This window comes from Sus scrofa, chromosome 7 (genome assembly GCF_054392235.1).
Source record: "Sus scrofa isolate SSC_HxYL_T2T_F1_AM1 chromosome 7, Sscrofa_HxYL_maternal_Yorkshire_Landrace_v2.0, whole genome shotgun sequence".
NCBI lineage: Eukaryota > Metazoa > Chordata > Mammalia > Artiodactyla > Suidae > Sus > Sus scrofa.
In genome coordinates this window covers 26594772-26842692 of record NC_139389.1, presented here as the reverse complement: position 1 = coordinate 26842692, position 247921 = coordinate 26594772, and the positions used below count along the sequence as shown (strand labels likewise).

Below are 247921 nucleotides of genomic sequence, written 5' to 3'. Positions count from 1 at the left end.
ACTGGGTCTCCCTCTTCTGTTTATTTGTCCCCTTCCCCTGCCCTACTTGTAATCATCCAGACAGAATGAATTTCCAGGTACGGTTGGAAATTCTCCACCTTTGTGTCTATTTCATAGCAGGATCTTGGAGTAAGGGCCAGGGAGACTGATCTTTGGAAACGCATTTCCTTGAGGGCAGCAAGAAAGGCAGCAAGACGATCTTCTTGGTAGCATCTTGCTCTGCTAGTAGTAGTAGACTGTCTTGGGTCACCATTAGTGCTACCATGTGGGTGAAAACTTGAGCATGCACCAGAAATTATACCTGTAATGCCACTGGTGGACTCATGGGTGGTAGGAGATGGACAGAGGTCCTCCAGGTCTAACGCTAGTAAGGAAGCTTCTGCTTGCTAACCGAAAGGGTTCCTGGGCAGTAAGAGAAGTGCCCTCATGAAGTGCCATCATCAAGTGTTCTCCTCATGCCTTATTGTGTGTGAAACATTGGGCAAATTGTTACATTCATTTGCGTTTCAGTTACACCGTTTACAAAATGGAAATGATGATATCTATGTGTGAGAACGTTATAAAGAGTAAGTGAGATCATATGAGAAAAGCACACAGCTCCAAACTGGTTATAATAAAATAAATGCAATTATTATGATCCTGTCACTCACAGGTGAAAGGACAAAATATGTGTGGCGAATGTGTCACCATTAAGGCCTGTGGAAGAATGGACCCATTTCACCAACACCTAGAGGGTTTTTGGCAAATAACAGAGACTGCCCAGGGGTTAACAGGCTTGGAAAGTTGTGTGATAATTCTGTGCAGTGGAGGGAATACTGACCTTTGAGTCAGAAGATTTTTTTGTTTTTGTTTGCTTTCTAGGGCTGTACCCATGCCATATGGAGGTTCCCAGGCTAGGGGTCCAACTGGAACTACAGCTGCTGGCCTACGCCAGAGCCACAGCAATGCAGGATCTGAGCCGCATCTTCACCCTGCACCACAGCTCATGGCAATGCCAGATCCTTAACCCACTGAGTGGGGCCAGGGATTGAACCCCAAACCTCATGGTTCCTAGTCAGATTCATTGCTGATGCACCATGACTGGAACTCCAGAAGATGTTTTGTTGATTGATCTTTTAGGCTCCCAACTGAGTAAGAAGCATTGTGCTGCTCTTGTAGGAGGGAAAAAAAGAGTGCAGTACTCAGCCTTGCGTATACAGTATACGGTGGTACTTCCCTGCCCTCATGGAGGAGCTTGTGGTCAGGAAGGCAGATATTAAGTAAAAGATTCCATAATTATTTTAACTACCAATGAGATAAGTGCTTTGAATGGCAAATAGGATGTGTGGAGAGCCCTAGCAGGGTGGGGTGGTGCTTTAAATTAGTTTGAGGAATTCAGAGAAGGCTTCCTTGAGGAGGTGGCATCTAAGCTGTTAATGAAGTGAAGATGGTATGTGGTACGGAGGAGGAGGGGGAGGAGGAGAAGGAGGGGGAGGAGAAGGAGGGGGAGGAGGAGGAAGGGAAGGAGGAGGAGGAAGGGGAGGAGGAGGGGGGGGAGGGGGAGGGGGGAGGGGGAGGAGGAGGAGGAGAGCATCTCCAGTTGAGGAGCTAGTGTGTTTGGTCCCTGAGTTGAAAGTATTCAAGCAAGCCTAAAGAATGCAATCCAGCCAGCTCGCCTGGGGCACCGAGAATGAGAGAGAGGAAGAGAGTGGGTTTGTCGCCCAGCTCTGCTCTTTATTGGCCCTGTGACCTTGGGCAAGCCATTTAAACTTTTGGAACAGCAATGTTCTCATCTGACCGGTGAAGGAGGTATTATCACCCTGAAGCCATTGAAAGGATTAAGAGAGAGAATGTGAGTTCTTTGTAAATTATGCACCAATAAGGTATTATGTTTCTGTGCTGATCTAAGTGTAATAAATACTGAAAGCATCTGAAGGTGTGTATGAGTCACACCGGCTTTTAGAATTTCAGAGCAAAGGCTTGGAAGAATAGAGAAGGAAGAGTTAAAACTCTGCAGGTGTTTGTTTACTCTAGATTGCTAAAAACAGAGCTTGCTTCCCAGCTGTTCAGGGCTTTCCCTTCTGCTCGAACCTGAATGGGGTGGACCTGTCTAAACCACTGTAATACAGGGTCATAGGGTTTTGTTTGTTTGTTTGTCTTTTAGGGCTGAACCCTTGGCATATGGAGGTTTCCAGGCTAGGGGTCCAATTGGAGCTACTGCAGGTCATGGCAACTCTGGATCTTAACCCACTGAGCAAGGCCAGGGATTGAACCTGTGGCTTCATGGATACTAGTCAGATTCGTTTCCACTGAGCTACGACTGGAACTCTAGGGTCATAGTTTCCACTTAGGGCCTTTATGGGGATCCTCAATAGTGATTTTATGGTATTTCCATGAACAGAATTTCTAAATCACTTTGCTGTATACCAGAAACTAAAACAACACCGTAAATCAACTATACTTCAAAAAAATAATAATAATAAAAGAATTTCTAGTCTGTCACTTCAGATGTGTTGACTCCTAAAAGCATGTGTTGGTAAATATTTTCCCATGTTTTTACAATCAGTTTCACACACCCTTTCCTGTAATTCCAAAGTTCACAATGCTTTGAAAACCAAAAATTTTATTTCTAACTCATTTGGTGGAAAAATCTGGCCTGACTTGCATCCATTTTGTGGCAAAGCCAGAGGTGAAGCTATTTCTAGTTTTTATTTACTCAACCTAATGTCAATAGTCACGCATTTTACTGCAGAAATGTAATTGTGAGGAGTTCCCGTCGTGGCACAGTGCTTAACGAATCCGACTAGGAACCATGAGGTTGCGGGTTCGGTCCCTGCCCTTGCTCAGTGGGTTGAGAATCCCGCGTTGCCGTGAGCTGTGGTGTAGGTTGCAGACGCGGCTCGGATCCCGCGTTGCTGTGGCTCTGGTGTAGGCCGGTGGCTATAGCTCCGATTAGACCCCTAGCCTGGGAACCTTCATATGCCGCGGGAGCGGCCCAAAGAAATAGCAAAAAAGACACAAAAAATAAATAAATAAAACATTATATTCTTGTGGAGTTCCCGTCGTGGCGCAGTGGTTAACGAATCCGACTAGGAACCATGAGGTTGCGGGTTCGGTCCCTGCCCTTGCTCAGTGGGTTAATGATCCGGCGTTGCCTTGAGCTATGGTGTAGGTTGCAGACGGGGCTCGGATCCCGCGTTGCTGTGGCTCTGGCGTAGGCCAGTGGCTACAGCTCCGATTAGACCCCTAGCCTGGGAAACTCCATATTCCGCGGGAGCGGCCCAAGAAACAGCAACAACAACAACAACAAAAGACAAAAAAAAAAAAAAAAAAAAAAAAAAAAAGGAAATGTAATTGTGCTTTATATGGGCTTGAGACCTGCATATGCATGTTAAATCATGGAGTTTTCAGCATTGTGTGGTTTCTAATAGAAAAACCTGGGTGATGTGTCTTTTTACTCGGAGTATTTTTTGGACAGTGTGCTAGCATGCTTAGAATAAGTGACAATCATTCTAGATATCTGAGTTGGACATATCGGAAGAGACAAATCTGTTCCAGCAAAATGGGCAAACAAAAACCCTACCAATCAATTTCATACATGCATTATGATGCATATGTTTTTGAATTGGTAAAAATAATTATGTGTAGATATCCATACCTGGTATACATTTAATTATATATATTTAATTAAACTTAATACTTGTTTATTTAAAAATCCTTAAAAATCCAATTGTCTTGTAGTTCCAGGAGTAGAAATACTCCCTAAAACTGTGAGAATGGAACATTTTCTTTTCTTTTTTCTTTTTCTTTTTGGCTTTTTAGGGCTGCACCCATGGCATATGGAAGTTCCCAGGCTAGGGGTTGAATCTGAGCTGTAGTCACCAGCCTACACCACAGCCACAGCAACACCAGATCTGAGGCACGTCTGATCTACACCACAACTCACGGAAATGCTGGCTCCTTAACCCACGGAGCAAGGCCAGGGATCGAACCTGAGTCCTCATAAATACTAGTTGTGTTCCTAACCCTTGAGCCACAATGGGAATTCCTGAGAATGGAATATTTTCTCAGTCTGTTAACCTGAGCTTAGTTCACACCTTCAGATGCCTCTGCCCACTGATACTGGCTATATTGCTTCCATGTCCTTAGGAAGGTTTAAAAAAAAAAACCCAAACTTTAAAAAAGGATTTTAAAGGTAACACGTAAAATATTTGAATAAAAATTGAACAAATATAACCAAAAAAAAGGTTATCCAATAATTCATGGCCCCAAAGGCAATCACTGCTAATATTTTGATGTATTTTCTTTCAGCTTTTAAACACATATATACCACAGTTGTACACATTTTGTATTGTTTTTTTTAACTCTCACATTTTCCCACATAAATGTCATTAGATACTCTTTTAAATATGTTTTTATAAATATCCCTGTGAATGGATACATTCCAATTTATTGAATCAATACTCTGATGTGGGTATTAGGTTTTTTTTTTTAATTTAATTTAATTTTATTATTTATTTATTTATTTATTTATTTATTTTGTCTTTTTGCCATTTCTAGGGCCGCTCCCACGGCATATGGAGGTTCCCAGGCTAGGGGTCGAATTGGAGCTGTAGCCACCCGCCTACGCCAGAGCCACAGCAACGCAGGATCCGAGCCGCGTCTGTAACCTACACCACAGCTCACGGCAACGCCGGATCATTAACCCACTGAGCAAGGGCAGGGACCGAACCCGCAACCTCATGGTTCCAAGTCAGATTCGTTAACCGCTGCGCCACGACAGGAACTCCCCGGTATTAGGTTTTTTTTTTTTTTTTTTTTTTTTGCCGCATCCGTGCATGCAGAAGTTATGAGGCCAAGGACAGATGGATGGAACCTGGCCAAAGCAGTGACAAAGCCGGATCCTTAACTGCTAGGCCACTAGGGAACTCCCACGGTGGTTTCCTTTTCTGATTTAGCACCAGCAGTGTGATGATAAATGCCACCAAGATAATTTTCAGTTTTATAGAGTCATAGATTCCCCTTTCCAGGGAGGAGTCCGTCCCTCTATCCCCCTCAATTCATCACAGTAAAGGAGTCAGGGAAGCCAGAGACAAGGTTCCAGAAAGGAAGACTGGATGAGGACCTGGAGAGCTTGTTGTGGACCCCTGGGAAAGTGCTTCCTCAGACACGGAAAGGCCTTGCCAGGACCACAGAGCATCAAGTGACAGTATCCTGATGCCCAGGCAGCTGAACCATCCCAGAGACAGGAAGTGCACAGTCAGGAAGCTCTTCTTTCCAAAGCAGTCTGGGAAATTTCTCATCCATAGGATGTTTTGTTGTTGCTGTTGTGCTGTCAATAATTTAATTTTAGTTGACCCCCATATGTTTTGGTTCTGCCCTGCTGAGAGAACAGCAGGTCACTCAGAGGAAGGGTTGCTATCATTTTGAGCAGTTAGAAATTCTGCCCACTCCTTCTTCTCTTCTCCCCATTTTCTAGCTCTAAGGTTCTCAACCTCTTCCCAGGGAACATTTTGAAGATTTGTGGGCTTTCTTTTTGAAATTGCCATGATGGGGGGGCCACTATGGGCTCTTATGGGCAGGGCAGGGGAATGATATTCTTCAAAGCCTAGCCTGCAGCATGGAACTGTGCCTCCTCCACATGCTCAAATGTCCCCTAGGACATTCATGTAGGTGAAAACTTATGTTTAATTATCTGAGCTGAGAGTTTAATACAGTTAAAAAAAAGTCTTATATGCAATGAACTTTCTAGGAATGCAATTACAGTTCCGTGTAAATTCAGGGAAGATTGACTTTGCTACCAAGGGTTTGTTCAACATTTCGTTAAGTCACTTCATTGATGGCAACATGCTGGAGGTAGTTGAGTCACCGACTCAGCACCTGTATCAGCCTGCATTTGTAGCAGTTCCAACCCTGTGATTCTGTGGATAAGTGCAAGCATCTGCCTACTTCGTTATGACTCCAACACTCACACATTAAACACTCTTTTACTACAAATTACTTTTTTTTAATGTTACAGAGAAGCATGTTGACTTTTTTTTTTTTTTAAGTTATGTATGTAGGTAGGTTATATCCTGGGAATTTCAGTTCAGCACAGTAAAGGAGTCATTACAAGATGCTTGAAGGTGGAGGCGTTCTCTTGTGGGGCAGCAGGTTAAGATCTGGTGTTGTCACTGCAGTGGCTTCGGGGCTTGGGTTGCTGCTGTGGCTTGGGTTCCATCCCTGGCCCAGGAACTTCCACGTGACCCGGGCAAGGCCAAAGAAAATAAATGTTTGAATCAGTTCTAATCAGCCTCATGGTATTTGGCTTTTTTCCCCACCAGAAGCTTTTCCCTGCCTCGTTCCCCAGAAGGAGCCCTCTCTCTCCTCTGGTAGCCCAGACTCACTCCCATGAACAATATACACACGCGCGTGCACGCCGTGACACACACACACTACACACAGACACAGGCACACACCTTCCACCACCAGACAATAGCCAGGAGCCTCCGGAACCGTCAAAAGGCCTGCACTTCCCCGACTGTCTTGAGAGCTTCCAGTTCTCCCTTAGTCAAGAAATATTGATTGCTAGCCCTGCTGGAGTAGAGAAGATAATGCTGGCTCCTGCCCACTTGGAGGCTCTTTTTGCTCATTGCTTTCTTTCTTTCTTCTCCTCCCCTCCTACTTTAATTTCTCTCCTTGATGCTCCTCTTCTCGTCTTTTGCTTCCAATCCTCTCTCCTCGTTCCCTCCCCCAAGCAGGCGAGTAGCAGAGCTCTCTGGTCACCAGCTGTCTCTTCCCCATCCAACTCCTGTCGCGCTGAGGTGGCTCCGGGCCTTCACCCCCTCCCCTGTCTGACCCTGGCTTCTCCTTTCTCTCCCACCTCATCTCCTTCTCATCCGGCCTTCGGCCTCAGTCTCTCATCTCACCCCGAACCAGGCTCCTTCCTCTTTGTGCAGCCGTCTTTCTCCACCTGCATCCCAGATTCCCCGTCTCAGCGTCAGCTCCTTGGCCTTTGGCTCGGGCTCCCTCGCCCCCACCCCAGCTTCCAGTCGTCTAGCCCGCGGGTCCCCGCGCGTGTGCTCGTGCACGGGTGTCCCTCTCTCAGGCCTCGGAGCCCCGCTCCTCCGCCGCCCGCCCCCCGGCGCTGTGGGCGGTCCAGGGCGGGGCTGCGATCCGGGGCGGCTCCCGGGGCTCGGGTTGTGGGAGGTGCCCTCTCCCCGGTCTCCCCCTCGCTTCCCCCCGCCCCGTCTCCTCCTGCACCCTCCTTCTTCCCTCCGCCCGGGAGCTCTTCCCGGTCCCCGGCGCCGCCTCCTTCCCTCCCGGCTCCCCGCTCCCGCGGCCGCCGCCGCCCCGGGGAAGGAGAGACGGGGGTGGGGTTTGGGGGAGGCGAGAGAGGAGGGGGAGACCCTGGCCGGGCAGGAGCCCGGATTCGCGGGGAGGAGGGCCGGGAGGAGGGGAAAGGTGGAGGAGAGAGGAGGGGGGGAGCGGGGAGGAGCGGCCGGGCCTGGGGCCTTGAGGCCCGGGAGAGCCGGGGAGCTGGGCCGGCGCGCCGAGGTAAGAGCCAGGGCCGGGGGGGCTCGGGGCCGGAGAGGGGCGCGCGGGAGGGCCGAGCCGAGAGCCGGAGGCCGGGGGAGCGGCGGGGAAGGAACCGGGAGCGGCGAGGCGGCCGAGCCCGGGAGCGTGGGGAAGCCGGGCTCGGGCGAGCCGCGGGGGCCGGGGGAGAGGAGGTGGTGAGAGGTGGAGTCCCGGGAGGGTGGGGGGGGCCGAGGGAGGCAGGAGGAGGGTGGGGACAGGCTCTCTCTCCTCCTCTCCCCCCACCCGCGCCGGGCTCCGCCCCCGCCTCCTCCGCGGGGCGCTCTCCGGTCCCCCGGCTGAGCCGGGTCGGAGCCCGGGAGGCGGCCCGGAGGGAGGCCGGGCCGCCTCCCGGGTCCGGACCGGCACTGGCGGGGCTCGGTCCCGTCCTCACGGCCGCCTCTCACTCAGATGCTGCTGCTGCTGCTGGCGCCGCTCTTCCTCCGCCCCCCGGGCGCGGGCGGGGCGCAGACCCCCAACGCCACCTCAGAAGGTGCACCCTTCTCCAGCGACCTCGGGCACCCCACCACCCCACTCCCCCTTTCCTTGCATCCGCTCTGCTATCCGGTCGGCCCTACATGGCATCCCGGCCTGGCCAGCCCGTCTGCTCGGCCCCACTTTACTACTCCTGACCTCCTTTCCATCACCCCCCCGTCATTACCCAGCACGCCTTTTCTCTGCCCCCCCATTACTCTACCAGGCCACCTCTCTGTGACACCACGTTATTTCCTCAACCCCATCCCTCTTCCCTGGCCCCACATTGCTACCTCAGTTCCTCTTTTTCCCTCCTTCCACATTGCTGCCCAGGTGGCATTAGAAGACCCCCTCTCCTTTCCTCCTTATTCTGCTGAGATTCTCCTTTAGCCTGTCTTACCAAGTTCACTCGCATAGTCTATCTGTTCACGATTTCTTAATTACTTTTCTCCATTATCCCAACCAGCACCCTTCTATTCCCACTTGTGGGCGCTCTGATGAGCCTTAGCCCTGGCTCATTTTGCTTTGTCCTTTAGCCCAGGGTTCCAGTACCCACCCCCACTCCCACCCTCCAACACCCCATCCCATCCCCTCTGTCCTCCACCTGCCCACTGACCTCGCCCTGCGCCCCCCGCTGCCTCCGGCTGCTGACTCCGCCTTTTCCTTTCCCCCACCTTCCCTCTCTCTCCGCCTTCCCCTGGACGCAGGTTGCCAGATCATACACCCGCCCTGGGAAGGGGGCATCAGGTACAGGGGCCTGACTCGGGACCAGGTGAAGGCGATCAACTTCCTGCCCGTGGACTATGAGATTGAGTATGTGTGCCGGGGGGAGCGCGAGGTGGTGGGGCCCAAGGTCCGCAAGTGCCTGGCCAACGGCTCCTGGACAGATATGGACACACCCAGCCGCTGTGGTGAGTAGCCTCGCAAAGCCCCTCCCCTCTTCAAGCCAGTTCTTCTTCCTGCCTCAAACTTAGCTTTATTGCCTGCAAGTCAGCACTTTAAATCCAGTGTAATGAAATTTACCAGTATATGTGCTGAAAGACCACTATGTACAGGGACTTTGCTGTGTGCTGTTGAAGGCTGTAAAGTTAGCAGCCTGCACACTTCATTTCATCCTCCCTTCAGTAGGCCACTATTTGAGAAAATAACTTGGCTATTCATCTTGTGAATTGATCTCTTTGAGGATTATTAGTGACAGATTATGCAGAAACATCCTAAAATGATTTCATCACATTTTTTAATATCTGTCTCCAACGCAGAGACCCTATGCCGCCAATAACACCCAGTTTTTAACATGACTATAAGCCAACTATAATAAGGCAAATCTGATTGTGCATCTAAAGTTACATACATCCACACATCTCAAAGCCAGAGAACCACCCACTGTACCTGACTTTGAAGAGATCCCATTTTATGTGCTTATAGCTCCATCTTGGGTTCCTATGATGGAAATGCTAGCTTGCTTTCCTTTTTTTTTTTGATTGTGTGGTGGATGCTTACAGGGTTTTGAGAAGAGAGGAAGCTAGAGAAGTGAATCCTTTTTACACTTGATTTCCTGTGGACCCAAACCCAAATCTGAATCCCCTCTTTGCTCTCTAAGGGGAAGGAATCTTCTCCAACTCGCCTCTCTCTTTATTTTCCTGTCTCCACAGTCCGAATCTGCTCCAAGTCTTACTTGACCCTGGAAAATGGGAAGGTTTTCCTGACGGGTGGGGACCTCCCAGCTCTGGACGGAGCCCGGGTGGATTTCCGGTGTGACCCCGACTTCCATCTGGTGGGCAGCTCCCGGACCATCTGTAGTCAGGGCCAGTGGAGCACCCCCAAGCCCCACTGCCAGGGTGAGGGGAACAGCTGCGTGCATGCAGCTGATGAGGATGCTTGTCAGAGGATGGGAGTGGGGTGGGAATGGCTGGTGGGGAAAAGCAGGGTGCTATACAAAGTGGGGGACTTTGGGGAGGCAAAGGCCCAAAAAAGGCCCAACCTTTTCCTCCATTCGCCCTGCCTCAAACTTCCTCCTGCAGTCCCCCGTTACCACTTTACCTCTGTTGGGGGCTTCTTTACTTTTCTCTTTTTAATATCTTCCCCCACATTTTCTCCTTTCCTTTATGAACCTCACTGTCCACCACCCTTCTTAAGGTTTTACATACTCAAGTTTTCTCAGCCTCAGTTCCTTTCTCAACACTTAGAACTTTCTATGCATCACCTTCTGGAATTGATCCCTCTGCATTCATTGTATACCTGACTTATGGTAAAGACTAAGAAAGAAATTATATGTCATACTACAGAAATCAATAAGGTTGAAAAGAATATCTGGGGTGGGAAATTATCAGGGTAAAAATTAAAAAGGTTTGACAGTGGGGGCAGCATTGTCAGAACATTAAGGACAAGCCAGGGATAGGATGGGAAGAGGACAGTCCTTTTCTATACCTCCCAGGCAGCCTCGTCATCCCCAAGGAAATCCACCTTATATCCACCACCCCCTCTTTTGCCACCTAGTTCTGCAAACTTCCCCCCTTTCTGGGCACCTAGAGTCTCCCTCTGCTGCCTTCTTTCCTGGGATACAGGCATACCTCATGCTTCTCCTACCTTTGTAGACTCTTTCGCGAGGCCCTGGCTTTCCTCACCTAACTTAATTATTCTGCTTGTAGTTTACCATTCTATTCTGGAAAGTGGGAGTCCCATTCAGGGGTGCATTTATTATGAAACTAATGAATTTTAAGCTCCAATGTTCCTTGCTTACTACAGGCTTCTTGTACTCGAATAATGTAGAGGGTCCTAATAATATGTTTCACATGGTCATAGGTTGTAAAAATTGCAAAAGTAAGATTTTAATAGTAATAGTTTAAAACCAATTGCATTGGTATTTTTTTCTCTTAAAGAGTTTACCCCCCCCCCCCAATTTTACAATATTTAGGCTCCACAAAACCGGGATCTGCCCATGTCTTAGCTGTTGGCACTCCTGTCCCAAATTCTGTTTTCCTATGAAAAATAAAAGAAGAAAACCAACAAGTCCTGACCCCCAGCCCCACCTTGCTCTTATCCCCAGGCACCCTCCCCTCAGAAACGCAGGCTTCTGCTCTCCCCGGTCTTCTTCGGCATGGACAGGTGTGGGAGGGGGCTGGGGATCAGGCCTGGGAAGCTGGGCGCCACTGGTAACTCTTCTCTGATCCCCGTCTTTCCTGCTGCCAGTGAATCGAACGCCACACTCAGGTGAGATCGGAAACCCTCTTCGCGTGCACTGCAAATCCCCTAACCCCTCACTCTTCACCCCCCACCCCCGGGGAATTTTGCCCCTAGGCTACGGGTTCTCTTTCTTCCCAACCCTCCCCCACCTTCCCCCACCCACCCCAGTACGCGGCCGGCCCTTTCCTTTCCTACCTGTTTCCAGCCTCCAGTCCCGGTTTTCTGCGGGGCTGCGGTCCCTCCCATCTCCCTGCCTGGCTGCACTCCCCTCGGCTCCGCCTCCTCCCAGACTCCGCTGCTGCCAAATGGCAGAGCCCCAGCAGGGGGCGGCAGGGTGCTGGGAGACCCTGAGCTTCCAGCTTGTTCCCCTGTGGGGTTTCTTCCGACCTTCTCTGGAACCTTTTCCTACCTGCCCCCTTCCCAGGATTTCACCTGCTGACTCCTTCAGCCCACCCGTGTCACCCATGGCCAGGCCTCACTCCTCCTCCAGCTCCTTCCCACATCCTTTCCTTTAACTACGCCCTGTCCCTACTCTTTTATCTCAGTTTCTTCTCCCATCACCCCTTCTCCGCCTCGGTCGACCCAGCTCCTTGGCCCCCCTCCTCTACCCCCGTCACCCCCACCTTGTCTCCACCCCTCCTTCTTCCTCACACAATTCTCTCTCCCAAACCGATCGCATCGCCCTCTCCCTCACCACCCTCAGTCCTTCACCCCATCTATTCACACCCCTTCGAAGACGCTCAGGCGCCGGCCCCTTTTCTCTCGCGTCCCACTCTCGTCCTCCCCTTCTCCATCACTCGCTCCTCAGAGCTTCAGCTCCCGCGGCTCCCTCCGCCCACCCCGCCCTCCTGGCACGCCCCTTCCCCTCTTTCCTCCTCCCCTAAGGTCCCCTTAGGAGGGACCCCTCCCGTCCTCGTCCGGCCCCGTTGCCCTGGGGGTCGCGTCCTCCCTCCCCTCCCCTCGGCTCGGTCTGTGGTTCCCACCGCGGCGCTCGCCTCCATCCCCGCCCCCTTCCTCCCTCCCTAACCCTGCCCCCCACCCCCGCTGCCGCGCGCCGCCCGTGACGTCAGAGCCCCCTCCCAGCCTTGCCTCTCCTCCTCCTCCTCCTCCTCCTCCTCCTCCCCTCGGTCGGTCAGTCAGTCCGCGAGGAGAGTCCGCGGTGGCAGTGGAGGTGGCGGGAGCCAGAGCCGTGGGGGCCATAGGAAGCCAACCTTCCCTGCTTCCTTCCCCGAGGCCCTATCCCCCTCCTCCGCACAAGACCAGGAATGGAGGCGCCTCCCCGACATCCCCTCAGCAGCCCTCCCCAGGAAAAGTGTCCCCCCTGAGCGCCTCCTCCTCCCCAAACAGCTACCCCCGCCCCCTGCCATGGGTCCAGGGGCCCCCTCTCTCCGGGTGGGGTGGCCGCTACCGATCCTGGTGGTGATGGCGGCGGGGGTGGCTGCGGTGTGGGCCTCCCACTCCCCTCATCTCCCGCGGCCTCACCCGCGGGTCCCCCCGCACCCCTCCTCAGAACGGCGCGCAGTGTACATCGGGGCGCTGTTTCCCATGAGCGGGGGCTGGCCGGGGGGCCAGGCCTGTCAGCCCGCGGTGGAGATGGCGCTGGAGGACGTGAATAGCCGCAGGGACATTCTGCCGGACTATGAGCTCAAGCTCATCCACCACGACAGCAAGGTAGCCCCGGACATGGGAGTGGGTGGGAGATGGGGCCTTGAGGGGCCGGAGGCCAGCTGCACGTGCCTTAGTCGGAGTGGCTTCTGAGATTGCCAGGCAGACCCCCTCCCGTGTGTGTGACTAGCAGGAGATGGGGCGGGGGCGGGGGGGTGTGGGAGCTGGGGAGAGTCGCAGGGGCTGGAGGTTCAAGATGAGGGTCTAGGGGTTCAAGGTGGCTAATCAGGCTGCAGGACAGCCGCTTCTGTTTCAGGAGACCCCTGCAAGTGCCGGTTGGGGAGTGGTGGGAGAAACTGGTGATGGGTTTAGGATACCAGCCCCAGCCGATGCTGTTCCTCCGGGGAGTAAACTAACCCTGGGATGGGTTGGGGGATGGAGGGAATGAGGCGGGGAGCTGGATCGGGGGTTTACATTTACCATGGCAACAAGGTAAATCTGGCAGCAGGTTGGAGCTGAAAGGAATAGGGACCCAATGAGGAAAATTTTGAGGGACTTGAGTGCTCCTGTTTATTTATCATGACAAACAGGGAGCTGTGGTCTCCACCTGACTCTTGCCCCTTGGTCCCCAACCGCGTTGAGGATTCCTGGACTGTGGGACCATATGGCATATTGTGGTAGAGGAAGGCCAATGGTCAATGGATGGGCAGAGGCACTAGGAAAATGAATAGGTTGAGAGGTCTGCACAGGAGCCCCACCGAGAGTGTGGGGATGGTGAGGAGTTAGGATGCAGGGAAGAGACAGAGATGGGGACAGAATAGCAGTGGGGGAGGGGGTTAGGAGGAGGGGTGGGCACAGCGGGGAAATCCTGGGGGATCCTGTGGGACTTGGCTCTTGAGTTTGTCTTCCTTACAGCAATATGGCCTCTAAGAGGTGAGAAGGGAAGTGGGATGTCGATTAGGGAGGTGGGGAAGAGGGAGGGGGGAGGGTAAGAAAATTAGGGTCTAGGGATAGTAGGGGACAGTCAGTCTTATAAGGTCCTTTTCCCCTCCCTATCCCCTGCTGGATGACTGAGGTATGGGGAAGGATGTGGCACAGGGAAGGAAGGAGATTTGGGACCTCAAATCTATCTTCTGTCACAGGAGGCCCCAGAGACTTAGGGGCTGGGGGAGAGTGAAAGCCAGCAGAGGCGGGGACCTGGTGATACACCTGGGGTGGACTGGGCATGAGTATTCATGCTTTAGAACAGCAGTCAGCACCTAGAAATAAGTGTGTGAGGGAGGAGGGAGCAGAAGTGCAGTTGAAGTTAGGGTGCTTGGGGAGATGAGGGCACAAGGATTCTTAGGAACTCAGAGAGGGAACTCGAAATCCCTTCTGACACTTTTACAGTGATTCTCAAACTTCGGTGTACCTACACCTCACCAGAAGAGTCTATTAAAAATACAGAATCTAACTTCTGGGTCTGGGATGAATCCCAAGGATCTGCATTTTTACCAATAAAAATCCTATGTAGCTAACTCCAGGATGCTCCTGGGAAGAGAAGTAGATGTTAGGGTAGGAGAGGCAGGAAGAGAAAGAGGGTCCGATCCTATGGAGGAGTCAGGCTTAGGAAAGCCAGAGAGGTAACTGGCTCTGGGGTGGGGGTGGGAGGACGGGGAGAGGGGCAGGGAGGGGTGGGTGCAGGCTTTATGGGAGCTAGGGGAGCCCTGGGCGTGAGCTCAAGCTCACCCACTGTGACAGGTGATTCCCTGGAGGTGTTGGGGAGCAGATGGGGACCTGAGAGAAGGGAGATGGAGGAGAAAATAGCAGAGGCATCGAGGGGGAGATGGAAAGGCAGACAAACTGGAATGTGTCGTTTCCTGCCCGCAAATCCGGATCCTTGCTCCTTGTGAGAGCAGAGGAGAGGGAGGAGAGCAGAGGAAGTCTACTGGGGAGGGGGTGAGAATCACGAGGCTGAGGAAATGTGCCATGAATAAGGCTCAGAAGGGGAAAGGGGCTGTGAGAGAGGAAACGAGGAAGCAGAAGAGACGCTACCCCCACAGGTAGCCTACATTGCCTGTTTGTCTGTATCTTATATGTTCTTATATGTCCTCATTGTTCCTATTAACCTTCCCTTCAGACAGGAAAGGGAGGGGTGCTGGGGGCAGGTTCTGGAGCAATAGATGCAGGAAGATGGGCTGTGGGAATGGTAAAGATACACAGAGATGCCCAAGTGGGAGGCATGCATAGTCGAGCAGAGCAGACACAGAGCACTGCCCTTAGCAGAGGTGGAGGAGGGTGGGCAGGAGAGAGTTGATCCTGAGGGCCAGCCTTCTGCTTCTCCAACTTCCCACCATGTCCCAAATGTCAGGCCTCAGTGGGAAGCGAGCAGGCACCAGGGGGTCTTCTTTATTTCCTTCTACTTGGCCCCCCCATCACCCTCCCCAGTCCTCTGTGCCTCCTGTCTGTCCCCTCTGCCCTGGCTCCCCACTGGCTTCCATTTCTTCCCCACTTCCTTTGGGGCTCCAGCAGCTTCTGAAATGTCATATTTCAGCAGGAGGGGAACAGGCAGTGGGAGTCCGGGGCTGGCTCTTCCTCCCCCACTTCGCCTCCTCCCATCACGCCTTGCCCCTGGAGCTCCCTGGAGCTCTCGGCATTGTTTACTTTCCCAGCTCCATTCCTCTCTTTCAGGCACCCCTAAAAGCATCTGGTTTCTGGAGCATCCCATTCTGTTTATTCTCCCCAGCTCTTCCCTCCACTGTTTCTCCCTTCCCTCTTCCGCCCCCAGTGTCTTTTTTTTTTTTTTTTTTTTTCTAATGAACCTGTCAAATGTCAGGGCCCAGTGGGAGGGCATGGATCGCTGAGCCAGAAGCCCCTGGTGGGCTTGTCCCTGTTCTCTTCTGTTTATTTATCTCTAGCCCTGAAAAGAAGCGGGAGGAAAAAAAAAAAAAAAAAACAAAAAACCGGCAGGTGGGGAGGGAGAGGGAGTTTTCGAGGTGAGGGAGGACTTTTCATAATACAGCTTTAAGGAGGCTGTCTGGGGACTTGGGGAAATATTTATTCATATTCCTGCAGACTCTTTTCTGCTCACAGATGTTCAGAGCATAGAAACCTGGGGTAAGGGGAGGGGTGAGAGAGGGAAGGTGGGCTGGGGGATGTCTGCGGATGCGAGGAAGGAGGGCAGCATTTGCATATGTACTGGAGGGGTGTGCAGGGGAGGGGCGGATAAGGCGCCTGTGGAAGACAGAGAAGGGTGTTTCAAGAATAGGGGAAAGGAGACTCGGGAGGAGAAGACATGGTGATCATGACAGAAGGGTTTGAGCAGAGGGATGGGTAGTTGGGGGAGTAACTAGGTTGCTGGGGAGAAAGAAAAGAGTAGGAGTTGCTGGGGCAGGAGGAGCCATGGGAGAGCGTCCTTCATCCCCTCTGTCCTTGTTCAGTGTGACCCAGGCCAAGCCACCAAGTACCTGTACGAGCTGCTCTACAACGACCCTATCAAGATCATCCTCATGCCTGGCTGCAGCTCCGTCTCCACACTCGTGGCCGAGGCTGCCAGGATGTGGAACCTCATTGTGGTAAGCAGGCCCCTGGGGGCCAGAAGGTGGCCTGTCCCCTCTTGGGCTGTCCTAAAGAAGGGGTGTATTGTGGGCTTGTATTTAAGGGGACTGCAGGGGACCCGCTTCCAAGATTCAGGGTCCTTTGCAGACTTGAGCTAGGCGGCCTCCCGGCAGGGCTGCTGCTGACCTGCTCGCCGTCAGAAGGAGCGGAAGTCACATCAGTGGAAGAGCAGCCTGATGGATGGGGGGGGGGGTGTGGGCTTTGGGGAACCACTTTTCCTGGAGCTGAGGCAGGGGAACATGGAGGCAGGGAAGGGCTGAAGGAACGCCAGCAGCTCTTAGCCAGGCGGTCCTGGGCACACTCCACTCCATCCCATCTCCCTCAGCTTTCCTACGGCTCCAGCTCCCCGGCCCTGTCAAACCGGCAACGCTTTCCCACGTTCTTCCGAACCCATCCGTCCGCCACACTCCACAATCCGACCAGGGTGAAGCTCTTTGAAAAGTGGGGCTGGAAGAAGATCGCCACCATCCAGCAGACCACTGAGGTCTTCACCTCGGTGAGGAGGGGCCGGGGATGGGGCCTCCACTCAAATCCCAGTGCAGAGACACGTGACCCGGATTCACTGGGGGTGAAGACCCTGATGCTTTATGGAAGCATACTGATGCTACGTGCCAAGTGGGTTAAGTGCACGTTCTTCCTGTAGCCAGAGGAATGAATGAGTTGAGTTTCCAGGATCTTCTCCAATGTTTTGGTTTTAAGATTTTTTTTCCCTGCTTTGATGCTTTTTTCCCCAGACAGATAGATCCCAAATGACCCAGGTTCACTTGAGAGGCAAGATGAGGGAGAGAATAGGAGATAAGAAGCTGGGGTGGGGGTAGATTCCAGAGGCACCCCAGGAAGGTGGTGCGTGCGTGCGTGTGTGCGTGCGTGCGTGCGTGTGTGTGTGTGTGTGTGTGTGTGTGTGTGTAAGATGGGAAGTGAGGGAATAGAGAGGGGGGACAGAGAGAGAGAAGAGAGGAGAGAGAGGCAGACAGACATGTGCATGTACATGGTCTGTAACTGACTCAGAGATGCGGACGTGGAAGGAGAGGTGGGGGGAAGGGGGGGCTTCGTGGGGGTAGAGGGGAAGCACCTGGCTCGGTACCGAAGGAGACAGCCTGCTCCCTCACTTTTATATATTCTTTGGGTCCTCTAGTCACTTGCATGTTCAGTGGGCCATTAATCCTCCCCCAGCCTTCTCTGAGTGACTCAGGACATTCTCTGATCCTTTTGTCTGTCTGCCCACCTGCCTCTTGAGGTTGACATCATCCTGGCTATAGCAGACCCTGCCTCACCCTTTTCTGGTGCCTCTGATTTCCTTTCCTCCATTTGTGGGTGGGAGTGGGGTGATGGGGTGACTTCCCTGGACACAGAGCCTCAGGAGGGGCTCACCAAGCCCCTTCCCAGTTGGAAGCCACATCCTAAGAGGACAGATGCTTTCCTTTGAATTCCGCCCACTGGGGACAAAGCTGTTGAGGGCAGGCTCAGAAGCACTGTTCCTTTGCTCTGAGTATGCAGTCTGGGTAACGCCGTTGGTCTTTGCGCCCTGTGTTTTTCCTGTTTGTTCCTCACCCCCACTCAAGACTCTGGATGACCTGGAGGAACGGGTGAAGGAGGCTGGAATCGAGATAACTTTCCGTCAGAGTTTCTTTTCAGATCCAGCTGTGCCTGTCAAAAATCTTAAGGTAGGATGGTGGCCGGGGGTGGAGGGTCGGGGGGTGGAAGAGTGGGGGTGAGGGGTGAAAGTGTCAAGGTGGGGGTACAGCCAGGAAAGGGTCTGGGTTGGGGGAACAGGGGTGGGTTGAAAATGAGAGTGAGGCAGGGACAGGCTGCGTGTTTTTTGTTTGTTTTTGTTTTGGGTATTGAGATATAATTGACATAAGACATTGTATAAGTTTAAGAAGTACAATGTGTTGGAGTTCCCATCGTGGCTCAGTGGTTAACGAATCTGACTAGGAACCATGAGGTTGTGGGTTCGATCCTTGGCCTTGCTCAGTGGGTTAAGGATCCGGTGTTGCCGTGAGCTGTGGTGTAGGTTGCAGACGTGGCTCGGATCCCGCGTTGCTATGGCTCTGGCATAGGCTTGTGGCTACAGCTCTGATTCAACCCCTAGCCTGGGAACCTCCATGTGCTGCGGGAGCAGCCCTAGTAATGGCAAAAAGACAAAAAGACAAAAAAAAAAGTACAATGTGTTGATTTGGTACAATTATATATTGCAATTTGATCACCATCATAGCATCAGCTAACACCTGCATCAAGTCACATAATTTTGATCTGCGAGGCAGTAGCATCTCCTGGGGAAGTTCAGCTGCATCTTCTAGTTGACATTTATCCACTATGCATTGAGCAGAACCCTGCACTAAGCACTTTGGGACAGGAAATCAAAGCTGTGAAAGTGCTGGGCTTAGCCCCTCTGGCATTTCCCGGCGTCTCTCAGGAGCTCTGTTCTCTCTGTTCCATAGCGCCAGGATGCCCGAATCATCGTGGGACTTTTCTATGAGACTGAAGCCCGGAAGGTTTTTTGTGAGGTGGAGTTGGAATCTGAGGCGGGAGGGGCCTGGGTGGGCTTGGGTGTCTCCTGGGACCTCTTCTCTGCATCCCTGAGCAGGTGACTGGAGGTGAGGATTAATAGGAAATCCCTGCCTGTTGGCTCTGACTCTGTATCTTGGCTTTTCAGACACATGACACTTTCTCCAGGTCTCCTTTCCCTCTCACTTTGTGTTTCTGGAGGAGCCTGTGAATCCCATCTTTCCTGTCTGGCTGGAAAAGTCCACTTAGGAACAGAGGCCGGGGCATGGGGAGGCATTTGGAAAGAGTAGTCGAGCCTTCCCTGCTACCCCAAGACTTGTAGATTTCTCTTTTCTATTCTCCGCTTTTCTCTGAATCCTGAGAGATAAGACAAGGACATGGAACAAAGACCCAGCCCCCTCTCCCCCGCCGCCCCATATTCAGGTGTACAAGGAGCGGCTCTTCGGGAAGAAGTACGTCTGGTTCCTCATTGGGTGGTATGCTGACAACTGGTTCAAGATCTATGACCCGTCCATCAACTGCACAGTGGACGAGATGACCGAGGCGGTGGAAGGCCACATCACCACTGAGATTGTCATGCTGAACCCTGCCAACACCCGCAGCATTTCCAACATGGTGAGTGCGTGAGGACTTAGAAGCTGGCACCTGGGCAGATGGAGGAGACCAGGGTGGGGGTGGTGGGGCTCTTAGGGGAGGGGAGCAAGTATGGCGTTTGGAGGTGCAGGAGGCAAGGGGCCTCTGCCCACCCTGAACCTGTTTGCGTTGTGTTTCCTGTGGATTCCGCCTCTGCTGTGACTTCCTTGGGCAGGAAAGAGAGAGTAAGGGGAGTGGTGTGTTCAGAGGGCCCCCATGAGTTGCAGGGCTGTTACCATGGAAACAAGGAGCAGCTGGCAAGAAGGCAAATGAGGGAGAGGCGTTAATGATAATATAGATGCTGTATCCGCCAGCATACCTTTACAGGAGCTCTGTTCCTGGGCAAAAATTCATTTTATTTTCTTGGTGATTTCAGAGCACTTTAGAGATGCTTAATATTCACTCCTGGTTAATACTCAATTAGCTTGGCTTCTGATGCTTTTTAATGATTCTCTTTCAGAATTTTAGATGTAGAGGGGACTTTTGAAATCAGTGAGTCCTAGAGAGCTGGTTAGTGATGGACCTGGGGCTAAAAGGCACACTTTCTGTTGGGGGAGTCAGCCCACAGGTGAGGGGCATGAGTGAGAAAGTTGTGGGAGTGGTGAGGAGACTCTTTTCTTGTGGAGCACTACATCTTAGAGAGAACCAGAATCTGGGGCGCCCTTGATAGGGCAACTTGTGTGTCTGCTAATTATGCCAAGTGTAGCCTCTTGTCTGGAATTCCTGCTGTGCAGAGCATGCTAGGGGCGAGTGAATGGTTGTAAAGCCACCTGAGTATCTTATTTTTAAAAACCTGTGGTAATAATTGCTTCTATGTAGTCAGCAAGGCACTCAGATACATGATTTCAGTGATCCTCATAGCAATACTCTGATGTAGATTTTTCCTTTCTGTTTAATAGGCCAGGAAATAGAGACTCAGAGAGGTCAAATGATTTATTGCAGGTCACCAGCTACGGAGTGGTGAAGCCAGAATTGAATTCTAGTTGAATCTCACTCCAAACCACTGTGCCCTCCCATGGGAAACCTTGAGGTCTCACTCTAACACTGTTTAGCAGATGGCAGTTTTTGAGCAGGGGAGAGGGGAGATGCAGGAGCTTCATCCTGCCAGTGGATTGTGATGGAAGGGTCAGTTGTCACATGTACTCTAATCACGGATACTATCTTGAGACATTTCCAAGGGATCTTGGTTGAAAAATACAATGGAAAAATTCTGCAAGGTCACTTCTCTGTAGAACCCCTGAGAGGTAAGTTGTCCTTGAGAACCTGGGGAGGTCGAGGAGCTGGTAACCAAAGCCAGAAACTTTACTGTTGCCCTGAGCCCAGGACCTGCCAATTGTGACTTCTGCCCTACAGCAGGGAACCAGAGGACTTGGTTGGGGGTGGAGGGGGACCTCTAGGCTTTGGAGCAGGATGAGTTGGAGGGGCTCTTCCTGGCTCTTGGTCTCTAGAGAAAGATGGTGCCCATCTTTGAGGCTTAGAGGTATCATTTGACTTGCTTGGTAGCCTAAAATGCCAGGTAAAGAGGCCAAGGTTTTTCAGAGGGTGGAAGCCATCTTCACAGTTGACTAGAGAAGAGGTTATAGATGAATCAAACAGGAACAAGAGAAGTGGATCAGAAACAAGGGGTGAGCCAAGGAGATTTAGAGAAGGAGCAGGGTTGCTTTCCCTCTGTAAGGATGGCCTTATGTTTAGATCAGTAGTTCTCAAACTGCCTCTATCAGCACCACCCGGAAGGTTCGTTAGTCTACAGACAACTGGGCTCTTCCCTTGGAGGTTCACATTCAGTGGATCTGGGGTGGGGACTGGGAATTACATTTCAACAAGTTCCCTGGGGATGTGGATGCTACTGGTCTGGGGAACCACGCTTTGAGGCCTATTAGAGCAGTGGTTTTCAGTCAGAGACTGGAGTGTTAGGGACAGTTTTGGTTGTCACAACTGATATCTAATGAATAGGCCAGGAAGACTTTTAAACGCCCTGCAGTGTATAAGACAGTCCCCATGACAAAGGATTATCCTGCTCAAAATGTCAAAAGTGCAGAGATTGAGAAAGCCTGGCTTAGAGATAGAGCCTTTAGGAGCTAGATGTGGGAGAGCGGGTTAGGATGATTTTGGAGAAACACAGCTCGGGGCTGGAGCTGTGCTTGAGTCAGGTGTGAGCAGCATGCCTGGGGACAAGGTGGTGAGTAAATTCTGATTGGGATAGAGGTCCCCTCAGACCTGAGTACCATGCAAAATAAAAAGCTACCTCGAGATACACATTTTAGGTCACTGTTGTGAATGTGTTCCCCTGCATAGAGACAACCAGACAGGACTGTTTACAATGAGGATCACAGATTTGCACTTGGTCGATTCACTAATTTCTACAGGTTGTGGAATATATATATATATATATTTTTTTGGCTTTTAACTCAATGCATTTTATTATATTTATGCTTGTACAACAATCATCACAACCCAGTTTTTTTTTGTTTTTTGAGGTTTTTTTTTGTCTTTTTAGGGCCACACCCGCGGCGTATGGAGGTTCCCAGGCCAGGGGTTGAATTGGAGCTGTTGCTGCCAGCCTACGCCAGAGCCACAGCAATGCCAGATCCAAGCCATGTCTGCGACTTACACCACAGCTCATGGCAATGCCGGATCCTTAACCCACTGATCAAGACCAGGGATCGAACCTGCCACCTCATGGTTCCTGGTCAGATTCGTTCCCGCTGTGCCACGATGGGAACTCCACAACCCAGTTTTACAGCATTTCCACCCCCACCCCCTCAACCTGTCTCCTTTGGAAACCATAAGTTTTTTAAAGTATGGGTTGTGGAATTTTTGTTGTTTTTTGGTTTTCCTTAAGCTGCCTCGAAGCATTTCCATTTGAAAAATTGCAACCATCTTTTGATGACCCAAAGGGGAGAGAGATTTTGGGGGTAACTTTACGGGTGGTGCTCCCAGTGGCCAAGTGTGTTAGTGGCGAGGACCTGGAGCCCGCAGAGAATTTGTGGATCTGGGCAGGGGCTGGCATCACGCAGAGCAGGTGATTCCCTGCCCGTCTGGGTGATGTTCGGAGGCAGTGTTTACTCTGAACTGAAGGTTGGATGAACTTGGAGGCTGAGGATTACTTGAAAGTCCCAGCCTCACTGCTGTCTGCTGAGCAGAGGCTCTTGGAGAGAAACATTTCAGAGGCCATGAAGGGTAGTTGGGAAGAGTATGGACTTTGAATGGGTTTGAATCCCAGCTCTGTCACATACTAGCAGTATAACTTCAGGCCAGTGAAATTTTCTGTGCCTCGTTTCCCTTATATCTTTCTAAAATGGGCATGTAGAAGTATTTACCCATTGGATTATCTGAGAATTAAATAAGCTGATATATGTGCCTTTAAAAAAGGTACCTTAGTATGTACTATGTCCTTACTAGGACAGTATAAATGTTAACTATCATTATTAACATTATTCTGTATAAGGAAAGATGATATTAATGAAACATATCAACAAAAGAATTAGGAGGACTTAGTCATTTGAAAGAGTCTAAGGTGATTCTAAGGTTTCAGTCTCATCCTGGGAGGATTGGGAGTGAGAAAAACTAGAACTTAATCTTAGATATTTAAAATTTCAGATTATTGATTATATGGTTACAAATCCCTTACAGACAGTTGGAGATACCGCCCCTGAAATATTGAGCTGGGATGATAGATCTGAATATTAGTAACAAAGATAAGGTTGAGAGAGAGGGAAATTCACAAAAAGAAAAGGTAACTTCCTTTATATCCACCTTTCCATACATGTCATTATTTCATCTTCATAATAACTCTTCAGGGTGGTTAATATCATTCCCATTGTAAAGACAGATAACCAACTAGTGAGGTTTAATAACTTATTTGAGATTATATAGCAGGTAGGTGGATTAGTTAGAATCCATCCTTCCATTGATCCATCCCATGGACATTTTTCTTAAAGACAATTTGGAGCAGTTTCAGTTCACAGCAAAATTGAGAGGGAGATACAGAGAGTCCCCAGATGCCCCCCGCCCCACTCATTCATAGCTTCCCCCCATTATCAGTATTGCCCAACAGAGTGGTTATAGTTGATGAACCTATACTGATATATCATTCAAAGTCCCTCGTTTACAGAGGGCTCTTTCTCGGTGTTGTACATTCGGTGGGTTTGGACAAACGCAGGATGACAGGTGTCCACCATTACAGTACCAGACAGAGTATGCTCACTGCCCTAATCCAACGGACACTTACTGTTTGTCTGTTACGGGCCGGCCACAGTGCTGGGGGCTGAGGATTAAGAACAGAGGAGAACCCGGTCCTGTCCTCCAGGGGAGTCGAGCCCAGGCCTGCCTGCTGTCAAAGCCCAGGCTGCTTCCACTGCATCCCTCTGCCTGTCCTTTGCATTTCCCACTCCCCCATGGCTCCAGAAAGTTGACTAGAAGGAAAAGTGGGCAGGGCATTGGGAGCACAGATTTATATTTATACTCCATCTATCGCTTCATTCCTTCATTAGAGTATGAGCATGTCCGTACACGCCAGACCTAAACTGCATTGGGCCCTGGCCCTGTGTATTACCCGTGTCTTGCCAGGGGGCGGCTGCTGAGCCTTTCCTCGTTTCTGGGAGGTAAGGAAGAGCAGAGTGATCCCCCATTATATGGAAGGCATTTCCAAAAACAGAAGCAAATTGCTTACAGTCATTTAGCCAAACAGTGTTACTGCCAGCCGTGGAAATTCGGATCTCTTGATCCATTTCATGACAGAGTTAAAGGAGCTGTTACTCTTTTTGGCTTTCTTGGGAAGAGAGGATGGAGGGTAGGGAGGGCTGTGGATAGGGATTGAATAATGGACTTCAAACATGTGAAGGATGTTTCTGCAGTCCCCGGTCTTCTGAAAACCCTCCAAGAGACAGAGAACTGAAGGCACACAGGGATGGCAGGAAGTAGCACACCAAAGAAAAAACTTCCTGGTTAACAAGCAGAGTGATGAAGGCTGGTGAGGTGTTATCTTTTCTGGGCTCTTTCAGAACTGGAGGAGCTGTTCTTGCATCAGCTCTACTGGGGGAAGTCTGAAGACTGCGAGCACACCAGGGCTGGGATAGCCACGTCTCTTGCTTTGCTCTCTCTCTCTGTTTTCTGTCCTTTGCCCTTTGTTCTGCAGAGCATCTGCTTATAGAACTTCTCTGTTTGCAGTTCTGAGCTCACAGCTGTGTACATTAAGGCCATTGAACCCAGGATACAGTTAAAGCTGTTGAAAGTGCATATGCTTTGTTGTTTTTTTTTGTTTTTTTTGTTTTTTGTTTTGTTTTGTTTTGTTTTGGTCTTTTTAGGGCTGCACCCACAGCATATGGATATTCCCAGGCTAGAGGTTGAATCAGAGCTGTAGCTGCCAGCCTAGGCCAAGCCACAGCAATGCCAGATCCAAGCTGTGTCTGCAACCTACACTGCAGCTCATGGCAATGCTGGATCCTGTAACCCACTGAGTGAGGATTGAACTTGTGTCCTTATGGAACTAGGCGAGTTCATTACCATTGAGCCACAATAGGAACTCCCTCTTTTTTCTTTTTATGGTTGCACCCGAGGCATATGGAAATTCTGGGCTAGGGGTCAAATTGGAGCTGCAGCTGCCAGCCTATGCCACAGCCACAGCCACAGCAACACTGAATTTGAGCTGCATCTGTGAGCTACACCACAGTTTGAGGCAGTGCCAGGTCCTTAACCCAATGAGTGAGGCCAGGGATCAAACCTGCATCCTCATGGATACCAGTCGGATTCTTCACCCGCTGAGCCACAACAGGAACTCCCATACGCTCAGTCTGATAGCCTTAACACAAACCACCTGTTCAAGTCCAAGTGCCGGAGCCAGAATCAGAAGCCCACCTCCTCCAGTCCTTTCCTCCTTTTTCTTTCCTTCCCAGACATCCCAGGAGTTTGTGGAGAAACTGACCAAGAGACTAAAAAGACACCCTGAGGAGACAGGAGGCTTCCAGGAGGCACCTCTGGCCTATGATGCCATCTGGGCCTTAGCTTTGGCTCTGAACAAGACGTCTGGAGGGGGTGGCCGTTCGGGAGTGCGCCTGGAAGACTTTAACTACAACAACCAGACCATAACTGACCAGATCTATCGGGCAATGAACTCCTCGTCCTTCGAGGGCGTCTCTGTGAGTTACAGCAGCCCCCTCCCTCACCCCGCCCTTCCATCCAGAGAGGCCTCTCCGAGGCCCCTTCTCTTGGAAATATGCCTTCTGCATCTTAGCGACCTCTCTGCAGTAAGCAGCCTCAGACCAGGGAACCCCCAAGCCACAAAACTCCCCAGAAACCTGGAAAGGAAATGGTTTATTCCATTTCTTTCAACCTCTCCCTTTACTTCTTTTCCATCCAGATATTTACGAGTCAGATGAAAATGATAGGATTTTAAAAGAGGAAACAGCCTGAAAGATTGTCTTATTCTTTTAAAAGTAGGGAAATTGGTATTGATTTGGGTGGGATTTGGTGACTTGCTCAGGTCACACATCCAGAAGCCAGTCCCCTGATGCTCTATCTGGGGATTTTTCTCATTCAAATCTCCTGGGTGAAGCTTCTTTTCAAAAGAATCATGTTTCTCAAATCTAGGGTATGGGCATCTGGGGTATGTCCTATATGCAGGCAGATGCCATAAATAGAATTCATTCAGAAGCTCAATTACATCAAAAACATAAGGATTCAAAGAGTCCCTGATGTTCTCTTTTCGCTCTTGCTTTTATCCCTTCTGCCTTCCTCCACATGTTTCTCCCCCTCAGGGCCATGTGGTCTTTGATGCCAGTGGCTCTCGGATGGCATGGACGCTCATCGAGCAGCTGCAGGGTGAGCGCTGGGGCGTGAGGGGGACGGGGAGGTCAGGGGCTGGGCTGGGCTGGGTTGGGACCAGGAGACGTCAAAAATTGCCTTGGTACCTTCCTACCTCCTGCCCATTCTTTTAACTGTTTTCATCAAGCTTTTAAATAACAGTGATGATGATGATGATAAAAAGCTTAGCTATGGGTGGGTTTCTTGGAGTTGCAGTGGTTGTGCTCTTGAGAAGGGCATGCAAATTGAAAACAGCCATTCGCTTCCTCCAGTGGCTCCCATTTTAATCTGAGAAATTTCCAGGAGTTCCTGCTGTGGTGCAGTGGAAACGAACCCAACTAGTATCCATGAAGATGTGGGTTCGATCCCTGGCCTCGCTCAGTGGGTTAAGGATCCTGTGTTGCCGTGAGCTGTGGTGTAGGTTGCAGAGGAGGCTCAGATCTGGCGTTGCTGTGGTTGTGGTGAAGGCCAGCTGCTGCAGCTCTCATTCGACTCCTAGCCTGGGAACTTCCATATGTTACAACTGCAGGCCTAAAATAAAAATAAAAACAAAATTGAGAAATTTTCTTTCAGTGGCTTGAGTTGAGTGGTTAATGACTTCACAGTGGCATACTCTTGAACTCCAGAAAAGCTGACTCTAGGAAACCTGATATTTTTAAAGGGAATCCATTACATTTCCTTCATATGTGAACAAATTATTTCTAATTTTTCTGTAGTATATATAGTTTGGCTTCTTTAGATGGTAGATGGTATTTTCTGATAACTTAGCACACTTAACAGATTTGCAAAACTTCTGAATTAGTTTTCAACTCCAATCCTGCTCTCAGCCTCTTATAGCAGGGCCAGAAGAACCATTTCTTGGCCTCCCGTGAAAAGTTTTCTTCTTTCCTTTTCCCTCCCTCCCACATCCTCTCAGATCTTCTTTGTAACCAGGTCAAGAGGGAATGGACTTCAGCCATGGTCAAAGGGGTGTGAGCTGCCTTTAGAAGGAAAAGTTATGGTAACTGGGACAGCTCGAGAAATCTTAGGAGTGACTGAATTTCACTTTGTGGCTTTTTAAGAGGCAGATGCAAACTTGTCTAAGGAATTAGAAGCCAAGTCAACGGAAGAGAAATTTCTAAAATTAAAATGAAAGCCTCTGGGGAAAAAGATCCTGTGATTCTTCCTATCATGAGAGGGAGAGTAAGCAGAAACATGTTTAAAGATTTAGAAGCCAGAATCACAGCGAGAGACATCTTGCTGAGAGGTGTGAGCCCGTGGAATGGGCGGCAGACACCCTGTGGAGCCATCATCGCTGAAGGGTGTTAAGCATATAAGATATTCTTATTTTTTTGCGTTGGCTTGGGGTCCACCCTATAGTGCTTTGAAGTCAGGTTGCTGATTCAGGTGACTCCCAGGTCCTTCCAAGTATCCTTCAGGGGCTCAGGTAAAGGGAAAATCGGATACAGACACGGAGGACTGCTTTAGGGAGGTGGGAGGTTGAGGATGCTTGGGGTCAACTCTTTAGCTACCCATGGGTCACACCTTCTATGGCCATCTGTCCAGGTGGCAGCTACAAGAAGATTGGCTACTATGACAGCACCAAGGATGACCTTTCCTGGTCCAAAACGGATAAGTGGATTGGTACGTGGATCCTGTTTATTATATTGTTCCTTCAACCACTCTGAGCAATTAAGAAAAAGGGTCATGTGAAGGTGGGATGGTAGCTGCCATTAGGTCGAAAAGTGCCGGGGGGAAGGGCCAGGGGCTGGAGTTAAGAGAAAGAGAATAAAACCTCCAAGACGTGGGTGGGGGAGGCTGGCGTATTTGGCGAGGGAATAGGCAGTTGGTAGCAATGCACTCTTAAAAATAGTACATTGCTGGGACGACTGCGGATCAGAGGCAGGGGTGGGAAATGGAAGCTCCATTTGGGTTTCCCAGATGTTTGGCTGACTTGATGTATCTGAACAGCTACTTTGAGCCTCCAGTTACCTCTTCATCTTTGTCAGGAAATTGTTGCTTAAACCATAGGAGAGGATGCAGAACCTCATTTAATTGTCTTCTGCTAAAATGTGCTTTTTAAAGAGAAAAGGGAAGCAAGTGTGTTCTCTCTGTGCTTCGTGGGCCAAATAATAGGCAACGGGGAGGATATCCACGGTGGGCAAACAGAGGGCTCCTGTGAGCAAGCAAAGGCTTGACGTCTTTTTTTTTTTTTGGTCTTTTTGCCTTTTCTAGGGCTGCTCCCTCGGCATATGGAGGTTCCCAGGCTAGGGGTCTAATTGGAGCTGTAGCAGCCGGCCTACGCCAGAGCCACAGCAATGCCAGATCCTTAACCCGCTGAGCGAGACCAGGGATTGAACCCGCAACGTCATGGTTCCTAGTTGGATTCCTTAACCACTGAGCCATGATGGGAACTCCATGGCTTAGCATCTTAAGGACGGAGGGCAGGCTCGGCCATGGACACAGCTGCCTTCTGCCCTCCCAGCTCACGTCTAGTAGTTCTCAGCACTGCTGGAGCTTTGACTTTTTTTTTCTTTTTTTAATAATTTGAATTTAGGACAGTGTCCTGTACTGCTATAAACGCTGTATGCCCTAAATTACACTTTTTTTTTTTTAAGCTAAGCTAATTGAAATTAGTCTTTTTTTGTGTGTGTGAACTCTGACAAGTTGGAGCTCCCCTTTAATAATAACTTAAGAACACCTCTGGGAATATCACCCTGCCAGGGCTAAAATCAGATTAGTTTTTTTTTCAACCTCCTGAGGTTAGGAGGCCAGTAGGTACTTTGAGGCACCTTAACGTTATGAATTTATGATTGTCTTTTGCAGCTTTTGATTTGTTATAAGAGACCTCATAAAATTTATTTCTCAGTATCCCTTTCTCTCCCCTCCATTTTCCTTTACTGTAAGAAAGATGGAGAAACACAAAGAGCAAATAGTAACCAAAAAAAAAAACTGCAGATACAGCCCAGCCTGTAGCTCCATCTTCTCATCTCCTTTCTTTCTTCCTTCCTCCTTTCCTTTCCTTTCCTTTCCTTTCCTTTCCTTTCCTTTCCTTTCCTTTCCTTTCCTTTCCTTTCCTTTCCTTTCCTTTCCTTTTTCTTTTCTTTCTTTTGGCCGAGTCTGAGGCATGTGCAAGTGCTGGGGCCAGGGATGGAACCCACGGTAGCCCAAGCCACTGCAGTGACAATGCCAGATCCTTAACATGTGGTGCCACCAGGGAACACCTTGTCTCATTTCTGATTGCTTCCTAAGAACCCCAGCATCAAAGGGCATTTTGCCTGCAGCAGCCCCTCGTCAGGGCAGTTAGGGCCTCCTGTCCTCAGCACTCAGAGCCGGGTGCGCAGCAACTTTGTCCTTCCCCGAATTTTCCTGTCCCACCTTCATGCCTTTGTCCTCCCTCCTCCCTCCTCTCTCCCCCCTCCCCTGTGCCATGCAGGAGGGTCCCCCCCAGCTGACCAGACCCTGGTCATCAAGACGTTCCGCTTCCTGTCACAGAAACTCTTTATCTCCGTCTCCGTCCTCTCCAGCCTGGGCATTGTCCTAGCTGTTGTCTGTCTGTCCTTTAACATCTATAACTCCCACGTCCGGTAAGTTTCTCTTCTGACCTTTCCCTGTTCTGTCTGCCGCTCCAAGGCAATTGTGTTGCTTGAAGGGAGTGACAAGGACACCCATGTCACCCCCGGGCCATGTGTCATTGAGGTCTCCGCTCTGAATTACCGCTTTCCCAGTGACTACTGGGCACGAAAAGAGGGAGACCAGCTCTAACTGCCATCTCTGCTCCAAGGCGGCTAACGGAAAAGTGAAAAAGCCTCGAGGGCCGGGGGACGCTGGGCAGGGCTCTAAATGGAGCGAGTGCTGCCCTCGCCAGCCCGTGGCCCAGCTGGCCTGCTCTCGAGGCCCCCGCTGCTGCTCCGAGCCTGCCTGCCTTTGTCCCCCGGCCCTGAGGTGGGGGTCAGGCTGTTGCGGGGCCTCTGGGGTCTGGAGCCTCCCCGGAGAGGAGGGGCGAGCCTGCTCTTCTCCCCCCTCCCCGCCTCTGCCCTAGTTACATCCAGAACTCCCAGCCCAACCTGAATAATCTGACTGCCGTGGGCTGCTCCCTGGCCTTGGCCGCCGTCTTCCCCCTCGGCCTGGACGGCTACCACATCGGGAGAGGCCAGTTCCCCTTCGTCTGCCAGGTGAGGACCCTCCGGCCCCCCAGGAGCACCTTCTGGGCCCTGCAGGCCCTGCCTTTCCTTCTTCTCCTCTCCCTGCCCTGTCCCTGCTCCTTCTCCCGACATGGCCCCTCTGGTTTCTGTCTGGCTCCGTCCCTTCTTTCTGTGCCTCCAGACTTTTTCATTCTGTCACTCGCCTGTCACTTCCAAGGTTGCCATGGCACGCCTTGCAGAGGAGAGGCGGGAGGTACTGAAGGCCATGGAAGGGGGCCTGCACAAAGCACCCTTGGACAATGGTGGCCTGTCTGTGGCATGGGGGCCGAGAGCAAGAATTGGCATCTTCCCGTGGGAGCCTTAGCTGCGGTTTGGAAGGACAGAGGCGGGGATCTGAAGCAACAGAAGGGAGAGCAGGGGTTGGGGGTGGGGACCACTGACACCGGGAGGAGACCCTGTGGGACCCTAGATACATGCAAGTTTCTGGGGCTGCGGAGGAGGGCTGGCTTCAGCAGTGAGATTTGTGTGGTTCTCTGTTACGGTGGTGGGAGACACATGTCCTTTCCCTGCTCACCTTTACTCCTCTGCTCTGGCCCGTGCCCACCCTGGTGGTGCATCTGTGCGTGTGGCATTTGTATGCACAGGCACTTCCTCAGAGGCTCTCTGTCCCGGAGAGACCCGTGCTGGGGGAGAGGTAAACGATTAGCTGCAGTGATGTCTGAGAGGTCTCGGAGCAGGGGTCTGCTGTGGGAGCAAAGAGAAAGCTGCTCCCAGAGCAGCTGGGCCGACCTCGCCAGAGGCGGCATTTGGAGACTGAAGGGCGCAGGGGGTTTTGTCAGCTGGAGACATAATGGATGGTTATTCCAGGGGCAGGGGAACGTCCTGTGGGTAGAAAAGACTCAAAAGAGAGTAGGTCAAGGGTGAACAAGCAGTTCAGCATGGCTGCAACGGGGGGGCAGGTGAGGGCCTGGGGGAGACAAGCCCGGAAAGGCGGGTGCCACAGCCGGAGGTGTTCGGGCTGCAACCTGTCGGCACTGGGGACCCGTCAGAAGTGACTGGCATTAAAACCCAGGGTTTTTTGGCAAGGTCACACAGGTGGCAAAGTAGAGGGTAGAAGGGAGGAATTTGTGAAAGATGGGGAGACTCTGCCCTGCCCGGCCGTTGCCCCTCCTTGGCCACTCCTGGCTGCATCCTGCCATCCTGCATCCTGCATCCGTGTCAGCTGTCCTTCCTGCAGCCCCGCCCCAGCCTGGCCACAGCCCCACCTGCCTCCCGACCCTGTTCTTTCGTGCCCTCTCTCCTTTCCTAGGCCCGCCTCTGGCTCCTGGGTCTGGGCTTTAGTCTGGGCTACGGCTCCATGTTCACCAAGATCTGGTGGGTCCACACGGTCTTCACAAAGAAGGAGGAAAAGAAGGAGTGGAGGAAGGTGAGCAGCTTCCCGCCCCCGGGCGCCTGGCACTCGGGTTTGGACGACCCCCCTCAGGCCCGACATGCCCATGCTGTGTGTTCGCCCAGACCCTGGAGCCCTGGAAGCTGTACGCCACGGTGGGCCTGCTGGTGGGCATGGACGTCCTCACCCTCGCCATCTGGCAGATCGTGGACCCCTTGCACCGGACCATTGAGGTACTGCTGGGGAGGCGGCGCTGGGGTCAGGCGGCCGGGCAGGGCTGGGTGTGGCCTTGAGGAGAAGAGCCGCCGTGGGAGGTGCTTTCCAGCCCTGCACACCTCAGCGGCTCTACCTCCTGCCCCCAAGGAGCCCCATGAGAGGGGGGCTCACCTGAAGAAGGGGAGGGGTGGGGATCTGGGAAGGATGGGCAGACTTTCAGACATCGTAAAAAGTGGGGAATGGAGTTCCCGTTGTGGCTCAGCGGTAACGAACCCGACTAGTATCCATGAGGATACAGGTTTGATCCCTGGCCCCGCTCAGTGGGTTGAGGATCTGGGGTTGCTGTGAACTGTGGTGTAGGTTGCTGACACAGCTTGGATCCCGAGTTGCTGTGGCTGTGGCATAGGCTGTCAGCTGTAGCTCTGATTAGACCCCCAGCCTGGGAACCTCCATATCTGCAGGTGGGGCCCTAAAAAAAAATGAAGCAGGGCACGAGCACTTCCAAGGTGTTCAGACAAATGCTCCTGGATCAAGAGTGGGGTCTGGCATCAGAACTGAGGGACCAAGAGGAGGGGAGGAGGGCAAACATCTTTCCTCACTGATATTAGCATCCTCACTGTCTCTCCTTAGACTTTTGCCAAGGAGGAACCGAAGGAAGACATTGACGTGTCTATTCTGCCCCAGCTGGAGCACTGCAGCTCCAAGAAGATGAATACGTGGCTTGGTGTGTGGGGCATGGGGGGTGGGGTGGATGGGCTAGGACAGTAGGTCTGGAGGGAGAAGAGTCTTTGGAAAAAGAGGCAGAGAGCTTATGTCAACCCAGTTCCGACGTCCTCTTCTTTGTCACTGCACTCATCTTTTCTGAGAATGGGGAGACTTGGTCTTTTGCTGTGAGAAGCTGAGGGTCCAAAGCAGGGGGCGTGGCAGGGCCTGCGGTTGTCAGAGGGACCAGTGGGGATGCTCTTCCTCGTCTCCAGTCAGCTCCCTGGAGTAAGACCCAGCTGCTCTGGAGGTTTAGGCCACCTTTGGCCTTTTAAACACAGCTCTGACCTGTGAGCACAGATGGCACACCTCCCTCCTTGTGGAAAGCCGTCTTCCCTCCTGGAGGGGAAGGGGTGAGGCCCTGGGGGCGGCCTAGGCCCTTGCTGGCTGCAGGCGCTCACACCCACCATCTTCCCATGCGACGTGGCTCTTGGTCCCTTGCAGAAGCAGTGAGGTCTGTGCCGGCCGGGTGGGCCTTGGGGGCAGTGGGCAGGAGGGGTGTGCTGGGTGGGACAGGGTGGAGTGGAGAGGAGGCCCCCCTGCCCCGCGGAGCTATCAGAAGGAGCAGCAGCTGTGAGGGGCCTAGAGAGGAGGCAGTGAGAGGAGGTGGAGGTCCCATCGTCCAGGTGACCCTTTCCTGCGTCCTAGGAATTTTCTACGGTTACAAGGGGCTGCTGCTGCTGCTGGGTATCTTTCTCGCCTATGAGACCAAGAGTGTGTCCACTGAGAAGATCAATGACCATCGGGCTGTGGGCATGGCCATCTACAACGTGGCGGTGAGCTCCTGGTCACCTGGCCCTGCGTCTGGAACTGACGCAGCAACCCAGGTGGGGCGGCCTGGGGCGAATCAGGTGCCAGATCTGGGGTCGGTTAGGTGGAAGTCTTCAACCTTTTTTTCCCAATGCCTGAGATCTGTAAGCACTTTACAGTCTGTGAGGCACACATTAATCTTCATACAAAGGCCGGTGAAGTGGATCTTAGCATCCTCACTAGCTCGGTGAGGAAGCAGAAGGAGGTTCTGTTACTTGTCTGTGGCTCACGGGCTATGATCTGCACGGAGATTTCCTGCCAGGGAGGCTGGGGACTGACCATCAGGGACTCTTGGGAGCTCCTGCTGGGAGGGAAGGGTTGACTGGAGCTGGACCTGCTTTGGGACAGTATTTGGGATTTTTATCAACCCAGAGTGGAGGGAGGATGAGCCTGACTCTGGGTCCTTGCAAATGGAACCCGCCCTCCCAGACTGTTTCCTGGAGGAAGAAGCCCCTGGCTCCTGTGAGCCTGCAGAGATGTGACCCCAAACATGCTTGGCCCCCAGGTCCTGTGCCTCATCACCGCCCCGGTCACCATGATCCTGTCCAGCCAGCAGGACGCGGCCTTCGCCTTTGCCTCTCTCGCCATTGTTTTCTCCTCCTACATCACCCTGGTCGTGCTCTTCGTGCCCAAGGTGCGGTTCTGGGTGTTCTCCCACCCTCCCCAGCCCATGTCCCCTCCAGCCCTTCTTCCCATGTCTCCTGCTCCCACATCATCCCTTGTTTTGGGCCTGGCTTGTCCCTCTTATTTTCATTCCTTCTACCCGCAACCCGCTGTGAGCTAACTGCTGACACAGCCCCTGCTCCACCATCCACGCCCCAGATGCGCAGGCTGATCACCCGAGGGGAGTGGCAGTCGGAGGCGCAGGACACCATGAAGACAGGGTCCTCGACCAACAACAACGAGGAGGAGAAGTCCCGGCTGCTGGAGAAGGAGAACCGTGAACTGGAGAAGATCATTGCCGAGGTGTGTGGCGAAGGCAGGGTGGTGGCATGCGGAGGCCCAGTCTCAGGTCGGGGAGAGGGAGCAGAGCCTGAGATGGCTCTGAGATTGGGGTTCAGGTGCCTGTGAGTGATGGAGGGAGGGTCTCAGGAGACAAGCTGCCAGGGAGTGAGCGGAGGAGGGTAGGGAAAGGGCGCCTTAGGTAAAACCCTAGTGCTGGGCTCAGCAGGTCGCTGGGGGCTCTGGGGCTAGACCTGTGCTGTGGGCTGACCTGCTGGAGGCGGGGGCGGGGCCGGGGGCCCTGTCCTGGGGGTTGAGTGGGCCCTCCAGGGAGAGGGACCTGAGCAGGTCCCCAGGGTGCCCCCGGCTGCAGTTAGGGGCCCGGGTATTCAAGAGGGGCTGAGGGCAGGCTGCGGGAAGGAGGCCTGGGCGAGCCCCCTTCTTCTCTCCGCCCCCCCGCTTCAGCTGATGCCGCCCTGTGTTGCGTCCTCTCCCAGTTCTTCCCCCACAACGCCCCCCCCCCCCGTTTCTCCGCCCCTCTTCCCCTCCTCCCACCCGCTCCTGACTTCCTCTCTCCCACTCGCCCAATTGTTTTCTTCCTTCAGAAAGAGGAGCGCGTCTCTGAACTGCGCCATCAGCTCCAGTCTCGGCAGCAGCTGCGCTCCCGGCGCCACCCTCCGACACCCCCAGACCCCTCGGGGGGCCTGCCCAGGGGCCCCCCCGAGCCCCCCGACCGGCTGAGCTGTGATGGGAGTCGAGTCCACTTGCTTTACAAGTGAGGGAGGGGGTGCGGGGAGGGGGGACAGGCCAGGAGGGAAGGAGAGGGAGCGGGGAGGGGCGGGAGGAGCGGGGGTCACCACCCCAGGTGGGAAGAACGCGCTACTGCATCCCATCTCTTGTAAATACCTGCCCTCTGCGCCCCCCGGGCTGTCCGGGTCTCTGGGAGCCAGGCCCTGTTCTCGCTCATTCGTTCATCTCCTTTTCCATCCCTACTTTATAATCCAGTGTGGACCCGGCTTGAAGCGTCTCACTCATTGGCTCCTTGGCAGCCTCACTAGGACATATCCCCCCCTCCCCTTGTTGCCACCGCAACCCCTCAGCTCCCTCGCCTTTGTGCTCTGCTCCCACCCAGCAGGGATCTCCCCAAAGTGCTCTTTCTGCCCCAATGGGGCCTCCCCATGTCTCCCCGCATCCTCATCTCCTTCATCCTCCTTGCCCTTCTGCACAGCCACAGGTTTTGTCCCTCTTGAATTTTGCTTCTCCAGGGCACTCCTTCTGGTCAAGGCTCTCGCACTCCCCCTCTCTGTCCACCCCCCCTCCATCTCGCCCGTGTCCTCCCCTCCCCCAGACCGGCTCCTGTGCAGGCATGTGTTTCACATGTGCTTTCTTCACAGCCCCCGCCGAGGCCCGTGTGCTCTGCTGAATTCCTGTCACTCATGGCTGTGCATGCCCTGCTCATGGTCACGGGTGTGCCCTTGTGAGGGTGTGTGTGGGCGGCGTGTGCCATTTGTCTAGCATGTCTTCCCTATGTGCACACATCAGGTTTATCCATGCACTTTCCCGGGTGCTCTCAGGCACCCTCTTCCCTTTGCACCTTACAATCCTTGGATTTTTCTGGCAGAGGTGTGTGCACTCACCCTGCACATGTTAGCACTTTCCCCGGTTCACGTGTGGCGGCGCCGTCCGCATCCTCTCCTGGTCACGCTGGGTTTCTGCTCGCAGCCTCCCTCCCCTCCTTTGTGCTCAGGGACCACCTTGGTCCACAAGCAGATCATCCCTCCCAAGAATGCTCCCTTTGCTTTTGGGTTTTTCTGGGGGCAAGAGAGAAGAAATGGGGGGCAGGTTTGGGGAGCTGTTTCCAGTGGATAGTTGGTGAGGCTCCTGACCAAAGGAAGGCCCCTGACTGCTGAGATGGACACATGGGCCTGTGGGGCGGCCAGGGCTGCTGTCTCTTGGGGAAGGAGCTCCCCGCGTCTCAATAAACCAGTGAACAGAGTGGCTCGGCCCCGCGTCCCTCACTGACCAGAGTGGGCTTCAGTCTGAGGAGGGAGGCTCGGCGGGCTCCGTGGTGAGGAAGAGGCACTGAAGTGGCGAGAAGGAAGAGGTGTTTTACTGACCCACGGAGGGCTTAGCAGGACTCGATGGGGTGCGATTAGTGAGAGATGACATTAGAGGGTAAGTGTGTGGGCCCTGGCGTCCAATGGCCAGAGCTTCGGGTTCCACCACATGCCAAAAAAATTCCTTCCTCTCTGTCCCCCGAGTCCTCCTTTGAGAAGAGAGTCGTCGTCATCACCACCGCGGGCTGTCACCAGTCCCTCCCCGAGGGGTGGCTGCACATGGTTCTTGGCTCCTGGGGTGTGTTGGGTAAACACTAGCCACCGTCACTACTGTTTAATGAGTTCTCTGACAGTGATGGGCACATTTTGGGAGCCTGGAGCATGTGGCTGAACAGCTGTGAGGGCTCTTCTTCCCAGAATTAAGAATAACAAGAAAATTACGGCTGCTAGGAGGCAGCACAGGAGATGGCCCCTGAGCGTTTCCAGCCTTTCAAGTCTTGGAGAACTCTGAGCGCTGGAAGGAACTCGCTATCTGAATGAAAGAAAGTGCTGACTGGCCAATGAAAAACCAAACCAAACCAAACCTTGCCTGAGACTTTTCTGATTCTTTGTGTCCTCTTGAAGAAGTGCTTTTTGAAACTCAATTTTCTCTTTTACTATAATTTTTTTTGGAGGGGCGATTTTCATGTTTTTGTGAAAGAGCTGCAAGGATCGGATGGGCCCTGCCATTTCATTGTCCTGTTTAAGAGCCAATTGCTGAAGTTCCCTGAGAGCATGGGGAATTGTGGGGAACTTCAGAGGTTTAATTCTGGACCCAAGCTGGGAAACTGTGCACTGGGATTATTCACATTAGACCAATAGGACCTGATTCGAGTTTCCCCTCTTCCCACAATGGAGTATCCTTGAGGAAAGGGGAAGAAACCTGTGGAGTAGGTAAGCCGGTAGTGTGGAAAATGAACAGTTGGGAAGTTCCCGTTGTGGCGCAGCGGAAATGATTCTGACTAGGAACCATGAGGTTGTGGGTTCAATCCCTGGCCTTGCTCAGTGGGTTGAAGATCCAGCATTGCCATGAGCTGTGGTGTAGGTTGCAGACTCGGGTCAGATCTGGCATTGCTGTGGCTGTGGTGTGGGCTGGCGGCAACAGCTCTGATTAGACCCCTAGCCAGCAACCTACATATGCCGTGGGTGTGGCCCTAAAAAGACAAAAGACAAAAGAGAGAAAAAAAAAAAAGTTGGCTTCAGAAGCAGCAGCAGGAGTTATATCTCAGCCCTGGGCAAAACTGAAAAGACCAGAGTTACCTCCTCGAACTTTCTTTGAACTTAGTGGGGCTGCAGATTACACACGGAGGGACCGAAGTTCTATGGGGCCAAGGCAGGAGCAAAGGGACCGAAGTTCTATGGGGCCAAGGTTGGGGCCAGGCAGGAGCAAAGGGATCAAGTCAAATGGTAGGGCCAGCAGAGACCCTGGTGTGAAGGGGAGGTCTTGCCACGTGCTGCAGCCACCACTCGGTTCTGGGAGGGGGCACCCCCTCAGCCCCTCCTGCCCTGCCTCAGTCAGGATGGGCTTCACCCTCAGGCTTCAGATCGCTTTCCCACTGTGGAGCCCTTGGGCCCCAGGCTGCTTGCCTGGCCTCGGTGGCCCCTGCTTTGCCCTGACTTGGCCTCCTTGCCCCAGTCACTTACTAACGGAGCTTTTTGTGAGCTCTTGGCTGCTATGTTACTTTTGTTATTTTTTGCAATCGTCAAGTTTTGATGGGAAAGTAAGTGTCCCGAGGGACACACACACACACACACACACACACACACACACACACAAAACCAGAGAGCCAGCTAGGTTGAAGCCTTACACACACACACACACACACACACACAAAACCAGAGAGCCAGCTAGGTTGAAGCCGTAGCGCCACCTCTGCTGTATCCCACCGGTCAGGCAGTCGCAAGGCTGTGCCCAGATTCAAAGAGAGGAGACATGGCCCCCACCTCTTGGTGGGCTGACCCTCAGTCTGCTGTGCAAAGAGCCCGTGGGGTGGGATAAATACCTCGCCATCACTTTCTTTGGAGAGAAGGACCCACCCCATCTGGTCCGCCTTCTCCACAGCAAGTGTTCACGGCTCCTGGCCTGGCCGCTGGCTGCCCTCCCAGACTCGCACCCAATCTTGTCTAGTCGCTGCCTTTCAGTCTCTTCCCAAGGTCTTTGGTTTCTTCTGGATGCTTCAGGACCACCGGCAGTCCCACGCCCCGCCCCTTCTGCCCATTGCTTTCCTCCCTCCGTCCACTGCAGTGTAGGCCCCTCTGCATAGAGGTTATTCACTTGGGTTTTTGAAGCACAGACTTCTGTTACATTGCACTTCACAGTCCATGTGGAGGGGATGAGAGGGTGGGCTTCATATCTGACAGCTCCCCCGCTCCCCCAAAGATGGGTGATGTTCAAAATACTTAACCCCGGAGTCTCTGTTGTGGCTCAGCAGTAACAAACCTGCCTAGTATCAGTGAGGACGCAGATTCGCACCCTGGCCTTGCTCAATGGGGAAAGATCCGGCGTTGCCGTGAGCTGTAGTGTAGGTTGCAGATGTGGCTCGGATCCCTTGTTGCTGTGGTTGTGATGTAGGCTGGTGGCTGCAGCTCAGATTCAACCCCTAGCCTGGGAACCTGCATATGCCACAGGTGAGGCCCTAAAAAAAAAAAAAAATGCACCCCCCCAAACCAGAAAAACTGCACCACCACCAAAAAACTCAAAATACTTAATGAAAGGGGCATCCACATACACAGCCCCTGGAGCAAGGAAGGGTTTGCTAGAGACCATGACGGGAGCTGAGCTGGCCACTGCGGGGAACCTCGAGGAGGCTTCTGTGGTGGGTGCCATGCGGGGCTGTGACACCGTGGGGTGCGGGAAGTGACACTTAGCAGCACACAGAGTTCTCTGCGGCGGAGGGAGGAAAGATCATCTTTTCTCTCCACTCTCTCAAGTCCTTGACTTAGCTGGGGCCCTGTAAGTGAGGCCAGCAGGAGGCAGATTAACACGAGAAAAACAGAAAAACACGTGCATCGTGAAAACACAGGGGAATTCAGTGATGAACCCAATGGGGTGGTTAGAACCGGAGCTTAGAGACCATTATAGGCAAAACGAAGGACAAGGGGCTTGGGGCTTCTGGGTGGTGGAGGCAAGTTTGGGGAAAATGCTCAGGAAAAGTGGTAAACCAGGGTTGTTAGTACGGTTTGTTTTGCAGATTTAAGCCTGTGCCTTCTCCTTAGATTAAAGAGTCCTCTTCTTGGTACAGGAGAGGGAGATGCCTTTATAAATGTATATTTACAGAAAGAAAACTTGTGCCCTGTTGTAGAGCTTTCCTGCAGCTGCTGGTTTTCAATGGCTTTTAGGTTAAAACAGTTCATAAGCCAGGGAGTTCTCTGGCACAGAGGTTTAAGGATCCGGCTATCGTCACTGCAGTGGCTTGGGTCACTTCTATGGAGCAGGTTTGATCCCTGGCCCCGGAACTTCCATATGCCACGGGTGCAGGGAAAAAAAAAAAAAAAAAAAAAAAAATCCATAAGGATTTCCCGTCATGGTCCAGCGGAAATGAATCCTTTGAGGAACCATGAGGTTGCAGGTTGGATCCCTGGCCTCGCTCAGTGGGTTAGGGATTTGGTGTTGCTGTGGCTCTGGTGTAGGCGGCAGCTGTAGCTCCAATTTGACTCCTAGCCTGGAAACCTCCATATGCCGCCGGTGCAGCCCTAAAACAAACAAACAAACAAAAAGATAGGACGCTTGTGAGAGATGCAAGCAGGCAGGCAAGAAGGCCCCCAGGATTAGTAGGCTACAGTTTTATTATCCAAGGAGCTTGGGGGTCAGAAAGGACCACCTCTTTCTCTTTCTTGGGAGGTGAGGAGTGGCTCCTCCTAAGTATCCGAAAAGGTGTGTATTCAAATCAGCCGGAGGAGGGGCAGTCCTCAAACCCCTGCCCTTGGTCTGAATCTGAAAGTAGGCCTCATCCCATCCCCCACCCAACGACCCGAGGCAATTCTGCACCGCCTCTAGTCAAGCAAGCCTGCCTGGTTCTGATGGCCTTCCAGAGCCACTGTTAACTTACAGTGATCTCCCAACATCCTGTAGGTTTCCCTCTCTACCCATGGTCCTTTACTGAGACTTCCACAACTACCTGTTCCTACTCCATCCCTATCAGTCTTACAGTTTGGGAGTGGATCATAAAGCCACAGATAAGGATCAGGGTAGATGTACACTTGCATTCTTCTTCAAAGCTGGCATTTAGCAGCCCTGGGACTGTTTTTGGGGGCCTCCTTCCTTCTGGAGTGAAGGATGCTACATCAAGGAGTTAACTGCTTTTGTTTGTTGGGGCTTTTAGTTCTGCAAAACCGGAAGATATTGTGATGTATATACACCCTGAGGGGGAACCGAGACCCCACCCCAAGGCTGCGCTATTGTTTCCTGGCTGCTCCTCCCTGGTCACCCATCCCCTCCTTTTCCTGATTAGCAACTGCGTGAACCTACCCTTTGGAACTCAGGAAAGCTCAGGGAGGCTGAAAGAGGCCCATTTCCCAAAAACAAGAAATAAGGGACGCAGAAAGGCTTTTGTGTTCAGGACCCCCACAGGGCCCTGCTCCGTTGCACTTCCCCACAGTAAATCAGCAAATATTTCTATTAATTTTGTTCCCTCTGCCGTGTTTCAACCCTGTGAGGAGAATTCTCTGATGCCCACCCACGTTGCCCAAACACTTTATTCTTTCATTCTGTATGACTTTGGCCTCTTAATTGCCCCCAACTCAGTTGTGTAGCAGTTACTTACATGGCAGTTATGTCTCTGACCAACGTGATGGCCTTTGGACACTTTGAGGGTTGTGACTGAACAATCTCAGGCTGGATTTTCTTCTAGAGTAGATAACTGTCCACACAGGCTGAATGGATTCAGAATAAGGCATCAGTCCTAAAGCCTGTTAAACCATTTATTCAACATGTCGGTTTTCATTAAAAGAAATTCTTTACACTGCTTAGTTGACTTCTCTGCTGTATTTCCCTGTGAGTCTATCTGGAAAGGACTTTGCAGTCTGAGGACATTAGGGCCCCAGGGCACAGGGAGCTGAGGAACCGGCACAAAGAGCAGAGGTTTCCAGGTCCCAGGGGAAGAGGACAGAGGTGGTCACAAGAAGAAGGTGTTACATAAATGATTTGAGAAGTGGAATTAGAGTTAGCATTCCTCGTGTGGTTGAGATTAGTATTGAATAGAAAATGGGGATCCCTATTGAGATTAGGGTACAATCTAATTAGGAGGCCGAGGAGACAAGAAGATTAGCACGTGGAGGCGAAAATGAAGATTAGGTTGAAAATAGAGTTAATGCTGCTGTTCTGTGCTGATGCCAGAGTAAATGTTGAATCAAAGCTATTTTGCGTTGGGACTAGAACAAAACTCGGATTTTCCTTTTTCTTTCTTTTCTTTTTTTTTTTAATTTTCTTTTTTCTTATTTCATCAGTGTCGAACCCAAGAGAATTTGGTATTATCATTGCCAGGGGAAAGCTGGGAGACAGCATCTGTGAGATTAAGAACCCAGGACACTTTACACCTTCTCTGGAGACATTCATTCATTTCTAGACCTAATTGGGGGCCAATTTTCTGCAACATTCCAGGCCTTGCTTCCAGGAGTCTGAGATCTAGTGAATGAACAAGGCCAGGTGTGCCCACCACGCGCTGTACCGAGACTTCCTCCGAGCAGGCTTGTGTTTCTTCTTCTCATGGGGTACTTCAGGTGGAGCATTTGATAAACTCTTATTCCAGGGAAGGAAGCAAACTTCCTTCAGCTAGGGGATCAAATTAGACATATTTTTAGACTGAAATTATTTCCTCAAAGTTTACTGAGGTTGAAACTTCTCACCAGGACTGGGGAGACACTATTTGTATCAATCTTTTGATTGATAAACTTGAATCTCAGTAAACTTGAATCAGTCCACCTGGGTCCAAATCTCTGACATTTTTAAGCGGCTACTTACACTGCATCTGAAAAACGATAACAATATTATCTGCTTCTGTGTTCTGTTAAAACACTCTAATTAAATCAGCCAATATGTGTAAATTACTTCAAATGGCCGCTTGGATATCAAAACCTGTATATAAATATCTGATAATACCATAATAATCACCTTTCTGAACAAGAGCACGGGACTGATGACAGACATGGAGAGGCCTTAGGAGTCTGGGATGCCAGATGCAAAACCCCCATTTTGCCACTAGATGGCACCAAAGTCTGCATTGTCAAAGCTCTCCCGCAGGCATCAACGTTGATGTCTGAGCTGTTTCTCTGTGATTTGTGAGTGCTGTGAAAGAAGAAACCTTAGAACTGAAGAAGTTAAGCTTTCTTCTTGAGGCTCTGTTCTGGCTCTTAGCCTAAGGACACTGAAATGTTTGATGACCGTATGAAAACAACAGCATGTATTTGAGAAGTTGCCCGGTTGGAAGTCACGGGGGCCTGAGTTTTAGTTCTAACACTGTGTGAGTTTTAGTCCTAACACCGTGTGTTCTGGACTGACTTTCTTCTTAGGCTTCAGCTTCCCCCACTCCCTGCTGTCATTTGAGGGGATAATAGAGTGAGAATGCAAAACACACACATGAGGAAGTGGAAAAAGCTTGGGGGAGAAGTAAAGAATATACAGTAGAAAATAGAAATGGAGGTGAAGAAATAGTGATGACGTGAGAGGTGATATTGAAACGGAGATGAAAAAATTAGGGACGTCATCATGGAGGTGAAGACCATTAAAAACAGAAAGTATTACATTTGATTCATCTGTTTCACACAGAGATACATACCTCCCCTTAACACATTTTCAGTCTCTGTCTTTTTCTCACATACATACACCCACACTCACACGTACGCACACACACGTGGGTGTTATCCATTTCTGCGATGTGATGGGTGTGAGGAAGAGGGGGGGTAGGAGCACAAACTTCCTGACAAAACCGTGAAGAAGCTCCTCTCATTTTTAAAGCACATGAAGCATCTCTCCCTCAGCTCTCCCTGGCGTCCCTGTCCTGCCCCAGCAACCTCCCGAGCGCCCTCTTGACCTCCTTGTTCCTCAGGGTGTATATGAGAGGGTTAAGTGAAGGGATGCCCACTGCATAGAAGAGACCAAAGAACTTGCCCCTCCTCTGGGCATAGGGACTTTTGGGCTGGAGGTAGACGGCAATGACTGAGCTGTAGAAGAGGGTGACCACAGCGAGATGGGAGGAGCAGGTCCCCAGGGCCTTCCTCCATGCTGCGGCAGAGCTGATCCTCAGCACTGCCCGGGCGATGGCACCGTAAGAGATAAGAATGAGGGTGAGTGGCACGACCAGGAAGACGACACTGGACACAGCTAACTGAATTCCATTGAAGGTGGTGTCTCCACAGGAGAGTCGAATTAGAGAAGGGACTTCACATACAAAGTCATCTATCTGCCGGTGGGGGCAGAAGGGCAGGCGGAGTGTGGGTGGTGTCTGGACTATCGATTGGACCAGACCCATCACCCAGGCCACCGCTGCCAGCTGCCGGCACAGGCGGGGGTGCACGATGGTGGCATAGTGGAGGGGTTGGCAGACAGCCACATAGCGGTCAAAGGCCATCACTGTCAGGAGGACACACTCAGTGGTCCCCAGGAGCAGGAAGATGAAGAGCTGGACAGCACAGCCAAGGAAGCTGATGGTCTTGTGTGGGCCCCACAGGTGGACCAGCATCTGGGGGACACAGCTCGTGGTGAAACAGAGGTCCAAGAAGGAGAGGTTGGAGAGGAAAAAGTACATCGGGGAGTGGAGCCTGGGGTCCAGCGCGGACAGCAGGATGATGAGTGTGTTGCCAGCTAGAGTCAGGAGGTAGGAAGCGAAGACAACCGCGAAGAGGATTCTCTCGAGCTCTGGGTGTTCAGAGAAGCCCAGAAGGAGGAAGCCTGCCGGGGAGCTGTGGTTGACCATGGCCTGTTCCTGTCCAGACCTAGAGGGCTGAGGGCTGTCGGGGGAGTGTGTCAAGTTATCTTATGAGAAGTCACTCTGGGTACTTGCCAGGTCACAGCAGGAGGACGTTTCTCTTCCCGGTCCTCCTGCCCAGCGTCCTCAGCGTGCACATCACCGCCTCAGGCACATCGCCAGCAGCTCCTTCATCCCCTCTTTCTCCAGGTCACATGTTGCCTAGTGGGATTGAGGAAACTGAATGCGCTGGAAACAGGTGGAGCCTCACACTGGTTCCTCAGACGCACTGGCTGAATTTAAAGTAGGCTGATGTAAAAGATGAATTAACTAATTCATTAACCCAGCGCCTGTGTATTGAATTCCACCAAATTTGGAGCACTATTCTAAGGACTGTATTGTACCTTATGTATTTAACACAAGACTAGGAAGGTAATATATTTTGAATAAATTTTCTGAGTATAAGTGACCTCTGTAGAGTCGATCATTTCTCTATTGGTCCAATGAATTTTTAAAGCTACCTATTTTTCCCATGTATTTTATGCTTATTTGCAAGGCAGCTTATCAGAGATGGAATGTTTTTAGCTATGAGATGGGTTTTCCTTTTGCATCTAGTGACCTGTCCACAGACAGCTTGGTTTGGTTGCCTGAGTCACTGATCAGCAGTCCTGGTGGGGAAACTCATCCACATGCTTGGTCCACACGCCTGGTCCCCACACGGGAAGCTTATAGGCAGGAGGTGACGGTGGCTCCGTGAACCACTAAGTTCAAGGGAACATTGTTAAAGACTCCACGATAAAGGCCAGTAATACCAACATACTGAGGTAATTAGAGGAAAAGGTCAGGAATGTGAAAGGACAGTTTGGGTGCATATATCAAGCTAAGCTTCCCAGAGGAGGTGACCGGATTATTATTATTTTTTTGGCCACGCCCATGCCATGTGGAAATTCCTGGGCAAAGAATTGGAGCCACTGCAGTGACAATGCTGGATCCTTAACCCACTGCACCATAAAGGAACTCCTGAAGATATATTTTTCATACCATAAAATTCACCCTTTTAAAATGTATAATTTAGCAGTTTTTAGTATATTCATAAATTGTGTCCACCAATACTGTCACTTCCAGAATATTTCATCACTCCCAAAAGAAACCCCATGCCCCATTAGCAGTCACTCCCTTTTTTTCTTTAAAATAAAGTCCTTGTAATCGTAAACAATAGCCACCTGGTTTCTAAAATTCATCCACCAATGTCATCCTCATCAGTTTTTGCATTTATAAGTTTCCCATTCTGTTGGCATTTCACTCCCTTTCTTTCTCTGCTTTTTTCCTGAATCTTAGATGGCATCTTCCTTAGTGTCTCCCCCCACTTTTCCTCTGTTGTAGTTTCTGCCGTTTTCACTCTTTCATTCATTTACCATTTTTCTCCTATCCCTTTGCCTTTGAGATATTCATTCTTCAGCTTATTCATTTATTTAGTTCTTGAGCTCCAGGAGTGCCAACATTGTGCTAGAAGCCCAGGCAGGTGTCGGGGGTCCACGCAAAGGAGTTTAAGCTCATCCAGTGGTTGTTACCTCTTCTCGCCTTAGTCATACCATTTATTGAGTGCCCCCTACGTGTCAAGCCTGGTGCCAAGCAGATCCCTGAATACCTAGTTCTCACAGCAACCCTGCAAAAAATGATGTTATTATCTGAATTTTACCAAGAAGGGAACAATTTCAGAGAGGTGAAGTAACTTGGATAAGGTTACCTAGACAGTTAGTGCTGGAGCCAAGATTTTAGACCCTGTTTAACTTCAAAGCTGGTGCCTCATTATTGAGGACATGTGGAAATGGATGACTCATAGGAAAACAAATTTTCTACTTACCCTCAATTAAATACAGATCTCAGAGTTTCCACTGTGGCACACCAGGATGGGCAGCGTCTCCGGAGCTCCTGGGACGCAGGTTTGATCCCTGACCAGGCACAGTGGGTTAAGGGTCTGGCGTTGTTTCAGCTGCCGTGCAGGTCACAAGTGCAGCTTGGATCTGCTCTCTGGTCCAGGAACTCCATGTGCCACGGGGTGACCCCCTCCCCCCAAAAAAATCTCTTCTGCTCCCAATGATGACAAAACTCTTAACTGACACCTAGCCTCCTTTTGGACATCAATGGGAAAGCCCCAAGTAAAGAGGAAAGGACATCCTTAAATGGGCCATTGGTCTCTGGTCCTAACACTACTTGCTCATGCTTCCCTCCAGACACCTTTCTCACCATATGCATGTGTAATATTCAGAAGCTGACTTGTAATAGCTTTTGATTGTTCTTTTCAGGAATTTTCTGAGACACCTATTAAACTATTGCCAGCATGAATCAATTGTGGCAGCAGTGTTTACACGATGGAAAACAGCAGACTCTTCAAATTAGGGCCAGGTCTCCCCTAGTCGAGTTGGTGGTTATACATTTCCCAGCACACCATGGATGGCGCTCACACCAGCTCTCTGTCTTAACTTCCTCTTCTTCTTCTTCTTTTTTTTTTTTTTTTGCTTTTTAGGGCCCCATGTGTGGCATATGGAAGTTCCCAGGATAGGGTAGAATCGGAACTACAGCTGCCAGCCTAAGCCACATCCACAGCAACGCGGGATCAGAGCCACATCTGTGACCTACACCACAGCTCACTGTAACGCCAGATACTTAACCCACTGAACGAGGCCAGGGATCAAACCCACATCCTCATGGACACTAGTCAGGTTTGTAAGCCTCTGAGCCAGAACAGGAACTTCCTCAGCTTCCTTTTAACATTGGGAAAAAAAAAAAAAAAAAAAAAAAAGGAAGTTAAGAAAGTTTAAAGAATTTTGCCAAGACTATATGGTTAGTAAGTACCAGAGCTGATGGTTGAAACTAAGTGGACTAGCTGTGGAGGCCGTGCCCCGACCGCAGCCACCTTATCTCTGCAGGGAAGACAAAGCCAAAGGAGGTCAGAGGCAGCTCTTTGCCATGGAGCTCCTTGCACACGACCTCCGCACTCAGTCTGGAGGAAAAGATAGCCTGTTTTAGTGGCTTGGGAGGTTGAAAGGTTGACGCGTGGTGGAAGTGGCGGAAGGAGGGGGTCCCAGGATGCCCATCCCAAGGAGAGCTAGAGCTCATTAATCCTGCTAAGACCCTGGGAGCCCAGAGCCCACAGACAATTAACGAGTCACTAATTGTTGTAGAGAGGGCAGGGGAGCATCTAGAGGAAGTGTGCCAGCAGCAGTCATCACTGAGGTGGGTGATGCTTCCTTCAGTCCACAGGAAGAACAAAGCGATCCCCCCTTTCTGCCACCTCCAGAGAGTCCCCCCAGCCTTCCAGATATTCCTCTTAAGCCTCTGATCCATCAAGTCAGGACCCCATTTTTTTATTTTTGGCTGCTCCTGTGGCATGTGGAACTTCCTAGGTCAGAGACTGAACTTGTACCCCAGCAATGACGGGAGCTGCTGCAGTGATAACGCTGGGCGCTTAACCCCTTAGGCCACAGAACACCCAGGGCCGCACTTTCTAAAGTCCTCAGCGTCCTCCTATTCCATTTGCTTCTTCTCGCTGAGTCGGAGCACACTGTAGTAATAAAGGGTTATGAAACCCTCCGGTTGGAAGAACACTTAAGGCATCAGTCTAACCCTCAGATGACCTAGCTGCATCACTGGGATGCCTCTCCCCCATTAGAGTAGGGGCATGTGGAGTCAGCTAATAAATGGCATCCTGGTCCAGGGCCAGGTCACAATGGATCGATCAGGGTCCTGAATGTACCTAGTAGGCATTACTGAAGTCCCTGAACTTGTAATTGGAATGCACGGCACTTGGTAGTTGGTAGAATCCCTACAATTGTTCTTTTGTCCGTGGAGTAAGGGAGATGGGAGTGGGTGGGAGATCTGGAGAAGGGGTGCCCAGGTTGGAAAGGCTGGGTTGGGGATGTGAGGTTGCTGAGAAATCATGTATTCCGGGGAACAGAGCTGGGGCAGAGCATCCCCAAATGTCCTCATACCTGCTCACACCTGTGGACCAGTACAACCACTGGAGCCTATGAGAGAAGCCCTTTCTTCTGCATTGTGCCTCCAGTCCCCTTTACTGAGACAGCTCAGTGCCCTACTCAAAGAGAAATCTTTAGAGGAATTCTGTCCATTAGTGCAGAGAAGTTATTGAAGTTGAATTTGGAGCCAAGAGCCAATATACTGGTAACTGGCACACATATACAAATATAAATAAATATAAATACAAAATGTCCTTAGTTTTAAACATAATGCCAGAATATTATTTACACATTGCACACCTCATTTTTTTTTTCCATTGGCTCAATGATCTTCTCAATTTCTTGCATGCTTGTGGTTAATTCCTAGAGTTTCTGAAATAGTGGTTTTGATTTTGTCCAGATAGATCCATGAATTTTGGGAAGAGGATTTGCCAAAACTTCTCACTCAGGCATTCTGCTGCCTCCATTGAATTTCTTTCTTTCTTTTTTCTTTCTTTCCTTTCCTTTCCTTTCCTTTCCTTTCCTTTCCTTTCCTTTCCTTTCCTTTCCTTCTTTCTTTCTTTCTTTCTTTCTTTCCTTCTTTCTTTCTTTCTTTCTTTCTTTCTTTCTTTCTTTCTTTCTTTCTTTCTTTCTTTCTTTCTTTCTTTCTTTCTTTCTTTCTTTCTTTCTTTCTTTTTTCATTTTAGGGCCATGTCTACAGCATATGGAAGTTCCCATGCTAGGGGTCAAATCAGAGCTGCAGCTGCCAGTATACACCACAGCCACAGCAACTGGGGATCCAAACCGCATCTGCGACCTACGCCACAGCTCATAGCAATGCTGGATCCTTAACCCACTGATTGAGACCAGGGATCGAACCTGTATCCTCATGGATACTAGTCAGGTTATTAACCCCATGAGCCACAATGGGAACTCCTTCATTGAATTTCTACTCTAAACATCAGTAAATAAGAACCCAGGGTAGGTTTCAGATTGGAAGTTCCCTGGTAGTCTGGTGGTTAGGACTCGGAGCTTTCATGGCTGTGGCCTGAGTTTCCATCCCTCAACTGAGGATTAAGATTCCACTTTAAACTTCTGCACACTGGGGCCAAAAATCCAAAGCAGGTTTTGGATTGAGTTGGTCTTGCTTTTCTAAAGCATTATTCTTTCTATTCTAGTGCATTTTCAAAGCACTCTCCCACGTTCTCTTGTGAGACTACTCCTGGAAGAGGAGGAAGCCTCTTCCCCAGGGAGGACTCAATGGGCGGACTGACTTGATCAAGGTCACCCCATTAGTCAGGGGCGAGGAGTGGAGCCACTTACTCCATCTTCTTTTTTTCCCATCCTTGTAACATATCAAAATTCCCACAGCCTAATTCTGCCCCTTGTCTGATTTTTTTTTTTTTTTGTGATTTCTTGGGCCACTCCTGCGGCATATGGAGGTTCCCAGGCTAGGGGTCGAATCGGAGCTGTAGCCACCGGCCTACGCCAGAGCCACAGCAACTCGGGACCCGAGCCTTGTCTGTGACCTACACCACAGCTCACGGCAACACCAGGTCCTTAACCCACTGAGCAAGGGCAGGGATCGAACCCACAACCTCATGGTTTTTAGTCGGATTCGTTAACCACTGAGCCACGACAGGAAATCCTGATTTTTTTTTTTTTAATATTGCTGGAGAACAAATAAGGTGAGAATGCTCTGTCTCTACGAGTTTTTTTTTTTTTTTGTTTTTTATGTTTTTTTTTTTGTTTTTGGTCTTTTTAGGGCTGCACCCACAGCATATGGAAGTTCCCAGGCTAAGGGTGGAATTGGAGCTGCAGCTGCCAGCCTACGCCACAGCCACAGCCACACCAGATACTAGCCTCATCTGTGACCTACACCACAGCTCACGGCAATGCTGGATCCTTAACCACTGAGCCGGAACAGGGATCTAATCTGTGTCCTCATGCATGCTAGTCGGGCTTGTTACCACTGAGCCATGGTGGGAATGCCTAAGAGGATTTTTTAATGACATAGAGCAAGAGACTCCATTCTGATACTATATTCAGAGGCAAGGGTATGAAACATACCTGAGGGGGGAAAATTTTTTTTGCTCAGGAAGGAAGGCACCCAGGGAGTCTGGGTCTGTTCCCAGAGACACTGGGAATGAGGTAATTTCACATGGGAAGGGAGGAAGAAAGAGGGATGACCAGAATCTAGACTTATTTTCACACATCTTGAAAAGGCACCGTTTCTCTGAACTCAGGTCCCCCTGGATAGGGAATCCCCTGGGTTCGTCTTTCATGAAAGATCCCAGGTTTCTTCTTGCAACAGCTGTGCCCTGGAAACACCCAGCTCCAGTGAGCAGGTTCTTTGCTGCCACCTTAGGGTCTGACCAATCGGGACCTACATGTTGTGAGTTTGGGGGTGAGGATTTCTTTTTCTGATTTGGAAAAACTTGGAAGGGGCGGGGAGATTTTAACTGACCGGAAGGGGTAAATGGTCAACCTCTAAGGCTCTATGTCTTAAAATACAGTGTATTAATAGGTATGATTTGAGGTTCAGTGATGCCAACAGTTTAGAAAATGATGGCCACGAAAAGATAATTTAAGTTCCCTAGCCTGGGAACTTCCATATGCCTTGAGTGCGGTCCTAAAAAAGACAAAAAGACAAAAAAAAAAAAAAAAAAAAAGAGAGAAGAAAAGAAAATTAAAATATGGCACAAATGAACCTATCTACTGAACGGAAACAGACTCACTGACATGGAGAACAGACTTGTGGTTGCCAAGGGGGAGGGAGGAGGGAGTGGGATGGATGGGAAGTTTGGGGTTGACAGATGCAAACTATTACATTTAGAATGGATAAGCAATGAGGTCCTACTGTACAGCACAGGGAACTATAGCCAATCTCTTGGCAAGATAATACGAGAAAAAGAATGTATATATATGCCTGACTGGATCACTACGCCATACAGCAGAAATTGGCACAACAGTATAAATCAGTTATACTTTAATTAAAAAAAAGAAGAGAAAAGAAAAGATGGTTTGTTAGTTGCAGACCCCAAGAGGAGATCTTGCCACGTCATGCCAGGCCACAGAAGGAGGCTGCAGAGTTGGCCCTAGGCAGAGAAGAGGGGGTACTGTGGGCAAGAGCCTTTCATGCGGTTTCTGTTGAGGTTTTAAGAGTGACTAGCGTGTACAGTTTCAGTGGTTTAGGAATGACTAGCGTGTACAGTTTCAGTGGCTCAGACATAGGGGGTGTTTCTGGTTGCCCTTACCTGGCTGTGCATTGATTAGGGGTGGATGGTAGCTAGCCTGGAAGGTGAGGGCTTGATAAAGGTGGTGGTTAGGATATGAGCTCTGAACTGGTTGATTTGCATTTGAAAATTGACGCTCAGGGCCATCTGTTTACCACCTCTAGGAATGAGCTGATCCTGGAGGGTGTTCCTCCAGGGTCAACAAGACCCCAGATGTCGAAGCATCAGGATACAGCACATAAAAGACAGGGTAGGTACATTCTGCCTGGGAGTGGAGAACTCAGGTGGTTAGTCTTTGCTTTGCCCTACTGCTGAGACCCTGGAAGTCTGGTGGGAGCCTGCAGGCCACGATGTAGATGTCATCTGGAGGTGCCTGATGGTGGGGCCCTTGAACGCTCATGGTCCTGGGAGAAGAGATCTTGTCCACCTTCCCACCAGGCAGCAATCTATCTCCAGGCTCTGTCTTCTGTACTCTTGGGCTGTTTTCTTACCTCTGCAAAGGAGGGGAAAGCGCATGGGGAAGGGTCTAGGCAAGGCTGCCAGCCAAGGATACTGCTTACATTTAAGCCTCAAACCTCTCCTTGTTATCACTCAGACTAAGGCTCCTTAAAGTTCCCTCTTCTCTTCTTCTTCTTCTTCTTCTTTTTTAATCTTTTTACAGCCTCACTTCTGGGCATATGGAAATTCCTGGGCTAGAGGTGGAATTGGAGCTGGAGCTGCTGGCCTAGGCCACAGCCACAGCAATACCAGATCTGAGCTGCATCTGTGACCTATGCTTCAGCTTGCACCAACACTGGATCCCCAACCCAGTGAGCGAGGCCAGGGATTGAACCTGAATCCTCATGGACACTATGTCGGGTTTTTAACCCACTGAGTCATAATGGGAACCCCCTACTCTTCTTTTTAAAAAATCTCCTGCTTCCCTTCTTCCAACAAACACTTCTCCTGTAACACACACATACACAAACATACACACATGCCCCATAAGAGTATTGGGAGAAATAAGGCAACATATTTAAAAAAGGTTTTGCACAGTAGTATACAGCAGGTGCTCACTCACTGTTACTTCCCTTTTTCTATCTGCATTTAGTTGTTCATTCACTCATAAATTCATTCATGCAAACAAAAAGTGTTTATTAAGTACCTACTCTACCAGACACTGTGCCTGGCACTCAGAGTGTAAAGATAAGCGTGACAAAATCCTGATCCTCAAGGTCCTGTCTCCAGGGGAGGCAGACAATCAGGAGAATATTTTACTACTTCATGAGATGTGCTTGCAGAGGAAGGTTTTGGGTGAACAGAGAGGGGAGAGGGTTAGAGATGGCTTCTGGGAGGATGTGGTGTTCGAGCTGCGTTCTCATGAACTCATGTTGTTTCCTTTTTGCGTGTGTGTGAAAGAGAGCTGGAAGGAAAAATCTTCTAAACAGAGAGAACAGCAGAGAATAGCAGAGAGAGTGGCTTACTCAAAGGTTAGAGGGGACAGAGAGCTTGGCATGATTCAAGGACTTGCAGGCAGTCCTGTGAACTTCTCAGGATTCCAGGTGGTTGAATCACGAGAGATGGGCTGGTAGGGTCAGGAAAGCAGGAACCTGACCTAGAAGCTTGGGATCTGTGTTTCATAGCAGAGAGATTTTTATTTTATTTTTTGTCTTTTTAGGGCTGCACCTGCAGCACATGGAAGTTCCCAGGCGAGGGGTCGAATCAGAGCTACAGCTGTTAGCCTATACCACAACCACAACAACATGGGACTAAGCTGTGCCTGCGACCTATACCATAGCTCATGGCAACGCCAGATGCTTAACCCATTGAGCAAGGCCAGGGATCGAACCTGCGTCCTCATGGATACTAGTCAGGTTCATTACTGCCGAGCCACAATGGGAACTCCTAATAGCAGAGAGAGTTTAAAAAAAATTTTTAGCTAAAGGAGTAATAGGGTCAAATTTGGATTTTAGAACAATTGGTGGTGGCAGTATGGAAACTCAATTGGAAACTGGGCAAGACTGGAGGCAGTCACTCATATCCATCAAATATTTCTGGTTCTCCCTCCTGGAATATTGCAGACTTCTTTTCCCTGTTGCAGTTAGATGTAATCATGAGACTTGCTTTTGCAAATCAAAGGTAAATCCAAATGTCATGTCACTTCTGGGTGGAAGCTTTAAGTGCCAGAGGGCCATTTGTCACACTTACCCTTTCCACCTGCCCCCAGCAGCTGGCAGTGTTTGAGACAATGGCAGTTCTGTTGGTCAGTGTACGGAAGTGAGAAGGACATGGCAGAGCCAGCTGGATGGCTGGCAGTGGGGATGCATACAACATCAGTGGGAAAGAAGACTGTGCTGCTACAGCCACTGAGATCTTAAGTCTCTGCCAGTGTAAACGACTCTATTCTGATTGATACACCCGTGATGAGGCTATTACCATAAAAATGAGTAACATTCAGTACCCAAGTCAGGGAGAAGCAGCGTGGATGGAGAGAAGTGGATACAGATGAGAGCTGCTAAGGAGAGAAACTGACCAGATGTAGTGACTGGAATGCAGGAGACCAAGCAGTTTTAGGCAGTGATGAAAGAACATTTACATTTTAAGACAGGACAAGGGGAGTACCCATTGTGGTTCAGAGGTAATGAACCCAACTAGTATCCATGATGACCTGACTAGTATCCATGATAACGTGGGTTTGATCCCTGGTCTTGTTCACTGGGTTAAAGATCCAGCATTGCCATGAGCTGTGGTGTAGGCCGGCACTCACAGCTCCAATCCGACCTCTAGTCTGGGAACTTCCATGTGCAGCAGGTGTGGCCCTAAAAAGATAAAAAAAAAAAAAAAAAAAAAGGACAGGACAAGAAAAAATTACACAAAATTCTCTTTCTGGTGCCTCTGGGCCTCTCTCCTCCCTCCATGTGCCACATGCATCTGAATCACCAAACCTCCTCAAAGTTGGGAGTGCCCGCTCGCCGTAAAGATCAATTGTTTCCCTCTCTGGAGTCCAGCAACGTAATGTCTTTTTGTCCTTTTTTTTTTTTTAGGGCTGCACCCTCGGCATATGGAGGTTCCCAGACTAGGGGTCTAATTGGAGCTGTAGCTGCCGGCCTACACCACAGCCACAGCAACATAGGATCCGAGCCACGTTTTCGACCTACACCACAGCTCACGGCAACGCCGGATCCTTAACCCACTGAACAAGGCCAGGGATCAAACCCACAACCTCATGGTTCCTAGTCAGATTCGTTTCCACTGTGCCATGATGGGAACTCCATTGCAACGTCTTAAAAAAAAGTTTCTTTCCCAACTCTGGTGGGGTCGTGGTCACCTGCTGCTTATTCTGGACATGCTCAGGTGGACTACGTATCCCAGGTGAACTGTATGTACACTGCAGCACGTCGTCTTGGTGTACAAGCCTTTGTCTTCACCATATACAAGACTGTGCCTTTGATTTCTAACAGGCAAAATGGTTCTTAGAACTTCCGAGGGTTTGTGTCCTGAGTTATAATCCTCTCAGTTTGGCTTGGATAAAATTCTTTTTTTCCTATTTGATTGTTAACTGCATTTTTGTTGACCTTTAAGACAGAGATGAGAGAAACATCAGTGGATAAACATTCTTCTTGAGCTCTTCTTCTGATGGGCCTTCAGGTCAAGGTTTCTCTGCTTTTTCCCCCTGAAGCTGCACTGGCTACTGAAGGGGTGACGGAGGCTGCTGAAGGGTGAGGGCGGTGAGAAGAGGAAAATGGAGATGATGATTCAATTCTAAGCAGATTTCCTTTGTATTCTTTATTAATTCTCTCTTCCACTCATTGAGAATCTAAAAAGGTAACAGTTGTAGATAAACATTGAGAAGGGAACAAGAGTTCATAGAAGCTGGGCTTCTACTGCTGCTCTTTCTCTGCCTTTCTAGATTCTTCCTTCATCACACCTCACCGCAGGACTTTGTCACCTGCAGCCTGATTTTATTTTTGTGCCTGGCTGTCAGAGGTCGGTGAGGATCCCAGAATCCCACAGAAAGACCAGTGCAGGACAACTGTTATCCATTGTGTTGCAGCTGAAAAGCAGACCTGCAAATCCCAGTGCTCAGTGTCTATGAAGAGGCTGAAATTGGGAGACAAATATTAACTCCAGAAACAGGAGCCGGTCTTTAGGAATTGAAAGAAGATTTGTGCTACGATTCCTGGAAGGCTGCATGGTAAGGAACAATCTAGAACTGAAATAGTCAGGCTTTCCGTCTGCTAATCCATTTGGATATAAATCCTAATGATGCATGTTTGATGATGGTATGAAAGCAGCTTCTTTTGTTTGTTTGTAGTTGTTGTTGTTGTTGTTGTTTTTTGCCTGTACTGAGGCATGCGGAAGTTCCCGGGCCAGGGATCAAACCTGAGCCACAGCCACAACACTGACAACGCTGGATCCCTAACCCGCTTAGCCATCAGGGAGTTCCAAAAACAGCTTCTTTCTAGAAGCTAAGCATCTAGTTTTAGTCTAATAAACTGCAGTGCGTTCTTGGGTAACTCATTAAATTCTCTGAGCTTTGCCTCCCTTTTAACCTTCCTCAAGCAAGTGGAGAAAAAGCACTCAGATGAAGAAGGAAAGAAGACATGGTAGGAACCGGCAATAACGATAAAGAGGTGGTGATAACATGACCAGCTGGAGTGAGATTATATAACCTGAAATGAGCCTGGAAGAGTTGGGGGATATATAATGGTGGTGAAGACAGTTAAAAACGGAGTGGAAAGGAAAATAAATATATAGAGATTAAATATTGAAAGTGGACAAGTATAGGAGATCCCTGGTGGCTCAGTGGGTTAAGGATCTGGTGTTGTCACGGCTGTGGCTTGGGTCACTGCTGTGGTGCAGGTTTGATCCCTGGCCTGGTAAGTTCACACGCTGTGGGGTGGCCGAAAAGAAAGTGGACAGGTGTGATGATGTTACTGAGTCTTAGCATGATTTAGAGATACTTCCTCTTACTTAAGTCCTAGTCTCTCCCTCTCTGTTTCTGTCTTTGTCACTCACTCACATACACACACACACACACACACACACACACACACACACACACACACACACACACACATATATAACCACTGACCTGCTGTAGTGCCTTGGATTGGTATGGGAAGGCTGTAGACTGGAGAACTCAAACTTGCTCAAAAAAGAATAAAAAATATCCTCTCATTGAAAGCACATGAAGCATCTCTCCCTCAGCTCTCCCTGGCGTCCCTGTCCTGCCCCAGCAACCTCCCGAGCGCCCTCTTGACCTCCTTGTTCCTCAGGGTGTATATGAGAGGGTTAAGCGAAGGCGTGCCCACTGCATAGAAGAGACCAAAGAACTTGCCCCTCCTCTGGGCATAGGGACTTTTGGGCTGGAGGCAGACGGCAATGACTGAGCTGTAGAGGAGGGTGACCACAGCGAGATGGGAGGAGCAGGTCCCCAGGGCCTTCCTCCATGCTGTGGCAGAGCTGATCCTCAGCACTGCCCGGGCGATGGCACCGTAAGAGATAAGAATGAGGGCGAGTGGCACGACCAGGAAGACGACACTGGACACAGCTAACTGAATTCCATTGAAGGTGGTGTCTCCACAGGAGAGTCGAATTAGAGAAGGGACTTGACATACAAAGTCATCTATCTGCCGGTGGGGGCAGAAGGGCAGGCGGAGTGTGGGTGGTGTCTGGACTATCGATTGGACCAGACCCATCACCCAGGCCACCGCCGCCAGCTGCCGGCACAGGCGGGGGTGCACGATGGTGGCATAGTGGAGGGGTTGGCAGACAGCCACATAGCGGTCAAAGGCCATCACTGTCAGGAGGACACACTCAGTGGTCCCCAGGAGCAGGAAGATGAAGAGCTGGACAGCACAGCCAAGGAAGCTGATGGTCTTGTGTGGGCCCCACAGGTGGACCAGCATCTGGGGGACACAGCTCGTGGTGAAACAGAGGTCCAAGAAGGAGAGGTTGGAGAGGAAAAAGTACATCGGGGAGTGGAGCCTGGGGTCCAGCGCGGACAGCAGGATGATGAGTGTGTTGCCAGCTAGAGTCAGGAGGTAGGAAGCGAAGACAACCGCGAAGAGGATTCTCTCGAGCTCTGGGTGTTCAGAGAAGCCCAGAAGGAGGAAGCCTGCCGGGGAGCTGTGGTTGACCATGGCCTGTTCCTTTCCAGACCTAGAGGGCTGAGGGCTGTCGGGGGAGTGTGTCAAGTTATCTTATGAAAAGTCACTCTGGGTACTTGCCAGGTCACAGCAGGCGGACGTTTCTCTTCCCGGTCCTCCTGCCCAGCGTCCTCAGCGTGCACATCACCGCCTCAGGCACATCGCCAGCAGCTCCTTCATCCCCTCTTCCTCCAGGTCAAACAGTGTCTAGTAGGAGACAGGAAACCATGATGCGCTGGAAAACAGACGAAGCTTTCCACGGGCACCTCAGATTCACTGGCTGAAGGCAAAGAAAGCTGATATGAAACACAGATTAGTTTTATTTACTTATTTATTTAATTTAATTTTTTTTTTTTTTAGAATTTTTTTTTTTTTTTGTCTTTTTGCCATTTCTTGGGCTGCTCCCATGGCATATGGAGTTTCCCAGGCTAGGGGTCTAATGGGAGCTGCAGCTGCCAGCCTATGCCAGAGCCACAGCAACACAGGATCCGAGCTGCATCTGCGACCTACACCACAGCTCACGGCAACGCCGGATCATTACCCCACTGAGCAAGGGCAGGGATCGAACCCAAAACCTCATGGTTCCTAGTCGGATTCGTTAACCACTGCACCACGATGGGAACTCCTAGTTAGTTTTATTAATTAACATTTACTGAGTACCTGTTATATTCTGAGCACTGTGCTGTTGATTTTTCCCTTTATTATGTGTGGAAGGAATTACGGAGAAATGTGTGTGTCGAGTTAATTTTCTGATCACAAAACTTTCTGCAGACGTTTCATCTTACTTTCTAGCTATGGGCATGAGCTTCCTAGAATTACTCATGTTCTATCTACTTTATACATTGGCAGAGATTCCACCACCAGCAACAGAAATGTGGACTCTGGAGATTTCCTCGCTATTACCCAGTCCCCAGAGAGATCAATGCATGACCTTAATATTTAAAGAATCATTATGATTTATTAAACTAGAAAAAAACCCCTGCAAATGAAAGTTTCTAATTTCAACTTTCTATTAGATGTAATGTGGAAAATAAGAAAAAAATAATGTCAGTCAAAAAATTATTACCTGTTCTCTTACAGCAAAAATTCCATAAGAATTGAGGTTTGGAAATGAAAAGCTTAAGTAGATTTATTTCAGCCCCATCTTTTCATGTAAGTTGAAATTAGTAGTAAAAGTAGACCATGTTGAGCTTGGGGCATTTAAACAGAGTTCGGGTTTTGTACAATGCTTGATTAATTTCATTCAAATCTTGATTCATTTCCCTTAAAACTTTTTATTTTAAAGGACGTTTAAACGTATAGGAAAGTTGTAAGAGTGTTTCCAAAGTCTCCTATGTAAGCTTTATCAAGAATCATGAATTTTTAATATTTTTTACTCGTTTGCATGATCACTCACTTTCAGTGTATTTACATGTAATAATTTTTATTTGATACATTAGGATATCTGCTTACGCAGCATGACCCTTTACTCCTTAGTATTTCAGTTTGTGTCTCTTAAGACAAGATGGTCTCTTACATCAACATCATTACAGTAATCAATTCAGGAAACTTATTGATACAAACTATTAGGTAATGTTCAGTCCATATTTTAATTTTGTCAATTGTTCCAATAATGTCCTTAGTAAGAATATATATAAATTTTTCATATGGGATTCAGCTGAGATTCATATACTTTACTTATTAGAATTCATATCTGCTCTGGTATCTTTAGCAACTTCTAAGCCACGACCTAAGGGATCTGCTTCAAAATATCAGAAAATATGGTCGGTCTGTGCTGGAAGGGAAAATGGCCTCATGCTTTTGAAAAACTTGGGAGAGGACAATGCACAGTATCAGAAGACCCTGCGAACTGAAGACAAATAAGGCAAAAAAAGTGGGTGAATGCGAGACAGTTAACTGTAGAGAAAAGGAGCAGCATGGATAGGTGAATCAGGGAAAGCTTCCTGGAGGAGGTGACTGTACTATCTTGAAAGAGAGAAGAGCTAGGGCACAGGAGGCCAGCTCAGTGGTTGAGTCCCTCTGGCAGTTGGAAGGTGGGAGCTATGCAAGTTGATAGGGAGGTGCCTGGAGAGACTGGCAGTATCTACCCATTACGGAGTCATTTCTTTGGTTTTAAAAGCCCCATCTCATTTCTTTCTTTGTTTAGGCTATCTCTTGGGCCGCGTGCATGGCATATGGAGGTTCCCAGGCTAGGAGTCGATTCAGAGCTGCAGGTGCTGGCCTACACCACAGCCACAGCAACTCAGGATCTGAGCCTCATCTGCGACCTACACCACAGCTCACCATAATGCTGGATCCTTAACCCACTGAGTGAGGCCAGTGATTGAACCTGCAACCTCATGGTTCCTAGTTGGATTTGTTTCTGCTGCACCACGCTGGGGAACTTCCCAGACTACCTCTTTTTTTTCTTTACTTCCTTCTATTGTTCCTTTTCACTTTGAGGAATAAGTATTTTTCCCTTTGATTGTTTATATTGTTAAATATTTGAAAAAAGACTATTTAAATCTTAGGAGCCTTCTGTGTGGCCCTCCCTGATTACACCCACTTCCTTCCGCTGAAAAGGCAATCAGTATAATTCTGATTATTGTTTTTTGTAACTCATCCCTATGTTGTTTTATAGCATCATCCTTTGTGCTGCTAAAAAATAGTCAACTGCTTCTTATTCATCTGTCAACTATGATCCTAATACTCTTCTGCCTCCCTGACTTTCTTATTCTCTGGGTAAGTTTTTGTCTTATTCTATGTTATTTTTTGATCTCTTCTATTTACATTATCCTTTAACTCTTTGCTCTCTTGTTCTCTGTGTTTCAAAACATCTTTTCTCTCACCTTTTTTTCTTGTCTTTTTCCCCCCCTGACATTAACAACATTCGAGTGTCCCATCAATTCCATATTCATGATGCATTTATTTCTTTTTTAAGTTTGTATGATTTTTATTTTTTCCATTATAGTTGATTTAGTGTTCCGTCGATTTCTACTATACAGTAAAGTGACTCATTCATGCACACACACACACACACACACACACACATATACATATATATATTCTTTTTCTCACATTATCCTCCATCATGTTCCATCACAAGTGACTAGATATACTTCCCAGTGCTATACAGCAGGGTCTCATTGCTTATCCACTCCAAATGTAATAGTTTGCATCTATCAACCCCAGATTTCCAGTCTATTCCACTCCCCTTGGCAACCACAAGTCTGTTCTCCAAGTCCATGAGTTTCTTTCCTGTGGAAAGGTTCATTTGTGCCATAGATTAGATTCCAGATATAAGTGATATCATGTGGTATTTGTCTTTCTCTGTCTGACTCACTTCACTTGGTTTATTGATCACTAAAAAGCTAGTCATACAACAGGGGCTACAAGGAAATGAGATACCAATTCTGCTTCTGAACCCAATAATGATAACCACTTTATTACTTTAGCAGTTACCATCTATTGAGAACTTCCTACTTACCAGGCACTGAACTAAACATACCCGATCCTGACAAATATTCTTACTACTTTCAAGATAGTTAGTGTTATCTTCTAGTGACAGAAGAAGAAACAGTCTCAGAACAGTTCAGTAACTTGCTCAAGGCTATACACCCAGTAAGGGCCAAGGCCAGGATTCTAGACTCCATTCGATTCCAAATCTGGTGCTCCTGGGGGTTCCACTATTGAGGATATGGGGAAACTGATGGGCTATAAAAAAGAAGGATTAACTTGTATCTTACCCACAATCAAGTCAGAATCTCCTCATTGCTTTGCTGCCAGAGCAACCTCAAGACAAGGAGCTTCTGGAGTGGTTGGAGCTTCCACTTGATCCTCACAATGAGAACTAAAAGCAAACCAAGGAGAGATGGCACTCCTGACGGGATGGGAGCTTAGATCTCAGGTAACAATGTTGCTGGCTAATGCTGCTGCCACACTTTTTAAAGCACATTGCAAAGAACATATGACCTAGATACTCCTACTGTCTTAGATCTTTGTTTTCAGACAAAGAATCTGAAACACCAACAGGTTAAATAACTTGCTCAGAATAACGCAGCTAGAGCTGTGACGTGAACTTGGTGGGCTGGCTCTAGTGCTGTGCACTGACTGTAACCTACCTCTGTCATTCTGCTGGATGGATGAGGCCAGAGTTGGCTCTTTGCCAACAACCTCCCCTCCTCAGTCCAGGGGGTCAGCCTCTCTTCTAGCGGCACTGGGGGTAGAAAAGAAGGCTTGGTGAGGTGATGGAGGGAGTGATCCCAGGACTCCCATCCTACAGAGAGGAAAAAGCTCATTAATTCTGTCAAGACTCTTGGGCCCTACAACCCACAATTAATTAGCCACTAGCACTAATGATGGTTAAGAAAATAGGGAAGGATCCAGAGGAAATGTGCCAGTAATGGTGTTTTTTATCTTTTCATGTTTCAGTAGCTCATTTATTTTTTAAAAATTGGCTTAATTGAAGTACAATTAATATATACTAGTGACGATTACTTTGGCCATAGAGTAAGGTGATGCCTATCAGATTTCTCCACCATAAAGTTACTCTTTGTCATAAATCAATATCTTATGGGAGATTTGTTGAGATTATGCAAATATCTTTTTTTCTCATTGTATTTTTGCCCACCAAGTTTGGCATCCGCAAATAATTCTCGACTACAACAATCATTTCTGGGATGTAACTTTCTGTTTCTGTCATTCCTTCTATATTTATTGTTTTGAATTTTACTGCAAGGAAAAACTACCTCTTTTCTCTTTGTTTATTTATTTATTTATTTATTTTTGTCTTTTTGCCTTTCTTGAGCTGCTCCTGCGGCATATGGAGGTTCCCAGGCTAGGGGTCTAATTGGAGCTGTAGCCACGGGCCTACACCAGAGCCACAGCAATGCAGGATCCGAGCCGTGTCTGCGACCCACACCACAGCTCACAGCAACACCGGATCCTTAACCCGCTGAGCAAGGCCAGGGACCAAACCCGTATGAGGTTCACGGTTCCTAGTCGGATTCGTTAACCATTGTGTCATGATGGGAACTCATAATTATTTATTTATTGTCAATTTTCTTTTTTCATATCAGTAGTGACTTCCCGGATATTTATTTTTTTCTGTCTCCATTCCTCTCATTATTTATTTATTTATTCATTTACTTTGCTTTTTAGGGCCGCACCCATGGCATAATGGAGGTTCCCAGGCTAGGGGTCCAATTGGAGCTACAGCTACTGGCCTACACCACAGCCACAGCAACACAGGATCCGAGCTGCGTCTGCGAACTACACCATAGTTCACGGCAACACCAGATCCTTAACCCACTGAATGAGGCCAGGGTTCAAACCCACAACCTCATGGTTCCTAGTCTGGCTTGTTTCTGCTGCACCATGACGGAAACTCCTCATTATTTATTTTGTTACGCAAATTGTATTGTGTTTGACTACTGGGAATGACTTTAAGTCATTGAATGACTTAGGTCGTTTTGACATGTCCCCATCATTTTGTGGGCACTTCCTTACTTTCTGGCCCCATACTATATTGTACACCAGCTTGTGTATAAATATACAAATGCTGCAGCTTTTCTTTTTTTTTTTTTTTGCCTTATTATACTGGCTAAAACTTACAGTAAGATGTTGAATAGAACTGGAAAGAGTAGACATCCTTGCTTTTCCGCTTATCTTAGGGGGAGAACTTTTGGTCTTTCACCGTTAAGTATGATGTTAACTGTAGGTTTTTATAAATGCCTTTCTTACGAAAATTTCCTTCTGTTCTTAGTTTATTGAGAGGTTTTTTTTTTTTTTTGTTATGAATGTTAAATTTTGTTAAATGCTTTTCTGCATCTATTGATTTGTTTATGTGATTCTTCTTCCTTAGTTGTTGATATGGAGGATTATTGATTGAGTTTTGAATATTTAACTAGGCTTGCATTCCCTGGACCCCACGGTCCTATTGTATTATCTTTTAAAATGTATTTTTGGTTAGATATAGAAATATTTTGTTGTAGACTTTCTCTGTCTATGCTTATATAGGATATTGTTATGTAGTTTTCTTTCCCTGTACTGTCTTCTTCTGAATTTGGTATCAAAATAATGCTGGCCTCATAAATGAGCTGGGGAGTTCCCTGGTGGCCTAGTGGCCTCGTGGTTAAGGATCTGGCTTGGGTCACTACTGTGGCTTTGGTCACTGCTCTAGTGCAAGTTTGATCCCTGGCCCTTGAACACAGACATGCCATGAATGCAGACAAAAAATAAATAACTAAATAAAATGAGTTGGAGAATTTCCCTCCTCTTTTATTTTCAAAAGAGATTTGTGAGATTGGTGTTGTTTCTTTTTTTTAAATACTTTGTAGGACTAGCCTGTAATACCATCTGAGCCTGAAAATCATTTATTTCTTTGGTAAAAAACACATATTTTCTATCGTAACCTTTTTAAAGTATATAGTTCAGCAGTGATAACTATATTCATAGTGTTGTACACCAGATTTCTAAAAATTTTAAATTTTACATATTATAAATCTCACCCATTTAAAGTGTACAATATATTGGTTTTGCGTATATTTACTAAAGTTGTACAACCAACAACCCTATATAAATCTGGAATTTTTATATTATTCCAAAAAGAAACCACAGTCGTTAGCAGTCACCCCCTTCTCCTCAGTATCTGGCAACCATTGATCTAATTTCTCTTTCCATGGATTAGCTTATTTTGGCTATTTCATATAAATGGAATTATGCAATGTATAGCCTTTTGTGTCAGGCTTTCTTAATTTAGCATAATGTTTTCAAGGGTCATCCACGTTTTATCATAGATCAGTAATTTATCCTTTTTTATGGCTGAATAGTATCCCATTGTATGGATATAACAATTTTTTTTTTTTAGGCTAGGGCCGCCATTACGGCATATGGAAGTTCCCAGGCTAGGGGTTGAATCTAGCTACAGCTGGCCTACAGCACAGCTACAGCAATGCAGGATCCAGGTGTTTCTGTGACCTACACCATAGCTCATGGCAACACTGGATATTTAACCTGTTGAGCAGGACCAGGGATAGAACCTGTGCCCTCATGGGTACTAGTTGGGTTCATTACGACTGAGCTGCAAGGAGAACTCCAGATAGAACACATTTTGTATGATCCACTCATCGGCTGATGAACTTTTGGGTTGTTTCCACTTTTTGGCAATTATGAATAATGCTGCTATGAACATTATTGTGCAGATTTTTATATGAACATATATTCTTAATTCTTTTGGGTTTAAACCTACGAATAGAATTGAAGATTATATGGTAACTCTATGTTTAACCTTTTGAGGAACCATAAAACTGTCTTCCAAGTAGCTTCACCATTTTACATTCTTCACCTCCTTCCAGAATTTTCTTTCTCTCCCTTCCTCCTTCCCCATCTTCCTTTTTTTGCTTTGTTCCTTGGTTTTTTTAAAATTAGTGGTTTTGCTTTTCAAATCACTGATAAAAAATCGTATCAAGCATCTTTTCATCTGCTTATTGCCCATTAAAATGAGCTGTCTCAGAATTCCTGCCATGGCTCAGTGTTTAATGAACCTGACTAGTATCCATGAGGACGTGGGTTCGATCCCTGGCCTTGCTCAATGGGTTAAGGATCTGGCGTTGCCATGAGCTGTGGTGTAAGTCACAGATGTGGCTTGGGTCCAGCATTGCTGTGGCTGTGGCTGTGGTTGGCGGCTGCAGCTCCCATTTGACCCCTAGCCTGGGAACTCCATATGCTGCGGGTGTGGCCCTAAAAAGACAAAAAAAAAAAAAAGAGTTGTCTTTTTATAATTGAGTTATAATTGTAAGAGTTCTTTATATATTTTAGATACAAATCCCTTATCCAATTTTTTTTTTTGGTCTTTTTTTTTAGGGCCACACCCAAGGTATATGGAAGTTCCTGGGTGAGAGGTCAAATCAGAACTGCAGCTCCCAGCCTACCCACAGCCACAGCAATGCAGGATCTGATCTGTGTCTGAGACCTACACTGTAGCTCTTGGCAACGCTGGGTCCTTAACCAACTGAGTGAAGATAGGGATTCAACCAGCATCCGAATCTTCATGGATACTGGTGGGGTTCTTAATCCTCTGGGCCACAAAGGGAATTCTGCTTATCAAATATATTTGCAAATATTTTCTCCTATTCTATGTACTGGCTTTTCACTTTCTCCCCTCCCCCCCCCCCGTGCTTTTTAGGGCCACACCCAAGACATTTGGAGGTTCCCAGGCTAGGGGTAGAATCAGAGCTACAGCTGTCTGCCTATACCACAGCCACAGCAACACAGGATCCGAGTTGCATTGGCAACCTACACCCAGCTCAGGGCAATGCCAGATCCTTAACCCGCTGAGCCGGGCAGGGATCCAACCTGTGTCCTCATGGATATGAGTCAACAGGAACTCCAGCTTTTTGTTTTCTTAATGGTGTCTTTTGAAGTGCAAAACTTTTAAATTTTGATAAAGTCTGATTTATCTATTTTTCTTTTGTTGCTTATGATTTTGGTATCATATCTAATACTCATTTGCCAAATTCAGATCATGAAGATTCACCCTTATGTTGTTATCTAATAGTTTTCCTTGATCCATTTTAAGTAAATTTTGTATAGGATATGAGGTGAGGATTCATCTTCATTCTTTTGCTGGTGGCTATCTAGTTATCACAGCACCATTTGTTGGAAACAATTTTCTTTCCCCATTGAAAGGTCTTGGCACCCTTGTCAAAAATCACATGGCCACAGACCTATTTCTGGACACTTGATTTTATCCCACTGACTTGTGTCTCTGTCCTTGTGCCAGCACCACACGGTCTTGACCACCGTTTGTTTGTAGTAGTTTTGAAACTGGGAACTGTGAAATTTTACATTCTTCTTCTTCTGGGTCTTTTTGTAATTACATATGAAGTTTAGAATCAGCTTGTCAATTTGTACAAAGAAGTTATCTGGTTTTCTGAAAGAGACTGTGTTGAATATAGATCAGTTGTGGGTATTATCATTTAACAACAGTAAGTCTTCTGGTTCATCGACATAGGCTATTTTCTGTTTATTTAGCACTTCAATATCTTTTGACAATATTTGTAATTTTTCAGGATGTAAGTTTTATACTTCTTTTGTTATTTTTTTCCTAAATATTTGATTATTTTTTAAAATTTAATTTAATTTATTTACTTATTTTGCTTTTTTTAGGGCCACACCTGTGGCATAAGGAAGTTCCCTGGCTAGGGCTCCAACTGGAGCTGCAGCTGCCAGCCTACGCCACAGCCACAGCAACACAGGACCTGAGCCGTTTCTGCAACCTACTCCACAGCTCATGGCAATGCCAGATCCTTAACCCACTGAGCAAGGCCAGGGATCAAACCCACATTCTCGTGGATACTAGGTGGGTTCATAACCCGCTGAGCCACAATGGGAACTCTCTAAATATTTGATTCTTTTTGATACTACTGTGAATAAAATTTTTCTTATTTTTCTTTTTGCATTGTTCATTGCAAATGTATAGAAATATGACTGATTATTGTATATTAATCTTGTATCCCGTATTCTTACTGGATTCATTTATTAGTTATAATAGGCTTTTTTTTTTAAAAAAAAAGTTCTAATAGTTTTAAAAACAATTCCTTAAGATTGTTCTATACACCAGATCATATTATCTGTGATTAGAGATATTTTTAATTCCTCCTTTCCAATCTAGGTGATTAGTCTATTTTTCTTATCTAATATCCCTGCCTAAAACCTTTGATGCAATTTTGAATAGTAGTGAGAGTAGGTATTTTATTTCTTGTTCCTGATATCAGGGGGAAAGCAGTCAGTCTTTTACTGTTAAGTATGATGTTAGACTTGTGTGCATTTTTGTAGAGATCCTTTTTCAAGTTGAAGTTGAAGTTGTCTTTTTTTTTTTTTTTTTTTTTTTTTTTTTTTGTCTTTTTGCCTTTTCTAGGGCCGCTCCTGTGGCATATGGAGGTTCCCAGGCTAGGGGTCCAGTTGGAGCTGTAGCCGCCAGCCTACACCAGAGCCACAGCAACGTGGGATCTGAGTCATGTCTGCAACCTACACCACAGCTCAGTGCAACGCCAGATCCTCAACCCACTGAGCAAGGCCAGGGATCGAACCTGCAACCTCATGGTTCCTAGTCAGATTTGTTAACCTGAAATTAACGGGAACTCCATTTTTTTTTTTTTTCCTTTGGTCTTGAAGTTGTCCTCTATTCCTAGTTTACTAAATATGTGTGTCTGTATGTGTGTGTGTTCATCATGGAAGGGTGTTGGATTTTGTCAAATGTTTTCTCTGTATCTGTTGCGATTATCATGTGATATTTCTTACTCTATTGATACGATGAATTACATCAATTGATTTCCAGATGTTAAGCCAATCTTGCATCTCTGGGATAAATCCTCCTTGGTCATGGTGTATTATTCTTTTTCATGTTCGTGGATTTGATCTGCTAGTATATTCTGCAGCAACATCCTAAGGGGTATAGGGCAGAAAGCCTTACACTCCATCAAAACCTAGGAGTGAGGGATGGCTTTAAGGCAGGTCCTAAAACGCCTCTCATCCTCTCATGACCCAGAAGGATCAAAAGGCATCCTGCCAAGTTTTATATTAATCATGGTTTCAAGCATTTGCTGCTTTGGTGTATATGGATGTATGCAAGGTTTCCAGGGTGCCACAGTGGAGCTATCTCCCCAGAGTGATATGACAATTGGAGGGAGATTATGTAGCCAAAAATGGGCATGGCAGAGTTAGGGAATCTATAGAAGGGAGGGAGTTAAAAACAGGAAGGAGAAGATGAAGTGCTAAGACATGACAATATTTGAATTTAAGGAGATACCAACCTCCTCTTAAATCAGTTTCTCTCTCTCTCATTACATACGGCACAGACACACAGCGACACACTGTAGTGACTACAGTGGCTTGGATCTGTGTAGAGAAAAGTAGTAGATTGGGGAACTCAATTTTCTCACAAATCATGAAGAAACTCTTCACGAATTAGAAAGCACTTGAAGCATCTCTCCCTCAGCTCTCCCTGGAGTCCCTGTCCTGCCCCAGCAACCTCCCGAGCGCCCTCTTGACCTCCTTGTTCCTCAGGGTATATATGAGAGGGTTAAGTGAAGGGATGCCCACCGCATAGAAGAGACCAAAGAACTTGCCCCTCCTCTGGGCATAGGGACTTTTGGGCTGGAGGTAGACAGCAATGACTGAGCTGTAGAAGAGGGTGACCACAGCGAGATGGGAGGAGCAGGTCCCCAGGGCCTTCCTCCATGCTGTGGCAGAGCTGATCCTCAGCACTGCCCGGGCGATGGCACCGTAAGAGACTAGGATGAGACTGAGGGGCACCACCAAGATGAAGACACTGGCAACAGCCATCTGGATCTCATTGTAGGTGGTGTCCCCACAGGAGAGTCGAATTAGAGAAGGGACCTCACACACAAAATCATCTACCCGCCGGTGGGGGCAGAAGGGCAGGCGAAGTGTGGGTGGTGTCTGGACCATGGACTCCACCAGGCCAATGACCCAGGCCACTGCCGCCAGCTGCCGGCACAGACGGGGGTGCATGGTGGTGGCATAGTGGAGGGGTTGGCAGACAGCCACATAGCGGTCAAAGGCCATCACTGTCAGGAGGACACACTCAGTGGTCCCCAGGAGCAGGAAGATGAAGAGCTGGACAGCACAGCCAAGGAAGCTGATGGTCTTGTGTGGGCCCCACAGGTGGACCAGCATCTGGGGGACACAGCTCGTGGTGAAACAGAGGTCCAAGAAGGAGAGGTTGGAGAGGAAAAAGTACATCGGGGAGTGGAGCCTGGGGTCCAGCGCGGACAGCAGGATGATGAGTGTGTTGCCAGCTAGTGTCAGGAGGTAGGAAGCGAAGACAACCGCGAAGAGGATTCTCTCGAGCTCTGGGTGTTCAGAGAAGCCCAGAAGGAGGAAGCCTGCCGGGGAGCTGTGGTTGACCATGGCCTGTTCCTGCCCAGACCTAGAGGGCTGAGGGCTGTCGGGGGAGTGTGTCAAGTTATCTTATGAAAAGTCACACTGGGTACTTGCCAGGTCGCAGCAGGTGGGTGTTTCTCTTTTGCCTTCACTCCCTCAGCCTCTTTCCCAGGACGTCATCGCCGGCAGCTCCTTCTTTTCCCCTTTCTCCAGGTCACACGTTGTCTAGTGGGATTGAGGAAACCATGAAAGCGCTGGAGAACAGGTGGAGACCCATGCTGGTTCCTCAGACTCACTGAAGGTAAGGAAAGCTGATGCAAAATATGGATTAGCTAAGTTTTCCTTAATTCAAAAATCAATTGAGGAGTTCCCTTTGTGGGGAACTGACTAGGATCCATGAGGATGTGGGTTCGAGCGAGGCCTTAACCCACTGGCCTTGCTAGGTGGGTTATGGATTCGGCATTGCCGTGAGCTGTGGTGTAGGTCGAAGATGTACCTTGGATCCCTCGTGGCTGAGGCTGTGGCATAGGCAGGCAGCTGTAGCGCCGATTCCACCCCTAGCCTAGGAACCTCCTCATGTTGCCCTAAAAAGAAAAAAAAGATCAATTATTGAGTATTAATTTTGTTCTGAGTGCTGTCATAGTTTTTGATATTCCCTTATGTATCCAGAGAAGATTAGCAAAAGAATCATTTTTACTGAATTTACCTCTTGAGAGTGTCTATGTAGGGTTACTTCCTACTCTGGAACATACATTTTCTAGATTGTTCATGTTTTATCTTCCTTACTTCATTTGTAGGAGAACCACCAGAGGCAGAATGTGTGTATGAATCAAGGAAATTTCTTCTCTTTGAAGTGAAGTGATCCTACCGCAGAGATATTAACTAGGTGATCTTATCCCTTTAAAAAAATTATGATTTATTGAACTAAGCACAAGAGTGTCTTCTACAAATAAAAAGCACTAAGCCCAACTTAATATTATGTATATGTGGCAAAATAAGACCAAAAAGGCTGGAGTTCCTGCTGTGACGCAACAGGATCAGCAGCATCTTGGGAGCGCTGGGACTCAGGTTCGATCCCTAGCCCAGTGCAGTGGGTTAAGGATCCCGTTTTGCTGCAGCTGCAGCTGAGGTCACAGCTATGGCTCAGATCTGATCCTTGGTCTGGGAACCATATGCCACAGGGCAGCAAAAAATAAGTATATAAATAAAAAAAAATTTTTAAAAGAGACCAAACAGGCTTCCAGTGGTCTTGTTATGGAACTACGAACATCAAGAATTATTGAGTCTAGAAATAAGGAAGATGATATAATTTTAAAAAATATTTTCCCTTTCAGATAAGATTATGTCAAAAGCAAAATATGCTGAATTGATGCTGGGATATTTAAGTAAAGCATAGAACTTGTTTAATGTTTTCTTAATTCTAGTCATTATTTGAGATTTAAAAAAATTTTATGTACCAATATTAAACTTACAGAAAATTTTCAAGGCTAAGAAATTCCTGTGTATTATTTATACATTGTTAGCATTTGCCACATTTTTTTTCCTTTGCTTTTTAGGGCCACATCTGCGGCATGTGTAAATTCCCAGGCTAGGGGTCACATGGGAGCTGGCCGACACCATAGCTCACGGCAATGCCGGATCCTTAACTCACTGAGCAAGACCAGGGATCAAACCCACATCCTCATGGATACTAGTCAGGTTTGCTACTGCTGAGCCTTGATGGGAACTCGTAGTATTTGCCACTTTTATTATTCTTTCTTTTCTTTATATATGCAGTTATATTTACTCTGAGCTGTTGGAGGGTGGGTACATAATCTTCTTCACCCCTTCATACATTTGCAAGTAGTATCTAAGCAAAGGGAAATTCTTTTATGAAAACATAGTACAGCTATTAAATATAGGAAATCCAACACTGACAAAACATTATTATTGACCCTGTAGCTTATAATTTTGCCAATAATGTTAGCAAATTTTCCCATAAAAGTTCCAGGGCAGATCACTTATGTGTGACCTTGGGCTCTACAGTAGCCTTTTTTTAGCCACTGCAACAAACAAGCCTTAAAAGATAAGGTTCAGGCCTCGCCAGGGAAGCTGAGAGGAGGGAGGCACTGGTGGCCTCATGCAGAAGTTCAATAGTGGGGAATGCATGGAAAATTGTCAAGACACCACCTCCTTGACCCCCAAATGAAGGCAAATAGAGTGAAGCTAACCGGTGTGTGAGAGAAGGAAGGCTGCACAGTAAGGAGGACTCCGGTGAGTAAGTTAAGAAAAGTTTCCAGAGAAGATGACCCGGATCCTCGCTGTGAAAGATGGTCTGGGTCACAGAAGACCAGCTCGAAGATGGGTGTGGGGTGTGGGAGTCACCCTGGCAGTTTAGAGACGGGAACTGGGTGGTCTTCGGAGAACAGACAATCTCAGGAACCCATTTAGGTGATGTGGTGGCAGAAAATGTCCCAGGGGTTTTTGGGATGACATAAACATCTCTTCATCACCAAGTCTCCATTCTGTGTTAAGAGCTACATCTTATTCTCTTTTTGTTAGGACTCCTCCCCCCACCTTTTTTTTGTCTTCTACAAATCCTCCTCTGTCATTACTTTCCCTTGAGGATAAGACTTGTTTCACTTTAGCAATTGTTTATTATTTGAATAATAAAGAGTGTATAAAATATGCCTATGGTTTTACAGAATAACAAAATAGACACATGGTGTACCTGCCCTCCTGACTCCAATTTAAGAGCAGAGCAAATGTTATCCGTACCTTAGAGTCTTATGTGGATCCCTCCCTGATCCCATCCCCTTTGTCCTTGAAGAAGTGGATGCTATTCTGCTTTTTTTTTTTTTGTCTTTTTGCCTCTTCTAGGGCCGCTTCCCACGGCATATGGAGGTTCCCGGGCTAGGGGCCTAGTCGGAGCTGTAGCCTCTGGCCTACACCAGAGCCACAGCAATGCAGGATCTGAGCTGCATCTGCGACCCACACCACAGCTCACGGCAATGCTGGATCCTTAATCCACTGAGCAAGGCTGGGGATTGAACCCGCAACCTCATGGTTCCTAGTCGGATTCATTAACCACTGCACCACGATGGGAACTCCTATTCTGCTTATTTTGAATTCATCATATCTTTTGAACTTTATAGTTGTTGAACCACTTGTATCTCAGCAGTTACTCATCAGCTTTTGTTCATTGAACTGTAGAATTTCTCACATTCTTATTTTCTTGTCTTACTTTGTATGTTATTTCTAAATCTCTTCAGGTTTTTTGGCTCTGTTCTGTCTTTCATAACAGGTCTTTTCCTCACCCTCTTTCTCTAGGTCCTTCTCTCAGACCAAGAAAAGAAGCACTGCTTCCCCACTTTTCGCTAAATCCATATTCATTTATGCATTTATTCCTTTATTTGTTACTAAAGAGCCAGTCATAAACTAGAGGCTACATGGTTATGAGATACAGATTCTGGGGGTTCCCCCTGTGGCTCAGGAGGTTAAGAATTTGATCAGTATCCATATCCATGAGGATGTGGGTTTGTTCTCTGGCCTCGCCCAGTGGGTTAAGGATCCGGCATTGCTACAAGCTGCAGTGTAGGTCCCAGATATGGTCTGAATCCCGTGGCTGTGGCTATGGTATAGGCCAGCAGCTGCATTTCCGATTTGATCCCTAGCCTGGGAACTTCCATATGCCATGGGTGTGGCCGTAAAAAAAAAAAAAAACGGGAAAAACCCCCCAAATTCTGTTTCACAACCCAGCAATGATAGTCTTCTTTGACTTCAGTCATTACCATCTCTTGAGTGTTTCCTAAGTATTAGTCACCATGTTAAAAAAAATTCCTGAATATCTAAATGTCACAAAACCACAAAAAATTGTTAATACTATCCTTCATTTATAGAAGAAACAGTCTCAGAGAGGTTAAGTAGTTTTACCCAAGGTGATCCAGCCAGTGTCAGGGTCAGGATCCTAGAGCCTGTTTAATTCTAAGCACTACTGGCTGTATGTGAAAATGAATGGGTAAATATATAACTTACTCACAATCAAGTCAGAATCTCCTCATTGCCTCGCTGCCAGAGCATCCCTATGATAGGGAGCTTTTGGGTGGGTTAGAGCCTCCACTTGATCTTCACACTGAGAAGTAAAAGCATCTATAAGAAATATTATACCCTTGACATTGATTCGAGCTTAGATTTCAGGCAAGGGTAATGATCGCTAGGTAACTTCCTCAGCCACTTTTCAAAGCACTTCACAGAATAATAGTGCTTCTTATAACAACGACACGAGATGGGCACCATTGTTATCTTCCTTTCCAGGCAAAGAAATGAAAACAAACAGAGGATAAATCACTTGTTCTGAAACTGTAACTGGTAAGCTCCTGTGCTGAGCTTTGAACCCCAGATGGGCTGGCTGGATAGGTCACTTAATAACCACACCCCACCACTACTTTGCTGAACAGATGAGACCAGAGGTCGAGCTTTACGGTAACAAGCTTTCCTCCTCGATCCAGGAAATTCAATTCTCTTTCAGTGGTACTGGAGGTAGAAAAGCAAGCATGGTGAGGTGGCGGAGGGAGCAATCCCAGGACTCTGATCCTCTGGAAAGAAAGAGCTCATTAATTCTGCTAAGACTAGGGACCTCATACCTCCCGACTAATTAGCCAACACCACTAATGATGGTTAAGAAGAGAGGGGAGGATCTAGAGGAAACATGCCAAAAAACTGTGTTCCCTTTGCTAAACAAGAAGGTCAGCCTCTGCTCCTCTGTGTCACCAGGGAGTACAAAGATAGTGTTTTCTTTTTTTTTTTTTACCACCTCCCGAGCCTCCCATATTTCATCTGTTCCCTCTCAAGCCTCTAATGAGCCTATCCAGTACTCCCTTACTTTGGTTTATTTCCTTTCTCCTTTTAAATAGGGCTATAATGTACATAGTAGAGTGCACAGATTTTAATGCAGTTTGCTGAGTTTTGGTAAATGTATATATGCAGGTAACCCCCCTAGAGAAGATACATCATATTTCCATTACCTCAAAAGTTCCTCCTGCCCACTTATAATAATTGTCTCTACTCTCTGCTCTAGGTGACCACTGACCTATCTTATTTCTGTCATCTTCGATGGTTTTGCCTTCTGGTCTAGAACTTCATATAAGACTCATTCAGTGCACACTCTTGTGTCTGGCTTCTTCTACTCTGCACAATATTGAGGTCCATTCATGTTATTCTGAGTATCCATAGTCCATTCTTTGAGTTCTCTTGTGGCTCCGTGGGTTAAGGATCTGGTGTTATCCCAGCTATGGAGTGGTTTGAATCCCGCCCCTAAGAAATTCCACATGTTGCAGGTGTGGCCAAAAAGAAAAAGAAAAAAAGTCCATTCTTTTTTATTACTGAGTAGTACTCCACTTTAGAAACACATCACAGTTTGTTCACCCAGTCACAAACAAGAATGATGGACGTTTGGGCTTATTATGATTTTCAATTTGTCCCCAAATTCTTTGATATTCTTGTCTTTATAAGGTTGAGCTTACTTCTCCTCCCCTTCAGTGTGAGCTGTCCTTAGTGACTCACTTTTAATAAATAGAATGTGGCAGAAATGGTATGTGACATCCAAGACTAGTTCATAAGAGGTGTTGTGACCTCCTCCTTTCTTTTGGACTGTTTACTCTGTGGGGAGCCATCCACTGTGTCTTAAAAGCATTCAAGCAGTGGGTAGAGAGCCACATATGGGGAGGAACTAAGGCTCCTTGCTAACAACCTACAACAGGTGACTGAGACATAAGATGAACCTCTAGATTCATCCAGATCTTCTAAGGACTGCAATTTGGCTGATCGCTTGACTGCAGTATTTTAAGGGACGCTAGGCTAGAACCATCAGCTAGGTCTCTTGCGAACTGTGACTCATAGAAATAAGTTTTCTTTTTTTAATTTTAGGGCCGCACCCATGGCATATGGAGGTTCCCAGGGAAGGAGTTGAATCAGAGCTGTAGCCACCGGCCTATGCCACAGTCAGCAATGTCAGCATGAGCAAGGCCAGGGATCCAACCCGCATTCTCATGGCTACTAGTTGGGTTGGTTACCCCTGAGCCACAATGGGAATTCCCCTTAGTTAATATTTACTATGTTATTTGTCTTATAAGTTCATTTGTTTATATGTATGTAAGCACATATGCATATACCTACACATATATAAAATAGGAAAAAATTTCTTTCCATCTGTGACTTGGATTTTCATTTCTCTTAACAATGTCTTTATTTATTTATTTATTTTTGCTTTTTAGGGTCGCCCTTGCAGCATATGAAAGTTCCCAGGCTAGGGGTCAAATGGGAGCTGCAGTTGCTGGCCTATGCCACAGCCACAGCCACAGCCATGCAGGATCTGAGCTACGTCTGTGACCTACACCATAGCTCACGGCAATGCTGAATCCTTAACCCAGTGTGTGTGGCAAGGGATCGAACCTGCATCCTCATGTATCCTAGTTGGGATCATTAACCACTGAGCCACAAAAGGAACCCCAACAATGTCTTTTAAAGAGAAGTCATTTTCAGTTTTGGTCAACTCCAGTTTATCAGAGGGTAATGCTTTTCTTTTATTATATAAGAAATATTTACTTACCTTATGGTCACAAGATATTCTAGCGTTTCTTTTCCAGAAGTTTTATATTTATATATTGCATGCTTTACTTAATTAGAAAATTATTATAGTTACACTCTTAGCATATGGAATTTCCCAGGTCAGGGATTGAATCTGAATTGCAGCTGAAACCTAAGTCACAGCTGTGGCAATGCCAGATCCTTTAACCTGTGCCAGGCCAGGGATCAAACCCAGGCCTCTGCAGCAACTTCAGCTCCTGCAGTTGGATTCTTAACTCACTGCACAGCACTGAGAAGTCCTATATTGTGTTTTTGTTAGATCTCCTTTATTGGGTCCCCTTCTATTCCTAGTTTTTGGAGAGTTTTAAGTGTGTGCAGGTATTGAACTTTTTTCAAGTGCTTTCTCTGTGGGAGATGATCTCATGTTTTTTGGCCTTTATCTTTTTAAGATGGTATATAATACAATAACTGATTATTGGATGTTAAACCATCTTTACATTCTTGGCATAAATCCCACTTGGTCATTGTGATTAATATTTTCTATATGTTAAGGATATGGTTTACTAATTTTATGGTAAGGTTGTTTTTTTTTTTTGGCATCCATGTTCATGAGGAATATTTTTCTGTATTTTTCTTATAATGTTTTTAACTTGGCTTTGGCATCAGAGTAATACTGGGATCATAGAATGAATTTAGAAATCTTACTTCCTCAACTGTCTTTGGAAAAAAATTATTTAAGATTGGTATTATATTTTTCTTAAATATTTGATAGAATTCAATATTTGATAGTGAAGCTCTTCCAAGCCTGGAATTTTGTGTGAGTTTATGTAGGAATATTTTACATCAGTAATTCCATTTCTTTACTTGTTATAAATCTAATCAGATTTTCCTCATGAGTCAGTTGGTAATTTCTGCACTCTAGGAATTTAAAATTTCATCTAAGTTGTCTAATTTGTTCCTAATATTCCCTTATAATCTTTTTCCTTTTTGTACGTTTGACAGAGATGCCAACATCTCCACAAAATGATCTTTGATTTCGGCTGGTTTTCTGAATTTGTTAGAGAGGCAAATGAAAAGAGATCTTTTTGCCTCTGAAAAAATTGATTTTGACACAGAGGGAAAAAATAAGCCAGATGGACACTGTGGTAAGAAGAAAGGAGGAGTCTGTTCCCAAGAAGTCATCCTATTCGTAGTCAGCAAACAGGCATCGCAGTGTTTGGGACACCCTCCCCCTGGACTTGGAAACTCCACTTATGAAGGGAGGAGGGAAAAGAGGGATCAGAGTCCAGATCTGTTGTTTTCGTTCCTTGAAAGGACACTGTTTCTCAGAATCTAGATCTTTTCTGGAGAGGGAGTCTCCTGAGTCAGCTTTCCTAGGAAAATCCCTGGCTTGCCCTAGAGTAACTCTAGGCTAGAAACCCCCAGATACCATGGGCAGTTTCTCTACTGCCATGTGGAATTACCTTGCAGTGTTTTTTTTTTTTTTCTTTTTTCCTTCCTTCCTCTTTCTTTTAAATTTTATAGAAGTATATTTGTGTTAGTTTCAGGTGTATAGCAAAGTCAGTCAGTTAAATATATATGTGTGTGTGTGTGTGTGTGTGTGTGTGTAGATTCTTTCCCCAAATAGGTTATCACAGAGCATTGAATAGATTTCCCTGTGCTATACAGTAGGTGTTTGATACTTACTGATTTTACACATACTGGTGTGTATTTGCCAGTCCCAATCTCCCAATTTAATCCCTCCTCCCAATGTTTCCCCTTTGCTAACCATAGTGCAAGAGAGTTTGGTTTCAAAATCTTTGAGTCTGTTTCTGTTTTGTGAATGAGTTCTTTATTATTTTTTTCTTTTTAGGGCTGCATCCACCACTTATGGAGGTTTCCAGGCTAGGGGTCAAATTGGAGCTGAAGCTGCTGGCCTACATCACAGCCACAGCAAAGCGGAATCCGACTTGTGCCTGAGACCTATACCCCAGCTCACGGCAATGCCGGATCCCCAACCTGCTAAGTGACTGAGACCAGGGGTTGAACCTGCATCTTCATGGACACTAGTCAGATTCCTTTTCACCGAGCCATGATGGGAACCCCTGTTTTGTGAATAATTTCTTTCATAACATTTTTTTAATAAGATTTCACATATTAGTGATATCATACGAGGTTGTCTTTAACTGACTTACTTCACTTAGTATGATAATCTCGAGGTCTATCCATGTTGTTGCAAATGGCATTATTTCATCCTTTTTTGTGGCCAAGTAACATTCCACTGTGTGTAGAATGTACCACATCTTCTTTATCCAGTCCTCTGCGATGAACGTTTAGGTTGCCTTCAAGTCTTGGCTATTGTAAATAGTGCGACAGTGAACACTGGGGTGCATATATCTTTTCAAATTAAATCTCATACAGCTTTATATAAAAAATAGAATCTAATCAAAAAATGGTCAGAAGATCTAAATAGACATTTCTTCAAAGAATATATACAGTTGGCAAAAAAAACCCACATGCAAAGATGTCAACATCACTAATTATTAGAGAAATGCAAATCAAAACTACAATGAGGTATCACCTCATACCCATCAGAATGGCCATCATCAAAAAGCCTACAAACAATAAATGCTGGAGAGGATGTGGAGAAACAGGAACTTTCCTACAATGTTGGTGGGAATGTAAGTTGGTGTAACCACTACAGATAACAGTATGAAGGTTTCTTAAAAAACTAAATATAGAATTACCATATGATCCAGCATAAAACCCTGGGCATATGTGTGGAGAAAACCATAATGATACATGCAGTGTTGTCTTTGAACCCTCACAGTTCTGGGAGAGCAGGTCTCCTCTAGCTTTGCACCAGCATGCAGTCTTCCTCCAGGCTCTGACTCCTGCACTCATGGACTCTCTGTCGACCTCTGCCGGGTGGGGAAGTATAGGCTGTCCAGGCAGGACTCATTCCAAGGCTCCCTGCATCTCACCTTTCCTTTACCTCTCTGTTTCATCCCTCAACTTGTACCTCTCCTATAATAAATAGGAATGCACATGCACATGGCCCCCACTTTTTCTTCCACTGATGCACAATATACCAAGACAAAGAGTATAGAAATAGAGGTATGCATTTGAACCCTTGCTTACCAGCCGCTACTAATATGACTGTGAAAGAATTAGCTTCTTGTTTATCAATGAGGACACTAATACCTTGTTAGAATGCTAAAATACTTAATGAGGTACCATTTAATACTATCTTGTGCAGTTCTTGAAATATAATAGGTACCCACTAAATGTCTGTTAATACTTTATTCACTTATTTATTCACATACTTGGAAAACAGTAATTATTTATTGTGCCAGATAGTACATCAGGGAAGTGCTAGATACATGTTAACTAAGACCCAATCATGACCCCTAAGCTACCTACTCTTTACTAAAGGTGAAGAATGGGTAAGCAGATGAGCTTACTGCTGGAGAAACATGCTCTAGGAGGTTTGCTGAGGCAGTATAAAAGGACAGAAGATGGGCATGTAACCCAGAGCAGGATGGAAGGGAGTCAGGGAAGTCTTCCTGGAGGAGATGCTGCTTACCTTGCCTCTTCTTAGAAACGCATGGTGTTGGGGGGAGAGTTGGAGGGAGGGGCATGCTCCATGACCTGATGGTAGAAAGGTGGGCATGTTTAAGGATATTCAGGGACTGCAGGGAAACCATGCATGGAAGCAGCTAGACCTACAGATCTGTAGCTCAGGGCTGGGCTGTGGGGTAGAGCCGAGTGATATCAGTAGACAAAAATCATTCCTGGGAAATGTCATTCCTGAGCCCCTCCTCCCCCTGAAAATGCAGATATTGGCACCAAGATGGTATAGGCTACTGAGGCTACAAGGGCAAAGACAGAAAGAGTGTGACAAGAGAGTGATTTCATTTTTTTTTTTTGGTCTTTTTGCCTTTTCTAGGGCTGCACCCACAGCATATGGAAGTCTAATCAGAGCTGTAGCCACGGGCCAATGCCAGAGCCACAGCAACATGGGATCCGAGCCGTGTCTGTGACCTACACCACAGCTCACGGCAACGCCAGATCCTTAACCCACTGAGCGAGGCCAGGGATCAAACCCAAAACCTCATGGTCCCTAGTCGGATTCGTTAACCACTGAGCCACGAGGGGAACTCCTGATTTCATTTTTAAGCAGCTTTAAGCTTCTACTCTCCCTCTTCTCTCTTCAGAAATGCTTGGGAGAGCTAAGAAACAGAGGGGTGCAAATAAAAGTTGAAAACTGAAAGCAGTTTGCTCAAGTCTGCTCTGTGCAGCTTTTCCTTTCTTTTTCCACACCCCACCCCCCTCCCTGTCCTGCTGCAGGGGTTTCACTTTCCCTATCATCCTCAACCTGATCGGACATCTTCTGCCTGGTCGCTGGTGATGTTTCTGAGTCCCCAAATCCTATTGGCCAGTAGATGCAGGGCAGCTCGCTTCTGCCGTGCAGGAGCCAGAGGTCATAATCTTGTTTTCTTAAATAGAGAACCTGGACAGCTAGCTGAAGGGAGAAGAGCAGGGTCAAGGTTTCCAGTCTACTCCATCAAGCGTTCTTCCCTCTTCACACTCAGTCTGTTTCAAAAGAAGTATGTCTAGGGAGTTCCCATTATGGCGCAGTAGAAATGAATCCAACTAGTATCCATGAGGATGAGGGCTTGATCCCTGGCCTCGTTCAATGGGTGGGGGATCCAGCATTGCCATGAGCTGTGGTGTAGTTTGCAGACACAGCTTGGATCCTGCATTGCTGTGGCTGTGATGTAGGCCGGCAACTACAGCTCCAATTCGACACCTAGCCTGGGAACTTTCATATGGTGCAGGTGGGGATGTAAAAAGCAAAAATAAAAATAAAGTAAAATAAATAAAATTTAAAAAGTATGTCTATACCACAATGTACATTTAAATATTAATTAGTTTTGCCAATTTTATTCCCTGTGCAATAAGAGCTTCAAATTGGAGGATATGATTTAGGTTAAGTGTGTTGAAATACTGGAATGAGCTCTGAATCCTCTTACCCTATGCAGGCACTGCTGTAAAACCAAGTTTTCCAGGATGGAAATTCCTGAAGGAAGATGGGATCATTTGAAATTTATCAGTGAGTGAATGTACAGTAAATGGCTACTGAAAACACAGCAAATGAAGATGATAACTTGGCATCTTAACAGACTTTTTACTTTGAAAACACTTGGAGCAACTTTAAGAGATGCTTTTTAAAAAGAATGGGTCTTGTGGGAATGTCCTGAGACTTTGGGAGAGGACAGTGATTAATTTGGAATGTTAGGACATCAGAGTGATTAAGCAAATTCCCTGAGCACACATAGCTCATGTACTCCCTTTTTTGGTCTCAATCCAAATCTCAAGAGCCAGGGAATAAATAGCTCCTGAGCTGTCTGAGATCGTCGTGGTGAGTCTCCAGGAGTAAAGGCGAAGAAATAGAGGCTCTGTGGTGTGAAAGGGATGTGTGATTGTTTTGGTGTCTGAAAGGTGGGAATCAATGTTTGACTGTTGGCTTGTTCTCGCAGGTGGTAGCCTGGGTCTGCAGGTTCTTAGGATAGGAGGAGTGTTAGGAAGCTTAAGAACCAGGAACCTACAGTTCTTTGTACGAGATATTTCAGAAACAAAGTTTTCTGGGCCTAGGGGACACGTAGGAATTCTCTTTATAGATCAGAAAATCAACATCTAATAAAGTGAACGGACTTGCCCAAGTTAATTTTACAAGGGACACCCTGGAACTGGAAGTCACATCTCTTCTCCTTCCAGGGTTATTTATCCTATGGCTTCTCAGGGCAGGCCTCACACATTCTGCCCAGCTAGTGTGAACAGGCTGCTCCTGGTTACACCATACCACAACAACGCTCACTGTCCTCTCCTGGGCACCCTTGCTCTCAGGAAGGTCCCTGACTAATGGGGAGCTCTTAAAAGTAGGCAGGGGGTGACAGCCAAGCGTTAAAGGTCTTCAAGCCAGTGAGGGGCCGGGGCGGCAGGCTGGGCAGTCGCAAGTCAGGCCTGGCCGTGGTAGGTTGTCAATGGGGGAAAAATTCTCACCAGAGAAGGACCATCACATGTTTGAACAAGGAGGGCAAATGGATTGGGTGAGGGCAGAAGATATTTTTATTGACCTCACAACAGCAAAAGTGAAAGTAAAGTCAAGAGACCTTCCAGGAACAAAGGGCAGGGGAAAGCCTGATAAACACAGCAGGTGGGGGATTTCCAGTGCAGCTGCTTATATAAACTGGATGCCATGTCCTTTTCCCCATCTCCTGATTCTGCTTCCTTGACTGCAGAGATGGCTGCTGGCGTCCGTGTAAGTTGGGGTTTGAAAATGGGGATGGGGAAAGGGAAAGCACCTCCAAATATGGGGAGAGATCTCAGGAACAGCTGAAGACAGTGCTCAGGAAGGTGGGGTGGCTGGGAAGGCACTGGGAAGGGGAAGAAATTGGCATGGATATCCACTGAATGTGAGGAAAATTTCTGTGACGAGAACCAGGTCATTCGGCTCCTGAGTTCCCCTTTTGTGTCAGACCTTGAACTGGCCACTGTTAGGAACCAATGGTGGGAAGTGAGAGTGGGCTCTGTGCTGCACAGGGCTGGCAAGATTTGAAACTATGGAAATATTGTCTGGGTCCCTTTCCCCCATATCCTGTTAAGGGATCCAGGGCTCTAAAACTTAAGCTTCCTCCTCTTCTCCAAAGAGAGGTTCACAGAAATCATTTCTTGTCAGTTGTTAATGACCTGTGACATTAGCTTATGTAAGAATATATGCTCTACGAAGAGAGCTTGCAATGAGGGCAATGCATAACACAGAAAAGTGACAGTTCAATGAAGAAATGTTGGTGGCATCTAGATTGGGAAGGCATTTTTGAATGAAGCTTGAAAGTCGTCGTCCGAGGATGTCAAGCGACAGCGTAGGAGTGAGCGTCCCCATTTTCAGAGTACTGAAGTAAAACTGAGATGCAGTCCTTACTTTCTGTGAGTCTAATAAAAGGAGGAGCTCATATTCTACAATAGATAGATATGAAAACACTGGAAATAAAGGTGAACAGGTGACACTGAACACAGTGTCACTATAGTAATGAATTTTTATTATAAAGCAATGGGTCGTTTAAAAAAAAAAACTAATAGTACAGAGAATATCTGTTCTAAACAGAGTTTCTTTCTAAAGCAGTCATGGAGAACAGCCCTGGGAGTATTCCATTAGGCTGACAAGTCTTGGAAATTCTCTTTGAGAGTTGTTTTTCAAATCTGGTGTACATCTTTGAAGGCTTTGCAGTTGTATTCAGTTTTTGACATTTGACAAACTCTAACTGAATAAGAGACAGGTAAATAATGTGGGAAATTATTAATAACTCTTTGGGATGGATACGAGGACACTGGAATAAGTTTTCTTGCATTATAACCTGCAAATTTCAACAGAGACATTTCAGAAAAGGGAGGGGGCACGGCTTGTTGTAAAGGATCTGGAGGACCAGGAGGCAGTGACAGGCAGGAGCAATTAAGCGGTTGGGGGGGGGAAAACAAAGGGTGCAAAAGGTGGTAGGCACTCTAGGCAACTGTATTTTGGCCTTCCTTGTCCAGGTGATGGTCTCTTCTCATCAGTGGGAATCAATGACCTTCATGGCCTACTTGGAAGATAGAGTGAAGAAGATCAATGAACACATTCGGTCTAAGACCAAGGTTCCTGTGCCGGACCAGGTTCTCCAGCTGGGCTCGAAGACCCTAAAGCCCCACAGAACCCTGTCATCTTACGGCATTGACAAGGAGACCACCATCCACCTCACCCTGAAGGTGGTGAAGCCCAGTGATGAGGATCTGACCTTGGTTTTGGTGGAGTCAGGTGATGAGGGGCAGAGACACCAGCTCCAGGTTCGAAGGTCCAGCCCAGTGACCCAGGTGAAAGAGATGATCCAGATGAAGACCGCTATAATCCCCAAGGAGCAGATCGTGACTTGCAATGGAAAGAAGCTGGAAGATGGGAAGATCATGGCTGATTATGGCATCAGAAATGGCCATTTACTCTTCCTGGCATTCAGCTGCATTGGGGGGTAATCGCCTGGGGACAGAATACCTTATTTCCTTTTACTTCTCACTTACTAACCACACCCTTTGAAAATTTCCTAAAGTCAATGATAAAGATAAACAGAAAGAGAAGATTTGGGATGGACTGGGGAGGAAGACAGTAGAATATTTCTAACTCTTTGATTCTTTGATTCTAACATGACTAAGTAGCAAAACTGCATATACTATATATACTGATATATTATTACTGGAAGGTCCATTAGAAATAACCTTCAAAGCCAGCTTGCCATTTAATTCTTTCATGGTTCCCTCTGATTCATAGAAAAACTATTTCCTTTTCCAACAAACAAGACAGTGAGTTTTAGGTCAGCATCTGTGTTCTTCTGATGACTGTGTCTGCATCTGTTTAGTCCACTGCTGCGTCTATCATATCATTCAATAATCCTTGAACCAAACTGACTTTCTACCTATAGAGAATAGTGAAATGATGTGTTATGAAGTGAATGATTTACGCTGACATGATTACAATCTTATTAATAAATAATTTAGAAATTGAACGACTTCTCTCCTCATTTAAAGCTCTTTGGTATGAACGAAACTTGGTGCCGTGCCCCCTCTTACTCTCTTTGTCTCACACTCAGTGAAACCGTTCTTATTTCTGGGGATGACGAGGGGCAGGGCAAGACATTTGCCTTGGGGACGTAGAGATTTTATGTCTCTAGTGGGGGCTCCTTGGGAACAGATGAGCTTCCGGTGAGAACAGACATTCTGCAAGTTGAGGGACTGTGACCAGTTTCTGTTCTGCCTGCCCTGGGGTCTAGCAGGTCTTCTTTAGGTTGGGTGAGGTGGGGGAGGGATTGGTCTCTAAGTGGACCCCAGTGCTCTGCCCAAATTCTGGCTAATAGAGCTTTTTCTTCCCTCTTATTCCCTTTGTTTACTCCTTCATCTGAATTTAACCCTACTTAGCACAAACCACACCAATAAGTGTTGCTCATTACAACAGAGTCAAGCACTCTACAGTGGGCACTATTTAAATGGATAGGTGGGCTTTAGGTTGGACTGATTTCCTGAGATGAGAGACAATGTTTCATTGTCTGGATGGGGGCTCCTGCAGGGTAGAGATTATGATTTTATTGTCATTTAAGAATCCACCTGATGGCAGGCACCATGGGGTCCTTCCTGCTCTTCCCATCAGACTGGAATCCTTGGCATATCATCCTACCAACATATGTACTCTTGACCAGTAGATATAACATCTCCTGAGGATGGGGAAGGTCCTCCCCAAATCAGACTTTCTTCTTCAGTTTAGGTGAAAGCCCGAAGGCCACTTCCGCCTCACTAAACTTGCAGGAATAAAGGCAGGACTTTTCCCTACAGCACATGAACCTTTCCTGATGGGAGGAAAGGATCTCCCCCATCAGCCTTGAACTTCCTAAGGACAAACCTCGCAGATTCTTATGCAGAAGTGAACAGCCTGAAGCCTAAACTGGCTGACTTTCCAGGGAGCATCCGCCTCCTTAGGTCCTGGGGTCACACTTCCTTCCCTCCCGACTTACTGACAAGCTTGCCTTCTCCCCAGGAGCCTCCTCGCTGCCCCCTTCACTTCCTTATTTCTGAGGGTGTAGATGAGTGGATTGAGGGCGGGCGTGACTACAGTGTAGAAAAGCGAAACGAACTTGCCCCGACCCTGATCGTAGCTGTGCGTAGGTTGCAGGTAGGTGTAGATGGCTGAGCCATAGAACAGGCAGACGGCAGTCAGGTGGGACCCGCAAGTGCCCACCGCCTTCCTGCGGCTCCGTCTGGTCCTCATGGCCCACACCGCGCGGGCCACGGCAGCATAGGAGGCCAGGATGACGGCGGACGGCACCAGCAGGATGACCGCTCGGGCGGCGAACATCTGGCGCTGGGTGGTCTTTTGTCCCCCGCCGCCGCAGGCCAGCTTGAGCAGCGCGGGCAGCTCGCAGATGAAGTGGTCCACCCGGCGGGGCGCGCACAGCGGCCGAGCGGCCAGGAGCGCTGTTTGCGCGGCGGAGTTGGTGAGGCCGCCGAGCCAGGAGGCGACGGCCAGCGCGCGGCAGAGGCGCGGCGAGGCGAGCCCGGCGTAGCGCAGCGGGTGGCACACCGCAGCGGCGCGGTCCAGGGCCATCACCGCCAGGAGGACGCACTCGGCCGAGCCCAGCGCCAGCGACGCGCCCAGCTGGGCCAGGCAGCCGCTGCGCTCTAGCCACAGGGCCCTGCCGCGCAGGGTGGCCAGCAGCGGTGGCACCACGCTAGTGGTGAAGCCCGTGTCCACCAAAGCCAGGTGGCAGAGGAAGTAGTACATGGGCGCCTGCAGGCGCGGGTCTCGCACGGCCAGCAGCACCAGCGCCGAGTTACCAGTCAGAGTCAGGAGGTAGCAGAGGAGAACCAGGGCGAAGAGGACAGGTTGCAGGGAGGGCTGGTCGGAGAAACCCAGCAGGAGGAAGCGCTCCTCTGTGCTGCGGTTGCCCTAAGGGAGGAAAACTCCCAGAAGGTTTGGAAGGGCGACCTACCAAAGGGTGACGTCTCTTACAAACAAAGGAAAACCCAGGCAAATGGGGTGAGGAGGGGAAAGGGCCGGAAGCGCTCACGATGTTTCTGTATCCATCGGGCTCGGAGCTCGTTTAAGATCTGAACCCTCCTGCTGAATAGCATTGAGAACTATGTCTAGATACTCATGTTGCAACAGAAGAAAGGGTGGGGGAAAATCTGTAATTGTAATCTATACATGTAAGGATAACCTGACCCCCTTGCTGTACAGTGGGAAAAAAAAAAAAAAATCTGAACCCGTCATTTAGGGAGGGAGCCAGATTAGGATGCCATAGTTGATATTTTTATCAGATTCTACGAGGAAGATAAAAATCTCCATTTTATAGATGGACAAACTTGGGACTCCAAAGGCTAAAGCATCCCAAGGTCATAGTTGCTCAGTGGCCCTGTGGACTTGAACTAGGCCTGATTTCTGAAATCAGAGCTCTTTCAACAGCTTTCCTGCTTCTGGTTGTACTCCCAGGGACCAAAGTAGCAAGCTGCTCTTCCTCCCACCTGAATAACCCTGCAAATATTCGAAGACATTGCCCTCTGAGCCTCACTTCCCCTTCTTCGAAATGTGTAGTGACTGAAAACAGGTGTAAGATCCCAGGTTTACTATAACTGACACTTGGCAGATCAGACTGTCACCTGCTTTGTTGCCAGTGCCGCACCGACCTCTACTAATACAACCCGTTATACTACTGACTACTGAATTTTAATCTGTGGTGACTCTCTCTCCTAGGCTGCTTCCAATATCCATTCCCCTCCCACTTACTATCTAGTGTGATGATCACGGTCAACACAATGGCACATGTGTTATCATTCTTTAAACCCAGAGCCATCTGGGTAGAGGAAAGAACATTAAACAGAAAGTCAGGAGACCTGAGTTTTACCTCACACAAGTGCCTTTGGCCAGTGATTTGATATGGGGAAGTCACTTCAATTTCCTCCCATCTCAATTTTCTCACATGAAAACGGAGAAGTTTGAACTAGATGACCTCTGAGGTTCCTGTACTACCTTCCAGGCTCTAATTTTTTTTTTTTTTTTTTTTTTTGTCTTTTTCAGGGCCACACCAGTGGCATAAGGGAGTTTCCAGGCTAGGGGTCAAATAGGAGCTGCAGCCCCTGGCCTATGGCGCAGCCATAGCAATGCCAGACCTGAGCCGCATCTATGACCCACACCACAGCTCATGGCAATGCCGGATCCCAAACCCACTAAGCAAGGCCAGGGATCGAACCTGTGCAGTTACTAGTCAGATTTGTTTCCTCCGAGTTCTGGCTCTAATTTTAATAAATATTTTTCAAACAAGTGAAAAGCGGATGCAAAAGAAAAAAGTGGTTGCAGAAACCTTTTAACCCTTGAGTGAAACGGAATCAAATTTCCTAATGGATCGGCAACCATCATGGTTGATGTGAAGGATAGAAGTTACATAGAGATCCTTCTACTGTATGGTTCCCGACAAGTATCATCATACGGATTACTTATTTTTTTAATTATTATTATTTTCTGACCTGAGCCACAGCAGTGACAATGCCAGATCCTTAACCCCCTGAGCTGCCAGGTAACTCCAACAGATAACTCATTTTAAACATCATATTCAGTGTTCTTAATTTAAAACTCATAATCTCTTAACTTTTTATTTTTCAAGAAAAAACTCTCTTCCCCGTAACAACACATTATGTTAATACGGTTCCCTCATTTTATCTTCATTGGGCAGAACAAGTATTAATGCGGCAATTAAGAACAAGGGTTGGGGAGTCACACTGCCTAAGGTCCAGTCTTGGTTCTGCCATTTTCTAGCTGAGCCTCCTCGGGCAATGTTGCTTAACCTCTCTATGGCCCAGTTTCCTCATGTGAAAAAAATGGAATTCGTTAAGGAGGTCAGATACGTAAAACTCTTGAAAAGAGCCTGACAAATAGTAGATGTTTAATAAATGTTAACTATTATCCCTACTTCACATCCGAAAACAGACTTTTAGAGAGCTCCTACACTAGGTAACTACACACTACACCCTTACAGCTGGTATGTAAATTTATAGCCCTTTTCATATATTAATTCGATCTTTACTCATCTGAGAATTAGATAATACTCCTATTTTAGATAATTGAGGTTAAATAACTTGCCCAAGGTCACATGATCTGTAAATGCTTATCAGGATTTCAACCAAAATCTAATTCCAAGATCTTTGCTTTTGTTGTGGTGGTGCTCGTGGCATTCAGAAGTTGCTGGGCCACACACGGATCAAACCAAGCCACAGCAGTGACAATGCGGAATCCTTTACAGTTAGGGCACCAGGAAACTTCAATCCCTGCTCTTTAATGAACCAGGCTTTAATATGCTAGGGACTGTGAAGGATAAAATTACATACAAAGACTGACCTTTTTTCCTGGATAATTTTAGTCACAGTGGAATGAGATGTGCCTATACATTCTAATACAAGATAAATAAAAGTACAAGAGATGACATTAAGGCTTATGGGCCAATGGTGCTAGAGATGCTTACGCCACAGCCACAGCAACGCGGGATCCGAGCCACATCTGCAACCTACACCACAGTCATGGCAACGCTGGATCCTTAACCCACTGAGCGAGGCCAGGGATTGAACCCGAGAAACCTCATGGTTCCTAGTCGGATTTGTTAACCACTGAGCCACAATGGGAACTCCCAAATTTTCTTATTATAAAAAAAAATCAGCAAAAAGTTTACTTTGCATTTCCAAGAATGCCAGCAGCTCAATATGAATAATTCTTTATATTAACACTTTCATGACGAAGCAACCAACAACATATCTACTGCCAGCCTCCAGCATTTTAGTATGAAAACTCAGAACTTCTAATTCCGTGATTATGCAGACACACACTAGTTCAGACAGGCAAGCCTTCAATCATTCTTCTCCAAACATGCCAAATCCTGAAAACAGTCACGCAATGATCAAATTGGCATGGACATCTTTACTGCATGTACGCGTGAATTCCCACACACATAGCTCAGACACATTGTATAATACATCCCCTTCCCCACCGCCGCGATAATTCCTTGCAGGATCCAGAACACAAATCTGCTGCAAAAAGTATTCTATATGTGCCTCCACACCTCACCGGGTGTTCTAGAATGTGCCCCTCATCCGTAACACCATTTTTAAAAAGGGCAATGTAGAAATAAGCCTACCTTCATGTCTGAGTCTCTGGCACAGGTATTAGGCCTTCAATTTCCAGATGAGAAGCTGGTCTCTTGCTCCTGCTCTGGATTCTCTGGGTCTGAAATGGCAGTGGGAGGGATGAAAAAAAGGCCCAGTCACGTGGCTGCTGATTTCTGAAACAGGTGTCTGAGATCAGAGCAGGTACCTCAGGAAGATGTGGGGTGGGTGCCTTCTCGCTGGGCAGCAAAGGAATGAAAAGAATGTCTTAGGGCAAGAAGCCCTGTTAAGTCCAGTGAAGCACTGAGATCCAGGCAGAGGCGTGATGTGCGTTCCTGGAGAGCCCTGTAATGAGGTGTAGACAAGGCAAGGAGTTGACCCTTATGATGATGGGAAGTGAGTGTTGGCTGAGGGTGGCAGCAAAAATATTCTTCCTGATTCTAAAGGGCAGAGCAGTTGCAGAGAATGAGGAAGGATGCTGATGAGCCTCTTACTGGAGAGGAAGCAGGGGAATCAACTGTGCCTGTTATTAGAAGAGAGGACTGCGCTCTGGGGAATCTATGTCCCACTCCCATAATTAGTCCTTTGTATGGAGGTGTCCAGAGAGGGCTCCCCCAGGGCAGGGAAGGGAAAATTCTAGAGGGAAAGGCACTTTCAGGGAGAGTATCCCTGGAGTGTGTGGAAGCCAGAGGGAGCACAATTCTTTCTCATGACATTGCTATTCTTAATTATTTTCCCCCTGCACTCATGGCATGCGAAGTTCCCAGGCCAGGGGTTAAATCTGTGCCACAGCAGCAATCCAAGTGGCTGCAGTGACAAGGTTGGATCCCTAGTCCACTGAGCCACCAGAGAACTCTGCTGCTCTTAATTTTTAACTGGTTTAGGATTTCATTCTCTGTTGAGTGACCTTAAACCAGCTGTTTAACCTCAGTGATTCTCAGTGTCATCATCTGTGAAGGATAGGTAGCCACCCTTACCTGTGGGAAATGTTGTACATTTGATGATATCACCCTTAGGGTTTTTTTTTTTTTGTTTTGTTTTGTTTTTTCCCCTTAAGGCTGCACCTGTAGCATATGGAAGTTCCTGGGCTAGGGGTCGAACTGGAGCTGCAGTTGCTGGCCTACATCACAGCCATGGCAGCGAGAGATCCTAGCTGCATCTGTGAACCACACACCAAAGCTTGCAGCAACACTGGATTCTTAACCCACTGAGTGAGGCCAAGGATTGAACCCGAATCTTCGTGGAGACCCATCCTCGGGTTCTTAATCCGCTGAGCCAGAGTGAGAACTCCCACCCTCAGTTTTGAATGTAGCTTTGACTCATGTCATCAGCTTTGTTCTCTATCCCTCCTTGTTGCTGTCATCCCCCACCTCACCCCCTCTGCTCCCCTTTATTCTTTGAAGATTTCTGTCCCTGGCCCACTCTCACTCTCTCCATTACTGCTACTATGATAATTCTCAGTGAACTCGGTATCCATGGAGATTATACTTGTATACTCTCTTCTCGATTCCTTCCTCAGAGGCATCTGGACGTTTATCACTGTCCTTCACGTCTCATCTCATCCTACTGCATGGCTTTAAACACCATCTCTATGATGATCATTCCTAAATTTATATTTCCAGCCTATCTTTCTCCCTGAACTACAGGTTCCTATGTCCAATTGTCTATTCAGCATCAACATTTTGGTGTCTAATTAATATCTTGAGCTTGATATGCCATAATCTGACTCCCTAAGGGTCTCTCCCAATGCTCCTCTTCCGTAGCTTTTCTCACCTCTGCTCATGGAGATTCATCCTCTATTTGCTTAGGCAAAAATCTTGCGTTGACTTATCTTCATCTTGCAATCAGAATATTCCGTTGTCTCTACCTTCAAAAATGTGTCCTGAAACTGTCAATTTATTGCTATCTTCAGGGCTACCACTCTGGTCTGATGCAAGCCATCTTCATCTTTCACTGGAATTACTGACATTTTCTCTTGGTTCAGCCCTTATCCTTCTTCAGTGCATCCTTTTTTTTTCTTTTGGCTGAACCCATGGGATGTGGAAATTCCTGGGCCAGGTATCAAGCTCACACTATTGCAGTGACTTGAGCCACAGTGGTGACAATACCAGATCTTTAACTGCTGGGCCACCAGGGAACTCCGTGACCTGGAGCTGTGCAGTTCCTCTATCAGCACGTCTCGAGAAAGATGTCACTTGGAGTGTAAAGTAGCCCTAGATTTGCTCCAAGGGTATAAGAGAGCTGCACTGCCTTTTTTTTTTTTTTTTCCTGATTACAAACGTGATTCCTGCTCATTGTATAAACGCTGCAAATACAAAAAGTGTAAACATTTTTTAAAAATCCCCCTACCCAGACTCAACTTCTTTCTATGTTTTGGGGTATTCCTTGCAGACCTTTTAAAAAGTTAGTTCAACATAGATCTAAAGATAATTTACATCTTTTTTATGTAGACCAAAACATCTGTAAAAATGACAGTGTCACAGTGACAGGAGGGTACAGTGGAACCACAGTCAACTTCCCGAGGCTGTGGCATATGGAAACTCCCAGGTTAGGGGTTGATTGGGAGCTGCAGCTGCTGCCCTCACCACAGCCACGGCAACGAGGGATCTGAGTGTCATTGTCGACCTACACCACAGCACACAGCAAGGCTGGATCCGTAACTCACTGAGGAGGCCAGGGATCGAAACTGCATCCTCGTGGATACTAGTTGGGTTTGTTACTGCTGAGCCACGACAGAAACTCCTGAGGCTCTTGAAAACTGTCTACTAAGATCAGCTCTTGTATTTTTAATTTTTTGGCCAATAATGACCGATAATATTTTGATGCTCTCTTAAACAGGGACCATCTGGTGGTTATATTCCAAACTCTATGTTTTTTTGACACTTTGGAGATTTTTAAAACCCACATATGTTAGTTTGGATTGAATGTTGGAAGACATTTGGGGAAAAGTTCTCTCTCTCCTTAGAATATGGAACGAGGCGGTCTGGTGTTATCACTGGCAGGTTATGTTGTGATGAGGTTTGGGGACAAAGTGGGTACGCTCTGGTGTCTTTAGCACTTTTTGGCTCCCACTGGTCACTGACAGCAGTGTGGCAGGCTCAGAGACTTGCCACACATCTGAGATCATGTTGAGTGAATGGCAAGTATATAGATTTTCCTCCTTTACAGTATCTGTGTATGCATGGACCTTCGTGTGCATGTGTTTGTGCCTCACACTAAGGAAGAGAAGGTCATGCATTTGATGACTTCTTATATTTAAACGGCCCCAAACTGCTACGTACCCTAGCCCTGTCATTGCCCACTAGCCTACCCAGAAAACTCTGGGGATCTCATCCTGACACATGCGATCATTTGTTTATGCACGTCTCTTGGTGTATATATGTGTTTATAATTGTATAGTTATATGTATGTTTGTGTCTCATTTTTGTTTGGGAGTCCCATAGCTCATGAATAGGTTTAGAGGACCTCAAAACCAAATTATACCTATTCATTTAGTAAATGGATTCACTTTCCCAGACTTTATGCTAATGGAGGAGAACAACTGCAAAGACAGGCCAAGATATGGGTAAGATGAAACACTGAAAAATTAAAAAGTCATTTCACTTTGGCTTTGAAATGTAGTTTATCACTATTTTTGAGCAAACTCACCACATCAGGCCAAGGTTTGGTTTTTTTCCCCCAGCATATCTGGATCTCTCTTAGCTCAATGTGTTTCAACTTCCCGCAACTCTACCTGTCTAAGTCTTTTTAACCCTGGGGTTTTTTTCTAGGCCCTATTTCAGAATTCACATGTGATTACTTTGGCGTATTTGTTCCTTTACTTATTTAAAGGAGATTTACAGTGGATTTCTAATTTCCAAGCAAAATCCTAGGCTGTAAGAACCATAAACCGAGAGGAGAGGTGACATAGTTTGACTGAGCCTAAAAGCCTCCAAGATTCTACTTCAAAAGTTGAAGGGTTTGTCTCCCTGCAAAATCCATTTCTCTTTTCTTGAATTTCCTGTGCACAGCACATTCTTGAAGGACCTTGACCTAGATTTTCCCATGGGGAAGCAGCTCTCTGGATGTGGTTACATCTAGGGCAGCTGCCAAAGGCATGCAGCTGGGGCATAGGCAGTAAGATGGGAGTAGCAGGTGCTGTTTGCATTTCCTCGGTTGATAAGTTGCATTTTATAAATGTTGCTCCACTGGAGGGATGTGTGTGTGAGGGATAATTATAAGAATCTAGGACAGATACCAAGTACTATGTGTCTCTGTCTCTGTAGCATCTGGCACATTGGGTGCTTGATAGTTGTCATTTATGTGGTTGATTGACCTCCACTCCTCCCAGCACCAGGACTCCCATCCTCTACTTCTCCCGAGTGACTCATGCTCATCCCCCCTAATTCTGCTCCACATTCTCAGTCTCTAGCTCCATCCTTCTCCTCACCAGCAACTTTAAAGTTTGAATGAGGTGTTCCTTCTTCTTCTTCTTTTTTTTTTTTTTTTTTTGCCTTTTCTAGTGCCGCTCCCCGTGGCATATGGAGGTTCCCAGGCTAGGGGTCTAATTGAAGCTGTAGCCACCAGCCTATGCCAGAGCCACAGCAATGCAGGATCTGAGCCGCGTCTGCAACCTACACCATAGCTCATAGCAACACTGGGTCCTTAACCCACTGAGCAAGGCCAGGGATCGAACCCCAAACCTCAAACGCAACCTCAAACCACAAACCTAGTCGGATTCGTTAACCACTGCGCCATAACGGGAACTCCCGAGGTGTTCCTTCTTTGAGCTTCCCTAAGACCTTCTTCTTATACCTATCATAGCCTAATCATTATCCATTTATTTTGTTTTCTTTTCTTATTTTTTATTTTTTGCTTTTTAGGGCTGCAACCATGGCATATGGAAGTTCCCAGGCTATGGGTTGAATCAGAGCCACAGCTGCCAGCCTACACCACAGACATGGCAACTCAGGATCCAAGCAGCGCCTGTGACCTACACTGCAGCTCATGGCAATGGTGCATCCTTAACCCACTGAGTGAGGTCAGGGATTGAACCTGCATCCCCATGGATCCTAGTTGGGTCTTTAACCGCTGAGCCATGAAGGGAACTCCTTATTTTATTTGTTTTGGATTGAGGTATAATTGACATATAATATTGCATTAGTTTTAGGTGTACCACATAATGATTTGATATATGTATATATTATAAAATGATTAATATATATTTAGTTAACATCCATCACCACACATTTACACATTTTTTTCCTTCTGCTGAGAACTTTTGATTCACTTTCTTAACTTTTAAATATACAATAGTATCGTATAGAAATACAATAATAAAGTATCATATAGAAAACTCTAGTTTTCTGAACATAGTTATAACAGCTGTTTTGAAGTCTTTGTTACATCTAACATCAGGAGACAGTTTATACTGATTGTTCTTTTCTTATACCTTGATCACAATTTCCTCTTTCTTTGCATAACTCATCATTTTTTGTTGAATTACTGGATATTTTAGATGATGTAACAAATGTGGCTTTTTTTTTTCTTTCCCAAATGTGGCTTTTGATTGCCCTTATTCTTTGGGATCTCTTTTCCTACCCTGTTAGCCAGAGTTTTACAATTTTTGTTTTTATTTTTAAGACTTGTTTCTTCGAGGTCTCCCCCAGATCAATAGAGTTTACTTATCAATATAAAGCTAACGATTGGTTAAAGGTTGTGCTTAAACACGTTGAGCCGTTAAGTCTTCCATCCTTGATCAATGGCTCTGTGTGGCGTGGAGAATGCATTCAAAGTTCATGCACCTTGTCCACCTGTCTGGACTTTAACTTCTTGTGTTTGTGAGGCCTCGTGTTCAGCCCCAGATGAGTATCTTTCTCGTGTGGGTAGCCTCGTGCAAGTGCACAGCCTTCAGATCATGAGGGACATGTAGGATCTTATGGAGCCTGCTTTAGGTGTCTTGTCCCCTGGAACTCTCTATTAAATTTCTGGCTGGGGTGCAGAATTGTCACTTTCTTCAATAGTATGTAGATTTTTAGGCTAGATGAGAAAATAGTCTTCCCGGATTACTGGTTGAGGAGACTGCTATTATTCCCTGGGCAACTCCCTGGGCACAGAATTTTCTCTGTTCTGCTCCAAATAAAGTCAGCCCTCTCCCCGCTGATCTTCATGGCCTGCTCCTTCTCTGGCAGGACTTTGGGTCAAGAGACCTGGGTGGGTGATCGGAGCAGCTCCAGGTTAAAACTGACAGAGACCTTCACGGTTCTTGCCAAGGTTTAGGAAGTATTCTTGAATAAATACTTCTCAGAGTTCCTGTTGTGGGTCAGTGGGTTAAGAACCCAACTAGTATACATGAGGATGTGGGTTTGACCCCTGGCCTTGTTCAGTGGGTTAAGGATCTGGCATTGCTGCAAGCTGCAGTGTAGGTCGCAGATGTAGCTTGGATCTGGTGTTGCTGTGGCTGTGGTGTAGGCCAGCAGTTGCAGCTCCCATTTGACTACTAGCCTGGGACCTTCCATATGTCACAGGTGCAGCCCCAAAAAGAAAGGAAAAAAAAACAAAAACTTTTCAAATTGTTGGACCCATTTGGTCAGTTTCTGGACTCCTTGCATGGTTGTTTTTGACAAATTTGCCCAAGTCTTGGTTGTTGTTGGTAAGACTATTTGCTGAATGTCTGCCTTACTTGGACAGTTTCGAAGTTCCCCCCATTTCACCCTCCCTAACCCCCAGATAATTATGAATCGAACAGAATCAGGAAATTAAACCAAAACCAAGTAGAAATAACTTTCTAGTTGTTTTCTTTCCTTATTGTCCGAGTTTCTAGCGAGAAGCCAGATCATGGAGTTTGAAGTAACCGTGGACACCTTGAACGTGGGTAGCCATTTTTCCTTTACTTTTTCAAGTGCTCCATTTGGCAAATATTTATTAAGTAGCTTTGAAATCATATTAACAGACTTACTAAGTGTGTCTTGTTTCCGCCATTTTCCAGATGAGGAAGAAGGCTTAGAGATGTGCGATCTGCTCAACGGGTCAACATTAGTGCCAGTACTAAGTCCATTTCCGCTCATCTCTCACCCTGGCCTCTGCTTTCCCCAATAGGTGACACGCATGTAACCTTACCCTACACAGAGGAGGCTCCGTGAGAAGCAGGGACTTCTTTCCCCAGCCTGGCGCAGCCGGGACGAGGTCTCCGGGGAGGCTTCTGACAAGGTTTTCTACTGTGCACCTCAGAGGGCAAAGGACTGATCCTCTGCACTGCCCTCCACTGACCCTGGCAACCCCTTTCTCCTCCAGACCTGCGCAACCTTACCGGTGCCTGCGAGGCGGCAAGGACTTCAGCCACCGCTCCAGCTTGAACCTCCACAAGGGCAGCCCCTTTCCAGTGTTCGAAGTGCAATCAGCGCCTGAGCGGGAGCTCAGGCCTGACGCTCTACCAGCAGCGCACACACTGGAAGGAGCGGCCCCGCCTGTGGCCCCAGCGCCGTCGCGGCTTCGGCACAGCTCGTTGCTGCTCGTGCTCTCGCCAGGCCGCGCGGGCCAGCGCTCCTACCGCGGCCGCGGCCGCGAGTGAGGCACGCGTTTCGGTCCTGGCAAGGGCCTGGTCAAGCCCGGGCACTCCCACATGGGCCGGAAGCCGTACAAGTGTGGGGACCGCACCAAGTGTTTCAGCCACCGCGCCAACCTCATTCGGTCCCGCTGGGTCCACGTGGGTACTGGTGGCGGGACTGCGGGCCTGGTTTCCGGCGGAACTCGCGCCTCATCACCACCAGAGGGCGCACGCGGACGAGCGCCTCTGCGCTTGGGGGCGGGGCTTGGCGTGGGGGATTTAGTGACGAGAGCTTCCGGAGAGGATCCCATCTCCTCAGGCACCTCAGGGCCCATACGAGCGAGCAGCCCTATGACTGCGGCGTGGACAGCAGAGTCTTCAATCGCAAGACCGACGTCATCACGCAGAGAGCAACAGACAGCTAGTCCCTGGATGCTTGGGTCCTCGGAATGAGCTGGGAGCAGGTGTGGAGCAGGAGAATGGTAGGTGGTGTGGGGTTGGGTGAACCCTCTTCGTAGAGTATTCTCATCTAACTGACCTCATCTTATTTTCTAGAGTTTTTATTCCCACCTGTTATTCACTTATTGGCGCCCTTGGTCTACCTCACAGGAAATGTTAACGAGGGAAAAAAAGGTGGCCCCCTTTTGAAGTAGCCCCCTCTTCATGTTTCCACGGCCACCCCCCACCCCATGACCTTCTGAGCCCTGCAGCTCAACTCTTCTCATTTGCAGCAGCCCATCAACTTGCTTTGTCCTCCCTGCACCCAAATCTTCAGTTTTCGATTGAGGGGCCCCAGACTTCTAAATTTCCACGCCATGGGGGATGGCGTTTTCTTTAGAATTTCACTCTGCTTTTTCTCACTGGTGGAATTTCCTGCTTAGGTTAAAACCTAGGCCTAGGTTAAACGTAAACATCAGGGCAGATATGTTGGGAGTCCGGGTAACCAGAAATTAAAACAACAACGACAACAACAATAATTTTTGTCCGTCATGGAACTCAAAACTCGAGGTAGAAGTCAAACACAAGGGTGATTGTGGTGGAAGGTGTTAATGGCTTCCTCTCACCCCTGACTGTTTCCTGGTTGGAGAGGTGTCAGAGGTGATATGAAGTGGGTGGAAATACCCTTCGTTGCTCAGTCCCCCACCTGGAAAATCGAACTTTCTGGAGGAAAAAGTTATTACCGGATTTCACTGGACCCACCTCTTGGACATTGGTGCTTCCCGTGTTTTCTTGTGTACTGACTGTTCCCTTCCATACTGCCTTTTCCCTGGAAGAAGAAAGTTATTTTTAAACTATGGGTGAGAGCCAGCATTTCTCTTTCTCCATGATTTATTTGAACCAGCCCTACTTTCCTGTGCTGTCTTTGGGAACTGGTTTAAAAGCTGTTGTTGACAAATACGTTTATTTTGGTTTTCTAATTCTCCTGAACTTTTCAGGAGCCTACCAAGTTCTGGGCAGAGGCCTTTTCCTATATAACCATGCTGATACACGGCACTTTAAAATAAAAATCAGTATTGTTATGCCACCGCGTGGCCAGAACGGAGAACTGCATCATCAGTATTCCTGAGGGCAAGCCTGTTATCCTGAAATCCTGTTAACAACTATTGCTTGAGCTAAGGTCTAGGATAGTAGTTTTAGACTTTAAGTTGGTTTTTAAAAATCACAGAATTTCCGACTCAATATATCTGGGAATTTACATTTCTAAGGTCGTGTGTGATGCTGTTGCTACTAATTGGGGGGATTGCGCTTTGAGAACCACTGTCATAGGATAATGGAAAGCTAATACTTTCGAGCACCCAGCTCAAAGGGTGCTGGTTCCCACCCTTAAACCAAATGAAAGCTGATAAGTGTGTTCCAGTCTATGCAAACTGTATTGAAAAGAGATGGGGATAGTCTGTTCCATGTAGCTGACCACAAGGGGACGCTCTAGAAAATTGTCTGTTGCCTCCTTAGGTCATCTGGAAAAGCTCAGAGAAGTGCTAGAGAATGAGAGCCCAGCTGAGGTCTGGCTCACCCAAGAGAAGCAGTATTGTTGACTAGGGCACAATTGGGTCATGGACAAAGTTGAACTTAGCCTTATTTCCACCTCTCTGGACGCTTCGTTTTTGCTTTGACCTCTCCACCTGTCTGGGTTCCATGTCCTGTGGGGTCTTGCACCTAGAACTTTCCCTTAAGCTGCATATGGTAAATGGTTCGGGTAATGCACCTTTTCAGAAATTCCTGAAGTAAAACATAATCTGCGGTTCACAGGGAAGGGCTGTTATGAGTCTTTAAGAGTCCAGTTTCAGAGCCTTGTCAGGCAGTGGTGTTAAAGTTTTTAGTGCATGTGCCTGATTTGCAAGCCCACCATGATATATTGGGGACTGGCTCCTAATAACACCATAGATGCTGATGAGACTTTCCCCAGATGCGAAGCTGACAGCCTGTGTGAGACACTGTAACCTCAGATGATGTTTTCTCAGCTCCCAGATATGATGAACATCCATCACAAGAGAGAAGGCACACTGAATTTGGGGAGCAGGTGTCATTTGGTTTTGGTTCCTCAACCTTGGGCTAAGGTGGATGTTGGCCACCCAAAAATCCCTCCCTGTGGGATTTTTTAGCCTTGTCAGGCAGTGATTCCCTTGATTCCCTCGTGTGTGATGCAGTGGATCCCGATGGAATCCAGTGGATTCCCTGTGGGATTTTTTCCTTCTTTCCCGATAAGCACATGCATGTCCGCTCTCTTGTGGAAATCTGTATATGAATAAATAGAAACCTGTTTGCTTGACTTCTTTTAGATCCGGGGTCATAATTCTGAATTTAGAAACTTGCTGTCTGTTTTGAGTGGTATTTGTTGTGGCAACCAAGTGAACAAGCTTATATTTGGCACGATTAATATAGTTCAAGATCCCGTGGTAGCAATAGTGGCGAGGGAACATTGACCATGATCTTCTTTCAGTTTCTTTGTGGGAGAAGCAGTCACAAGAAACAGAAAGTCCCTGGGGAAATAGGCATGGAACAGCAGAACTCGAACCTGACATGGAGCTTGTTTGGTTTAGCCCTGCTGTTTCTTGATGATGAATTTGAAAACCAGAGAGATAATGAAAAGAGTTTGCACTAGGTCATGGAAATCTTTAGTAGTGAGTGAGGGAGGAGATGTTAACCAGGTCTTCAGTCTTAGTCTAGGATTTTCCTTTCAACTACCTCCCCCTGCTGGTGTTTGTATGCCATGACTCTAGATCTTGTTCCAGAAAGGCTTTAACAAGCCTTACATATTATGCACAAAATAAGGATGAGGTAGACTGGACAAAGAAAACTGTAGAAGGAGTTCCTGTTGTGGCACAGTGGAAACGAATCTGACTAGGAACCATGAGGTTGCGAGTTCGATCCCTGGCCTCGTCCAGTGGGTTAAGGATCCAGCGTTGCTGTGGCTGTGGCATAGGCTGGCAGCTACAGTTCTGATTAGACCCCTAGCCTGGGAACCTCCATATACCATGGGTGCAGTCCTCAAAAGACCAAAGACAAAAAAAATAAAATAAAATTGTAGAATAGAAAAAAGTGGGTAAAGTCAGATACCAGATGTGTACTTCAAAAGTTCACTGTGAGGGAATGTACATTTCTTAGAAATTAGTTACACAGTTGGCTTTAAGTTTACTAATTGTCACACAAACAGGGAAAAGTGATTACTTAGTTTCACAAAAACTTGAACATACACTTTCCATATAATCCAGCTATTCTGCACCCAGATATTTACTTAAGAGAAATCAAAGCATACAAAGTCTTGCTCACACATGTTCACAGCAACTTTACTTGTGATAACTAGAAACTGGGAAGCAATACAAATTTCTATCAGTAGGTTAAGGGATAAACTGATTGTCTTATGACCATATAGTGGAATAATACTCAGCAATAAAAAAGAAAGAGCTATGGATAAACATAACATGGGTGACCGTCAAAATAATTGTGTTTTGTGTTTTGTGATTGAAAGAAGTCAGATGGAAAAGAGTACATACTTTATGATTCCATTTATACAAAACTCTTGGAAAGGCAACATAGCCACAGAAAGCTGAGCAGAGGTTGCTTGAGAATGGGGAGTGCAGGGAGGGGTGGAAGGGAGAAATTGCAACGAGGCATGAGGAAGCCTTTGAAGAGCTTGGGTATGTTCATGTCATACTGTGGTGATGGTTTCACAGGTATGTATATACTTCAAAACATATCAAATTATACTCTTAAATATGTGCAATTTATTATACATTAGTTATACTCACAAAGTTAATAGAAATAGTTATTGCTTATATGAGAGAAGTATAGTTAATCTTAGCACTGAGATATGAGAGGAACATTCCTCAGAGGGTTTCATAATGATTACTTTATGCAGTCTTCCCCAGTGTAAACCGGCAGTGGAACACCAAAGCACCATTTGGCAAGAACAATTCTATGAAGGATTGGGGGTAGACAGAGATAATCAGGAGGCAGAAAATAATGCTAAAATGATTTTAAGTGTGCAGTTCTCTCCTGGTCTGCTTTAGTCTGGGGATAAGATTTTAATTATCAGAAGAAAAGCTGGGAGTTCCCATCGTGGCACAGTGGAAACGAATCTGACTAGGAACCATGAGGTTGTGGGTTCTATCCTTGGCCTCAGTGGGTTAGGGATCCGGTGTTGCTATGAGCTGTGGACGCAGTAAGTCACAGACATGGCTTGGATCCCTCGTTACTCTGGCTGTGGCAAAGCCTCTCAGATGTAGCTCTGATCGGACCCTAGCCTGGAAAACTCCATATGCTGCTGGTGTGGGCTTAAAAGGCAAAAACAAACAAACAAACAAACAAAAAACAACCCCAAAACACTCATAGAAGAAAAGCTGTATTACCATTCCTTTGGACAACACTTTCTAAATATCGTCCCTCCCAAATGAGGTCTTGGTAACCACTAAGAAACAATAGTTTCGAGGTTTTACTCATTGATGAGTACACAGACTGTAGGATTAAATTAGGGACTGGGTTGAATTCCTGAAAATTGAGGGGCTAGCTATTCCAAGACCCCAGGGAGGGCCATTCCGTTCCTCTGAGGGGAAGGGGGCGAGGGAGTAACTGTTTATTGTCCTCTCACTCGCGTTTTGAATATCCCCTACTTCGCATTGTCCCCTGACAGTTTCAAGGGAATGAGCACATTTCCTCACCCACATAGAAAGCACTATCTGCACAAGGTCAGCTCCTTGTATTTCCCTGGGAGAGTGGGCCCTTGGAAGGCCTTCAGTAAATGCCTGTGAAACTGATTAAGTGTGGGAATAAGAAAGAGAGTGTGGATTATATTTTTAATGGTTAGTGAATACTCGCCCCCCTCCCTGGGACATCTTTTCTGATTGTTTCATCTCATCTCACTTCTTTGTGCTGCCTGTCTCTGGCTCTTCTGTACTTTGCTGTTATATCTGCTCTACAGTGTCCTGGTTGTCTTTGGTTTAAGTCTGTGCTGGGTAGCAGTTTCTGGTACTAGGGTGTGTGGAGTCTCTTCCTCCATTCTCCTTTGGCCCAGTGGTCCCAACATCACTGACACTCCAAGGATACCCTTCTCTCCCCCAGCAAAGGTGCCCAGTGTAGATGGATATTATCCTCTGTGATGTTCTGTGCGGTCTCCAAGAAATATGGTGACACTATTATATGTGAGATGTTAAGCTTGGCTATTCAACAAGTCTGTAAATCCTCAAAAACCTCTAAAGAAATAGACTCCATTATTATGCAGAATTTATGGATAAATAGATTAAGGCTCAAAGTGACTATAAAATTCTCCTGTTATCACACAGGTAATCAGTTGGAAGAATTATGATCTTAAATTATAGTCTGACATTATAATCTATTTTCTTAACCACTGTGTCATACTAATTCCCACAAGAACTTACCTTTATTGAAACTTTTTTTGCTGCTCCTGACTTCTTCTTTTTTTTTTTGCCTTTTCTAGGGCCACTCCTGTGGCATATGGAGGTTCCCAGGCTAGGGGTCTAATCGGAGCTGTAGCCGCCAACCTACGCCAGGGCCACAGCAACGCAGTATCCGAGCCACATCTGCAATCTACACCACAGCTCACAGCAACGCCGGATCTCAACCCACTGATCGAGGGCAGGGATTGAACCCCCAACCTCATGGTTCCTAGTCAGATTTGTTAACCACTGCGCCACGACGGGAACTCCTGCTCCTGACTTCTTAAGGGTTTTTCTTTTTACCTGACATTGGATTTAACTATGTATAATTGTGTGTGCTCACGTACTTACCAGCAGTGCCACCCAGAAAATAAGTGCCTTACCTAGGATATATAAATGTCAGACAACTTTAGTGGTCATTACTGTGGCTAGAAATTTTATTACCTTTATAACCTGGTGGGGGTGATAGTTTGTAACTTTTCCCTAGTTGTCAACTTGCTCTGATTATAAAGTGAATCCTCCATCTTGAGTTTTTCTTCCTTCTTACAACAGAAAGCAGAAGTGTGTATGTGTGTGTGTGTGTGTGTGTGTGTGTGTTGATGGAGCCCAAGGAGGGGTTCGGCTCCAGGAGTCCTTCAAAGGTAACTTTGTCTTCTTGACAGGATGCTCTTGACCAAGGTGAGAACTGTGCTTCCTTTCCCTTTGACCTTTGGTGATTTGGGGCTGACTAGGATTGGAAGTCATCATTGTCACCCTTTGTTAAATCCCTGCCAGCCCTGTTTTCTGGATGGTTCTTTTTAGGGCATCCTTGATATCAGAGGCTCTACATGATGGGATTAAGGATGGAGGTGACCATGGTATAGAAGAGGGACAGCAGAGGGTCAGTGGCGGGATTGTAGCTGACCTTGGGGCAGATGTAGATAAAGATGGCAGTGCCGTAGAAGAGGGAGACCACTACCAGTTGGGAGGAGCAGGTGGAGAAGACCTTGTGGCTGCTGCTAACAGATGGGATTTGGGAGATAGTAGCCAGGATATGCCTGTAGGAGCCCAGGATGAGGCCTAGGGAGCAGAGGATGATTAAGGCAGGAACCAGGATAATCTGCAGTTCACTGAGAGAGGTGTCTCTGCATACCAGCTGCAGGATGGGCTGGATCTCACAGAAGTATGGGATAGTACTGAGGTCACAGAAGGTCAAGGAGAAGATGAAGGAGGTGTAGCTCAGGCCCACTATTGCTCCACATGCCCAAGCCGACCCAGCTGGGCACAGGCATATCTGGTGGCTCAGCAGCATAGGGTAGTGCAGGGTTTTGAATATGGCAGCATAGTGGTCATAGGCCATGGCTGCCAGGAGACAACACTCTGTGGAACTGAAGAAGAGAAAGAAGAATATCTGGAGAACACAGCCAGAGTGAGGGATATGGCGCTGACCAGTGAGGAGGTGGTGGGCAGCAGGGGGATGGTGACAGACGTGTAGCCAGTCTCCAGAGCTGAGAGGACTGGAAGGAAGAAGTACATGGGGGACTGGAGGGTGGCATCAGCTGAGGCCAGCACCACAATGAGGAGGTTGCTGGCCACAGTGAGCACGTAGATGGTAAGAGAGAAAGGAGCAAGCCTTGGAGGTAGCCAGGTGGGAAAAGCTGATGAGAATGAGCTCAGTCACCGTGGAGGTATTTGTGGTCATTCTGCTCACATCCCCTCTGACTGAAGGATAAGAGAAATGTCAAAGGGAGTTCCCCTCGTGGCTCAGCGGGTTAAGAACCCAACTGGTATCCATGAGGATTCGGGTTTGATCCCTGGCCTCCTCAGTGGGTTAAGGATCAAGCATCACCAAAAGCTGCAGTGCAGGTTGCGGATGCGGCTTGGATCCCGAGCTGCTGTGGCTGTGGCCTAGGCCTACAGCTGCAGCTCTGATTCGACCCCTAACCTGGGAACATCCATATGCCATGAGTGTGGCCATAAAAAGAAAATAAAAAAATAATAAAAAAAAGCCATAGCGAGGGACAGTTGCTACTATGGAAGTGTGAAATGGGCAAAGGTGAGCTCTTGTGGCATCTATTCGAAACCTTGGAACTTCCTTTCTTTTAGAATCTCATCATCTTTGAGGCAGACCTTTGCTCACTCTTGGGTGAATATTGCTCTCTGAGCCTCATTTCCTCATCTCATAAGAACATCTTGAATTCTGTTTTCACTTCAAGGATGAGAGTTGGATCATTCTAGCCTGGTTTGCATTCTTTTCTCCCTTCCCCCTCCTTCCCCCAGGGCTTTGGACAGAATTTTCCCTCCCAGCAGATGTTTTCCTGCCTAAAGTCAGATATGTTCCATGTTTAGGGCATGAACAATCCATCCCAATTCGAGAGTGTTTTTTGTCATGTTCTTTTCCCTCTTGAGTCCTACTTCTGTCTTTTTCTTTCCTTCGTTCTCATGTATTTTCTTTCCTTTTTGCTCAACTTTTCTCCTCTGTGACACAATTTTTACCCCTTTCTCCTTTCCCAGCTTCACTTACCAGATCCACTCAATCTGTCTTGATTTTTTTCCATATCACTTTGCCATTAGATAAATTGGGAGCGAAAAAATTGGAAAGATCATCTCTTTAAACTTCCTATAGGCAGTTAAACAGTTTAATTATCCAAAGTAGTGAGGCTCTCTCTAGTTTGTAAAGATAATCAGGAAGGAGATAAAATCTTTCTTGGTTGCTTATTTCTGCATTTTATAGCCTCACAAACTTCATCCCCTTTTACCATAACACATATGCAAAACCCCAAACCACATACATAAACTTCACAAAGCCACACACTAACATATTACACTCCTAAACACAAGCACAGAAAAATAGGCCAATATCCTCAGATTCTAGATTCATCTAAGGTCACAAATAAATCATGTATTGTATACACATACAAATATCATGACAGATAACAATGAATGTGATGACATGGTACTGTACCTAAAAAATCCTAAAGACACTGCAAGAAAACATTTGAGGCTCATCAGTGACTTTGATAAAGTTTCAGGATACAAAATTAATACACAGAAATCAATTGCATTTCTATATACTAACAATGAAAGTACAGAAAGAGAAATTAGGGAAACCATCCTATTTAGCATTGCATCAAAAATAATAAAATATCTAGGAATTAATCTACTTAAAAAGACAAAGGACCTCTATTCTGAAAACTATAAGATGCTGATGAAAGAAATCAAAGATGGCACAAACAGATAGAAATATATACTATGCTCTTGGAATAGAAGAATCAGTATTATCAAAATGACTATACTGCCCAAGGCAATCTACAGGTTCAGTGAAATCCTGTGTATTAGCAATGATATTCTTCACAGAACTGGAAGAAAATATTTAAAGTTTGTATGGAAACGCAAAAGACCCTGTGTAGCCAAAGCACCATTGAAAAGAAAAAATGGAACTGGAGGAATCAGGCTCCCTGACTTAAGACTATGCTTTAAAGCTACAGTCATCAAAACAGTATGGTACTGGCATAGAAACAGAAACATAGATTGGAGTTCCCATTGTGGCGCAGCGGAAACAAATCTGACTAGGAACCATGAGGTTATAGGTTCATTTCCTGGCCTTGCTCAGTGGGTTAAGGATCCAGCATTGCTGTGAGCTGTGGTGTAGGTTGCAGATGTAGCTGTGGCACAGGCCCACAACTGAAGCTCCGATTTGACCCCTAGCCTAGGAACCTCCATATGCCATGAGTGTGGCCCTAAGAAACATAAATCAATAGAACAGGATAGAAAGCTCAGAAATAAACCCAAGAAACTATGGTCAACTAATCCATGACAAAGGAGGCAAGAATATACAGTGGAGGAAAGACAGTTTCTTCAATAAGTGGTGCTGGGAAAACTGGACAGCTGCATGTAAAGAATGAAACTAGAACATTCTCTAACACCATACACAGAAAGAAACTCAAAATGGATTAAAGACATAAATGTAAGGCCAGATACTATAAAACTCCTAGAGGAAAATATAAGCAGAATACTCTTTGACATAAATCACAGCAACATCTTGTTTGATTCATCTCCTAGAATAATGGCAGTAAAGACAAAAATAAACCAATGGGACCTATATAAACTCTAAAGCTTTTGCACAGTAAAGGAAACCATTAAAAAAACGAAATGACAACCCAGAGAATGGGAGAAAATCTTTGCAAACCGGTGTAACCAACAAGGGCTTAATCTCCAAAATATGTAAACAACTCATACAACTCAACAACAAAAAAACAAGCAACCCAATAGAAAAATGGGCAGAAGACCTAAATAGACATTCTCCAAAGAAGATATAGATATGGCCAGTAGGCACATGAAAAAATGCTCAACATCACTAATTATTAGAGAAATGCAAATCAAAACTACAGTGAGGTACTGCCTCACACTGGTCAGAATGAGTATCATTAGCAAGTCAACAAATACCAAGTGCTGGAGAGGATGTGGAGAAAAGGGAACCCTCCTTCACCATTAGTGGGAATGTAAATTGGTATAACCACTATGGAAAATAGTATGGAGGTTCCTCAGAATACTAAATATAAAACTACCATATGATCCAGCAATCCACTCCTGGGCATATATCCAGATAAAACTTTGATTCAAAAAGATACATGCACCTCTATATTCATTAAGTGCTAATCACAGTAGCCAAAACATGGAAACAACCCAAATGTCCATCGACAGACGAATGCATTAAGAAGATGTGGTATATATACACAATGAAATACTACTCAGCCATAAAAAAGAACAAAATAATGCCATTTGCAGCAACATGTATGCAAGTAGAGATTCTTATACTAGGTGAAGTAAGTCAGAAAGAGAAAGACAAATGCCATATGATACAACTTATATTTCAAATCTAAAATATGGCACAAATGAACCTATCTACAAAACTGAAACAGACTCACAGACATAGAGAACAGACTTGTGGTTGCCACGGTGGAGGGGGAAAGAAGAGGGATGGATGAGGAGTTTGGGGGCTGATAGAAGCAAGCTATTACATTCAGAATGGATAAGCAGCGAGGTCCTACTGTATAGCACAGGGAACTTTACCCAGTCTCTTGGAATAGAGCATAACGGAAGATAATATGAGAAAAAGAATGTTTATATATGTATGACTGGATCATTATGCTGTACAGCAGAAATTGACTCAACACTGTAAATGAACTATACTTTAATAAAAAATAAATTAAAAAACCACATTTATAAAACATTAACATATTGCAAGTATGTCCAAGCAGGTTCTAGAATTAAAACAACAAGGATCATGATAATATTTTGTAAATAAATAATTACAGTGAACATATGGAAAATAGGTGTATGTATATATATTTATGGCTGCACCTGTGGCATATGTAATTTCCCGGATCAGGGATTGAATCAATATTAGATCCTTTAACCCACTGTGCCCCAGGCCGGGGATTGGACCTATATACCTCTGCAGCGATGTGAGCTGCTGCAGTTGGGTTCTTAACCCAGTGCAGCATAGTGGAAACTCCTAATATTTTTAAATTGAAGATATTACCAAGATTTTAAAGTATGTTACTAGAATAGATGAAATCTTTATATTCAGGATGAAGAAAAACAATTTTAAATACTATAAAAATATAGTATCCACAAAAGTGAATAATATATGTGACAAAGACTTCTTTGGTGTAGTAATCTGTTTAGCTTGTCAAATTTAAATATTTAGATGAATGCATTAAGAAGATGTGGTATATATGTGACAATACTTAAAACGGTGTTTGCATAGTTGCTTAGTTTCCAGATATAGAGTTAAAGGATTGTTCAAAAGATACTGAAAGCTATTCTGTGCTGACAAGACGTGTGTAAAAGAAATATTCAGTCCCATGGCTCATATACCTTGGAGGCTTCCTCTGGGGGGTGGGGGTGGGAATCAGAAAAATCCCTGAGTTTACTTAGTCCCGGTTGCCTCTACTGAATGAACAGGAATCAACAATTTCCCTGAATATGGAAAAACTGTTAGATAATTGTGTGTTTTCTCATGGACCTTTATATTTTTATGTATTTATGAATAGAGTCCTACTGCCTTAGAACTATCAAATGTGAGACCTTGAGAGCAGTAGGAAGTTCTCAGGTGAGCCCCAACTTCTGCAGCTATAATCCCAGCTTTCCTCCAAGAGGCAAAAGAGTCATTTCTGTGATGAGAAAATAGATCTGTCGTAACCATATCATTCCTGTCATCAGTTAACCACTAGAGCAGTAACTCTCTAGGACTTACAAAAAAGTAATACGTATACACATGCACATATGTATATATTTATTTATTTGTTCATAGAACCTTTACAAAACAGCTGAGAGAGAGGGGGAGAGAGGGGCATAACATAATGATTCTGGAAAGGAAGATTAGAAGGATTTAGAGTAGGTAACTTTAGGATGTCATCAAAAGAAAAGTTCACACCTATTTTATTTAGGAGACTTAGCTGTGATCCTGTACATGAAAGGAGAATCCATAATTGGATGATGTTAATAGTCAGTCCCCAATATCTGAGGGTTTAGACGAGTATACTTCACATTTCTCCCTAACGTGGAACTCTTCTCAGTAATCCTCTTAGCGCCCACTTAACCTCTTTGTTTCTCAAGGTGTAGATCAAAGGATTAAGTGCGGGTGTCACCACAGTGTAGAAGAGGGTGAGGAATTTACTGTGATTCTGTGTGTATTTGCTCTTGGGTTGGATGTACACGGAAATGATGCTTCCAAAGAACAAAACCACAACAAGCAGGTGGGACCCACAGGTCCCACATGCTTTCCTCCTGCCTTGGGCAGATTTTATCCTCAGCACGCTCCTAACAATCCCGCCATAAGAGACCAGAATAAGCCCCAGAGGTACAACAACATAGAGGACACTGGCTACGGCGGCCTCATTTTCCAGGAAGCTTGTGTTCACACAGGCGCTTTTAATCAGGGCCGGCACCTCACACATGAAATCATCCACCCTGTGGTGGCTGCAGAGAGACAACTGGAAAACCAGGATGGTCTGAACTGTGGCCTCCACGAAACCACTGATCCAGGCCAGAGCTGCTAGCTGCTGGAGAAGCTTGGGGTGCATGATAACGTCATAGTGGAGGGGCCGACAGATGGCACTGAAGCGGTCATAGGCCATAACGGCCAGGAGGACGCACTCCGTGGAGCCCAGCCCCAAAGCAACATAGAGCTGGAGCACACAACCAGCATAGCTGATGGTCTTCGCAGGCCCCCTGAGATTCCAAAGCATTTGTGGGACAATACTGGTAGTGAAACAGAGGTCCAGGAAGGAGAGATTGGAGAGGAAGAAATACATGGGTGTGTGGAGTTTGGGGCACAAGTATGAGGCCAGTATGATCACCGTGTTCCCCGTCAGTGTCAGAGTGTACGTGACAGAGACGACCAGAAGGAGAACCATCTCCAGCCGGGGCTGGTCAGAAAAGCCCAGTAAGACGAAACCTGCGGGAGTGCTAAAATTTGTCCCTTTCATTGCTTAATGGTGAATCACCTTTCACAGAAAATCTTGGGCATTCCAATTTTCTTCCTGTGGGAAGGCGATCAGAGGTCATAACCAATGCAAAAATGACAAACTGAGTAAAGTGAGCATTTGGACACTATTTTTATATATAGAGAGAACAGACAAAAGAAAATTATGTGAAATTAAAAAATGTAGTAGCTGGGCCTGTTACAAAGAAGGAGACAAATACAGTCTTGAGAGCATCAAATTCATTGAAAGGAAGTATATAAGCATAGGGTTGACATTAGATCACATACAAAACAGACTTGAGATATATCCCAAACTCTCTGAAGATAAAATACACAGGCCATAGTGTGCAGACTGTGAAAAAGCAAGATACTGAAAATAAGTTGATCATTGCATATATAGATATGATAGACAATAAATACAACAGATAATCTGAAAGATACATCAAATGAACAAGAATCTGAAAGAGAAGTGTATAGAATTGGCGACACAGAGACTAAATAAGAACAGTTAGAATTTTCAAACGGCAACCATCAGATAGGTTTATTTAATATTCATTGTTTTTCTGTGAAGTGAATAATTATAGTGACCTGATGATAAAGGAAAACTTTTGTGATCTCCCTATTTGAGTCATTAGTCTTCCAACTTTATAAATATTGCTCTTTAGAAAAATCTAATTCAGAGCCTCCAGCAAGCAAGCTCTTCTCCCTGGTGGCATCTATAGTCCTTATGCTTTAATATGCTTTACTTACAGGAGTACATGAATTCAGCCACCTAAAATAATCTGTTGACCTTTCATAAAGTAAACTGTGTAGAATTTAGAAGTGTGTTTTAAACTATTAACTTGCAAAGATTAAGGAATGTAGTTATGAAAATTTGTAATTCCTAATAGTCAATTCTGATCTCTCCAAAATGACTATAGTAATTTACCCATGGAATCAAATCTTAACAGATTCCTTAAAAACAAACAACTCCAAACCACCCCCCGCCCAAAACCCTCCATTGGAGTTCTCTTGTGGTGAAACAGGTTATGCTTGGGTCCCTGCTGTGGCACAGATTTGATCCTTGGCCCAGCAACTTCTACATACTGCAGGCATGAATGACCAAAGAAAACCTCCAATGAAAATTTCTCATTGTCCTTTAAATATCTCAACTAGAAAATAAAAATTTAATTCTAAGAACCCACAGCCATTATACCTGGTCTCTGGCAACTATTACATAGTCCAGTTAAAGGGAATAATGGCTTATTTTCTTTGGTATCAATGGTAATAATAGGTTGCATTTTGATTTTTTGCCAAGATGAAACTATTATGTGTTTTGAGTAGAAGATGATATTTTTTCCAGAATTACACTGAGAGAAGGAAACTGATACTGGTAGTCACTTTGGTTGTTAACATTTGTCTATCTGGCCATGTATTTTGCTGGTAAAATAAAAACCCTGGATGTTATGATGCGCCAAACCTGACATTGACCTTACCTTCTACTATTCAGTAAAGAGTAAGGGAACTGTTGAAAGATTCAGTGTCTCCTAGAAAAAAGACAGCACATGAATGGCTTCATTTTGCTTGATATAATTCTACATTTTCACAAGTGTTTCCTTGTGTATTTATGTTGCAAGAATAACAATATTTTCCAAGCAGACACTGCACTGAAACTACTTTCTCCCCCTTTCACATTCCTGTTGTTAATCAAGATGAAGAAAGTGGGACTCATGTCTGTGAAAAGAAGAAGGTAGACAATTTCTGTAATTAAAAATATGGTCAGGAGTTCCCGTCATGGCGCAGTGGTTAACGAATCCGACTAAGAACCATGAGGTTGCGGGTTCGGTCCCTGCCCTTGCTCAGTGGGTTAACGATCTGGCGTTGCCATGAGCTGTGGTGTAGGTTGCAGACGCGGCTCGGATCCCGCGTTGCTGTGGCTCTGGCGTAGGCCAGTGGCTACAGCTGCGATTCAACCCCTAGCCTGGGAACCTCCATATGCCGCGGGAGCGGCCCAAGAAATAGCAACAACAACAACAAAAGACAAAAGACAAAAAAAAAAAAAATATATATATATATATATGGTCAATGTTGGTGTATATATTGAAAAACTGCTTTTGTTCACTTCTAAAGGGAATTAGCTCTGGATTTCCTCAATTTTAAAAATAAATTCCCCTTTCCCCCATAACATGCTAAAGAAAGACCTACCTTATAGAAAGAATGGCAATCCAGCTATAGAGGCTGTTGGTGGCTTTGATGAAAAGTTCCATCACGGTCGCAGATCCAGGACAGGCAGTGGAGGAATCGCAGGTAGGCAGTTTGTCAGCTCACTCTCTCCTGGGATCTCGCGGCTCAGGCTCTCTGCAGATGGATGGTATTAGCTCGCTTCCTCAGCACACACCTCTGGAGTTCTCCTTCCCAAGTACCTTCCCATCTCTGTTTTAGAGAGGGAGCTAGGTCTCTGGAGAGAGAGGCACCACGGAGGCTTGTGCTTCTGTTTCCCCTGGAAGACAGTCAGTGACATACACCTTCTAAGTACACACATGCATGTACACATGCATTTTGTTGTAAAGATATCCAAGTCAGATACCTTCGTGTTGTTACAGGAGATGGCATCTATATGGGATAACAGAAAGGACAATTATAGTTCCAGACTATGAGAACATCCTTACATTCTGCTCATTTGCAAAGCCCATTAAGGTCACTTCACCTACTTTCTATCATATATGCTATTAAAAGTGCCAGTATTATTTAGATAGTATCTTAAGATACTTATTTTATTTATTTTTTGACCACTCCTATAGTATGTGGAAATTCCCAGGTCAGGAACTGAACTCGTGCCACATCAGCAACCCAAGCAGCTGCAGTGACAATGCCAGATCCTTAACCTGCTGCGCCACAATGGAACTCCCTTGAAATACTTGTTTTAAAAAATTAATTCAGGAGTTCCTGTCGTGGCGCAGTGGTTAACGAATCCGACTAGGAACCATGAGGTTGCGAGTTCGGTCCCTGCCCTTGCTCAGTGGGTTAACTATCCGGCATTGCCGTGAGCTGTGGTGTAGATTGCAGACGTGGCTCGAATCCCGCGTTGCTGTGGCTCTGGTGTAGGCCGGTGGCTACAGCTCCGATTCGACCCCTAGCCTGGGAACCTCCATATGCCGCGGGAGTGGCCCAAGAAATAGCAGCAGCAACAACAACAACAACAACGACAAAATTAATTCATTTAACTTTTGTTTGTTTGTTTGTTTGTTTAGGGTCAAACCGGTGGCATATGGAAGTTCTTGGGCTAGGGGTTGAACTGGAGCTGCAGCTGCCAGCCTATACCATGGACACAGCAACACCAAATCCAAGCCGAGTTTACAACCTACAGCAGCTTGTGGAAACGCCTGACCTTAACCTACTGAGCAAGGCCAGGGATTGAACCCAAATCCTCATGGATACTAATCGGGTTCGATTCTGTTGAGCCACAGTGGTAACTCGCTAAACTTTTTTTTTGTTTGCCAAACTCAGTTTTGTGCATGGTGTGCCGACATCTGTATATACCTGCATCAGGTTAATATGCAGTTACTGAGGATCTAAGTAATGACATATAGACTTCGGGGAAATAGGAAATGATGGGGACGAAGTGGACTCTGCTTTCTAGTGTAAAAGGAGAGAGTATTGCAAATTCACCAACTCATTTAATAAGTGGTTAAAAATAATACCTTCATATCAGAAAGAAATTATGATCTACACACAGTATTGTTACCACTTTTAGAAGAATAGAAGAGGTTTTTCTGTAGCTGTCTCTAAAGTAGATGGGGTACATCCCATGAAGTGATGACCCATTGGGGCGTAGTTTATATTTTACAAAGGATATAAATATATTATATAATACATGTGTATAATTTGAAAATAAAAGTGTTCATGTATTGGGTTTGCCTGATCAAAAATGTTTCTGATGAGGGACGTGGTTGTAAACATTAGAAACAACGGACGTACAGACTCTGTCATGTTCTTCCTTCTGTAACCTTTCTCACCACCAAAAGGAGATAGAAATATTTGCGAGGTGTGCCAGTCCTGGGTTTTTTGCCCTCAGCAGGGTCATTCCTTCTCCTTTTCCAACACTGTTCTGTATCATAGGAGGGCTGGTGCCCAAAGGCTGCTTTGCCCAGGCTCCGGTATCAACCAGTTCTCACCTGGGAGACCCTGGCTTGAGACTAAAATGAAAAGAGAAGCCAGGGTATTTCTTCCTTCCACTGGGCTGTGGGAGGCTTTCCTAGCTGGGGTGGCGATCCCTTTTTTGGTTCCAGCTTCCCTGGCAGGCTTACTCTTGTCCCTGCTTCCCCCAGGGGATCCCGGTCCTTTTGCTACTTTTGTTTCTTTTAAGTCCAGCAGTGGTAGTGGCTGCCAGCTGTTTCTAATTTCCAGGTCAACTCACATTCCACTGTTTGGGTTTTCAGCCACCACTTGTGTAACCCATTTATGCATTAGAGTCTCCCTATTGTAAAGGATTCCATTTAATAATTAGTAGCTGGTCCCTCCCTCTGGACGTTTACTCTCTTCCTTTCCAAAAAGTATACTTCTTATGAAATATTTAGTCCAATTCAAATCATATTCTGTTGATAAAAAATCTATTTTCTGGAGTTCCCGTTGTGGTTCAACAGTTAACGAACCCGACTAGAATCCAGGAGGATGCAGGTTTGATCCCTGGCCTCACTCCCTGGGTTAAGGATCTGGCCTTGCCATAAGCTGTGGTGTAGGTTGCAGACACAGCTTGCATCTGGCATTTCTGTGACTGTGATGTGGGCTGGCAGCTGTAGCTTTGATTTGATCCCTGGCCTGGGAAGCTCCATATGCCTTGGGTGCAGCCCTGAAAACCAAAAACAAACAAACAAACAAACAAACCAAAAAAAATCTATTTTCTATTACATATTTTTACAAATTTCCATGGAAGACAAAGCGTTAATCCAAAGCAATAAATTTTCAAGTTCATTTATATAGCATTAAAATAGTTGGCATTACTGGCACCAGTAACAGTTCTTTCTCCCTTGAAAGGCTACTTGAGAAACACTTATTCTGAATATGGAAAATATTGGCCTTCCTTTTGAATCAGGATGAAGAACTCAATTACTGATTTGTGTGATATTTTAGATTACTCCGACATTCATCATCACAACCTAATCTTACACAACACCACAGATGCCTTTGGAAAATTATAGACTGGTTTTAAGATTCCTTTATGTGCTGAGAACAACTGATCAGTATTAAATTAAAAGGCCACAATGGCAACAAATCTAGAGATTGCTTTTCTAGCACTAAACTCTGACTACCTGGAAAGCAACATATCATTCTAATATGTAGTATTTCAACTCTCAGAAAGTGCTACTGGATAACTCGCTTCAATACTATCTTTCAATTAAATATATTTACTTGTGCTTAATCATTAATGTTCAACAACAATAATGATCACCAGAAAACATTTAGTCCTACAAATCAGTGAGGAATTAATATATTATTTAATGGGTCAAATTATGATCCACTAAAATAATGGTAATATTAGATCTCTGGCTAACCAATTTAATGAATATACATAAAAGAATTAACTAGGTAAAGACTTTACTGCAAAATATGGCTCTTGCTTTCATAATTGGAGAAAATACAGATGAATACTTGTACAAACTTAGTATTTGAAAGGTTTATGTAAGGTGAATCAAAAGCCATCGGGATACGTACTTTTTTTTAACCTAGCAGATTATAAGGCAGAATTAATTGTTGAATTGGAATGAGTGGGGGCACTCTTATGCACTGACATTAGAAATATGGATGTTTAGGAGTTCCCGTCGTGGCGCAGTGGTTAACGAATCCGACTAGGAACCAAGAGGTTGCGGGTTCGGTCCCTGGCCTTGCTCAGTGGGTTAAGGATCCGGCGTTGCCGTGAGCTGTGGTGTAGGTTGCAGACGCGGCTCGGATCCTGCGTTGCTGTGGCTCTGGCGTAGGCCGGTGGCTACAGCTCCAATTAGACCCCTAGCCTGGGAACCTCCATATGCCGCGGGAGCGGCCCAAGAAATGGCAAAAAAAAAAAAAAAAAAAAGACAAAAAAAAAGAAATATGTATGTTTTCAGCTCCTTTAAATATAGCAATGTCAGGGGTTCCCATTGCGGCTCAGCGGAAACAAATCTGACTAGAATCCGTGAGGACGCAGGTTCGATCCCTGAACTGGCTTAGTGGGTTAAGGATAAGGCATTGCTGTGAGCTGTGGTGTAGGTTGCAGACATGGCTCAGATCTGGTGTTGCTGTGGCTGTGGCATCGGCCAGCAGCTACAGCTCCGATTTGACCCCTATCCTGGGAACTTCCATAAGCTGTGGGTGCGGCCCTAAAAATAAATAAATAAATAAGGAAACAAAGTTATATCTATAAAGTAATATATGAAAACTTAATTTGAAAGCTTATATTTATTTATAAAAATGTTCATCATACCAGTTTAACTTAAGGTAAAATTATAAACATGTTTAATGGCCAATAATATGGAATTTATTCAGATAATTTGGTGTATTCTTATAGTAAAGTATTACTCAGGGACTTGTGTTATGGTTAATATTAATTGACATTGAAGACTATTTATACTTGTTAATGAAAACCACTGGCTACAAAAGAGAAACAAGTCTCACTTATCCAATTATGTAGCTAAATTCTAATAGCAATGCCATAGGTTTTTTCTTTTCTTAATCCCCAGGAAAGACTATTATAAGAACACATAAATTGGAGGGGCTGGGGTATGAGTGACAGAATTTGTGATATTCTGGTGATTAAACAGATGTCCAGTTGGGAAACGCCTTTCTTCATGCTTCTCTCTTGAGAAAGCCCTGTTCTGGACACTCTACAATGCCAGGTTAATTAGCAACTTGGAGATACAGATCCCCCAGGTCTTAAGCATCTATATCCTATGTGCTTCTGACTTTTTTCTCATTTGATTTTCTCTGAGACTACAGCTCAAGAAACATGTACTTTCATCTAGCTCATAGGCATTGGTCTGTGCTAGCTGCTTCAGGGGAGCAATTGTAACACGCTGAAGTCTTGTCACCACTCTTCTCTTCTGCGTGCTGACCAAGCCAAAGCCAGGGCAGGGGTGACCTAGCGGATGTGAGTAACCTGTCTTGGTTTCTCAGGCCACCGCATCTGTCTCCCTCTTGAGTGGCCTCCGGGTACATTAGTCAGCATGGTGCTCGAATGACTCACTCTGTCTCTCCTGGAGATTCCCTTTCAGGAGTCCTTTCTGAGGTCTGACCTCTATGCATCTGTGTCAAATAGAACCAGTGTTCTCACCATGGAAATGATCAGAAACCTGCATGAGGGAAAGAAAGGTCTGGGACTTTTTGCCCAAAGGAAAAAGATTTTCCTCTAGATGTTTCTTTTTTCCAAATAGCACTTGGTAGCCTTTTTCATGTTTCAGATTTGGAGTGATAGCTGTTTTCAATCCTATTTTGTGGGTTGAAATTTTATATGTATAGTCACATACATCCACTAATCTCTGACTATTCTCCCCAGATTCTATTCAGAAACTCTTTTCAAGCTACACACACACATACACACACACACATATATGCATATATATATATATATATTCAATCCTTAATCTTCGACCACTCTCTCAGATCCTGTTAAAAAACTCTTTTCAAGCTATATGTCTTAGACTTGAATTGGAGAAGGGAAATGCCTACACATCTCACCTTCAGTTTATAAGCTGGTTCTCAGTGGACGGGAGAGAGTATTTTTCAACATAATGGAAGTTAGTATAAAGTAATGACTGGGAATAGAAGGATCCACTTGAAAATTCCTTGTAATCCAAATGTTTTAAAAATATGTCAGAGTATTGTAATAGAAAGATATGAGAGAAATAATTAGATGATTTTGACATCATTTATGACTGACATAATAAATAGTACACTCATAAGCACCTACATTAATGTTATTCTTTTTTGTAAAACTTAAATACCAAGAATTTGTTTCTAGTTGCCTTTGAATCTAACATCCCACTAAAGTGTGTGATTTTGAATTTTGATACTAAGCTAAAAATTGCTAATTCCTGAACTTCCCTTTATGTATGTTGGGAAACATGTAAATTTACTTGGGAAGATATTATATTCTGAAAGTGGTCACTCTTGAGATGAATTCTAAATTTTTAAAAAGAATGTAAAGTATGTTATTTCAGAGGTGATGGGAATAACCTCTTATGCTTGGATTTGATCTGAGTATTTGTTGAAACTACTGAAATATGACTCTTAATGACTAAAGCTACAACTCGTCAGTGTGGAATAGATTAGTATTTTATGTTATATAGAATCAGGAATATGCAGAATGTAGGAATATTTATAGCATGAATTTAAAATTTTCCTAGTAGAACTCTTTATAAACTATGCAAATTTAAATGTTTAGCTCTAAATGAAAAAAAACATTAGCTCCGGAATTTAAAATATTCAAGTTTAGCTGACCTTTATACACTACAGGTGGGAATGTAGAATGGTACCGCCATTCTGGAAAGCAGTATGACAGTTCCTCAAAAAATTAAAAATTGTACTACCGTATGATCCAGCAATCCCAATCCTGGATATATTTGACAATATTGAAATCAGTATTTCAGAGACTGATATATGTATATATAAAGAGACATCTGCACGTCATGTCTATTGCATCATTATTCACAATAGCTAGGATATGGAAATAACCTTAATGTTCTTCACTGGCGGGATGGATAAAGAAAATGAGTTTGATCTATCTGTCTGTCTGTCTGTCTATCTATCTATCTGTCTATCTATCTATCTAGTATTTAGCCATGAGAAAGAAGGATATCCTGCCATTTGCTACAACGTGTATGAAAATACTATATGATATCACTTATGTGGTGAATTAAAAAAAAACAGTTTCAAAGAAATAGAGAATAGAGGATATAACTGAGTTCTGGAGGGTGTGGGGAAGGAGTAAATGGGGAATGTAGGTCAAAGAGTACATATTTTCAGTTAAAAGAAGGAGTTCTGAGGAGCTAACTTAGGGCATGGTAACTTTAGTTAGTAATGTGGTGTGGTATACTTGGAAGTTGCTGAAAGTAGATCAGAAGCATTCTCACCTCACAGAGAGAAAAGAGTTAACTATGTTAATTATGTGAGGGGAGGAGTATGTTAATTTTCTTGATCTTTCTAATTTCTGCAATATATAAATATCAAGTTATCATGTTGTACACTTTAAGTACATATAATTTTGTCAGTTATTCTTCAGTAAAATTAAAAAATAAAATCTCAATATTGTATACATCCTATTTAGTTTTTTTTTCTTTTTCTTTTTAAGGCTGCATCTGTGGCATATGGAAGTTCCTGGGCTGGGGTCAAATCTGAGCTGCAGCTGTTAATTCCACAGGCCCAACAACGAAGGATCCGAGTTGCATCTGTGAACTACCCCACGACTTGCAGCAACACTGGATCGTTAACCCACTGAGTGAGGCCAGGGATCGAACATGCATCCTCACAGACACTAAATTGGGTTCTTAACCCACTGAGCCACAATGGGAACTCCTATATATCCCATTTAAGACAAAATTTTACTTTTTAAAGTATAGCTGAATAAACTGACAAATTTAGCTTTTATTAATCCTAAAAGTAAATGACTCAATAAGATACTGTCATTAGAGCATAAAATTTGGGGACTCAAATGGTGATCTTGTAGAATAATGGTAAGTGAAGAGGTTTGGTGGAATATATTAATAATTCAGATTGGTTTTGTCCTGCAGAGCATAAAATGGGTGACAAAGACATATTTTGCCTTTTCATTAATTTGCCAAATGCCAGTACCTTGTCTTTAAATGGGTGTGTGTGGGTGAGTTTTTGCCTTTTTTATCTAAATTTTTAAAATAAAAAACCAGACAAATGTGTGCATACCTGAGTTTGTGCATCTTTGTTTTTATGTGCATGTATCACAAATATCTTTTTTCCCATCAACTTTGAGATATAGAAACTTACAACAAATCATGTCAGTTGCTAAATAACTTATAAAATTATTTAGTGTCCTTGTATATTGAAATTCACCTGTAGCTGACCCTATGTCACACTCTAATCAGATAATCAGTTGTAAGAAATATTATCATAACCTGCTTTGTGAGTAACAAAAGATGCAAAATATATTCCATTTGTTTTTCTGATCCACTATCTCACTGTTGCCCATTATTTTTGCCTTATAATTTCTGTAGAAACGATCACTCATTATTCATTTCATACCAGGTGTTTATTTTCCTACCCTTTCCCCCTCCCACTTCTACTCACAGAATTATATAGCCACCCAAACTGAAAGCTTCTTTTCTTCTTTAAGAAAATTACCTTTAATAATAACTATCAAAAAAGTGGCAAAAAGGGTGGTTACATGAAAAAAAGGTCAAATATTTATTGAGTCAAGAATCATGACACAAAAGAATGCCTTTATTTTAAAAAATACCTTTAAAAGATAAAAAATTAAAAATACCTTTTTAATCATTGACTTTTTTCGTTTGGAAAAATTCACCAGTAAAAAAAAAAAAATCTAAGCACTTGAAATATTATAAGTAAATAGTAATAGTGCTATTTCCCTCAACTGAATTCCAAGTTCATTTTTCTCTTTTACAAGAACAGACGAATGGAACAAAACAATGAAACCTCTGGGGGAGATTTTATTTTGCTTGGATTCTCAGACCAGCCTCAATTGGAGGTCCTCCTTTTCGTGGTGGTGTTGATATCCTATCTTTTGACCCTCCTGGGCAACACAGCCATCATCCTGGTCTCCTGCCTGGACTGCAGACTTCACACACCTATGTATTTCTTCCTCACAAATCTCTCCTCTCTTGACCTTTGCCTCACCACCAGCATCGTCCCCCAGCTCCTCTGGAACCTGAAGGGACCAGCCAAGACCATCACGCCAGTGGGCTGTGCCATACAACTCTATGTGTCCCTCTCCCTGGGCTCCAATGAGTGTGTTCTCCTTACCATCATGGCATTTGACCGCTATGTGGCAGTCTGCAGACCTCTTAATTACACTAGCATCATGCACCCATCATTTTGCAAGGCCTTAGCAGGAGTAGCATGGCTCAGTGGAGTAGGAAACACTCTCATCCAAGGAACCATCACCCTTCGGCTTCCTCGATGTGGACACCGCCACCTGCACCACTTCTTCTGTGAAGTGCCCGCCATGGTCAAGTTGGCCTGCGTGGACATCCAAGCAAATGAAGTTCAGCTTTTTGTGGCCACGTTAGTCCTCCTTCTTCTTCCTGTGGCATTGATATTGGTCTCCTACGGATTCATTGTCCAAGCCGTGATGAAAATTAAGTCCGTCCAAGCTTGGCGCAAGGCTCTCGGGACCTGTGGTTCCCATCTACTGGTGGTGTTCCTCTTCTTTGGGCCCAGCTCGGCCATATACATTCAACCAAAGAGATCCTATGGCCGAAGTCAGGGCAAGTTCCTTACACTCTTTTATACTGTTGTCACCCCCACACTCAACCCCCTGATATATACTCTGCGGAACAAGGATGTGAAGGGAGCCCTGAGAAGACTGCTGAGAAGAGGACAAAGTTCCTAAGGAAAAATCAGGGAAATAGCGACTTTGTGTTGTGGAAAGTAATTAAAGAGACCTAAGATTAAATCACTCCTCCCAAGTAGAAAGTGTGTGTGTTGCTTACTTCTCTGTCTGTATTTAAGTATAATGTGGCTAACACAATTTAGAAAAAAGCAGCGCGTTTAGATTCAACTTGAACAGCTCATGGAACCTCATGTGTGTATGAGTGCATGTGTGTTATACACATACTCACGCTTCCTTTTATTAAACGTCTTTGAAGGGCTGCAGTACAGGTTCAGATCGGGAGATTCTGTAATCTACCCAATATATATGTGCTTCCATGTCCGACTAGGGAATTAAATAGTGTTTGATATGTAAATAGAAAATTGAGAAGTATATGCTAGTGTGAGGAAATTACAGTAGTATTTTCTTTGTTAGAGAGCCCTGGTATGGTATTATTTAAAACATTTTGTACACAGTATTCCAATTATTTCAAGAAATAAATACATCAAAACTTAAAAATGTGGGCTTTTTTTTAAATAGTAAAGTGAGTTTGAGATCAGTAGATGCAAACTTACATTTAGAATGGATAGACAGCAAGGTCTTACTGTATAGCACAGGGGACTATAGCCAATTTCCTGGGATAGACCATGATGGAAAATAATACCAAAGTGTGTGTGCGTGTGTGTGTGTGTGTGTGTGTGTGTGTGTGTGTGTACACACATATAAAACTGTGTTACTTTGTTGATTAGCAAAAATTGGCACAACATTGTAAATCAACTATATTGTAATAAAATAAATATTAATTTAAAAAAGGAAAAAATAGTAAAGGAACAGATCTATGAATCTAATTAAAATTGAAAAAAGAAAACTGTTGGTTTTTACAAATATTTTATACAGAATTACTTAATAATTTCATGAAATACCTGAAGGTCATATAATCTAGTTTCATATGGACCCAGGGTCTATTAGGCAATCTTATATTCCAACTTATTTGATGCCGTATTTCTTCCCCTGGTGTCTTTGTGATTTACACATGGACTCTGAAGCCAGACTGCCTTACTCTGAAATTTTGCTTTTGTACTCATTAGCTGTATATAATCTTTTGCACTTTACTGACCACTATGTCAGCCCTTAAAAGCAAAACAAGACAAAACAAAACACCAATGAACGTCTTAAACACCTAGCAGTTTCTGAATATTTTTCCTTTTTTTAAAGTTACGCAATTTATACCATATCTCTTTCTCAAAGTCCAGCTTAAATCTCTTCTTTCACAAATGTGTCTTAGTTGCCCAGTTGTATTCTCTTCCTCTGTGTTGCCAGGTCATCTTTCGTGTACTAATATAAACATATAGAAAAAAAGGATCTTAAGGAATTTAAGGAGTCTGTTATAGCCAGAGGAGAGAGAATATATTAGGAAATGAAAGGAGATACAGTTGGAAGACTGAAAAAGGACGAAGTCACAAAGGGACATACATATTATGCTAAGGAGGTTGGACATAGGTTGTACCTATGATCTTTGGGAGAATATTTTGCATTATATAAAGGCATGGACTCTAGAGTCGGGGCAATCTAGGTTCTAATTCCCAGGGCAAATTAACTTCTAGAAGGTAGCATTTCCAAACCTATGACATTCCCAACCTTACAGGGTGGCGAGCAATAAGTAATGCCTGCAGCATGCTTGGCAGACTGTCTGGCACCTAGTAAAACTCAGTTCATATTTACCTACTGATAAAATGAGACTTCTCATGGGGCATGACTAAGACAGAAGAACAATAATTTTATCCCTTTATTCATTCTTTCCATACCATGTAGCAGTTCTTTCCCTGCTTCTGGATTATGTCTTTAGAGTGTGTCATAATATTTTGGGTTATTTTCAAATGGTAAAAAATGTCCACCTTTATTAATAAAGTATTCTCATATAAGTAATTAAAATACCCACCGTCAGCCAACACAATTTACATTTAAAGATTCTGTTCCCCCAGCTTGAGCCTGTACCTGTCTGAGACCCTGCAGTGGGAATCTGAGTGTTGTGAGAGTCTCTACTTTCCATCTTTTGCATCTTCCTCTGTGCCTCTAGCTTGACAAGTACAGTTTCTGGACCTGCCAGGATTAAACTGCAGAGGGAAAAGGAGAATTTGGGCAGTAAAATTTACTTGACTCTGTAGCCAAAGACTGCTTTCTTCAGTTTCTCACATTTATGTATTTTTAGGCAATTATTAGGCAATTGGAAATGTGAAGTAATCTAGTTAACTTCATCAGTTATCAGGGGAGTACAAATTGAAATCATGATATATACCACCAAACTGGCTAAAATTAAAAAGACAGAAAATATGAAGAAATGAGCCAATAGGACATATTTTTAAATATATATGCACTTACATGTATAGATGATATGATTGGAAGAAGCGTGAATATGACAGAAATGAGAAAACAACTCAGTGCTGATTGGTGATGTTGTTTGACCTAGATTGAAACAAAAGTAAACAATCAGAGGGATGAAAGTATCTTTTGGAATCATCTCCTGGGACAGTTCTTCTCTGGATACTACAGAGCCTGATATTCATTGCCATACTGGGAGATCTGTGTCCTTGGGATCTTTCCAGATTCATTGTCTTGGGTCCTCTCCTAGCCTCTCCTGCCTTGCTGATCTTCAGGGAGCTCCATCTCAAATAACAGTCCCTACAACCAGTACGAGGGCCTTAGGCATCAAGTTGGCATTTCAAGGTAATAATAATTTGAACTCTATGGCTTAACGTTCTTTTTCATACTACCATGAAAATCTCAGTCTGCAAAACTGGAAAACTTCCTCTCTTTTAACTTATTCACTTCTATTGATGCCTTGATTTTATATCGGCACCATGCCTATGACTCTTAACTTTTAGGAGTAAATTGAGATTCTGGCTTTAAGTGATGTTCATCTGGGTGAGAAGAGGTCATGTGGTACATGTATGATGATAAATTTTGCATCATAGTGGAATAGAGTCGTTCTGAAAGCCTAAAGTGAACATATTCTTATAATTATCTTATAAATAAGGAACCAGCTCATGACAGAATTGATCTTTCACAGCATTTCTGTTGAAGTATTGTGTGTATACGTGTGTGGGATACTCTTCGTGGTTGTTTTGGCATCATACCTCCTGACTCTGGTGGGAAACACAATCATCATTCTGATCGCTTCCATTGACCCTAATCTCAAAACACCCATGTACTTTTTCCTCACCCACCTCTCCCTAGTTGATATCTGCCTTACCACCAGTATTGTACCCCAGCTGCTGTGGAACCTCAGGGGACCAGCCAAGACCATAACCGCCCTGGGCTGTGCTGTCCAGCTCTATGTCTCCCTGGCTTTGGGCTCCACTGAGTGTGTTCTCCTGGCTGTGATGGCTTTTGACTGCCATGCTGCCGTTTGCAAACCTCTCCACTATGCAGCTGTGATGAACCCACGGCTGTGCCAGGCCCTGGCAGGGGTTGCATGGCTGAGTGGAGTAGGAAACGCTCTCATCCAGAGCACTGTCACCCTCTGGCTGCCTCGCTGTGGACACCGGCGGCTCCATCATTTCTTCTGTGAGGTGCCTTCCATGATTAAGCTTGCGTGTGTGGACATCCACATGTATGAGGTCCAGCTATTCATTGCATCCCTGGTCTTGCTCCTCTTGCCCTTAGCACTGATACTGACGTCCTATGGACACATCGTCAAGGCAGTTACTAGGATCAAGTCAGTCCAGGCCTGGCGCAAAGCCCTGGGGACATGTGGATCCCACGTGATGGTAGTGTCCCTCTTCTATGGGACCATCACCGCAGTGTACATCCAGCCCAACAGCTCTTACGCCCATACTTCTGGGAAATTCATCTCCCTCATCTACACGGTGCTGACTCCAACCCTCAACCCTCTCATCTACACACTGAGGAATAAAGATGTGAAAGGAGCTATGAGAAGACTATTTCGCAGGGACTTGGGCTCATAAAAAACAAAGCAGAGCACACAGTTGTCAGTTTTTTTTTATAGTAAAAAGAAACCAAAGTCATCTGTACACTCCTTCTCTAAAGTACTTTACTAATCTATAAGGAAAACATGTAACCTTCGTAGTCAGCCTTGTTGTCTTTTATTGGCTTCAGAATTATCCGTCCTCTTCATCCTCTTTCCCAGGCTTCTTTTGGGCCTTTGTAAGGCAATATCTCCTCACACTTTTTAAATGTCCATTATTCATATAATTTCTGTTTTTTTTTTTCTTTTTAGGGCTGTACCTTTGGTATATGGAAGTTCCCAGAGCAGGGGTCAAATCACAGCCGTAGGTGCTGGCAATGCCAGATCTAAGCCACGTCTGTTACCTGTACCACAGCTCACAGCAAGGCTGGATCCTTAACCCGCTGAACGAGGCCAGGGATTGAACCTGCATCCTCATGGCTACTAGTCAGGTTTGTTATTGCTGAGCCACAATAAGAACTCCCTCATTTCTGTTTCTTCCCCCCCCCTTATGCTTTTCTTCAGCCTTCCTTCCTTCCATTGCTCCACAGGCCCAGGCCGACCCAGCTGGACACTGGCACATCTGGTGGCTGAGCATATGGTGGTATAGCGGTCATAGGCCATGGCTGCCAGGAGGTAACACTCTGTGGCACCAAAGAAGAGAAAGAAGAACATCTGGAGAGCACAGCCAGAGCGAGCGATGTGGTTCTGACCATTGAGGATAGTGAAACAGTAGGGACACTGTGATAGATGTGTAGCCAATCTCCAGGGCTGACAGGACTGGAAGGAAGAAGTACCTGGGGGACTGGAGGGTGGTGTCAGCTGAGAACAGTACCACGATGAGGAGGTTGCTGGCCATAGTGAGCAGGTAAATGGTGAGAAAGAGAGAAAAAAGCAAGCCCTGGAGGTTGGCCAGGTGGGAGAGACTGATGAGGATGAATTCAGGCATCTCGGAGGTGTTTGTGGTCATCCTGCTCACATCCCTTCTGACTGAAGGATAAGAGAAATGGCAAAGGGAGTTCCTTCTGTGGCTCAGTGGGTTACGAACTTGACTAATATCCATGAAGATGTGGGTCCAATCTTCTGGCCTCACTCAGTGAGTTAAAGATCCAGCGTCACCAAAATCTGCAGTGCAGGTTGCAGATGCAGCTCAGATCCGAGTTGCTGTGGCTGTGGTGTATGCCTACAGCTGGCAGCTCTCATTTCACCCCTAGCCTGGGAACTTCCATATGCCGTGGGTTTGGCCATAAAAAGAAAATACAAAATTAAAAAAAAGCAATAGCTAGGGACAGTTGCAACTGTGGAAATGTGAAGGGGGCAAAGGTGACCTCTTATGGCATCTATTCAAGACTTGGAACTTCCTTTCTTTTAGAATCTCATGGCCTTTGAGGCAGCACAGCCTTGAGTCCATATTAGACCCTGGCTCACTCTTGGGTGAATATTGCTCTCTGAGCCTAATTTCCTCACCTGATAGTCCTGCCTTTCATAAGAACACATTGAATGTTGTTTTCAGTTTCTCCAGGGATGAGAGTTGGATCATTCTAGCCTGATTTTCACTCTTTTCTCCCTTTTACATCCTTCCCACAGGGCTGGGGACCGCATTTTCTCTCCCAGGAGATGTTTTCCTGCTCAAGGCAGATATGTTCCATGTCCAGGGCATGAAAAATCCTATTCCTATTTGAGGGAATTTTCTGTCCTGTTGTTTTGCCTCTTGAGGCCTTCTACTTCTTTCTTTCCTTCTTTCACATATGTTCTCTTTCCTTTTCTCTCAACTTTTCTCCTCTGTGACACAATTTTTACCCCTTTTCCCCTTTCCCAGAGCTTTCTTTGGTTACCAAATCCACTCAACCTTTCTTATTTTTTTTCTATCATTTTGCCATTAGATCATTTTCATGGTTTTCAAAGGGGAGTGAAAAAATTGGAAAGATCATCTCTTTCAACCTCCTGTAGGGAGTTAAACAGTTTAATTATCCAAAGGAGTGAGGCTCTCTCTAGTTTGTAAAGGTAATCAGGAAGGAGATAAGATCTTTCTTGATTGCTTATTTCTGCATTTTACAGCCTCACAAACTTTATCCCCTTTTACCATAACACATATGCAAAACCCCAAACCACATACATAAACTCTACAAAGCCACACACTAACATATTGCATTTCTAATCAGAAGCGCAGAAAAATAGGCCAATATCCTCAGATTCTAGATTCATCTAAGGTCACAAATAAATCATGTATTGTATACACATACGAATATCATTACAGATAACAATGAATGTGATGACATGATACTATACCTAGAAAATCTTGAAAACACTATAAGAAAACTGTTAGAGCTCATCAATGACTTTGATAAAGTTTCAAGATATAAAATTGATACACAGAAATCAATTGCATTTCTATATACTAACAATGAAAGATTAGAAAGAGAAATTAGGGAAACCATCCTATTTAGCATCACATCAAAAAGAATAAAATACCAAGGAATTAACCTACCTAAAGAGACAAAAGACCTGTACTCTGAAAACTATAGGATGCTGATAAAAGAAATCAAAGACGGCACAAACAGATGGAAAGATATACCATGCTCTTGGATTAGAAGAATCACAAAATGACTATACTACCCAAGGCAATCTACAGATTCAGTATACACCCTTTCAAATTACCAATTATATTCTTCACAGAACTAGAACAAAATATTTTAAAATTTGTATGGAAACACAAAAGACCCCGAATAGCCAAAGCAACATTGAAAAGAAAAAATGGAACTGGAGGAATGGGGCTCCCTGAATTCAAAGGGAATTACTATGCTACGCTATACTACAAAGCTACAGTCATCAAGACAGTATGGTACTGGCACAAAACCAGAAACATAGATGAATGAAACAGGATAGAAAGCACAGAAATAAACCCAAGAAACTATGGTCAACTAATCTACGACAAAGAAGGCAAGAGCATACAGTGGGGGAAAGACAGTCTCTTCAATAAGTGGTGCTGGAAACGGACAGCTGCATGTAAAAGAATGAAATTAGAACATTCTCTAATACCATACACAAAAAGAAACTCAAAATGGATTAAAGACATAAATGTAAGGCCAGATACTATAAAACTCCTAGAGGAAAACATAAGCAGAACACTCTTTGACATAAATCACAGCAACATCTTGTCTGATTCACCTCCTAGAATAATGACAATAAAGACAAAAATAAATCAACAGGACCTATATAAACTCTAAAGCTTTTGCACAGTAAAGGAAACTATTAAAAAGATGAAAGATAGGCTACAGAATGGGAGGAAATCTTTGCAAACCGGTGTAACCAACAAGGGCTTAATCTCCAAAATATACAAACAACTCATACAACTCAACAGCAGTTAAAAAAAACCAAGAAACCCAGGTGAAAAATAGACATTCTCCAAAGAAGATATAGATATGGCCAGTAGGCACATGAAAAAATGCTCAACATCACTAATTATTAGAGAAATGCAAATCAAAACTACAGTGAGGTACCACCTTACACTGGTCAGAATGGGTATCATTAGCAAGTCAACAAATACCAAGTGCTGGAGAGGATGTGGAGAAAAGGGAACCCTCCTTCACCATTAGTGGGAATGTAAATTGGTATAACCACTATGGAAAATAGTATGGAGGTTCCTCAGAATACTAAATATAAAACTACCATATGATCCAGCAAACCAACTCCTGGGCATATATCTGGACAAAACTTTCATTCGAAAAATACTATTGAAGCACTATTCGCAATAGCCAAGACCTGGAAACAACCCAAATGTCCATTGACAGATGAATGGGTTAAAAAGATGTATATATACACACAATGGAATGCTACTCACCCATAGAAAGGACAAAATAATGCCACTTGCAGCAACAGAGATGGAGCGAGAGATTCTCATCCTAAGTGACATAAGTCAGAAAGACAAATACAATACGATATCACTTATATGTGGAATCTAAAATATGGCACAAATGATTTTATCTACAAAACAGAAGCAGATGATGTCATGGAGAGCAGGCTTGTGTTTGCCAGGGGGCAGTGGGAGAGATGGGGAGATTGGGGTTGGTAGATGCAAACTGTTACATTTAGAATGGATAAGTAATCAGGTCCTACTGTACAGCACAGGGAATTGGGTACAGTCTCTTGAAACATTGAAGATAGTATGAAAAGAATGTATGTATATATATGTGTGTGTATATGTATGGCTGGGTCACTTCACTATACAGCAGAAATTGAAGAAATATTGTAAATCAACTATACCTTAAAAAATTAAAAAAACCAAACTAGAATGTGAAAACACATTGAACATAAAAATATAAATACACCCAGATATATAATAAATCCAAATTCTGTCAAAAATATAATCATATTCAATAATCCCTCTTCTAAATACAAGCTCACACACTGGAATTCTTTTGCAGCTGTAGAGTCCTTGGTTAGTTCCACCTTAGTGGTTCTTTCAATGTTTCCTAGAGATGTTATCTGAATAATGTCTTTTTATTTGGAGCAATAACCAGTGATAAAGGCAGATGGTCTTTGATGACTTATTTTCTCCTTTCTCTACATGGTGTATCCCTCCTGAGGAAGGTGCTCTTTGATTTGGTGTCTCTTTAATGTCTCTGAGGACTTGAGTCTCCAAGCAAATTTGGCTTTCCAGTGGAGAGAGCTTTTCACATAAGTAATTAATCTGTTGTTTTGAACTCTGTTTCTAAGGTTGCAAAAAGTCTGGGGTGACCTTTCAAAAACATGTCAGAGAAAACGTCCAGAGCAATTGCTTCTCTTAGCTCTCCTGTAATATCTCTGGTTCAGCCATTTTAATTTTCTTCTCCTTTCTCATGAATTTCTTCTTTCTATTACTGTAGATGTTCTAATATTCTTATGAAGGTAATAATGCAATTTTTATTTATCTAATTGCTGTTGACTTCATTCAGTAATCAACTTATTTGATAACCATTCATAGAGTCCTTTATATGTATCAGTTATTCTACAGAGAAGTGTGATATAAAACAGAAATAAACATATTCTTGATCTTGATGAGCAGATAAATGTCATTCAGGTAAATGTCATTTTCTTGGAAAACTTGTCCATAATTTCTCATGCTTTGATCTTTTCATTTCTTTCTTTTTTTTCTTTTTTTTTTTTTTTGTCTTTTTGCCATTTCTTGGGCCGCTCCCGCAGCATATGGAGGTTCCCAGGCTAGGGGTCTAATTGGAGCTGTAGCCACCGGCCTACACCAGAGCCACAGCAACGCGGGATCCAAGCCACATCTGCAACCTACACCACAGCTCACAGCAACGCCGGATCGTTAACCCACTTAGCAAGGGCAGGGATCGAACCTGCAACCTCATGGTTCCTAGTCGGATTCGTTAACCACTGCGCCACGATGGGAACTCCTTCATTTATTTCTTGAGAAGTTTCTCTGCACTATTATCATTTGGATTTTGTTTTGTTTTGTTTTTATTATGTTCTTGTACAGTTTCCTAGATATGATAAAGCTTGTGTATCAGATGTTTTCCTAGCATGTGTAAATAATTACAAGATAAGCATAGAATATCTTTCAGTTGTGTCTTCTTCAGCTTCATTCATCAAGGTCATAATTTTCAATGTACAGGTCTCTTACTTCTTTAGTTAAATTTAATTCCTATGAATCTTATTTTTTTGTGAGGCAATCGTAAATGGGATTGCTTTCTTAATTTTTCTTTCTGATAGTTCATTAGTAGTGCATAAAAATACAACTTTTTGTATATTGACTTTGTATCCTGTGACTTTTCTGAATTCATTTATTCGTTCTAACATCTTTTTTGGTGCAGTCTTTGGGTTTTCTATATATAGTATGTCATCTGCAAATACCTACAGTTTTTTTTTCTTTTTTCTTTTGATTTTTGATTTTTAGGGCCACACCATGGCATATGGAAGTTCCCAGGCTAGGGGTTGAATTGGAGCTACAGCTGCCGGCCTATGCCACAGCCACTTCAATGCAAGATCCCAGCCATGTATGTAACATACACCACAGCTCATGGCAACACTGGATCCCCGACCCACTGAGCGAGGCCAGGGATCGAACTCACATCCTCAGGGATACTAGTCGGATTAATTTCCTCTGCATCACAATGGGAACTCCCAAATAGTGACAGTTTTATTTCTTCCTTTCCAATTTGGATGTCTTTTGCTTCTCTTTCTTGCCTTATGCTCTATTTACGACTTCCAATACTATGTTGAATAAAGTGGCAAGGATGGGCATCTATGTTTTTTTTTTTTACTAATCTTAGAGGAAAAGCTTTTATCTTTTCATAGTTGAGTGTGATGTTAGCTGTGGGCTTGTCATATGTATGTTAACATTATGTTCAGGTATGTTCCATCTCTGCCCACTTCATTGAGAGTTTTTTTTATCATAAGTGGATATTGAATTTTGTCCAGTGTTTTTCATGTGTCTATTGAGATGGTCATATGTTTTTTATCCTTCTTTTGGTTAATGTGGTATATTACATTGTTTGATTTGTGGATGTCGAATGATTCTTGTATCCCTGCAATGAATCCCACGAGATCATAGTGTATGATCCTTTAAATTAATTGTTGAATTCAGTTTGCTAATATTTTCTTCAGGATTTTTGCATCTCTCTTTATCAAAGATACTGGCTTATAATTTTCTTTTCTTGTGGTGTTCTTATCCAGTTTTGGTATTCGAGTAATGCTGGCCTCATAAAATGAGTTTGAAAGTGTTTTCTCCTCTTCTAATTTTTTGGAGTTTGAGAAAGATTAGTAGTGATTCTTCTTTAAGTTTTTGGTAGGATTCTCCTGTGAACCTACTTGTCCTGGACTTATTTTTGGGGACCTATCACTTCATACCTGTCAGAATGGCTATCATTAAAAAAAACCACAAATAACAAATATTGGTATGGATTTGGAGAAAAAGGAACCCTTGTACACTATTGGTAGGAATGTAAATTGGTGTAGACAGCGTGAAGAATAGTCATGCTTGTTTCTCAAAAAACTAAAAATAAAACTAAGAGCAGTTCCGCTTCTGGGTCTATGTTCCCTAACACCTCAAAACACTAATTTGATAAGATACACATTCCCCAGTGTTCATAGCAGCATTATTTACAATTGCCAAGGTATGGAAGCAATGTAAGTGACCATCAAGAGATGAATGGATAAAGGAGATGTGGCGTATATACACAATGGAATACTACTCAGTCATAATAAGAATGAAATTTTGCCCTTTTCGTCAATATGGATGGACTTGGAGGGCATTATAATAATTGAAATAAGTCAGACAGAGAAAGACAAGTACTGTATATCACTTATATGTGGAATCTAAAAAAAATTAACAAACTAGTGAATATAACAAAGAAGAAACAGACTCACAGATATAGAGAACAAACTAGTGGTCGGTCATCAGTGGGGAGAGGGAAGGAGGGAGGGGCAATATTGTTGTAGGGGAGTAAGAGGTACAAACTATTTGGTATAAAATAAGCTACAAGGACATATTATACAACATAGGGAATATAGTCAATATTTTATAATATGATACTCCATTTTATAAATGGAGTATAAACTTAAAAAATTGTGAATCATTATATTGTACACCTGCAACTTACATCATACATCAACTATAATTTAATAAAAGGAAAATAAGATTATTTAAAGTACTTTGTTATAAATTTAAGACACTGATTGTAATCACTAAGTAATCTCATTTTAAAAGAATACAAATTATGTTGGATTGAATCTATCCAAATGGCCTCATTTAACCTTAATCATCTCTTTAAAGACCCTTTCTCCAAATACAGTCACATTCTGAAGCGCTGGACCCTAAAGCTTCAACATATGAATTTTTAGGGGTGGTGGTGCACAGTATAGCTCATTACAGCACTACAAGGCAAGAAAACTACAGACCAATATAATTATATAAGCCAACATTTGTTCATTGCTTAACATGTTACTAGGTCAATTGAACATCAGAACTTCTCTAAGGGAAGTAAAAGGGTTTGATTCTTTGTTCTTTTGTTACCCATGCAGAACTCCTACTAGTTTAGGCTTAACTGATGATAGTGAATGGAGGAGCTGGATTTATAACCCAGATGCATGGCTACAAAGCCTGTGCCATTTCCCTGCGCTTATGTTTACATGAGATTATCCATTCCTCTGGAGAAGCTGAAAAAGTGAAGGCAGCAAAAGGACATACTAGGTGGCAGGAAGAGCAGCTTTTTCATTTAAAATGTGACACAGATGATTTCCCCAAAGCACAATTATAAACCTAATGATTAAAAAAGCTACATTGCACAGGTGAAAATCAGTGGTTAGGAATTATTTTCTGTTGGATATTCCACCAGCTTTGCTTTCTCTGGCTTCTCATGTGGCTCTATCACTTTGTCTCCTTGCTTGGGCAGCAGAATTTTTGCATCCGGGACACCAACACCTTTAGGGCTTCCTTGACATCCTTGTTACGTAGTGTATAGATGAGAGGATTGAGAAGTGGGGTGATGACTGAGTAGAAGATAGCCACAATCTTGTTGATATTTGACTCATATTTTACTGCTGGGCGGACATACATGAATATGAGTGTGCCGAAGTAGATGGTGACCACAGAAAGGTGGGCTGTGCACGTGGAAAAGGTCTTGCGTCGGGCAGCAGCTGAGGCCATGCCAAGAATTGTGGCCAGGATTTGGGCATAGGAAGCCATGGTAAAGACCAGCGTCCCTAGGATAATGACAGTGCTAAAAGCATAGCCCACAGCCTGGATGGCATATGTGTCTGTGCAGGAAAGGCGGAAAATCTGATCGGCATCACAGAAGAAGTGGTTGATCTGGTTGGGGGTACAGAAGGAGGTTTTTGCAAGGAGGAATGAGGGGAACATGGGGCAGAGGAATCCCATAAACCAGCAGACCCCAGCCAGGATACCACAAGTTTGAGGGCTGAGCAGTAGTGGGTAGTGGAGTGGTCGGCAGATGGCAGCATAGTGGTCAAAGGCCATGGTGGTGAGAATGAAGAGCTCCGTGGCAGCCAAAGAGAAGAAGAAGTAGTACTGGGTGATGCAATTGGGAACTGAGATGACCCCTGGGGAACTGAGAAAATTGGCCAGCATTTTGGGCACGGTGACTGTGGTGTACCAGAGCTCTACCGAGGAGAGATTGCAGATAAAGAAGTACATGGGAGTATGGAGGTGCCCATCCAGGGCCACAATGAGCACAATGAGTGCATTGCCCACCAGAGATAAGAGGTAGACCAGGAGGAAGAGGTGGAAAAAGAGCAGCTGGAGATGTGGGGAGTTGGAAAATCTCACGAAGACAAATTGAGTGACCAATGTGCTGTTGGCTCTCTCCATTCAGCCTGGGGGATCAGCCAGGCAAGGAGAAGACACATGGAGATCTTGAGATGTCTTCAGTTATGTGGTTTCCTCTCCAGCTTTATTCCACCATTTGGACTTGCACACCCTCCCCGTATTCCTTTTAATGCACTCTTTGGCTGCTTCTCAGCTTCTCCAAAGCAGAGACTACTTTAAAAGTAGGCTTCCTGAATATTCAAGACTCTCTCTCTCTTTCTCCTCATTTAGTTAGGTCCTAAAATGCCACATTTCTCAGGAATTCTTTTTAGATTGAGTAGAGGAGAGGACTCAGCTTCAGGGGCTCCAGTTAGAGTGAACATGTAGCACACCCTGTCCCCAGGTATGGGTTGAACCCTGTATTATTGTTGATATCAACTTTTTTGACCTCCAAATAGCAATTTTATATTATTTAACAATATTTCTTTTATGAAAAAAGAAGTACAGTCAGTTTACAATGCTGTGTCAATTTCTGCTGTTCAGTGAAGTGATTCAAAACCTAATATTTCTAAGGATTGGTTATTGTGTACCCTTGAGCTTTCCGACCCTAAGATTCTTTAACCTTCAGGTTTGCAGAGGATATGGGATCTTACTTTTCTCCTTCTGTTCTGGACAGTAGCTCTGTCTTATGCCATCAGATCTCAGAAGGTGTGGAGTAGCGGACATGTTTCCCTTTATGCAGATTCCAACCCAAGACTGGAAAGAGGCACTCCATGGAGACTTCTTGATTCTGAGTATCAAAGGCAGAGTAGGAGAGATCGTGCTCAGTGGAGTGTAAGGATGGGAATGCAGTTTATTTTTTTATTTTTTTATTGTCTTTTGTCTTTTGTTGTTGTTGTTGTTGTTGTTGCTATTTCTTGGGCCGATCCCGCGGCATATGGAGGTTCCCAGGCTAGGGGTCGAATCGGAGCTGTAGCCACCGGCCTACGCCAGAGCCACAGCAACGCGGGATCTGAGCCGCGTCTGCAACCTACACCACAGCTCACGGCAACGCCAGATCGTTAACCCACTGAGCAAGGGCAGGGACCGAACCCGCAACCTCATGGTTCCTAGTTGGATTCATTAACCACTGCGCCACGACGGGAACTCCGGGAATGCAGTTTAATGTGAAAAGTGAATGCAGGTTTGGATCCCCAGGTGGGAATTTGGGAATGGGTTAGAATCCTTGAAAGGAGACAACAGTTAATGATATGTGCTTAAACTCAAACTGATCACAAAAGCAAGGCTCAGAGGATAGTAAGGTTTGCACAGTTAAGAGTTAACATTGGGATGGATGAAGATGATGGCATTGATGTTATTGAGACATGAGTTTTACATATTTTTCCAGATCTTGTAGGTTTCTTTTCCCTTGAAGTGCTCTAAAAATAGAAATGTCAAATATATACATCATTAGGAGTAAGGTTAATACACTATACATTAAAATACATGAGAAATTGTTTTGACACAATATAAAGGTATGATGCAAAGTCTAATATTCAGTATGATCTGCTATATATTCCCAAGATATCAGATTACCTGTGATTTTTTTTTTTTTTTTTGTCTGCACCCATGGCACTTGGAAGTTCCTGGGCCACAGCTGTAACCAGAGCCACGCAGTGACAATCCTTGATCCCTAACCTGCTGAGCCATAGGGAACTCCACCAGTGACTTGTTATTTTTTGTTTTTTTTTTCTTTTTACAGCTATACCTGTGGCACATGGAAGTTCCCAGTCTAGGGGTCGAATCAGAGTATGCTGGCCTAGGCTGCAGCCATAGCAAAACTGGATCCTAGCCACATCTGTATGCTGCAGCTTGGGGCAACGCTCGTTCCTTAACCCAATGAGCAAGGCCAGAGATTAAACCTGCATCCCCACAGACACTGTGTCAGGTTCTTAACCCATTGAGCCACAATGGAAACTCCTGACTTTTTGTGTCACCAAGCTCTTTATAATAAATACATTTTAATGTCATGAGGTGGTCTTGTTTTGCTATTAAAATATTTATCTTCATGTTAGAAATACATTGTTAGTAGAGAAAAAGTAGCAAAAATTGACAGGTATTAAGAAAATAAAAGTCGTATGTATATTTTCCATTCAGTGATAAACATTATTTATATTGGAGTGTTACTTATGAACTATTTTTGTATGTATGTATGTATGTATTTATCTTTTCTAGGGCTGCGTCCGTGGCATATGGAGATTCCCAGGCTAGGGGTCTAATCCCGAAGCTGTTGCTGCCGGCTTACGCCAGAGCCACAGCAATGCCACATCTGAGCTGTGTCTGCGACCCACACCACAGCTCACAGCAATGCCGGATCCTTAACCCACTGAGCAAGGCCAGGGATCAAACCCGAAACCTCATGGTTCCTAGTTAGATTCATTTCTGCTGCGCCATGATGGTAAGTTTTGTGTTTGTGTATGTGTGTGTGTTTTGTCTTTAAACAGCACAGATTTAGTTTCTTTTTAAAAAATTTTTATTTATTAATTTTTTATTATGGTTGATTTACAATGTTATGTCAATTTCTGCTGTATAGCAAAGTGACCCAGTTATGCATATATATATATATATACATTCTTTTTCTCATTATCTTCTATAATGTTCTATCACAAGTAATTGGATATAGTTTCCTGTGCTATACAGAAGGACTTTATTGCTTATCAATTCTAAATGTAATAGTTTGCATCTACCAAAAAATATGGAATGCCTCTGAATTTGCATGTCATCCTTGTGCAGGGGCCATGCTAATCCTTTCTGTATTTGTTCCAGTTTTAGTGTACGTGCTGCCCAAGCGAGCATGACTATTTTATTTTCATTCATGTATTTATACACACAGATGCACACACACACACACATACACAGAAAAATGCACACTTGAAACCACAAAGAGCAGGAGGTATGAAATGAAAACTGTGAGGAGTTCCCTAGAGCCACCAGTAAGGGGAGGGCTAGGAGGAAGGGCTGGGTCACTGTAGCAGGGGAGACGGGGCCTGCTTGGACAGACAGGGTATATCCCCATCTCTGACTTCTAATAGTCTTCTTCCCTGAAGGAAAAGGGATGCCTGTAGAGAAAGGAAGACTGACTTCTGATTTCCTAGCTGGATGCTCACAGACCAGCAGATGCTACCCACAGAGTTAGGGAAGGAGGCTTGGGCTGAGGGCTCAACCAGAGAAGAGACAGACCCATCTTGCTTGAATTAGTGATTTCTCAGCGGTAGGAAGATGTGGGTACAGGCTCCAGAATCAGGGCAGATGATTTGGGGGTCATACTGGATCACTGGGCGAAGAGTTTTGGGCATCGGGAATTTAGTATGAGGCCACCAGCTGAGAGTCACCTTGCAAGATGAAGCTGAGTGGGTGGCCAAGGCTACTCACCCCTGTTTAAATTAGTCACACAAAGAGCTAGAGCAGAAGTTACTTCCAACCAAGAAGAGGATGCAACATTACCAGCATATTGTTCCTCTTTTTCATCACCTCCTTGATCCCAGAAAAAGTAGTGGCAGGGGAGATTGGGGGTCTTGTGGGCAGACTAGACTTTCCCTTTTATTCCAAGCTACTTGACAAAATGCAGGACTGGCTGTTGGCTGGGGTTATTTTAAAAGTAGTGTTGATATAAAAATGTGATTGAAATAAAAATAAACAGAACTTTGTGTGCAAAACTTTACCTTAATAGAGGCAAAGGAAAAATAACCAGTCTTAATAACCAGAGAACACTGAAAACTAAACATGACTGACAAATTAAGGAATCCGACTCAAAGTTATTAGGAGGTTGGCTACCCAGCGGAAAGGGCGGGAGTGAGCAGAGTACAGTTTACAGCAGTAACCATAAAAATAAAACCATTGCACATTTGCAATCCATACTTTAAGACTCCTTCATAAACTGTGTATGTATGTGTGTATGTATAGGTATATCATCAGTCACTGATACACATTTAACATTTAGAGACTAATGCTTGGGTGGTTGGGGGCTGTTTTAGGCAGCTTTCCTTTTTTTTTTTTCCTGTCTTTTTGTCTTTTCTAGGGCCACACCCGAAGCACATGGAGGTTCCCAGGCTAGGGGTCGAATCAGAGCTGTTGCTGCCGGCCTATGCCAAAGTCACAGCAACGCCAGATCCGAGCCCAGTCTGTGACCTACACCACAGCTTACGACAGCGTCGGATCCTTAACCCACCGAGCAAGGCCAGGGATCGAACCTGCAACCTCATTGTTCTTAGTCGGATTCATTAACCACTGAGCCACGATGGGAACTCCGGCTTTCCTTATTTTGCTCTGAAATCCTAGGTTCCTTCCTGCCTCAGTGCCTTTGCTCACACCTGGCATCCTCCTCTGTGTTTCGTAAAATAGAACCATTCATTTTTATTTATGAAGCCTTAGCCAAATGTTCTAGTCCAGTGACTGGTGAACTAGTCCTGAGTTCCTATTGCTGAGAGGGCCGTAGTTCAGCAGAATGGCAGTTGAACCTGAAAATTCTTATCCAGTAACCTCATCTACCAGGAGTGCACTGCAGCCCAGGGAGGAGGGTGCAGCTGTGTGTGTGGTAACAGGGAAGCTTTGGATTTTTTAGTTTCCAGGTCCACCCGCTGGTGTGCAGCCTTGTATTTAATTCTCTTGTGAATGACTTTATCTTTCCAGTAGGACTTTGGATTCGGCATCCGTCTCTCACAAGATACTATATCCTTTCGCACATCTATGTTCTCAGCCTGCAGCGGGACCAGGAAGCCAGAGATGGATTTGCACATTAACACTTCCACTTTCCTTCCATTTAAATTTTTTCTACTTCTGTCTATCCACAAACCTTTACGATATTGCTGGTCAGTGAGTCGAGTAGCCATGAAAGTGGGGACGCCAGGTAGTTTTATGGTGAAGAAATGAAAACTCAGCTATATATACAGAGCTCACTCACATAGAGAACTCTATAGATGGAGAGAACTGTAAGCATTTATATCGTCCATTCCTCTTTCACTTTGAGTAAATAAAAAAGTATAGGTGGCTGATAATAATAAACTTGAAAATCTGTACTGCGACTTTCTCATTTCTTGATCACCAGCTTTTGTTCCATGAACTTTATCTGCCTCCAACCCCATTTCCTCCAGTTGCTATTTCAGGGCATTTATACAGCTTTCTGGAGGAGCTCAGGTTAGCAAGTTCTTGGCATTCTCTTTTCTGCAAGGAACAATCTCATCTCATCTATGCTGGATTCTGAACAACAGAACTGATGGGGGCATGCTTATATTTTACTTTTGTACCCTGGAATTGGGGTTTGAAATATTTTTTTTTTATTTTCCCTGTATAAATCCATGATATTCTTCATTTTATTTTGTTTTCCAGGATAGAGGTGAGTGAGACACTGTAGAGAGAGTAAACTAGACTCTCTATGCCTCCATAAATCTTGCTGTCAAATAAGCAGTGGTTCCCTTTCTCTCACTTTGTCCATTCTCCAACACGAGGCTATGCTTATAGCTGCTTGCATCACAATACTTTGGCCTAGAATTTGGGCTAGTAATTAAGAAATGACATTCATCATCTCTCATTTGCTCATTTTACAGAATTCACTTAATTTTCTGAGCCAAATTTCCTTCTGAAACTTTGGACAAATCATCTCTAATCCTAAGTATAAGGACTCTTGAAAAATGTCAAACTACTATAAGTACTTTTCATTTTCTACCTTCATTTATTATTTAGTTTTAAAGCAGGCAAAAGTTTAATTTTATTGAAAATAAATTTTAAGATATCACTGAGATAGAGCCATTTATTGTGTCATTTCCCTTTGTGGAGTTGTGGACAAAGTTGAGTCAGTCCTTAAAAATTTCAGGTAAAGATCAGCTTTCTCTGAGAAGCTGTGGGAGCATAATTCAGAAATGAACAGCTCGACGTACTCCTCCTTCTCCATCTCTCTCCCTATGTCAGCAGCTGATAGAGATTCTTTTCCTCATCCATCACTCCAGACATTTATTCTCTGATTCTAGAGGGGTGGGGAGATTCTTCTGTTTTGTGAAGCTCCAGGTTACTTTTGGTATATTCTATCCTGACTTTCCTGAGTTTAGATCTCTCCCACTCTCCCTCCCTCCCTTCCTTCCCTTCCCCCACACCTTTTCTTTCTGTTTAAAATAGGGGTACTGCAACTCAATCCAGACCTATAAAAGGGCAAGTCTGGCTCATTATCATTAATTACACTCCACCTTTCCATTCCTGATCTTTTTTTACATGATCAAAGACTCTCATTACCTTAGGCATCAGGGCAGAAGTAGATGGCACTCACCAGTGATGGGAAAGAGGACCAGAATGATGCATCAGTTGGCACTGTGGGATAAAGAGGAAGGGTGTAGCTTTTGTCTTAGGAAAAACAATAAGAAAGCCCAATGGAGGAAGATGGTTTTGAAGAGGGGCTCCCCATGTCTTCTTACCCTCCTTTTCAGAAGCATATCTTCCCTAGGGTGTCAGGGTCTCTAGGAGACCAAGGGATCTTCGGAAGCATCCCTCAGTTTATTTTTCATATTTTGAGCCTCTGGGCTCTGAGGTGGTTGCCCTGGGAAGGGAAATGTTGTTGGTATGAGTCTCTTCCCCTTGGGGAACTGAAGTCCCTAAGACCCAGGCCCATAGAGGTGACTCACAGAGATGATTGGTGTCAGGAGCGCAGCAGCCACACTGTTCCCTTAGGATCAAAAAGCCCTGCCAGGAGTTCCCGTCGTGGCGCAGTGGTTAACGAATCCAACTAGGAACCATGAGGTTGCGGGTTTGGTCCCTGCCCTCGTTCAGTGGGTTAACGATCCGGCGTTGCCATGAGCTGTGGTGTAGGTTGCAGATGTGGCTTGGATCCCGCGTTGCTGTGGCTCTGGTATAGGCCAGAGGCACAGCTCCGATTAGACCCCTAGCCTGGGAACCTACATATGCCGTAGGAGCGGCCCAAGAAATGGCAAAAAGACAAAAAAAAAAAAAAAAAAAAAAGCCCTGCTAGAGCAGGCAGTTCTCTGTACAGGGACCACATCTGCCCAGCTATGTAGGGAGCAGGCTGGTGGGGGCCAAGTTTACTCTCTTGCTCTCTGAAATGTCAGCTCCGAGGCTTTGGGTTCTAGAAGTCCTTAAAATGTCATATTTGTCAATCTACAGCCACTGAAGAAGGTCAGTCCCCACACAGGGGCCGGTTCAGTCACTAATGACCATTAGTAATAGGAATTGTAACCAGTGCCCACGGCAGCTGATGTTGAGCACAGAATTTTTTTTTTTTCCAGACTTTAAGGAAGGCCTTCTTCCGTGGGTGTAAAGAGAGTTAGGTAAGACACAGGAAAGATAGCAGCAATTTTCCTGAGTTCACTAATGTGGTCTTGAGGAAGTTCTCCCAGCACAGAGTTTGTGACAGAAGAAGAGTCCCATCAAGTCTGGACAACTATCATTCCAATGAATATGCTATTTTTTTTTCACTTTGAAGATAATCCTTTCAAGTCACTAACTGGAGAGCTGCTTTAGGACCAAACTGTTTTGAAACTGGAAGGTCTGCAAAAACCTGTTTGATGCCTTTTCCTCCTCCTCTTTTCCCTTGTGTGTTTCTTTTCTTATTACATCCTAGGAACTGAATATATAGCAGAGGAGCAGTGAACTGGTCAGGGTTTGATCTTGGTTATATGACTGACCTAGTTTAAATCTCTGTACAAGTCATTTCATTTTCCTGAGGCTCACATTTCTCTCTCTTTTTTTTTGTCTCTCTTTTTTATTTTAGGGCCACACCAGTGGCATATGGAGGTTCCCAGGCTAGGGGTCGAACCGGGGCTGTAGCTGCTGGCCTACGCCACAGCCACAGCAACTCGTGATCTCAGCTGCATCTGTGACCTACACCACAGCTCATGGCAACACCACATCCTTAACCCACTGAGCGAGGACAGGGATCGAACTTGCGTCCTCATGGATGCTAGTCATATTTGTTTTCGCTGAGCTGGGATGGGAACTTCTCATATTTCTCATTTTTAAATTGAGATAGAGCTGATTCTTGTTATTTGCAGTAGTTATATTCTTTCTATAAAGTTGCAGTGAACCACAAAATGGAAGATATCAAATTCTTCGTCTTATTTTGGGTGAAATTCAGAGTTATATGTGTAAGCTTCTGGTCACATTTTTGTCAGCCGATCAACATATAACCTGGTTTTAAGTGTGTTTCTGCTTAAAGACACTTTTTAAAAAGTATGTATTTTGTTCATTCATTAATGCTGAATTCACGGCCAATAGTACTATAACTCATGACTGAAAAATCCTATTTAACTCATGTATTTTCTCTGAAACACACATCATATTTTTGCACCAAGGAAATTAGCACTTGAGCATTGCACTTGGGGACCATTTTAAACAGAGAAATCACCAAAAGCTCCCACCCAACTCAAAATATGAGATACGTGACACTAAGTATGCCATGAAAAGGACAGTTGTTTACAGTATGAGAGCTGAAACAAGAGGGCAGAGTTTCATTTTGTTCAACCTCAGCGGGGAACACGTCCATCACATGACTCTTTTTTTTTTTTTTTTACCATCTGCTCACATTAATGTCCACACATAACTGGGGAAGTGCTGCAAGAATTGATTTGGGGGTTACAAAGAGATGACATCACAAATATTAAATCCACAAATAATGAGGATCGACTCTATTCTAATCTTCTCTGCTGTTGTGATCTTCGGTGTTTTCTTGCCAGTTGACATTGTTTAATGCATTTTCAGAAATCAGAAATTACGAATCAAATGCTCTTTTTTTCCCTATTTGTTCATCCATTCATGCATTTTTCTTCATTCTTTCACTAACCATTTATGAAACAATTACAGTGTACTTGGGCAACAAAGATGAATAGGATATACTACTTGCCCTGGATATTACTTATTTGTAGCTTGTAGTCTAGTAAAGAAGAAAGCTAAATGCAGGAATCTTTGATAGAAACCATGAAAGACCATGATCTGTCTTAGTAGAATCTTGCTGGATAGAATACTATCTCCTTTGTGAAAAATAAATTGCTAATCTTCAAGAAGCTTTGGGAAGTAGGGCTTAGAATAGTATTTCAAGTTAGGGTCATGAAATGCTATTGTTAAAGACTTCTCCTTGGATGCAAGTTTCCCAAGATGCAAGGAAGGGAACCAGGGAATTAATAACCAAATACACTTCCTGGGCTTTGGTTTGTGAAATAGACTGGTGGCATGGGGGGATCCATGAGAACGTGTGCTTTCTTTTCCAAATGGAATTGGTCTGTTAGAAAGAAAGTGGGTCTGAAGTAAGGGTCTGACTCAGAAAGACAATGGCACGACTGAACACATTGCTGAGGATGAGAAGTCAATAGATCAGCCTGATTTCCGTGGAGAATTCTCAGAAGGGAACAGTGGGAGACAAGCTGTCAGGCAGGCATTTGAACATGTAGGATATTGAAATGTCCTTAACCATTTGGATGTTACTTTGTAATAACATGCCAGCTTCCTTCTCCTTAAAGCAGACCTACTATTGGCAGGGCTTTGAAAATCCATATAAAACCCTGGTAGTAAGGGCTGCCTCAATTGAAATAGTTTTCTGGGATGGTGAGAGGGTCTGAAAGCTGGAGGGTGGGGAGAGAGGGCTGAGAGTAGTCTTCTGGGAGGATCACTATGGGGGTAATGGTTTAGGGTTGCTGCTGAGAACTTAGGAGAATTTTGTGATGAGTTCCGGGGAAGAGACTGGGAATTGGGGGATGGGATGCTTGGTGGAGAGCATTAGCCCCCGTGGGGATGGAAGGGTGAGTTCCCATATGACTCTTGGTTTCTGCTCCACTTTTGGTCAAGCCAATAATTGAGGAAGCTCCTCTGGAAAAAGACAAGTATCTCAGGGGGCTGATATTGCTTTTTCATTTAAGGCTGCTCTCCAGTCAATCTGTAATTGGTCCTCAGGGGCCTCTCCCTTCTTGGCAATTGTCATCCCTTCTTTGTGATAAAGGGAAGGACCTACAGTGAGAAGCCAGAAGAATCTAGGAGCTAGAAAAGGAGATAGAGACTGGGGAGATGAGGGAACCAAATGTGACATTTCTATTCAATGTCATACATTATCCCACGATGAGGTCAAGGATGGGGGAGTTGAAGGTGGGAAACTTCAATATTCTGACGTCTTCAGCAAATCTTAGTACATAGCCTGCTCTTCACAGTTTTTTTTTCTCTTTAGAAGTGCTATTTCAGGTGAGTTTCCTATTTTTGTATAATTGTTCACAGCTTAGTTCACAGATCTTATTAAAAAAGCTAAAGAATTGGTCTTTAGGGCGTTTCCTCCTCTCATCAGTTTAACTACATTTCATCTAGCCCAGACAGTAAAAAATGCTCTTTTTTCGAAGGAATTCAAAGAAATCTCACTTAAAAAAGGACAAAAAAAAAAAACTCACAGTATTTCTCTGGAATCCTAGTGTTGTAACATCTTCCATTGAGCCTTTAAGAAGTGGATTTTGAATCCTTCTTGCTGCATCCCAGCTTATTTCATTTCTTTCCTCTCTCCTGGAGATGAACAGTAGATATTCATGAGAATAGTTTTAGTTGGAGTATGTTATGGAGTAGGACACCCTCATAACCATTGTTTTCGTTTTTGTTTTTTACATGGTGGGAATTTATCTTCTTACTTCGTTGCAGGATAACAAAACTTGTGGGATACACTTAAACTCATGCTGTTCTCTTTAAAAATTTCATTAGTGTATCTTTCTGCTTTATTATAGAGTAAATGCCCAAGAGCATTGAAGAGAGGTACTTAAAATGTCAAACTAAATTACAGTTTATTTACTGTTTCTGTTTGTAAAAAGAACCTGTTTAGCAGACACTGCAAAGTATATGAGAGTAATTTTTCTCTCGTTTTTCAAAGGTAAATAAAAGTGAATAATTTGGTATATACTTCTTCAAATATTTTTTCTTGGAATGTTCTTTGAATTTCTTTTGCAGAAATGGTGATAACATTGAGGGCTCACACTATGACTTTTACCTTTTATAAAGTTGTGCCTGTAATTGGTTGCTTTTCAGAAAATAGATATTTTGCACTATTTTCATTTCCCTACCAGTCCGTACAGTCAGTACAGTGATTTTCATTTTGATTTCAGACTCATCCTGCGTTCCTTGGAGTCTTCCTTCTTCATGATTGTCCTTTGTAAGGGAGTGATGGCCACTTAACCCCTGATCGTGGCTGTTGCTACGTCCTTCCCATTCATCTATTCTCCTCACATCCTACTGCCTTCTTTTTACCTTCCTCTTTCTCCCCACTTCCCCAATCCTTGAAAAATAGAGTGGGGAGGAGTTCTCTGGTGGCACAGAGCGTTAAGGATCTGGCATTGTCACTGCTATGGCTTGGGTCATTGCTGTGGTACAGGTTCAATCTCTGGCCTGGGAACTTCTTCCACATGCAGGCACAGCCAAAAAGAAAAAAAAAAAAAAAAAAGAAGGGGGGATGTGGTGGTCTGAAAAGCCAAGATGATGTTATGACTTGACAATAGTTTTCATATGCATGAACTTTTAAAATAGTCCCCAAAACAGTCTTATAGTGGAGATGGCAACTGTACCATACTTTCACAAACTCTGGTAGCAGATTCTGTGATACCACACACACACACACACACACACAAAACAGACACACACACACACATCTGCATTTTTCCTCTAACTTTCTCCTCTGCTTCCAATCATTTGTTGTGTTCTCATTGCTTTTGTTTTCGGTTTTTGTTTTTTTTTTTTTTTTTTGGTGGGGGCATGCCTGGAGCGTGCAGAAGTTCTGGGACCAGGGATTGAACCTGCATGACTGTAATGACAAGGCCAGATCCTTAACCGCTAGGTCATCAGAGAACACTGCTCATTGTTTTTAATATAACACACAGACACACATTGCTTTGTATAGCATATGAGATCTTCCTTGCAGGTACTCAGACCCATTTTTAGCTCTTCGACAACTCAGTACACATCTTTACTTACAGTTGTGTCTCTCCTGCCTGGAATGCGATGCCCACTTTCCTGTCCCTTGCCTGGTCAACTCTTTCTTTCTTTCTTTCTTTTTTTAATTTTTTTGTCTTTTTGCCTTTTTTCTAGGGCCGCTTCTGCGGCATATGGAGGTTCCCAGCCTAGGGGTCGAATCGGAGCTGTAGCTGCTGGTCTATACCACAGCCACAGCAACATGGGATCCGAGCCCTTTCTGTGACCTACACCACAGCTCATGGCAATGCTGGATCCTTAACCCACTGAGCAAGGCCAGGGATCAAACCTGTAACCTCATGGTTCCTAGTCGGATTCGTTTCCGCTGCACCACAACGGGAACTCCCTGGTCAACTCTTCTCTGTCCCTCAGAACTGCCTACAATTTCTTCCCCGGGGAGCCTTCTCTGACCTTATTTCGCACACCTTCCCCCTTTCCTCCACCTTCCAGTCTGGGTTTGATCTTTCTGCCCTCACAGCACCACACTTTCCTCACTCAACATTATTACTTATCACATTTGTACTATACAATTTTGAATGATTTGACGAAACTGGTATTTGAAGAAGATGCTTTTGATGAGGGAGAGGGCAGTCTAGAGACGGGAAGTTTGCACTGAAGGCAGTTGTGCTGAGATAGTCATAAAGAGGTTGTGAGATGAATGGTGGAAGAGTGAAGAGGGAACATAAGAATTTTCCAAGCAACAGCTTTTTGTCTAGTTTTGTAGTTGACCATATGTTTATTTGAGATAAATGTGTTTGAAATAGATGCCCAGGCAATCAAAAGCTTAATATCAGGCCCTTACATTATAATCAAACAAGTTGATAAGATTTCACTGATTGGGGTATGAGGAATGAGAGACAGTGTTACCATAAGGAGGACTATAATACAGCAAGCTTGAGTATCAGGCAGAATTTTCAAACCACTCACATTGGAGCTGGTTGTTGTCAGGGAAGGTAAAAGAGGTTGTTGTTGATCGTGCTGATTTTGAGCTGATGATGGGACATATGAATTTGTATCACCAGACATATGGCTGGTTATACAAATTGGAAAGGTGAGTTTACTGTATCATAATAATATTAGACTGAATTGGCTTAAAGGTCTCTGAAGACTGAAATTATAAGTTTGGATAAAAATCTCTTGAGTCTTGAAGAATATGCACAGTGAAGGAATGTAGGGAAGGATAGGAGTTGAAAAAGGAGTAAGCCGCTAAAAAGGGGGACAGATAGGGACTTGTGTTAATGATTCTTGTTTTGGAGACTCATTTTCATCTCTTCCATTTTAGCTCTACTTATCTCAGGCTTGGTGTAGAAGATACAAAGATGCACTAAAATTTCTCCCTTAATCACTTCCAAGCAGAAACGTGGCTGATGCACATGGAAACTGTCTCCATAGGAAACCAAACTATTACTGAATTTGTCCTTCTTGGTTTCTATGACATAGCCGACTTACATCTCCTCTTCTTTACTGTGTTCACTCTTGTCTACACCTCCATCATCATAGGGAACATGCTAATCATTGTGGCAGTGGTTAGGTCTCAGAAGCTCCACACACCCATGTATTTCTTCCTGGCTAATCTGTCCTTCCTAGAGATCCTCTATACATCCACAGTGGTGCCAAAAATGCTGGAGGGCTTCTTGCAGGAGGCCGCCATCTCTGTGGCTGCTTGCTTGCTCCAGTTCTTTATTTTTGGTTCTCTAGCCACAGCTGAATGCTTCCTGCTGGCTGTCATGGCATATGATCGCTACCTGGCAATCTGCTACCCTCTCTGCTACCCGCTCCTGATGGGGCCCAGATGGTGCCTGGGGTTGGTGCTCATAGCCTGGCTCTCTGGCTTCATGGTAGATGGATTGGTTGTGGCCCTGATGGCCCAGCTGAGGTTCTGTGGCCCCAACCACATTGACCACTTTTACTGTGACTTCATGTCTTTGATGAGCCTGGCCTGCTCAGATCCCAGCATAGCCCATATGACAACGTTCATTCTCTCTGTGGTCTGCCTCACTGTTCCCTTTGGACTGATTCTGACATCTTATGCCTGGATTGTGGTGGCCGTGCTGAGAGTTCCCTCTGGGGCCAGAAGGTGGAAGGCCTTCTCCACGTGCTCCTCCCACCTAGCTGTAGTGTCCACGTTCTATGGCACTCTCATGGTCTTGTACATTGCACCCTCCGCTGTCCACTCCCAGCTCCTCTCCAAGGTCTTTGCCCTGCTCTACACTGTGGTCACCCCGCTCTTCAATCCTGTGATTTACACTCTGAGGAATAGGGAAGTTCATCAGGCACTCCGGAGGCTTAAGCAAACTGAAACAATTGAAGAAGGATGGTGGTAAAGATTTTATTTGGACTTTGGATGTCTCTATTGGTACGCCTTCCAGGATTGGTTGGGGAGGACTAGCTTTGTTCTATTCTGACATTTCTCTCTGTGAAAAGTTTTATAGTTGTCCCACTCATACTGAAAATGAGTATGGTAGAGAAATAATTTTCAAGTGCTAACTTTGAAATTTGCTTTTAACTTTTATTATTTCTTTATAAAATAGACTGATTATTTAATATAAAATAGGTATACATAAATGGCAACATGAAATAAACTTAGGGAGTTCCTGTCATGGCTTAGTGGAAATGAATCCAATTAGTATCCATGAGGATGCAGTTTGTATCCCTGGCCTTGCTCAGTGGGTTAAGGAACTGGCGTTGCTGTGAGCTGTGGTGTAGGTTGCAGACGCAGCTTGGATTTGGCATTGCTGTGGCTGTGGCGTAGGCCAGTGGCTACACCTCTGATTTGACCCCGAGCCTGGGAACCTCCATATGCCATGGGTGCAGCCCTAAAAAGACAAACAAAACAAAACAAAACACCTTAGAACTACTGACAACTTATATATATTAAATATATAATATATATGTATAATAAGTTGAATCATGGAAGTTTGTAATCTGGTTTTTAATTGACTGCTGGGTCTTGAACATCTTTTTATTTTGACAAATACCTACTTATTTATTCTGAGCTTTTTAGTCTAGCTAAACATGATTTTTAAAAATAATCTTCTATTGAGGAAATTTTTAGTTGTGTTCAATTCTTTCACCATTCAAATACAGATCACATCCAGATTTTCGTACAATAAATTCTTAGGAGTTGAATTGCCAGGTCTAAGGATATGCATATTTTTTAAAAATTTAAAGCTGGGCCTTGCACGCTGCCGTCCAGGAGCCTCCTGTGCCAGCCAGCCTTGGTTGGCCCCACCACGTTCTTTGACATCACCCTTGGCAATGAGCCCTTGGGCCGTGTCTCCTTGGAGCTCTTTGCAGATGAAGTTCCAAAAACAGCAGAAAGCTTTTGTGCTCTGAGCACTGGGGAGAAAGGATTTGGTTTTAAAGTTTCCTGCTTTATAAAGGTTCCACAGGATAATTCCAGGATTTATGTGCCAGGGTGGTTTGGTGACTTCACACATCATAATGGCAATGGTGGCAAGCCCATCTTTGGGGAGAAATTTTTTTTTTGGTCTTTTTAGGGCCATACCTGCAGCATACGGAAGTTCCCAGGCTAGATGTCAAATCACAGCTACAGCTGCTGGCTTACTCCACAGCCAGAGTAACGTGGGATCCCAGCCACATCTGTGACCTACACCATAGCTCACAGCAATGCCGGATCCTTAACCCACTGAGGGAGGCCAGGGATGGAACCCACATCCTCATGGATACTAGTTGGGTTCGTTACCACAGAGCCATGATGGGAACTTCCTCAGGAGAAATTTGATGATGAGAATGTCATCCTGGAGCATGAGTCCCAGCATCTCGTCCATGGCAAGTGCTGGCCCCAATACAAACGGTTCTCAGTTCTTCACCTGCATGGCTAAGACTGAGTGGTTGGATGGCAAGCATGTGATCTTTGGCAAAGTGAAAGAGGTCACAAATATTTTGGAAGCTATGGAGTGTTTTGGGGCCAGGAATGGCAAGAGTAGCAAGAAGATCACCATTACTGACTGTGGACAGATCTAATAAATTTGACTTGTGTGTTTTATCTTAACTGTCAGCCCATTCCTTCTGTAGCCCAGGAGAGCACCCCTTCACTTTCATCTGCTTGAAACCGCCTATAATCTTTGTACGTTCACTGCAGTTCTTTGGGTTCCATATTTTCCTTATCCTTCTCCAAGTTTAGCTGGACTGTAAAGTTAAGTTTATGATTATGAAATGAAGGCTAAGCAATAATAAAAAATTTAAAGCTGGATACACTTTAATTTCTTATTTATAACTGTTTATTGTAGAAAATTTCAAACATACACCAAAGTAGATGGAACATTATAGTGATTACCCAGGGAGCCATCATCTAGCTTTAATAGCAACCTTTGCCAATCCTATTTCAACTGCCTAGAGCTCTTTTTTTTTTTTCTGGAAAATGTTAGAGCAAATTTCAGATGTTGTGTAAGTACATGTTGTGTAAGCCGAGTATGTGTGTACACCACATGCAAATACAGTCGATCCTTGAAGAACATGGATATGAACTGTGCAGGTCCGCTTATACACGGATGTCTTTTCTTTTTTCTTTTCTTTTCTTTTCTTTTCTTTTCTTTTCTTTTCTTTTCTTTTCTTTTCTTTTCTTTTCTTTCCTTTCCTTTCCTTTTCTTTTCTTTTCTTTTCCTTTCTTTTCCTTCCCTTCCCTTCCCTTCCCTTCCCTTCCCTTCCCTTCCCTTCCCTTCCCTTCCTTTCCCTTCCCTTCCCTTCTTTTCTTTTTTTGCTTTTTTTAGTGTTGCACGTGCGACATATGAAAATTCCCAGGCAAGGGGTTGAAGTGAAGCTACAGCTGCTGGCCTATGCCACAGCCACAGCCATAGCCATGTGGGATCCGAGCCACATCTTCGACCTACACCATAGCTCATGGCAATGCTGGATCCTTAACAAGGCCAGGCATCAAACCTGCGTCCTCATTGATTGTTAACCGCTGAAGGGAACTCCCCAGATGTTTTTCAGTAGTAAATACTACAGCCGTACAGGATTAGCAGTTGGTTGAATCCATGAATGGGGAACCTCATCTGTACAGAGGAACTGGGTATATGGAGGGCCAATTCTGTTGTAGGTGGATATTCAGCTGTTCAGAAGGTCAGTGCCCCTCACCTTGGTGGTGTTTGACTGTATTCAGTATGCTTTCTGACAAAGGCATTTAAAGAAAGAAACATGCTGACCCTGACATTATAATACTTAATACATATTTCCTTAATGTCATCTAATACACAGGCATGTTCAAATTTTCTCTATCTTTAAGTAAATTCTTTTTTTTTGTTCTAATGATTTTTATTTTTTTCCATTATAGCTAGTTGACAGTGTTCTGTCAATTTTCCACTGCACAGCAAGGTGACCCAGTCACTCACACACACACACACACACACACACACACACACACACACACACACACACATTCTTTTTTCTCACATTATCGAGCTCCTTCATAAGTTACTAGATATAGTTCCCAGTGCTGTACAGCAGGATCTCATTGCTGATCCATTCCAAAGGCAATAGTTTGCATCTATTAATAGTCCCTTATTTCAACAGGTTCTTCTCCCTTTTTTTTCATGGCTTTGGCTTATTGGAAAAATCTGGTTATCTGCCCTGTAGAATGTTCCATATTCTAAATTAGACATACTGCTTATTTATGATTTTGACTTATATTCTTATATCTTGTATTTTCCTTTTTTCTTTCACGTTTTTTTCACTTTTAAAGTTTTTTGAAGTATAGGTGATTTACAGTGTTGTGGTCACTTCTGCCAAACAAAAAGTGATTCAGTTATATATATATACACACACACATATCCATTCTTTTTCAGATTCTTTTTCCATATAGCTTATCACAGAATTTTGGGTGGAGTTCTCTGTGCTATGTGGAAGTTGCCTGTTGGCCAGTCATTCCATATAGTCCCAAATCCCCAGTCCATCCCTCCCCTGTAACTGTCCCCTTTGGTAACCATAGGTTTGTTCGCAAAGTCTCTGAGTCTGTTTCTGTTTGGCAGATAAGTTCATTTGTAACTTTTTAAAAGTTTCCACATATAACTGATATTATATGATGTTTGTCTTTTACTGTCTGACTTACTTCACCTAGTATGATAATCTCTAAGGTCCATCCGTGTTACTGTATATCTTGTATTTTATGTATAATTGTTTGGTATCAGTCTCAGCCTATTGACGGTGTAGTAACACCACCAACTAAGAATGCCTGGGGCGCTTACCTGGGCCTGTACAGCTTGTGGTGGGCCTCCACAGATATTTCCCTGGCCAGAGCCATTGTTGTGGCCGTGCTGACCTTGTGGATCTTATTATGACTGCAAGATGCACCTTAGCAATAATCATCAGGGAACTTTGAAAAAATAAGATTTATTACTCAAAGGTCTTAGAGAATACATGACCTGGGACCACACAGAGATGTCTTTGGCAGAGAGAGAGAGAGCATGGACTTGGGGCCCTGCCTTTATTGGGGCTATGAGTGGGGTGCCTGAAGTTTAATGGGTTCATTCTTTATTGGTGAATATGAAGCATAAGAACCGGAATTAAAGCATGAGAAGGGAAAAGCAGGGTCACTCAAGTAGTCAGTCAATTTAGGTTACTAAAGACTTTCTAAAAAGGGGAACTTCATGGGTGGGGAGACCTGGCTTTTTATCTAGTTTTGTAGTTGACCATATGTTTATTTGAGATAAATGTGTTTGAAATAGATGCCTAGGCAATCACAAGCTTAATATCAGGCACTTACATTATAATCAAACAAGCTAATTATCAGGCACTTACACTATAAAACTGATATTAAGATAGAAGCTTAGGGAGTTCCTTTTGTGGCACAGTGAAAACAAATCCGACTAGTATTCATGAAGATGTGGTTTCAATCCCTGGCCTCGCTCAGTGGGTCGGGGATCTGGTATTGCTGTGAGATGTGGTGCAGATTGCAGACATGGCTTGGATCCTGTGTTGCTGTGGCTGTGGTGTAGGCTGGCAGTTGTAGTTCTGATTCGACCCCTGGCCTGGGAACTTCCATATGTCGTGGGTGTGGCCCTAAAAAGCAAAAAAAAAAAAAAAAAAAAAAAAAAGATAGAAGCCTAATTGGACCATGGTTAGCATTTTAGCAGAATATCCCAAAGTTGCTATGTTACTTCTACTGCAGTTTCTCGTGAGGCACACAATATTTGGTTGTCCCATTTTTAGTGATGCTATTTATATTAATGGCTAGAGGATTCACATGGCATAAGTCTGTAGTATGCAGTTCTCAATCAGCCTTTCACCTGATGTTTTTAGCTTCATTGAGGAAAGTTGATGATTAATGCCTAAATGACTTAATTCTTAGAACACATTTTCTTTTAATATTTTGAGTATATTTGTGGCTATTGTAAAATATTTGTAGATTTCTACATCTGGGCCACATCAAGTCCAGTTTTTATTGATCTCCTTTTCTTTTGAATATTGATCAGATTTTCTCATGTATTTGTATGACTAATAATTTTTTGAATGACTACAGATCATTGTAGAAACTCTGGATCCTATTATTATCTTCTTTAGAAGAAGATTGATTTTTTGTTCTAGCAAACATTTCCTTTTTCTTTCTCTCCTTCTTTTTGGGGGGGGGGATCTTTTTATGGCTACATCCACAGCAAATGGAGGTTCCTGGGCTAGGGGTTGAATCAGAGCCACAGCTGCAGGCCTATGCCACAGTCACAGCAACATGGGATCTGAGCCACATCTGTGACCTACGCTGCAGCTTGAGCCAATGCAGGATCCTTAACCAACTGAACAAGGCCAGGGATTGAACCTGCATCCTCATGGATACAGTGTTGGGTTCTTAACTCATGGAGCCCCAGTAGGAACTCCTAGCAGACATTTCAACTCATGGAATATCATTCTTGAACTTGAGTAAGGTTGGTTTTATGCCTTGGTAGTATGGATTTGTGGAAAGCCCAAGGTGTCTGTCACTCTCTTCCAAATTCTCTCTTCCTAGTGGTTATAGTTAGGGCTTTGGCTTTAGTCTGTGTTCAGGCAGGTCCTAGAGCAGGCTTTATTCAAGGATGTGGTTTTTACTCTTAAGGCTTGAACTTTAAGAGTGCTAGGTAATTAACAAGGGTGTTAATTAGGAGTTAATGAGATTTCACGTTAGTAGGGCCAGAAGAGTACACTTCATATTTCACTGGTGTTACATCATATTGCATCATATTATAATCTGTGAAAATAAGTATAGAAATAGAAAAACTAAATAAATAAATAGATTTTTGAAACATACTTTTCCACGGCCAAAAATTAAGGGAAAATAATATGCCATTGAAGTAGAAATGTATTCTTGAGATTTTTTTTTCAAGTTGCCTCAACTTTTAATAGTATTCTACAATAATCTTTGACAGTTTATCCAGTTGACTTATAAAACAGCTTTGGAATCAGCGTTCACAAAACTTTCTAGATAAACTATTGGTTTCTTTATCTCTGTTAATTAGTACTCACAACATTATTTGTTTTATTTACTTACCTTCCCGCTTGGAGAAAAAGAAATGAATTACTTAAAGACTATCTTTTAAGTCATACTTTTAACATTTACGTTTCCATTTGAGTAACCATGGCTTTAAATTCAAATCTTTAAAATATAACAGCTATGGGGGAAAAAAATGTAATTGTAATGTATACATGTAAGGATAACCTGACCCCCTTGCTGTACAGTGGGAAAATAAAAAAAAAAAAAAGAAAAAAAATATAACAACTAATAATTTTATTGCTCACATTATAATGTTAACTCACAGGAAAGTTAAACAGGACTGAGTACTATCTAACTACACAAGGTGTGGGTGACACAGGTAAATTTCTATATTTGATTTCATTCAAGAATACAAAGGAATAAATAAAAAATCAACTTTATCAACTGATATCTCTCACAAAATTTCAGTATTAAGATTCCATGGATAGTGTATCAGTTGTTCAAGTTTCCCTACATTACCTAGGAATGCATTGTTAACACAACTAGACTGGATTTTCCTATTTATTTTTTCTAAATCCAGTTTTGTCTGTTATATATATGGTAAATGATTTGAGAAGCAATGCAATTTCACATCACAACATTTTATTACCTGTTTATTTATGCTCAGAAGGGTTCTCTAGATCTCTTAAAGTTAAAGCCCATTTCTGAACACCCTCTTCAAGGCCCCCTTTACCTCTTTGTTCCTCAAGGTATAGATCAGTGGGTTTAGTACAGGAGTGACCACACTGTACATAATGGCAATGATCCAGTCCTGGTCCATGGAGCTACTTGAGGCAGGACGAATATAAGTGAAAATAACAGGAGCATAGAGAAGAACAACTACCATGAAGTGGGAGGCACAAGTGGACAGTGCTTTATGAAGCATGCTGCAAGAATGTGTCTTGAAGAAAAGATGGATGATAATGTAGAAATAAGAGAGAAGTGTCAGAAAGAATGGGCCCATGGCAATGGTCCCTGTGACAGTGTTGAGCAGCCACTGGTTAAGCTCAATGTTCCCACAGGCCAGCTTGAGCAAAGGCTTAATATCACAGAAGAAGTGATGGATATGGTTGGAACCACAGAAGTGCAAGCGAGAGGTCATTATGGAGTGCATCAGGGCATGGAAAAAACCAATGATCCAGACAGTGACAGCCATTTGAGTACAGACCCAAGGATTCATGATAAGAGTGTAACGAAGTGGTTTGCAGATAGCCACAAAGCGGTCAAAAGCCATCACGGCCAATAACATGGCCTCTGTGCTGCCGAGGAAGTGGAAGAAGTGAAGCTGGCTTATGCATCCCCAGAAAGAAATTGCTTTGTGTGAGGAGAGGAAGTTCCCCAGCATCTTTGGCAGTGTCACTGTGGAGTAGCAGATATCTAGACAGGACAGGTTTCCCAGGAAGAAATACATAGGAGAATGGAGTCTTGGCTCAGAGATGACAACCATCAGGATGGCTCCATTCCCAGCCACGATGACCAGGTAAACTGCGAGGAAAAGCACGAAGAGCAAAGGCTGCAGTTCTTGGATGTCTGTCACTCCGAGGAGAAGAAATTCAGTGACTGATGTTTGATTGGGCATCACTTAAAAGCAAAGACAGAAGAGTATATGGAATGCTATCTCTTCTGGAAATTAGAGTCCTCTGGCTGAGGATCTTCCCTCCTGGACGACAATATTTTGAGGGAGAGAATTCTGGTTATAAATAGTCCCAGCACAAAGGTTTTACAGGATGTGGACCGTTAGCTTATAAAATGCAAAGGTTATGTGTTGGTTACGAGCTGTTACTCACCTACCTTTTCTTTTTTATTAGATTTATCATAGTATTTTTGTTTCTCCCAGGGATTCAGAGCCTGTTGCCATCCTACCATCTGATGTGACTGCGAACTTGTACTTTCTGATACAAGTTGCCTGTTCTTGTCCTAAGTCAGCACTAACAGAGGGTAAATTTTAACCCACTTCACTTCACCACTGTCTCTTGAAGGGTTTTTACTTAAGAAGAGACAATTGGAGAAAAATAAGGGCTGTAAAGAAATCTGAATCGATATGCAGACATTGGTGTGCTTCCTAATAAGAGGGAATCATTCAAAATTTGGGAAATCCGTGAAAGGAGAAGAAAAAGATTTGATGTGACGAGAGCAAAAGATGTGAACTAGGGAACATACCTGTGGATCCCAGGGGATTCTAGGCTGTATCGCTAGAGAAAAATTTGAGAAACTATTTAGATTCTTTTCCACCTGTGTAAAAGGCTGACTTCAAGGAATTCAGAGAATCTTTCTTGGATAGCAGTGTATATTTTGTATAGTGTTAAAATTTATTACTCCTGTTTAAGACATAAATGTTTGAGATACTTTTTTTTGTTCACTGTCCCACAGCACAAAAATGTATCAAGAATTCACTTGGGGGAAAAACCTTTTCCTAACATTGAAAGCAACTAGCAATCAGATTTCCTGTACTAAATGATTTATTTCACTGCAATGTGAATATTTAGAGATTACGTATTTACTTTGGAGATTATCTAGAGGAATGGCAATAAAAATGTAGGCAGGAAAGAGATTTCATAATGTAGAAGCACAATGAGGAGTTCATCGTAAAATAGAGAACCAGCGCTAAGTCCTGGGCATTTAACTTTAATGCTAGCAAGATGACGGAGAATATGAGTAACTTCCCAGCTTGTCTCCCGTTTCATCCTCATACCTGATTGAGTGGTCAACGTCACAGCTAAGGAATGTTTTCAGGTTTATACTCATGAAAATTAAATAGTAGAAAACTATTTGAAAAGTAGATAGTAGAAAACTCTTTGAAGTGATAGCTTGTATTGGGGTTGCAGCATAAGCTCTTCATCTTCCCCAGCCAATTCTTTCTGAAATTCTGCCTGTCTTTTATGAGCCACAGATCTCTCGACGTGCAAATCTTGAGAGAGCATGTCCCCTGGGTTTGAGAAGATTATTGTAAGAATAAACAAGATCCCTTCCTATATCTGCAGTATAAGAGAATGTTCCTTGGGGAACTCCTATCTTGAGTTCCTTTTTTTTTTTTTTCCATTTTTCTTATGTTTTTTTTCCCCCTAATATGTTTCTTTCTTAGTTTCAGTACCATGGGCAGTACAGTTGTCATTAACCTTATGTTTTCTTAGTATAATTACCTTTCATATGGTATTATATTGTATTTGGCTTTCTTTTTATGACTTACTTACCTACTTTTTATGACTTACTATATCTGGAAAATAATATATGGCACAAAGGAACCTTTCCACAGGAAAGAAAATGTGGACTTGGAGAAGAGACTTGTGGTTGCCACGCGGGAAAGGGATGGAGTTGGAGGGACTGGGAGCTTGGGGAAATAGTTACAGAATGTTGCCTTCAGGTTGGATGAACAATGGGATCCTGCTGTGTAGCACTGGGAACTCTTGTCTAGTCACTTACGATGGAACATGTAATATGAGAAAAAAGAATGTATACATGTAACTGGGTCACCATGCTGTACAGTAGAATAAATACGTATATAAATAAATGATAAAAAAATTACCTTTCATTTCCTGTGACAGGATTGAAAGGTTACACTTTCTCATCTTGGGAATGTCCCCAGAAAAACTCTTTTTTGTTGTAAAAGGGAAAGAAATTGGGCAAAGACAGTTAAGGAATGAGGGCCAATCACATACCATTGATCCACACAAAAAGATGTTTACTCTTCCACTCATTTATTAATGTGGTTCTATGGAAAACAAAGAGGAGGGATAGGGTGAAGTTGTATTGCTTTTGTTCTTTCCAAATCTGATTCTTCACTGCTGGTGATAACACTAAATTGTTTTCTAAGTTTGGGATCCTAAAGCTCACATTTCTCTCCATGAGTATGAGGCTGGTCTCTCCAATGTGTATCTTCAGTTCTTGCCATATCCTTGAGGCAAATTATTTTATCTGCTCCATCCAAGGAATATATATATGCTATCTGATATCTATCTAAGCTTTCTTTTTTTTTTTCATTTACATTGATTTTTATTTTTTCCATTATAGCTGGTTTACAGTGTTCTGTCAATTTTCTGCTATATAGCAAGGTGACCCAGTTACACGTACATGTATACATTGTTTTTTCTCACATTATCATGCTCCATCGTAAGTGATTAGACATCATTCCCAGTGCCATACAGCAGGATTTCATTGTTTATCCATTCCAAAGGCAATAGTTTGCGTCTAAGCTTTCTAATTAGTTATAAATGCCATGTACTTTGTCCATCTTTCTATTGAGGTTCATTCCTTTGGCTTTGCAAACGTTCATTATATATCCATCCCATGAATAATTTCTTGTTACGGAATATGCTATGAATATAATACAAATAACAATTATTCGATGCTGATTTTGTAAATTATTGTTCTGGGTTCTTTAGATTTATTAGTTTATTACTTCTTTCAAGCACCCAGTGAATGAATTATTAAAATCATTCCTACTTTACCTCAAGAAAAATGAGGCTCAGAGAATTTAAGTAAATTTTGCTCCTCCCTCCTAACTCTATTGAGGAACCATTGAAGAAAATAGTTGTATATATTCAACATGTACAATACACTAAATTGGGTGTATAGCCACATATTATCAATTATCGTCATGATTAAATTACCTTATCTTTCAAAAAATTGTGAAAATAGGATTCAAATTGAGCCTTTCTAGTTCTAGATATTACAGCAGTATTCTTCCAAAACCCACTTATCTCATCTACAGATTCCTCAGTTGTCTAGAGATCTATTATTTTGATGATGTCAGGATCAAAGATTTTCCTATTTCATGTTTTATATCTTTGAAGTCTTACTTTCAAATTATTTTGATCCTCAATTCAAAATGACGTTGTCTTAAAAATGTTCTTTTATTACAAGGCATGCTTCATGGGCATGTCACCTGTGCGGTGGCACAAGACCCTTTGTTAACAGGGCCCCTAGCTTGATTTAATGCTTTGTTTTCAACATCTTGAAAATTTTTTTTTTTTTTTGTCTTTTTGCTGTTTCTTTGGGCCACTCCCGCAGCATATGGAGGTTCCCAGGCTAGGGGTCTAAGCGGAGCTGTAGCCACTGGCCTACGCTAGAGCCACAGCAACACGGGATCCAAGCCGCGTCTGCAACCTACACCACAGCTAACGGCAACGCCGGATCATTAACCCACTGAGCAAGGGCAGGGACCAAACCCGCAACCTCATGGTTCCTGGTCAGATTTGTTAACCACTGCGCCACGACGGGAACTCCAACATCTTGAAATTTTTAATAATTTTTGAGTGAAGATACTGCATTTTTATTTTTGGCTGAGCCCAACAAATTATGTAACTCTTCTTGTTTATTGGAGTTAAATTTTATACTTGCTATTTAGAACTACAATTTTATAGATTTCATATTTAAATTTTATACTTGCTATTTAGAACTAGAGTTTTATATAGATTTCATATTTAAATGACCAGATTGGCTCTACTGGTCTTTGTGTAGAAAGACAAACTAGCAATTTTGTCTTCACGGAGTTTTGCATAGAATACCTACTCCATCCCTTGACTTTAGTCTATGTGTTTCCTAAAATGAGTCTCTCGTATGGACCTTATAGTTGGATCTTGGTTTTTAAAATCCATTAAGATGTTCTATAATAATTTAATCCATTTATATTTATAGGATTTATGAATAGGTAAAGACTTACTCTTGCTATTTTGTTAATTATTTTCTGACTGTTTTGAAGTTCTTTTATTCATTGAACAACTAGAAATAACACTGTTAAGAGTTGAAGTATATCTGTATCTACATACCTAAATCTACATCTACATATATTTTTCCCATGGCATTCCTCTCTACTTCCAAACATTGATGTCTTCTCATCGTCTTCAATATAAAACCTACGTCTCTCTAGAGAGTATCCTCTCTACAGGTACACAGACTTACTTTTAGATCTTCAGAAGTGCTGTGCTGAATTGCACATCTTTGCTTTCAAATATGCCTTTCCTGCCTGGAGTGGCCTCCTTCGTCCCCTATCTTTGCCTGACCAATTGTTTCCTCTCCTTTTTTAAATTTTTTTAAATTTTTTAATTTTTAAAATTTTTTTAATTTTCCCACTATACAGCAAGGGGGTCAGGTTATCCTTACATGTATACATTACAATTACATTTTTCCCCCCACCCTTTCTTCTGTTGCAACATGAGTATCTAGACATAGTTCTCAATGCTATTCAGCAGGATCTCCTTGCATATCTATTCTAAGTTGTGTCTGATAAGCCCAAGCTCCCGATCCCTCCCCCTCCCTCCCCCTCCCATCAGGCAGCCACAAGTCTCTTCTCCAAGTCCATGATTTTCTTTTCTGAGGAGATGTTCATTTGTGCTGGATATTAGATTCCAGTTATAAGTGTTTTTTTTTTTTTTTTTCTTGATAGGCAGGAGTCTTGACCCAGACACCTTCTCTGGCGTATGTTCAGCCAGTGATTTTGGATTTTTTTTTTTTTTTTGCTATTTCTTGGGCCGCTCCCGCCGCATACGGAGGTTCCCAGGCTAGGGGTCGAATTGGAGCTGTAGCCACCAGCCTACACCAGAGCCACAGCAACGCGGGATCCGAGCCACGTCTGCAACCTACACCACAGCTCACGGCAACGCCAGATCGTCAACCCACTGAGCAAGGGCAGGGACCGAACCCGCAACCTCATGGTTCTTAGTCGGATTCGTTAACCACTGCGCCATGCCGGGAACTCCTGTTTCCTCTCCTTTAAAACCTAGCCTACCTGCTACCTTCTTAGGAGGCCTTCTATGACCGTGCCCTCCCAACCTTCCCCCCATTCCATCACAAGCCCAGTTCGGGCTATGACTCTCACTGGTCTCACAGCACCTACAGTTCCTTTGACATTATCATTTATCATATTTCTATCATAAACACTTGAATGATCTCGTTAAGACAGTATTTGATAAGGGTGAAGTAAAACTAGAAACTAGGAGTCTACATAGAGGGACATTGTGCTAAGATAGGCATGGGCTAGCAAGGAAGAAATATATAAACATTTTCCAAGGAACTGTTGATAAAATTTTACTGATTGGGGGATGAGGAGAGAAAGAGGTTGTCAAAATAAAGATGACTATGATATCATAAGCTGGCATATTAGGCATATTTTTAAATAATTCTAGTGGTTTACAGTGTGGTTGGGAGGAGATAAAATAGTTTGTGGTTGAACATGCTGGTTTTGAGCTGATGCTGGAACATGTTTAGCAGACATTTGGAGATATTACATTGGGGCTCACAAGGGAGGCTATGGCTGGTGGGGGTTCCTGTGGGCCAAGGAGGAACTGCTTGGGCTTGTCACCCAAGTTCTGGGGGCTCAGCAGCTAAATCCTCCCACCCTGAGAATCTTTCAAGTCCCTGCATTCCATCCAGAGCCCACCCTCATCTCCACGTTCAACAGGATTAGGGGAGAGGGGAAGTCTCAGATGCCCAGGTCACATACCTCTAGAAAGATCTGCAGACCCCAGGCCTTCTCTTACCTCTGCCCTCTTCTTGGCTCCAGCAAACCTTACTCACCTTAGTAGAGGTATTAGAGGGGTCCTGATGGGGAGAAAGGAGGGAGTCATTTCAACTGGCTCCTTTCTATTAAAGTGGGAAAAAGAGGACACGGGCACAGCAGGGGAGCCTTTGAGAGCTAAAGATGGAGTGCCCTGTTAACCCTTCCTGCCCAACCAAGTAGCTGGCAAGAGCCAAAGGGCTCAGCAATAGGACTAATGTTCACAGATACTTGTAGTCCTTCACTTTCTAGTGTTCTGTTCTGCTATGGGCCCTGGGATATGACAGGAAATATTCCCTACATGATTCCCCCTACCCCTTCGGTGTTTTCCTTTCATATAAAATTCATGCATCTTATTTTTAAAAAGTTAATCTTGGACTTCCTGTGGTTGCTTAGCAGTAAAGAACCTGATTAGCATCCATGAGGGCACAGGTTCAATCCCTGGCCTTGCTCAGTGGATTAAGGATCTGGCATTGCTGTGAGCTGTGGTATAGGTCACAGATGAGGGTCGGGTCCATGTTGTTGCTGTGGCTGTGGTATTGGCCGGCAGCTGCAACTCTGATTTGACCCTAGCCTAGGAACTTCTATATGCTGCAGTTGCGGCTCTGAATTGAAATCTGTCAATCAATCAATCAAACCTACATGGGAATAATTTTTAATACTATTAAAAACCAAGGACTATAATTTAAAATCTTACAATTGTTGGCAGTCCTTCAATCTCATCAGTGATGAATAAAATCTCTATAGATATCTTCAAAAATAATGCAAACACACAATTAAACAAAACTTTCTGAAAAAAATGAGGCCTTAAAAGGGGAAGACTCTTTAGGACACTCTCTTATTCATGATGACAACATAATATTGTTGGGAATCGAACCAAAGTTGGTAATTAGTATGGTGATTCTAATGACAACAAAGATGATATTGACTGTAGTAAAGCTGATGGTGAGGCTCTTCATTGTTAAACTGGTGACGCAAATGGCAGTGATGGTCAGAATGGTGCTAATGAGGGCACTAGATGACCAAGTTTCAATAGTATCAGTGTTCCAAGGCAACCGAAAGAACAGCTCATCCAATCCACCCTTCAGGATGTTATATTTTTATAATATATCTTTTTCTATATTATCATGCAAAATATATTTCCTTTGACATATTACTGACATAGTCTTTTGAAATAATAATAATATAATGTATAATACATACACCAAACTCTGGAATGTATAAATAAGCCTGTAGCTTGTGTGGGACTTAGAACCTAGTTTTCCTAATTTCTAGTTAGTATTCTTTCCAATATACCATATTTGCTCTGTGACAGCCTTGCTATTAACTGACTCTGTAAATGTGGTGGTGAAGAGTGGGGATTTTCCCCCAGATGTTTGTTTATGGTCATTTCGTTTATTCCTAATCCCAAGAGCTCTCTATGCCCCAAACCCTTTTTAGTGAACTCTTCACATCCTTATTTCTCAGACTGTAAATAAAAGGATTGAGAGTGGGAGTTACCAGGGTATACATGACAGCAGCAACCAGCTCCCCAGAGGAGTGAGAGGTGGATGGGGGCTTCAGGTAGGTGGCAAAGACCGTGCTGTAGAAGAGGATGACCACGGAGAGGTGGGAGCTGCATGTGGCCAAGGCTTTCTTTTTCCCCTGTGCTGATGGAGCCTTAGCTACAGCATGTAAAATATGGACATAAGAACTTATGGTGCAGAGGAGAGGGCTGATTCCTAAAAGTCCTGCCAGAACCATCATCAGGTTCTCATTGAGGTGGGCATCAGAACAAGAAAGTTGAAAGAGTGGGCCAAAATCACAGAAAAAGTGGGGAATCTCTTGATGAGTATAGAATGCTAGTTGGGATAGCAAGAGGGCATGGACAAGAGAGACAGAGAGGGCCACCCCCCATGACCCACCCACCAGCAGTCCACATCTGCCAAGAGTCATTATGAGTGGATAGTGCAGAGGATGGCAGACGGCAGCATAGCGGTCGATAGCCATGGCAGTCAAAAGCAGGTTGTCCATATCAGCAAAAACAGCAAAGAAATATAATTGTGCCAGACATTCAGAGAATGTGATTGATCCATTGTTGGTCCATAAAGCTTCCAGCATTTTGGGGGCTGTGGTGGTAGTGAAGCAGAGATCGTCCAGAGAGAGCTGACTGAGGAAGAAGTACATGGGGGTGTGGAGGCGGATGTCAGCACCAATAGCCAGCAGAAGTAGCAAGTTTCCCAAGAGACCCAACAAGTAGAGGGCCATGAAGAGACCGAAGAGGAACTGTCGTTTGTCTGGGTCACTCAGCAGCCCTGACAGGACAAAGTCAGGGTTCTTGCTGCAGTTCATTCTGGTCCTGATGTCTAGAAGAAAGGAATCCGCATGAATAGTATTCATTACTCTGAACTCCTGAGATGGACAGCACTTGGATCTTGTCTGTGCTAGTGGGTTCCTTTATACAACTAATGTGAAGAGTGAAGAAAAGAAATTAAAATAGCAGTAAGAGGGACGATATTTGGATTTTTTGAAGGAGGCACAAAGATGAGGGAATGAATGGAACAACAGAAGCTTCCTGGAGTTCTTTATGTGTAAAAGAGGTTTCTTCAACTTTTAATTATTGGATGCTGTCATTACTTGTTTGTGAATCAGTTTTCATTACCAGACATGAGTCTTTCAAGGCACAGACTGCATCTCAGTATTTGGCATAATGCTTGGAACATAGTAGGAACTCAGTAGATGCTCCTACCCATCTACACAGTCTTGAGTCTAGTTTAAGCTGTTGTTAATGACTAGAGTATTGCTAGCTTCCTAAGTGGTTTAATATGTCCACTCTTGCCTCATTTAATGTGTTCTCCACACTGCCACCAGAAAAATCTTTTCAAAGAAGAAAATCTGGTCATGTCTCTTACTTGTTTCAAAACAGGTGTCTGGAGCACCATTGGTCTTATTAAAAAATCCCCGCCATGTCTAACAAAGCTCAATGTGTTTTGACCTTGAGATATCTCAGCAGCCTCATCTTACTCTATAGTCCTCTCATGCTCTGCTCCTCAGCCCCTCTGGCTGCATTCGACCCCCTCCTGGGTGCTGTATTCCTTTTCCTCATCCTGAGCCAACTCCTTGCCAACCCTTTCAGTCTCAGGTCATTTGGTGGCTTTCTTAGGGAAGTTTTCTCTTGCCTTTTGATCAAGTCAAACCTACCTTTTATATAACTATAACTTTTGGAAAATCACTACAGTTGTAATGCGGACCATGTAATTCATATTTATTTTGTTAAAATATTTATTTAAGATTTTTTTTTGGTCTTTTTTTCCTTTTAGGGCCACACCACGGCATATGGAGCTTCCCAGGCTAGGGGCCTAATCAGAGCTGTTGCTGCTGGCCTACACCAGAGCCACAGCAACGCCAGATCTGAGCCACATCTGTGACCTACATACACCTCAGCTCACTGTAATACTGGATCCTTAACCCACTGAGTGAGGCCAGGGATCGAACCCTCAACCTCATGGTTCCTAGTCAGATTCGTTTCTGCTGCACCACAACAGGAACTCTTGTTTAAGATATTTAGTTACCGTTAGACTTCCTGACAAGGCTATGAAGTGCATTATGACAAATATTGCATATAGTTTTCTTCTCCCTTGCATCCTTGGTGTTTGGCATCCATAAGACAATGTTTGTCACAAAATAACTAAACAAATTAATTAATTGAGACTGAAGATAGGAGAGGGCAATATGTTGTCCTCCCCTTGTGCTGAAGTGTCCTTCATTCCATTTCAACAGTTTACGAATAACAGTTTTTCCTCCATATACTCTTCTAATAATATGGGCCAGAAACATTGTTTCATCTTTTTATCTTTTTACTTTGTCCCCTAAAATCCAGACTACTAATATATTGCTTTTTTCCAACAACAAAATGATCCTCATTTTGTCTTTTTCTCACCATTTTCACATTTACCTTCTTTGGAATTTTTCCCATCAACTCACTCCTGGTTTATTTTGTCAGCAGTTTAAGTGGCTTCATTGATTCTCTTTCAACTATTAACATCTGTGCTACAAGCATTTTCCAAAAAATGTACAACTTTCTGCTTTTGGCCTGATTATTCCTTTCTCAAGTATCTCTGATGTCTTATTTTCTTTTTTTGTTTTTTGGGTTTTTTTTGTCTTTTCGGGACACACCCACAACATATGGAGGTTCCCAGGCTAGGGGTCGAATTGGAGCTGTAGCTGCTGGCCTACACCACAGCCACAGTAATGAAGGATCCGAGCTACATCTGCGACCTACACCACAGCTCACGGCAATGCCAGGTCCTTAACCCACTGAGCAGGGCCAGGGATTGAACGTGCATCCTCATGGATGCTAGAGGGATCTGTTTCTGCTGAGCCATGATGACAACTCCTATTGTCTTATTTTCTAATGTGGCACTTATACCTATCTGTGCCTGGTTATCAAGAACTTCTACTTTTTTATTCACCTATCAATAAACATGATTTTCTACTACTCATCACTATTTAATCTCTTCTCTTCTTGGGGCAATCACTTCATAGCTCCATGTATATGATTATTTATGCTTTTACACACTGTTATGTAGATAAGATAATCTAGCCCTTAATTGAATATTGTATTAAGGTGTTTCTAATCTTTATGACATACACGTTTTCTCTTATTAATTATATTATAAATACCTTCAGAGTAGGAATCACATTTTCCTTTTAAAAGTCCTTTAAACTAACAGTCAAAATTTGAGCGTAAGGCCTGTCCAAAACTTACCATCCAATTGCTTCTCTCTAATTATATGGCACAGTTTCCTTTTATTTTTCCATTACATCATACATCTAGTAACTCTTTAAATGTGCCAGTGGATAATTGATTTAGGATAAAGGGAAATAATCTTTTCCCTCTTTATGCAGAGCATTTGTTAATACTTGGGAAAGAGCTTCTCTAACTTTGACCTGGAGAGCCAGTGAAGTTACAGGTTTCTGGGCTCTCTCCCCCATAAAATAGGTTTTAGGAGGATTTTTAAAATTGGAAGCTGGGGGAGTTTCCCTTTTCCTATAAGATTAAGGCTTCTCTTACTTCTTTGTCTCTTAAGAACAATACTTCCTTCAGCTCAGACATAACTGCTTCTCTCCCATTTTTTCATCTTTTCCCAAGTTGGATCTTCTTGATGGTTTTGCTTGAATTATCTTACTGCTGTTGTATCCATCTCCAGGTAATTCACCTGAAAAATAATCACTGATGTTGTGTCTCAGATCAGATGTGGTTAAGAACTGAGGTTTTGTGAATTTTCAGCATCGAAAATATAGGAGGTCTTACCTATGTAAAAGTGTGAAGTCCTAATGTTGTAAAATTTCAGTCTCAAACAGACAATATCCTAATATTTTACTGTGTCTGCCTCAGCCTTCTCCAGCTACTCGTCCACTTCTCTTAAGATATTTCCTACTGCTAGACTGATTTACATACAGATTTGGAAATGGATACAGATCTAGCCCCTGAGTGCAGAACTTCCATCCACTATGTTCCACTCGGAAGTCTGGCCTATTATACTGTTTGTCAAGTGCTACCTTCCACACTTACCTACTAGCTTTCCTAATCTTCATTCCATGAGTGATGGTGTTGGATATATGTATTTTATCCAGTGCTCTTATAAAGCAAGTGGGAGAGTCCAGAGAACCCAGGATCCTTTGCCTACATTTGGTGAGATGACGTCCACAGGTAGTGAAGATCTGAATATTAACAGTCTTCATCTCTCTTAGGATTGGAAGGGGTTGGCTTGCATTAGGAATCTTTTTTGTCCTTGGAGACTGCCACCAGATTTACTCATTAGTGGCAAATCCGGAGGAATTTTCCATTGAGAAAATTGTCTATACATGGTGTTGAGGAATAGAATCGACGGTTAAACAGAAGTCTGCTATTAAGAATGACTTGGGGAGTTTCCATTGTGGCTCAGCGGGTTAAGAACCCCATATAGTGTCCCTGAGGATGTGGGTTTGATCCCTGGCCTTGTTCAGTGTGTTAAGGATTTATCATTGCTGCCAGCTACAGCGTAGGTCACAGATGCGGCTCAGATCTGGCGTTGCTATGGCTGTAGCGTAGGCTGGCAGCTGCAGTACTGATTTGATCCCTGGCCTGGGGACTTCGATATGCCAAAGGTGTGGCCATTAAAAAAATAGAAGGACTTGGAAGTCAAATCAGAAAGATAGTTAAAAATTCACATTCGCTCTGTGGTTACTGCTCTGTCCTTAAGTCAGTTTATCTTGAAGAGGTGCACATGTGGCCATAACATTTCCTAACCCTTAAAGAACATAGGGCTGCTTATATCTTTCTGTATTAGTGTTTTTGTTTTCTTAGGATAGATACCCATAGTGGAATTGCTGGATTATATGGTAGGTTTATTTTTAATTTGGGGCCAGACTTTTATACTGTTTCCATTTTTGTTGTACCCACTATATGAGGGTTCCCTTTTCTTCACATTGTCACTAACATGTTTTATTTGTTGTCTTTTTGGTAATGCTCATTCTGACAGGGATGAAGTGATGTCTCATTGTAGTTTGAATATGCATTTCTCTGATGATTAGTGATGTTGGATATATTCCTGCGTTCGTTGGCTATCTGTATGTCTTTTTTGGAAGAATGTCCATTCAGATCCTCTGCCCATTTTTTAATCAGTTTGGTTGTTTTTTTTTTGTTTTGTTTTGTTTTGTTTTTGATATTTCTTGGGCCGCTCCCGAGGCATATGGAGGTTCCCAGGCTAGGGGTCCAATCGGAGCTGTAGCCACCGGCCTACGCCAGAGCCACAGCAACGCAGAATCCGAGCCGCGTCTGCGACCTACACCACAGCTCACAGCAACGCCGGATCGTTAATCCACTGAGCAAGGGCAGGGATCGAACCCGCAACCTCATGGTTCCCAGTCGGATTCATTAACCACTGCGCCACGACGGGAACTCCATTAATCAGTTTGGTTGTTTTTGATGTTGAGTTATATGACTTCTTTTTCTGTTCTTTTTCTGTTTCTTATGAAAATATCTTCTATTCACTATGTTGTCTTTCATTTTCCTTCACTATATGAAGGTTTTTTTTCAGTGTCATGTAGCCCCACTTAATTATTTTTGCTTTGTTGCCCTGGCCTGAGGTGACATCAAAAAATGTTGTTAAGGAGTTCCTGTCGTGGCGCAGTGGTTAACGAATCCGACTAGGAACCATGAGGTTGCGGGTTCGGTCCCTGCCCTTGCTCAGTGGGTTAACGATCCGGCGTTGCTGTGAGCTGTGGCGTAGGTTGCAGACGTGGCTCGGATCCCACGTTGCTGTGGCTCTGGCGTAGGCCGGTGGCTACAGCTCCGATTTGACCCCTAGCCTGGGAACCTCCATATGCCGCGGGAGCGGCCCAAGAAATAGCAACAACAACAACAACAACAACAAAAAGACAAAAGACAAAAAAAAAAAAAAAATGTTGTTAAGACCAATTCAAAGAGAATACTGCCTATGTTTTCTTCTAAGAGTTTTATGGTTTCAGGTCTTACATTACGTGTTTAATCCATTTTGAGTTAACTTTTAATATAGCATGAGAAAAATGGTCCATTTTGATTCTTTTTCACATAGCTCTCCAGTTTTCCAAGCCCTGTTTCTTGAAGAGGCTGTCTTTTCCCAATTGTATATTCTTGTCTTCTTTGTTATAGATTAATTGACCAAATGAGTGAGGGTTTATTTCTCAGCTCTCTATTCTGTTTCATTGATCTATACATCTGTTTTTATGCCACTATCACATTGTTTTGACTACAGTAGCTGTGTAATATTGTTTGAAATCAGGGTGAGTAATATGTCCAGCTTTGTTCTTGTTTCTTGAGATTGCTTTGGCTATTTGGGGTCTTTTGTGGTTCTATACAAATTTTAGGATTATTAGTTGTAGTTCTGTGAAAAATTCCATTGGTATTTTGGTAGAGATTCCATTGAATCTGTAGATTGCTGGTAATTTCCGTGGGCAGTTGGGTTTGGTGTCAGGGTCTAGTTTTGCAAGAGGCCACTTCCTGAGCTATGAGGTACCAGAGTGGGGAGAGTGTTGCCCTGGCTGAGAAATAGTAGGATAGGACTGCTGGCTTGGTTCTCTTCCCATGTGATGCTGTAAGACCCAGGTCTCTACTGTTGCCTGGGTTCTCTGATCAGGTTTCCTAGACTTTTGGAACTGGGTATTATACTGATCCATAGGCGAGGGTATGAATTAGCTTCTCTGCCCTGGCAGTTCAGCCAAATTGGCCCTAGGGTCTGCACATTTTGTTGTTTGTGTCCTGAATGAGGCAATACTCTGCACTGAATTCCCTGACCAAAGGGTGCCATTGGCTTGCTCTGTAGATGGGGAATGCCATGGGTTGTATTCTTGGTTCAAATCCACTCTAAGCAGGGCTGTTATATGGGCTGCGCAACTTCCCCATAGTCTAGCTAGGTTCCCTAGTTCGGGAAGCTGAAGGGTCTATTAGATAATGGATGTGGCTACCAATCTGTCTCCCTGCCTACATGGAGGTGGGGAACCAGCTCCAAGGCTAGCAAGGCTCTTCATGGACATGACTCAAGCTGACCCATATCCCAGGTTCCCTTACTGATTTCAGAGTCACTGGATTTACTCTGTAAACACTCAGCTCTGCCTTCCAGGCTTTCCACTTGAGCATCAGTGAGATATGAAGCTGTGTTGATGTTCTGGATAGGCTTTCAGTCATGTGGTGCTGGCAGCTCCATTCAGCTGTGCGCTGGGCTATGACTTGGCTCAGTGCTTAGGTGGCAGAGGCAAGCATCCTGGGGTGCATGACTGGAAAGGCTCTTCACTCGAAGATCCCAAATAGGCAGACCTGTGCCCTGACCACTTTTTTTGGACAGACTGTGCCACCTTTTTGTCTCTGAAAATGAGCAAAACTGCTAGCTGGAATTATGATTTGGGTGGTACAGGCAGCACTCTGCTTCCAAGATGCACATGCTAGTTGTTGGAAGCCCCTTCCTCTGCTCCATCACATTCCCATTCCCAGCAGTCAAGCTCTGTAGAGCCCTCTTGCCGTCCCTATGGGGTAAGCCTGAAGTGGGGGTCCCCATGCAGTGATCCACAATACTGGGGGAGTGGGATGTCCACCTTGATCTTTGTTTTCCCCACTGGAGAAACAATGCGCTTGAGGGAGACCTCTCAGTGTGGTGCTGCACTGACCTGGAGGAAAGGCAGTGCAGGCAGCAGGGAGCTCCTCCTCCTCCCCTTCTAATGCCATTTGTCCTGGTCTCTGTGGTGCAGGGGGCTACTTTGGCCTCATCTCTGTGTTCTATCATTTTTTTCTGTGATGCCTTATCTATGAATAGTTGCTGGTTGTTCTCCTTGTGAGGGGGTAGAAGCTGGGAATTATCTATGTTTTCTTCTTGGTGATATCACTCTTCTAGAATAATTTTGAATATTTTATCTTTTAGCTTTTATGTTATATTTAAGGTGATTTAATCACCACCATTATAGTATTATCCTGAATTTGATGGTTATTTTTTATTATAAATTTATCTACTATTTATTGGACAACTTGCAAAGGTCTGTGCAACACATCATACACATTATCTGAATTGTTTTTCAAGGTAAGTGTTGCATCCATGTCTTACATACAAGTTTCAGAAAAAATAAGCACTTGCCCCTGATTACACTGATAGGGAGAAGGTAAACCATAATTTGATTCTAATCTGTCCCTGACCAGCTCAAAAGCAAGGAAAATAAATAAAAGTTTTAAGTTTAAAAAGTAAGAGATGAAACTCTTTATTTATAGAGAAGAATGTGTAATAGAAATTTGAATGACCATGTAAAGATCATTTAGAAGTTACAAGTAAATATGGAAGATGAATGAATATAAAGTTAATGTACAAAAATAAATTGAACTTTTTTTTTTTTTTTTGTCTTTTTGTCATTTCTTGGGCTGTTCCCACAGCATATGAAGATTCCCAGGCTAGGGGTTGAATCGGAGCTGTAGCCACTGGCCTACGCCAGAGCCACAGCAACACAGGATCCGAACCGCGTCTGTAACCTACACCACAGCTCATGGCAATGCCGGATCCTTAACCTACTGAGCAAGGCCAGGGATGGAACCCGCAACCTCATGGTTCCTAGTTGGATTCGTTAACCACTGAGCCACGAAAGGAACTCCAAATTGAATTTCTATATACTGATCACAAAAGTTAGACAATTAAATTTTAATATTACTGTTTACACAATATCAAAATCATAGAAATAAATCAAATCAAAGCTGTATAAATCTCTATATCCAAAATTATGTATCATTTCTGATAGAATTTTTAAGATCCCATATAAAAGCAAAAATTTTCTATTCATAAATTAGAGATACATTCTTTTAAGAAAATAGTTTAGTTTTTTTTCTTATGCTTTAATGGTATATTTTGTAATTAAAGAAGAATGTATGTACCATACTGAGAGGAGCAATAGCATTGAGCCAGTAGACTTAGAAGAAAAGGTTTTGAAATCCTCTGGTAAGTCCAGTGGGGATAAGAAGACAGTTCAGTTTGATTTATGGATTCAGTGTACTGCAGTCAAAATCTTCATAGGTATATTTTAAAAATCAAAAACCTGATTCTAAAACATATGGATAAGCAAAAGATCTGGAGTAGATAAAATATTGAAGAGTAGAATTAGAAAACTCACACTATCCAATATAAAAATGACTGTGTAGCTACAGTAATTAGTAGAACTTGATAGAATAAGTATAAAAACATAGATCAATTGAACACTTGAGAGAACCTCACACACATACAATTCCTAGTTTATTACAAAGGCACCAACTGAAATTTTTTATGGGTAGAAATTTGTTTCCAATTAATTATTGTATTTAATTGGATATCAATGAGTGAAATGACCAATGACACTAATTTTAATTTCCATCATAATGATTATTTTCCAATGGATTATAGAACTGACTATGAAAGGCAAAACAATAAAGCTTCTGAGGTGTAGCATTGGTATTATTTTACAATCACTTTTTCTGTTTAAAAGTTTCTGTTTTTATTATTCTTTAGTTTCAGGATGATTTAACTAAGTTGCGTTCATTTTACATATACTGACCAATTTTTGTGGTTCTCCCCAAACCTGAACATCTGTGTTTTTAAGAATTCTGGGGAAAAAGTCTTAAAAGTTATTTCTCTGGATATTTATTCTCGTACAGTCTCTCAATACATGGACACTGGATCTTTCTCGAACTATTGTTAGACAAATATTAAACTCTGCCCCCCCATCTTCACGACTCCTAAGTCTTTTTCATTAACAAAAAAAAAAATTTCCTTTTTTCTCCATTTTTCTGGGAAGTTCTTGAGTCTGTCAACAAATTGTCTTTTCCTGCATTTTATCTTCTTTTTATTTTATTTATTTATTTATTTATTTATTTATTTATTTATTTATTTTGTTTTTTTGCTATTTCTTGGGCTGCTCCCACGGCATATGGAGATTCCCAGGCTAGGGGTCGAATCAGAGCCGTAGCCACCAGCCTACACCAGAGCCACAGTAACACGGGATCCGAGCCATGTTTGCAACCTATACCACAGCTCACGGCAATGCCGGATCATTAACCCACTGAGCAAGGGCAGGGACTGAACCCACAACTGCATTGTTCCTAGTCGGATTCATTAACCATTTCGCCACGATGGGAACTCCTTATCTTCTGCTTATACTATCCATTAAGTTTTAATTTTGGGTCACTATATATTGTATTTATATCAAATTTTTGTTATTTTTCGTATGTGCCTTTTTTTTTTTTTTTTTTTTTTGTCGTTTTTCCTTTTCTAGGGCTGCACCTGTGGCATGTGGAGGTTCCCAGGCTAGGGGTCTAATCGGAGCTGTAGCTGCCAGCTGTAGCTGCTGAGCCACGTCTGCGACCTACAGCACAGCTCACCACAATGCTGGATCCTTAACGCACTGAGCAAGGCCAGGGATCGAACCCGCAACCTTATGGTTACTAGTTGGATTCATTAACCACTGCGCCACGATTGGAACTCCTCATATATGCCTTTTTAAAACATATTATTTTAGTTATGTTTTTATTTCTTCTTATATACATTCTGTGAGTCACTGATTGTTGTACTATTTAAACTTCTCACTCACATAATACAATTGACATAGTGAGATTTCCCATGGTGACCATTGTGTATTACTAATTAAAGCCCTGCCAGATGAATAGGACAGTAGCTGGATCCTTAAACAGCCAGAGATTGTTGAACCAGGTGCTTCTTCTGTGTGATTAAATGCTATATAATATTCCAAACTTGATTGTAACTCAGGGAAAAAAAAAAGAATTTTCTATACCTTGGTAGAAATGAGGTTAATGTGGTTCAGTGGTTAACGAATCTGACTAGGAGCCATGAGGTTGAGGGTCCGATCCCTGGCCTTGCTCAGTGGGTTAAGGATCCGGCGTTGCTGTGGCTGTGGAGTAGGCTGGCGGCTATAGCTCCATTTTGACCCCTAGCCTGGGAACCTCCATATGCTGTGGGATTGGCCTCAGAAAAGGCAAAAAGGCAAAAAAAAAAAAAGAAAAAAAAGAAAAAAAAAAGGAAATGAGCCAGGAAGGAAAATTAATTTGGGGTCTTTAGAATTAAAGTAATTCACCATTTTACCATACATGGCGTTGTGGGGTGAGATATAAATCTATTGCTTTTAAAAGAGTAATTTTTGTAATAACTCTGTGTCAATGTTTAACTAAAAGACAGTCTATTCGTGTGATTTTCCTCATAACGAGTTCTGTTTGAGCTTTAATTTCTTGATTGACTCTGTTATGTTTTTCCAGTAGATTGTGATTTGTCTCTTAATGAGGAAGGGATAGACGTAACTCAGCAAAAGAGGTAGGCTTTTCTTCTTTTAACAACCCTTTGTAGAGCTGCCTTCATGGCTTTGTTTCTCAGGCTGTAGATCATCGGATTAAGTGTGGGAGGCAGAACAGTATAAAAAAGAGTAAGCGAAAAGTCTAATGCAATTGGAGAGTCAGAATGTGGCTTCAGAAACTCAAAGGCACCAGTAGAGAGAAACAGTGTGACCACAGCTAGATGGGGGAGGCAAGTGGCAAAGGCCTTGGCTCTCCCCTCGGCAGATGGGATCCTCAGCACAGTAGAGAATATGCATGTGTAGGAGAAGCCAATGAAGAGGAAGCAAAGAAGTATCATCAAGGACACGAAGCCCGTGACCCCAAGCTCACTGACATACTCATCAGAACAGGCGAGTTTTAGGAGCTGGGGAACCTCACAGAAGAACTGGTGGATGACGTTGGCACCACAGAAGTGGATGGAGAAAGTAGCAGATGTGTGCATAACTCCAGAGATGACCCCACTGATCCAGACGGCTAGGATTCCGTGAATACAGGTGTTGACATTCATGATGATTTCATAGCGCAGGGGAAAGCAGATGGCCACGTAGCGATCGTAGGACATCACTGTGAGCATGGCCAGCTCAGCAGATGCACAGAGAGTGAAAGCCAGACATTGCAGTATGCATTCCCAGAGGGAAATACTGCTAGTATGCCTGAAAGAGTTACAAATGGACCTTGGTACCGTCACAGAGATATAGCATATATCTAAGAAGGAAAGATGTTTGAGGAAGAAATACATAGGGGAGTAGAGACTGTCATCCATGGAAGTTGCAGCGATAATGAGTGTGTTGCCAGTTAAAGCCACTAAGTATAAGACTAAGAACAGAGAGGCCCATAAGATTTCTAGCTCAGGCTTGGCAGAAAATCCCATGAGAAGAAACCCACTCACTGTAGTGAAATTAGCCATGTTTCTTCTCAGTTTCCAAGAAGGATGCTGACTGCAAGACAAAATTGAAACCAATAGAAATTAAGCTTTGTTATTTAGCAATATAATCCACTTACTCAGGGATGTTAAGGCAGGAAGGCAGGATCACTAGTACATCACTGTAAATGCTATGTAGCTTTGTATACTAATAATTATATTGAACAATTTTAAGTACTCTGGTTTAAGCATAAGAATTAAGTGAAGTAGATTATGAATTTTAATGTCATCCATTCAGGCAAAGGGAAGAAAATATTTTATTATTGGGAAATAATAGTGCATCATAATTTTATGTACACTAAAATTTTCACCATGTTCAGACACAAACTCATATTTATAAATAAGTATTTGATGTGACTATTCTTTCTCATTAGTTATTATATCTATTTGTACCACCATCAACTGATTATTAAATTGCAATTTTTTAGTTTCATTTCATGTAGGAGAGAACAAATTCTCAATGCTTTTTTAAAGAATTCCTTGAGGAGTTCCCGTCGTGGTGCAGTGGTTAACGAATCCGACTAGGAACCATGCAGTTGTGGGTTCAGTCCCTGCCCTTGCTCAGTGGGTTAATGATCTGGTGTTGCGGTGAGCTGTGGTGTAGGTTGCAGATGTGGCTCAGATCCCACGTTGCTGTGGCTCTGGCGTAGGCCAGTGGCTACAGCTCTCATTCGACCCCTAGCCTGGGAACCTCCATATGCCTCGGGAGCGGCCCAAGAAATGGCAAAAAGACAAAAAAAAAAAAAAAAAAAAAAAAAAACACAAAAAAACCCAAAGAATTCCTTGAAAAAATAAGTAATACTAAAAATGAAAAGCACATTTTTATTATTTTCTTATTTGCATTATGATATACAAATGATCGTTACCTTCAACATAAAATACCACATAAATTGATCCAAAAAATTTGAACTTCCTATTAGCAAATGGGAAAAGGCCAGAGTCTTTCTGGTACAATGTTTAAAAGGAAATAAAAGATTGATAAACATCTAAAAATTATTTAATCCTTTGCTTTTTTTTTTTTTTTTGTCTTTTTGCCACCTCTTGAGCTGCTCCTGTGGCATAGGGATGTTCCCAGGCTAGGGGTCTAATCGGAGCTGTAGCCGCTGGCCTACACCAGAGCCACAGCAACACGGGATCCGAGCCGTGTCTGCGATCTACACCACAGCTCATGGCAACGCTGGATTCCCCAACCCACTGAGCCAGACCAGGGACCAAACCCGCAACCTCATAGTTCCTAGTCGGATTCGCTAACCACTGAGCCACGATGGGAACTCCTCATCCTTTGCTCTTAATTAAATAAAAATTAAAGCAAGAATGAGATATAACTATCAGTAATTCAGAAATTATTAGTGATAGAAAAGAGTCACTTTTCTTTAGTGAAATTGCAAAGCTCTTGTAGCTTTCTACTTTCAATGTTGATCCAGAATCTTAATTACTTTTGCTTCTTTGATCTCACTGAGTATGTTTTCTCTGTACCCTACTTTCTGTCTTTTAACAAATGAGGCATTGAAATTCTTATGCTTCTGTCTTGTTTTTAGGTGGACATTAGTGCTTTTAAAACATAACAAAAAGTCTATAGGAAAAATTTAATAATTTATTATTATTTATTTTTGGTTGTGAAATATTTTCTGTATTTCTTTCAAAATATGGACCATGGCTTGTTACTGAATTTTCTAGTATTTCATTGACATCAGAATTTCTCCCTAAGAAATGAAAGAGACTTGAAACCTGGATGACTAGTTGTGACAGTAAGCATTTTTTCACATGCTTCTCACAATCTTTGTGTCCTTAACATTTTTTCTTTCTGGGATCTTTACTGGTCTTTATTTTGTGAAAATGGAAAATATGGTTGTTTTGCTCACATTACAATATTTCGTTATATCCTTGTTTTTTTTTTCATTACTGTTTTAACACTCTGTTTTAATCTCTGATATAGGTGGGATCTCACATTTCTTCTAAGTCACCGTTAGGGTCAGTAAATAACAAGAATAGAAAGATATCAAGTGGTGTCATCCTGAGGTTCATTTATCCCAAATTTATTTGCTGGTTTCAAAAAGGAAGGAATTGCTGAGAAAAGTGCAATATGTTTCTGGAACAAAGAATTTGAATCTCTCTCCTGGATTCCCAATTTTTATTAAAAAGTGCATAGTTGGTAAATTTTTAATTTTACCTTTAAAGAAATAAATGACAATGACTGGTTATATCCCAACCATTCAAATCCTGTTATTCATTTACTTTCTATTATTCAGTATAATCATCCATTTTAGACACCGTGGAAACTCACCAGAGCAAATCCAGGAACTTCCTTTCTAAACTTGGGGAAAATTTCTCAGTTACTACTTAGCAGAAGGTAATTCAGACACTTTTCAGTAAAAATTTTCTGTGGAGAGGAAAATAAGGATTTCCATTCTCATAATTGGAGTTTATGCTCCTCTATATAGCTCCTGTGTCATGAGTGGAGAGATCCTCAGATGCTCTGGGTATTTGGGGCTACTTGAAAATACCCTGGGACTCAAACATGCAATTATATAGAGCTTTCCCGTGGAGTATTTTTCTGTTGATTTAATTTAATGATCACACCTAGTTATCTGGAAATTCTGATTATTTGCATTCATTGGATGAAATTGTTGAAACGCTTAGTAATTTGTGACTTATATTCTGGAAAACCCAACGTTAATGGTTAAATCTATTTTTCAGTTTGTTCATTGCAAAGTAAATGCCTATTCAGGGGAATCATGTTTGCTTTGTGTATCAATGCAAAGTTGAAGTAATTGGTAATAATCTACTGATAGTTATCCTTTTCTCAGCTGTTTTAATAATTTTTATTAGAATATTATTTCCAGGAAACAATGTCTTAATCTAGTTCATCTCTGTGTTACAAACGCTGTCTGGCACTGTGCCTTATCCATAGCAGATCCTGTTAATTATCTGTGGAATCAAATTTAATTAAGTTCTAACATGTTTCTGCTCTGACAGACATACAGAAATTTTTTCTCTCCTAAGAATTTAAGTAATATAAGAACTTTAGTGATCAAATAATCTAAGCAGGAATTTTGAACTCTTAAAACAGTACGTCCAGGATGGAACACTTAGTAGGCATCTTCTGGTTGTCTGTCACTACATAACAAACTAAGTGACTTTAAACAGCAGTTTATTATTTTCTCTCTAGTATGTATGGATAAGCAGTTTTTGCTTGGAATCTCTTATTCAGTTACGGGCAGATTTCAGCTGTGATTATAGTCACCTGAAAACTCAATTCAGATAAAAGTTCAAAATGATTCACTCACATGATGGGCAACTGATGTTGGCTCTTGGCTGAAAAGTCAACAGGGCACCTGCAGCATCTGCTTGTCATCTCTCCTTCTTTGTTGGCTTCTAACAGCACAAGAGTTAGGTTCCATGATTTATTTGTCTCTTCTTATGCTAGTAACCAAGAGCCTTTTAGTTAATGTAGCTTCATGTAGTTGTACTGCTTTTCATTTTTTTACTTATTTTTTGGCTGCACTTTTTGCATGTAGAAGTTACCGTACCGTAGTTGTGACCTGCTCCACTGCTGCAACAATACCAGATCCTTAACCGGCTACAGCATATGGGAACTTCCAGTTGTACTATTTTGTAGATCAAGTCCAATTGTTAAAATTCTTTTGTAAAATCATCTATTTATGAACAGTTAGTCTTTAATATAAATTTTAGAATCAGCAGTTCCCATTGTGGCTCAATGGTAGGAACCCTACTAGTATCTATGAGGATGTGAGTTCAGATCCTGGCCTCACTCAGTGGGTCAGGGATAGCACGTTGCTGTGGCTGTGGTATAGGCTGGAGGCTACAGCTCTGATTTGACCCCTAGCCTGGGAACTTCATAGGCAGCAGGTACAGACCTAAAAAAGAGGAAAATAAATAAATAAATTTTAGAATCAGTATATTGAATTCCTCACAAAATTCCCCTGGAATTTCTTAAAAGTATATTAAGTTCACTTTTGTGTGTATGCAGATACATGTTTATTTTTTTGTCTTTTTTTTTTTTTAATTTAGGGTCACTCCTGCGGCATATGGAGGTTCCAAGGCTAGGGGTGTAATCGGAGCTACAGCTGCCAGCCTACACCACAGCCACAGCAATGCCAGATCCCAGCTGTGTCTGCCACCTACACCACAGCTCATAGCAACGCCAGATCCTTAATCCTTTGAGCAGGGCCAGGGATGGAACCCACAAGTCCATGGATCCTAGTCGGATTCGTTTCTGCTGTCCCACAACTGGAACTCCCAGATTACATGTTTATAATGTTTAATTATCTCGTCTATACATGTGGATGTATTGGTATTTTTATTCAATTTTAATTTAAATCCTTGGTAACATATAAAAATCTTTGAACATTTTATTCATTTTAAAAGTGAATTTGTTTCTATTTTCATTGTATCTTAATTTGTGTATGTTGATCTTGTATCATGCAGCATTTCTTAAGATTCTAATTATGTTTCATTCTTTGTATTGTGGATTTTATGCATTTTGACAAATGTATAATGTCATGCATCCACCATTACTGTATCATACAGAATATAATTACTGCCCTAAGCATTCCCTGTGCATGAGCTCTTTATCTCTCTCTCTCCTCAAATGTCTGGCAACTGCTGATCTTTTTACTGGCTTCAGTTTTTCCTTTCCCAGAATGCCATATTCTTGGAGTCATATAATATGTAGCCTTTCCAAGACGGGCTTCTTTCACTTAACAATATGCCTTTAAGATGGCTTTGTGGATTTTTTGTAGCTTGATAGCTATATTTTTTGAAACTGCTTAATAATTGTCCATTGTATGGATGTACCAGTTTACCCATTTACTTGTTGAAGAATAACTTGTTTGCTACAAGTTTTGGCAGTTATAAATAAACCTAATATAAACATCCATGTGCAGGTTTTTGTATAAACAGAAGTTTTCAACTCATTTGGGTAAATCTACAGGATTTTAAAAATATCCATAATAATGTATTCTTCATTGAATAGTCTTTTTGCCTCTTCCTTTCCTCTTCTTTTATTTACTATGTAGTTTCTTATTTAATTACATTGGTTGAGACCTTCACTTATGGTAGCGGAGATGTGATAGTGGAAAACCTTTATTTTTCTTTCACATCTTGAAGGGATATTTCTAAAGTTTTTCATAGCACATGACATTGGCTATAGTTTTGATAGACAGGATTTTAGTAAGTTTTGCAGCTATCATTTATTAAATTTAGTTGTGTTCCTTATATTTCTAGTGTCCTGAGTGTTTTTATCATAGAAATAATTGAAATTTATCAAGCTTTTTCATGCATCTGTTGTTATACTCATGTAGATTTTTGTTGTCTACAAACCTGTGGCAGAGTCAAGCAAGAAATAAATAACATTGATAGGATATTTTGATTACTCAAGCTACAACAGAATTGCACAGAAAGATGAAAGCACAGTAGATATTAGAAAAGATCAGAAAAAAATGTAGAGTGAATAAATCTTATGAGATAAATCAGAAGTTAGATTTGTCATTATCCAAGATCCATCTGATGTCCTCAAATGATCCTTGTCATTAGATATTTAAAGGGGACATTCATCTTGGCTATCCCTCTCAAAATATGACATTGTTTTTGGTTTAATATCCCAGCCAGATGGACACATTAAAAGTATTTCACTTGGCCTTCTCTAGTATGATAGCTCATTTCTTACTGACCAAGGACATGATGAAGGAGCTTCTAGGTAGTTCATTCCCAATTTTATACCTAATTGCTGCTGAATGACTATTGGATGTGTCTGCAGTACCAAATGATACACTGTAAGTCAGGATTTAATGTGACTCCGCTTATTACCTGATCTCCCCATGCCCTCTCTGTCATGTGGGTCATGATGAGGCAATGAGGTCAAGAAACAGTGACAGTAACTGTGACATTTTACTGGGGAAGATCACAGTTTCTTGCTTCCCACTCTTGCCTTTTAACTGGAGAGTTTAAGCAGTATCCTTGTTGACTGATCCCTGATTTTGCCCCTAGACACACCATAGTATATTAACCATCTCCAGAACTCTCTGTGGGTAAAGGCTTCTTGGCTGCCCCTCTGACCTCACTGTTCGTTATGGAAATTTTAACTGTCTTGATTCTGGTGGTTCACTTCTATCATCTGTCCTCTATTGTTTAAGAACTCCTTTTTCCCTGCACTATTAATGATCCAGCTCTGTAATTATCTCTTCAGTCATCCCCAGTCTACAGAGGAGAGCCTCACCACTGGATTTGGTGATTGTGGTACTCCTCTAGCAGAACATTCCTGATGATCTTGGGGAATGGTATGTCTCCTCTATGCTCTCGCATGGAATGTAAGATTCTGGTGTGTTTTCTTACCTCACATGGCATGTCCACTCCACTTTCCTGAATGTCTTTATCCTTCTCCTGCCTTCTGCCAGGGCAACTCAGTCATTTCCACACTCATCATCTCGACCACTGCCTTATCTAAGCTTTTAAGATCCACATCCCTTGGGTCCTTGCCTAAGAATCCAATGTCCCTGAGGTAAGGGATTCTAACATAAAATCCAACTTTATGCTTCAGTCTCCTAAGCACTCTCAGAATCAAGTTCCACGGTTACTACTGCTAGTATGTGCTAGCTGATACATTTAATTTTACATTTATTCTGTTTCTTCCCTCTGGACATCACAAGTTAGTCTCTGTAGAAATTTGACTCTGGGAATTAGCCTGGAATCCAGGGACAGCATCCATGATTGTCTACTATAATATGGAAGACAGAAAGTGTATCTGTTGTACCCCAAATACCTTTTTTTCTTGAAGTTTTAAAAGTATTCTTTTATTTAGAGAAGTAGAGATATATTATTTGACATTACTTGCATGATTTTTTCTTTATTTGCTTTCTTGTCTCATTCCATTTTTCTTAACTGCTTTACAAGGTTCTTTGTATATAATTACTATCACATGGGAATAAACCTAAGTTAGGATGCAGGAGTCCAAACATCTTGGTTCTTTTTTATTCCCCTATGAGCAATAACCTTAGCAAGTCACCTACCTAGTTTTTTTCCCCCTACAGAAATGAAAAATAAAACTAATAATTTAGTTTGTGAAATAAGTTTAGAATAGGAAAACCAAACAGAAAAGTAGAAAAAATTCTGTAAGTCGAAGCTTTCCATGACTATTAGCTGAGAAATAAAAATAAACCATACAGTGACAGTTTGATCTCTTCTCTTCCTATATGGATGCCTTTGATTTCTTTTGTTTGTCTAATTGCTGTGGCTAGGACTTCCAAAACGATGTTGAAGAGCAGTGGTGAGAGTGGGCATCCCTGTCTTGTTCCAGATTTGAGTGAGAAGGCTTTCAGTTTTTCCCCATTGAGGATTATATTTGCTGTGGGTTTCTCATAAATGGCTTTGATTATATTCAGGAATGTTCCCTCTATACCCACTTTGGCGAGGGTCTTGATCATGAATGGATGTTGAACTTTGTCAAATGCTTTTTCTGCATCTATTGAGATGATCATATGATTTTTGACCTTTTTTTTGTTAATGTGGTGTATGATGCTGATTGATTTGCGTATGTTGAACCATCCTTGTGAACCTGGGATGAACCCAACCTGGTCATGGTGTATAATTTTTTTGATATGTTGTTGGATTCGGTTGGCTAAGATTTTGTTGAGAATTTTTGCATCTATATTCATCAATGATATTGGCCGATAGTTTTCTTTTTTGGTGGTATCTCTGTCTGGTTTTGGAATGAGGGTGATGGTGGCCTCATAGAATGTCTTTGGGAGTATTCCTTCTTCTTCAACCTTTTGAAAGAGTTTCAGGAGGATGGGCACCAATTCCTCTTTATATGTTTGGTAAAATTCACCTGTGAAGCCATCTGGTCCTGGACTTTTATTTGTAGGGAGTGATTTTATGAGCTCTTCAATTTCATTTCTAGTGATGGGTCTGTCCAGTTGGTCTGTTTCTGCTTGATTCAGTTTTGGCAAGCTGTAAGATTCTAGAAAATTGTCCATTTCTTCCAGATTGTCAAACTTGTTGCCATACAGTTGTTCATAGTATTCTCTTATGGTTTTTTGTATTTCTGCAGTATCCGTTGTGATTTCTCCTTTTTCATTTATAATTTTGGTTATTTGGGTTCTTTCTCTCCTCTTTTTAGTGAGTCTGGCCAGGGGTTTGTCAATTTTGTTCACCTTTTCAAAGAACCAGCTCTTGGTTTTATTAATTTTCTCTATTGTTTTTTGGGTCTCTATTTTATTGATTTCTTCTTTGATCTTTATAATTTCCTTCCTTCTGCTGACTTTAGGACTTTTTTGTTCTTCTTTTTCTAATTCGTTTAGGTGGAGGGTTAAGTTGTCAATTTGGGATCTTTCTTCTTTTTTGAGAAAGGCCTGGATTGCTATAAATTTCCCTCTGAGCACTGCTTTCGCAGCATCCCATAGATTTTGAGAGGTTGTGTCTTCATTATCATTTGTTTCAAGGTAGTTTGTAATTTCCTTCTTGATTTCCTCATTGACCCATTGGTTTTTTAGTAGCATGTTGTTGAGTCTCCATGGAGTAGGTTTTTTCTCTTTCCTTTTCCCATGGTTGATTTCTAATTTCGTGGCATTGTGGTCAGAGAAGATACTTGAGATAATTTCTATGCTCCTAAATTTATTGAGATTCGCTTTGTGTCCCAATATGTGGTCGATTCTTGAGAATGTTCCATGAGCATTTGAGAAGAATGTGTATTCTGCTTTTTTTGGATGTAGTGTCCTGAAGATATCAATTAAGTCTAACTTTTCTATTGTTTCCTTTAGGATCTCTGTTGCTTTATTGGTTTTCTGTCTAGAGGATCTGTCCATTGATGTGAGGGGGGTATTTAGGTCTCCTGCTATGATTGTATTCTCATCAATATCTCCCTTTATGTCTGTTAATATTTGTTGTGTGTATCTGGGTGCTCCTGTATTTGGGGCATATATGTTGACAATAGTAACATCCTCTCCTTGGATGGATCCCTTAATCATTAAATAGTGTCCTTCTTTGTCTTTCTTTATGCCTTTTGTTTTAAAGTCTATTTTGTCTGATATGAGTCACTGTATGCAGATGATATGATACTATACCTAGAAAACCCAAAGGACTCAACCCCAAAACTCCTTGAACTGATTAATAAATTCAGCAAAGTGGCAGGATATAAGATTAACATTCAGAAGTCAGTTGCATTTCTGTATACCAGCAATGAAACATTAGAAAAGGAATACAAAAAAATGATACCTTTTAAAATTGTACCTCACAAAATCAAATACCTCGGAATACACCTGACCAAAGAGGTAAAGGACCTATATGCCGAGAACTATAAAACTTTAATCAAAGAAATCCAAGAAGATGTAAAGAAATGGAAAGATATTCCATGCTCCTGGGATGGAAAAATCAAGATTGTGAAAATGGCCATCCTACCCAAAGCAATCTACAGATTCAATGCAATCCCTATCAAATTACCCATGACATTGTTCACAGAACTAGAACAAACAATCCAAACATTTATATGGAACCACAAAAGACCCAGAATCGCCAAAGCAATCCTGAGAAACAAAAACCAAGCAGGAGGCATAACTCTCCCAGACTTCAAGAAATACTACAAAGCCACAGTCATCAAAACAGTGTGGTACTGGTATCAAAACAGACAGACAGACCAATGGAACAGAAGAGAGAATCCGGAAATAAACCCTGACACCTATGGTGAATTAATCTTTGACAAGGGAGGCAAGAACATAAAATGGGAAAAGGAAAGTCTATTCAGCAAGCATTGCTGGGAAACCTGGACAGCTGCATGCAGAGCAATGAAACTAGAACACACCCTCACACCATGCACAAAAATAAACTCCAAATGGCTGAAAGACTTAAATATACGACAGGACACCATCAAACTCCTAGAAGAAAACATAGGCAAAACACTCTCTGACATCAACATCATGAATATTTTCTCAGGTCAGTCTCCCAAAGCAATAGAAATTCGAGCAAACATAAACCCATGGGACCTCATCAAACTGAAAAGCTTTTGCACAGCAAAGGAAACCCAAAAGAAAACAAAAAGACAACTTACAGAATGCGAGAAAATAGTTTCAAATGATGCAACTGACAAGGGCTTAATCTCTAGAATATACAAGCAACTTATACAACTCAACGGCAAAAAAACCAATCAATCAATGGAAAAATGGGCAAAAGACCTGAATAGACATTTCTCCAAGGAAGATATACAGATGGCCAACAAACACATGAAAAAATGCTCAACATTGCTGATTATAAGAGAAATGCAAATCAAAACTACCATGAGATACCACCTCACACCAGTCAGAATGGCCATCATTAATAAATCCACAGATAACAAGTGCTGGAGGGGCTGTGGAGAAAAGGGAACCCTCCTGCACTGCTGGTGGGAATGTCAACTGGTACAGCCACTATGGAGAACAGTTTGGAGATACCTTAGAAATCTATACATAGAACTTCCATATGACCCTGCAATCCCACTCTTGGGCATCTATCCGGACAAAGCTCTACTTAAAAGAGACACATGCACCCGCATGTTCATTGCAGCCCTATTCACAATAGCCAGGACATGGAAACAATCCAAATGTCCATCGACAGATGATTGGATTCGGAAGAAGTGGTATATATACACAATGGAATACTACTCAGCCATAAAAAAGGATGACATAATGCCATTTGCAGCAACATGGATGGAACTAGAGAATCTCATCCTGAGTGAAATGAGCCAGAAAGACAAAGACAAATACCATATGATATCACTTATAACTGGAATCTAATATCCAGCACAAATGAACATCTCCTCAGAAAAGACAATCATGGACTTAGAGAAGAGACTTGTGGTTGCCTGATGGGAGGGGGAGGGAGTGGGAGGGATCGGGAGCTTGGGCTTATCAGACACAGCCTAGAATAGATTTATAAGGAGATCCTGCTGAATAGCATTGAGAACTATGTCTAGATACTCATGTCGCAACAGAAGAAAGGGTGGGGGAAAAAACTGTAACTGCAATGTATACATCTAAGGATGACCTGACCCCCTTGCTGTACAGTGGGAAAATAATAATAAAAAAAAAATAAACCACAAGTAGGATAGAAGGTATTCCTGAGATTTTTTAAAAAATCTCCCTCCACTTTTAATAACATTTCACAATAATCCTTGCCAGTTGGACCATTTGACCTCTTTTTAAGTTTTTAATTCTTAAAAAAATAAAAAAAATTTATTTCCCCAATACATTTTTTTTCCTACCATACAGCATGGTGACCCAGTTAAACATACATGTATACATTCTTTTTTCTCACATTATAATGCTCCATTGTAAGCAACTAGACATAGTTCCCAGTGCTACACAGCAGGATCTCATTGCTAATCCATTCCAAAAGCTACAGTTTAGATCTATTAACCCCAGGCTCCCAATCCATCCCTCCCCCTCCCCCTTGGCAACCACAAATCTAGTCTCCAATTCCATGATTTTCTTTTCTGTGGAAAGTTTCATTTGTGCCCTATATTAGATTTAGATATAAGTAATAGCATATGGTATTTGTCTTTCTCCTTCTGACTTCCTTCACTCAGTATGAGAGTCTCTAGTTCCATCCATGTTGCTGCAAGTGGCATTATTTTGTTCTTTTTCATGGCTTAATAGTATATATACCACATCTTCCTAATCCAATCATCTGTCAATGGACCTTTGGGTTGTTTCCATGTCTTGGCTGTTGCGAATGCTATCTGTAGAAAACCCTAAGTACTCAACCCCAAAACTATTTGAACTGATCAGCAAATTCAGCAAAGCAGTAGGTTATAATATTAGCATTCAGAAATCAGTCACATTTCTGTATACTTACAATGAAATATTAGAAAAGGAATACAAAAATACAATACCTTTTAAAATCGCACCCCAAAACATCAAATACCTGGGAATAAACCTGACCAAGGAGGTAAAATACTTATATACTGAGAACTATAAAATATTAGTCAAGGAAATTAAAGAAGATGTAAAGAAATGGAAAGCTATTCCATGCTCCTGGGTTGGAAAAATTAATGTTGTAAAAATGGCCATACTACCCAAAGCAATCTACAGATGCAATGCAATCCCTGTCAAATTACCCATGACATTTTTCACAGAACTAGAACAAACAATCCAAAAATTTATATGGAACCACAAAAGACCCAGAATTGCCAAAGTAATCCTGAGGAACAAATCCAAGCAGGAGGCATCTCTCTCCCAGACTTCAGGCAATATTACAGAGCCACAGTGATCAAGACAGTGTGGGTACTGGTACCAAAAGAGACATACAGACCAATGGAACAGAATAGAGGACCCAAAAATAAACACAGACACCTATGGTCAATTAATCTTTGACAAAGGAGGCAAGAACATAAAATGGGGAAAAGACAGTCTTTTCAGCAAGTATTGCTGGGAAACCTGGACAGCCACATGCAAATCAATAAAACTAGAACACACCCTCCCACCACACATGAAAATAAACCCAAAATGGCTTGAAGACTTAAATATAAGACAAGACACCATCAAATTCCTGGAAGAGAACATAGGCAAAACATTCCCTGACATCAACTGTAAAAATGTTTTCTTAGGTCATTACCCCAAGGAAACAGAAATAAAGACAAAAATTAAACTGAAGGGACCTAATCAAACTGACAAGCTATAGCACAGCAAAGGAAACCAAAAAGAAAACAAAAAGACAACTTACAGAATGGGGGAAAATAGTGTCAAATGATGCAACTGACAAGGGCTTAATCTCTAAAATATACAAACAACTTATACAACTCGACAGCAAAAAAGCCAACAACCCAATAGAAAAATGGGCAAAAGACCTGAATAGACATTTGTCCAAAGAAGATATACAGATGGCCAATAAGAACATGAAACAATGCTAAACATCACTAATTAACAGAGAAATGCAAATAAAAATCACACCAGTCAGAGTGGCCATCATTAACAAGTCCACAAATAACAAATGCTGGAGAGGGTGTGGAGAAAAGGGAACCCTCCTGCACTGTTGGTGGGAATGTAAGCTGGTACAACCACTAGGGAGAACAGTATGGAGGTACCTTAGAAAACTCTACATAAAACTACCATATGACCCAGCAATCCCACTCTTGGGCGTATATCCAGACAAAACTTTCCTTGAAAAAGATACATCACCTCTATGTTCACTGCAGCACTATTCACAATAGCCAAGACATGGAAACAACTTAAATGTCCATAGACAGAGGAATGGATTAAGAAGATGTGGTATATATACACAATGGAATACTACTCAGCCAAAAAAAAAACAAAAGAATGCCATTAGCAGCAACATGGATGGAACTAGAGACTTTCATCCTGAGTGAAGTTAGAAAATGAAAGGAAAATACCCTATGATATCACTTATATCTGGAATCTAATATATGGCATAAATAAACCTTTCCACAGAAAAGAAACTAAGGTGGACATGGAGAACAGTCTTGTGGTTGCCAAGAGGGAGGGGCAGGGAGCAGCATGGACTGAGAGTTTTGGGTTAATAGATGCAAACTATTTCATTTTGTTGGATAAGCAATGAGATCCTGCTGCTTAGCACAGGGAACTATATTAGTCACTTGTGATGGAACATGATGGAGGATAATGTGAGAAAAAAGAATTTATATGTATATATGTGTTTGACTGGGTCACGTTGCTGTATAGTAGAAATTGACAGAACATGATAAATCAACTATAATGAAAAAAATAAAAATCATTTTTAAAAATGGAAAAAATTAGGGAGTTCCCGTCGTGGCGCAGTGGTTAACGAATCCGACTAGGAACCATGAGGTTGCAGGTTTGATCCCTGCCCTTACTCAGTGGGTTGGGGATCCCACCTTGCCATGAGCCATGGTGTAGGTCACAGACACGGCTCGGATCCCATGTTGCTGTGGCTGTGGCATAGACCAGCGACTACAGCTCCGATTTGACCCCTAGCCTGAGAACCTCCATATGCCATGGGAGTGGCCCAAGAAATGGCAAAAAAAAAGACCAAAAATTTTTTTAAAAAATATTTAAATAACAATAATAAAAATGGAAAAAACTCTGCTAAAACTTAGAAAAAAAAATAACTATGAGGTACTACCTGACACTGGCCAGAATGTCAATCATTAACGAGTCAACAAATAAAAATGTTGGAAAGGGTGTGGAGAAGAGGGTACCCTCCTTCACAGTTGGTGGGAATGTAAACTGGTACTACCACTACGGAAACAGTAAGGTGGTACCTCAGAAAACTACATTTAGAACTACCATAGGATCCAGCAATCCTGGGTATATATCTGGACAAAACTTTCATTGAAAAAGATACATGCACCCCCTATGTTCATTGCAGCACTATTCACAAAAGCAAAGACATGGAAACAACACACAAATCAACCAATGAATGGATTAAGAAGAAGCAGTAATATATACAATGGAATACTATTCAGCCATAAAAAAGAACAAAATAATGCCATTTGCAGAAACATGGATGGAACTAGAGCCTCTCATACTAAGTGAAGTAAGTCAGAAAGACAAAGGCAAATTCCATATGATATCACTTATATCTGGAATCTAATATACAGCACAAAGAACCTATCTTACAGAAAAAAAAAAAAACCTCATGGACTTGGGAAACAGACTTGTGCTTGCCAAGGGGGCAGGGGGAGGGAGTAGGGTGGACTGAAAGTTTGGGGTTAGTAGATATAAACGATTGCAATTGGAGTGGATAAGCAATGAGATCCTGCTGTATAGCACATGGAAATATATCTAGTCACTTGTGATGGAACATGATGGAGGATAATGTGATAAAGAATGTGTACGTATATACATATGTATATATGTATGACTGGGTCACTTTGCTGTACAGCAGAAATTGATAGAACATTGTAAATCAAGTATAATAGAAAAAATAAAAATCTTAATAAAAATTTAAAAAGCAAAACGTATCCAGAGTTCCCATTGTGGTGCAGCAAAAATGAATCCAACTAGGAACCATGAGGTTGTGGGTTCCATCACTGGCCTCGCTCAGTGGGTTAAGGATGCGGCATTGCCGTGAGCTGTGGTGTAGTTTGCAGATGTGGCTTGGATCTGGCATTGCTGTGGCTGTGGCTTAGGCCAGCGGCAACAGCTCCAATTAGACCCCTAGCCTGGGAACATCCATATGCCACGGGTGCGGCCCTAAAAAGACAAAAAAAAAAAAAAAAAAAAAGTGCATCCTTTCAATCCAATGGCAGGAAATGAAAGGTATTTTAACTAAGAAAACATGAGGCTGGTGAGAATTGTACTGTCTATGGTCTGAAATTAAGAAAGAAATATGTTAGGGAAAAAACATAGGAACAATGAAAGCAAAATGGAACTCAAGATAGGAGTTCCCCAAGGAATATTCTCTTAATACAGCAGATATAGGAAGGGATCTTGTTTATTCTTACAATAATCCTCTCAAACCCAGGGGACAAGCTCTCTCAGGCTTTCCATGTCTAGAGATCTGTGGACTACAAAAGACAGGCAGAATTTGAGAAAGAAATAGCTTGGTAAGATGATGAGCTTATGCTGCAAACCCAATACAAGCTATCACCTCAAATATTTTTCTACTATTTACTTTACAAATATTTTTCCCTTTTCACGAGTATAAACCTGAAAAGATTTCATAGCTGTGAATTTGAACACTCAAATCAGGTATGAGAATGAAAACAGGAGACAAGCTGAGAAGTTACTCCTATTCTCTGTCATCTTCCTAGTATTGAAGCTAAATGCCCAGCATTTAGAGCTGCTTTTCTATCTTAGGATGGACTCCTCATTGTGTTTATGGATTAGGAAAATGCTTTACTGCCTACATTTTTATTTCCATTTCTCTATATATTCTCCAAATATGTAATCTCACAATGTTCACACTTCAGTGAAGTAAATGATTTAGTACAGGAAATGTGATTGCTATTTTCTTTAAAGGGTAGGAAATTTTTTCCCCAAGTGATTTTTGATACAATATTGTTTTGTGGGTCAGAGAACAAAATATGTATCTTAAGCATTTATATGTTAAACAGGAGTAATAAATTTTTTAAAATATACAAAATATAAGTGGCCATCAAAGAAAGCTACTCTGAATTCCTTGAAGCCAGACTTTTATAGAAGTGGATTAAAATTTAACTAGTTTCTCAAATTTTTCTCTAGTTATCTATATAGCCTAGAATCCCATGGGATCCCTAGTAATGTTCCCTAATTCATATTTTTATTCTAGTCACATTAAATATTTTTCTTCTCCTTTCAGAGATTTCCCAAATTTTGAATCATTCCCTTTGTATAGGAAGCACACTAATGTCTGCGTATCTTTTCGAATTTTCTTATAGCTTTATTTTTCTCAACTTGTCTCTTCTTAAGTAAAAACCCTTCAGATGGATTCCTACTAGGTCAAGAGATAGCGGTGTAGTGGAGTAGTTTAAAATTTACCCTCTGTTAACAGCTGACTTAGGATAAGAAAAGGCAACTTGTATCAGAAAGTACAAGTTCGCAGTCACATCAGGTGGTAGGATGGCAACAGGCTCTGAATCCCTGGGAGAAACAAAAATACTATGATAAATCTAATGAAGAAAAACAGGGAGGTGAGTAACAGTTCATAACCAATATCTAACCTTTGCATTTTATAAGCTAATGGTCCAAATACTGTAAAAACTTTGTGCTGGGACTATTTATAACAACAATGCTCTCCCTCAAAATGTTGTCCAGGATGGAAAAATCCTCAGCTGGAGGACTCTAATTTCCAGCAGAGATGGTATTCCATATACTCTTCTGTCTTTGCTTTTAAGTGATGCCCAATCAAACATCAGTCACTGAATTTCTTCTCCTCGGAGTGACAGACATCCAAGAACTGCAGCCTTTGCTCTTCGTGCTTTTCCTCGCAATTTACTTGGTCATCATGGCTGGGAACGGAGCCATCCTGATGGTTGTCATCTCTGAGCCAAGACTCCATTCTCCTATGTATTTCTTCCTGGGAAACCTGTCCTGTCTAGATATCTGCTACTCCACAGTGACGCTGCCAAAGATGCTGGGGAACTTCCTCTCCTCACACAAAGCAATTTCTTTCTGGGGATGCATAAGCCAGCTTCACTTCTTCCACTTCCTCGGCAGCACAGAGGCCCTGTTGTTGGCCGTGATGGCTTTTGACTGCTTCGTGGCTATCTGCAAACCACTTCGTTACACTCTTATCATGAATCCTTGGGTCTGTACTCAAATGGCTGTCACTGTCTGGATCACTGGTTTTTTCCATGCCCTGATGCACTCCATAATGACCTCTCGCTTACACTTCTGTGGTTCCAACCATATCCATCACTTCTTCTGTGATATTAAGCCTTTGCTGAAGCTAGCCTGTGGGAACATTGAGCTTAACCAGTGGCTGCTCAACACTGTTACAGGGACTATGGCCATGGGCCCATTCTTTCTAACACTTCTCTCCTATGGCTACATTATCACCCATCTTTCCTTCAAGACCCATTCTTGTAGCATGCTTCATAAAGCACTGTCCACTTGTGCCTCCCACTTCATGGTAGTTTTTCTTTTCTTTGCTCCTGTTGTTTTCACATATATCTGTACTACCTCAGGTGGCTCCATGGACCAGGACAGGATCATTGCCATTATGTACAGTGTGGTCACTCCTGTATTAAATCCACTCATCTATACTTTGAGGAACAAGCAAGTAAAGGGAGCCTTGAGTAAGCTGGTAAAAAGAAGATTCTGACTTGAACAAATCTAGAGAAGTTTTCTGAGGCACCAAAAAACGGCATTAAGAAACTTTAGATGTTGGAGTTCCTGTCATGGCTCAGTGGTTAACCAACCTAAGACCCATGAGGATGCGGGTTCAATCTCTGGCTTCACTCAGTGGGTTAAGGATCCAGCATTGCCATGACCTGTGGTGTCGGTCACAAGCACAGCTCGGATCTAGCATTGCTATGGCTGTGGCATAGGCTGGCAGGTACAGCTCCAATTAGACCCCTAGTCTGGGAACCGCCGTATGCCACGGGTGTGGCCCTAAAAAGACAAAAGACACAAAAAAAAGAAGGTTGAGATAGGAAATTATATTGGTTCTCAAATCATTTACCATATGTATAACAGAGGGAACTAGATAAAGAAAAAATAAATGGGTCTTAGTCAAGTTGTATTGAACAATGCATTCTTATGTAATAGAAAACTGAACAAATGGAACATCAGCCATGGAACTCCACTGCTGAATTTGTTTTTGAGATATCACGTGATAAAATTGATTTGTTACATATTCTAATGTGTTCATCTCTAAATTTACATATGGAAATATGCCTATATTCCCCATGAAGTGTATTATTTTTAAGTCTCTTTATATATATTATCCTTTCAAGTTACTAATTTTAATATATTTTTAAGGATTTTCACTTAGGACTATCATAACAATAAGAAAAATAAATGTTAACTTACATGCTTTAAGAGGAATTTTAAGATGTACTTCATGATTTCTTGTGGTCCAAGCATGGAGGTAAAAAAAGTAATTAAAGAAAATGACACTGTTACCATAACTTGACTGACATAAAATAACCAGTGGCTCATCTAAAGAGTTCAAGAACCATTATTTACAGATGTGTTTTAGAAGTCCATGTCTTGGCTATTGTGAATAGTGCTGCAGTGAACATGCGGGTGCATGTGTCTTTTTTAAGGAAAGTTTTGTCTGGATATACGCCCAAGAGTGGGATTGCTGGGTCATATGGTAGTTTTATGTAGAGTTTTCTAAGGTACCTCCATACTGTTCTCCCTAGTGGTTGTACCAGCTTACATTCCCACCAACAGTGCAGGAGGGTTCCCTTTTCTCCACACCCTCTCCAGCATTTGTTATTTGTGGACTTGTTAATGATGGCCACTCTGACTGGTGTGATTTTTATTTGCATTTCTCTGTTAATTAGTGATGTTTAGCATTGTTTCATGTTCTTATTGGCCATCTGTATATCTTCTTTGGACAAATGTCTATTCAGGTCTTTTGCCCATTTTTCTATTGGGTTGTTGGCTTTTTTGCTGTCGAGTTGTATAAGTTGTTTGTATATTTTAGAGATTAAGCCCTTGTCAGTTGCATCATTTGACACTATTTTCCCCCATTCTGTAAGTTGTCTTTTTGTTTTCTTTTTGGTTTCCTTTGCTGTGCTATAGCTTGTCAGTTTGATTAGGTCCCTTCGGTTTAATTTTTGTCTTTATTTCTGTTTCCTTGGGGTAATGACCTAAGAAAACATTTTTACAGTTGATGTCAGGGAATGTTTTGCCTATGTTCTCTTCCAGGAATTTGATGGTGTCTTGTCTTATATTTAAGTCTTCAAGCCATTTTGGGTTTATTTTCATGTGTGGTGGGAGGGTGTATTCTAGTTTTATTGATTTGCATGTGGCTGTCCAGGTTTCCCAGCAATACTTGCTGAAAAGACTGTCTTTTCCCCATTTTATGTTCTTGCCTCCTTTGTCAAAGATTAATTGACCATAGGTGTCTGTGTTTATTTTTGGGTCCTCTATTCTGTTCCATTGGTCTGTATGTCTCTTTTGGTACCAGTACCCACACTGTCTTGATCACTGTGGCTCTGTAATATTGCCTGAAGTCTGGGAGAGAGATGCCTCCTGCTTGGATTTGTTCCTCAGGATTACTTTGGCAATTCTGGGTGTTTTGTGGTTCCATATAAATTTTTGGATTGTTTGTTCTAGTTCTGTGAAAAATGTCATGGGTAATTTGACAGGGATTGCATTGCATCTGTAGATTGCTTTGGGTAGTATGGCCATTTTTACAACATTAATTTTTCCAACCCAGGAGCATGGAATAGCTTTCCATTTCTTTACATCTTCTTTAATTTCCTTGACTAATATTTTATAGTTCTCAGTATATAAGTATTTTACCTCCTTGGTCAGGTTTATTCCCGGGTATTTGATGTTTTGGGGTGCGATTTTAAAAGGTATTGTATTTTTGTATTCCTTTTCTAATATTTCATTGTAAGTATACAGAAATGTGACTGATTTCTGAATGCTAATATTATAACCTACTGCTTTGCTGAATTTGTTGATCAGTTCGAGTAGTTTTTGTATGGAGTCCTTAGGGTTTTCTATATTTAGTATCATGTCATCTGCATACAATGACAATTTTACTCCTTTTCTTCCAATTTGGATACCTTTTATTTCATTTTTTTGGTCTGATTACTGTGGCTAGGACTTCCGGTACTATGTGGAATAAAAGTGGTGAGAGTGGGCGTCCTTGTCTTGTTCCAGATTTTCGCAGGATGTCTTTCAGCTTTTCTCCATTGAGTATTATATTTGCTGTGGGTTTGTCATAAATGGCTTTTATTATGTTAAAGGTATGTTCCCTCTATAGCTGCTTTTTTTAATCATGTATCGATGTTAGACCTTGTAAATTGCTTTTTCTACATCTATTGAGATGATCACGTGGTTTTTTTACTTTTTTTGTTAAAGTGGTATATGACATTGATTGAGTTGGGTATGATGAACCATCCTTGTGAACCTGAGGTGAATCCCACTTGGTTGTGGTGTATGATCTTTTTTATATGTTGTTGGATTCAGTTGGCTATAAATTTTGTTGAGAATTTTTATGTCTATATTCATCAAAGCTATTGGCTTATAGTTTTCTTTTTTGGTGGTATCTTTGTCTGGTTTTGGTATTGGAATAAAAGTGGTGTCATTTGGGAGTGTTCCTTCTTCTTCAACCTCTTGAAAAAGTTTAAGGAGGATGGGTATCAGTTCCTCTTTGTATGTTTGGTAGAATTCTCTTGTGAAGCCATCTGGTCCTGGACTTTAATTTGTAGGGAGTTTTTTTTTTTTTTTTTTTTTTTTTTTTTTTTTGTCTGTTGTCTTTTTGTCTGTTGTTGTTGTTGTTGCTGTTGTTGCTATTTCTTGGGCTGCTCCCGCGGCATATGGAGGTTCCCAGGCTAGGGGTTGAATCAGAGCTGTAGCCACCGGCCTACGCCAGAGCCACAGCAACACGGGATCCGAGCCGCGTCTGCGACCTACACCACAGCTCACGGCAACGCGGGATCCTCAACCCACTGAGCAAGGGCAGGGACCGAACCCGCGACCTCATGGTTCCTAGTCGGATTCGTTAACCACTGCGCCATGACGGGAACTCCGGGAGTGTTTTTATGACATATTCAATTTCATATCTAGTGATTGGTCTGTTCAGTTGATCTATTTCTTCTTGACTCAGTTTTGAGAGGCTGTAATTCTCTAGAAGGTTATCCATTTTTTTAGGTTGTCAGATTTGTTGGCATACTATTGTAATCTCTTATTTTTTTGTATTTCTGCAGTGTACATTGTGATTTCTCCTTTTTCATTTCTTATTTTGTTTATTTCTGTTCTTTCGCTCCTCTTCGTGAGTCTGGCCAGTCGTTTGTCAGTTTTGTTTACCTTTTCAAAGAACCAGCTCTTCGTTGTATTGATTTATTTTTGTATTGTTTTTTGAATCTCTATTTTACTGATTTCCTCTGTAATTTTTATGATTTCCTTCCTTCTGCTGACTTTGCATTTTGTTTGTTCTTCTTTTTCTAGTTCTTTTAGGTGGTATGTTATATTGTCAATTTGAGGTTTTTATTCTTTTCTGAGGAAGGCCTGTATCACTATTAACTTCCCTCTAGGCACTTCTTTTCTGAAATCTCAGATTTCGAATGATCGTGTTTTGATTATCATTTGGCAATTGTGGTCAGAGAAGTTCCTTGAAATAATTTCTGTACTCTTAAATTTGTTGAGGTTAGTTTTGTGCCCCTTATGTGATTGATCCTTGAAAATGTTCCATGTGCACCTGAGAAGAATGTATATCCTGATTTTTTTGGATATGGTGTCCTGAAAATGTCAGTGAAGTCTAGCTTTTCTATTGTGTCTATTGTGTGGAAGTGGCAGCAGCAGTGTGTGTTCCCGCAGGAGTGGGAGCAGCAACAGGTGGTGCTTGGTTGCAGTGCCCTCTTTTTTTCCGAATTTTGAGGTGACTGGGTCCTCAGGTGGAGCCTGTTCACAGACCCCTAGTTGTGGTGGACCACACCCCCCCTCTGGTTTCTGAGATGAATGCTGTGGTTTTTTCCCCTCCACCCCCCAGTAGATCACAGAAGAGACACCACATGGCACTTAACACCCCCACCCTACTGCCCTTAGCCCACACAAGAGGTGCCCGGCCACCCATAGCCCGCACAAAAGACACCTGGTCTCCTGTAGCCCAAGCAAGTGGTGCCTCACCAACTGTAGCCTGCGCTAGAGGCACCCTGCCCTCTGAGACTCTGTATGTGCTCAGGGAAAGATATTCCTATGGTGGTCTGCCCCTCCTGCTCTCGCCCTCCCAACAATGGCAGCTTGCTTCTCCTATGGGCCCAGACCTCCTCCGAGGTTTCCTCAGCTATGGCGTTCTGCTCCCTGGCCCATGGTGCAATGCTCCCTAGGCCCTCAGGCTGTCTCCACACAGCCAACCCTAGTCCTCTCCTAGGAATTGAACTCAGGAGTGTGAATCTCAGCGCCCAGCCCCTGCTCAAGCATCTCAGTCTGTGGTGTCTGGTGGCAGTGGTGCAGATTGTCTGTGTGGCTCACATCTGCTTTGTCCTCGGTCTAGTTGCTGTGCTTTTCTCGGCAACTTTGAGGTCCCTCCATCCTGGCAAATCTCCCCGTCAATTAGGTGGCTTCCAGGGTGTGGATTCCTTTCTTCTTTCACAGCTCCCTCTCAGGAGTGCCAGTTCCATCCTGATTCCTTTTCTCTCCTTCCCCCCACCTCTTTTTCTTTTGTTCTACCCAGTTATGTGAAGGGTTTCTTGCCCTTTTTGAAGGTTTAAGACCAGCATTCAGTAGATGTTCTGTGCAGATCATTCTACATGTCCATTTTTTTTTGATGTGTTCATGGGAAAAAGTGAGCATCACATCTTATTTCTCCACCATCTTGATCCTTATCCCCTCCAAGCTTTCTAATTAATTATAAATGTTATGTACTTTGTCCATCTTTCTATTGAAGTTCATATTTGTGGCTTTGCATAAGTTCATTATATATTCATCCTATTAATAATCTCTTATGATAGAATATGCTATGAATATAATACAAATAAAAACCAATTATTGTGTGCCGATTGTATAAATTATTGTTCTGAGTTCTTTACATGTATTAGTTTATTACTTCTTTCAAACAACCAGTGAAGGAAGTACTAAAACCATTCCTATATACCTCAAGAAAAGTGAGGCTCAGAGAATTTAAGTAAAATTTGCTTATTTTATTTTTTTATGGCTGCATCTGTGGCATTTGTAAGTTCTTGGGCTAGGCTTCCAGTTGGAGCTGCTGGCCTATGCCACAGCCATGGCAAACCTGGACCTGAGCCGCATCTGCCCGCTACATTGCAGCTGTGGCAACGCTGGATCCTTAACCCACTGAGCAAGGCCAGGGACCGAACCTGCATCCTCATGAACACTATGTCAGGTTCCTAACCTGCTGAGCCACAGCAGGTAACTCTTGTCTGCCTTTTTTCAATCAGTTTGGAGTTTTTTGATGTTGAGTTTTATGAGTTCTTTGTCTATTCTGGAAATTTACTCCTTATCAAATATCTTCTCTTATTCAATAGGCTGTCTTCTATTTTGTTGATGATTTCTTTCACTGTATGAAAGTTTTTCAGTTTGATGTAGTCCCACTTGTTTTGTTTTGTTTTTTTTTTTTTGCTTTTGTTGCCTTTGCCAGAGGTGAAAACATCCAAAAAAATATTGTTAAGATCAATTCAAAGAGTGTATTGTTTATGTTTTCTGCTAAGTGTTTCATGGTTTTGGGTCTTACATTAAGTTTAACCCATTTTGAATTTATTTTCATAGATAGTGTGAGGAAGCAGTCCAGCTTGGTCTTTTGCATGTAGGTGTCCAGTTTCCCAGCACCGATTCATGAAGGTATATTTTTGCCTCCTTTGTTACAGATTAATTGACCACATGAGTGAGGGTTTATTTCTGGGCTCTTTATTCTGTTTCATTGATCTATACACCTGGTTTCATGCCACTATCATATTACTTTGACCATAGCTTTGTAGTATAGCTTTGTGCTATTGCTTGAAATCAGGGAGAGTAATTTGTCCAGCTTTGTTCTTCTTTCTCGAGATTGCTTTGACTATTTGGTGTCTTTTGTAATTATACACAAATCTTAGGATTATTGGTTGTAGTTCTGTGAAAAAGGCCATTGGTATTTTGATAGAGATTCCATTGAATCTGTAGATTGCTGGTAATCTCCTTGAGCAATTGGGCTTGGTGTCAGGGTCTAGTTTTGTGATAGGCTACATCCTGAGCTATGAGGTGGTCAGGGTCTAGTTTTGTGATAGGCTACATCCTGAGCTATGAGGTGGTGGAGGGGAGGAGAGTGTTCCCCTGACTGAGAAATAGTAGAATATGGCTACTGGCTTGGTTCTCTTTCCAGTGTGATGCTGTAGGATGGTCTCTGTGATGCCTTATCCTGGGTTCTCTGGTCATGCTTCCTATACTGATCCATAGGTGAGGGTATGAATTAGCTTCTCTGCCCTGGCAGGGTCTGCACATTTTGTTGTTTGTGTCCTGGATGAGGCAATGCTGTGTACTGATTTCCCTGACTAAATGGGGCCACTGGCTTGCTCTGTAGATGGGGAATGCCATGGGTTGTGTTCTTCGTTCAAATCCACTCTAAGCAGGGCTGCTATATGGGCTGTGAAGCTTCCCCATAGTCTAGCTAGGTTCCCTGGTTGGGAAAGCTGAAGGGTCCATTAGATAATGGATGTGGCTACCAATCTGTCTCCCTGCCTATGTGGAGGGGGAGAACCAGCTCCAAGGCTAGCAGGACTCTTCATGGACATGACTCAAGCTGACCCAAATCCCAAGTTCCCTTACTGATCAGAGTCAGTGGATTTACTGTATAAACAATCAGCTATGCCTTCCAGGCATTCCAGAAGAGCATTAGTGGGCTATGCAGCTGTGTAGGTGTTCTGACCAGGCTTTCTAGTCAGGTGGTGCTGGCAGCTCTATTCAGCTGTGCGCTGGGCTATGACTTGGCTCAGTGCTTAGGTGGCAGAGGCAACATCCCAGGCTGCAGCCCTGGAAAGGCTCTACACTTGAGGGCCCCCAGTAGGCAGACCTGTGCCCTGACCACGTTCCTGGTCAGACTGTGCCACCTTCTTTTCTCTGAAAATGAGCAAAACTGCTAGCTGGGATTATGATTTGGGTGGTACAGGCAGCACTCTGCTTCCAAGATGCAAATGCTAGTTGTTGGAAGCCCCTTCCTCTTCTCCATCACATTCCCATTCCCAGCAGTCAAGCTCTGTAGAGCCCTCTTGCCGTCCCTATGGGGTAAGCCTGAAGTGGGGGTCCCCATGCAGTGATCCGCAATGTTGGGGAGCATGGGATGTCCACCTTGGTCTTTCTTTTCCCTACTGGAGAAACCATAGGCTCAAGGGAGACCTCTCAGTGTGGTGCTGCACTGACCTGGAGGAAAGGCAGTGCAGGCAGCAGGGAGCTCCTCCTCCTCCCCTTCTAATGCCATTTGTCCTGGTCTCTGTGGTGCAGGGGGCTGCTTTGGCCTCATCTCTGTGTTCTGTCATTTTCTCAGTGATGCCTTATCTATGAACAGTTGCTAGTTATTCTTCTTGGGATGGGGAGTGAAGCTGGGAATTATCTATGTTTTCTTCTTGGTGATATCACTCTTCTAGTGTAATTTTAAATAATTTTATCTTTTACCTTTTATATTAAAGTTAAGGTGATTTAATCACCACCATTACAGTATTAGAGTGTTCTGCATTTGAGTATTGTTATTTTTCCTACTAGTATCTACTATTTATTGGGCAACTTGCAACGATCTGTGCAACACATCATACACATTATCTGAATTGTTTTTCAAGGTAGGTGTTGCATCCATGTCTTACATACAAAAGTTCCTGAAAAAATAAGCACTTGCCCCTGATTACACTGATAGGGAGAAGGTAAACCATAATTTGATTCTAATCTGTCCTTGGCCAGCTCAAAAGCAAGGAAAATACGTAACAGTTTTAAGTTATGTGAAATAAGAGATAAAACTCTTTATTTACAGAAAACAATGTGTAATAGAAATTTGAATGCCTCTATAAAGATCTATTAGAAATAATAAGTAAATTTTGGGGATGAATGTATATTAAGTCAATATACAAAAATAAATCGAATTTCTATATAGCGACCACAAAAATTAGACAATTAAATTTTAAAATTCCATGTTATAGTAACATTAGAATTATAGAAATAAATCAAATCAAAGATGTATAAACCACTACTCCAAATTTAGTTATCATTTCTGATAGGGTTTTTAAGAACCTAGATCAATTTAAAAGTTTCTTGGTAATAAATTGGAAAATGCCTCCTTTTAAAGAAGACGGTTCAGTTTTTATCTTTTGCTTTTTACTGGTTTCTATTATGTAATTAAAGAAGAATTTATGTACCATACTGAGATGAGCAATAGCAATGAGCCAGCGGACTTATAAGGAGAGTTTTAAAAATCCTCTGATAAGTCCAGTGGGGTAAGAAGACAGTTCAGTTTGATTTATGGATTCAATGTAATTCAGTCAACATCTTAGTAGATATTTTTTTTCAAATTAAAAACCTGATTCTAAAACATATGGATAAGCAAAAGATCTGGAGCAAATAACAAAATCTGGAAGAACAGAGTTAGAAAACTTACACTATCCAATATAAAATACTACTATATAGCTACAGTAATTAATGGAGCTTGATAGAATAAGCATAAACACAGGGATCAACTGAATAGATGAAAGAACCTCACACACATATAATTTCTAAATTTATTACAAAGGCACCAACTGCAATTTTTTGAGAGAAGTTTATTTCCAATTAATCTGGATATCGATGAGTGAAATGACCAATGACACTTTTTTTATTCCATTGCAATGTTTATTTTCCAATGGATTATAGAACTAAATATGAAAGGTAAAACAGTAAAGCTTCTGGGATATAAGATTGGTTTGTTTTATTTTTATTGTTAATTTTTGTTTTTATATTTCAACAGTTTTATTTTTATAATTTTTATTATGATTGATTTACAGTGTTCTGTCAATTTCTTTTGTATATCAAAGTGACCCGGTCAGTCATACATAAAGTCACTTTTTGTGTTTTAAAATTTTTAAAATTTCCATTTTTATTATTCCACAGTTTCAGGATGGTATAACTACTTTTCCATCCATTTTATATACACTGATCAATTTTTGTTGTGCTTCTCAATCCTGAAGATCTATATTTTTAAGAATTCTGGGGAATTGGCTTCAATGTTGTTTCACTGGATGTTGCCTATTATGCATTCTCTTAATACATGGACACTAATCTTTCTGTAACTATTATTAGACAAATAGTGAACTTTTCCCTCTGTATCTTTGTGACTCCTAAGTCTTCTTCATTAACCAAAAAGTATTTTCCTTTTTTCCTCATTTTCTGGGAAATTCTTGGATCTGTCAGTGAGTGCATTTTTTCTGTCTTTTCTTGAATTTTATCTGCTGCTTGTACTATCCATCAAGTTTTAATTTTTGGTCACTATATATTGTATTTATATCAAGTTTTTGCTATTTTTCAAATGTGACTTTTTAAAACATTATTTTAATTGTGTTTTTATTTCTTCTTGTATTCATTCTCTGATTCACTGACTATTGTTCTACTTAAGCTTCTCACTCACATAAAACAATTGATATAGACTTTTCCATGGTGACCATTGTGTATTACCAATTGAAGCCCTGAAAGATGACTAGAACAGCAGTTGGACCCTTGAATAGCCAGAGAATATTGAACCAGGTGGTTATTCTGCATGCTTAAATACTATATAATATTCCAAACTTGATTGTAACTCAGGGAAAAAAAAGAATTTTCCTTTACCTTGACAGAAACGAACCAGGAAGGAAAATCAATTTGGAGACTTTAGAATGAAAGAAATTCACATTTTCATCAGACTTGACATTGTGGATTAAGATTTAAATCTATTGCACATACCAGTGTAATTTTTGTCTAACTCCATGTCAATGTTATTGTTACTCAAAGATAGTCCATTCCTATGGCTTTCCTCATAAAGACTTCTATTAGAGCTTTAATTTCTTTTTTTTTTTTTTTTGTCTTTTTGCTATTTCTTGGGCCGCTCCCACGGCATATGGAGTTTCCCAGGCTAGGGGTCTAATCGGAGCTGTAGCCTCCGGCCGATACCAGAGCCACAGCAACGCGGGATCCGAGCCGCATCTGCAACCTACACCACAGCTCACGGCAATGCCGGATCGTTAACCCACTGAGCAAAGGCAGGGATCGAACCCGCAACCTCATGGATCCTAGTCGGATTCGTTAACCACTGCGCCACGACGTGAACTCCAGAGCTTTAATTTCTTGATTGACTCTGTTATGTTTTTCCAGTAGATTGTGATTTGTCTCTTTAATGAGGAAGGGATAGACGTGACTCAGCAAAAGAGGTAGGCTTTTCTTCTTTTAACAACCCTTTGTAGAGCTGCCTTCATGGCTTTGTTTCTCAGGCTGTAGATCATCGGATTAAGTGTGGGAGGCAGAACAGTATAAAAAAGAGTAAGCAAAAAGTCTAATGCAGTTGGAGAGTCAGAATGTGGCTTCAGAAACTCAAAGACACCAGTAGAGAGAAAGTGTGACCACAGCTAGATGGGGGAGGCAAGTGGCAAAGGCCTTGGCTCTCCCCTCGGCAGATGGGATCCTCAGCACAGTAGAGAATATGCGTGTGTAGGAGAAGCCAATGGAGAGGAAGCAAAGAAATGCCACCAAGGACAGAAAGCCTGTGACCCCAAGCTCACGGACATACTCATCAGAACAGGCGAGTTTTAGGAGCTGGGGAACCTCACAGAAGAACTGGTGGATGACGTTGGCACCACAGAAGTGGATGGAGAAAGTAGCAGATGTGTGCATAACTCCAGAGATGACCCCACTGATCCAGACGGCTAGGATTCCGTGAATACAGGTGTTGACATTCATGATGATTTCATAGCGCAGGGGAAAGCAGATGGCCACGTAGCGATCGTAGGACATCACTGTGAGCATGGCCAGCTCAGCAGATGCACAGAGAGTGAAAGCCAGACATTGCAGTATGCATTCCCAGAGGGAAATACTGCTAGTATGCCTGAAAGAGTTACAAATGGACCTTGGTACCGTCACAGAGATATAGCATATATCTAAGAAGGAAAGATGTTTGAGGAAGAAATACATAGGGGAGTAGAGACTGTCATCCATGGAAGTTGCAGCGATAATGAGTGTGTTGCCAGTTAAAGCCACTAAGTATAAGACTAAGAACAGAGAGGCCCATAAGACTTCTAGCTCAGGCTTGGCAGAAAATCCCATGAGGAGAAACCCACTCACTGTAGTGAAATTGGCCATGTTCCTTCTCAGTTTCCAAGAAGGATGCTGACTGCAAGACAAAATTGAAACCAATAGAAATGAAGTTTTTTTTTAATTATCAATATAATCCACTTACTCAGGGATGTTAAGGCAGGAAGGCAGGATCACTATTATATCACTGTAAATGCTATGTAGCTTTGTATACTAATAATTATATTGAACAATTTTAAGTACTCTGATTTAAGCATAGGAATTAGGTAAAGTAGATTGTGAATTTTAATGTCATGCATTTCAGGCAAAGGAACAAAAATATTTTATTTTTAGGAAATACAGTGCATCAAAATTTTTTGTACATTAAAATTTCACTCAGTTCAAACACACAAACTCATATTTATAAATTTTTGAGGTGACTTTTTTTCTCATTAGTTTTTTTTTAATGAATTTTGTTTTTCCATCATAGCTGGTTTACAGTGTTCTGTAAGTTTTCTACTGTACAGCAAGGTGACCCAGTCACACATACATGTATATATTCTTTTTCTCACATTATCATGCTCCATCATAAGTTACTAGATATAGTTATTATATCTATTTCTAGCATCAAAATACCCACTGTTTCAATGCAATTTTATAAGTATGTGTCATATATGAGAGAAAAAATTCCCAATGCTTTTTTCTAAGAATTCCTTGAAAAAATAAATAATTCCAAAAATAAAAAGCACATTTTAATTGACATTATCTTATTTGCATTATGATATATAGAGATGATCATTACCTTTAACATAAAATATTAAATAAATTAATTTGAAAATTTTGAAATTCCTTGTAGGATATGGCAAAAGGCCAGCGACTTCCTGGTATAATTTTTGAAAGGAAATAAAAGGTTGATAAACACCTAAAAATTATTTAATCCTTTATTCTTAATTAAAAAATTATAGTAACAATAAGATAAAATTATCAGTGATTCAGAAATAGTGATAGAAAAGAGTCACTTTTCTTTAGTGAAATTACAAAGCTCTTGTAACTTTCTAATTTGAGTGTTGATCCAGAATTTTAATTACTTTTACTTCTTTGATCTCAACTGAGTACTTTTTCTCTGCAACTTAACTCTCTTTTAACAAATGAGGCGTTCAGATCCTCATGTCTTTGTCTTATTTCAAAGTGGATATTAGTGCTTTTAATACATAACAAAAAGTGTATATGAATAATTTAATAATTTGTATCATATATTTCTGATCATGGAATATTTTTTGTATTTCTCTCAAAATATGGAACATGGCTTAATTGTTACTGAATTTTTCTTATATTTCATTGACATCAGAATTTCTCCCTAAGTAATAGAAGAGACTTGAAACCTGGATGACTGGTTGTGACAAGAAGCATATTCTCACAATCTTTGTGGCCTTACAGTCTTTCTCTCTGGGGTCTGTACTGGCCCTTGTTTTGTGAAAATGGAAAATATGGTTGTTTTGCTGCCACTGCAATATTTTGTTACTCAGTTTTTTCATTTTTCTGTACTGTTGGAATACTCTATCTCTGATATAGGTAGGATCTCACATCTCTTCTAAGTCACCGTTAGGGTCAATAAATAACAGGAATAGAAGGATATCAAGTGGTATCATTCCGTGGTTCATTTATCCCAGATTTCTTTGCTAGTTGCAAAAAGGAAGGAATTGCTGAGAAAATGGGAATTACACTGCACAAAATGTTTATGAAACAAACAATTTAAATCTCTCTGCTGAATTTGCAATTTTCATTTAAAAAATCCACATTAAAATGCTTTTTAATTTTGGCATTTATGAAATAAATGGCAATGCCTGGTTTTATCCCACCCACTCAAACCCTGTTATTCACTGACTTTCTGTTATTCAGTATAATCATCCATTTTAGACACCACAGAAACTCACCAGAGCAAATCCAGGAACTTCCTTTCTAAACTTGGGGAAAATTAATCATTTACTACTTAGCCAAAGGTAATTCATCCACTTTCAGTGAAACATTTTCTGTGGAGAGGAAACATAAGGATTTCCATTCTCATGATGCTCATCTATATAGCTCCCGTGTCATGAGTGGAGAGATCCTCAAATGCTGTGGGTATTTGAGGCTCCTTGAAAAATACCCTGGGACCCAAACTTGCAATTATATAGAATTTTCCTGTGGAGTATTTTTCTGTTGATTTGATTTAATGATCACACCTAGTTATCTGGAACTTCTGTTTATTTGTGTTCATTGGATTAAATTATTGAAACACATTGCAATTTGTGGCTCATATTTGTTGGGAAAACCCAACATTAAGGGTTAAATCGATTTTTCAGTTTCTTCATTGCAATGTAAATACCTATTCAGGGAAATCATGTTCCCTCTGTGTATCACTGCCAATTCAAAGTAATTGTCAGTAATCTATTGTTATTTATCCTTTTCTCAACTCTTTTATTAATTTTTATTAGAATGTTATTTCCATGAAACAGTGACTTACTCTGTTTCCATGAAACAGTTCATCTCTGTGTTACAAATGCTGTCTGGTGCTCTGCCTTATCCATAGCAGATCCTGTTAATTACCTGTGAAAATGAATTTAATTAATCTCTAACATATTTTTTCCTCTGGTGACACATAGACAGGAATTTTTTTCTCTCCTAAGAATTTAAGTAATATAAGAACTTTAGTGATCAAATAATCTCAGCAGGAATTTTGAACTCTTACACGGTACGTCCAGGATGGAACACTTAGTGAGCATCTTCTGGTTGTCCATCATTGCATAACAGAGTGACTTAAAAAATTATTATTTTTCTCTAGTATGTGTGGATGAGCAGTTTCTGCTTGAGCTCTCTTATTCAGTTTCAGACAGATTTCAACAGTTGTTATAGACACCTGAAAATTCAATTTAGATGGGAGTCCGAAATGATTTGCTCACATTGCTGAGCAATTAATCATCATCACATTAATGAGCTGTCAAGCATTGGGCAATTGATGTTGGCTCTTGGCTGAAAACGCAACAGGGCAACTGCAGCATCTGCATGTAATCTCTCCTTATGATTTGGCTTCTCACAACACGACAGTTAGGTTATTAGAATTTGTTTACCTCTTCTTATGCTAGTAACTGAGAGCTTTTTAATTAATGTGGCTTCATCTAGTTGTACTGTTTTTCATTTTTTGCTTATTTTTTGGCTGCACCCTTGGCATGTGGAAATTCCTAGGCCAGGGATAGAACCCACGCTGCAGTTGTAACCTGTGCCACGACTGCGACAGCGACAGTTCCTTAACTCACTACACCACATGGGAACTTCCAGTTGTTCTATTATTTAGACCAAGTCCAATCATTAAAATTCTTCTGCAAAATTATCTATTTATGAACATTTATTCTTCAGTATAAATTTTAGAATCAGGTTGTTTAATTCCTCACAAAATTCCCCTGAAATTTCTTTAAAGTATGTTGAATTCATTTTTGTGCATGTGCAAATTACAAGTTTATAATGTTTAATTATCTCATCTATACATGTGTTGTATTTTTATTTTTATTCAGATTTAATTAAAATCTATGGATAGAATTTTTAAATTTTTGCAAATTTTGGAGTTCCCGTCATGGCTCAGCGGAAACGAATCTAAGTAGCATCCATGAGGATTCAGGTTCAATCCCTGCCTTGCTCAGTGGGTTAGGGATCCGGCATTGCTTTGAGCTGTGTTACAGGTTTTGGACGCGGCTGTGATCCCCTGTTGCTATGGCTATGGTGGAAGCCGGCAGTTACAGCTCCAATTAGACCCCTAGCCTGGGAACCTCCATAGGCTGCAGTGCAGCCCTAAAAGAAAGAAAGAAGGAGACAGAGAGAGAGAGAGAGAAAGAAAGAAAATTTTTTTTTTTTGCAAATTTTGTTCATTTTCAAAAGTGAAATTTGTTTCTATTTTCATTGTAGCTTATATCTGATTAAACTTTCTAAATAATTCTTACTGCTGTAGATGAATAATTGGTTTGTATATGTCTGTCTTGTATCAGGCAGCATTACTTAAGATTAGAATTGTTTCCTTCTTTGCCTTGTGCCGTCTATGCATTTTGACAAATGTATATAGTCATGTATTCACTATTACTGTACTGTACAGAATATTTTACTGCTCTAAAAATCCCCTGTGCATGGCCTCTTTATCTCTCCCTCTCCTCAAACCTCTGGCAACCGCTGATCTTTTTACTGGCTTCAGTTTTTCCTTTTCCAGAATGCCATATTCTTGGAGTCATATAGTATGTAGCCTTTTCAAGATTCGCTTTGTTCACTTAAGGATATGCCCTTAAGATGACTTTGTGTCCTTTTGTAGCTTGATACAGGTATATTTTTGTAAACTGTCCATTGTATGGATGTGCTGGTTTACCTATTCACCTATTAAAAGATAACTTGTTTCCTTCCAAGTTTGGGCAGTTATAAACATCCATGTACAGGTTTTTGTATAAACAGAAGTTTTCAACTTATTTGGGTAAATCTACAGGATTTTAAAAATATCCATAATAATGCACTCTTCATTGAATAGGATTTTTGCCTCTTCCTTTCCTCTTCTTTTATTTACTATTTAGTTTCTTATTTAATTACATTGGTTGAGACCTTCAGTTATAGTAGCAGAGATGTGATAGTGGAAAACCTTTGTTTTTCTTTCACATCTTGAAGGGATATTTCTAAAGTTCTTCATAGCACGTGACATTGGCTGTAGTTCTGATAGACAACATTTTAGTAAGTTTCATAGCTATAATTTATTAAATTTAGTTGTGTTCCTTATATTTCTAGTGTCCTGAGAGTTATCATAAAATAAGTGAAATTTATCATCATTTTCATCCATCTGTTATTATACTCTTGTAAATTTTGTGGTTTAGAATTCCGTGGCAGAGTCGAGCAAGAGATAAATAACATTGGCAGGATGTTTTATTTTTTTTATTTTTTTTATTTTCCCACTGTACAGCAAGGGGGTCAGGTTATCCTTAGATGTATACATTGCAGTTACAGTTTTTTTCCCCCACCCTTTCTTCTGTTGCGACATGAGTATCTAGACATAGTTCTCAATGCTATTCAGCAGGATCTCCTTGTAAATCTATTCTAGGTTGTGTCTGATAAGCCCAAGCTCCCGATCCCTCCCACTCCCTCCCCCTCCCATCAGGCAGCCACACATCTTTTCTCCAAGTCCATGATTTTCTTTTCTGAGGAGATGTTCATTTGTGCTGGATATTAGATTCCAGTTATAAGTGATATCATATGGTATTTGTCTTTGTCTTTCTGGCTCATTTCACTCAGTATGAGATTCTCTAGTTCCATCCATGTTGCTGCAAATGGCATTATGTCATTCTTTTTTATGGCTGAGTAGTATTCCATTGTGTATAGATACCACATCTTCCGAATCCAATCATCTGTCGATGGACATTTGGGTTGTTTCCATGTCCTGGCTATTGTGAATAGTGCTGCAATGAACATGCGGGTGCATGTGTCTCTTTTAAGTAGAGCTTTGTCCAGATATATACCCAAGAGTGGGATTGCGGGGTCATATGGAAGTTCTATGTATAGATTTCTAAGGTATCTCCAAACTGTTCTCCATAGTGGCTGTACCAGTTTACATTCCCACCAACAGTGCAGGAGGGTTCCCTGTTCTCCTCAGCCCCGCCAGCACTTGTTATCTGTGGATTTATTAATGATGGCCATTGTGACTGGTGTGAGGTGGTATCTCATGGTAGTTTTGATTTGCATTTCTCTTATAATCAGCAATGTTGAGCATTTTTTCATGTGTTTGTTGGCCATCTGTACATCTTCTTTGGAGAAATGTCTATTCAGGTCTTTTGCCCATTTTTTCATTGATTGATTGGTTTTTTTGCTGTTGAGTTGTATAAGTTGCTTGTATATTCTAGAGATTAAGCCCTTGTCAGTTGCATCATTTGAAACTATTTTCTCGCATTCTGTAAGTTGTCTTTTTGTTTTCTTTTGGGTTTCCTTTGCTGTGCAAAAGCTTTTCAGTTTGACGAGGTCCCATGGGTTTATTTTTGCTCGAATTTCTATTGCTTTGGGAGTCTGACCTGAGAAAATATTCATGATGTTGATGTCAGAGAGTGTTTTGCCTATGTGTTCTTCTAGGAGTTTGATGGTGTTCTGTCATATATTTAAGTCTTTCAGCCATTTGGAGTTTATTTTTGTGCATGGTGTGAGGGTGTGTTCTAGTTTCATTGCTTTGCATGCAGCTGTCCAGGTTTCCCAGCAATGCTTGCTGAATAGACTTTCTTTTTCCCATTTTATGTTCTTGCCTCACTTGTCAAAGATTAATTGACCATAGGTGTCAGGGTTTATTTCCGGATTCTCTCTTCTGTTCCATTGGTCTGTCTGTCTGTTTTGATACCAGTACCACACTGTTTTGATGACTGTGGCTTTGTAGTATTTCTTGAAGTCTGGGAGAGTTATGCCTCCTGCTTGGTTTTTGTTTCTCAGGATTGCTTTGGCGATTCTGGGTGTTTTGTGGTTCCATATAAATGTTTGGATTGTTTGTTCTAGTTCTGTGAAAAATGTCCTGGGTAATTTGATAGGGATTGCATTGAATCTGTAGATTGCTTTGGGTAGGATGGCCATTTTCACAATATTGATTTTTCCAATCCAGGAACATGGAATATCTTTCCATTTCTTTACATCTTCTTGGATTTCTTTGATTAAAGTTTTATAGTTCTTGGTATATAGGTCCTTTACCTCTTTGGTCAGGTGTATTCCAAGGTATTTGATTTTGTGAGGTACAATTTTAAAAGGTATCGTATTTTTGTATTCCTTTTCTAATGTTTCATTGCTGGTATACAGAAATGCAACTGACTTCTGAATGTTAATCTTATATCCTGCCACTTTGCTGAATTTATTAATCAGTTCAAGGAGTTTTGGGGTTGAGTCCTTAGGGTTTTCTAGGTATAGTATCATGTCATCTGCATACAGTGACAGTTTGATCGCTTCTCTTCCTATATGGATGCCTTTGATTTCTTTTGTTTGTCTAATTGCTGTGGCTAAGACTTCCAAAACGATGTTGAAGAGCAGTGGTGAGAGTGGGCATCCCTGTCTTGTTCCAGATTTGAGTGAGAAGGCTTTCAGTTTTTCCCCATTGAGGATTATATTTGCTGTGGGTGTATCATAAATGGCTTTGATTATATTCAGGAATGTTCCCTCTATACGCACTTTGGCGAGGGTCTTGATCATGAATGGATGTTGGACTTTGTCAAATGCTTTTTCTGCGTCTATTGAGATGATCATATGATTTTTGACCTTTTCTTTGTTAATGTGGTGTATGATGCTGATTGATTTGCGTATGTTGAACCATCCTTGTGAACCTGGGATGAACCCAACCTGGTCATGGTGTATAATTTTTTTGGTATGTTGTTGGATTTGGTTGACTAAGATTTTGTTGAGAATTTTTGCATCTATATTCATCAATGATATTGGGCGATAGTTTTCTTTTTTGGTGGTATCTCTGTCTGGTTTTGGAATGAGGGTGATGGTGGCCTCATAGAATGTCTTTGGGAGTATTCCTTCTTCTTCAACCTTTTGAAAGAGTTTCAGGAGGATGGGCACCAATTCCTCTTTATATGTTTGATAAAATTCACCTGTGAAGCCATCTGGTCCTGGGCTTTTATTTGTAGGGAGTGATTTTATGACCTCTTCAATTTCATTTCTAGTGATGGGTCTGTTCAGTTGGTCTGTTTCTGCTTGATTCAGTTTTGGCAGGCTGTAAGATTCTAGAAAATTGTCCATTTCTTCCAGATTGTCAAACTTGTTGCCATACAGTTGTTCATAGTATTCTCTTATGGTTTTTTGTATTTCTGCTGTATCCGTTGTGATTTCTCCTTTTTCATTTATAATTTTGGTGATTTGGGTTCTTTCTCTCCTCTTTTTAGTGAGTCTGGCCAGGGGTTTGTCAATTTTGTTCACCTTTTCAAAGAACCAGCTCTTGGTTTTATTAATTTTCTCTATTGTTTTTTGGGTCTCTATTTTATTGATTTCTTCCTTGATCTTTATAATTTCCTTCCTTCTGCTGACTTTAGGACTTTTTTGTTCTTCTTTTTCTAATTCGTTTAGGTGGAGGGTTAAGTTGTCAATTTGGGATCTTTCTTTGTCGGGAGCCTTAAGGCTGCTCCAGTAAAGAAAGCAAAGCCACAGTCGGCACCTGCATGAGGCTTGTCTGGTTAGCAGAGCTACAGACAAACTGAAGAAAGAAGAAGGATTGCGGATGCGTGAGGCTTGTCTGGTTAGCAGAGCTACAGACTGCTGAAGAAAGAAGAAGGATTGCAGAGCAATCCCTTGAAAGACATCGGCTCCAGGAAAATAAAAATGATATCCCCTAAAAAATATGTTAATCTATTTTTCTGTGTTTATCCTTCCTTTTCTATCGCTATTCACAGCTTTCTTACTGCTAAAGATTTGCCCTGGGTATGTAAAACACTTGAACCAAAACAGAATGAAGTTGTTTAAACAATGTAATGGAAAAAGCCTTTGTTTTGGAGTAACAATTTATGGCACCTATTTTGTGAGAGTATACAGGGGAAATTTATGATTTCAGTCCCTTTACTTAAAAAGAAGTTTGGGGCTGGGAAAATGTTGTTTGGCCTATAAATTGCTATTTTCTATAATAGATATATTTTTAACAGTGTCACTTGTAACTTTCATCCCTTGTGGGGGTATTTGTTAATTTTTGGGTATAATACTCCTTTCTATTTAAATTGGTGGTTTGGAACTTACGTAAATCAGCACAATAGGTTAAATTCTTAGCTTGCTGGCGCCACATAAATCGTGGTTTTAAGAATGCCATGAGCCCAAAGCTTTCATGCGTTTTGTTGACTACATACACCTTTAGTTAAAGAATGTTAGGTATCATAGTTTATTACTTATTAAAGCTTTGTTCTTAATATAGAATAGAATAGCTACTGTTGTTGACCTTTTAAGAAAAATACAGTGTGAAACTTTAAGTTTGTAATCTTGTAGGAAAATCTGAAGTTGAAAGGAACATGTTTTAACTAACCTTTTTTTGTATCTCGGGTGGAGGGAACAAAAGGGCTTATATCAAATGTTAATGTCAAATCTTACACGAAACCTGATTGTGAAATGGTATAAAAACTGATACTTTTCATTTAATAAATTGGGTCATCTGCAGCATGCAGCTGAGGAGTTGGCTCCAATTCTTTCCGCGCCGTTTGTAGCCCATCCTCTCCTTCGGCACTCCCTGGCTGCTGGGGCTGGACCTCGGCATTTCTTCTTTTTTGAGAAAGGCCTGGATTGCTATAAATTTCCCTCTGAGCACTGCTTTCGCAGCATCCCATAGATTTTGAGAGGTTGTGTCTTCATTATCATTTGTTTCAAGGTAGTTTTTAATTTTCTTCTTGATTTCCTCATTGACCCATTGGTTTTTTAGTAGCATATTGTTGAGTCTCCATGGAGTAGGTTTTTTCTCTTTGCTTTTCCCATGGTTGATTTCTAATTTCATGGCATTGTGGTCAGAGAAGATACTTGAGATAATTTCTACGCTCCTAAATTTATTGAGATTCGCTTTGTGTCCCAATATGTGGTCGATTCTTGAGAATGTTCCATGAGCATTTGAGAAGAATGTGTATTCTGCTTTTTTTGGATGTAGTGTCCTGAAGATATCAATTAAGTCTAACTTTTCTATTGTTTCCTTTAGGATCTCTGTTGCTTTATTGGTTTTCTGTCTAGAGGATCTGTCCATTGATGTGAGGGGGGTATTTAGGTCTCCTGCTATGATTGTATTCTCATCAATATCTCCCTTTATGTCTGTTAATATTTGTTGTATGTATCTGGGTGCTCCTATATTTGGGGCATATATGTTGATGATAGTAACATCCTCTCCTTGGATGGATCCTTTAATCATTAAATAGTGTCCTTCTTTGTCTTTCTTTATGTCTTTTGTTTTAAAGTCTATTTTGTCTGATATGAGCGTTGCGACTCCTGCTTTTCTGTCATGTCTATTGGCGTGAAATATTTTTCCCCACCCTTTCACTTTCAACCTATATGTATTTTTTTGTCCTAAGGTGAGTTTCTTGTAGGCAGCATATTGAAGGTTTTTGCCTTTTTATCCACTCAGCCACTCTGTGTCTTTTGATTGGGGCATTCAGTCCATTGACATTTAAGGTGATAATTGATAGATGATTATTTATTGCCATTTGAACCTCGTGTTCCAGTTGATTCTATGGTTCTCCATTCTTCCTTTCTTTTTGTTTTTTTTTGTTTTTTTTGGGTTGGATGGTCTCCTGTTATTATCTGCTTGAGTATATATTTTTTTTTTCATTTTTTGCAAATGCAATATTTGGTTTTGGCTTGTGGTTGCCCTGTTTTTTAAGTATGCTAACCCCTTCCCATAGTTGTGTGTTTTAGCCTGATGGTCCTGTAAGTTCAAACACTTCATTACTATATTAAAATTAAGAAGAGAGACATACATATAAACAAAAAGGGTTATTTACCTCCTGACATCCCTTGCCCACATTTTATGGTTTTGATGACTCTTTTTTATTTTTTTCTTTTTAATTTTATTTTGTTTGAAGCATGTTCATGATTAAATCTGTATGCTGGCTTATTTGAGTGACTGCTCTCTGATTGCGAATTCCTCAGTCCTAGTTCTTCCTCTTCTTCTTCTTCTTTTTTTTCTTTGCTTTTTTCTTCCCTTTCCTTCCTTTCTTTTTGGTTTAGAGAAGCCCTTTCAATATTTCCTTTAACCTGGGTTTTGTGTTGCTGTATTCTTTAAGTTTTTGTTTGTTGGGAAAAATTTTTATTTCCCCTTCTATTTTAAATGATATTCTTGCTGGATAGAGTATTCTAGGTTGCATATTTTTTCCTTTGAGCACTTGAAATATCTCTTGCCATTCCCTCCTGGCCTGTAGTGTTTCTGTAGAGAAATCAGCTGATATTCTTATGGGGGTTCCCTGGTAGGTCACATTCTGTTTTTCTCTTGCTGCCTTAGGATCCTCTCTTTATCACTAACTTTTGCCATTTTTATTATGATGTGTCTTGGTGTGGGTCTGTTTGGGTTCAGTTTGTTTGGGGCCCTCTGTGCTTCTTGTATCTTGAATCCAGTATCCTTTAGATTTGGGAAGTTTCCAGCGATAATTTCTTCAAATATATTTTCCATCCCCTTATCTTTTTCTATTCCTTCTGGAATTCCTATTATGCGTAGATTGGCCCGCTTTATATTATCCCATAGGTCTCTTATATTGCTTTCCAGTTTTTTGATTCGGTTTTCTGTCTGTTGACCAGATTGAGTGATTTCCATTATTCTATCTTCCATATCACTGATTCGTTCTTCTGCATTATTCATTCTGGTTTTTACTGCCCCTAGTTCAGTTTGCATCTCTGCAAATGAATGTTCTAGTTTTTCTTGGCTCCTCCTTATATTTTCTAGCTCCTTTCTGAGGGTATCTGCATTACTGTTCATATCTTCTCTTAATTCCTTCAGTATTTTCACTATTTCTCTTTTGAACTCCAGGTCTGTCAGACTGCTGAGATCTGTTTCATTGTTGACTGTTTTAGGTGAGTTCTCCTGTTGGTTTGACTGGGGGTGGTTTTTCAGCTTCTTCATCTTGCTTGTTGTTTTCTTTCTCCTGAGGGAGTTGTACTCTCCGTTATCAGGCAGTGTTTGCTTTGTCACTGCCGTGGAATATTTCCTGAGGGCTGGCATTGTTGGTCCATCTTTTTTGAGGCAGTGTGGCTTTTCTGGAGTGTTGATGGGGCTAACAGTGTTTCTTTGAAGCAAAGGAGGGCTTCCTGAGGGCAGACAGGACTGGGAGGTCCACCCCACGATGGTAGCAGATTTCACTTGGTCATGCAGAGCTTGCTCTGGTGTTTTTAGGCTGTGGGGTTCTTGCAGGGGGTTGGCGGTGTTGGGCAGCTGCTCTTCAGGAGTGCATCACCCCCTGGGGGCTGGAGCAGCTATCTGGGTCACTGAGAACCTAAGAGGCTCTTCCCTAGGGTAGCCCAACTCAGAAGGACAGCCTGAGAATGTAGGCGGATCTTTTCACAGTCTGGCCGAGCTTGTTGCAGCTTTTCTGGGCTGCAGGGGCTCTTCCAGGGGGCTGGTGGTGCTGAGCAGTTATTTCACGGGAGTGGGGCACCCCCTGGGAGCTTGGGCGGGTAGCAGGGCCATTGGAGACCCAAGAGGCTCCTCCCCAGGGCATCCCAACTCAGAAAAACCATCTGAGATCTTTTCCCAACTCAGCCAGGCTTGTTGCAGCTTTTCTGGGCTGCAGGGGGTCCTGCCTGGAGCTGGCAGTCCTATGCAGCTTGTCCACTAGAGCATCCCCTGGGGGCTTGGGCGGGTAGCAGGGCCGTTGGAAACCTAAGAGCCTCCTCCCCGGGGCAACCCGACTCAGAAAAACCGTCCGAGAATTAGGCCGATCTATTCACAGCCTGGCTAAGCTTGTTCTAGCTTTTCTGGGCTGCAGGCCTTTTCTCGGGGGCTGGTGGTGTTTGGTGCTGCTCTGCGGAAGTGTAGCCCCTCCAAAGGGCAAGCAGGCCTGTGCAGGGACAGCCCCTGCGGTGGTAGGCTTCAGGCAATTGTTGAGGCCAGCCCTCTTGGATGGCAGGCAGCCCCAGGTCTGTGAGAGCGTAGGGCGTGGCGGGGGTGGGGGGAGGGGATGCACTGGGAAGCACAGTTTTCAGCTAGCTAGTGGGCCTGTAAGCTTGCTGTGGCATGGGGGGTATTCTATGGGGACCTACCCCTTCTTCTCTCCCCTCCCCAGCACGGGCGCAGACCAGGCTCTTCTCCCAGGTTCCCTCTGATGTGGTTTTCCACTTCCCCGCCCCTGGAGTATTGCTCCCTTCCTCTTGGACAGCTTTGTTTTCTAGTCTCCCAGGCAGTCTCTGCCGAGTCAAATGGTTTCTAGACCTCCCAAGCAGTTTCCGCTCTGCCCCGCCCCCCTAGCCCGGGGACTAATCTCTGGAGCTGAGGTGTCAGTGCCCAGCCCCCACCCAGGCGGTGCCCCCCGGCACTTTTCGGGGATTAACCTTGGAGGAGAGGTCTCAGTGCCCAGCCCCCACCCAGGCATCTCAATTTTTGGTGACTGTGCCCGTAGTTCAGATGGTCCGTTGGGTTCTTGATCGGCTTTTCTGTACTCCAACTTACTGCTACACTCTTCTCTGCATCTGGAGATTCCTCTGGTTCGTTTGATTTTTCACCCAGTAAGTGACTTTCCAGGGTGCGGGATCCCTTTCTCCTCCGCAGTTCCCTTTAGGGAGCGCCCGTCCCACTCGGATTCACCTTCTCTCACTCTCCTCTTTTCTCCCGTTCTGCCCAATAATGTCATGAATTTCTTGCCATTATTGGAGTTTAGGTTCCTCTGCCAGCGATTGGTTGCTGTTCTGCGTGAGTCATTTATACTGTAGATGTGCTCTTTTTGTTGTGTTTGTGGGAGAGGGCAAGCGTGTCCTCCTACTCCTCCGCCATCTTGTCCTCAGTCCCAGCAGGATGTTTTGGTTACTCAGGCTACAACAGAATTGCACAGAAACAAAGATAAAAGCATAGTAGATATTAGAAAACTTCCGAAAAAATACAACATGAATAAATCTATGAGATAAATAGTAGTTAGATTAGTCATCGTCCAAGATCCATCTGATGTCCTCGAGTGATCTTTGTCATTAGATATTTAAAGGGGACATTCATCTTGGCTATTCCTCTCAGAATATGTTACTGGTTTTAGTTTAATATCCCAGCCAGATGGACACATTCAATGGTGTCCACTTGGTCTTCTTGAATATGATAGCTCATTTCCTACTGACCAAGGACATGCTGAAGGAGCTTCTAGGTAGCTCAATCCCAATTTTATGCCTAATTGCTGGGGGATGACCATTGAAGGTGTCTGCAGTACCAGGAGATACACTGTAAGTTGGGACTTAACCTGATTCCATTTATTACCTGATCTCCCTATGCCCACTCTAACATGTTGATGCCAACTCAGACCAAGTGTCTAATAGTCCTTGAAATATTTTGGTATTTTCATTTTCTCAGTATACAGTTAAATCCAGCAGAAATGGAGATAGTTCCGTTTGGGGAGAAATAGGGGTATCTTTTCAGTTAATGTTTGCCATGGTGTTGCAGGCCACTTCTCCAGGGCCATGATTACGTTTTCAGGCAAGACGGTTAAGAAACAGAGTAGGTAATCCTGACTTTTTACTGGGGAAGAACATCAGTGTCCTGCTTCTCCACTCTTGCCTTTTAACTGTAGAGTTTAAGCAGTATCCCTGTTGACTGCTCCCTAAATTTGCCCCCAGAGATACCATACTCTCTTAACCGTGTTCACAACTCTGTAAGTCAGGGCTTCTTGGCTGCCTTGAAAATTTTATGAAAATTTTAAGTGTCTTGATTCTGGTGGTTCAGTTCTACCATCTGTCCTCTATTGTTTAAGATGCCCCTTTTCTCCATCAGTGTTAATGGTCTAGCTCTGTAATTTTCTCTCCATTATCCCCATTCTACAGGGGAGAGTCACCACTGAACTTCTTGGTAATTCTGATACTCCTCTACCAGAACATTCCTGCTGATTTTGGTGAATGCTATATCTCCTCTATGGTCTCTCGTGGAACATAAGATTCTAGTGTATTTTCTCACCTTACATGATATGTCCACTCCACTTTCCCGAATCTCTCTTATCCTTCTCGTACCATCTGCCACAACAACTCAGGCATTTTCCACACTGATATCATGGAACACTGCCTTGTTTAAGCTTCTCAGGGCCACATTCCTTGGGTCCTTGCCTAAGAATCCAGTGTCCCTGAAGGAAGAGATTCTAACATAAAATCCAATTTTATGTTCAGTCTCTTTCCTAAGCACTCTCAAAATTAAGATCCATGGTTATTCTTGCTAGTATGTGCTAGCTGATACATGCAATTTTTTTTTTAGTTTCTTTTTTTTATTTTTTATTTTCCCACTGAACAGCAAGGGGATCAGGTTATCCTTACATGTATACATTACAATTACATTTTTCCCCCACCCTTTCTTCTGTTGCAGCATGAGTATCTAGACAAAGTTCTCAATGCTATTCAGCAGGATCTCCTTGTAAATCTATTCGAAGTTGTGTCTGATAAGCCCAAGCTCCCGATCCCTCCCACTCCCTCCCCCTCCCATCAGGCAGCCACACATCTTTTCTCCAAGTCCATGATTTTCTTTTCTGAGGAGATGTTCATTTGTGCTGGATATTAGATTCCAGTTATAAGTGATATCATATGGTATTTGTCTTTGTCTTTCTGGCTCATTTCACTCAGTATGAGATTCTCTAGTTCCATCCATGTTGCTGCAAATGGCATTATGTCATTCTTTTTTATGGCTGAGTAGTATTCCATTGTGTATAGATACCACATCTTCCGAATCCAATCATCTGTCGATGGACATTTGGGTTGTTTCCATGTCCTGGCTATTGTGAATAGTGCTGCAATGAATATGCGGGTGCATGATACATGCAATTTTGATCTTAATCTGTCTCTTCCCTTAGCAGCCTCGGGAAATCCCAAGTTAGTTTATGCAGATCTTTAACTGTCATAATTGATCTGGAATTCAAGAAAGGCATACACGGTTGTCTACTATAATATGGAAGACAGAAAGGACATCTGTTGTACCTACGTATCTTTTTTTTTGTAGTTTTAAAAAATACTCTTTTATTTAGTTATTAGACAAGGTATAGTTATCTTTTTTGACATTATCTGTGAGATTTTTTTTTTTATTTACTTTCTTGTTTCATGTCATTGTTTCTTAACTGCTTTACCAGGGTCTTTGTATACAATTACTGTCACATGGGGATAAGCATAAATTAGAATTCAGGACTCCAAACATCTTGGTTCTTTTTCTTCCTCTGTGAACAGTAACCTTTAGCGAGTCATTTACCTAGTTTTTTTTCTTTCTATGTTACTGAAAAATGACACTAATAATTTAGTTTGTTGAAATAAGGGTAGAATAGGAAAACAAAACAAAAAAGTAGAAAAAATTTTGTAAGTCAATGCTCTCCATGACATGAAGCTGAGAATAAAAATAAACCACAAATAGGATAAAAGATATTCTTGGATTTTTTAAAAAACTGTCTCCACTTTTAGTAATATTTCACCATAATCCTTGACAGTTTTGGCTGTTTGACTTGTAAAAAATCTGTGAAAATAATGGTTCCAGAACTTTTTAGATGAATCACTGGTGTGAGGCAAACGTGATAACCACTACACTACGGAAACCTCATTAGATGAATCACTGGTTATTTTATTTCTGTTAATTTATGATTAGAATGTCATTTTCTTTAATTACTTTTTTTGGTACCTGCCTGCTTAGATAACAAGAAATCATGAAGTATGTCTTAATAAATTCTCCTTAAAGCATATAAGTTAACATTTATTTCTCTAATTGAGTAATTATGGTCTTAAATGAAAATCCTTAAAAACATAAAAGCTTGCTGATTTTATTTATCATACTGAAATTGCTAACTTGGAGGGATCCTACAGATAATCAGACCTAAAAACTATCCATCTATACACTTCATGGATAAAATAAGCATATTTGTGTATATAAATTCAGAGGCAAGCACATTAGAATATACAACAAATCAATTTTGTCACATCATAGGTCAAAACCAAATTTAGCATTGGAGTTTGACGCGTAGTGTTCCATGTGCTCAAGTTTCCTTTTTCCTACCTAAGAACACATTGTTTTATACAAGTCAACTAGACTTTCCCATTTATTTTTTATTTATACAGTTTCCTCTGTTATGTATATGGTAAACAATTGAGAAGCAGGTTAATTTCACATCTCAACTTCCTCATTGCCTGTCTATTTATGCTCAGAATAGATCTCTAGATACCTTCAAGTCAGAATCTCCTTCTGATCACCCTCTTCAAATCTGCCTTTACTTGCTTGTTCCTCAAAGTATAGATGAGTGGATTTAATACAGGAGTGACCACACTGTACATAATGGCAATGATCCTGTCCTGGTCCATGGAGCTACCTGAGGTAGGACGAATATATGTGAAAACAACGGGAGCAAAGAAAAGAACAACTACCATGAAGTGGGAGGCACAAGTGGACAGTGCTTTATGAAGCATGCTGCAGGAATGGGTCTTGAAGGAAAGATGGGTGATAATGTAGCCATAGGAGAGAAGTGTTAGAAAGAATGGACCCATGGCAATGGTCCCCGTGACAGTGTTGAGCAGCCACTGGTTAAGCTCAATGTTCCCACAGGCCAGCTTGAGCAAAGGCTTAATATCACAGAAGAAGTGATGGATGTAGTTGGATCCACAGAAGTGTAAGTGAGAGGTCATTACGGAGTGCAGAAGGGCATGGAAAAAACCGATGATCCAGACAGTGACAGCCATTTGGGTACAGACCCGAGGATTCATGATAAGAGTGTAACGAAGTGGTTTGCAGATAGCCACGAAGCGGTCAAAAGCCATCACGGCCAACAACAGGGCCTCTGTGCTGCCGAGGAAGTGGAAGAAATGAAGCTGGCTTATGCATCCCCAGAAAGAAATTGCTTTGTGTGAGGAGAGGAAGTTCTTCAGCATCTTTGGCAGCGTCACTGTGGAGTAGCAGATATCTAGACAGGACAGGTTTCCCAGGAAGAAATACATAGGAGAATGGAGTCTTGGCTCAGAGATGACAACCATCAGGATGGCTCCGTTCCCAGCCATGATGACCAGGTAAATTGTGAGGAAAAGCACGAAGAGCAAAGGCTGCAGTTCTTGGATGTCTGTCACTCCGAGGAGAAGAAATTCAGTGACTGATGTTTGATTGGGCATCACTTAAAAGCAAAGACAGAAGAGTATATGGAATGCTATCTCTACTGGAAATTAGAGTCCTCCAGCTGAGGATCTTCCCTCCTGGACAACAACATTTTGAGGGCGAGCATTGTTGGCGTAAATAGTCCCAGCACAGAGGTTTTACAGTATGTAGACCATTAGCTTATAAAATGGTAAGGTTATATACTGGTTATGAGCTATTATTCAACTACCTTTTTTTCTTTATTAGATTTATTTTTGTTTCTCCCAGGGATTCAGAGCCTGTTGCCATCCTACAATCTGATGTGACTCTGAGCTTCTACTTTCTGATACAAGTTGCCTTTTCTTATCCTAAGTCAGCTGTAACAGAGAGTAAGTTTTAAACTACTCCATTACACCACTATCTCTGACCTAGTAAGAAACTGTCTGAAGTGATTTTTACTTAAGAAGAGATAGTTTGACAAAAATAAAATCTATAAGTACATCTGAATAGATATGCAGAAATTGTTGTTTTTCCTCTAAAACTCTCCCATTCAAAAACTGGAAAATCCCTGAAAGGAGAAGAAAAAAATTTGGTATGAATAAAAAAGAATAAAAATGTGAACTAGGGAACATTTCTAGGGATCTCTAGGCTATATGGCCAGAGAAAAATTTGAGGAACTATTTAAATTTTTTTCCACCTGTATAAAATGCTGGCTTCAAGGAATTCAGAGTAGCTTTCTTTTATAGCCGCATATATTGTGTATATTGTTAAAATTTATTACTCCTGTTTAAGACATATATGTTTAAATACAATTTTTTTTGTCCTCTGACCCACAAATCAATATTATATCAAAAATTCACTTGGAGAAAAAATTTTCCTGACTTTTAAAGAAAATTATAATAAGATTTCCTTTACTAAATGATTTATTTTATTCACCACAATATGAATATTTAGAGATTACATATTTACTTTGCAGACTATCTAGAGAAATGGCGATAAAAATGTAGGCAGTATAGGGATTTCATAATCACAAACACAATGAGGAGTCTATCCTGAGATAGAAAACCAGCTCTAAATTCTGGGCATTTAGCTTTAATACTAGCAAGATGATAGAGAATATGAGTAGCTTCCCAGCTGGTCTCCTGCTTTCATTCTCATACCTGTTGAGTATTCAAATTCACAGCTATGGAATCTGTTCAGGTTTATACTCATGAAGAGGAAATAGTAGAAATATATTTGAAAAGGAAGTAGTAGAAAAATATTTGAAGTGATAGCTTCTATTGGGGGTGCAGCATAAGCTTGTCATCTTCCCCAGCCATTTTTTTCTGAAATTCTGCTTGTCTTTTAAGAGCCACAGATCTCTAGACATGCAAATCCTGAGAGAGAGTATCCCCTGGGTTTGAGAAGATTATTGTAAGAATAAACAAGATCTGTTCCTATATCTACCATCTAGGAGAATTTTCCTTGGGGAACTCCTATCTGGAGTTCCATTTTTATTTTCACTCTGCCTTTGTTTTTTTTTTCCCTAATATGTTTCTTTCTTAGTTTCAGAACCATGGACAGTACAATTCTCGCTAGCCTCCTGTTTTTGTAGTTAAATTACTTTTCATTTCCTGTGACAGGGTTGAAGGATACACTTTCTCATCTTGGGGACTTCCCCAGAAAAACTCTATGTGTAAAATTGAAAGAATTGGGTAATAACAGTTAAAGCATGAAGGCCAATCACATACCATTGATTCATATAGAAAGATGATTATCTTTAGTTTTCTACTCATTTATTAATGTGGCTCTATGGAAAACAAAAGAAGAGGATTACGGAGTAGTATTGCTTTTGTTTCTTCCAAATCTGACTCTTCAATGTTGGTAATGACACTAAATTACTTTCTAAGTTTGGGATCCTAAAGCTCACATTTCTCTCCATGAGAATGAGGCTGGTCTCTCCAATGTGTATCTTCACTTCTTGCTATATCCTTTAGGCAGAATATTTTCTGCTTCATCCAAGGAATATCTGTGTGCTTTCTGACATCTATCCAAGCTTTCTAATTAGTTATGAATGCTGTGTACTTCGTTCATCTTTCTACTGAGGTTCATTTTTGTGGTTTTCCAGAAGTTCATTATATATTCATCCCATGAATAATTTCTTGTTATAGAATATGCTATAAATATAATACAAATAAAAAACAGTTATTGCTTGCTGATTGTGTAAATTATTATTCTGAGTTCTTTACATGTATTAGTCTATTACTTCTTCCAAACACCCAGTGAAGTAAGTACTAAAATCATTTCTATTTTATCTTAAGAAACACGAGTCTCAGGCAACTTAAATAAAATTTGTTCTTCCTTCCTCAACTCTACTGAGGACCAGTTGAAGAAATTAATTGCATATATTCAAGGTGCACAATATGATAAATTGGGTATACAATATCATATTATTAACTATAGTCATCATTAAATTTCCCTGTTTTTTCAACCAATTGTGAAAATAGGATTTAAATTGAGGATTTCTAGTTCTAGAGGGTAATAGCAGTATTCCTCCAATACTGATCATCTCATCTGCAAATTCCTCAATTGTCTAGCAAGCCATCATTTTGATGAAGTCAGGATCAGAGATTTTCCTGTTTCATGTTTGTCTCTTTGAAGTATTACCTACAAATTATTTTTTTCCTCAAGTCAAAATGACCTTGTCTTAAAAATGTTCTTTTATTACAAGGCAAGCTTCATGGGCATATCATCTATACAGTCACTAAGGGATCTGTGTTAACAGGGCCCCATGCTTGATTTAATGCTTTTTTCCCCATAATTTTGAAATTTTTAATAGTTTTGTGTAAAGGGTACTGCATTTTTATTTGACACTGTCCCCAACAAATTGTGTCAACTCTTCTTGTTTATTAGAGATAAGTTTTATACTTGCTATTTAGAACTACAGTTTTATAGAGTTCATATTTAAATGTTTTCATAGAATCATCCAGAATCGGCTCTGTTTTTCTCTGTGTAGACAGACCAGCAAGTTTGTCTTCACAAGGTTTGCATAGAATACCTGTTCCACCCCTTCACTTTTAGTCTGTTCCTTAAAGTGAGTCTCTTGTATGGAGCATATAGATGGATCTCAGTTTTTTTTTTAATCCATTTAGATGTTCTATAACATTTGATTAAATAATTTAATCCATTTATATTTACAGGAATTATGAATAGGCAAAGACTTACTATTACCATTTTATTAATTATTTTCGGACTCTTTTGAAGTTCCTTTATTAATTTGACAACTAGAAATAACAGTGTTAAGAGTGGAAGTATGTATTTATGTAGATACCTAAGTCTACATCTACATATATTTTTCCCATAGCATTCCTGTCTGCTGCCAAACACTGATGTCTTCTCATGGTCTTCAATATAAAACCCACATCTCTCTAGATAGCATCTTCTCTACAGGTACAGACACTCATTTTCAAATCTTTAAAAGTGCTGTGCTGAATTGCACATCTTGACTTTCAAATATACCCCTGCTGCCTGGAATGCCCTTCCTAGTTCCTTGTCCCTTGCCTGACCAACTGTTTCCTCTCCTTTAAAACCTAGCCTACCTGCTACCTTCTTTAGGAGGCTTTCATGCTCTCCCAACCTTCCCCCCATCCCAAGTCCAGTCTGGATTTGATCTCATGCTGGTCTCACAGTACCTACGCTCCCTATGACATTATCATTTATCATATTTCTAACATAAACACTTGACAAACTTAGTTAAGACATATTTAAGAAAGATTGTTTTTATAAGGGTGAGGAAACACTAGAAACTAGGAGGATATATAGAGGGACATTGTGCTAAGATAGGCATGGGGTAGTGAGGAAAAAATATATAAAATTTTTTTTCGAGGAACTCTTGATAAACCTTTACTGAATTGGGGGATGGGGAATGAAAGATGTTGTCAAAATAAAGATAACTATTATGTAGTAAGCTGGTATATAAGGCATAGTTTTTAAATCACTCTATTGGTATACAGTGTGGTTGGGGGAAGATAAAAGGTTTTGTGGTTGAACATGCTGATTTTGAGCTGATGCTGAAACATGTATAGCAGACTTTGGAGATATTACATTGGTGCTCACAAGGGAAGCTATGGCTGGTTATATAAATTAGGCTGGTGGGTGCTTCCAGTGTGCCAAGAAGGAACTGCTCAGGCTTGTCCCCCTAGATTTTGGGGGCTCAGCAGCTAAATCCCCCTACCCTGAGAATCTGGCAAGACCCAGCAGTCTCTCCAGAGCCCACCCTCATCTCCAGTTTCAATGAGATTAGGGGAGAGGGGAAGTCTCAGGCCACATACCTCTAGAAAGATCTGCAGATCCCAAGGCCTTCTCTTCCCTCTCTTCTTTTCATGGCTCCAGCAAACCTTAATCTCCATAGCAGAGATGTTAGAGTAGTCCCAGTGGGGAGAAAGGAGGGAGTCATTTCAACTGGCTCATTTCTTTTGCAGGGGGCACAAGAGGACATGTGCGCATCAAGGGAGGATTTGAGGGCTAAAGATGGAGTTCCCTGTTAACCCTTCCTGCCCAACCAAGTAGCTGGCAAGAGCTCATATGGCTCAGTGTTAAGACTGAGGTTCACAGAATCTTGGAGTCAGCTTTCTGGTGCTCTGTTCTGCTGTGGGCCTGGGAACCAATGGGAAACTCCCTGCCTGTCTCCCCTTCCCCCTTCAGTGTTTTTCTTTCATGTAAAAGTCATGCATCTTATTTTCAAAAAGTAAATCTTAGAGTTCCTATGGTAGCTCAGCAGTAAGGAACCCAAGTAGGATCCAAGAGGATGCGGGTTTGATGTCAGGCCTTTTTCAGTGGGTTAAGGATCTGGCATTGCTGTGAGCTGTGGTATATAGGTCGCAGATGCTGCTCAGATCCCACATGGTGTGGCTGTGGTGCAGGCTGACAGCTGCAGCTCCGATTCCACTCCTAACCTGGGAACTTCCATATGCGATGGGTTCAGCCCTAAAATGACAAAAAAATTAAATCTTATAAAAATATGGATTTGAAAATTGAAAAACACTCTACCGCTGAGAGAGCTCCTTTTCTACTTGTTTAGTTATAACATACTTAACATTAAAAAATACATATAAAGTGGTCACAAATATTTTTGTACTGTAGGCATTTTTTCATGTCATTATTTTAGAGATACTTCATTTTTATGGAGTTCATAATATTTCATTATGGGACCCTATAATTCATTTGGTCCTCTCCTGATAACAATTTAGTCTTATGTTTATGTTTATAATAATCTTTATGTTGTTTTTATTTTAAACTAAAAATATGTGGGTAATTGTAAAAAATAAAGGCATTGGTAGGATTTGGTTTTGGGCTTTGTTAGCTGAATCTTGACTAATATATACTCTAGATTTTACTGTAAAAGCTTGGCCATTTATTGTCTCACCTGGATGGCAGTGTTATTAATGAGGTGTTAATGAGATTTCCCCAGTTCAGATGGGTCAGAAAATGATATTCTCCTGATATTCCTCTTCCCCAAGCCCTACTCCATCCCTAGCGTCCTTTTTATTTCAATTCTATAGCAGTTTGTTCTTTGTTACATCTCAGATAGTTTTTCCCTTCCCATGTATGGCCTTGCCTTCAGTCAAAGCTCACAGGCTCCCCATTCACATGTACCTCTAGGGTCCCAGAGCCATAGCGTCTTCCCTCTAATGCTTTATATCACAGCCTCCAGCTGCTTCATCTGAGTTACTCATACTAAATTAGGGTTCTACCTAATCTATCTAGCTAGAGTGGTTTCCTAGACAGAACTAATCATCCATTATTTCGTCAGATCCTACAATGCACAATGTACCATAACATGAACTACAGGGAGAATCGTAAAGAAACACAATACATATTCTCTGCTTTGATACAGTGCTTAGTATATAGAGACAAGGTGGAGCAGTAGTGAGTAACTTGGAGTACATTCTGTTTAAAATGCAGTAAATCCTTTCTCTGCATCACTTTTTGATAGTCTTTATCAGAAAGAAGAATTCATTTTTTGAGTGATACATAGATAATTTATTTTTACAGAACAAAGTTCATGAATAACACTTATATGGGAAATGTTTTTAATTCTATTAAAAACTCAGGAATATAACCTTAAAATAGGCCAATTGTTGCTAATCTTTCAATATCAGCAGTGATGCCTAGAATCTTTAGACACCTTCAGTATAGCTCAAATACACAATTAGACAAAAGATTCTGAAAAAAATGATGCATTAAGGGGGGAAATGTGCATAGCGCCTGTTTCTGCTCTTAACTCATGATGAAGACTGGTGATATTGATGGGAATGCAATCAAAGATGGTGATCTGTAGGGTGATTCTGATGACAACAAAAATGATATTGACTATATAAAGCTGATGGTGAGGATATTCATTATTGAACTGGTGACAGCAATGGCAGTGATGTTGAAAATGTTGGTAATGCGGGAAGTAGATGATCAAGTTTCAATAATATTAGTGTTCTAAGGCAATTTAGAGAACAGCTCATCCAGTCCACCCTTCAGGATATTATATTTATATAATATACCTATTTCTATATTATCATGCAAAATATATTCCCTTTGACATATAACTGATATAATATTTTGCAATAATGATAGTATAATATATAACACATGTACCTAACTCGGGAATATATAAAATAAGCCTGTACTAGGAGTGGGACTTAGAAGCTAGTTTTCCTAATTTCTATTTAGTGTCATTTCCCATATACCATATATGCTCTGTGACAGCCTTGGTGTTAAGTGACTCTGTAAACGTGGTGGTAAAGAGTGGAGATTTCCTCCCAAATGCTTATTTATGGGCACTTTATTTATTGTTCTTAATCCCAAGATTCTCTATGCTCAGAACCCTTTTTAAAAATTTTATTTATTTGTTTTTACTACTTAATGCATTTTATTACATTTATAGTTGTACGACAATCATTACTACCAAATTTTATAGCATTTCCATCCCAAACCCGCAGTGCATCCCCCCAACCCCCCAGTCTGTCTCATTTGGAAACGGTAAGTTTTTCAAAGGCTGTGAGTCAGTATCTGTCTGCAGAGAGGTTCATTGTATCCTTTTTATAGATTCCACATGTCAGTGATAGCATTTGATGTTGGTGCCTCATTGTCTGACTGACTTTGCTTCGCATGATAATTTCTAGGTCCATCCATGTTGCTGCAAATGCCAGTATTTCATTCCTTTTAATGGCTGAGTAATATTCCATTGTGTATATGTACCACATCTTCTGGATCCACTCCTCTGTTGATGGGCATTTAGGTTGTTTCCATGTCTTGGCTATTGTATATGGTGCTGCAATGAACATTGGAGTACATGTGTCTTTTCGAGTAATGGTTTTCTCTGGAAGATGCCCAGGAGTGGGATTTCTGGATCAAATGGTAATTCTATTTCCAGTTTTCTGTGGAATCTCCATGCTGTTTTCCACAGTGGTTGCAGCAGTTTACATTCCCACCAACAGTGTAATAGGGTTCCTTTTTCTCCATGCCCTCTCCAGCATTTATTGTTTGTAGTCTTTTTGATGATGGCCATATCCCAGGCTGCAGGACTGGAAAGGCTCTTCTTTTGAGGGCCCTTAATAGGCAGTTGTATGCCCTGACCACTTTTCTGGATGGACTGTGCCACTTTCTTGATTCTGAAAATGAGCAAAACTGCTAGCTGGGACTACTGTTGGGTGGTACAGGCAGGGACTCTGCTGCCAAGATGCAGATACTAGTTTTTGGAAGCCCCTTCCTCTTCTCCATCACATTCACATTCCCAGCAGTCAAGCTCTGTAGAGCCCTCTTGCCGTCCCTGTGGTGTAAGCCTGGAGAAGGGGTCCCCACGCAGTGACCTGCAATGCTGGGGAGCGTGGGATGTCCACCTTGATCTTTCTTTTCCCCACTGGAGAAACCATAGGCTCAAGGGAGACCTCTCAGTGTGGTGCTGCACTGACCTGGAGGAAAGGCAATGCAGGCATCAGGGAGCTCCTCCTCCTCCCTTTCTAATGCCATTTGTCCTGGTCTCTGTGGTACAGGGGACTGCTTTGGCCTCACCTCTGTGTTCTGTCATTTTTTCTGTGATGCCTTATCTATGAATAGTTGCTAGTTATTCTCCTTGTGAGGAGGATAGAAGCTGGGAATTATCTATGTTGTCTTCTTGGTGATATCACTCTTCTAGAATAATTTTAAATGATTTTGTCTTTTAGCTTTTATGTTAGATTTAAGGTGATTTAATCAACACCATTACAGAATTTAAGTATTCTATGTTATTTTTCTTACTAGTTTCTGCTGTTTTTTGGATAATTTGCAAAGACCTGTGCAATATATCACGTTCATTATCTCAGTTGTTTTCAGAGTAGGTGTTGCATTCATGTCTTGCCTACAAAAGTTTCAGAAAAAATAAGCTGCTTGCCCTTGATCGCACTGCTAGTGAGAATCTGTACCATAATTTGACCTAGTCTGTCCCTGGCCAGCTCAAAATAAGGAAAATAAATAAAAGTTTTAAGTTTGCAAGTAAGAGATAGAACTCTTTATTTACAGAAAACAATGTGGAATGGAACCTTGAAAGAATCTCTGTAAAGGTCTATTAGAAGTTATAAGTAAATATAGAAGATCAATGAGTATAAATCAGTATACAAGCATAAACTGAATTTTTATATGCTGACCACAAAAATTAGACAATAAATTTTTAAAAATACACTTTATAGTAACATCAGATATAGAGAAATAAATTGAATGAAAAATGTATAAAACCCAGTACTTCCAAAATTATGTATCATTCCTGAATGAATTTTTTAAGAACCTAAAAAATGCAAAAGTATCTTGTTCGTACATTAGTAGGTACAATCTTTTGAAGAAGACAGTTTGGCTTCTTTTTCTTATGCTTTTAACTGGTTTCTATTATTTAATTAAAGGAAGAATGTGTGTACCATACTGAAATGAGCAATAGCAATGAGCCAGTAGACTTATAAGTAAAGGTTTTAAAATCCTCTGGTAAGTCCAGTGGGGGTAAAAGGACAGTTCAGTTTGAGCTATGGATTCAGTGTACTTCAGTGAACATCTTAGTAGATATTTTTTTCAAATTAAAAACCTGATTTAAAACATATAGATAAGCAAAAGATGTGGAGTAGATAACAAAATCTGGAAGAGCAGAGTTAGAAAACTTAACACTATCCAATATAAAATACTACTATATAGCTACAGTAATTAATGGAGCTTGATAGAATAAGCATAAACACATAGATCAGTTGAACAGGTAAGAGACCCTTACATACATACAATTCCTAAATTTATTCCAAATGCACCAACTGCATTCTGTAGGGGGAAAGTTTGTTTCCAAGTAATTATTGTAGTTAATTGGATAACAGTGAGTAAAATGACCAGTAACACCTTATACCATCACAATGGTAAGTTTCCAATGGATTATAGAACTAAACATGAAAGGTAAAACAATAAAGCTTCTGGGATACAATACTGGTATTCTTTTATTTATATTTTTAATTTTTTTACACTTCAACAGTTTTATTTTTATAAATTTTTTATTATGATTGATTTACAATGTTCTGGCAATTTCTTTTATACATCAAAGTGACCCAGTCAGTCATACATAAAATCACTTTTTCTGTTTTAAAATTTAAAAAATTTCCATTTTTATTATTCCATGGTTTCAGGATGCTATAACTACTTTTGCATTCATTTTACGTACACTGACCAGTTTTTATTATGCTTCTCAATCCTGAAGATCTGTGTTTTTAAGAATTCTGGGGAAGTGACTCTTGAGCATATATCCAGACAAAGCTTTCCTTGAAAAAGACACATGACCAAGATGTTCATTGCAGCACTATTCACAACAGCCAAGACATGGAAACAACCCAAATGTCCATTGACAGATGACTGGATTAGGAAGATGTGGTATATATACACAATGGAATACTATTCAGCCATAAAAAAGAACAAAAGAATGCCATTTGCAGCAACATGGATGAAACTAGAGCCTCTCATACTGAGTGAAGTAAATCAGAAAGAGAAAGACAAATATCATGTTATCACTTACATCTGGAATCTAATATATGGCACAAATGAACCTTTCCACAGAAAAGAAACTCATGGACTTGGAGAATAGACTTGTGGTTGCCAAGGGGGAGTGGTAGAAAGTAGGATGGATTGGGAACTTGGGGTTAATAGATGCAGACTATTGCCTTTAGAATGGATAAGCAATGAGATCCTGCTGTGTAGCACTGGGAACTCTGTCTAGTCACTTATGATGGAGCATGATAATGTGAGAAAAAAGAATATATAATATATGTGTAACTGGGTCATCATGCTGTATAGTAGAAAATTGACAGAACACTATACAATAGCTATAATAAAAAACATATATTAAAAAAAAAGAATTCTGGGGAAATGGCGTCAATGTTGTTGCACTGGATGTTGCCTATTATGCATTCTCTTAATACATGGAGATTAGATCTTTCTGAAACTACTGTTAGACAAATATTGAAATTTTCCTCTGTATATTTGTGACTCCAAAGTCTTTTTCATTAACCAAAAAGTATCTTCCTTTTTTCCTCATTTTCTGGGAAATTCTTGGATCTGTCAGTGCATTGTTTCTGTCTTTTCTTGAATATTATCTGCTGCTTGTACTATCCATCAGGTTTTAATTTTTGGTCACTATATATTGTATTTATATCAAGTTTTTGCTGTTTTTCAAATGTGACTTTTTAAAACATTATTTTAATTGTGTTTTTATTTCTTCTTGTATTCATTCTCTGATTCACTGATTGTTGTACTACTTAAGCTTCTCACTCACATAACACAATTGACATAGACTTTTCCATGGTGACCATTGTGCATTACCAATTGAAGCCCTGAAAGATGACTAGAACAGCAGTTGGACCCTTGAATAGCCAGAGAATATTGAACCAGGTGGTTATTCTGCATGCTTCAATACTATGTAATATTTCAAACTTGATTGTAACTCAGGAAAAAAAAAAAAAAAAGAATTTTCCTCTACTTTGATAGAAACGAACCAGGAAGGAAAGTCAATTTGGAGACTTTAGAATGAAAGAAATTCACGTTTTCACCATACTTGACATTGTGGACTAAAATTTAAATCTATTGCACATACTAGTGTAATTTTTGTTTAACTCCATGTCAATGTTTTTGATACTCAAAGATAGTCCATTCCTATGGCTTTGCTCATAATGACTTCTATTAGAGCTTTAATTACTTGATTTACTCTTATTCCAGTATATTGTGATTTGCCTCAGTGAGGAAGGAATAGACTTCCTCATTAAGTTTACAGTGATTCAGCAAAAGAGGTAGCTTTTCTTCTTTTAACAACCCTTTGTAGAGCTGCCTTCATGGCTTTGTTTCTCAGGCTGTAGATCATCGGATTAAGTGTGGGAGGCAGAACAGTATAAAAAAGAGTAAGCAAAAAGTCTAATGCAGTTGGAGAGTCAGAATGTGGCTTCAGAAACTCAAAGACACCAGTAGAGAGAAACAGTGTGACCACAGCTAGATGGGGGAGGCAAGTGGCAAAGGCCTTGGCTCTCCCCTCGGCAGATGGGATCCTCAGCACAGTAGAGAATATGCGTGTGTAGGAGAAGCCAATGGAGAGGAAGCAAAGAAATGCCACCAAGGACAGAAAGCCTGTGACCCCAAGCTCACGGACATACTCATCAGAACAGGCGAGTTTTAGGAGCTGGGGAACCTCACAGAAGAACTGGTGGATGACGTTGGCACCACAGAAGTGGATGGAGAAAGTAGCAGATGTGTGCATAACTCCAGAGACGACCCCACTGATCCAGACGGCTAGGATTCCGTGAATACAGGTGTTGACATTCATGATGATTTCATAGCGCAGGGGAAGGCAGATGGCCACGTAGCGATCGTAGGACATCACTGTGAGCATGGCCAGCTCAGCAGATGCACAGAGAGTGAAAGCCAGACATTGCAGTATGCATTCCCAGAGGGAAATACTGCTAGTATGCCTGAAAGAGTTACAAATGGACCTTGGTACCGTCACAGAGATATAGCATATATCTAAGAAGGAAAGATGTTTGAGGAAGAAATACATAGGGGAGTAGAGACTGTCATCCATGGAAGTTGCAGCGATAATGAGTGTGTTGCCAGTTAAAGCCACTAAGTATAAGACTAAGAACAGAGAGGCCCATAAGACTTCTAGCTCAGGCTTGGCAGAAAATCCCATGAGGAGAAACCCACTCACTGTAGTGAAATTGGCCATATTCCTTCTCAGTTTCCAAGGAGGCTGCTGGCTGCAAGACAGAATGGAGACCTATGGAAATAATGCCAGAATCAACAGTTCATCATTGTAAATGTTATGTAACTTTGTATACTAATAATCATATTGAGTAATTTTAAATAACTTTGACTGAAGCACAAGAGTTAGGTAAATTGGATTAGGAATTTTAATGTCATGTTTTTCAGGCCAAGGAAAGGAAAATATTTTATTATTGGGAAGTATGGTGCATCAAAATTTTATGGATGTTAAAATTTTCACTCAGTTCAAACACATGTTCATATTTATTAATAAGTTTTTGAGGTGACTGTTCTGTCTCATTAGTTATTATATCTATTTGTACCACCACCACACTGATTCTTTCACTGCAGTTTTTAAATTTCCTTTCATGTATGAGAGGACAAATTCCCAATCCATTTTCCTAGTTGTTTTTTGAAAAAATGAATACTGAGAATGAAAAGCACATTTTTATTGACATTTTCTTATTTGCATTATAATATACAAATAATCATTACCTTTAACACAAAATGTTATATAAATTAATGCAAAGTAAGCCAAGTTCCTATTAGGAAGTGGAAAAGGCCAGTAACTTTCTGGTATTATTTTTAAAAGGAAATAAAATGTTGATAAATGGCTAAAATTATTTATCCATTATTTTATTTTATTTTATTTTATTTTATTTTATTTTATTTTATTTTATTTTATTTTATTTTATTTTATTTTATTTTACTTTATTTTATTTTATTTTATTTTATTTTATTTTATTTTATTTTATTTTATTTTATTTTATTTTATTTTATTGTTTTTTCCTTTTTAGGGCTGCATCTGTGGAATATAGAATTTCCTAGGTAAGGTGTCAAATCAGAGCTGCAGCTTCTGGCCTACGCCACAGCCACAGCCACACCCGATCAGAGTCGCATCTTCGACCTACATCACAGCTCATGGCAACTGCAGATCCTAAACCCACTGAGCAAGGCTGTGGCTGAACCCACATCCTCATGGGTATTACTTGGGTTCATCACTGCTGAGCCACAACAGCAACTGCTCATCTTTTATTCTTTTTTTTAACTCAATCATTTTTATTATATTTATAGTTGTATGACTATCATCATGACCTAATTTTATAAGATTTCATTCTCAGACCTATCCTTTATTCTTAATTAAATAAAAATTAAAGCAAGAGTAAGATATATTTATCAGTGATTCAGAAGTTATTAGTGATAGAAAAGAGTCACTTCTTTAGTGAAATTGCTAAGCTTTTGTAGCTTTCTACTTTGAATGTTGATCCAGAATTTTAATTACTTTTTTTTCTCTGATCTCAGTGAGTACTTTTTCTCTGCAACTTGACTCTCTTTTAGCATATGAGGTATTGAAATCCTCATACCTTTATCTTTGGTCTTATTTTTAAGCAGATATTAGTGTTTTTAATACACAGCAAAAAGTGTATATGAATAATTTAATAATTTGTATCATTTATTTCTGGTTGTGAAATATTTTCTGTATTTCTCTCAAAATATGGACCATGCCTTTATCGTTACTGAATATTTTTGTATTTCATTGACGTCAGAATTTCTCCCTAAGACATAGAAGAGACTTGAAACCCAGATGACTGGTTGTGACAGGAACCATATTCTCACATGCTTCTCACAATCTTTGTGTCCTTACAGTCTTTCTCTCTGGGATCTTTACTGGCCCTTGTTTTGTGAAAATGGAAAATGTGGTTGTTTGCGGACATTACAATATTTTGATACATCATCAGCTTTTTCGTTTTTCTGTACTGTTAGAACACTCTATCTCAGATATAGGTAGGATCTCACATCTCTTCTAAGTCCCCGTTAGGGTAAATAAATAATAAGAAGAGAAGGATATCAAGTGATTTCATCCTGTGGTTCATTTATTCTAGATTGCTAGTTGCAAAAAGGAAGGAATTGCTGAGAAAATGGGAATTAAACCGCACAAAATGTATCTGAAATAAACAATTTAAATCTCTCCCTGGATTTTCAGTTTTTATGTAAAAAATTCACAGTTGATAATTTTTAAACTTTCTGTTATGAAGTAAATGACAATGACTGGTTTTATCCCACCCACTCAAACCCTATTATTGAGTATAATCATCCATTTTAGACCCCATAGAAACTCACCAGAGCAAATCTGGGAACTTCCTTTCTAAACTTGGGGAAAATTTGTTAGCTACTACTTAGCAGAAGGTAATTCAGCCACTTTCAGTAAAGCATTGTCTGTGGAGAGGAAAAATAAGGATTTCCATTCTCATTATTGGAGTTTATGCTCCTCTGCATGGCTCCTCTGTCATGAGTGGAGAGATTTTTCAAATGCTCTGGGTATTTGGGGCTCCTTGAAAATACCCTGGGGCCAAAACTTGCAATTATATAGAGTTTTCCTATGGAATATTTTTCTCTTGATTTGAGTTAATGATCATACCTAGTTATCTGGAATTTCTGCTTATTTGTGTTCTTGGGATTAAATTATTGAAACACATTGCAACTTGTGGCATATATTCTGGAAAACCCAACATACTAAGGGTTAAATCTATTTTTCAGTTTGTTCTGCAACGAAAATTCCTATTCAAGGGACTCATGTTCCCTCTGTGTGTCACTGCAAAGTTGAAGTAGGTAATACTCTATAGATATTTATCATTTTCTCAGCTATTTTAATAATTTTATTAGAAAAAATAAAAATTTTATTAGAATGTTATTTCTTTGAAACAATGACTTATCTAGTTCATCTTTTGTTAAAACCTCCATCTTGCACTGTGCCTTATCCACAACAGATCTTCTTAATTATCTGTAGAATTGAATTTAATTAAGCTCTAACATATTTTTTTCCTCTGGTGACAGACATAGAGGAATTTTTTCCTCTCCTAAGAATTTAAGTAATATGAGAACTTTAGTAGTCAAGTAATCTCAGCAAAATTTTTAACTCTTACACAGTACATCCAGGATGGAACACTTAGTGAGCATCTTCCAGTTGTACATCACTGCAGAGCAAACTAAGTGACTTAAAACAACAATTTATTATTTTCTCTCTAGTATGTGTGGATGAAGAGTTTTTGCTTGAGATCGCGTATTCAGTTACAGGCAGATTTTAGCAGTGTTCATAGTCACCTGAATACTCAATTTCAATGAAAGTCTAAAATGATTTGCTCACATGATGAGCAATTGATATTGGCTCTTGGATGAAAACTCAACAGGGCACCTGCAGCATCTGAATGTATTCTCTCCTTGTGTGTTGACTTATCACAGCAAGACAGATAGGGTATATGGATTTATTTACCTCTCCTTTTTTTTTTTTGTCTTTTTGTCTTTTCTAGGGCTGCTCCTGTGGCATATGGAGGTTCCCAGGGTAGGGGTCTAATCAGAGCTGTAGCTGCCAGCCTTCGCCAGAGCCATGGCAACTCGGGATCCCAGCCACATCTGCAACCTACACCACAGCTCACGGCAATGCCAGATCCTTAACCCACTGAGCAAGGGCAGCGACCGAACCCGCAACCTCATGGTTCTTAATCAGATTCGTTAACCACTGAGCCACGATGGGAACTCCTCTTTACCTCTTCTTATGCTAGTAAATGATAGCTTTTTATTAATGTGGGCTCCTTTAGTTGTTCTGTTTTTTTTTTTTTTACTTATTTTTTGGCTGCACCCTTGGAATGTCAAAGATCCCAGGTCAGGGATTGAACCCACACTGCAGTTGTGAACTATGCCACTGCTGTGGCAATGCCAGATCCTTAACCTGCTATGCACATTGGAAATTCCAGTTGCACTATTTTTTAGATCAAGTCCAGTCAGTAAAATTCTTCTGCAAAATTATCTATCTATGACCATTTATTCTTCAAAATAAATTTTATTTTTTATTAAAAAATTTCTTTTGATTGTTATTTCCCCAATACAAATTTTTTTCTACTGTACAGCATGGTGACCCAGTTACTCATACATATATACATTCTTTTTTTCACATTATCATGCTCCACCATAAGTGACTAGATATAGTTCTCAGTGCTACACAGCAGGCTCTCATTGTTAATCCGTTCCAAAAGCAATAGGTTGCATCTATTACCCCCAAGCTCCCCCACCACTCCACTGCCTCCCCCTTCCCCTTGGCAACCACATGTCTATTCTCCAAGTCCATAATTTTCTTTTCTGTGGAAACGTTCATTTTTAACGTATATGAGATTCCAGATATAAGTGATAGCATATGGTATTTGTCTTTGTCTTTCTGACTTACTTCACTCAGGATGAGAGGCTCCAGTTCCATCCATGTTGCTGCAGATAACATTATTTCATTCTTTTTTATGGCTGAGTAGTATTCCATTGTGTACATATACCACATCTTCCTATTCCAGTCATCTGTTGATGGACATTTGTGTTGTTTCCAGCTCTTGGCTATTGTGAATAGTGCTGCAATGAACATAGAGGTGATGTATCTTTTTTAGGACAGTTTTGTCCAGATATATGCCTGGGTCATATGGTAGTTCTAGATATTGTTTTCTAAGGTACTTCCATACTGTTATCCATAGTGGTTCTACCAGCTTACATTCCCACCAACAGTGCAGGAGGGTCCCTTTTCTCCACACCCCTTCTAGCATTTGTTATTTGTGGACTTATTAATGATGGCCATTCTGACTGCTGTGAGGTGGTATCTCATGGTATTTGCATTTCTCTAATAATCAGAGATGTTGAGCATTTTTTCATGTGCTTGTTGGCCATCTGTCTTTCTTCCCTGGAGAAATGTCTATTCAGGTCTTTGGCCCATTTTTCAATTGGGTTGTTGGCTTTTTTCTGTTGAGTTGTATAAGTTGTTTGTATATTTTAGAGATGAAGCCCATGTCAGTTGCATCATTTGACAGTATTTTCTCCCATTCTGTAAGTTGTCTTCTGGTTTTCTTTTTGGTTTCCTTTGCTGTGCAAAAGCTTGTCAGTTTGATTAGATCTCATTCTTCAATATAAATTTTAGAATCAGGTTGTTGAATTCCTCACAAAATTCTCCTGGGATTTATTTATATTAAATTCATTTTTGTGTATATGCAGGATTACAAGTTTATAATGTTTAATGATCTCATCTGTACATGTGGTGTATTAGTATTTTCATTCAGTTTTAATTTAAATATCAATAGAATTTTAAATTTTTTGCACATTTTGTTCATTTTAAAAAGTGTATTTGTTTCTATTTTCATTGTAACTTATATCTGATTAAATTTTCTTCATAATTCTTACTGCTATAGATGAATGATTGATTTGTATATGTTGGTCTTGTATCAGGCAGAATTTCTTAAGATTCTAATTATGTTTCAATCTTTGTGTTGTGCATTCTATGCATTCTGACAAATGTATATAGTCATGTATCCACCACTACTGTATTGTACAGAAGACAATTAGTGCCCTAAAAATATCCTGAGCATGATGACTTTGTCTCTCCCTTTCCTAAAACCTTTGGCAACCACTGATCTTTTTACTAGCTGCAGTTTTTCCTTTCCCAGAATGCCTTATTCTTGGAGTCATACAGTATGTAGCCTTTTAAAGATTGACTTCTTTCACTTGACAATATGCCTTTAAAATGCCTTCCTGTCTTTTTGTAGCTTAATAGTTGTATTTTTTGAAACTGCTGAATAATTGTCCATTGTATGGATGTACCAGTTTACCTATTCACCCTTTGGAGAATATCTTATTTGATTCCAAGATTTGGCAGTTATATGCAGGAATACAAAAAACCATAAGAGAATAGTATGATAAATTATATGCCAACAAACTTGACAACCTAGAAGAAACGGACAACTTTTTAGAGAATTATAGCTTACCAAAACTGAATCAAGAAGAAACAGACCTTGATGAACAGACCTATCATTAGAAGTGAAACTGAGTATGTCATAAAAACATTCCCTACATCAAAAGTCCAGGATGAGATGGCTTCTCAGGTGAATTCTACCAAACATTCAAAGAGGAACTTATACCCATCCTTCTAAAACTTTTCCAAAAAGTTGAAGAAGAAAGAACACTCCCAGAGACACTTTATGGAGCCACCATCACCTAATTTCAAAACCAGATGAAGATACCACCAAAAAAGAAAATTATAGGCCAATATCTTTGATGAATGCAGACACAAAAATTCTCAACAAAATTTTAGCTAACTGATTCCAACAACATATAAAAAAGATCATACACCAAAACCAACTGGGATTCATCCCAGGTTCACAAGGATGGTTCAACATACCCAAATCAATCAACATCATACACCACATTAACAAAAGAAAAGTCAAACCCACATTATCATCTCAATAGATGAAGAGAAAGCATTTGACAAAGTCCAACATCCATTCATGATAAAAACTCTTACCAAAGTGGGTGTAAAGGGAACATATCTTAACATGATAAAGCCATTTATGACAAACTCACGGCCAATATAATATTCAATGGAGAAAAGCTGAAAGACTTCCTGCTAAATCTGAAACAAGACAAGGATGCCCACTCTCACCACTTTTATTCAACATATTATTGGAAGTGCTAGCCACAACAGTCAGACAAACAAGAGAAATAAAATGTATACAAATTGGAAGAGAAGAGGTAAATTGTCACTCTATGCCGTTGACATGATACTATATATAGAAAACCCTAAGGACTCCACACAAAAACTACTTGAATGGATCAATGAATTCAACAATGTAGCAGGATACAAGATTAACATTTAGAAATAGGTTGCATTTCTGCATACTAACAATGAAATATTAGAAAAGGAATATAAAAATACAATGCCTTTTAAAATCACAACTCCAAAAATTAAATACCTAGGAATCAACCTGACTAAGGAGGTAAAAGTCTTATATGCTGAGAACTATAAAACATTAATTAAGGAAATGAAACAGGATTCAAAAAAATGGAAAGATATTCCATGCTTCTGGGTTGGAAAAATTAATATTGTAAAAATGGCCATACTACCCAGAGCAATCTATAGCTTCAATGCAATCCCTGTCAAATTACCCATGACATTTTTCACAGAACTAGAACAAACAATCCAAAAATTTATATGGAATCATAAAAGACCCAGAATTGCCAAAGCAATCCTGAAGAACAAAAACCAAGCAGGAGGCATGACTCTTCCAGACTTCAGGCAATATTACAGAGCCACAGTGATCAAGACATGTAGTACTAGTACCAAAACAGACATACAGACCATTGGAACAGGATAGAAAACTCAGAAATAAACCTAGACACCTATGGCCAATTAATCTTCAACAAAGGAGGCTTTGGGAAAAGAATATAACATGGGGAAAAGACAGTCTTTTCAGCAAGTAGGACCGGGAAACCTGGACAGCTGCATGTAAATCAGTGAAACTGGAACACACTGTCACACCATGCACAAATATAAGCTCAAAATGGCTTAAAAACATAAACATAAGACAAGACACCATCAAACTCCTGGAAGAGAACATAGGCAAAACATTCTCTGACATCAACCTTACAAATGTTTTCTTAGGTCAGTCTCCCAAGGCAACAGAAATAAAAACAAAAATAAACCAATGGGACCTAATCAAACCAAGAAGCTTTTGCACAGCAAAGGAAACCTTAAAAACAACAAACAAAAAGCCTATGGAATGGAGGAAAAGCTTCAAATGATGCAACTGACAAGGGCCTAATCTCTAAAATATACAAACAACTTATACAACTCAACACCAAAAAAGCCAACAACCCAATTAAAAAATGGGCAAGAGACCTGAATAGACATTTCTCCAAAGAAGATATACTGATGGCCAACAAGCACATGAAAAAATGCTCAACATCACTGATTTTTAGAGAAATGCAGATCAAAACTTCTCTGAGGTACCATCTCACACCAATCAGAATGGCCATTATTATTAAGTCCACAAATAACAAATGCTGGAGGGGGTATGGAGAAAAGGGAACCGTCCTGCAATGTTGATGGGAATATCAATTGGTACAACTACTATGCAAAGCATTATGGAGGTACCTCAGAAAACTAAATATAGAACTACCATATGACCCAGCAATCACACTCTTGGGCGTATATCTGGACAAAACTGTTTTTGAAAAAGGCACATGCACCTGTATGTTCATTGCAGCACTATTCACAATAACCAAGACATGGAAACAACCCAAATGTCCATTGACAGATGAATGGATTAAGAAGTTGTGGTATATGTACACAATGGAACACTACTCAGCAATAAAAAAGAACAGAAGAATGCCATTTGCAGCAACAAGGATGGAACTAATGACTCTCATACTGAGTGAAGATTGCCAGAAAGACAAAGACAAATACCATATGCTATCACTTATATCTGGAATCTAATATACGGCACAAATGAACTTTCCCATAGAAAATAAACTCATGGGCTTGGGAGAACAGACTTGTGGTTGCCAAGGGGGTGGGGGAAGGAGTGGGATAGACTGGGAATCTGGGGTTAATAGATGCAAACTATTGCCCTTGGAATGGATAAGCAATGAGATCCTGCCATATAGCACTGGGAACTATATCTAGTCAGTTATGATGGAGCATAATTTGAGAAAAAGAATATATATATATGTGTGTGTGTGTGTGTGTGTGTGTGTGTGTGTGTGTATTACTGGATCAATTTGCTGTACAGTAGAAAATTGACAGAACACTGTAAACCAAGTATAATGGAAAAAATAAAAATCAGTAAAAAAGATTTGGCAGTTACAAATGAAGCTGCTATAAACATCCATGTTTAGATTTTTGTATGAATGGAAAAATTCATTAGGGTACATCTACAAGGTTTTAACAATAATAATAATATAGTCTTCATTTTTAGAATTTTTGCCTCTTACTTTCCTCTTCTTTTATTTACTGTTTAGTTTCTTATATAATTATATTGACTGAGAACTTCAATTATAATAGTAGAAATGTGATAGTGGAAAACATTTGTTTTTCTTTCAAATCTTGAAGGTATATTTCTAAAGTTCCTCACAGCACATGACATTGACTGTAGTTTTGATAGACAATATTTTAGTAAGTTTTTCAGTTGTCATTTATTAAATTTAGTTGCATTCATATTTCTAGTGTTCTGAGACTTATTATCATAAAATAATTGAAATTTATCAAACATTTTCATCCATCTGTTGTTACAGTCATGTAGATTTTGTAGTCAACAAATCTGTGCAATCGTCAAGCAAGAAATAAATATCATTGACAGGAAGTTTTGATTACTCAAGCTGCAAGAGAATTGCACAGAAACAAAGATGAAAGCACAGTAGATATTAGAAAACATCAGAAAAAATGTATCATGAATAAATATTATGAGATTAATCAGTAGTTATATTAGTCATTATCCAAGATCCTTCTGATCTACTCAAGTGATCTTTGTCATTAGACATTTAAAGGGGACATTCATCTTGGCTATCCCACTCATAATGTGATACTGTTTTTGGTTTAATATCCCAGCCAGATGAGATATTCAAAGGCCTCCACTGGGCCTTCTCTAGTATTATAGCTCATTTCCTACTGACTGAGGACATGCTGAAAGAGCTTCTAGGTATTTCAATCCAAATTTTATACCTAATTGCTGGGTAATGACTATTGCATGTGTCTGCAGTACCAGGTGATACACTGTAAGTCATTTAACCTGACTCCATTTATTACTCGATCTCCTTATGCCCACACTCACAGGTGGGCCATGATGATGCTTTGGTTCTTGGAATGTTGATGCCACGTTAGACCACATATCTAATAGTTCTTGAAATATTTTGGTATTTTCCTTTTCTCAGTGTACAGTTAAATGGAACATAAATGGAAATAGTTCTCTTTGGGGAAGAATAGGGGTGTCTTTTCAGGTAATGTTTGTTTGCTATGGTGTTGTAGTCCACTTCTTCTCTGGGGCCATGACTGTGTTTTCAGGCACTGAGGTCAAGAAACAGCACAGGTAATTGTGACCTTTTGCTGGGGAAAATCGCTCAGTGTTCTGCTTCTCCACTCTTGCCTTTTAACTGTAGAGTTTAAGCAGTACCCTTGCTGACTGCCCCCTAATTTTGCCCCTAGAGACACAATATTGTCTTAACCATCTCCATAACTCTCTGTAGGTCAAAGATTCTTGACTGCCCCTCTGACCTCAGTGTTTGTTATGGAAATTTTAACTGTCTCATTTCTGGTGGTTCAGTTCTACCATCTGTGTTCTATTGCTTAAGATCCCCCTTTTCTCCATCACTTTTATTGATCCAGCTCTGTAGTTATCTCTCCAATCATCAGCCCCAGTCTACAGAGGAGAGTCACCACTGAACTTGGTGAGTGTGGTACTCCTCTACCAGAACATTCCTGATGATCTTGGTGAATGGTATGTCTCCTCTAGACTCTCTCATGGAATATAAGATTCTGGTGTATTTTCTCACCTCACAGGATATGTCCACTCCACTTTCCTGAATCTCTTTTATCCTTCTCCTACCTCTCAAGGCAACTCAGGCATTTCTACACTCATCCTCATAGACCACTGCCTTGTCTAGGCTTTGAAGGGCCACATCCCTCGGGTCCTTGCCTATGAGTCCAATGTCCCCATGGTAAGGGATTCTAACACAAAATCCAGTTTTATGCTCCAGTCTCCTAAGCATTCTCAACATCAAATTCCATGTTACTCCTGCTGGTATTTGTTAGCGGATACATGTAATTTTGCATTTATTCTGTTTTGTCCCTTAACAAACTTAGGACATTGCAAGTTAGTCTATGTAGAAATTTAACTCTAAGAATGAGCCTGGAATCCAGGAACAGCATTCACAGTGGCCTAATATGGAAGACCAAAAGGGTATCTATTGTACCCAAAATACCTTTTTTCTTGAAGTTTTAAAAATATTTTTTATTTAGTTATTAGAGAAGATAGAGATATCTTATTTGACATTACTTGTGAGTTTTTTTCTTTATTTACTTTCTTGTTTCATTCCATTTTTCTTACCTGCTTTACCAGGTTCTTTGTATACAATTCATATCACATGGGACTATGCATAAATTAGAATGCAGAAGTGCAGATATCTTCATTCTTTTTTCTTCCTCTATGAACAATAACCTTTAACAAGTCATTTTTATCTAGTTTTTTTTTTTTCTATGGAACTGAAAAATAAAATTAATAATTCAGGTTGTTGAAATAAGTTTAGAGTAGGAAAACCAAACAAAAAAGTAGAAAGAATTCTGCAAGTCAACGCTTTCCATGACCAGAAGCTGAGAAAAAAAAAAAACACACAAATAGTATAGAGTATATATATATATATATATATATATATATATATATATACACATATG

At 42.5% G+C, this 247921-nt stretch overlaps 18 protein-coding genes, 1 non-coding gene and 2 pseudogenes across 42 annotated transcripts; 7 read left to right on the top strand and 14 right to left on the bottom strand.

Annotated features, from left to right (window-relative positions):
* Window positions 1-4786: 4786 nt before the first annotated feature.
* Window positions 4787-36574, top strand: GABBR1 (gamma-aminobutyric acid type B receptor subunit 1). 20 transcript variants are annotated; one of them, NM_001435328.1, is given in 23 exon segments: window positions 7238-7515; window positions 7945-8026; window positions 8715-8918; window positions 9660-9845; window positions 11197-11217; window positions 12701-12861; window positions 16215-16349; window positions 16718-16888; window positions 17955-18056; window positions 18834-18899; window positions 19324-19515; window positions 25428-25670; window positions 26289-26352; window positions 27880-27957; window positions 29750-29900; window positions 30356-30488; window positions 31768-31884; window positions 31974-32081; window positions 32695-32788; window positions 33475-33602; window positions 34142-34270; window positions 34459-34602; window positions 35184-36574. In NM_001435328.1, coding segments are annotated over 22 exon segments (2883 nt in total). In that variant the 5' UTR covers window positions 7238-7515; the 3' UTR covers window positions 35358-36574.
* A 6769-nt stretch (window positions 36575-43343) lies between these two features.
* LOC146401462 (olfactory receptor 2H1) lies at window positions 43344-44831 on the bottom strand. Its single transcript, XM_084966878.1, has one exon. It carries the CDS (start codon window positions 44582-44584, stop codon window positions 43646-43648), a length of 939 nt encoding a protein of 312 aa, XP_084823004.1. The 5' UTR covers window positions 44585-44831; the 3' UTR covers window positions 43344-43645.
* A 6674-nt stretch (window positions 44832-51505) lies between these two features.
* Window positions 51506-70009, bottom strand: OLF42-1 (olfactory receptor-like protein 42-1). Of its 2 annotated transcripts, XM_084965856.1 has the most exons (4): window positions 69899-70009; window positions 61999-62093; window positions 56842-58105; window positions 51506-52260 (listed from the first exon to the last, which is right to left on the bottom strand). In XM_084965856.1, exon 3 carries the CDS (start codon window positions 57890-57892, stop codon window positions 56954-56956), a length of 939 nt encoding a protein of 312 aa, XP_084821982.1. In that variant the 5' UTR covers window positions 57893-58105; window positions 61999-62093; window positions 69899-70009; the 3' UTR covers window positions 51506-52260; window positions 56842-56953.
* Window positions 57585-84921, top strand: UBD (ubiquitin like modifier D). Of its 4 annotated transcripts, XM_084966531.1 has the most exons (5): window positions 57585-57793; window positions 69998-70085; window positions 70582-70670; window positions 81373-82652; window positions 83924-84921. In XM_084966531.1, exons 4-5 carry the CDS (start codon window positions 82590-82592, stop codon window positions 84392-84394), a joined length of 534 nt encoding a protein of 177 aa, XP_084822657.1. In that variant the 5' UTR covers window positions 57585-57793; window positions 69998-70085; window positions 70582-70670; window positions 81373-82589; the 3' UTR covers window positions 84395-84921.
* OLF42-3 (olfactory receptor-like protein-like) lies at window positions 68873-69811 on the bottom strand. The gene is given in 1 exon segment (NM_001123155.2): window positions 68873-69811. A coding segment is annotated over 1 exon segment (939 nt).
* OR2I1 (olfactory receptor family 2 subfamily I member 1) lies at window positions 83379-97825 on the bottom strand. The gene is made up of 3 exons (XM_084966877.1): window positions 97341-97825; window positions 90085-90173; window positions 83379-86852 (listed from the first exon to the last, which is right to left on the bottom strand). The coding sequence occupies exons 2-3, from the start codon at window positions 90088-90090 to the stop codon at window positions 85917-85919; spliced, it is 942 nt and encodes a 313-aa protein (XP_084823003.1). The 5' UTR covers window positions 90091-90173; window positions 97341-97825; the 3' UTR covers window positions 83379-85916.
* A 6405-nt stretch (window positions 97826-104230) lies between these two features.
* LOC100516811 (olfactory receptor 10C1-like) lies at window positions 104231-105152 on the bottom strand. Its single transcript, XM_084966876.1, is given in 4 exon segments — window positions 104231-104297; window positions 104299-104917; window positions 104920-105083; window positions 105085-105152. Coding segments are annotated over 4 exon segments (918 nt in total).
* Window positions 105153-110013: 4861 nt separating this feature from the next.
* LOC146401461 (olfactory receptor 2H2-like) lies at window positions 110014-110946 on the bottom strand. The gene has a single exon (XM_084970535.1). The coding sequence runs from the start codon at window positions 110944-110946 to the stop codon at window positions 110014-110016; it is 933 nt and encodes a 310-aa protein (XP_084826661.1).
* Window positions 110947-121554: 10608 nt separating this feature from the next.
* Window positions 121555-122490, top strand: LOC110258724 (olfactory receptor 2G6-like). The gene has a single exon (XM_021081996.2). The coding sequence runs from the start codon at window positions 121555-121557 to the stop codon at window positions 122488-122490; it is 936 nt and encodes a 311-aa protein (XP_020937655.2).
* Window positions 122491-125513: 3023 nt separating this feature from the next.
* LOC110261737 (olfactory receptor 2G3-like) lies at window positions 125514-128896 on the top strand. Its single transcript, XM_084970534.1, has one exon. It carries the CDS (start codon window positions 125514-125516, stop codon window positions 126432-126434), a length of 921 nt encoding a protein of 306 aa, XP_084826660.1. The 3' UTR covers window positions 126435-128896.
* Window positions 128897-134801: 5905 nt separating this feature from the next.
* On the bottom strand, window positions 134802-135761 carry LOC110261736 (olfactory receptor 6N2-like). The gene has a single exon (XM_021100028.2). It carries the CDS (start codon window positions 135759-135761, stop codon window positions 134802-134804), a length of 960 nt encoding a protein of 319 aa, XP_020955687.2.
* A 2665-nt stretch (window positions 135762-138426) lies between these two features.
* LOC146401460 (U6 spliceosomal RNA) lies at window positions 138427-138533 on the bottom strand. The gene has a single exon (XR_014811752.1). It is a non-coding gene; the product is annotated as a U6 spliceosomal RNA (small nuclear RNA).
* Window positions 138534-149029: 10496 nt separating this feature from the next.
* OR11A1 (olfactory receptor family 11 subfamily A member 1) lies at window positions 149030-149983 on the top strand. The gene has a single exon (XM_084970532.1). It carries the CDS (start codon window positions 149033-149035, stop codon window positions 149981-149983), a length of 951 nt encoding a protein of 316 aa, XP_084826658.1. The 5' UTR covers window positions 149030-149032.
* A 128-nt stretch (window positions 149984-150111) lies between these two features.
* LOC100517537 (peptidyl-prolyl cis-trans isomerase A pseudogene) lies at window positions 150112-151654 on the top strand (annotated as a pseudogene).
* Window positions 151655-156769: 5115 nt separating this feature from the next.
* LOC146401458 (olfactory receptor 12D1-like) lies at window positions 156770-157717 on the bottom strand. Its single transcript, XM_084970399.1, has one exon. It carries the CDS (start codon window positions 157694-157696, stop codon window positions 156770-156772), a length of 927 nt encoding a protein of 308 aa, XP_084826525.1. The 5' UTR covers window positions 157697-157717.
* A 7293-nt stretch (window positions 157718-165010) lies between these two features.
* LOC146401457 (olfactory receptor 1f45-like) lies at window positions 165011-165940 on the bottom strand. Its single transcript, XM_084970398.1, has one exon. The coding sequence runs from the start codon at window positions 165938-165940 to the stop codon at window positions 165011-165013; it is 930 nt and encodes a 309-aa protein (XP_084826524.1).
* Window positions 165941-176421: 10481 nt separating this feature from the next.
* On the bottom strand, window positions 176422-177360 carry LOC146401456 (olfactory receptor 14J1-like). The gene has a single exon (XM_084970531.1). It carries the CDS (start codon window positions 177358-177360, stop codon window positions 176422-176424), a length of 939 nt encoding a protein of 312 aa, XP_084826657.1.
* A 16794-nt stretch (window positions 177361-194154) lies between these two features.
* Window positions 194155-195102, top strand: LOC146401455 (olfactory receptor 12D1-like). Its single transcript, XM_084970397.1, has one exon. The coding sequence runs from the start codon at window positions 194176-194178 to the stop codon at window positions 195100-195102; it is 927 nt and encodes a 308-aa protein (XP_084826523.1). The 5' UTR covers window positions 194155-194175.
* A 10699-nt stretch (window positions 195103-205801) lies between these two features.
* LOC146401454 (olfactory receptor 14J1-like) lies at window positions 205802-206738 on the bottom strand (annotated as a pseudogene).
* A 16779-nt stretch (window positions 206739-223517) lies between these two features.
* Window positions 223518-224465, bottom strand: LOC146401453 (olfactory receptor 12D1-like). Its single transcript, XM_084970396.1, has one exon. The coding sequence runs from the start codon at window positions 224442-224444 to the stop codon at window positions 223518-223520; it is 927 nt and encodes a 308-aa protein (XP_084826522.1). The 5' UTR covers window positions 224445-224465.
* An 11228-nt stretch (window positions 224466-235693) lies between these two features.
* Window positions 235694-236641, bottom strand: LOC100152496 (olfactory receptor 14J1-like). Its single transcript, XM_001928209.3, has one exon. The coding sequence runs from the start codon at window positions 236639-236641 to the stop codon at window positions 235694-235696; it is 948 nt and encodes a 315-aa protein (XP_001928244.3).
* Between the last annotated feature and the right edge of the window lie 11280 nt (window positions 236642-247921).

Coding starts and splice junctions, on each gene's coding strand:
- LOC146401458 (XM_084970399.1), bottom strand. CDS start 157,696: ATGCCCAATCAAACATCAGTCACTGAATTTCTTCTCCTCGGAGTGACA.
- LOC146401462 (XM_084966878.1), bottom strand. CDS start 44,584: ATGGTCAACCACAGCTCCCCGGCAGGCTTCCTCCTTCTGGGCTTCTCT.
- LOC110261737 (XM_084970534.1), top strand. CDS start 125,514: ATGACAGAATTGATCTTTCACAGCATTTCTGTTGAAGTATTGTGTGTA.
- LOC146401457 (XM_084970398.1), bottom strand. CDS start 165,940: ATGAACTGCAGCAAGAACCCTGACTTTGTCCTGTCAGGGCTGCTGAGT.
- LOC146401453 (XM_084970396.1), bottom strand. CDS start 224,444: ATGCCCAATCAAACATCAGTCACTGAATTTCTTCTCCTCGGAGTGACA.
- LOC110258724 (XM_021081996.2), top strand. CDS start 121,555: ATGGAACAAAACAATGAAACCTCTGGGGGAGATTTTATTTTGCTTGGA.
- LOC146401456 (XM_084970531.1), bottom strand. CDS start 177,360: ATGGCTAATTTCACTACAGTGAGTGGGTTTCTTCTCATGGGATTTTCT.
- LOC110261736 (XM_021100028.2), bottom strand. CDS start 135,761: ATGGAGAGAGCCAACAGCACATTGGTCACTCAATTTGTCTTCGTGAGA.
- LOC100152496 (XM_001928209.3), bottom strand. CDS start 236,641: ATGGCCAATTTCACTACAGTGAGTGGGTTTCTCCTCATGGGATTTTCT.
- OR11A1 (XM_084970532.1), top strand. CDS start 149,033: ATGGAAACTGTCTCCATAGGAAACCAAACTATTACTGAATTTGTCCTT.
- LOC146401455 (XM_084970397.1), top strand. CDS start 194,176: ATGCCCAATCAAACATCAGTCACTGAATTTCTTCTCCTCGGAGTGACA.
- GABBR1 (XM_084965862.1), top strand. CDS start 6,249: ATGTTTGAATCAGTTCTAATCAGCCTCATGGTATTTGGCTTTTTTCCC. Junction 9,846..11,196: donor CCCCAAGCCCCACTGCCAGG/GTGAGGGGAACA, acceptor TCCTGCTGCCAG/TGAATCGAACGCCACACTCA. Junction 32,082..32,694: donor CCTTGCACCGGACCATTGAG/GTACTGCTGGGG, acceptor GTCTCTCCTTAG/ACTTTTGCCAAGGAGGAACC.
- UBD (XM_084966531.1), top strand. CDS start 82,590: ATGTCCTTTTCCCCATCTCCTGATTCTGCTTCCTTGACTGCAGAGATG. Junction 82,653..83,923: donor AGATGGCTGCTGGCGTCCGT/GTAAGTTGGGGT, acceptor TTCCTTGTCCAG/GTGATGGTCTCTTCTCATCA.
- LOC146401461 (XM_084970535.1), bottom strand. CDS start 110,946: ATGAAAGGGACAAATTTTAGCACTCCCGCAGGTTTCGTCTTACTGGGC.
- OLF42-1 (XM_084965856.1), bottom strand. CDS start 57,892: ATGGTCAACCACAGCTCCCCGGCAGGCTTCCTCCTTCTGGGCTTCTCT.